Source organism: Patella vulgata, chromosome 8 (genome assembly GCF_932274485.2).
Source record: "Patella vulgata chromosome 8, xgPatVulg1.2, whole genome shotgun sequence".
Taxonomy (NCBI): Eukaryota; Metazoa; Mollusca; class Gastropoda; family Patellidae; genus Patella; species Patella vulgata.
Genome location: NC_065886.2, coordinates 3,993,888 through 4,245,596, shown reverse-complemented (window position 1 = coordinate 4,245,596; position 251,709 = coordinate 3,993,888). Strand labels below are relative to the sequence as shown.

Below are 251,709 nucleotides of genomic sequence, written 5' to 3'. Positions count from 1 at the left end.
GTCCACAATTGTTGTGGACCCTCTACAGGTCACAATTCTTATCCGATTTTGACGAAACTTAAAATATAGGTTTATCTCCAAAAGATCTCGGCTGCTTTCGATATTGGCATGTATCGGATTAAAACCTCATGGATTGTGGCCCCTGTTTGTATGAAAAATCACGTTTTTAGCTTGTGGACCCAATAGAGGTCACAATTTTTATCCGATTTTGTTGAAACTTGAAATATAAGTTTATAACCCAAAGATCTCGGTTCCTTTCGATATTCGCGCATATCGGACCGTAACTTCCTGAATTATGGCCCCTGATTGTACGAAAAATCGCGTTTTTAGCTTGTGAACCCTATAGAGGTCATAATTTTTATCCGATTTACAAAAAACTATTATTATATCACCGTTACACCCTAAGGACGACTGAGTTTGAATTTCGTGAAAATCAGCCCAAAATTGTCAGACAAAATGGCCGCCGTTCGGTCTCAAATAGCGTAAAAATACGGTATATCAAGGTTGTAGACCCTATAGAGGTCACAATTTTTATCCGATTTTGTTGAAACTTCCTGAATTATGGCCCCTGATTGTACGAAAAATCGCGTTTTTTGCTTGTGGACCCTATAGAGGTCATAATTTTGATCCGATTTGAAAAACCGTATTATTATATCACCGTTACACCCTAAGGACGACTGAGTTCGAATTTTGTGAAAATCAGCTCAAAATTGACAGACAAAATGGCCGCCCTTTGTTCTCAAATAGCGTGAAAATATGGTATATCAAGGTTGTGGACTTTATAGAGGTCACAATTTTTATCCAATTTTGTTGAAACTTGAAATATAAGTTTATAACACAAAGATCTCGGTTCCTTTCGATACTTGCGCATATCGAATTCCTGAATTATGGCCCTTGATTGTAGGAAAAATCACTTTCTTTTTAGCTTGTTCTCTATCCATCTCTCGAAAATGTGGGCGTATCCTGCCTGGCAGCCGCTGGTTTTTAAATTGCCATGTTTTTGGAACGAGGTATTTTGACCAGAACGAGGCTGTTCACAAGGTTAGATACATGATTTTTCAAAATGGTTTGGGTCGGGGTTCAGCCAAACCAAAGTTTCATCGAGCGCATCGAGGACAGCATAACATTATTTGGTGACACTTTCAAGCGATTATGTAGAGAAAAAGACACAAGGGAAAGTCGACTGGAAATGACATTCGTTGCATAAAAGAGTTTGTTACATTCTTTGTTCACACATTATTTCCAACAAAGAGATGTGAGAAATGAAAAACAGCCAAGTTTAAAGCGGAGCGAACTCAATAATTGTTTTATAGGCCTTTGAATATTATTAATTACAAATATGTTGTTCCCTTTTTTTATATAATAAACGATATTATATTTAATATATCTCATGAAATTTTATGTAATTGGCATTCAGTTGTATGTATAAAAATTGCAAAAGCAATTAAATTAAAATCCATCGAAAAATGAAATAGACACAATTTAAGTTTATAAAATGACATGCAAGGCGGGGCGATGCGAACAACCATATTAAAAATGATACATTTACATCCTTCAGGTGACCGGCCTACGACTGGATTCTTATATAAAGGGTCGATCTGGACTATATTTTGGAGAATAAAACTGCTTAATATTGTGATAAAAGCCATTAATATCTTCTACCTTTGGACCGAGCAACTAACTCAATATACATGATACGTTTAAATCTTAAACCCGTCGTGTATTATATAAAAACAGGAACAGCATATTTGGTTTGGCTGAAACCCACCCCCGACCCTTTTGAAAAATCGTGTATCCAACCTTGTGATCAGCCTCGTTCTGGACAAAATACCTCGTTCCAAAAACATGGCAATTTAAAAAAAAAATACGTTTTGGAACTCTAGACAAACGTGGCATTTTGTTTTTACCACGTTACAACTTGGCAAAATTATGGCAAAAATTTCAATACATTTTTGCCACGTTTGGACAAAAATGCCATACGAGGCATTATGAGGTTTATAGTGTTAAAGCTACGTTCCCAGGAAAGTATTTATTGGGTGGTTATTTCCAATAAAAGTATGGCAATTTTGGTATATATGGAAAGTAGAAATATCCAATCTTACTAGAAAAATAATGGATTCCCTGAAAAACACTCATGGAGCACATACAGGACAAAATTTGCGGGTTTCCCTAATCAACAGCCCGACGATTAGGAGTGTCTGCACGCGTGACGTCGAAGGTTGCACGCGGATATTGAGCGCTTGATGTACATGTTTATAAACTTTATGAAGGGTTAGACGTACACACTTTCTGAGATAAAAATCACGGAAAAAGACGCGGGCAGTGGATAATCCGAAAATTTAATTAGGCTTCGATATTTGTAATAAATAGTCAGCGATAAAGGCAACATCGTCTTGTGTATGCAATGAATTCTCCTCCGACCTCGCACCCGTTGTGTCACGTGACACAAACATAACCTCTTTTGATCGATTTTTTTTATGGCCGGCTATTCCCTGACATATTGCAATATTTTGAGAAGTATTTGAAGCAAAATTATGATAAATTAATTAGTTTGAATACGTTTTTAGTCCAAATATATCATCAAATCACTCAGTTTTTATCTGGGAATGTATCTTTAAACTGTTTCCTTTACAGCAATCTGCGACATTACTGGTTTATTGAAGCGATGTCAGATTTACGTGACAAGGGGTAGGGTCGTCTGTCCAACCTCGTGGGTTTTCTCCGGGTCCTCCGGTTCCCCCCCCCCCACTGCTAAAGACCCCTACGCGCAAGCGAATTATTGAAATAAAATTAAACAATATGTTAGTCCCGAAATGACCTAGTTTGCGTCGAGTGGACGTTAAACCCCATTTCTCTCTCTCTCTCTCTTTACTGAAGCGGTGTCAGATTTACGCAAGATAACAGACAAATAATATACCTCATGTGTCGATGTGCTAAATACCTGAGCCGTACAGACAAACCTTTTAGCTGATACAGAAATAATAGAGCATGAAATAGACATTGTAACTATTGTTAATATTCAACTTACTGATAGTGTTCGGATATTCGAACAAGAATACTATTCGAATATTCGACGGGTCTTGAAATTTGTATTCGAATAGTATTCGAATATTTTCAATTTTTTAATATAGATATATTTAAAGTGGTTTATATTCAATTTATTGTGATTTCTATTAATTATTTAATACGTGAAATTTCTGTTGACATGTGACAATGCACAAGATTATATTTTGGCAATTGCCAGTGGATCTTTTACGTAAACTGCCAATTTGTACACAAGACCTCGGCCTTCCATGACATCGCAACAAGTAGACGCGGACCTCAACCATACTCCAGTCACCTGCCATCTCCGCCAGATGCTCTTTTAGTTTATCCGAGGTATGTGAACCTGGACATGATTTCACTTCCAGAGTCTTAGCCACCATCTCCCAATCTGGTGATACAAAATGAGCGGTTAAATTAATGCAAGACTCATTTTGTTCATCTGATGTCCATACATCTGTGGTCACAGCGGTTAACTTCGGACTTGGGTCATTCTTGATTTGACGGTCGTCGGAATGAACGGCATCATAGATTTCTTCCATTCTTTTTTTGAGTGTTTTACTCGACGGCAAATTGTGTGATGGATTCAGGGCTTAATTCTACCAATTCCCGAAAATGGTCATTGTCAATAAGAGAGAGGGGCTGATAATGCTTGGCTACAAACTTGATCAATTTCTCAGTGATGTTTTTTTTTGCTGCGCTGAATCTTGTTATACTTCTTGCTGTTGCATGGAGAACTTTGTGTAAAACTTTTTAATTGGCTGAATCTTGCCTGACCGCACGTCCCTTGCAGAGGAAGTATCTGGAGCTACGTATATGTTTCAACTTCATGTGGTTCCAAAGATTAGCCTTGATGTGATATTAGTCAAGACCATGGAGTTGTATATATTGTCAATATATACACCTCTATGGTCAAGACAGCCAACTCCATCGTGGCACTAACTGGCTAACCAAAATAGGTAACAAGCTACTTACCGAATAACTGTCTCTGAAGATCTGTGTAGGGGTAGCACCCTTACAAGCTGCGGTTAGGTAATCTAAGTAAGCTTTGAATGTAAATGTGGCAAGGGAAGTCGCCTTTAATAATATTTGAGTGCAAATAGAATAAATAATAGATATTCGAAAATATTCGAATATCGTTATTGCTATTCGAATATTCGAATATTATATTCGACGAGCGAATATTCGAATATTCGTGCCGAACACTACTTACTGATCCATATCGTATAAATTCTTGTATTAAACTTTAATTTATGTATATTAAATAGTGACATATAACTTATATTATAAGTCTAGCTGTATCGGGTTACCCGAGAATACTCATCGGAATTTTCCGGTGTGGTTTACCCTTGTCAGTGGTGCATGGTGCAGGACGGAGGGTCTGGCAAGTGACAACTTATAATCGTTCCCATGGGACGAAAGACCGAGTTCCCGTGTACACAGACGATAGTTTAAAATCGATATATATATAATAGTAGGCCATAGTGTCTCTGGCTGGGCAAAATGTCCGTCATAGCACACTGTATGGCGTGTATCCGTCTTCATTATCCCAGTTGGAGCGGAACAGTAGGACGTCAAGCCCCATTTCATTTCATTGTGTTATGATAGGTTCCCACTCACTCGGCAAACCTCGGCAGATTCCGGTACCCTACAACTGTAGATGTAGGGAACTGGAATCTGCTGAGGTTTGTCGAGTGTGTTCCCACTAACGTGCGATGCGTTGCGATGGGATTATCCCTATAATCGTAGAGCGAATCGTGATAGTGGGAATCTAGCATAAAACATGTGTCTCTCATGCCCCCGTCAGATCGTGGTGGCGTTCTTACTGCGCGCTGCTGCGACTGTACGGCGATCAGAAAATGCACAAGGTCGCCAGCAAACGTGAACACAACGCGAGAAAATATCCTCAAATATTAAAAACTTGAAAAAAGTCGTGTTCTTACAGCTTTCCAGGTCAGATCGCAGAACCTTGGCGTTTGTTTTGAACATGCTCAAAAAAAAAAAAAACCCGCCGTGACTCGTCGATCATTGGCGACCATGGAGACCACAGGACGATATTTGGCGTTTTAGCCACGCTTTTACAACGCTTGTGGCGATCTAGACGCGTTCTGGGACCATTTTCCGTCGCCGTATAGCAGCGCTGTAAGAAAGCCACTCCGGTCTGACAGGAGTATAAGATAAACAACTTTCCTGGTAATATTACTATCAACACAAATAGTTTTATATTGTCAACCCAGATAAATCCACACTGATTTTCAAAGAAAGGTGTGATTAACAGATTAGTTAAGCCCTAATAATACTCTTTTAAGTTAGTTCTGATTATGTAATATGTGTCGAACTTTGATCCTGATCATTTTCTATTTATTGTTTTATTATTAATTTCTGACTTACATGTAGAATTTCTGACTTACATGTAGAATTTATGCAAGTTGTATTTTGATGATGAGCTATAGTATTACTCGATAGCACGATTTAAACTATCAAAATCTGCCCAAATCCACAATTATTTCAACTCATATCACAATAATTTATATCGATATTTGATAATACACCATTTTTTTAAGCTAAATTTTCATTTTTAATTTAAAATCGCAGCGTTTTTGTGTTTAAATGCCTCTAAAATTGCGATTTCCAGAAATGTTTGGTCGAATTTTGATACAAGAATTAAAGACTGCGATTTTAAGGTAGACATTTAGCTAAGGGTCGTTATTATGATGGTACATTGAAATGAATTGAAACGGGGTTTAACGTCCTACTGTTCTGCTTTGAACTGGGCTAATGAAGACGGGCATACGTCATGCAGGACTGTGAAGGAAAATTTGCCGGAAGGGATCTTTTACCTGCACGCCAATGAGTACACGAGATCTCGGTTTTTCGTCCCAACCGAACGACTGACTGACAAAGGGGAACCACGCCGGAAAATCTGGTTGAACTTTCTCTGCCAATGCAGGGATGGAACACCCGACCTCCAGGCTAGCTAGCCAGCGTCTTACCCACTTAGTCACCGTGACTCCCTGTTGGTAGGCCTACATTAAAAGAACGATATAAATGATTATGATATATGTGGAGTTAATAGTGGAAATAATGGTGGTTAGGGTAGATTTGCGTATTTACTAGGCCTACTTCCAAACTTTCAGCGCCATAAAACGCTACATTAAATTTAAAATAACAATTTGGCATTTTCAAATATCGATATAAAATTATTGTGATATGAGTTGATATATAATGGAGGCAGGTGTGGGTGGAATTGGGTAAATCGCGCTACTCGCTATTTTTTAATTTTTAAAAAAATTGTTTTATAATTTAATTTGCAGAAGAAAAATAAAGTTAATACTCCCCGATGTAACCCCTCTTAGAGGTAGTAGCGGCTATATAAGCGAATATTTACTGAATGGGTTTGATATATATATCTCATATCTGTTATCTGCGATATCACTTCAGTGGAAGCGGACGATAAAAAAAGGCCATTTAACACAGTTACTACTAATCTTAAGGCGATTAAAAACAATGAGATCGCCAGCTGTTCATTGGCAACCATTGAATTTGTGTGGACACAAGATTAGGAAAACTATTGCGTATTAAATGGCTTTGATCTATATAGGAGTTACCCGACCTTTCAACTTTGACCTGCTATCACATGACTTGCACACAATGTTGACATCTGAGCATTAGTGTGTGGGTATAGCGGAATGGCGTCGATACCGTTAGGTATTCGTCTTCTACCAACGGTTAATGGCGAAAAAAGAAACATATCGTGAGTATATTTAACGCTTTTATAACTGGAAAACATTTCAGTGTAGTAATTTGTAAGATTTTGAATCCTGAATAGTTGTATTTAGGACTAGGAGGTGATATTATTAAAGATAACATAATCAAGTTTGAAAGAAAAGCTATTTATTTAGTGATCCGACCAGTGGCTCGGGTCTGTCATACGTATTAAAGTCGACGGTATGCTGTTGGTCTATTCCAGGTTTTACTACTGTTTTATGGAACCAGTACGCAATTCACAGGGGGTAAATTTTGGCTTGAGTAGGCTACAAGATTCTGAATTGATACGATTGACGGGGTTCATAACTTTATCGACTTTTGCTGCTTGTCTTTAGTTTAAAGGAGCTATGTCGCTAATATTTGGGAGCTAGAAAATGACACAAATGGGTTGCAACGCATAATGAATGTATATATCTCATTAACATTCAATCGTTTCTGTTTTTACTGTAATTTCTAATCAGTTAGGTTCGGCGACATACGCCAGTATTCTTAATCGAATTTCAATCTCTATCGCCTGGTTATTCCAATCTACGCCGATAGTATTTATTGGGCATGCTCTCCAGATAAATATAGCGTCATCGTTTCACATGACTTGTGGAATATGCCTAGCCTCGTTTTTTCGTGTCCCTTATTACAAATAGTGCTGAAATGCATTATGGTACACGATTAGCGTACCAATTGTAAAATGTTTATTTTGTCTTAAATATTGGATATCAGAAGGCTATCTTTTCCCGGTAAGATCACAACATCAATGTTGATTTAAACCGACAAATAAATCGTGTTTTCAATGTCAAAGATTTTGGACTATACTTGAGTTAGAGACTTAGCTACTTTAAAACAGATTGGCTCGGATTATTTGTACCGTATTTAATAGAAGTTTGAAACTCATGTTCGAATATACCTCAGAATCAAATCTATTTTTTAAAATGTTCCGATTTGTTTTTCTTTTATTATTTCAGCCCCCATTCCCCCATTAATAACTTGCCCCCCACCCGCACACCCCAGCCCCCCTGCAAGGTTAATCTGACGTGACCCTGTGCAGAGCCCCAATAAAGTCAATTACATGCATTATGAGATTGAAAGTTTTCATATGCCAGTAGTTGGTCTCCACTTTCATCAAGAAATGAAATGTGTAGGCCTTCCTGTTTGATCATAGGCCTTTTTGGATCCTTAATATTGAGTTTGTCCTTCGACTTCCTTTGTGTTCAACCCTTTTCTGGCCATAATGTTTGCTTATCCATGACAGAAGCCTTGTAAAGAGGTATCAAAACTCAAGGCCCGTCAAGTTAATGGTGGTCCTGGGTTTGAACAAATAATAAATTGAATTTGGTTATAAAAATGTGTAAGATTGACAGATTTATTTCACTTTACTGACTGAAAAGTTATTGTTTTAATTATGGACTAGAGAATAACCTACATGTAGGCCTATCTTCAAAGCACTCTGAAACCTTCTTGAAAAATGCTTAATTTTGATGATTAATCATGGACACTGTGCCGTATCATATAAATTCTTTGATTTGATGATTTTTGGGAAAATCAAAAAGAATAGACATTTTTTTTTCGAAAATGATTCAGAAATTGTTCAAAATAAGAGAATCTTTGTTCAGTTTACTATTAAACAGATATACTGAAGTGAAGTTGACTAGAAATAGAGAAACAGTTCAAAACCTTACCCATTCTCCGGGAGAAGATTCTTTGGCTAAAGGTTAAAAAGAGCTAAGGCTTTAACTTAATATTTTCCATAATATTTGAAATTAAAAACTCAGATTACAAGTCAATATTGGTCCATTTCAATCAATATTGATGTTGTTATCTTGCTGTGAAAATTTGTAATCAGTACCATACACAAAGAAAAACATATCCTACAAGACCGTGCAGAAATAATTATTTATGATAATAAAAATACGTGTGGAATGGACTAAGCAGGCGTAGACAACATGATCAATTTTATATATTGATTTGTTTTGGGAGATAATATATCTTCGTTGGAAATTTGAAAAAGATATGTCGTGTATAATTCCTACAACATAGTTAATGATCAAGGTGCATTTAGCGAAGCTTCACTTATCACAAGATAAAATTAAATGTTAATAAGCCGTTGAAAAAAGATGAGTCTTTAAAACAGCCAAGAGATTGTGTATTTTTTTATGGTCAAGGGGAATGAATTCCATAGGTTTGATACACTGAATAAAGGGAATCTCCAATCCGATTAAAACACAGATCCTATTTTGTTTCGATTTTTATAGTTCAAAATTTTGTTTTACTTGTCTTTACTACGCTAGCATCTTGAAGAGTTGTTATATAACCCACATTCTGGATGATGTGAGGGATTGGCCAATGAGACGGTCTGTTACAGCGAGTATTTGGCGTGAAGTGCACGGAACTGTGGGTAACCCACTAGAAACATCAATGCTGTCTGACGTCATAGGATGAAAAGCCGCCCGTATGACCCCTGACTTGACCTTCCACTACAACTGGTCAAATCTTCATGTAATAGAGGCCATTGAAAGTATAAAAAAACGAAACAAAATATAGATCTGTATTTTGATCAGATTGGAAAATTTCGTAGATTAAGGAAGTCAATTAAGACAGATAAAAACAATTCAGTTATAAACTAGGTTCGTCACTAAACAGTAATCAATTCCGTCTGTTAGATAAGTTATATCCTGGGGAATTTCAAATATTATTTACAATATCTTGATGTTCAATTGGACTTATTTCTAGATGGACTTGAGTAGGATATGTTTAGCATATACCAGTGATACGGCGTGCTAGATGTATCAGAAGCAGGGAGGTTGGGTGGCAGAATGGTTGGCATGTGAGCATTGTATCTGATGTCTTTCATTGAGTCAACTGGCTTGGTTTCAATTCCCCAGTTGTACGTGACAAGATGTTGGGTTGCCTCTCCAACCTCGTGGGTTTTCTCTGGGTACTCCAATTTCCTCCCACTGCTAAAGACCCCTATGCACAAGTGAATTATTTAAGCCTATATAGTTGAGGACCACAAAACATACATGTAGTTCATGATGAAACACAAGTAACAAGCATTGAGAACAGGTAGTCTAGCTGGTGCTTCACCTCTCTGGCATTTGAAAGTTATGCACAGAAGTTAGAACTAAATTCTGCTTTCCACTGGAGAGAAATTGTGGCTGTCTAGTTGTGCGGATGGCATGAAAAGCCAAGTTCCTTTGTACACATTGGCGTGCATGTAAAAGAATCAATTACAGTTGGTCAGTTGGAATTCGAAACAAGAGTAGGCCTCTGTCCGGGGAAAGAACACTGTATGATGTACATGTATGCCTGATTTCATCAGCCCAGTTAGTGCAGAAAAGTAGGATATTTAACTTTTATTTCATTTCACCAACTAACCAAAATAAAACATCCCCATCAATCACTAATCGTGAGAACACAATCTATATCAAATTAAATTAGATTCAAATCGTGAAAGAAGAAAAATAAAAGAGTTGACTTGATTTTGATACTGTGATTAATCAGATGGGTAGTATTATTTCCTACCATAGTAGACAAGGAGTAGGGTCGTCTGTCCAACCTCGTGGGTTTTCTCTGGGTCCTCCGGTCTTCCCCCACTACTAAAGACCCCTACGCACAAGCGAATTATTGAAATAAAATTGAACCATATGTTGGTCCTGAAATGACCTAGTTTGTGTCAAGTGGGCGTTAAACTCTCTCTCTCTCTCTCTCACTTTTTTTCCTACCACAGTAGTATTTATAAATGTATATATATAAAATTACATAGAAAATACATGTCAAATTTTACATCAATGTGGTAGGAAAGTCTTGCCACCCCCTTGTATACATGCGACCCAGGTTTTTTGTCTCATCCTGTCAACTAGATGTATTTCCTTACTGTACACAAAGATTAAAATTAAAACAAAGAGTCAAGGATTTGAATTTTTAAAAAGTACATGTACATATAAAGAATAATATTAATTCTATTCAGTTGATAAAACATTATGAAACTGTGTGATATGATATCTCCATTATCAATTAACATGTGTCCTTCTTGATATAAATATGTTACATATCGGTACATACATATGAATTATTGGAATATATATAAACCTATATCTAATCTCTTACCTTAAATGTTATATATTACACTTTACTTTCAATTAATACTAACTGATATATACCCAGCTGGGGTGACCCAGTATTTTATAGAAATAGAAACAGGGCGGTCAAGAGAGGGTGGTCCAATATTTTATAGAAATAGAAACAGGGATGAAGAACTGGGTGTGCTCCGACAACCTGCCACGCCTGAAACACAGTTTTGAAAAGGGAGGTTTGAAATCTGATGGTTTAACCTCCACTCAACACAAACTAGGTCATTTCGGGAATAACACATGTTTCAATTTTTGTTTCAATAATTTGCTTGTCCGTAGGGATCTTTAACAGTGGGAGAAAACCGGAGGACCCTGAGAAAACCCACGAAGTTGGACAGGCGACCCTACTTCTTGTCAGTTCACTCAATGACAGACCTTACGATTCAACGCGCAGCGGCACATGCTAACCATTCTTGGTCTTTAGTAGTGGGAGAAAACCGAAGAACTTGGAGAAAACCCACCAGGTTGGACTAGTGCCCCTACTCCTTGTCACGTACACGTGTAGGATGAAAACTGCAGCACCTGATTCAATAACAGACCTTATGATCTCAAGCTATTTATTAAATAACCTGTACGTGTTATTATATTAGTTTATGTATACATGTAATACATGTAGATATAAAAGTTGGAAGTTTTACTCTGTAACAGATGGTAACCAATATACATGTATATTGTCATTTATAATATATGGTTGACTGATTGGCGTTCAACAACTTATAGTCAATATAAAATATAATAATTATTGGTCTATTAATGATGGTATTTTTATTTTTCACTCACCACAACATGTAATAAGCTATGGGTAATATCTATTTATATATTTCACTCACCACAACATGTAATTCCATGTATTTATTAGCTACGGGTAATATCTACTTTTATAGTAGTGGTGAGACCCAGGCTAGTTGATTGGTCAAGGTTTTCAATCCAAGTTAGATTGTGATGAATTGTGTGGATTTTTCAAGTTCAGTCTTCACGTTATTGATGGCAGAGCATGCTTGAACATTCTGTGTAGTCGTTTAAATAGAGAAACAAGCATTGTCTACCCATGTACATTATGACTTTACGTTCATGACAGTTGATGTCAAAAACAGCTGATATCACTCATAGAACACCTGAGACACTTGTAGAACACCTGAGACACTTGTAGAACATGTGATATCATTTGTAGAACATATGATACCACTTCTAGAACAACTGATACCACTTCTAGAACATATGATATCACTTCTAGAACATATGATATCACTTCTAGAACATCTGATACAACTTCTAGAACATATGATACAAGTTCTTGAACAACTGACATCACTTCTAGAGTATATCATACCACTTCTAGAACATGATACAACTTCTATAACATCTGATACCATTTCTAGAACACTTGATACTAATCCACTATGTTCCACTTTTACCTGATTGTAAACATGTTGGGGGGATCACGGTGGCTAAGTGGGTAAGGCGCTGGCTCGCTAGCCTGGAGGTCGGGTGTTCGATCCCTGCATTGGCCGAGAAAGTTCATCCCGATTTTCCGGCGTGGTTCCCCCTTGTCAGGGATGCAGGACCGAGGGCCTGACAAAGACAGCTGTCTAGTCATTCGGATGAGACGAAAAACCGAGGTCCTGTGTACACATTGGCGTGCACGTAAAAGATCCCTTGACAATTGGAATTCGATATAAGAGTAGGCCGTAGTGCCGCTGTCCGGGCAAAATTTCCCTCATAGCACACTGTATGGCGTATGCCCATCTTCATTAGCCCAGTTCGGAGCAAAAAAGTAGGACGTTAAACCCCATTTCATTTCATTTTTGTAAACATGTTGTCATGATCCAGAAACAAATGCAACTTTAACGTCTTGCAGACAAATTTGTTCGAAATAATCAAGTTGGTCATTATTGATTGAAAGCCGAACTCCGATTACAAAACTCAGATTATTTAGGATGTTAATTTTTTTATATGATTATTTCTGTAGTTTTGTAATCGGAGTTCAGCTTTAAGTTGTTTATTCCATGTAAACTATGGAGGTTTGATGTATAATTATATTATTGTATAATTATATTATTGTATAATTATATTATTTGATTGTATAACTTTATTATATATTTGTATTATATTATTGTATAATTTCAGATATAGAATATTTATCTTGATCTTCACGTTTTTATGTTACGCCAGTTATCATTTATCTCGTAAACCAATTAGTGTTGTCAAGGTAACTAATTTATTATCTAATTAATATTGGTCAAGGTAACTGATTTATTATCTCTAATCTAATGTTGTCAAGGTAAATAGTTTATTATCTAACAAGGAAAATGGAGGGGGAAAGAGAGAGAAATGGAGTTTTTTGTCCACTCGACACAAACTAGGTTATTTCAGGATTAACATATTTCAATTTTATTTCAATAATTCGTTTGCGCTTAGGGTCTTTAGCAGTGGGAGGAAACATGAGGACCCGAAGAAAACCCACGAGGTTGGACAGACGACCCAACCCATTACCATTCAGCCACCCAACCCCCCCTAGAAAATGGAAATGAAATGAAATGGGGTTTAACGTCCTACTTTTATGCTCCGGACAGGGCTAATGAAGACCGGCATACGCCATACAGTGTGCTATGATGGAAATTTTGCCCGGACAGCAGCATTATGGCCTGCTCTTATATCGTATTTCAACCGTGCATGCCAATGTGTACACAGGACCTCGGTTTTTCGTCCCATCCGAATGACTAGACAGCCGTCCTTGTCAGGCCCTTCATCCTGAATCACTGACAAGGGGGGGGGGAACCAGGCCGGAAAATCTGAATGAACTATTATGAAGAATAAACCACTTCTTCTTTCTACATAAGAACAGTAGGACGTTAAACCCCATTTTATTTCATTTCTTTCTACATAAAATTTGTTTGTACTAATGTTGTGTGGGGATTTTTATATAGATTGAAAACTGGCCACTCAAATCAGGGGCAGGGAGCCACGGTGGTTAAGTGTGTAAGACACTGGCTCAATAGCCCAGAGGTTCAATCTTGCTGTTGGCTGAGAAAATTCATTGGGATTATCCAGCATGGTTTCCCCATGTCAGTGGTGCAGAACGAGAGGTCTGACAAGAAAAGCTGTCTAGTTGTTTGGATGGTACGGAAAAGTGAGATTCCGTGTTCACATGGCGTGCATTTTAAAGATAGCTTGGCAGTTGGAATTCGATATAAGAGTAGGCCATACCGCCACTGTCCAGGCAAAATGTCCTTTATAGTACACTGTATGGCGGAAGCCCGTCTCAATTAGCCCAGTCGGAGCAGAACAGTGGGACGTTAAACCTCATTTCATTTGCTATAGGGGTCACAGCCAGAAAGGGTTAAATCTAATGTTGAATTGTTTTTGTTGTATTTTATAACAGAGTGTTCTACATCGTAATTGTTCTAACGTTGATCATCATGGTCGTGTTATACCGGTTACACCCAACTCAACATGGTGTGACTGGGCTCCATTTGGTAAGTATATCTATCATCTCAACTAATCTTACTATAGTTGGTTAGCTAGCAAGTCATGGTAAATTATTAACATGTAGTCCTTCTAGTTAGCTAGTTGGTTAGCTAACGAGTCATGATAAATTATTAACATGTAGTCCTTCTGGTTAGTTAACTTAGCTACAGTAAATTATTAGCATATTGTCCTTCTGGTTAGCTAACTTAGCTATAGTAAATTATTAGTTATTAGCATATGGTCCGTCTGGTTAGCTATAGTAAATTATTAGCATATTGTCCTTCTGGTTAGCTAACTTAGCTATAGTAAATTATTAGTTATTAGCATATGGTCCGTCTGGTTAGCTATAGTAAATTATCAACATATTGTCCTTCTCTTTGATTAGCTAGTTCTTTGATTAGCTAGCTGAGTCTGGCACAACCGGTGAACACATGGCATGCATTTTAAAGATCGCTTGACAGTTGGAACTCGATATAAGAGTAGGCCATCGTGCCGCTGTCCGTGCAAAATTTCCCTAATAGCACACTGTAATAATATTATTATTATTAGGGTTTCACACTGCGTAGCTTGTGTGAAACACTATTGTTTTTGTTAAAATTATTATTCTTATTATTATTATTCTTCTTTTGTTTTGAGTAGATCTCAGCAATTGATTGTCGGATCGTTACGATTTCTTCGGTTTTATCGGAAAAGTGGGTGTGACTTAGAGGATAAAGCTATTTTGAACGTTCTGCGACAATGCGAAATGTCCGAAATCACCGAAGCTATCGTTTTTAGAAATATTGCAGTAATTTTAACAATAATCATTGGATTTTAACTTTGGATGCATTTTGGCATAGCCGGAGACGGGGCACATAGCTACGCTACTTTTGATTTATAATTTTCGGCAAATCTTCGCAGATATTAGGCGCTAAATTTAGAAAATTTAAATTTTTACAAAAAACTTTTTTATTTATGAATATTTTTTGGTCGTGTTTTACACAAATATAACGAGTCCTCTGACTTGGGCAAAAATGTGAAAAAATTTTGTCTCGGTAATTTTCCTTGGCCCCCATTGGCTAATTCAGTTTTTCAGTCCTAGATTAATTATTTATTGTTCGATTTGTATAAAACAAAGTTCATATGCTCCGTTGTCTCAATTGCCATTTTTTTTGTTACCAATAGTGTTATCTGTCGGCACCGGAAGTGGCGTAAATTGACAAAAAACTACAATTTTGACAGTTAGGTACCATTTTTCGAAAGCAAATTTTTTTTTTTTCAAATCTGGTATAACTGAAATTGTGCGCTCTTTAAAGGCGCACAAAATGTTGGGACCAGTTTTTTTAATTTCGATTCCGTTTTCGGGCTATTTCGATTAAAAGGTGAAAAAAGGTGTAAAATTAAGCTATTTACAACCCATCCAGCGTTTTCATATTTTAAAATATTACTTCGTAACTTTCATAAACTCGTAGCAATAATCTATACGGAGAGAATGTATGTGAAAATTAATTTGTAATATGCGCAGTTGCCGAGAAATGGGCAATTTTGCATGAGTCACTTTTTACGCTAGTTTGCCTGTAAAAGAGTCAATTATTATTCGATTTTCATAAAAGTGACACCATTTGATGTGTAATGTCAATTTTAACTAGGTCAAACCAATTTAACATTTTCAATATCACCGGAAATGACGTAATTTGGGCAAAAATTGTATTTATAGCCTTCGAAACCAGTAATTTATTCAAATGAGTCATATTTGTTATTTGTTTAAAATTGTGATATTTGATTCAAATCAACTAATACAATGAACCCTTACGATCATATAGATATCACAAAATGGTTTCTAACTTGTTCAGTTGCGGAGAAATAGGCAATTTTCAACAGGTCACTTTTTAAGGTTTTTTGTCAATAAAAGTGTCAATTATTATTCGATTTTCATGAAATTTTCACTGTGTGATACATAATGCCATTTACGATTTCATACAAGTAATTTAAGATTTTCATTATCACCTGAAGTAACGTCATTTTGGCAAAAACTGTATTTTTAGCCTTCAAAACAGATATTTTATTCAAATGAATCAGATTTGTAATGTTTTTAAAATTATGATATTTGATTCCAATCAACAAATAGAATGAACTCATTCGATCATACAGATACCTCAAAATGGTTTCTAACTTGTACGGTTGCAGAGAAATAGGCGATTTTCTACAAGTCATTTTTCAAGGTTTTTGGTCTATAAAGGTGGCAATTATTATAGGATTTACATAAAATTTTCACCATGTGATGATGCTATTTCTGATTTCATAAACCAATTTAACATTTTCATTATCACCGGAAGTAATGTAATTTTGACAGGATCACTGACATGTAGCAAATGAATTGATTGCTGGATTTGGTTGTTTCTGCGTCCATTTTATTTCATGTGTGCAATGCTTATGTGGAAACCTGTTTAACGCATTGTGTGATACCTAATGCCATTTACGATTTCATACAAGTAATTTAAGATTTTCATTATCACCGGAAGTAACGTCATTTTGGCAAAAACTGTATTTTTAGCCTTCAAAACAGATATTTTATTCAAATGAATCAGATTTGTAATGTTTTTAAAATTATGATATTTGATTCCAATCAACAAATAGAATGAACTCATTCGATCATACAGATACCTCAAAATGGTTTCTAACTTGTACGGTTGCAGAGAAATAGGCGATTTTCTACAAGTCATTTTTCAAGGTTTTTGGTCTATAAAGGTGGCAACTATTATAGGATTTACATAAAATTTTCACCATGTGATGATGCTATTTCTGATTTCATAAACCAATTTAACATTTTCATTATCACCGGAAGTAATGTAATTTTGGTACCGGAAGTGACATAAGTTCAAGGGTAACGTGGCACCGGTGAAACCCGTCATTACTGCTTCGCAGTTCTAGTTTTTATTATTATTACAGATGGAGATAACTCTAACTCATTGTTAGGGTATCTGGACGTGGCTTTTCTCTTCGCTTATGCTGTTGGAATGTTCTTCAGGTGAGTATTATTTTAATCATGCGCTTTGAAGGCTCATTTAGGAATCCCTATATTATGAAATAGGAATAGTCCAAAACTGGTTCATTTCATTTGAGTTGTTACAAAATTATGATCAATTGAAATTTCATTGATGTTTGTTGCTCAAGGGTAACAAGACTCCGCCATCTTTTATTGGTAGTGGAGAAACCTGATGGACCTAGTTTATATGAGATTTAATCCAAGACGGGAAATTATCTAGCATTGGTATTTTGATTTTGTTTTCTTAAACATACATTATGCAAGAGCTAGATCTGCTTATTGCAGGTCTTTCTTTAGGCCTAAAATTGTATATAAACTATTAATTAAACATTTATTAACATGAAAAGACCTTAATCAATCTTGATGCCATCTTTTTTTTCTGATTTTCACTGGATTTAAATCCGATCTGCTGCTCAACGCAGACAATGTTTTTTATCATACCGACTTTAGTAATGATGATTGAGGCTTGGCCGAAATTTTCAGCAAATTCCCTTTACATTATCTAGTTTTTAACTGCCAGCTCTTTATCTAATCTCCATAATGTATCTTTAACGTAATGTTGAATAATCAATACATATTTAGTCGATATTTTAGTGAAAATGAGGCATGAAATCTTTAAAGAACTGTAAGAAGTGAGAATGAGGGTTGTGATAACTATGTTTCGGTTTATCAGACTCGTCTAAGATTATCATTGATGCGTATCAGGGTTGTGTACTTAATAAACCCCATAGGCGTACAGGCTCAATGACAGTTAGTGGGGCAGAACCCGAAATTTCTGGTTTACAGACAGTGACGCCGGTCATATGCAAGAGGCGGAGAAGCGGAAGCTTACCGTGTATGGCCCCCCCAACCCCCAAGAAAATTTCTGAGCGCGTTTTCCTGCTATTCCAGCCCGTGAACAAAGTAACTTCAAAGTGGTCTAATATAACCTAATTAAGGTGACTGACTCGAATTCCAATCAATCATTTACAGTCCACGAAGATGGGGCAATTGGGAGAATATTTAAAAATTTAACTGCTGCAAACGCGTTTTCCTGCTATTCCAGCTTGTGAATACAACAACTTAAATGTGGTCCAATATAGCCAACCTGGCTGACCTGAATCCCAAACAACCAAACAATCGTAGCGGGGTATGGGGCCTCGCCCTGTTGGAGAAAATTTTGAAAATTTAACCGCCTCAAATGCATTTTTTGCTAATCCAGCCCTTGAGTTAAGCGACTCCAAAGTTGTCCAATGGTTTTGTAACCGAAATCCCACTCTATGCCGACTTGAATTCCACCCATCCAATCAGATTGTTGCAGCTGCATTCACAAATAATAATCGATGCCTGAAAAATGTCTCACAAAGTAGAGTGGCTCCAGACAAAATGATTTAATCCATAGTCAATTCAGTACAAATTTGTGGTATTCAATTAAAAGAAAAGTAAAATTAGTGTTGTATTAAATTTCGGGAACTTTATTTTGCCAAGTAGATGAAATAAAAAGATTCTTTTTCACTTTACCTGTCTGCCTGAAAAGTCAGATTGTTTGTACGCCTATGATAAAGCCTATATTACACCTGAAATGTTTATTGAGTTACTTCCCTTTAACTTGATTTTTTTATTTCAGTGGTCATATAGCAGAACGAATAAGTTTACGATATTTTTTATCGGCTGGTATGATCATTAGTGGTTTTCTCTGTGCTTTGTTCGGTTTGGGATATTTTTGGAATATTCATTCTCTAGCATTTTTCGTCGTAGTACAGGTAAGCAGAATTTATTTATTATATTAACCAACTTTGGTATTAGAAATTGCTATTTTAAAGTAAGAGCATGGTTTCCCCTTGTCAGTGATGCAGGACAGAGGGCCTGACAAGGACAGTTGTCTAATCATTTGGATGGTACGAAAAACCAAGGTCCCATGTACACATTGGCGTGCACGTAAAAGATCCCTTGACAGTTGGGATTCAATATAAGAGTAGGCCTTAGTACCGCTGTCCGGGCAAAATTTCCCTCATAGCACACTGTATGGTGGAAGCCCGTCTTAATTAGCCCAGCATCGGAGCAGAACAGTAGGATGTTAAACCCCATTTCATTTCATTTAAAGCAAGAATCAGTTTGAAATTAACTCTGGCATTGGGTTAAAGTTATGATCATAATCAGCCAAATATGTACCCTATGGGCTTTCAAATTATCAGAGGAGGGTCATTGATTAAAAGAATGCCTATACCACTAGATCCATTCATTTGAATTCCTAGTTCTCTACTAGACTAAGGGAGCCACAATGGATTTGTGAGAATGCTTCCTAGTTCTCTGGGCCATAGTGGATTCATGAGAATGCTTCCTAGTTCTCTAATAGACTAGGGCCACAGTGGAAATCGTGAGAATGATACCTAGTTCTCTAATAGACTACACTTAGGGAGCTACAGTGGATTTGTGAGAATGATTCCTAGTTCTCTAATAGACTAAGGGGGCCACAGTGGAAATTGTGAGAATGATTCCTAGTTCTCTAATAGACTACTAGGGGGGCACAGTGGATTCTTGGGAATGATTCCTAGTTCTCTAATAGACTAAGGGGCTGCAGTGGATTCGTGAGAATGATTCCTAGGTCTCTAATAGACTAAGGGGGCCACAGTGGAAATCGTGAGAATGATTCCTAGTTCTCTAATAGACTAAGGGAGCCACAGTGGATTCTTGACAATGATTCCTAGTTCTCTAATAGACTAAGGGGTCCATGGTGGAAATCCTGAGAAAGATTCCTAGTTCTCTAATAGACTAATGGGGCCACAGTGGAACTAAGAGAATGCTGCTGATTCACTACCAGATGGTCCCGTGTTTGATCTCGATGTTGGCAGTTCCTTGGGATTTTTCTGCCCGGTTTCCCCAGTTCCTTGGGATTTTTCTGCCCGGTTTCCCCTTGTCAGTTTTTCAGGACAGACGCGAGCTGTCAAGTAAAAATCAACACCCGTGTACTTGTTGACATGCACCCGAAAGAAAACTTGACAATTGGAAATTAGTAAAGAATAGGCAGAAATACTGCTCATCGGACAAGATTTTTCTTAATAGATGTTTGTACAGAAAGTAAAAACATTTAAAAATCCTGTTTCTCTTCATTTCATTTTAGGCTGCAGCAGGATTTTTCCAGTCAACTGGTTGGCCGGCTGTAGTTGCATGTGTTGGCAACTGGTATGGGAAAGGAAGGTAACTCTCATCTTTTTGATATTATTAGATCACAGTTCTTCAATTTACATATAATTAGCATATTATGAATATGTATATCAACTGTCTGTGTGATGTGTTTGTAACCTATTTATAGCTGTATTTTTTTGGTACAATGTTTTAAATATGGTTGGGTGTGGATACACTATGCTAATGAGATAGAGAGAGAAATGAGTTTTAACATCCACTCAACACAAACCAGGTCATTTTGGGACTAACATATGGTTCAATTTTATTTCAATAAATCGCTTGCATGTAGGGTTTTTTAGCAGTGGGAGGAAACTGACAATGCAGAGAAAACCCACGAGGTTGGACAGGCGACCCCACTCCATGTCACATACAACTGAGGAATCAAAACCATGCCAGTTGGCTCAATGACAGACCTTATGATACAACGCGTATGCACTAACCATTCGGCCATCCACCCAGCCCTTCGGCTGATGAGACACATTTGTACAATAGATAATGACGTCTGCACAGAGAATTGTGTCTTGATGACAAATAGATAGAATTATAATCTGATTATTTTTAATGGCAGGGTGTTATTGACAGCCACAATAAAACCCCTGTCTAAAGAACGACTGTTTTATTTTCAGACGAGGTTTAATTATGGGAATATGGAACTCACATACATCTGTCGGTAATATACTTGGTTCTATTATACCAGGCATTTTCGTTAGTTATGCCTGGGGCTGGTCGTTCATTGTTCCTGGTTTGATTATAGGAGGACTGGGTGTTCTAGTCTTCTTTTTCCTGGTTCCACGTAAGTATTTTTTATCACAAGTAATAATGAACATTTGTGTTACATTTATAGCATGGCTTTCATGAGTTGACATGTTTACCCACACAGGCCTTAGGTTAAGGTTTTAAACCTGTTAACGAATGAAGCGTGCTATAAATGACTTGTATCATTGACACCTGTTCAACATGCTCGTTCTTATTGCACAGAAAACCCACCCCACTTCTCCATATGATTTCTACTAAAACTAGTGTAAACCAGCAAAAGTGTGCAATAATATTGAAAATGTCTAGTTATTTCACAGTTAAGCTCTAGCCAGTCTACGAGAGGGGAAACAATTTGTTATGCAACGAAATGAACAAAGGATGATTTCCCGTCCATGTTACAAATATCGTTATTCCACAGGGTCTGTAAGGTCGTAGCACATGAACAAATTGCTGTTTTCTAGAATCCAATATACCGTATTATTCGGGGTTTAAGCAGATTTTTTTTTCTGTAGAGTTCGTCTACATTGACATACATGTGGATGAAGGCAAAAAATTGACTTCCAGAAAAAATATTTCTGAGAAATAGTTGCTCAACTGTCCGTTGGTTGACGTCGTCTGCTAAATAAGACTTGAATGGCAAAGTCAACCCACAAATTTTTTTCAACCATTCAAATTGTCTAGCCACTGCAAACTTTAAATGATTTGATCAATTTAAATAATTTTTGAAGGGTAAGTTTTACTTGTGTATATTTAACTGTTATTCTGGCGTGATGGAGTTATAATGTTATGTTTTTTTGCGTGTTTAGATCCTGCAGATGTTGGTTGTGAGTTGCCCAATCATCAAGGCACAGTAAGTATACATTGTTACATGGGAAATCTGTTTTTCACCCCATCCGAAGGACTAGAAACTATCCTTGCCAGGTCCTTTATCCTGAATCAATGACAAGGGTGGAAACCACAATGAAAAATAATGATGAACTTTTTTGGATCAGACTGGAATAGAACACCACTTGTACACGTTGGCTTGCATGTAATAGAACCCTTGACAGTTTGAATTCGGTGGAGAGTGGAGGAAATGCAGCTGTTAGGTCAAAATTATCCTCTCTGCCATAGCCCAAATAACCATAGAAACAAAAATAACCACATCTTAGTATCAAAATGACGAGTAGTTTGTTGACGAGCCGTAAACACGAAATTCATGTCCGTTTTTCAGGGTGTGACAGGTATAGGCACTGTCCGTTTTCCAGGGTGTGACAGGTATAGCCAATGTCAGAATTATAACCCTGGGGCTTACTCTCAAAAATTTAAACTCAAATGTTCTAGAATGCAGTCTTTTGATTGGCCATCATTTGTAGTAAGATTTTGAGTTCCAGCCAATGACAAAGCTATATCCTTAAAATATTTTGTGAATGAGACCCCAGGACTTTCAGTTTAAAAGATGTACTCACAGTATGTGGCAGAGTGTCAGCCAGCAGGCCAAAATACTGTGAGCTCTAAGTCCATTATCTGTCACATACAGTATGGGTCCTTATCGCCAATTAAAACTGACAATTTATGTTCAAATTGATCACTCATCTAGACAGATTGTGTTGCTTTCATCAACCTTAAAATCACTGATGCACCAAAGTTCCTTATATCTTTTTTTTAAAAGTCTATCAGTGTCACTCATCACTTTCATGCATAATTATTACCTTTTAGTCAAGCACGCAACACTATGCTGGTTTTTTTTTTTGAAAGATCAAATTTATTCACGTTAAATGAATAGGTGATCTTCAGGGAACAGGCAACATGCCTGTGTCAGGCTCCACTGTCCATATGTATTATTGTGAATGATATGGGACCATCTTTCGACCTCTCTGTTGATCATTCGAACTTAATTACACCCCTGGGGTCCCTACATCTCCTGTTGGGCTCTCGTTCAATCTGGTTAAAACACAGATCATATTTCGTTTTCTTTTTTATAGTTCAAAATTTCGTTTTACTTGTCTGTACTACAGTAGGATCTGGATGGCGCGTTCTGAATGGTGTGAGGAATTAGCCAATGAAACCATCTGTTATGGCGACTTCTTGGCGTGCGATGCACGGAGCTGTGGGTAAACTACTAGAAACGTCAAAGCTGATTGATTAATCAATGTCTGACGTCATAGGTTCAAAAGCCGTTCATACAACCTCGGACACAACCTTTTACTACAACTGGTTTGGGCCCTTATTCACGAAAACTTAAACTAAGATACAATCGAAATTTTAAGAAATACTGCAATTCGATTGGCTGACCAGTAAAATCAATTTGCATATATCCAATGAAGTTGCAGTATTTCTTAAATTTTGGTTGTAACTTAGTTTAAGTTTTTGTGAATAAGGGCCCAGATCTTCATGTAGTGTAGGCCATCGAGAGTATAAAAAACAAAACGAAATATAGATCTGTATTTTGATCAGATTGGTTATCATTAATCCTAATTATTATATTACAGGATTCTAAACCGACGAATATTAATCCATATCCTCGGAGTGCTGCAGATTTAAGCCAATTAGAAAGTGTTCAAACTTATGATGATGTAAAACAGGTATGTTGTATAGACTCATGTCTGATGTCGATAATTACTTCACATCAACTAATTCATAGCTAATTGAATTACCTGTAGTTGTATTCGAACCTGTATTAATACAGGGTATTCCAGTGTAAAAGTCAGAGAAGAAAACAATGGAAATGTAATAATATGTTAATGAGATTGATTTTCTCCTATCACTACAACTCAGGTATCGATCACGGTGGCTAAGTGGGTAAGACGCTGGCTCGCTAGCCTGGAGGTCGGATGTTCGATCCCGGCATTGGCCGAGAAAGTTCATCCAGAGTATATTATTTAATATGTTAAAAATTGTTCAGATTGGAATAAATCAAACTATTTTTTGTTAAATTCTCTTTTGTGGTTTAGAAGTTATTATTTTGGATTAAAATGTGTTTTATTATTTCTAGCGGGTTAGAAATTGTTATTATTCTATCAGGTATAGAATTGTTATTATTGTTCAAACTATATTCTATTAATTCTAGTCGGACTCTGACTTGCATGAACTTCAACCAAAGGTATTAAATAAATATCACAGGATATTTTGTACGATGGTTTATGGGTTTTATTCCTTGCAATTTCTTTAGTTAAATGCAATTGATTTCATCGTGTTATGGAACACATATTTTTAATCCAATTTTAGAAATATTTATTCTCTTCTGATGGCACTATAACACACAAACACAACATATAGGAATAATTTACTTAAGCACAGTTCAGTGACCTGAGTCTTTATTAAAAAAAATGAAACTATGACACTATAAATATAAAGAATGTGGGGACCCTTTGGGACTAAATCTTGTGAAATTGTATAGCCATTCTTTGCGAAAATTCTTTAAGTGTGAATCCCTTTCGATTTAAAATCGTTCAAATATTATCCAACGTGACATATCATTTATGTCTCAGTCAAGATCAGTCATGGATAGCTCAATTATTTGTATCGTAACATTTCTACTAGCATGTCAGCTTTCTAAATGATGTGAATGGCTTTTTTTCCAGAGTGTGTACGGCATGGGCTATTTCTGAATAGGATAATAGATGCCATTTAACTTGGGAGGGCTTGCTAAATTGAACAATAGTGTGATCATAATCCGTTATATAGACGATCAAATTTCGTTTTGGTGAGGTAAAAATAGTATTTACTCGGATTTGAGCTTACATATTTTTATAAGGTGTATATAAAAGGACCAGAATAGTTTTTTAGTTTATACGATGGTTGTGATCTATTTTAAATCAAAATCGTCTAAATTTGCTATTCAAATTCCGGAGAATTTTGACTCCAGTATAATGGTATAAATTTGTTGTTCAATTTATGGAGTATTGTGCACTCTGGTATAATGGCTGATGGCAGAACAGATGCTTTCTGATTCGCAGGTTATACTCGGGTAATGTTCCTTACATAAAATCTATCAGAGTCGTTTCTATAAGGTGTCAACTTCTCTCTAGGTAAAGTTTGACTCTGGGTTCGGTTTCTCGTTTGAGGTGACCGGAGTTAAGAAATTCTTAGCTGGTAAGTTTACTCCGCAGTGAGTGTAAGAAAATAAGAGATCTACTCGCCACTCATAGGTTTCTAATTTTATGTCCCAATAAAATAACTTGACCCTACATTTTAACTGGGTTTATGTTAAGTATGTAAAGGTAATTAATGTAGCACGATGCACTGTTCGGCAACCAAATCATGTCATACGTATGACGAATATTCTATTCTCTGCTACTTATTTTATTAGACTTGTCATCGTCTAGTATTGTCCCGGGTTGTATTTGATCTATTTCTTTCTTGGTGAGGACCCTTTAAATGTTCCTTTAAAATCACACACAGTACATCCATATTTTAATAATTCGCTGGCACACACAAGATTTTTCCAAACCCATAGTAAATCCATGAGGTTAGACAGGCTATCCTCCACCTTGTCACATGCAAGAATAAGATTAAAACTATGGCGAATTTAATCGAAGACGACAGACATTATAATATAGAGAGCATCCCTAGGCCTGGAAATAACGGTTTTAGATGCACCTGACAAAATGTCAGGCACTAATGAAATAGTACCTGACATTTTCAACTTAGTGCTGGACATGTATTAATAATATCAATAAAAAAGACAAATCAGTGCCGGACAAAATGACAGGCACAAGAGTTTTAGTGCCTGACAAAGCCTGAATGGTTAGCGTGCGCGCGCTGTATCATAAAGTCTGTCATTGAGTCGACTGGCGTGGTTTCGAATCCCCAGCTGTACGTGGCAAGGAGTAGGGTCGCCTGTCCAACCTCGTGGGTTTTCTCCGGGTCCTCCGGTTTCCTCCCACTACTAAAGACCCCTACGCGCAAGCAAATTATGTAAATAAAATTAAACCATATGTTAGTCCAGAAATGACCTAGTTTGTGTCAAGTGGACTTAAACCCCATCTGACATTGTCTGTTACAGCTGCCTTATTTCCAGGCTTAATTGCTGCATCTATTAGTCCACTCAGCACCCAACCCTATTTTGGAATATTCTGTTTTGTTAGTTTTTAAGAAATAGAATTCAGTATTTGTTAATTATTTATCTGTATTTATAAAACCATATTTAACATTGACTACGAAATCAGATGATCGTTTATTATTGTTTTTCAGTCTGTAACTGTAAAAATTCCACACTATCATATTATTATATATTTTTTACAGCCATTATTAGACAAGACGTCTTCCAGTGATCCCCTAGTACCAAGAAAAGATTTCGCTATTTCGTTTTTTAGAGCATTGCGTATACCGGTATGTATAATATCAAGTCTTTACCTTAAGACAGTATATATTGTTTAGAGCATTGCGTATACCGGTATGTATAATATCATTTGATGCTATTATATTACAAGTCTTTACCATAAAGTAGTATATATTGTTTACTCTGGATATATATGTTAATGATCTAATGCCCTTGCCTAAGAATTAATATAGTTTTAATTGATGTAATATAAGTTTTAATTGATTAATATAAGTTTGATTGAGGTAATATAGTTTTAATTGATGTAATATAAGTTTTAATATAAGTTTACTTGATTGATATAAGTTTTAATATAAGTTTTAATTGATGGTATAGAAGTTTAAGTAATATAAGTTTAATTGATGTACTATAAGTTTTAATGATTAATATAAGTTTATTTGATGTAATATAAGTTTAATATAAATTATATTTTTCAGGGTGTTATAGAGTTTTCGTTATGTTTATTTTTTGCCAAATTAGTTAGTTATACGTTTTTATTCTGGTTACCAAAATATATCGATAAAACTAGTAAGTATTGTGTATTTATATACAAATTCCAGGAATTATTTCAGCATCATAAAAACCCCAATCTCGTCTTGTTAAAGTGTACAATAAGCCTCTCCATTTTGACTGTATTTCCTAGTCTTAACCGACAGTGAAATAACCTGACTTATCAGTTAACTGACTTGAGAATTAGCTGACTTATCAATTAACTGACTTGAGAATTAGCTGACTCGTCAATTAACTGACTTGAGAATTAGCTGACTCATCAATAAACTGACTTGAGAATTAGCTGACTCGTCAATTACCTTTCAATCAATTTTCATACCTTGAAGCACACTACAGTTAAATTTATAGGATTTTCTTTATAGAAACACTTAGATATTAATATTTTAAATTGAGATAGCTCTTAAAATTAACAAGCCATACACCATACAGTAGTGTACTGTGAGAATTTTTCTAATTCCAACTGTGAAGGTTTTTTTTTACATGCAAGCCAATGTGTTCATGAAACATCATTTTTTCTTACAATCTGAACAACTACACATTGTCCCTTACCAAACCCTTCATCCTATACCACTGATAAGGGGAAATGGCCTTGGTAGATCCTGAAGAACATGCTTGGCCAACACTGGGAGCAAAACTAAAAAAAACAAGCTACTGGATATATTAGTATAAATTAATACCATAGTTGATTTCCTTAGCTAGGGGGTTGGATGGCTGAATGGTTAGCACCTGCACGCTGTATCATAAGGCCCGTCGTTGAGTCAACTGGCGTGGTTGCGATTCCCCGGTTGTAGGTCCGTCTGTCCAATCTTGTGTTTTTTCTCCGGTTCCTCCAGTTTCCTCGCACTGCTAAAGACCCTTACGCGCAAGTGAAATTATTGAAAAAAATTGAATCATATGTTAGTTCTGAAATGACCTAGTTTGTGTCAAGTGGACGTTAAACCCCATTAAACCTGAGTACGGTATATTTTATAGGTTATTATTATATTTTTTATTATTTTGAACAGCTCCAAGTTACGGTGCTGAGAAGTCTGCTGATTTATCGACGTTATTTGATGTTGGTGGTATAGCTGGAGGTATATTAGCAGGTGTTATATCAGATCATAGTGGAGCTAGAGCTACAACTTGTTTTATCATGTTAGCACTGGCAGCACCAATGGTAGGTTATCATATATTATATAACAACTTCAGGTACCATCAATAGTACGTTATCATATATTATATAACAACTGCAAACATTATTGTGGTTCTCAGGTACCATCCAGGGCCGTTAGCGGGGGTGCAGGGGGTACATTGCACCCCCAGAAAAATAAGCCGCCCCCACCCCATCCAAAAAAATAAAAATTATTTGACAATCTTTCAATTATAAAATAATAAATACACTTGATTATGATCACACAGTGATGCCCTTAAGGCACTGATCAGTCGATCGGTTTTAAGGGCGCCCACACGCCAATGGGTTCGTTTGCCCTGGTCAAAACTTTCTTATATCACATACCTGGAGGCTATGGCGCCCCAGAACTCTGCTGCACCCCCACTTTTAAAATCCTACATACGGCCCTGGTACCATCAATAGTAGGTTATCATATATTAAAAAACAAACGTTATTATGGTTCCTGACACTGTAATCTGGGTAATGAGTGTCCAATTTCAGATGTACGTGTATAATGTTTATCATGTTATATTTAAGATGTATGTGTATAATATTTATTATGTTAAATTTCAAATATATGTGTATAATGTTATATTTCAGATGTATGTGTATAATGTTATATTTCAGATGCATGTGTATAATGTTTATCATGTTATATTTTAGATGTATGTGTATAATGTTTATGGTAGTTTAACTTTTACTACAAATGTTGGTAAGTTATTATTCTATATAGTATATAACCTACAGTCTTCTCATTCAGTCGTCTCGTACAAAATCTCCTGTAATCTTATTCCATTTATTTAAATACTCGTGAAAAGATAAGGACCAATTGGTGTATCCCTGGTCATTTTATGTGACAGTATATTGTTGTCACCCCTGTCACAATTCATATAAAAGTCCACTTTTAAATGGAGGATAACGCTAGGTTCCCACTATCATGATTCATGCTAAGATTGAAATCATGGTTTTAATCGTGGAGTAATCGTGGTGATCCCATCATATATTGAGGTCAGTATCCATACGTATCTGCACATACCAGATCGTGGTCCCCAATAGGTACAATCCTATCATAATGCATTGCATGACGGTGAGAACCAGTAGAAGTTACTAAATACCGCTTGACTGGTTGTGAACATGGTGGCATAATCTTCAGTGTATTTCAAGATTTTTTTGGTATCTTGGACACCATACCATAGGAATCATAGATCGTGGGGCACATTATCATTGAAATTATGGATAATGATTTTTTATATTGTGGGGGTACCCTAACATAGGAATAATAGTTGCTGTCATTTATATTACATTGAGTTGTTTTATTAATTGACCGTTTTTATATTTACAGTTTTATTAATGAGTTGTGGTTTGTTAGTAAATGGACCGTACGCTTTAATCACCACAGCTGTTAGCGCTGATCTCGGTACGCACAAATCTTTACAAGGTAACGCACGAGCTCTTGCCACCGTTACAGCTATAATAGATGGTACAGGAAGTATCGGTGCTGCCCTCGGACCGTTATTAACAGGGTTAATATCAGGAACGGGTAGTGACGGATGGAATTACGTATTTTACATGCTGATTGCAGCAAATGTTTTTGCAATGATTGTAAGTATAAACTTTATTTTCTGTATTTCACTCATCTTCTTCTTTTTGGAGACGACTCACTTCACAAAAGGCCTAAGGCTCCACCCATTTCGAGCGACCCAAAAATTGGCATGCTTGTTCGTATTCAAATCTGTTGAAAATGAAAACCATCTGAAGTTGTAGAGAGTTGATCATGAGCCTGGCATGTGAATACATGTATAATAAATGATTTATATGATATCTGAGGTCAAAGGAGAGATCTGCATTATACAGATTTAGAGGTAACATAATTTATTGTTGAATGGGTTAAATTTATATACATATAATTGTGTTAATTGATTCTTACTTCTATACCATGCTAATGACAGTTATGTGCTATTTAATGTGTTATGCGAGGTGTTTTGTTCTAACACCAATGGGGGTATATGGCTGAATAGTAAGCGCGTGCGCGTTGTTTCATAAGATCTGTCATTCAGTCAACTGGGTTAGTTTCGATTCCCCGGTGCCGGTTGTACGAGACAAGGAGTAGGGTCGTGTTAAGACCACAATATTACTGTTAATTATAACCATTTTATTCCTTCTGACATTACATCAAAACCCCGCCATGAGCGGCCATTCACTCCCGCCAACCGGTCACTCACTTTCCGTCTACCGCACATGCTCACCCGAATAACTCACATTACATCATAGACATAATTGACATGAATGATTCACATTATATAAACACAGATAAATATTAACAGGCCGCCTGTCCAACCTCATGGGTTTTCTCTGGGTCCTCCGGTTTCCTCCCACTGCTAAAGACCCCTACGTGCAAGCTAATTATTGAAATAAAATTGAACCATATGTTAGTCCCGAAATGACCTAGTTTATGTCAAGTGGATGTTAAACCCCATTTCTCTCTCCCTGTTATATATATTATATAATATTTGTGTATATTTTTTCAGTTATTGGGTCGACTGGTCTATAAAGAGTTTCGTAGTTGTGGTTGTGGACGCCCTACATCGTAGTCTGTTCCATACACATCAAACCACATAATGAATTCACCTGAATTCACCTGTTACAATTACCACATACCTTCACAAACAAGGTCACGGTCGGATTCCTGTATCATCACCTACCTTCACAAATAACTAATACTTATTAATGTATCTACTTTTTAGAATTGATTGATGTTACCCATTTTAAGGGGTTTTTTTTCCATTTTGTGTTGAATTGTTTTAATGTGTTCATCGTAAATACTCTTTAATTTTAAATACTGGAATATTAGATGTCATTTGTCTGTAAAAACAAACAAGATTCTTTGTATCAGTTTCTGAAACCAAGTTGAAATTATCAAATATAATTTGTTCAAATTTGAGATTTTGAAATATCAATCAAAGTAAAATTAGGCTGTTCCGCTTGTGTCAGTCATCGATTTGTGCATGTTGATAATTTGGTGGAGACCAAGATCGCTAAATTCTTATAATGACTTCAATCCTACGATATCTGACTGTACATTTAGGTGGAAAAATGGGGTATACAACATATTGAATTGAAGATCGTCAAGTCAGAGAATAATATATTTGATGTAAACAGACAAATAATCTGATCAGGTTCATACAAATAATCCTGAAGCAATGGTTAAAAAGTAAATGATTCTCATAACCATTGCTCCAGGAAAAGTAATTTCAATGACTTTAACTGTATAGAATTTGTATAAATTGGAGTCCTGCTAGAATTTATGGCTGCATTAAAATCACAATATTTGTGTTTATTTGAAAAATGGCAATTCTGGGTATTTTTGATTTTAGCTTTTTAATCTACGCAAATTTTCTTTTAGATTTCTTTGTTATTATGTGTGTATTTTATTTTGTTAAGAATAGTTTATGGTTCTTATGATGTCATGTGATTTGCTCAAATATTATTATAGCCACGTATATATAGATACATATATATCAATCGGATTAAAACACAGATCCTATTTCGTTTCGTTTTTATAGTTCAAAATTTTGTTTTACTTGTCTTTACTACACTAGAATCTGGAAGAGCTGTTATATAACCTGCGTTCTGGATGATGTCAGGGATAAGCCAATGAAACGATCTGTTATGGCGATTTCATGGCCTTTCGATGCACGAAACTGTGGGTAAACCAATAGAAACGTCAACTCTGATTGATTAATCAATGTCTGACGTCATAGGGTCAAAAGCCGCTCGTTTGACCCCTGATGTGAACTCCCACTATAACTTGTCAGATCTTCATGTAGTGTAGGCCAACGAAAAGAAATATAGATCTGTACTTTATAATCAGATTGCATATACAGGACTCTCCAGTGAGGCGTTTTTAGAAATAAAACTGGCAATACACTTGAATACAATTACTGTCTATTACAGAACAACGTTTCAACTAGACTTCTCTAGTCCATAACACTACAAGGCCTATAGTCTTTATCCACTTGAGGGGTTCGATGGCCGAATGGTTAGCACATGTGCGCTGTATCATACGGTCTGTCATTGAGAACTGTATCTCATGTAAAAAAACAAACAGATTTTATTTTAAAGTTTTAAGAAATAAGAGCTATTCATATCTACAAATGCGATTTTCATATATATATTGTAGTCAAATATGTACAAATGTGATTTTCATGCGTAAATTTATATTGTAGTTACTGTTAAATATGTACAAATGTGATTTCTATACTTAAAAATATATTGTAGTTACTGTTAAATATTTTTCTATACTTAAATATATATTGTAGTTACTGTCAAATATGTACAAATATCCCACTGCTAATATTTTAAAGCTGAAGTCCTGAATTAAAGGAGAACTACAGTCATTGTACATTTTTATGTGTTTTTGTTAGTGTCTCATATTAAAATACTCTCAACGATACACAACTTAAAAAACAAACAAAACATTGTAAATAAATAAGCAAATCTAATAAAATAATTTTTGATGGTGTTCTCCTTTAAACTTTATCAAAAATCTGTGATGACATACTCCTGTTTTTTCTTTAATTTATGATGGTGTTCTCCTTTAAGCTTTATCAAAAATCTGTGATGACATTCTCCTGTTTTTTCTTTAATTTGTTAGAGCTATGAACTGATGATGATGTTCATAAGATAATTCTAATTAATTTCATGTCTCGGTTTTTAATTTTTTACATCTTTCATTTTGTATTTCTACTACTAGTAATTTTAGCTCAAGAAAATAATTATATGCATCTTTCATTTTATTGTGTATTTCTATTATTGGTAATTTTAGCACAAAACCTTATATATTGTATTTCCACAATTAGTAATTTTAGCACAAGACAATAATTTTAATTTGATTTTTTGGAGAGTTGAACACAAGTTTGAGACTAATGAAGAAATACAAGTGGTGAAATTGTAGGACGTTAAACCCCATTTCATTTTTGTAATATCATGAAATGGGGTTTTTACTTCTTACTTTTCTCAACCAAGGGGAATAAAGATGAAATGCGTATGCCATGTTGTGTGCTGTAAGAACAATTTTGCCTTGGCAGTGGCATTTCCTACTACGGGTACTCTTCATCGAATTACAATATCATCGGGGTTTTTTTTGTCCCATCCGTAAAACTGTTCCTTTCCATTTCCAACAGACTGGACCACTGACAATGGAGAAACCAGGCTAAAGAATCCTCAGGGATTTTCTCGGTCAACATCGGGGATTGAACCCTTGACCTCCCGGTTAGAAAGCTAGCGACCATCTGACCGAGCTACCACGATGATGGTTAACATCGGGGATTGAACCCTTGACCTCCCGGTTAGAAAGCTAGCGACCAACTGACTGAGCTACCATGATGACGGTTAACATCGGGGATTGAACCGTTGACCTCCCGGTTAGAAAGCTAGCGTCCAACTGACCGAACTACCACGATGATGGTTAACATCGGGGATTGAACCCTTGACCTCCTGACTAGTAAGTTAGCGTCTAACTGACCGAGCTACCATGTATTTTGATAATTAATGGATAACAAGATATTTACCAATTAAAGGATTATAAAGGCGATTCTATTCCCCCTATTCTACCTCCTCGTGTCTCCAAGATTTTATTTTTATTATCAAGGTTTTAATTGTGTTCACTTTGAGTTCTGTGATAAAATATTTGAGATTTCACAACGAAGAAAAATTACAGGTCATATTTGTTTAGTTGGGGATTTACTGTTTCTATGTGATTTTAGTTCAAAACTTAAAATTATTGTTTTTAGGTGGTTTTTGTTCAAACTGTAAAATTACTGTTTCTATGTGATTTTAGTTGAAAACTTAAAATTATTGTTTTTAGGTAATTTTAGTAAAAGCTGTTAAATTACTGTTTCTATGTGATTTTAGTTCAAAACTGTAAAATTAATGTTATTAGGTGATTTTAGTTCAAACTAAAATTAATTTGTTTTTAGGTGATTTTAGTTCAAGCTGTAAAATTATTGTTTTTAGGTGATTCTAGTTCAAACCTTAAAATTATTGTTTTTAGGTGGTTTTAGATCAAACTGTAAAATTAATTTGTTTTTGTGTAGTTGTTATTATACATGTATTTGATTAAATAACCTGTTTTATTGTATGTGTATATAATGAATTATATAATACTGTTGTCATGGTGATTGATAAAATCTGTGTTTTTTATTAAAGCTGAACTCCGATTACAAAACTACAGAAATAATTAAATAAAAAAAGTTAACGCCTTAAATAATAGCCATACTTGTTTTTGATTTGTCCACATCCGGCTAGCAAGATTTCAACTACCAAATACCTCCTGACTGTTTGAAGTCTTTCCACTATCGGCTCACAGAAAATATTGTTGCTACACAATTATTATGTCTGATCAGGTACATATTATTTTACTAATTAGATGAAAAAAGTCAACCATGATGTATATGACAAGGCACATACTGGATGTGGGCGTGGCCTGTCTCTGTTTTTGTACGTCGTGGTACCATCACCATGTTTGTTCTACAAATTGAAAACGAGTATGGCGAGTATTGAGGGCGTTTCCTTTTTATTTATATATAATTATTTCTGCAGTTTTGTAATCAGAGTTCAGCTTTAATACTTATCTAGACCATATTTGGTTTTCATTATTAGAGAACAGTACAGAATAAGGATGTACAGTATTCAACTTGTAAATATAACATTCCTCTAGGGTAAAATTCATATAGATATTATTTTACGGACAAATGTCTTAACATACCTTGTATAAGTGTTGGAGATTAAAATGTTCTTAATAATTAAACTTGTTTTAATACTCATATTGTAAAATATTATAGAATTAGTTCAAATATTGAGGTCATTCTTTTTTAAAATACAGATGTGCCATCATTCTTTGATGTTGGCATACCATTATTTCAAATAATGGTACGGGCAAAGTGCCAAGCGTACATTATTTATACTAGTTAAAATATTGGACCCTTGTGATGTATTTCATTGTAAAGTACATGCAAGTGTCTGTATTTTAAGTTGTAGGATATGTTTTATTTTTTCATTACAAAATGGCACCCGAAACCATAGGGTACACGACTCGTGTACTGATTATAAAATGTTAATTGTGTCTTAAAGATTTGATACAGGATCATATAGATTCACGGCAAGATAACAACATCAATATTGATTGAAATTGATCAATATTGAAATCTAATTCATGTTTTTAATTTCGAATATTATGGAAAATATTGAGTTAGAGACTTAGCTCCTTCAAGGTCATTGTTGTTTGTGTCTGGAAAGTCGGTCATATTTCAACATTGGCTTCTGTAAAATTTGGAGTAAGTCAGATTGTCATCCCATAAAATGAATCAACACAAAATTCAATCAACATGTTTTTATCTTCGACCCAGATCAAAGAGAATGTGCCAATTTTGAATAAACCCCATTTTATTATTGTAATTACATGGGCCCGGTTTCACAAAAAACTTAAATCTCCTTAAAAATTTCATCCTAACTTGAGATAGCACTCGGCAAACCTCAGCAGATTCCAGTAACCTAGCTTGATGTAGAGTAACAGAATCTGCCGAGTGTTGAGATAGGTGAGTTTTGACTAAATCGATCTTCATAAAAGGATGAAATTGATAATTCCATTTGAGTTTTAGTTATTTTATTTTTGTGAAACAGGGCCTCCTGTTGTTTACATGATTTTGTTGGGGTTTTTTTCAACATGAAGTATGAATGGATGATTAATAATTTATGTAGTTTTGGTTCCTGGATTATATTTAATTGTCTGTTATTGTATATATACTTGATAAATAAAATGTTTTAAATTATAATTCTCATGATTTATTTTACAAAAATATTTAAATAGAGAGAGAGAAATAATTAAATGGAATAATATGTGGTATCAAAATTATAATGCCATTGCCCATAAATTATAATACCACTGTCCATAAATGATACAAAAGTTCGAATCCCATGACAAATAACTATAAGGTGACATTCTGGAAGGAGAAAGCATTTTTTGTCCTGTGGAAAACGTCCCGCACCAAATAGAGATTAACATCCACTCAACACAAATTAGGTCATTTTGAGACTAACAGACGGTTCAATTTTTATTTCACTAATTAACTTGCCCGTAGGGGTATTTAGCAGTGGGAGAACCCAGACAAAATCCATGCGTTTAAACAGGCGACCTCACTCCTCGTCACCTTCAAGCTGGAAATTAAAATTACACCAGTTGACTCAATGACAGACCTTACGATCTAAACCACATGTTAGATGATTCAGCCAACCCCCAAATAGAAAAGATATTTAATAGATATGTTTGAATAGATTTCATTGATGGTGAAACAACAAACTCACCAACACTCCCATCCGAACGACTACACAGCTGTCCTTGTCAGGCCCTCCGTCATGTATCACTGACAAGGGGAAACCACCCCAGAAAATCTGGATAAACTTTCTAGGCCAATGCAGGGATCGAACACCCGACCTCCAGGCTAGCACGCCTCGTGCAGTATCAATATATCTCAACCATTAAACCATACATAATTACTGTTATTAATCTCTTGCTTGTTATCACCACAGAACGGTTCCCTGTCTATATCGTCTTCAATTACTAAATACAGATAAAACAATTTGACCTATATCAGTGGTTTAAATATGACTATAAGAGAGAGAAATGGGGTTTAACATCCACTTGAAAAATTAGGTCATTTTGGGACTAACATAAGGTTTCATTTTATTTCAATAATTCGCTAGCACGTAGGGGTCTTTTGCAGTGGTAGGAAACCAGAGGACCCAGAGAAAACCCAACAAGGTTGGACAGGCGACCCTACTCCTTGTCTCGTGCAGCCAGGGAATCTAAACCACACCAGTTGACTCAATAACAGACCTTACGATACAATGCTAACCATTCGACCATAAACACCCCCCCACCACCCTATATGACTATCAGCCAGAACATCTGTGAATTCTAACTTCCAATGACTTTTATATATGCACTGAACTCCCAGAAATGAATATATTGGTACCTGACAAACAGAAGTACACTATCACATACCTCACACTTGTCTTCTTGAAACAAAAATTGAAGATATCTCGGGTACTGAGAAAATATCTCTAATAAACAACAAGATAAATTGATAATTGTTATATTTGTGTTTATTTGGACAGATTTACAGGCTACAGAAGAGATATGGTGTAATTTACTATTTCAAATAAAGAGATGTGTATCTAGATGGTGCTATATAACAAGATCACAGTGGTGTATCCATAGCAACCTACAGATCAGTGGTGAATCCATAGTAACTTACAGATCAGTGGTGTATCCATAGCAACTTACAGATCAGTGGTGTATCCATAGCAACTTATCGAAAGTGGTAAGAACATGGCTCCCAAAATTAGGAAGTTAACCAAATTTATATTTAAGAGGATTTGTGTTGGTTACTGCTTTGGCAAAACTAAGAGTGTGTCCTGTAAATTAAAAGTTCCTCTTTTTCAGGTTTCGGGAGAGTGACCTGAATGGATAAATGTGATGGGGGTTAGTCATGGAAAAAAGGTTCCCCTTCCCATAAAATAGGCCACTGAGCTCAATTAATTCTATATTTAAAAAGAAATAATATTTTAGTATCACAGCTTTAGCTATTTAACATTATTTAACATTATTTAAGCACTTGACAAACAAATATAGTTTTTGAACTTGATGCAAAAACCGCTAACATTTTAACAGGGCTAAAGCCAGATTTATAGATTACAATCAAAATTATTGAAATTACAACTAATAAACAGAGAAAGAAAACTTACAAGATAGTAATCAAAGATATATTAATAATCAGAGAACAAAAAACAAACATTTCAGACTTAAAAAAAAAAAAGAAAAAAATAACATATCAATAAAATATACTATGACTAAATTAATTAGAACATATCAATAAAATAAACTATAACTAAATTAATTAGAACTCAATAAAATATACTATGACTAAATTAATCAGAACAGGCTGAGTCAAAATTATAATATAACAGGTTGAGTCAAAATAGTTAATATAATAGACTGAGTCAAAATATTTAACAAACTGAGTCAAAATAGATAACAAACTGAGTCAAATTAAACAACAGAGCGAAAATAGAAAAGTTAAAAATCAGTTAATTTGATTAAAATAACAACAGTAGAAACAAACAGCATAAATATGACTAAAATACAGACGTTTTATAGCATGTAAATACTACAATAGCAGTGAGGTTATATGGTTTATATATTTATAATAGTTTATTATATATAGGTCTATAATATTAGCATAAAAACATAATATATAACACATAATATATGACATATATTGTTTAGAAGGGTTTCAGCAAGGGTTTCTTCGTCTTTCATCAATCAATGGTGGTTATTATGTCAAATACACCACAGGAAGTACAGGTAAATAATTAAAATATGAACTACATATACACCACGGGAAGTACAGGTAAATAATTAAAATATGAACTACATATACACCACGGGGAAATAATGGTAAATTATTAAAATATAACCTACATATACATGACCTTTAACCTCAATATGTTATATTATACACCCCCTAATATTACTGTACATTTAATTCATTTATTTCTATCATGAATACATATAAATAGATTATAGATTTAAATATTAAAATATATTTGTATAACAATATATAAATATACCAAACTAAGAATGTTAATGATTAATCAATATTTGACCAACATATACTGGCTCAGGAACAATCCAAGTTATTTAAACATGCATTATGAAAGCAAAATCTGCCTATTGCAGGTATTTCTTTTGACTATATAATTTATTATATAGCCATTTACGACAAGCCATAATCAAATCTCTAGAATATGGAAAATCTAGGTGCAACATAAAATTGATTAAAATCAACTATGATATTGTATTAATTTAAATTCTTATATATGTAATAACTCAGATCGTAAACAATAATATCTAAGAATAGAAAATTATATTAAAATCAACTATCATATTCTATTGTTGAAACTTGAATAATAAATGTCGTTAACAAAACAATAAATACTGTGAGGAATGGAAAAAACTAAGCAGCATTTACTCATATTTCTGAGTGTTATAGGCCTATAGCTTAGTAATATGTGTTATAGGCCTATAGTAATATGTGTTATAGGCCTATAGCTTAGTAATATGTGTTATAGACCTATAGTAATAGTTGTTATAGGCCTATAGTGATATTTGTTATAGGCCTTTAGTAATATTTGTTATAGGCCTATAGGTATATGTGTTATAGGCCTATAGTAATATTTGTTATAGGCCTATAGGTATATGTGTTAAAGACCTTTAGTAATATGAAAAGAACAAGAAACCCAATAGTTGGACTAAATATTTTTTTGAGTTTTTGTTGTCAGAAAGCTGAGTGTTTATTTATTTATTCACCACGGTAACGTTCGACGTCGGGTAAGGTGTGTACTGAAAAAGAATAACAAAAACATTAACAAATTATAATTTAAAAACAACCCTCTAATCATCCAAACATTTCTTTACTTTCTGAATCTGTACGTCGCAGGGCCTGTTACAGCATGTACGTAAATTGTTTCAATTGTTTAGGTGGGTTGTAGCACCATGGGTCTTCTGTCAGACATGGAGAGCGGGCGATGGAAACCGGTTGCCACATCCTACGTACGACCCATGCATCTTTTCTTACTACATATCTTAGTAGCCTTGTGATCGTCTAGAATTTGCCTCTAGCTGTCTTTACTTCTGCTTCACGTTGTGTATTTAATTCTTACTGTTTTCTTAAGACATTTGTCTTCTCAGTAGTTCTAACAATGCAACTGTTCGTTTTTACATTTTATATATCAAGCTGGATACATATAAGCATTGTATAGATTACAATACTAAAGTCAATCTCAAACCCTAGCCAGCCAGACTCGATATGGGCGAGTCTGCTGATAGAAATGGTTACATCTTTCCCTTCCAGAATCTCTCTGTTGTCTAACGAATTCTCACAAGTATGATAGTTTTGTAGCTGTGGGTTTTGGACGTTCAATTATCTAATTGGTCAAATATCATGTAAATAAGTATAGAGATTGGTCAAACAAGCCAAATGATGCAATCGTAATTTTCCGTCACATGTTTTTCGACACAATCTATCCTTGAACTCAGACCGGACAGACCCTCTTTCCTATTATTCTCACACAATTACATAAACAATTAATTTGCGTTTTAAATAAACTCATACCATAGCTAATATACTGACAATAGAGAATAATTTGTAAAGATGAAAATGTTGTTTAAACCATCTTATTCCTCTATTCCTTGTCTATAAATTTAAAACAATGTCGCAACGACGATAGTGCTACAGGGTTCAGTAAATCAAAGAATGTGATATGTGGACACTAGATCAATCTTCCAATCGAAATCAGTGATACAAAAATATGTGGCAAGTCATATGAATGATTATTGCTACTTATAAACAATAGAATGTAGTCTTATCATAAAACCTTATTGATACAAAAATTAATCAGGCCCCCCCAACTTAGATTTAAGTTCAAAATTTACTCAACTTTCAATCACTGTTTATAAAAAATATCGTTGATCCAGAAACACAAAAACTTTGCACAGATTCTTATTGATGTATTTGATAGATTAAAACAACACACGTTTTATAAAGGGCTATAATTTAGTTAAAATAAGATGAACAATTTTAAGAAAGTTCTTAACTTAAGTTTGAGAATGCTTTGTGAACTTTGAGCCTGATCGATCCTAACAGAAGTTATGGCCATCTGAAGCTTCCATTACTTTCTTTTGGATTTCATGCTGCTATTTATTTCTCTCTGCGATCATTAGCCCACTCCTGAACATCCTCAAACAATTTGAGTACAATCTAAACAACACTTTTATGTCTATATTTATTTTAAATTTAAACAAGGAAAATGATCATTGGCCTTGAGGCTGTATAATAAGTATATTTAACTTACAATGACATGTACACCAAACTGGGCGTGGTCTTCCCGACCACACGCTATAGCAGGTTTCAGTTGCCCATCAGGTAAAACACCAATATGACGCTGTCTTTCTTTTAATGATTCCAGCAGAATAAACTGACCAGACTGTGATAGCTGGAACTTGGTTTCTATTCCATGGTTACTTCCTGGTGGCTGAAATAAATACCATAATATTTACATACATGTCGTGGGATAACTTGCACTCTATGGTTCAGATTAAAGTTTTAAACTTTGAGTGAGAGAGGGAGGGATGGAGAGAGAGAGAGGGTGGAGGGTTTAAGTCAACACAAAATAGGTCATTAATCATTTCGGGACTAAAATATGGTTCAATTTCATATCAATAATTCACTTGTGCTTAGGAGGAGAAAACTGAAGGACCCGGACAAAAGACCCCCTCCTTTCAACTTTATGAACAATATTTCTAATCTTTTTTCTTCCCAAATATCAAGTTTCTGGGCCACCAACTCACCATGTTAATCAAACAAGTAGCTCCATTATGTATGGTAAGATAATTATGGTTGTTATGGAGACGGACTTGATTTGATCCTTCGTTAGTAACGGTCCAATGAGCTGAAAAATAAACAAAACATAAAAATCTAATCCAGATATTAAATTTTCTTTACAATGGTTTGATTGTAAAAACATGTAACAGGTCATACTCCTCGCAGTGTTTCGTTTGATTAGAGCTAATCCCGCTACTCACTGCTGTAAACAAAGCAAATTCTTGTTCCAAATTGTGACTGGTCAATAGTACGATTAACAACCAATAGCTAACTGCGTAACAATATCATTAGCTTTAAACAGAGCTCCAAATTGGACCAAATATGTTTACATAACGTTACGTCATGACTCACGATTTCACTATGCCCAATTAACCAGTGCATAGCAGAATATTGCAGAAAAACTAATTGTGTGACAAACGAGGCTATCAACACGGATATAACGTAAACAATACTGTTTTGAGACGAACAACACTTTCACCGCTTTTAATACCTTAAATCACTGTCCAAAGTTTTAGGGAAGACCCCTGAATAAATGAAGGGCTGTCATGTTGCTGTGTTTGGGGATAGATTTGATTGAACGGGAAGAATAGACACACTCCCTCAAAAGCGCAAGTATCAGAAGCTAATCCAGCAATGACCAGAGAGGGATTTCTGGGGCCATTACATCAGGAATATGTGGCACAGGTCTGTGAGGAAGAGAAGTCAATTCAATGTAACAGAGGTGACAGATGTTTTAAAATGACACTATTTGTTTCCAACACAGACAATGTTGGTGAAACAGTTTCGCTCTATGAAATCATGTGACAAAGTAAGTAAAAAAAAAACGCCATTCCAACAAGCTGTATTTCAATGCCATTAAATTGATACTCTTTATTATGATTGCTAAAACAGGCATTATTTAAAAGCTAAATCTACCTATTGCAGGTCTTTCTTTGGGCCTTAAATTATTAATTAGATAAATTATATAAATTATTAATTATATTATTAATTAGACATTTATTAATTATTAAATTATTAATTAGACATTTATTAACATGATAAGATCACAATCAACTCTCGTTGCCATGGGAAGGCCCCGATTTTAAGTAGATTAGAACGGTTTAGCCATTTAATGATTTAATTTACACCTCAGTGACCTTGATGAAAATTGAGCTGGCCTTAACAAATAGATTTAGCCCTGCCTTTCATGGTTACATACATAAAAGTAACAATGTACACCAAGCCTAATGAATATTGATGAGTCTGACAGGAGTATCATTTTGATGGTAGATTATTTATAGATATATACTAACTATGGAAAGCTTGGGGATCACTGGGACCATGACCATCAACAGCTAATTGACCATTCTGTAAAGCTATAATCTCTAAACATCTTCCACTAGCTCGAGATACTAACTGTACAACATTACCAGTTTTAAACAGTTCCTAAATACAATATACAAGATATAATATACAAGTTTTAAACAGTTCCTTAACACAATATACAACACAAGATATGATATACCAGATTTAAACAGTTCCTTAACACAATATACAACACAAGATATGATATACCAGATTTAAACAGTTCCTTAACACAATATACAACACAAGATATTATATACAAGTTTTAATCAGTTCCTAAAGTAAGCAATATACGGTATGGTATATATAACATAAAAAACTTCTTTTATTCAAATTGCGGGGAGACTTTTTCCATGACAGCATCATTTTCTCCTACTGTTAAGGGATCTTTCATGGGCATGTCAAGATTTACATGAGTAAAGCCTGGTTTTTCGTACGTTCCAAATGACGAGGGAACACCTTAATAGTCAGCCTCTGACAAGTGCTACCCCTGACTAGTGGAAACCACGCTTGACAAAACCCAGGATTCGTCTCACGCTATACAGGGAGTTCAGTATCCTCACATCTCACGTAAAAGTCTGAACCCAGGGTATTCTAGTCAAGAGTCCAGTATCCTTACCGCTTGCGATCCCATGTCACATTCTCCTGTTGTGTGTTTTTGTCAGGCAGTTAGGTAGAGTGAGGATCAAACATCTAACTATGTGATTAGAGTTAGAGGTCTAGCTCTGTAACCTCTGTGCTGTTTCCTTCTGAACTATCTCACGTGTTCAGTCATTTACACTATATTAATATAATTAATGGCCAGTATAAACTAGACCTTGTTAATGGGGCCCAGTTCTTCGGACAATATACAAACAAATTTCAATGTGAGAAACGTCCAACAGGTAACACAAACCAATTACAGAGGGTTTGATGGGATCAATTTTGATGATGCATTTGATATTCAGGTAAGTTGATATACAATAATTAATTAAAAACAATATCAAATAACCATCGTTTTATCCAACATTTCGTTAGTAAAAATACTAACTTCTTCAGGGATGAAGAACTAAATACAAAATGTAGGCGTATTAATTGAAAATGGCAAAAGTATAAAAATATTTCTTCGGCCAGGGACAGAATCTATTAATTCTCCAAGAAGACAAACAGTAGAGAAGTATTCACACCCTCATGGATATTAAAATGGCTTAAATATAATTTATTGGATCTTCTGGATTCAATTAAAGGGGCATTATGGATTGGCAGTTTTCACTATAATAATTACAAACTAGATAATGTAAAGAGAATTTGCTGAAAATTTCAGTCAAATTGATTCACTCTGAACCTAGATAATAGCTTTTGAATTTTAGGCCTAGCCTCGATCAACATTACTAATGTCTGTACGATAAAAAACATAGTCTTGATTATCCATTTTTGGATTAAATCATCAATGAGCGTTGAGCAGCTATGTCATCGAGAGTTGATTATGGCCTGGATAAGTTAATTAATGTCTAATTAATAATTTAGATAACATTTCTGGCCTAAAGAAAGACCTGCAATAGGCAGATTTAACTTTTGTATAATGTAAGTTTAACATCAACTTACCAACATGGCTCCAGCAGCATGTGTATCAACAACCTGATTCAGTTTATTAGAACAATAATCTATCTCCTTATTGAACTGTTTACCTACTTTATTCATCTCAGATTTTAAACTACCAAAAAAACCTGGCTGAAAATAAATAAATAAAACATACAGGTAGAAATATACAGGTACACCACATGCAAACAAGCCAACAGTGAGGCTGATATCCCCGACCAAAATCCCAAAATAAATAGATGACACATATTGATTAATCGCACATTTATTTTTTTCAGAAGTAGCAAGCAATCAAACTGATTATCAACGAGAGAGAGAAAAAGAGAGAGAGAGAGAGAGAGAGAGAGAGAGAGAGATGGGGTTTAACGTCCACTCCACACAAACCAGGTCATTTAGGACTAACATATGGTTCAATTTTATTTCAACAATTTCTCACGTGCAGGTGTCTTAATCCGTGGGAGGAAACCGGAGGACCCAGAGAAAACCCACGAGGTTGGACAGGCAACCCTTCTCCTTGTCACGTACATCCCGGGAATCGAAACACGCCAGTTGACCCAATGACGGACAATGTGATACAGCGCACATGCTAACCATTCAGCCATCCAACCCCCCTAATTTTAGATAAGAACTTGTCGTTCAGCTAGATCCTCTTGTTAATTCTGCTGAGGTCATAATAAACATATAGACAGCAGCATGCCACACCCACTAGTAAAGCTGTCCATCATTGTCAACAAATCTACTATCAACAGAAAGCTAGCTACATCTCCTACGAAATCTTATTAAATAAATAATCATTTCCCATAATAGCACAAGTTATTAAATTCGTAAAGTTTCCAATATCTGCTTTCCAGAACATTATTGCAAACTTATTGAAATAGGCCACAAATTAATAATGATTATCGTTACATTCAAAGTCTTATGCGTACCACTAGATACTATTGTTCTTCCCCCAATTACTGTCAAGGTCTAAAATAATCTTTCTACTTACTGCTGGTTTTTGGTGAACGGTGGTGTGTTGAACTGTTACATTATGACTCTAAAAAAAAGACAAAATGTAGGTAGAATAGGCTAATCATAAAGTTTGTGATCATTTTATAACAGAGCCTAATCATGCCCACTCTCTCCTGGTCTTTGAAATTGTGACTTTTCTACTATGCCACCAAAAATCAGAAACGGTCAGTACAACTCTTTCGGCCTTTACCACACTTTGCTCTTTGCTGTGGTTAATTTTGAGTACCGCAACTCTATAAATTTAATTATTATTATTTGGGAATGTTAACAGATATTGAATAATACAAGAGTTTTACCGATGCTCCGGGTTGAGGAGGATAACCTGGATATCCGGGGTAACCTTTCTTTTCTGCCATTTTTCTGGAAAATATAAAAATACATAAATAAAGAACAGCAGGTACATTTATTACATCAGATAAATCATGTTCAATAAAATCTAAATATAAATGACTCAACGATAATGGGCGGTGTCGAGGAAGGTTATGGTACGTACTGACAATTGATGACTGTACGAATCAACTCAACTCGGTGACCAGTACTTCCTGTGGTTGTTCTGGGTTTCTAACAGGGTTGTGATCATCAAGTTCAGTTGATAAACATGTATACAGGGAGTGGTCTGGAGCTGGTCTCGTAAAGCGAGCGTAAACTTACATAAATTCATTACCGTAAAGGGCCTAGTAATAAAATGTTTGGATTATGCGTGCTTAGTGAAAAGGTACCCATGCTACATGTATATTGAATCTTGAAGTGTAAAAGATCAACTACTGGTATACACTTAAGCTGTTGTAGGTTTAGCTTTATTATCAGGGAATATTAACAGAACACAATTTTTATGGGAAACAATAACTGGTTTTATTCTAAAAGCACAACTTTTGATTGTGTTCTGTTAATGTGTTTCCCAATCGCTAAATGCCACTTAACGATTATCAGGGAATATGATAAGGAAATATAATTGATTAGAAATTATTGGATGTTTTAAAAGAAGGTGATAATCAATCTGAATATTTCTGTTTTTGTTTAGCTAACTGCAATATGAAATGAAATGAAATGAAATGAAATGGGGTTTAACGTCCTACTGTTCTGCTCCTAACCTGGGCTAATGAAGACAGGCATACGCCATACAGTGTGCTATGAGGGAAATTTTGCCCGGGCAGCGGCACTATCGCCTACTCATATATCGAATTCCAACTGCCAGGGGATCTTTTACGTGCATGCCAATATGTACACGGGACCTCTGTTTTCCGTACCATCCGAACGACTAGACAGCTGTCCTTGTCAGGCCCTCCATCCTGCATCACTGACAAGTGGAAACCACTCCGGAAAATCTGAATTAACTTTCTCGGCCAATGCAGGGATCGAACACCCGACCTCCAGGCTAGCGAGCCAGCGTCTTACCCACTTAGCCACGTGATCCCCAACTGCAATGAAACTGCTTATCATATTCCCTGCTATATATATATATATGTATTGACTGATATAAGCTATAGGTACATGTATAAATCAACAGATGTGACGTCTGGGTATATATGTGACCAGTGCTGCCGAAATGAGTCGGAATACGCAAAGCCTAATAATGAGCTACAGACAAAACAAGTCTAAATATTGATTTTGATCAAAATTAAGATTTTCACAAAAATGGGTCTATAAATCATAAATGTACTTTCTATCCAACCCAAAAGATAAAAAAAACAATAAAACATTTTAAAACGACGATTGTTGAGTCCGCCATTATTTGTGTCATTACAACCGCCGCCAAAATGCACGGAAAGAAATTGAAATTTCTATCATTCTATCGGGCATTCATATTTTGATACCGTTACGGTACTTGAAAATAAAAATAGATCTATTGTACAAGCAAAACGTAATTTTTATTCAGTCATGTGATGGCTTCTTTGATGATCAAGAAAGTAAACTTGATTAACCAATCAACAATCTTAATCTCCTGACCACTGGCCCTAAGGTGCTAATTAATTGACGAGATTAACTGAAGTTATTCTCACCAAAGTTATACTACAATTTTTACTACAATTTCCATCTTGAGAACCCTTGAAAGCCTATAGCATAAAACATTAAACAACAAAATAGCAAATAAACGGTATGGTTGCCATGTAATTTTTGTTTTGGAACAAACCGATATCTTTAACTTGCTTTTTCTCTAAACTTACTTTGCTTGCTTAGGCAGCTTCAAATGTACACAGCTCAGTCAATTGTTGCCCGATTTAAACCAACCATACATAATTTTGAAGGTATTGACATAACTCAATTTTCAAAATTTCCTCATTGCGACTCAGTTTTTTGCCAGCACAACAGGGGTCACATTATGATAACTATGATGAATATGATGACTCACTAGCATAAGACATTGTTTACTTAAGTTAGTCCTATTTATTGTAAATGAGATGAATGATGATAATCTATCATTTTCATCAGAAAATCTTGTTCTGTTTAAATAATTGATGGATATTTATTTTTGGTTTATCATCCCTAATTAATAATCTAAATCAGAGCAGGGATCTAAGTTTGTAAATAGCTGCGTGTTCTTGAGAAATGAGTAGGCATTGCCTAATTATTAACGCAGACTGAGAGACTTGTCAGTTGATCGAGATCGGAGTTGTCTGATCGTTTCACTTATCTCATCCCATTTTGTTGAATGTCAGTCACTTCTGTCCCTTGACACTGACAACGCAAAGATTGACAAAAAAAATTAATCAGATAATCATAGCGAATAAAACCTACCGGAATAAATCAAAAACTTCTTCGGACTTTTGTCGTTCCCTTTTTCTTGAACTTTCTCAACTTCCACTTTTTTAATTGGTTGATTACAAATTTTAAAACTATTTGCGTCGTGTACAAAAAAGCCAAACGAATATTAACCAATTTTTCTTTTAAAAGTTTTGATAAAAGAAGATAACAACAATCTGTCATGAACTATTGTGAATATTATCAAATACGATAAACAAAAAGAAAAAAAAATCTAAAGTAATTTAATTTCGTTTCAAAAGAAAAAAGGAATTATGAATTTTGTTTAACCAATGATGAAATTCTTTAATCTATAATCCAAACTTTTTTGATATGATTTCGAATTTAAATACATGTATTCAAGATCATCATTAATGCAATTAACAATGAGATTAAGATAAACATTATGTAAACAATTTGATCTCTCAATTTGATCTTATTTAAAAAGATTATTGATAACCATTTAGATAGAGATTATTCAAGATGGCGTCTTTGAATTTAGAATTTTCAATTATTTGCTAATAACTTTATTAAAAATGTGAATTCTTCATGTTAAAAACATCAAAGAACGAACCATGTCATCGAGAAGGAACCATGACCTATTTTTCATTTTATTTATATTTTGTTTCGTTTGTGAAATTGTACCACAACTGATTGTAAATGTCAAAAACCAAGGCGGCGACATAGTTGTTGAGAGCATCCAATCTAATGTGACGTCTGATACCATCACACTTCAGTTCAGGAATAGCGACGGCTCATTCATAACTCAATTTATTGATTTTAAATCGGTTAGAAATGTTTAACACTTGGCGATCATGTTTGATCCGACTCCCTTTTCTATTTCCATCACTTTAATATTCTATCACTTTTACATTTTATGATTAGCCTAGGGTTAGGCCTTAGGGTCAGATATTTAAGATTAAAACCTATAAATTCAGGTTTAGGGGTTTAAGATTAAAACCAGTGAGTAACTCAGTAAGACAAGACTTCAACAACAATGAAATATTGAGACAAAAACAATGGGAGTCACATCAAACATGAAGGCCTAACACTTTACTAAAATATACACCTACTGTCTGATTCATCGTAAATTTTAAACGGATTTCTTCGATTATGAACAAACTACTTAACTTTGGTTATTATAAACTTACCTGTGTGTTTGTAATGAACTCCCGTTCGATAAAATCCATTGCACAACTAATTATCACAACGATGAGAACAATTTCTCTCTTGAAAAATTTGAAAATTTACTTGTAATTTCGACAGAGTCGATGTCAACAATGTCTTCGTGACGTATTGGTCGAATCCAATATACCTGTTGCGGGGGTTGGTTAACATTGAAAGATAGTTTGACAGCGCGATCATTTTAATCGTATATGGGTTTGGGCGACGAAAAATATCAATTGAAGGCAATTACATAGGAGATTTATATGGAAACCATTGATCGCCAGTCTATCAAATTTTCTTCACAATTAAAATATCACTGATTGCACGGATACTCGTAAAAATAAAGTCATAAATAAACTATAAATATCCTATCTTCTTTATGTTATAAATAATTTAACAAGGATCATGAAGCTTACCTCCGAATTCTCTGAGTGTATTTTTAATTTTATACGCATTCTTTCGATCGAATAATAACCGCTTCAGTAACATCTTTAAGCGTGTTGCGGCAGCCCTCAGCGTGTCTATTGCCGTATTGGGTGCCCGGGTGGGTATATAATGCTACTAAGCCCGTATGACCCCGTAAGAAGCGGAACATTAATTCTCGATTCGACAGTTTTGACCGAAGTGTGATAAAGCCCGTAAAACGAATGTATAGTTGTGTTTGTGCGGCATGCGTGTTCAAAAGTAAGTAATCCCATCCGAGTCGCTAATCAAATAATTAGAACAAAATATTTCAAAAAGTAAAGCTATAAAATTTGCAGAGATTTTACTAGAATGTAAAAGACGGTAACTAAATACAGGAATGCGGGTAGTTATGTGTGCGAACGCTCAAACTCAATGCCAATTGTCGTAGGTATCCAGACCACTCGGACCAAAGACTACTCGGACTAAGACCAGTCGGACCAAAACAAGACCAGTCGGACCAATTAAATTATATTATAAGGCTAGACAATATGCTATTTATTTATTATTAAATCACAATACAAAGAAGCAAATAATTCTTATACGGAATTCTTATATTTAGAGTTGTTTGGTTCAATTTTGTGTACGTAAATAAATCAACGATTAGTTTTAAAATTAATTAATAATGGTGCCAAAAAAAAATATCAATCTAATTTTTCTTTACTCTTGCAATGAGACTCGGTATGTTCAGACTTTTGACAGTTTCTACATATACGGGTATACTGTTCTTGTCTGATAGCCTAATTTTACTTTTTCCACATTCGCGGTATCCCCAGTGGTTTCATTCCGTTCTACCCCACTAACCCCTGGGTTACTATATATGGGGGGGGGGGGGTGGAGACACGTTTTCAAGTTATCCGCCCTTGATGCGTTAATATAAACAGCACATAATAATACGAAGACTGGACGTTTATATGCCCCTTTTTAAACGTGACTACAAGTGTGGTTCTCGATATTTTGCGATTTGGAATACAATTATCAATTTATTCAAACAACACGTTATTATTAGTTCGAGTAGTCATATTAAAACACACACAATTATCAATTTATTCAAATAACACTTTATTATTGGTTCGAGTAGTCATATTAAAATAAACACAATTATCAATTTATTAAAATAACACTTTATTATTGGTTCGAGTAATTATATTAAAACAAACGCAATTATCAATTTATTAAAACAACATTTTATTATTGGTCCGAGTCGTCTTTCTGTTGGGTCCGAATAGTCTTTTTGTATGGTCCGAGTAGTCTATTTGTTTGGGCTGAGTGGTCTATCACTTGGTCCGACTGGTCTTGAACCGAGTGATCTTTGGTCCGAGTGGTCATGGATTCTTGTCGTAATTGTACTTGAATTTCCTATGCTGTCACCCCTAATACGAAATGATTTCTTCCGCAGAGTGACGTAACCATCTTCCATATTGGTATTTTTCTCTGGGAAAAGTTTGTGATATTTCAATTTTTCAAGAGAGAACTTGTTTTCATCGTTGTGATAATTAGTTGTGCAATGGATTTTATCGAACGGGAGTTCATTACAAACACACAGGTAAGTTTATAATAACCAACGTTAAGTAGTTTGTTCATAATCGAAGAAATCCGTTTAAAATTTACGATGAATCAGACAGTAGGAATAGAGTTGTTTAGAGCAAAACCACAAATTTCTGGTTCAACCATAAGGTCCATGCGGGCATGCTTCATCCTATCTCTGGTGATAAAAGTTGATATCTTTGGGATTTAGTAGAGGAAGAAAAATATATGCGTGCATATCTCATGAACCTAAGTCCAAATGGGATTAAAAGCTGATCTAACTCTAGTCCAATTGGAGGTGAAAAGTAGGATGTTAAACCCCATTTCTATAATTCATTTAATTTATAATTGGCGTCATTGCTATTTGTAACTAACTCACTTTAGGGGATTAAGCTAATTACTCTAGAAATGGAATGAAACAACCAGATGCACGGATTTAACATGAAATCAGATGAACATACATGTAGGCCTACCCATATAACAGAGGACATTTACAGACTTAAATGGTTCTGTTCTAAACTAGGAATAGAGAAATGATTAATGTATATTGCACATAGTACAAATAGTACTACCACTTGCAGTTAACCCATACCTTGACACGGTAGATAACTACATGTAACCAACTATCTCAAAATGCTCCATACAGAAATCCAACTAAAATTTATGACAGAGTCTTCGAGACAAAATGAAACTGTGATTGACAAATGCTACGGTACAAATTTCTGATTTCATGACAGATGGTTTACTGGCTGATAATTTCCACCAAAATGAAGGCTTTTGAATAATTTCTTGCACGATCAAAGGGATATAACACAATTAATTGTACATTGTATGCAAATCTTTTGGTCATTTGTAAAGTATGGTAGTCTACACACAAGGAAATGTTTTTGACCGAAATCAAAGAGTACACATTTATAATTTTACTGTTTTATCATAATATTTCTTTTTACGTTTTAGGAAGCTCAGATTTTCCGGGCATACATCCCAGGAGAAGAGGAAAGAGGTCAGACTCCTGGATTTGTTCAAGTTATTTGTTTCATCACAAGATTTCCTAAGAATGATTTCATATCATCCGATGCCATGTCAAAACTTAGACAGGTAATACTTAACTATTTTTCACGAAATTCCAAATATTTTGAGCCGTAGAAAAATTAAACTGGTCCACATTTAAATATTATGAAGATAACTGGCCAACATGACAACGTAAATGTCATGTTAATTAGAATCAATTGGTGTAACACATGTTGGTTATACATGATAAGGAGTTACCCACTCAGCCACTGACCTGATTGTATCTATACATCATAAACAGTTACTGATCACCTGCCTGATTGTTTTCTCTGTGAACTCCAGTTTCACCCACTTCTATACAAGATAGATGCATGCACCTAGATGTATGCAAATTATTTGAATAAAAATATATCATGTCTCTGCTAGTCCTGGAAATTATGTAATAATTGTTGATTAAATCGTAAACACTATTTGTCTCTCTTCCTGTCTTGAATTATTTCCCAGTAGTTTGGAGTTCAGTAATAACTGGAAAATCATGTATTTTGTTTCAATCCCTTTGGAATATTGACAGCGACCAGATGCCTTAAGGATAATATGAATTTAGATTGCTTATTTATCAACAGTAGATAATCCCCTAGTTTGGATTTCATCAGATTAAAAGAGGCCCATCAAAAGATTTTACCTAACATTTACCGTCGTCACTGGCTTATTTATTTTGTCTGTGAAATTTTGTTGATACTAAACAGAACTGAACCTTTTCTGGGCTAATGTTTCTTTTAGACAATTAAACTGTATTCCTTTTAGACATTACTTCCATAATATTGTGTATGTAACAAGGAATAGGGTGGCCTGTATAACTTCATGGGTTTTCTCCGGGTCCTCCGGTTTTCTCCCACCTGCTGAAAAAAAATTGAACTATGTGTTAGTCCCCGAAATGACCTAGTTTGTGTCAGTGGATGTTAAACACTCTCTCTCTCTCTCTCTCTCTCTCTCTCTCTCTCTCTCTCTATCTATCTCTCCCCCCCCCCCCCCCTTTGTAGTTTACAAGGAATTCAAAATTACTCAAATATCTGTGTTGTTATGTTAAGTTTTGTATTTTCATTATTTTATAATGTAGAAAAACCCGACAGCTATCAGATCACCAGAAGAAGAGAAATCCCAGGAAATCCATGCATTTGATCTTTTAGTTGACCTGAATAAAAGTCATGTGATTAGTCCACATGTATATAATATATGTCAGGAAGCAAAAGAAACAACGTATTTTGAAGAGAATGATCTGAAGGCAATCTCTAGATGTAAGTATAATAAGGTAGCTGGCATGGTTTCGATTCTCTGTTTGTACGTGACAAGGAGTAGGGTCGCATGTCCAACCTCGTGGGTTTTCTCCGGGTCCTCTGGTTTCCTCCCACTGCTAAAGACCCTTACACGCAAGCAAATTATTGAAATAAAATTGAACCATATGTTAGTCCCGAAATGACCTAGTTTGTGTCAAGTGGACGGTAAACCGGATCTCTCTCTCTCTTTCTCCCCTCTCTCTCTCTCTCTCTCTCTCTCTCTCTCCATTAAAAAAAGTTATATAATGTTGATGGAATTTGTCAAGGTTGAGATAACCAATAACCCAAATATATTACAGTTGTCAATACATGTACATGTAGTTTAGAGATATCAAAATAGCAATTGAGGAAAATATCAGGAGCACTTTGTATAAGTAAATATTGACTTTCATGGTTCTAATATTAGAGAAAATGTGATCTTTCTAACCCATTTTGGAACTGAATTAGTCACAGAACATGCCAGTAAATGGTAAATAGCTAATCACATGACTCAGTCAATTTTGGGGCGCCAAGGAGAGAATTAGTAAAATTATTTTCAAAATTAATGTTGATTCTTTTTTTTCAGCTTTAAGTAAAGATTATACGACTCTGATGTCAGCCATGAAGAAATTAACACCAATAAAATATGGCCGCTGTGCTGAGACCAGTGACGTGACTAAACCCTGTAACTGTCGCTATGACGTCTGTATTGGTTGGTATCCATGCGGATTAAAATATTGTCGGGGTAAAGATTCTAGTGGCAAGGTTGTTAGTTATAGATGTGGTATTAAAACTTGCAAACGATGTCTCGCTTTCGATCATTTCGTCAAACAAAAATATCTTTGTCTATGGGATAACTTGTGAATAAAATATTCGTAGCGTAAAAATAGGATATGAATATTAAATTCACAAATTTTTCATTTCAAGTTTTATGACCTTTTCTATATAAAGCGATGGACACACTAGCCGAATGATTTGGTCAAATCAATTGGCGTCGAAATTCATCAAGTGTGTCCACTGTCATTCGACCAAATTGAGTGTGTCTGCCTAGTGTGTCTGCTTGTAGAATTCATTAGCCAATCACCAGTCATAAAGAGGTGTCACATGATTGTTTGAAGACATGGTCGCTGCCATGTTTAATCATGTGACGTGAAAGGTGATTCAATTGACTGGTGTATCAGACAAAGCATTCGTCTAGTGTGGCCACTCATTCGTCTGCAATTCAGCATCAGTGGATTCGGCTGAATCATTCGGCTGGTCTGTCCACCTTTTATGTTCTAATATTCATTAGGAGTTCTTTATAGTGTGATTGTAAGGATGTCTACATGGCTTCCAACGTTATTATAAAGTTTCTTGTGTTGGTACATGTACATGTATATGATGTTTCTTAGTATCTCGCTGTAATGTGTGAAACCTTAATATAATATTTAAGGTTCTTGCTATACACTGTGTGTGTGGAACCGTAATATAATATTTAAGTGTCTTGCTATACTGTGTGTGTGGTGGAACCTTAATATAATATTTAAGGTTCTAGCTATACAGTGTGAGGAACCTTAAAAGATTGTTATAGTGAAACACTTATGGCTGTATATTTTACAGTGATTTGGATGGAAGTCTAAGAGTAAACCATTTCAATTCAAAGCAGCATTAACTTTTCGCTAATTGGTAACAAAATCTTTTTGTTGATATATACACTTGGTATTTTGAAATTAAATTGCATACAAAATTTAGGACAAATTGTTTAAGTCATGGCTAAGATGTATTTTGGATTGTCCATCGTAATTTCCCCTTATCAGTGGTGTCGGACGGAGGGCCTGACAAGTAACTGCATCTAGTTATTCGGATAGAACAAAAAAAACGATGTCCCATGTACATGTTGCCGTCATGCACATTAATAAAAAACTCTTTTTAAAGTCAGATTTCAAAGAAAATCAGGTGGAAATGCTGCTGTTCAAGCAAAATTTGCTTCATTTCCAATTCAGATCACTGATGAACAAAACCGCCAAATGTTGTTTCGAATTAAGATAGGAAAGGTCATAATTCAATTTTATTTTGTCTACTGCCATATTAGGTAATACCAAAGCTTATCATAAAGAAATCCTGTCATATATTTTCTACTGTTTTGTATTTCTCGATGTTTTTTTTTTTTATCTTATAATTAATCAAATATTTATAATAACAACACTGAATGACCCCAACCATTTAAAGTGGATGACAAGATGAGATTTGGGTGGTTTGTGATTTAGATCTTAAAGTCTAATATTCGGTCAAGGGCTGTGGTTTTTATTGTGTACTTGTCGAGGAGTAGGGTGGCTTCTCTAACCTTATGGGTTTCTCCGGGTCCTGATTTCCGCTCCCACTGCTAAAGATCTCTACGTGAATTGTCTCTACTTCATATAAACTGCTGTGACATTATATTTAGTCATACAGTGGTATTGGACCTACTTTTGATATTTTATTTGGGTTTTGCGGAGTGGTGTGTTTATAAGGGTATTATCAGATGATTTTCTCCCTATTAACAATTAAAACTATGACATTATTATTGATTTATAAACCTTGTATTGATATAACTTTCTTATTTAAACATTGGTGAATGTTTGTATACCTTTATTGTTTATTTACATATTATAATACTAGATAGGGGTGTTTCGATATAATACCCTGACGATATGATACGTTACGATATAATACCTTGACGATATGATATGTATCTAGGGATGTTACGATATAATACCATGATGATATGATACGTATCTAGGGGTGTTACATTATGATACCTTGACGATATGATAAGATGTCTAGGGGTGTTACGATATAATACCTTGACGATATGATATGTCTCTAGGGGTGTTGTAATATAATACTATGACAATATGATACGTATCATGATGCGATAACTACCATGATCCATGATCTGTTTGTAGCTCATCATGTTTTTTGGGGATATCTAATTTTTCTCTGCATAATCTTGGCTAAAATCAATCTGATTAAACATACATTATGCAAGAGCTAAATCTGCCAACTGCACGTCTTTCTGTAGGCCTGAAATGTTATCTAAATTATTAATTAGACATTAATTAACTTATCCAGACCATAATCAATGCTCGATGTCATCGCTAGCCTGCAATATTTTCTGGAATCGAATCCTATCTGATGCTTAACGCTCATTGATAATTAAATCAAAAAATGGATAATCAAGACTATGTTTTTTATCGTACCGACTTTAGTAAAGATGATCGAGGCTAGGCCTAAAATTCAGTCGCTAAATTCTCGGTTCAGAGTGGATCAATTTGACTGAAATTTTCAGCAAATTCCCTTTACATTATCTAGTTTTTAACTATTATAGTGAGAACTGTCAGCTCTTTATCTAATCTCCCATAATGTATCTTTAAAACACAGATCCTATTTCGTTTGTTTTTAACTATTATAGTGAGAACTGTCAGCTCTTTATCTAATCTCCCATAATGTATCTTTAAAACACAGATCCTATTTCGTTTGTTTTTCCTATTTAATTGATTATTTAACATTTAATTAAGAAATCAAAATGAAAATAACAACACTAGAGAATCTACCAGCTTGAAAGTAAGTTTTATGTACCAAATCTTGAAGGAAAATATCTAAACTCATGATACACCGGTATATCATCACACCCCTAGATAACAGATGTGTATACAATGGGGGGTTGGATCATTCGAATGGTTAGCGTGTGCGCGTTGCATCATAAGGTCTGTCAGCTGACATGTTTTCAATTCCCCGGTTATACGTGACAAGGAGTAGGGTCGCCTGTCCAACCTCATGGGTTTTCTCTGGGTCCTCCAGTTTCCTCCCACTGCTGAAGACCCCTATGCGCAAGCGAATTATTGAAATAAAATTGAACCATATGTTGGTTCCGAAATGACCTAGTTTGTGTTGAGTGAATGTAAAACCCCATTACTCTCTCTCTCTCTCTTTTTGACATATTAAGGAAAATATCTTAACTCATAATACACCCGTATATCTCGTAACACCCCTAGATAATATTTATATCATATTAAGCTTTCAGTATATTTATCTACATTATCCAGTGAATTTATTGGAGATATATTTTCTATACATGGTTGTGTCTACATTTAAACCTCATCAGTGACATTCAAATATATATTCATCAGGTGATATGACTATTCAAATATATATTCATCAGTGATATGACTATTCGAATATAAATTCATCAGTGATATGACTATTCGAATATATATTCATCAGTGATATGACTATTCGAATATATATTCATCAGTGATATGACTATTCGAATATATATTCATCAGTGATATGACTATTCGAATATATATTCATCAGTGATATGACTATTCGAATATATATTTATGCTAAAGGTCAAAATGACAAGCACCAGTTCAATTATTACCCGACATTTTGTTAGGTACAGCTTGTTATTATCATGCCATCGGAGCCATAACAAAATTTAATTATGATAAAAAGAAATAATTTGATGATTATAAACTAAAAGTATTCTATTTTTAAGTCAAATATTCACTTATTAGACATTAGACCTAATATTTAATCCTATTATTAAATTTGAATATTATTCATATAAGAGAATTTATATATACATATAGATATATATTGTGAGACCTACTTCTATAAGCAATCCAATAATTCTATTGTGCTTCATTTATTCTAAGTTCAAGTTGTAACATGTGGTTAAAAATAGGGGAATTTGAATTCTTTTTGGTGGACATCTGAAAGAAGAGGTCGCAAACTAATATGGTTAATCAAAAGTGATTAGGGCAGAGTAATTGAGTTATGCGAGGCAGGTCGAAAAGTCTCCGTCTTAAGGCCTAATCACACTTCTGCTTCCATTGTAATACATTGTTATATATATGTATATCAAATAAATACTCAGTATCTGTTTTTCTCTGTTTTTATATAGTTACCATAGTTACGACAATAGTTACCATAGTTACGACAATAGTTACGACAATAGTTAATTTGTTATATTGTAGTATCTTCAATAGTTTGTTATTTGTTATTTGTTAATAGTACCATCTATACTTGGCTGCAAATAGCTCTGTCAAATTAGACTTTATTTATGCATATTTCTAAATGCAAAATGCAACTTACATTGTACGCCATTTCCATCAAAATTGAGATAAGTGCAGAGTGAAATACCTTAAGTCACTAAAACAATGTTTCCGTTCTCAGTTGACAGTTATCTGGAGTGTAGAAATGGTTGATTCTGTATAGACACTCGCTTTTAGTAGAATAGAAAAATTAGCCATATTGAAGTTGGAGGGGAACTAAGATACATTAAGTTGATTTTTGAAAGCTTTATAAAATAAAAATGTGATGTTACGTGATATCTCTGGACCCTTATTAAAAAAAAAAAAAAAACTAGATTGATTTTAGTTTAAGTACGGATTTTAGTTGAAATAAGTACCAATGTTAGTTGTACTAATGTTAGTTGAACTAAGTACGGGTTTTAGTTGAACTAAGTACTGGGCCCTTATTCACAAAAACTTAAACTAAGATACAATCAAAATTTTAAGAAATACTGCAATTCGATTGGCTGACCAGTAAAATCAATTTGCATATATCCAATGAAGATGCAGTATTTCTTAAAATTTCTTTTGTAACTTAGTTTAAGTTTTCGTGAATAAGGGCCCAGATTTTAGTTTTGTGTTAAAAAAATTGTTTTAGTTTTCATGATTAAGACTCCAGATTGTATAATAAATAAAACAAATTAGTTGAGTAATATCGGCTCATCTTTTCTTGTTGTGGTAATTAAAGATATATCTGTTGTAAAATTATTAGCAAAAAAAGCTGGCGTCTTTTTCTAAAAGATTTTGAGTAATACACAATTATTTTTCTCAGTCTGAAATAGAAAAGTGATTAGATTTTAAAATTTAATGATTTTAAAACAATATTTAATTTGTGCTTCTACTAATTGATATTATATAACTTGTGTGAAATGTGTGTAAATTATTCATGGTGTGGTTTGTTTTAAGATACTTTTTTAACAATGACTCTGCAAGTGTGGTTAGTGCTAAATGATAAGGCCAGCTCAATTTTTCGTCATAGGTCACAAGATGTAAACAGGGCTAGCACTAATCCTAACCATAACCCTAACCCTGGACCTAACTCAAATGCTTACCCAAACCATAACCGACAATCTCGCCAACAATTACAGTCCTAAACTTATTTACATCTCAGCGACCTTGACAAAAATTGAGCTGGCCTTAACTTTTAGATTTAACCCTTCGGTTGTTGGGTCGATGAAAACATAGTTTCAAAAAATAATTTATGTATTCTGTAACAGGTTAGGTAGCATGACTATAGTTTATTTTAGAACTAATTGTATTTTTTACCGTATATGTGATATACAAAATATATATGCTGTTATTTTTACTATTCGTGCCAATATTCTATATAACTCTATATTTTATAAAATAAATACACATTCTACTTTATTAACTGTCTTTTGGGTTTTTTTTATTGATCACTTGGAAATCCCTTTTTTTATTTTTACTAAGGTATCTGTGGGTAAAACAGCTCTTACATTTTACAAGTTGTATATATTTAACTTACCGAGGAATCCCTTTCAAATCAAATTACAATATTGTGAACATTGAATCTCTAAAAGGATATTTTCCTCTAAATGCAAATAACACACCAAGGCTTTAACAGGCATTATACAAGAGCTAAATCTGCCTATTGCAGGTCTTTCTTTGGGCCTTAAATGTTATCTTAATTATTAATTAGACATTTATTAACATGTCAAGACCATAATAAACTCTCGATGCTATCAGATGTCTCTGATTTTAAGTAAATTAGAATGGTTCAGCCATTTAATGATTTAATTTGAAAATGGAAAGTCAAGGCTAAGACTCGAATGACAAGTACAGTGGTTAAGGTCAATACACATACCTTGTCAAAATTACATCCATTGATAACTTCGCTCAAAATAAAGTAATTTGAATGAAATTTCAATATATTCATTTCACATTATCTATTTTTGAAATACTATAACGAGAATGGACAGATCTTTATCTAAATCTTACATAATGCTTCTTTAATGTAATATTTGGATCTTCAAGACCGATAATCCACTCTATTTTACCAAGAATCTTACAAATATTTTCATTATTCATATCCTTCGAAAAAACGGTAACAGTTATGTTGTAGTATACCGGTGTTGTTGTTTGAATCAGTACCTAGTGATATATGAAAATTGAGGCACCTAAATCTACCTCCCCTGCCTCATTATTTCAATTTTGTCAAAATTCTCTTTTGAAGTTTAAAGGGAGATAATTCAGTCAATCTTATTTGCTTTCATTTATCATTGTAAAATAATCTATATTTACAAGACTTAGTTTGTGTCTATAAATTAATCTATAGTGTTCTGTCTACACCATTACTGTTTTATTTGACTGTGTTCCTCTCGTGAAATAAAACACGGTTTAACGGCCTACTGTTCTGATCTACTGGGCTAATAAAGATGCAGTGTGCTATGAGAGAAATATTGCCCTGTCAGCTGTGTTTCTACCTACTCCTCTTCAAATACCAACTGGCAAGGGATCTTTAACAAGCACTTCCTTCATCCTGCTGCTCTTGCACCAATGATAGGGAGACCCCACTGGGAAAAGTAGGGGAACTTACTCGGCAAAACAGGGATAAAAACTGGGACCCGGAATAATCTAGAGACAATTTCAAGACCAAAATTGTTCATGCAGAAATCAGAGATTTTTTCCAAAAGTGCCATTTTTTGGTTACTTTTCATCAATAAATTTGGGAGAAAAAAATAATCATTTTCAGTCCTTGATATTTGCATGTTCTCTCTAATACAGGTAGATCTGCAAGGAACAAATATTCCACAATATTTTAAAAAATACTATGTATTTTCTCATTCATTTTTTTTTTTAATTATTTAAGTTTTCGGTCTCTTTTAATTTGTTATATTTTTTCTGTTTTTTTTTTATTTTTAAATCGATAGGCCTAGGCCTGAAATTCTTTGTTTACATTCACGACCAGGAATAATAATAAAAAAAAACCCGCAGTCTTGAACTTAGATGAAAGAAATAAAAACAAGCCTTCATACAACCACAAGAAAACATAAATATTTAATCGTCAATCAGGTTTATTTGAGCATTGAATTATTTCAATATTAACATGTTCTAAATAGGGGCTTTTTTTTTTTTGGCAAACATATCACCCGATGGTGGTTTTGCTGTCAAAAGGAATTGATCGGCTGAGAATCACGTGACGTCGGCAATACTATATACCGGAAAACACCGGAAAACAACCGGAAAACACCATTTTATATTGAATACCGGAAAACACCGGAAAAACACTAAATACCGGAAAACATCCTAAATACCGGAAAACACCCTAAATAGGTAACCCGGAGCCTGGTCCTCTGTGTGCGGTTTTGGACCAAGTGAGCGCCGATGAAGGAAGGTCAAGGTCATGTTCGTTTTACAAATAGCCCCCCTCCCCCCCCCCCCCAAAAAAAAAAAAAAATCCGATTTTTTTTTCTCCCAAATTTTTTTGACGAACAAAATTTTCTGTCCCCCCAAAAAATAGAATTTTTCCGAAAAATTGGTTTTACAAAAAAAACATTCCGTAGGAAATAATTTTACAGAGAAAAATACTGGAAACAAAATTTGAATTTTTTGAGAGAGAAATTTGGGAGAAGAAATTCTTAAAAAAAATCTGAAAAGAATTTTTTCTTTGACCGTAGGCGATCGCTCGCTTGTATGTTAATGAACTTATTTCATCAGCGCTCACTTGGTCCAAAACCGCACACAGAGGACCAGGCTCCGGGTTACCTATTTAGGGTGTTTTCCGGCTTTTAGCATGTTTTTCAGTATTTAGTGTTTTTCCGGTGTTTTCCGGTATTCAGTATAAAATGGTGTTTTCCGGTTGTTTTCCGGTGTTTTGCGGTATATAGTATGGCCCCGTGACGTAAACTAACACAGGGTCAGAGTTGAGAGTTCAGAGGTCATACACCTCTTCAATAGTGAGATAATATATTATAAAACATATCAATTTATTAACTTTATATTGCACGGATATCGTATTTATTTCCCAGTTGCATGGGTGTGTAACCACATTTTTATACATTGTGTTGTAATGTTATTTTTAGCCCGAGATAGTTAAGTGCGCGTCTGAAAAAATAGTCCAAAATATGGCGTATAAATTTAGAGAAAATAGTTCACAATTTTTATCAAAACATCTTTCTTATAATCAACCAATTTTAGATTTAAAATACATAGGAATACTATAATTTATATATAAGAACCTTTGGCTAAACAATTTAAAGCGAAATTGAAACATTGTTGCACTTTATAACTATGTGACGAGGCCATCATATTCAGAAGCATTCACCCCAAAAGAACGTCCTAATTCGGAGATTTTCGCAATATTCATTTAGTCAACTAGCATAATTCCTCTTTTAATCGAATCTACTATAATATTGGGATCATGTAGTAATCGACGGGTGTAAATCTGAAACAGAAAACTAGGTGTAAAAGGTGGAAATAGTTTATTTTGTGCAACGGCCAAATCCTGTATCGTACCGTAACTTGACAGTCAAGACCTTATCCAGTGCAGTATTCTATGGCCGAGATTTAAACCTCCCAAACGTAAATGCTGCTATCTGGTTCCAAGCAAATGTGCTGCTGCTGGGACCAAAGATTCAAATAATTCACCATGCCCTTGCCGGACAGGTAAGAGAACTTTTAACTTGATAAATAAAGGAATAAAAATGGCCCTCCTAGTCCTAGTACTATTCTGTGTGTGTGTGTGTGTGTAAACACAGCCCCAAACGTGAGTTAATGACACACTGATCAAATTTATACTACCATTGATCTAGTAGCACCTGGCATAATTTTACACATTCATTTGGGTTCAAAAATAAAAACTACAGAATAAATTATTCCCTTTGTCTAGTTTTTCATGAAAAGAAAACATTGACAGGCTTTTGAAATGTGCAGGTAAACTAGGAAAGCATATCCTTGTTGACATACACAGTTAAAGAAATTCTCATACATCAACGACAGTACCTGGTATGACCCAAGTAATAACCCAATCCTACCCTATAATAACTCATTCTAACTAATTATTATCTCAAACTGACAGGCTGCTTCAATTATTTCAACCACAATGATTTAATATCCGGAATATTTGCAAAAATTATATGGCAAACCTGACGGCTTATTTATAAGCATGGGTGATAAAGTTCAGGTATTAATACATTTTCTGTAAATTATAGTATTTTTTTTAAATTAATTAATTGAAACTCACTACAAACTTGTTTATAGTAATGTTTGATAGTATTGGGATTATACCGATAAATAGGGGCCTAACTGGAATGGCGAACATTGGCTATCTACATTTTTTGCAAATTTACAGTGATTTAAAACATTGTTTTTGAAGTAATTGCTTAGTTTTACATGAGATACCTGTAGTGGGTGGTATTATTACATGTAGGCTGTAAAATCATATTGAGGTTTACATGAGAAATTAGACCTTATTATAACATATATATATGTATATGTGAGAGCTACATGTACCTGAGGGGATCAGGTGGCTAAGTGGGTAAGACGCTGGCTCGCTAGCCTGGAGGTCGGGTGTTCGATCCCTGCATTGGCCAAGAAAGTTCATCCAGATTTTCGGGCGTGGTTCCCCCTTGTCAGTGATGCAGTACGGAGGGCCTGACAAGGACAGCTGTCTAGTCCTTCGGATGAGATGAAAAACTGAGGTCCCGTGTATACATTGGAATGCACGTAAAAGATCCCTTGGCAGTTGGAATTCGATATAAGAGTAGGCGATAGTGCCGCTGCCAGGGCAAAATTTCCCTCATAGCACACTGTATGGCGTATGCCCGTCTTCATTAGCCCAGCATAGGAGCAGAACAGTAGGACGTTAAACCCCATTTCATTTCATTTACATGTACCTGAGAGACTATTCACAAATAGTCTTAGAAACCATCAATTTATCCCAGAAACCATTAATCAGATAGTCTTCAGTCTTTCTTTGCTCCCAAATTTTCCAACAGTTACAAGATGCCACCTTCCTTGTTTATGCATTCATAATATTTATTTGTGGGCAATACCACTTCGATGGAAGCGTATGTTAAATGAAGCTATTTCACATACACATCACATGTATATCTTTGAATCAGTTCACCAGACTTTCAGGTGAAGAATATTGGGTTAAAACTGGATATACATGTATACAGTTCATTTCAGAATTCCTACAAGCATTTAGGGAAAGTCCAGGGGATAAGGGTCATTTTCTTGGAACATCATTTTGCTCTCCTGCACTCGGCACACGGATTGGACATTATACATGTATGAATACTAGAAATAAATGTGGGGGTTGGATGGCTGAATGGTTAGCGCATGTATGTCGTATCATAAGGTCTGTCATTGAGTCAACTGGTGTGGTTTTGATTCCCCTGTTTAAGGTGACAAACCTGGTGGGTTTTCTCCGGGTCCTCCGGTTTCCTCCCATTGCTAAAGACCCTTACGCACAAACTAGTTATTGAAATGAAATTGAACCGTGTGTTAGTCCTGAATGATCTAGTTTGAGTCCAGTGGATGTTAAACAACTTCTCCCTCTCTCCCTCTCTGTCCAGAAATACATGCACCTGTCACAGACATTGTCAGACACAAATTCCAGGTATTGTCCAGTAAATATACATGTACAACCCCTCTAGTGGCTATCATTTTGTATGGCACATATTTATTTTTTATCACTGTTTTATTAAAGATCTTTATAATAATACATATCCAAACACAAAGTCCAAAATATCAGGTACATGTAGATGTATTACATGTACATATGTTATATCACTTACACATCTACACACATGTAAGATCACATACATGTACACACATGTAAGATCACCCATACACATGTAAGAACACATACACATGCACATATGTACGATCACATACACATGCATGCATGTACAATCACATACATATGTACACATGTAAGATCACATACACGTGCATACATGTAAGATCACATACTTATGCAGGGCAGGGGACCTGACAAGGACAGCTGTCTAATCATTTGAACGGGACAAAAATTGAGGACCTGTGCATACATTGATGTGCACATAAAAGATCCCTTAGAACAGAAAAATATTTGATTTTAATCAGATTTTGAAAAATCAAATATCAAAAAAAATCTCATATTTTATTGATACACGACAACCGACAAGACAAACCTGCAGGCAGACATGAGAAACTACATAACTTTACAAGGAGTATACAACAAATAACAAATAAAGTGAATGGACCCGGGAGGGTGGGGGGGGAGGGAGAAACTGTCAGCGTCCACTGCACTATACCGTCCCAGTCCTGTAAAGATACAGGCATCAATCATAATGAAAAAATATGATTTACAAGAAAGGTAATAGAAATAATGTGACCGGTCTTGATTGTGGTCGACGCCTGTATAGCAAAAGTCTGCCAGTGAAAAACAGTAAATGAGTTTCCAAAGTTAATGGGAAAGAAGGACTAAAATACAGTTTTAATTGGGGGTGGGAACAGATTCTGTGTTAATGAAATCAAGTACTAAATTTCAAAGATTTAAAAAAAAAAAAGGAACATGTAAATGGATTATTCAAAGGTGCAATTGAATGTACAAACAGGATGTTAAGTTATTAATCAACACCGTCGACATGTATTCAAGTTACATCCACAGCATCTCAAATTGTATTTTAAATGAAATGTAAACAAACCCCCAGTTGTGATCTGATCTAAATATACATTTACTAAATTAAATTGAGCTTCTGTATTGCACAGCGAATCTCCTCGATAGATTTTATAGCCAAACATCACATGTTATCTGTTATCATAATCATCTGAAATTCATTACATTTCTTTCAAATTTCTGATTGCTGAAGTATTAAGATATTTGATGATTTGGTTTGGTTAAATAGGCTGGCTACATTCTTACTGAAAGCAGCATATTTGTGTTGAATGGATTCTTATAATACACTGGTCAGCTTGAATGGTTCAGGGGAGGGAGAATGGTCAGATTGTGTTCAGCAGGGTGGGTGATGGTGGTCAATTTGTGTTCAGCAGGGAGGTTGATGGGTCAGTTTGTGTTGAATGGTTCAGGGAGGGTGATGGGTCAGCTTGTGTTGAATGGTTCAGGGAGGGTGGATTCTTATAATACACTGGTTGGTTGCATGTGTACAAATGTAGGCTTAAATAAATTTAAATGAAAAATGATTTATTGTTGTTTTGAAGTGATAGATTTTTTTGTTAATTTTAATGTTTATTAAAGAGAGTTATTCCCCTTTAGATTGCTTGACCTTTATAGTGGGCATTGTTATTCTGACAGGACCTTTAGATTGCTGGACCTTTATAGTGGGCAGTGTTATACTGACAGGACCTCTATAGTGGACAGTGTTATACTGACAGGACCTTTATAGTGGGCAGTGTTATACTGACTGGAATTAGGGGATTGGGTGGCCAAATGGTTTGACACGTCGCATTAAATCATATGGCCAGGTCTGTCATTGAGTCAGGTGGCGTGGTTTTGATTCTGCGCATGTACGTGAAAAGGAGTACAGTTTCCTACCACAGATAAAGACCTCTAAGCGCGAGCGAATTATTGAAATAAAATTGAACCATATGTTAGTTCTGAAATAATTTAGTTTTTGTCATGTGGACTTAAACCCCGTCTCCCTCTCTCCCCTCCCTCTCTCTCTCTCCCTCTCTCTCTCTCTCTCTCTCTCTCTCTCTGACTGATATTGTCAAATAAATTGAACTATCCTGAATGTGGTGAAGTAATATATTTAAACAGAGTGGTTTCCCTTCGAACAGATTAATGGACCATGTAATCATCTTCAATGTTAACTATCGAATTATTGCGTACTGTAGTAGTTGGACTACTACCATTCATTCAAACTAGCTGGCAGTATTTGTAGTTGTACATTAGGTGGATATATATGTTGTTACACTAAAATATCCTCGTATTACCAAAAAACATGTATTACTAAAAAACCTGGCATGGTGAGAATGAGTTCTACTGATTATACCAACAGTGGATTAATGTTGTGTTCTCGATCCCATGCTTTTACATGACCAATCTCATTAATACATATATCCTATTTCGTTTCGTTTTTATAGTTCAAAATTTTGTTTTACTTGTCTTTACTACACTAGGATGTGGAAGAGTTGTTATTTAACTTGTGTTCTGAATGGTGTCAGGGATAAGCCAATGAAACGGTCTGTTATGGCGAGCTTTAAGCGTGTTTTTCACGAGACTGTGGGTAATCCACAAGTAACATCAATGCTGATTGGTTAATCAAATGTCTGACGTCAAAAGGGTCACATCGCTATAACTTGTCAGATCTTCATGTAAGTGTAGGCCATCGAAAGTATAAAAAAAACGAAACGAAATATAGATCTGTATTTTAATCAGATTGTTACATTACCACTTTAGTACACGTGGCTTCGATTTCCTAACCATGTTGCCTGGAGGTCGGGTGTTCGATCCCTGCATTTGCTGAGAAAGTTCATCCCGATTTTCCGACGTGGTTTCTCCTTGTCAGTGATGCAGGACGGAGGGCCTGACAAGGACAGCTGTCTAGTCCTTTGGATGAGACGAAAAACCGAGGTCCCGTGTAAACATTGGAATGCACGTAAAAGATCCCTTGGCAGTTGGAATTCGATATAAGAGTAGGCGATAGTGCCGCTGCCTGGGCAAAATTTCCCTCATAGCACACTGTATGGCGTATGCCCGTCTTCATTAGCCCAGTATAGGAGCAGAACAGTACGACGTTAAACCCCATTTCATTTCATTTCCTAACCATGTTGATTTTTTCTGACTTCTCGGAGATAATGCCAAAAAGTAAAATGTTAGAACCCACTTTATTTCCGTTCCTGCTGCTCTGTTTTCCTCCAAACAAATACCCAATCTGTGGTAAGAGATGATAATGTGCCTGATGCCTGCCATAAAATAAGACATCTGTCACAAACAATGTCAGACATTATTCCTCTGGTGCCTATCATTGTTAGGAGCCATGGTGGCTAAGTGAGTAAGGCGCTGACTCGCTAGCCTGGAGGTTGCGTGTTCGCTCCTGCTGTTGGCCTAGAAAGTTCATCAAAATTTTCCAGCGTGGTTTCACCTTGTCACTGGTGCATGACAGGCAGCCTGACAAGGACAGCTGTCTGGTCTTTCGGATGTACCCATTGATGTGCACGTAAAAGGTCCCTTGACAGTTGGAAATTGATATGAGTAGGCTGTAGCGCCGCTGTCTGGGCAAAATTTCCCTCATAGCACACTGAATGGTGTAAGCCGTCTTCATTAGCCCAGTAGGAGCAGAACAGTAGGACTTTATACCCCATTTCATTTCAGTCAAAGTTAAAAATGTGTACATGTACAGCCTCAGTTTTTTACTGACATACTAGGTAAATCTAAAATTAAATTTGTATATCCATCCAAGTCTGATACAGTTACAGTGGTTATAATATTATATTACGTTGGGAATAAAATAAGATTATTTGTAAATGAGGTTTAACATCCTACTTTCCAGCTCCGATATCACAATTCTATGGAATACAATTACTGCTTATTACTGAGTGACGTTTCCACTAGGCTTCTATAGTCATTAATATCAAGCAATGAAGTATGGAATTTATACATGATCGTAATTTAGTACACATCAAGAATAACTACATCAGAATTAGACTTTAAAATAACATGATTACCAGACAGGTAGCATGGTTACTCATACATGTATGTCTGGAATATTATTTGTTTGTGTATGTATTTTAGTACACATCAACTATAACTATATCTACATCAAAATTAAATATTAAAATAACTATAATTTAATGTAGTTACAAGTAAAATCTGATAAATGGTTGTTTTAATGATAGCTTTACAAATGAAAGACGTCATTGGAGCACAAAAAAAAAATAATTAAATGCATATATAACTGCGTTATAAAATGTTTGTTGTATTACACATATTATATACGTAATATATTAAAGAGAGTTGTTACTGGCACTGTAACTCAGGTATCATTTAATCTTGTGTATTTAGCACTAATTTCTTACACATTCGTTTAATATCAAATCTTTGTTTAAAAATTCGTAAAAATCATTTAAAATCACCCAAAATCATCTAATTTGTACTTGTGTCCGGTTTAATTTCCTGACCACTGATTCAAAAATTAATCATTATACATTAATAATCAATTGGGTTGTTTATTTTTTACCAGTGATTGAGAAAATTAAAGGTTTGTAAATTGGACACTCACTATCCGATTTGATATTAAATGAGTGTGAAAGAAATCAGAGCTAGATACACACGATTAAATGATACCGAGGTCTAGCAATCTCCGATATAACATGAATAGTAAATAATCAGTTAGGATAAAGTTAGATTTGTCGATTTCACTGAAATTTATACATGTTGATTTCTGATTGGATGACAGTCTTTGTTCGTTGATGATTTTGCGTCTAGAGATAAATACCAGCTTAGAGATGTAAATAATGTATTGATTCACATTAACACAAGATTTACCAGTAAACTAAGATTAATAAATAAGGTGACTTCTGCTTAATCTTTAAAACATAAATTGATGTGTATTAACCCAATAATCACAATATAACATCAGATCAGCTGAGTTAGATACTTTATTCTAACCTACTTCACTCTAATTCAATACTTTACTTGACTTGATAATAATAATAATGTATATACATGTATGTAATGCACTTAATAATCCATCCATATACGCATTCTCAAAGCGCAACATCTCAGGAGTCTCTCGTCAATAAAAACACAAATAAACAATCTGTTTCTAATCTGGATAATAGAGTTTAAACAAATGAGTTTTTAGTTGTAACTTAAAACTTAAAGATTGTGAAAGTTTGAGACTCTTTAATGTTTATTGGTAACTGATTCCAAAGCCGAGGTGCAGCAGCCCTGAAACTTTTATCACCAAATTGTTTTAGTTTTGTTTTAGGAACCCGAAGTATATTTGTGTTACGCGACTTTAGACTTTAGAGTACGTTTGGATTTATAGTTTGTCAAAAGTTCGCTCCAATTCAATATTTAATCAAAGAGAGGGTTTACTCCGTTATATCTGAGCTTTCGCTTTGATCATCGATCAGGTTTGACCAATTGATGTTACCGTATGTATTTATAATTTTGTATATTTATAAGAAACAGAGTATATAATAAAAATAGGGCGTACACTGTAATAAATAATAAATGAAAGTTCATCAGATATCTTCCATTACTCTAGGTTCATCTCACATCCAGATTCTCTCTTTATTTAACTTGATAGAATCGATAACTTTAAATATATTACTTGTCTTTCATCACTGGGTGGTTGAGTGGTCTAATGCATGTACTTTAGGCTAAGTGGGCAAGATGCTGGCTCGCTAGCCTGGAGGTTGGGTGTTCGATCCCTGCTTCCTCCCACTGTTAATGAACCCTAAATAATTTGAACCACATGTTAGTACCCAAATGACCTGTTTTTTTGTCGAGTAATTTTCATCATTAATGCGTGGGCACTGGATAATTCTATATTCTATATTTTGTATTTTTCTTTCCGTATAAACATTCAAGAACTACATGTAGGTACATGAAACATTAGGTTTTTTTTACAATTTTACTTTTGTCTGGTTAAGTGACAAGGAGTAGGGTCGCCTGTCCAACCTCGTGGGTTTTCCCTGGGTCCTCCGGTTTCCTCCGGTTTCCTCCACTGCTAAAGACCCCTACGCGCAAGCGAATTTTTGAAATTTCATTGAACCCGTGCGTTAGTCGCGAGATGACCTAGTTTGTGTCGAGTGGAGTTAAACCCCATCTCTCTCTCTCTCTCTCTCTCTCTCTCTCTCTCTCTCTGGTTAAGACATTTTAAGTTTTAATACTGGTGGATAGCATGTGAAAGAAATATAGAATACATTGTGGTGGTGAAACTGACACCAAACCAGTAGGCTAATTAATTTCAAACACAAAATCTTCTGGAAATAATATTTCACCAAACTACGAAGTTATTTGTTTTTAAGACATTTTTGTGAGTAGGTCAATTTAAAAATTGTGGGAGTGTTAATTTATTGCATGTGCATACATGTACATACACCTACCATATGCATGTAAAATCGTGAATTGATGGGGGCCAGTAGATAAAATATCAGATATTTATAACTGATCAGTTGTTTTATTATCGTAAATATAAAATGTAAGTTTATTTGTTTGGTTGATCTTTTTATAATCCAGGTATACTCTACCTGTTTTTGTTTCAATTATTTAGATACAGGTATCTCTAGGGAAATAGGTGTATTTAAAAGAAACAGACTATAATTATATTGTCTCGATATAGGACTATATGTATGTATTGAGGCGTATGCCAGCTTACAAGAGGTTTAAGTTCTATACTAGACCTGAACACTGTATATATATATATATATATATACAACCAGCTTGTCATGCTTCTACGATTTTAGGTCGTGCTCAAATGACACGCCTCCTCTGAACATTGCCTTTATAGTTTTTGTTGGATATTACGCGGAGTGGAGCTGTTTGTTTGAAACTGTGATAAAACTTTATAATATTCAAACCATTGTGGATATTCTCGACTATTCTGTATTATTCATTCATCCAGGAGGATGTTTTTTGTGTTTTAAGACGTTCACTATGGTATATTATACATGGTATATTTATAAAATTTATTATTGAAATGGATTTTTACCCCAGGGCTGTTTAATATGTGAATATACGAGGTAACATGTGTTAAGAGAATATTGTTGTAATATTTAATGATATTTATCAATTGTTGTTTTTTGTTCAGTTAGACTTTAGTAAGATATTGTTGTTGAAAGTTTTTAAATATTTTATAAGAAGAGTATATTGATTTTGTCATATTTCTGGTTTGTTTTATTATTGCTAAAGTTCGATTTACAGGTGTGTCGTTTTAAAACATTTATGAGTTAGATATTGTAAGATATAGGACAGGATCCTGAAGGTGGGGATATGGTAGAGGGCAGAATCAGGTAGGGGGGATATGATATAGGGCAGAATCAGGTAGGGGGATATGGTAGAGGGCAGAATCATGGAGGGGGGATATGATATATGGCAGAATCATGGAGGGGGGGATATGGTAAAGGGCAGAATCAGGTGGGGGGGTATAATAAAGGGCAGAATCGAGTAGGGGGGATATGGTAGAGGGCAGAATCATGGAGATAGGGATATGATATAGGACAGAATCATGGAGGGGGGATATGGTAGAGGGCAGAATCGAGTAGGGGGATATGATAAAGGGCAGAATTGGGTAGAAGGGGGGGGGGGATATGATGCTGGGATCGTCATCTAGTTTGTGTGTTTTAATCTTTCATAGTGAGTGTTCCCTGTTGTAATCTTCGTAGCCTCCCCTTTCCCTAACTCTTATTTTTATTACTCTAGGGTATTATTGATATATTATTGATGAAGTTTTGTCTTTTAGTTATATGTTTGTTTGTTTTGTTTTATAAACCGCGATTGAACTCTTCTAATTTTGTTTTATAAACCGCGATTGAACTCTTCTAGTTTTGGAGCAAGACCAACTCTATATTAGTGGATCTGTTCAGGTCCAGATTCTGTAGTGGTACGGCTCCGGGTCTGGACTGAGTACCATTCGCTTTCTGTAATGTAAACAAGGTTGAAAGTATACTGTTGGACCAATTTGAAGAAATTATATTGAGAGGAATTGGCTTAATATGGGTATATTTGTCAATCAATTGGGAATATTTGGCTTAATATGGGTATATTTGTCAATCAAGTGGTCATGCTACAAACAGCTCATTCTAAGTACAAAATAAATACATACATACATACATAATTTGTTAAAACAAAATCTGATTTTTGATGGGGCATGCCCAAATCTACATGGGTGGTTAAAATGTCTGTAATTCACTAATATAATTGTCATGTATTAGTCATATTTGATTCAATATAAGGCAGTGTTGTAGACTTGAATGCTTCTATTATATATACTTGATATTATATTCGTATTCTAATCTATTTATAGTAACACATGTAGCATATATCATTGCATGTATACAGCTTATTATTCTATTTAGATTTATCTATTTAAGCTTTAATCATATGGTTTATGGGCAGTGTCCTTAAAGAGGAAGTTTTCTCCTTGCCACGGTGTTTCTATATTTCTTTCATTGTCTAGTGGAGTGATTATCAAACTGTTTTAAAAGTCAGGGCACACTTGAAATCGTACAAATAATTGTAGGCGACCCGATATACAAATTTCCGATGAATATTATAAAAATGAAATTGACTAAATATCAAATGAAACATGCCTTGAGAAATAAGTTACACATATCACTCAATCTGATCAGAATACAGATCTATATTTCGTTCTGTTTATTTTATACTTCCGATGGCCTACACTACATGAAGTTCTGACAAGTTGTTGTGATAGGTCGCGTCAGAGGTCGTACGAGCGGCTTTTGACCCATTGATGTCATTCATTTGATTAACCAATCAGCATTGATGTTTCTAATGGATTACCCACAGTTCCGTGCAAAACATGCCTAAAGCTTGCCATAACAGACCGTTTCATTGGCTAATACCTAACACCATCCAGAACACGTCAATGATAACAACTCTTCCAGATCCTAGTGTAGTAAAGACAAATAAAACAAAATTTTGAACTATAAAAAACGACATGAAATAGGATCTGTGTTTTAATCAGATTTTTACACATATGCAACACATACATAACCTGTTATAGTATATCTGTAATCATTGGTGTAATGAAATGGTAAATGATATTGTAATGATACATTTATTTTTTATATACAAGATACTGATTTCTCTGGAATACCACAGGGTGCACATAGACAGCTTCTAGGACACACCAGTGCGCCGGGGCACACACTTTGAGAACCACTGTGATCTAGTGTTTTATAGTTTCACCACAAGTTACCTCTTTATGGTGTCAATAAACAATATTATATTATTTCCTTTCAATGTTGTTACTTGACAAGGAAGTGTTGGTTCGGCTCTTTATTTTACACTAGCGCATGCACGCTGTATTAAAAGATCTGTCATGGAGTCAACTGGCGTGGTTTAGATTCCTCGGTTGTACGTGAGTAGGGGTCGCCTGTCCAACCTCCAAGGTTTTCTCCGGGGCCTCGGTTTTTTTTTACTACTGTTAAAGACCACTACGCGCAAGTGAATTATCGAAATAAAACTGAACCATATGTTAGTCCTGAAATGACCTAGTTTGTGTCAAGTGGACATTAAGCCCAATTTCTCTGTCTCTCTCATATCCATGTTAATCCCAAAATGACCTATTTTGTGTTGAGTGGATGTTAAACCCCATTTCTCTCTCTCTCTCTCTCTCTCTCTCTCTCTCTCTCTCTCAGTAAGTTGCTAAACCAATCCTGTGCCAATTTAGTGAATTTTTCAGTAATTACTGTACTAACTACGATACATGTAGTTGTAAGTGAGACTGTATGTTGCGTCACTATGTTAGAAATACCTATAATTGGTAGGATAATTGATTGCTATATAATGGATAGTTTAAGTAGAGCTGATATTTATAATAAGATATAATAACCATATTGTAATAGAACCCAGTCTTTCATAATAACTACCAGTTTTATTATTATACAAACATTATGAGAGATTCGATAACGAGTTGGTAGTTCTCACTATAATAGTTAAAAACTACATAATTTCATTCAAATTGATCCACTATGAACCGAGAATTAAGCAATTGAAATTTCTGCCTAGCCTCGATCATCATTACTAAAGTCAGTACGATAAACAGCATAGTCTCGATTATCCATTTAATCGTTTAATCGTGAAGGAAAGTTATGCAATAAATCGGCCCATAATCCACTAATCATCGCAGGCTAGCGATGTCATCTAGAGTTGATTATAGTCTGGATAGGTTAATTATTGTCTGATTAATAATTTAGATAACATTTCAGGCCTAAAGAAAGACCTGCAATAGACAGATTTAGCTCTTGTATAATGTATGTTTAACTGAAATGAAATGAAATGGGGTTTAACGTCCTACTGTTCTGCTCCTACTGTGCTAATGAAGACAGGGTTTTATTAACTAAATACTTCTACAGTTCTTGTATTAAAGATGTATTATGTAAGATTTAAATAAAAAGCTAGTCGTTCTTGCTATAATAGTTTTAAAAAATAGATAATGAAAAATTAATATAGTGAAAACTTCAGACAAATTACTTCATTCTGAAGGAAGTTATGTAGCAGAATAAATTGATCATATCCATTGTATCTTTATTAAAGATATAATATGTAAGATTTAGTTAAAGAGCTGGTCGTTCTTGCTATAATAGTTCAAAAAGTAGATAATGAAAAATGAATATAGTGAAAATTTCAGACAAATTACATTTATTCTCAGTGAAGTTATGAGTGTTTTAAGTTTTGATTTAACATTTGATGCCAGTAAAAAATCTACAATAGATAAGTTTACATGTAGCTCTTACTTAATGCATCTTTAAAACCTTTCAGGGGGGGAGGATGGCCGAATGGTTAGAGCGTGCGCGCGCTGTATCATAAAAGTCTGTCATTGAGTCGACTGGCGTGGTTTCGAATCTCCGGTTGTACGTGACAAGGAGTAGGGTCGGGTCGCCTGTCCAACCTCGTGGGTTTTCTCCGGGTCCTCCGGTTTCCTCCCACTGCTAAAGACCCCAATGCGCAAGCGAATTATTGAAATAAAATTAAACCATATGTTAGTCCCGAAATGACCTAGTTTGTGTCAAGTGGACATTAAAGCCCATTTCTCTCTCTCACTCTTTAAAACCTTCCACAATAACTTTCTGTATTATTAATTAACAATAACTGTCCATGTTCGTTTTTAACAGACAATATGTCTACTGTTTTCTCATGCACGTCAATTACCACCAAGTTATTTCCTAGTTAAAGTTTAAGAAAATTGTATTTAATATATTATATGAAGCAGTAAGAGTTGAATAAATTGGTTTAATCAACGGGACATGGATTCGATTATAGACTAATCAGAGTTGTTGATAAGCTAACAATGATGTCATTATAATCATTGTATCTTACTGATGGTTTAAAATTAGAACAAACCACCTTCAGTCTTTACCTATATTATCAATATTCCCACTTTATCATACATGTACCACTGTAGGGACTTCATCTTTTATTGGTCCCCACTTTATCATACATGTACTACAGTAGGGACTCCCATCATTTATTGGTCCCCACTTTATCATACATGTACTACTGTAGGGACTCCCATCATTTATTCGTCCCCATTTTATCATACATGTACTACTGTAGGGGGGGGGCCACGTGGCTAAGTGGGTGAGACCCTGGCTCGTTAGCCTGGAGGTCGGGCGTTCGATCCTGCATTGGCCGAGAAAGTTCATCCAGATTTTCCGGCGTGATTTCCCCTTGTCATTGAGGCATGACGGAGGGCCTGACAAGGACAGCTGTCTAGTCGTTCGGATGGGACGGAAAAACTGAGGTCCCGTGTACATATTGGCATGCACCTAAAAGGTCCCTTGGCAGTTGGAATTCGATATAAGAGTAGGCCGTAGCGCTGTGGCCCGGGCAAAATTTCCCTCATAGCACACTGTATTGCGTATGCCCGTCTTCATTAGCCCAGGTTAGGAGCAGAATAGTAGAATGTTAAACTACATTTCATTTCATTTCATTTCATTTTGATTTTTGTTTAGGATCCATCACATACTCTATTTCATTCATCACATTGATATCTTGTCTTACTGTAATTAGTCCCCCCCCCCTCCTTCCTCCTTCCAACCCTGACCAAAAATCAACCAAAGTTAAAAGAACATGTATTATGTGAGATAATAAAAGGGTAGCCTACTATTAAAGATAAGAGATATTAGATAGTGAGTAGAACTTCTTGTATTAACAACAGCTCTATCTGTTTATTTTATGACTCTCTAACATCTCTCATTACAACTTCCAGATATCTCTCCCTTTTAACATATATACACTCATTTAACCTTATAATAAGTCTTTTAGTTCATCTCCTCTTCTCTTCCACCATGTTGATTCTCATGGTAGGTTAGTATAGGAATCTGTCTACAAGTTTCTAGTACATGCCAAAGATCACTTGCTTGTTTTAATCTAACAGTGAGTTGGCAACAATTGTCTTATCTTACACCATTTGGAATTTGAAAATGTGTTGGAAATACTTCACTATCTTTCTCATCAATGTAGCCATGAAATAAACTACCACGTGTTCAATCTGTCTAAACATAAAGTTGGTTAGGGATGATGCAAACTTATGATGAAGGTCTGGATGTACAAAGTTGGTTAGGGATGATACAAACTAATGATGATGGTCTGGACGTACAAAGTTGGTTAGGGATGATACAAACTTATGATGAAGGTCTGGATGTACAAAGTTGGTTAGGGGTGATACAAACTTATGAAGGTCTGGATGTACAAAGTTGGTTAGGGATGATACAAACGTATGATGAAAGTCTAGATGTACAAAGTTGTTCAGGGATGCTACAAACTTATGATGAAGGTCTGAATGTACAAACTTGGTTAGGGATGATGAAAGTCTGGATGCATGAAGTTGTTAAGGGATGCTACAAACTTATGAGACAAAGGTCTGGATGTACAAAAGTACAACATAAACTATTAACTAATGAACTTATAAAATATATACGAATATTGTGTGGTCAAGATAGATCAATCATACCCTACTCTTGCACAGTGCTTGTCACTTCCAAGATGTACATGTGCATTCCCTCCTGTGTTTTAGTTGATGGTAACCTTGGTTTCAAGTTAAAGATGTATTCCCCCCTCCCCTACTGGGTTTTATTGGTTGGTTGATGGTAACCTTGGTGTCAAGTTAAAGATGTATTCCCCCCTGCCCCACTGGGTTTTATTGGTTGATGGTAATCTTGGTGTCACATTAAAGATGTATTCCCCCCCTGTGTTTTATTTAGTTATCTATCAGTTTAAAAGGTTAATGTGGTATGAGTTGTCAAGTTTAATGGTTGTTTTATCAAACTAATATACCATGCAGGATAGATGTTTTACATGTAGGATATATATCACAGGTTATAAAAACAGGGTGATAAACTGGCTTGTGTACACACAGAGAATTTTATTCCAGGGTTTTAATTAATCCATGTTTTTATTTTCCTCTAAGGTTTCTTCTGATTGAGTTGTCTCTTTAAAGTACGAGTTTTAATTGAATTGTATCTTTAAAATATGATTTCTTTTTTGAGTGATGTCTTTAAAAAAAGAATTGGATTTTGAATGGATTGTCTCTTTAGAATTAAAGTTTGTGTTTTGATTGAATAGTAACTTTAAAATTAAAGTTTGTGTTTTGATTGAATAGTAACTTTAAAATTAAAGTTTGTGTTTTGATTGAATAGTAACTTTAAAATTAAAGTTTGTGTTTTGATTGAATAGTCTCTTTAAAATTAAAGTTTGTATTTTGATTGAATAGTTTAAAATTAAAGTTTGTGTTTTGAATGAATAGTCTCTTTAAATAAGAGTTTGTGTGAATGATGTAGGTGTAATGACAGTACGAGATGAAAATAAATGAAGTAACTTGGCAGTTTTTCCACATGTTTCTATTTTCAGATGATCTGTTTTAAAACTACCTGTTTTATCTAATTACTTGTGCAGTGAGGTGTTGTTACTGCTCTACAGTCAATTTAATTCAATATTTATGATTGAATCTATATAAAGCATCTATGGTGTAGATGGAAAGTCATATCTATTTGATAAGGCCAGATGCATATTTCCTCATGGTCACATGATGTAAACAGGGTTAGGGCATGTGATTGCTGTCGAGGATTGTGGGTTAGGGTTAACCCTACAACCCCAACCCTAACCCTAAATACACTGCATACATTTAAAATAAATTGGCTTAGAAAGACATAAGTGCCAAATATTATGTGGTGAACTGTATACATGCATCAGTTGCCCAGAAAGGACTTACATGTAGTTACAGCAGTTAGATTGGAACCAGAAACACATTGATCTCGATCTCTCTCTCTCTCTGTCTTCTCTCTTTCTTTCTCTGGGAGCCACCCTGGGCCTTGCTAGCCTGGAGGTCAAATGTTCGATCCCTGCATTGGCCGAGAAAGTTCATTAGGATTCCCCTTGTCAGTGGTGCAGGCTGGAGGGTCTGACAAGGACAGCTGTCATCAGGATTCCCCTTGTCAGTGGTGCAGGCTGGAGGGTCTGACAAGGACAGCTGTCATCAGGATTCCCCTTGTCAGTGGTGCAGGATGGAGGGTCTGACAAGGACAGCTGTCTAGTCATTCTGATGGGACGGAAAACTGAGGTCCTGTGTACACATTGGTGTGAACATAAAAGATCCTTGGCAGTTGGATTTCAAAATAAAAGTAGGCTATAGTGTCGCTGCCCTGGCAAAATTTCCCTCATAGTACATTGCATGGCATATGCCCGTCTTCGCCCAGTTGGATCAGAACAGTAGGAAGTTAAACCCCATTTCATCTCTCTCTCTCTCTCTCTCTCTCTTTCTCTCTTTTGAATTTTCTTTTAAACATGTCTATCTATCTACTGGAGGTTTTTCTATTTGATGAGAATAAGTTGACTTATTGACAGTTGTTTTGTTTTGAAGAGATTCCCTCTCTCTCTGTGTTCCTGTGTTGATTTAGTGGGTTGACTGTGTGTTTAACATACATCCAAGTTTTCCTCTCCTGTCTCTTCTACACATGTACTACAATCTGTTAAAAACATACATTATTCCATTCCGCTACATAATCCACATCTATTTTACAACAAATTAATGTTTAGACAAGGGTAATATAATGAAAATACACCAGTGACTATTGTCTAGTCTGGATTGATATCAATAGTAGTCAACAAAATATATTTCATTAATGTCCATGGCAGTTGTGTTTTAGGATGTCAATACAGTGACTATTTTCCAGCGTGGATTTGATATCAATAGCAGTCAACGAAGCATGTTTCGAGGTTCATGACAGTTGTGTTTTAGGATATCTTGGGTTTGAATATGAATGTGGGCCGAAAGGAAGCTTGGAGATTTTGTCAGTGAATGTCAAAAGTTTTTTTGATGGGATGAAAAGGCAAAGTCTTTCCAGTTATAAAAAACAACTTGACAGTTAGAAATTATGGATGAAACAATGCTGCTGCCTGGTCAAGATTCTCCATCCTTGTATTCCACATATAAATAAAACTGACCATGTTCATTTCAAAATATTAGGTTGATTGTTGACCAGACATTAAACTCAATTAGTGTGATAATATAGTTTGATATACATAGGGCTCTTTCATGATATATTGCATGTTTATGGCTTTATATATATATAGCGCTGTATCATGATATATAATATAGACTATATATTACATGATAATAGTTTTATATCTAGGGCTGTACCATAATATAATATAGACTATATATTACATGATAATAGTTATATATCTAGGGCTGTATCATGATATATAATATAGACTATATATACATGGTAATAGTTATATATCTATCGCTGTATCATGAATCATGATATATTATTTATAATGTTTAGGATAATCAATTGAAGTTGGCGAGAATTATGATCTCCTTATGAAGTTGTATAATTCTATTCTATATAGAATTCTATAAGTTACAATAAGCGTATGATCTATTCGTGGAGTAGTTTAATTCTATTCAATATCATTCTATAAGCATATTGTTAACATTATATTTAACGACTACAGTACTGGGTGGGGCTTAACAATTTACATATTGTCAGTTTCATTCAAATGAACATTTTTGAAATATTTAAAAGTTTTAGAGAATGGTTGGTAGTTTATTTTAAGATGAATGCACGAATTTGATATTTTATGATTCATCAAGTTGATCTTTGAATATAAAATAGCAAAACAGAGTTTGGTCAAATTAGGATGTTACAGCTAGCCCTCTGCCCCCCGCTATAGACAGAGGGGGTGGGGGATGGCCGAATGGTTAGCATGTGCACGTTGTATCATAAGTTCTGTTATAGATTTCTATGACATGATTTCTATTCCCCGGTTGTATGTGTCCAACTTCGTGGGTTTTCTCCGGTTTCCTCCCACTGCTAAAAAAAACTCTCTATGTGCAGACCAATTATTAGTCCCAAAATGATCAAGTTCGTGTGTGGAGTGTAGTTATAACCCCATTTCTCTCTCTCTCCCTCTCTCCCTCTCTCTCTCTGAAGACAGAGTTATTATTGGATCTTTTCTATTTGTATTCATTGTTCACACCAATTTCCAGTAATTACTTTCAGATTGATGGTACAAAAATTTGGTGAATGTTCATACAATTGATATGAAATTGATACACTGAGTTTATTGTCATGAGAAAAAGAAGGTTATGTCACATGAGAGAATGACACTGTAGTGTAATGTTAGTTGCTGTCAACTAGTACCAGTACATGTGTTTTGCTTCCTGGCAACCTACATTTGTTTTATCTGAGTGAAAACCATGTTGATATAAGAAGTGATTAATTAACATCCTTGATGCCTATCTTGTATTAATTTAAATAGTCCAATAATAAAAGATTTGTAATATGACCTGACTGTGATGTAGGAAATTTGATAAAGTTTTTGTTGTTTTGTTTGTATCATGTAACATGAGGATGTAAATTTATTGTTTTCTTATTTATCAATAATAAGATATTTGACAGTGGGATGATGACTAGCTACAATAGTTTATCAAACATTATCTTGATAATTTAGAAAGGGTTTTAAACTTTGATATTAAACTTGATATATATAAGCCAAGCGTTATCAATTACCTGTCAATCAAATATAGATACTTGAAATCATATGAAAAGTGGGTAAAACTGAGGTTAAACATCACTCGAGTTTGTGTGAGTGCAGAATTTCGCTAATAGCATACACATACATGTAGCATATGCCAGTTTTCAATTGTGCTGAAAAGCAGGAACTTAAACTCCATTTGACTTGTAATTACTGACAGGTATTATACACAAGGCAGGGTATTCCCACTCATGTCACCTGTCTTTTATTGATTACCATCTTTCTTTGTGGAGGGTGGCTGACTTTAAAGCGTGTGCTTTAGATCATAAGGTCTGTCATTGAGTCAAGCAGGTAGCGTCGTTTCGATTCCTCGCTTGTACGTGACAATGAGTAGGGTAGATTATCCAGCCTATTTAGTTTTCCAACTGCTAAAAACCTCTATTCACTAGCAAATTATTGAGTTAAATTAAACAATATGTTAGTCTCAAAATGACCTAGTTTATATCTAGTGGATGTTTAACCCCACTAGCAAATTATTGAGTTAAATTAAACAATATGTTAGTCCCAAAATGACCTAGTTTATATCTAGTGGATGTTTAACCCCACTAGCAAATTATTGAGTTAAATTAAACAATATGTTAGTCCCAAAATGACCTAGTTTATATCTAGTGGATGTTTAACTCCATCTCTCCCTCTCTATCTGTATATCGTGATTGACATGATATATGAGACTTGTTTGTGATATTAGATGTCAAACGTATATAGTTGTTAGGCGGATGTATAGGTAATATTGTTTCTTACTAATGATTCAATATGACTGTCTAACAGGATGTCATTGAAGTGATATCTCCTTCTGATTAAAATCCACTAGGATATAAATACCTACGTAAAATAAATAATTGGATATGATATAGTCTTATCACATATATATAATATCAGTGGTCAATACAGTGTTATGGGTGTTGTTAATAACCTATTTCTAGGCTGGGTTCCTTGAAGTAAAAAAAAAAACACAAAATGGAAAGTCACAGGTTCTATTCAGGTGTTGGGTGAGAAAGTTCATCACGATTTCCCATGTTATATCTTCCTTGTCAGTGGTGTAGGATGGAGGGCCTGACAAGGACAGCTGTCGAGTTGTTCGGATGGGATGAGGAACCGAGGTCTTGGGTACACCTTTGTGTGCAGGTAGAAGATCCTTTGGCACCTGACATTCAATATAAGAGTAGTGCCATTGTCCGGGTAAAATTAACCCAGTCGGAACAGAACAGTAGGACGTTAAACCCCATTTCATTTCATTTCATTTCATTTCATTGAAAAAAGCAGTACCTCTTCAGTTGACTTGGGATCAAAATTTACTCCGGTGATTTCCAATATTACTTGTTTAATAACAGATTTACCACATGTCTGTACATTAGTTGGGCAGCAGGACGACAGACCTGGAAATAAATGTACAGTCTACCTAATTTTTTTTGATTGATTTAATTATATATCTTCAATATGTGTAGATACAGAATCCTGCCACCCTTTGGAAAATTTATATATATTCAAAATGACCACCTTGAAGCACTTTCTGAGTATTCATTTGGAAAAATTTGTGACCGATTCTCTTAGACTTTCGTTTAAAGGTGGTTACGATAAGAATTCGCCCTGCTCAATCCAATGAACTTAGGTGATGACTAATTCAGCTAGGGGTCCAAATTCAAAATTGGGGTGTGGGAGGTATATTAGAGGTCGAGCATTATTTTATTTGATACAGGTATCGTGTTGATTCTGATTGACTAAAGACAGACATGTTAAAAGATTTATTCAATCTAAAAAAAACCTGAAATATTTATTATCTTATATTTAGCCTTATTATTTAATATTCTCGTGGTATCTTAGCAACATGCTTGACTAGTAAACTAGAAAATTTATGATGAATTTTTATGTGAATTTCGTGCTTCAGATATTTTATTATGTGATATGACTGTATCTTCATGCACATGGTTCATGTATTGATAAAAACACAAATTTTATAACATCGTGTCGAAGGAACGCTTTTCTTTCAATAATCATGGTGGTGTTTTGCGGGGATTAAAATATGGCAGCCATTATATTAGATCTGTAACGCATGCCTTAATTTATTAGCGTGTTTAGTCGCTATTCTTATTATTGTTTTGAGAAGGCGTACGTGACATTGTGACACTGATTTGAATACAAATCAGCCAAAACAAAATAATGAATTTTCAATCTAAAACACTGAATTTTTATGGAGTTTTCGAATACTAGGTGCAAATCCTGAGTGTAATGATTTTATGTGTATTATATCACATTGACTGTGAATCAATACAGAGAGAGAGGGGGTGAGAGAGAGAGAGAGAGTTTAACGCCCACTCGACACAAATTAGGTCATTTTTGGACTAACATATGGTTCAATTTTATTTCAATAATTTGCTTGCGCGTATGGGTCTTTAGCAGTGCGAGGAAACCAGAGGACCTGGAGAAAAGCCATGAGGTTGGACAGGCGACCCTACTCCTTGTCGCATACTACGGGGGAATCGAAACCACACCAGTTGACTCAATGACAGATCTTATGATACAATGTGCATGTGTTAACCGTTCAGCCATCCAAACCACCCTACCCTGATGTTATAAAAAATGATACAACTGACTTTGTAGGATAAGTTAGCATGGCGCCTGCATTTAGAAGTGATATCAGCCTGTGTTCTAAAGAATGTTTGTACAACCTGCCTCATACACCACACCCTTCATTACTTATCTGTTCACATGACTTGAGTAGGGTCACCTGTCCAAATTCATGGGTTTCTCTAGGGCCTCTGATTTCCTCCCACTGCCAATGACCCCTACTCGCAAGCGATTGATTGAAATGAAATTGAGACATATTTTAATCCCGAAATGACCTAGTTTGTGTGAAATGGAGGTTTTAATGTAATTGTACTGTACATGTATTTCTCTCTCTCTCTGGTTTGAATGTAATTGTACTGTATTTCATGGTTAAAGTGTTGAAATAGATATAGATGTTGAATGTTATGTTACTAGAGGACTGGACAGTGGATAAAGTGTTGAAATAGATAGGATACTGTGTTGAAATAGATATAGATGTTGAATGTTATGTTACTAGAAGACTGGAGAGTGGTTAAAGTGTTGAAATAGATAGGATACTGTGTGATGAATAAAGATTATAGAATAGGTTATTACTAGATATAATATATTATAACATGCTTCATTGATTATTTAGGTCAAGATGTTTTTTTCTATAGAAATATGGAGATTATTATGATACACCTGTTATGTCTTTATATCTCACAGCGTATCACCATATATAGTTTATAAATCATATATATACCGGTATATATAAACAGGTCTTTATGTCTCATGGTGTATCACCATATATAGCTGTATATAGAAGTTGTATACATTTAGGCCAGGGAAGTTGTTTTAAGTGTTAACATTATTTGAATGAAATCTTTGATTTATTCTGCAACTTGGAATCTAGCATTCTTCCTGATTAGAAAAGGGTTTAAAGTTTGCACACAAACATTTATCATCATTTAACCCAGTCTGTAGAGGCAACTTGAATCTCTGTGTCTAACCCTATACATGTATATATATACTACTCTCTGATGACTGTTATAAGTTTTAGTTGCTTGTCTGATAAATAAAAGGTTCCTTGACAGTTGGAATAGAAGGCGGAAAAGACTGTTTTTGTGTTATTGACCAGAGGGGTTAATACGTTGGTTCCTAGCCTAGAGGTTGTGGGTCGGCTTTTGGTGTTGGCCGAGAAAGTTCATCATGATTTTCCAGTACAGAGGTGCAGGGCCTGACAAGGACAGATGTCTTGTTGCTCGGATCGTAAAAAAAACCTGTGGTCCCGTTTACACATTGGCGTGCACGTAAAAGATCCCTTGGCAGTTGGAATTCAAATAAGAGTAGGCCATAACGCACTCTTAAGACGTATGGTCGTCTTCATTAGCCCAGTTGGAGTAGGACGTTAAACCTCATTTTATTTGTTACTGACGAGCCTCCTATTGAAAGTGTCGTAGTTGAATGTTGTAAAGTTATATTATGCTTTACAATCACATAACAACTTTATTAAATCTAGATTATTTAAGAAATCTTTTCAGTTGGATGAAAAGTGTATTTTTACCTGTATTTATTGCGATGTTTAGTATAGAGGTTGTTGAGGTGAAATAATGTTGTTATTCACAGTCCAAGCAATTACAAAATATTACAAAATTGTCAGGGTTTATATTATAGTTCACAGTTTCACAGATGGTGACTTGTGACGTTATATTTAGATTGAGATTTCAATGATCAGGAGATATAGTAGAGAATTAATATACGATATTTATTTACTAACCACAAATTGTCAGGGTTCATATTATAGTTCACTGTTATAAAGTTCCGCACAGATGGTGACTTGTGATGTTTAATTTAGTTTGATGTTTTGAAATGAACAGGAGATATAGTGGAGAATTGACTGACTAACCAATCATAAATTGTTTATTTTTGTAGTTCACAAGTCATAAAGTTTCACAGATGTAGTTTAATCATGTTTTAGAAACTACAGGATGAATTTGTATGGATTATATGGTTACATTCACGTCATTTTGAATTTTAAATTTTATTCTTTGGGAATACCTTTCAAATTTTGCTTTCTAATTTCTTGGCATTAAAAGTTTAGAAATAAAAGATTATTGCTTGCTCTTCTAAAAAAAAATGTAAACATTTTGAAGTTTTGAAATTTTAAGCAGAACAATGTCACAAGTGTCCACTGGCTATATGTATTTATTTATCAATATCTTGAAAAACTAGAAACTGAAATGTTTTGGATAGAGTGATAAGTTTTCTATAATAGGAAAATGAAAAGTGGTATTCATATTTAGAAATGATTGATATTTTTTCCTGTTTGAAAGTGATTCTAGTTCTTGATGAGATCATTGGTCCAGAAAGAATTCTGTTTGAAAGTTATTTAAATTAAAGTTTCAACTTGGTTAAATTTAGTTTAGTTTAGATTAGAATTTTATTGCATAGAATAAGGAAAGAACTATTAATTGAAATTACAAGTAAAGGAAACAATACAAGGTTTTTTTACAATTTATTTTTTATATTGCAGTGTGTTTATGACTTGATAAGGAACAGTTTATTTGTATTAGACTTAGATTAAGACATGACGTTCTGTCCTCTATAAATAGAACAATATTTTAATCAATTGCGATAATTAGCGTTAGTGATATAATATAGACTGGATTGATGAGTCACAGGGCGATGCAGATTGTCATGTAATTTGAGTTCCTGTAGACAGTTATTCTACAGTGTCACACACAACACAAACACTCGTCGTCGTGAGTTTATTTAAATATTGCGTGGATGTATTATGATTTAATAAGTTTTAAATCAGTGATTCTTAAAATTATGTGTATATAAATTTGGATTAATCTGTTCTAATTCTTCCCAGAGTTAATTAAATTGGAATATATCTATATATTTACTGGATTATTGAACTCGTCTTGGATATATCATCACTCGGTCTTCAGTGGATATTTTTATTGGATTACATCATCTGTGATATATAAATATATATAAATATATGTGAAAAGAAAAATGATCAAGCAGGGTTCAATACAAAAGTGTACTGGATAACTTTGATATGTGATTATCCAGTATTATTTAATGGCTAGAAGTTTTATAAAAACAAAGCAGCATGAAGAAATGGAGATCTATGGATGTGTTCGGATCGATGGAGAATTTGTTCCATCATTCGCCATCCGATGGACATAAAAAAGGTGGTTTCCGAAGCAGGTAAATAATCTAAAAATTAGATTTTATTAAAATTAAAATATAAATCTGAAAATAAGGCCTTGATCACAGACGTTGTTGTTGGGTAAAACTAAGATCCATGCCTGAAAATATTACACATTATCCATGACAACATGGTCTTGGAGAAAACACACAAGCACATGTAAAATCATAAACAATTTTACCACCAGAAATTGAAGAAGAGAAATGAAATGATATTAAGGATACATGTATGTGTTTCAATAATAGTCTACGCTAGACACTCAGTAGTCGGTAACACAGTCTACGCTAGACACTTAGTCATTGGTAAAACAGTCTACGCTAGACACTCAGTCGTCGGTAAAACAATCTACGCTAGACACTTAGTCATTGGTAAAACAGTCTACGCTAGACACTCAGTCGTCGGTAAAACAATCTACGCTAGACACTCAGTCATCGGTAACACAGTCTACGCTAGACACTCAGTCGTCGATAACACAGTCTACACTAGACATTCAGTCGTCAGTAACATAGTCTACGCTAAACATGCAGTCATTAGTAACACAGTCTATGCTAGACACTCAGTCATTAGTAACACAGTCTATGCTAGTCACTCAGTCATCAGTAACACAGTCTACGCTAGACACTCAGTCATTAGTAACACAATCTACGCTAGACACTTAGTCTTCAGTAACACAGTCTACACTCAGTCATCAGTAACACAGTCTACTCTAGACACAGTCGTCAGTAACACAATCTACACTAGACACTCAGTCGTTGGTAACACGGTCTACGCTAGACACTCAGTTGTTGGTAACACAGTCTACGCTAGACACTTAGTCGTTGGTAACACAGTCTACAATAGACACTCAGTCATCACCAACACATTCTACGCTAGACACACAGTCGTCGTAACACAGTCTACGCTAGACATTCAAGTTGTCGTAACACAGTCTACGCTAGACACTCAGTCGTCAGTAACCCACATCTCTAAATAAAATGTAGGGCTGTCATACCTGGACTCTGCAAAGACGATGTTAGTCCCCACAAATTTAAATTGTTTAAGGTGAATTGTATTATTGATTTAAAATGCATGTTCGATACATGTAACTGCACCCCCCGCCCCATATTAGTAAAAAGACAAATGTCATTTTAATCTAGGGAACTTCCTACCCCCCCACCCCCTTCAATATTGGTAAAGAAATGAAATGAAATGAAATGGGGTTTAAAACGTCCTACTGTTCTGCTCCTATACTGGGCTAATGAAGACGGGCATACGCCATACAGTGTGCTATGAGGGAAATTTTGCCCGGGCAGCGGCACTATCGCCTACTCTTATATCGAATTCCAACTGCCAAGGGATCTTTTACGTGCATTCCAATGTATACACGGGACCTCAGTTTTCCGTCTCATCCGAAGGACTAGACAGCTGTCCTTGTCAGGCACTCTAGAGAATATGAGCAGACATCAAACACAATAGATGTTATGACATCATGTGGTTTTAATAATAAATATCATATTGTATATTCTCCAGCTACGCACTACCTTTATGACATTCACCTGTTGAATATATACTATTAAAAAAAAGTAGGGGATATTTGATTTTTAAGTGTTATTAAAGTCACCTAATGAAACTGACGAAGAAACAAATGACAAAATGAAATGAAGTTCACATTCATCGATTTATTCCAAATGATCGTTAGACTAAGTAAGGCACAGACTGACCATTATAAGGGTAAAATGATACCCGGGGTCAAACAGCAAAGTTACCACAGCATCACAACCAATTCAGTAACGGGTAAATCCTCCTCTGTTTGCCAAACAAGCATTGATCCGACGTGGCATACTCCTAATGAGACGTCTAAGGTCATTTTGGTCCAGATTGTCCCATTCCTGTTGCAACGCAGCAGCAAGTTCTTGGACATTGACAGGACGTTGTTGACGTTGACGTAACCTCTGTCCAAGCATGCCCCAGACATGCTCGATGGGGGAGAGGTCGGGACTCAGTGCTGGCCAAGGTAATGTGGTGATGTTCTGTTGTTGGAGGTAACCTGTAACGATCCTGGCCCTGTGACATCTTGCGTTGTCATCCTGGAAGATGAAACGGCGGCCATGACGTCGTGCGAACGGCACAACATGGACTGCCAAGATGTTGTCCCGGTAGTACTGGCCTGTAACACGCCCTGCAACAACATGTAAAGCCGTTCTTCCAGCAACAGTGATGCCTCCCCACACCATAACAGAACCACCCCCAAATCGATCATGTCTGATGACGTTAACGTCTTGGAAGCGCTCGTTTCGACGACGCCACACCCTCCTACGTCTGTCCAAAAAATCAACAGTGAACCTTGACTCATCTGAAAACATCACATTGCTCCAGCGTCGATTATCCCAGTGTTGACGATCCCTACACCAACGACGTCTTGCCTGAATGTGATGATCTCTCAAACAAGGGATCACGCGAGGACGTCGGGCGCGAAGGTGACCCCTATGCAGCCGATTCCGAATCGTCTGGCCACTCACTCTCACACCAGTGTCTGTTTGAAGACGAGCGCTGATCTGATTTGCTGTGATGACACAATTTCTCAAGGCCAAGGTACGGATAAATCGATCCTGGGCTTGAGTTGTCCCCCTTGGTCGACCTGAGCGTGGTCTGTCCTGTACAGATTGTGTATCACGGTATCTGGACCATAGCCTGCTTATGACAGACTGAGAAACATTCATCGTCCGCGCCACAACCGCCTGTGTTGTGCCGATCTGTAGCATGCCAAGGGCACGTAACCTTTCATTTTGGGTAAGCCGACGCATATCAAAATTTGTTTTCTGGTCACTAAAACAATTAAACTGATGTTTCCACCCTGGAATTCAATGCCACAATGACTGTAACATTCAAAGTCAGAGTCGTGCAAATCTTGGGTTGGACCCCCATGATGATCCCAAGCATCACCTGCATTCCATGCGGTAGCTATTGGTGCGTTTGGGCGTCACATGTAACTGGAAATATTTCTTCTGTTAGGTTCTATAGTGACTTTTTTCGTAGTCATTTGCATATTTTAGTATTATGCCCCCAAAATCAAATATCCCCTACTTTTTTTGAATAGTATATATTGGTTAATCACAGCATGTCATTACATGTCAACATGCATCCAGTGGAGTATGGTGCATGATAAAATGGTTTTCCTCATTATTCTGTCATTCGAATATTTAGTTGATGAATTAAATATGTATTGATTGATCAATTTGTCACAGCGTGTGATTGCATGGATAAATGAGTGTAGTGCATGATCCAATAAAATATATATTTGAGCATTTTTACCCTATAGTTGGATCTAGTCACCGTTCGTGTGATCCCTTCTCGTCGTTTGGACATTTTGTTTGTGACCAGAATCAATTGTTCATGGCTACAACTTGATGAAGCTTTGATTGCCTGTCCCATCTTGTGGGTTTTCTCTGTATCCTCCAATTTCGTCCCAGAGAGCTTAAGACCCCTATGCACAGGCAAATTATGAAAATAAAATTGAACCATATGTTAGTCTCAAGATTATTCTAGATGGACTCAAACTTGTTCTGTAATTGGTGAATCTAGTTCATCACTTATCTCAGCATGTTGTTAGATGTATCAAACATAAAAAATCTAGCAGACCCTCATAAAATATTTTAATTATGATCAAATCTATGTAATATCATTTGCTCACCATGTCAAAAATAATAGTTATGCAAGATTTTTAAAATTACACACCAAAAATTATAAAGTCAACGTCGCGTGATAATGTGAAAGTTGAAGGAGATGGGGTTAACATCTGTTGTTTGTATGTCAACTAATATATGGCTAATTGAACTTATTCTCCATATTACTGAGGATGCTTGTTGACAGGCCTGGAAATAACAGTTTTAGATGTACCTGACAAAATGTCAGACACTAATGAAATAGTACCTGACATTTTTAACTTAGTGCTGGACATGTATTAATAATATCAATAAAAAACACAAATCAGTGACGGACAAAATGACAGGCACCAGAGGTTTTGTGTCTGACAAAGCCTGAATCTGTGCCAGGCATTGTCTGTGGCAGGTGCCTTATTTCCAGGCTTGATTGTTGAGTATGTTGCTCACTCACTCAATCCAAGAGGCCCTAACTGGGTTTCATCCCACTTGTTGAGTATGTCACACACTCAATCCAAGAGGTTCTGTCTGGGTTCAATCCCAGTGTTGACCTAGAACATCCCTCAATATTTTCAGGCAATGTCTTCCCTTGTCAGTGGTGCAGGACGGAGCTTCTGGCAAGGATGGGTATCCAGCCCCAAGTTAAAATATCAGGTAGAACTATGAATATTGTCTTTTCTTGGCAGTGGTGCAGGACAGAGCTTCTGGCAAGAGTAAGTATATCCAGCACCAAGTTTAAATTATCAGGTAGAACTATGAATATTGTCTTCCCCTTGTCAGTGGTGCAGGATGAAGTTCAATCTGACGTTTATCTGAAATGATCATTTCCAGACCTGTGAAACAATAAAAACTTTATTATTTTTGTTTGTGGCTCATTAAGATAAAACAATGTGTTGAACCCCCTACCTGGGCAGGTTTCTATTACCTGTGTTGTTTCGGTGTACAATATAGTTCTTACCTGTCATCAGAAGGTCAGATTAAGGTCATGACCTTAAAGGTTATATAAATGTGAGTGAAGCGTGACCATGATATCAGTAGTATGTCTAGAGACGTTTAGAGTATTGTCACCATCCAAACAAAAGATTTAACCCAGTTCCTACATTACACAAATAAAATAATTATTCTGGAATGTATACAAATACATCTTGGTATAGAATCATTGTTAACAAACATTAGTAACTTTCACTCTGTCATCCAGTCACTTTGTATAGAATCATTCTTAACAAACATTAGTAACTTTCACTCTGTCATCCAGTCACTTTGTATAGAATCATTCTTAACAACCATCAGCAACTTTCACTCTGTCATCCAGTCTCTTGTCTTGGTGATTAGGGCACTGGCTCAGGCATTTTTCATTGTCACTGGTGCATGGTCTGGCAAAGAAAAACATTCAGATGGAACGGAAAAAACCCAACAAAGTCCTGTGCACACATTGGTGTTTATGTAAAAGAACCTTTCCTTCTAGAAAACGATTTACAAAACGTATGCTTATTTTCATTAGCCCGGTTGGTGCCGAAAAGTAGGACGTTAAATTGCATTTCAATCGGGGGGGGAGGGGATTTAAAAGTCCATGGAGAAAGTAAGGAAAAGTTTATAGAGACAAGAAAGATAATTTTAATGTGTACAGGTATCTGACCTTTAGGGTCACAGTATAAAACAGTAGGGAATATTAACTGTGTATTATCATATATATTTATATATCATGGGTGTGATAATGACCCTGGTTATGAATAATTTACACCTAATTATAAGGTAATAATCACATCTAGTTTATATCTCTAGCTGTTAATACCATCATATAAGTGTTAATATACCCACCCCCCACCCACCCCGGTATAACATAGTTAATATACAGGTTCTTCCTGCCAATACTATTATTACATATACCCACCTGCCGTATACCACACTTTATATACAGGTTATATCTCTTCCTGCCAATAGCATCATTACATAGACCCACTCCCCATATACCACAGTTATTATCTCTTCCTGCCAATACCATTACTACACTCCCACAATGATTTAAATTTTGAAATTCATCAGTAAAACTTTTTAGCGAGATGTCCCTTCAATTATTTTGTCTCTTTCATATTATGGGTTACCTGAACAAGTTAATCTAATGAACCGGGTAGAGAGAAAGGTGTGTAGTAGCTAGACTAGTAATGTGTTCTAATTAATTAAACAACCAATATATAATATTAGACTTGGGATGATCTCATCATATTTAATGTACCAATATTGATATTAATTTATAAAAGCCAACCATGTTTAAACATACCATAGTATTGTCATCTACAAACCTAGTATATCTTAATACGAACATCCTTATTTCTCAAAAACAGTAGTTGAAACTCTTAATTCTTGAGTTAATGAGGGAGGATGAATAGCCGAATGGTTACCAGGTGCTCGTTGAATCATACGGTCTGTCATTGAGTCAACTGGTGTGGTTTCGATTCCCTATTTGTACGTGATGAGTAGGGTCACCTGTACAACCTCATGGATTTTCTTTCTCTAGATCGTCTGGTTTCTTCCCACTGCTGCCTGAAATAAACGTGAACCATATGTTAGTACCGAAATGACCTACTTTTTGTCCAGGTTAAACCTCCCTCTCTCTCTCTTTCTCTCTCTCTCTCTCTCTCTCTCTTTCTCTCTTCTCTCTCATGAGTTAATTACATGTACTTACCAAAATAAAAGGAAAACAACAGATATTATTCATGAACAATACAACTAGGCCTACTGTAGCTTAAACTGTATAAATTACTAATAGATCTGGATGTTTAACTAGGAGTTGACAAATTATTCTGGCTTTATGGACTTATTGCCTCTTTAATTAATACTGTATACATATGGTGCATAGTTGAATTAAGACACTCCTCATCAGCTGCATGTTGTACAACTTTCATAGAAATGAATGGAGATTATTTCTGTTTGAGGAAAATATCACCAGCCTTTGGATTTCTCAACTTACTTGTTCGTGTACATGTAGATCTTGTTGAAAGGGTGATAATAAATGTATACAAAATATATATGACGTCAATTTCCTGGTTACATCATGATTTCACAGAAATGTAATGGAAGCATAATTCATCATTTTTAACGATCTTGCTCTAATTATCCACCATACATATCACTGTAACCTTTTCACTCCCTTTTCTATCCGCCTCAAAATCATGAATATACACCAAAACCTGGCAGGAAATGTCAATTTAAACCTTTTGATTCATGGCCAAAAAAATCAAGTTGAGAGACAGGGAGGGAAAGTAATTAGTGGTCTGCATCCATATACTAATACAGGTTTATCTATGAGTTTCTGCATACAGACCATACTAAAACTATACTGTTTGTCTACAGACACTAAACTAGTTGACGGACATTTTAATTCCTAAATCGACAATTCTAATTGAAAACACTAAGCATATTTCGAGACTTTTGAGAAGTATGATATTCTGCTTTTATTTAATAAAATTGAACAAATTTAATTTGTGTATAAGGCTGACCTTAAAAATATCTTTGTTTCGCCTAACGCGACCGACTAACTAAAACCACCCCCGACTTAAATTATTTTATTGCACTTTTCCGCGATCTTTTTATTTTATTTTGTGTGTCAACCTGAAATATATCACGAGAGTTATTTCCCTTTACTATGGCTATAGTTTGATTCATTATTGAAACTGGTTGATCAAGACGAAAGCGTTATAGGTGTCGCTTCTCAACAAAATGGTTGCAGACGAAAGCACGTCTATTCCCACAAAATGATTCTGCCTCTATGTCTGTGGGGCGTCGTTTTAAACATGACGAAGATATTTTCAATATCCGTTTTCGAGAAAAATGAAGGCACAACCCGCACGATCGTTAAAAACGTGTTGAAGGGGTTTCACACTTAGAGTTCGTGGCAAATCGTGTGCGAGTCTCGGAGTCGTGCATCACGAAAAATCCCGATGTCATACTCATTGATTTGTTTGACAATAAAAAAAGACGAATGTTTCCCCCCCAGAAAATTATCAAGCTGTCAAATTAGCTCTTTAAAAAAAAATCTGAAAAAAAACGACGACCTACCGACCCTTCTCCTCGATTGTGGGTCGGGTTTGGCGAAACAAAGATATTTTTAAGGTCAGCCTAACAGATGTAAACCGGCGTAGGACCAATAGGACAGAGATCTATTCTCGAAGTAGAGCGAGGGGTTGGATGGCCGAATGGTTAGCACATGCGTGCTGTATCATAAAGCCTGTCATTAAGTCAACTGCGTGACAAGGAGTAGGGCCATCTGTCCAACCTGATTAATTATTGACATCTTCATTTACGCATAAATTCACAATATTGATGTTTTTTGTTTATTATTTCAGGTTGTCCAGTTTAAGTGCTAAAGATGACAGTAGTATTACTAAACGTGACGGTAACGAGAGTCCTACCGGTGATACAGTGGGAGGTGGGGCCACAACCGATCAGATGATACAGAGATGTGTTATAGTACAGCGTGATGACAAGGGTTATGGTCTGACAGTAAGTGGAGATAATCCTGTCTTCGTACAGTCTGTTAAATCAGGTACGTTTTATCACAAACATCCTTTCTTTATCCAACTGCCAGTACGAGGTTCGCACACTCCTCGAAACTCCTTGAAAATCCTGGAAAAATGAAAATGTGATTTCCAGTACTGGAAAAACAAGGTTACTCCTTGAAACTCCTGGAAAATTAACATTAATTTGTGGTCTCGCTATATATTTTAATTATAAAACTTGAATGTGGTCATCGAATGTTCTTCAAAAGTTCCCGAGTTGGTCGCCGTAAATGTTCTTCAAATGTGAAAAAAAATACATTATGATGTAGAATTCAATACAGAGACTCCTGGAATCTGGTAAATAAGTCCCGGAAAACTCCTAGAATTTTAAGTGTTTCTAAACTTCCATATTAAAGGGTGGAAGAGAAAGGGGTCTAATGGATTAGAATGTGCCAACTTCAAAACCCTGGCATGAGCTACAGACAGACAAAAAAGGGGTTTAGTGCAACTCGAAATACTGGCGGCATGAACCAAGAGGAACCGTTGCAAACCTGTATTCTGTTGTCATGGGTACTATCTGCAGGGGTGACACTAGGGACTAGAGATATGTACCATGGAATTGTTCAATTGATACTGGGTGCATGTTAAACATATAATAAACTTGAGGAGGATCGAGTAGCAGTAGTTTTATCACGGGATGACCGAACCATTCACAGGGTTTATAAATATCCAGCAGACAGGACAAGTAAAATAACGATGCCATATCATTAAAACATTTAACGGTCAATAAAAGTATTTTATATTTAATTCTAAAAGCAATAATATATCTCTCTATCCCTCTCTCTCTCTCTCTGTATTGATTTACAGTCAATACACATAAAATCTTTACACTCAGGATTTGCACCTAGTATCCGCAAACTCTATAAAAATTCAATGTTTTAGATTGAAAATCCATTATTTAGTTTTGGTTGATTGTATTCAAATAATATTAAACACAACATGTGGCTATAGTCTGTTCTCATAAAGTGGTCACAGCTGCTAAAATTATGATTAATGTTGAATAACAGTTCTGGGTTGGGTCTGTTATTGAATCAAATGGCCGGTATTTGATACCACCCTACAGGGAACAAAATAACTCGCAGCAATAAGTTAGCAGTGTGAAACAGTTTTAATGAATTTTTGCTATCAAATCAAATTTTGATTAGTAGTTTTGGTCATTTGAGGTGCAGTTACAATCTATCATGACTACTCAATATTAATTAAATGAAAAAGCATACTTTTTATTTACCATGATAGCCTATAAATTACAGTTTGGGAGAGTGAGAGATGGAGTTTAACGTTCACTCGACACAAACTAGGTCATTTCGGGACTAACATATGGTTCAATTTTATTTCAATAATTCGCTTGCGCGTAGGGGTCTTTAGCAGTGGGTGGAAGCCGGAGCACCAGGAGAAAACCCACATGGTTGGACAGGCGACCCTACTCCTTGTCAAGTACAACCGGAGAATCAAAACCGCGCCAGTTGACTTAATGACAGATCTTATGATAGAGCGCACACGATAACCATTCGGCCATCCAACCCTCCAACCCTCCCCCTATGGCAACAAAGACCTTGGTATATGATTTTAAAATAACTTGTACTTGATTATGAATGCATGTAAATAAAGCGTTATTCATTTATCTGGTTCTGAACATCCACAATAATATTTAATATAATGTTTAATCGTGCAGAGATTGCCGTGAATATGAGACCAACTTCGAGCCTTGTTATTTAACATTGAAAATCGTGAATTTTATAATCAGACTAAGCAATAGTGAGGAGAGTGAAGACACAGCTTAGTAGTCATGTTTTCCAGACACGTGACCAATGTTTCCACTTTTTTTATTATGTCTGGATAAGCGTGACCGAAAACGGAATCACTCCCGAATTGATTGTTATGTTGTTAAATGTAGTATAGAAAAGTTTTCTTATTGAAGTTTGAGGCACTAACAGTTGAAATTAATTCTGATAAAAATAATTCTCAAGTAAAGTTCCGTTAATCAATCTTTCCGTTGACTCGCACGAACGTTGGAAATGGATCACAACTGCGATTGCGAACACGGTTATTTTATTGACTGATGTGACAAGGAGTAGGTTCGCCTGTCCAACCTTGTGGCTTTTCTCTAGGTCCTCTGGTTTCCTCCCACCATGTGTTCACTTAGTTTGTGAGAAGTCGAGTTAAACTCTCTCTCTCTCTCTCTGGTTTATTGTCCTCTGGTTGCTCTAGTTGCCAGGGGCGTTGGATGGCTGAATGGTTAGCACGTGCGCTGTAACATACGGCCTGTCATTGAGTCAACTGGCATGGTTTCGAATCCCCGGTTGTACGTGACAAGGAGTAGGGTCGTCTGTCCAACCTCGTGGGTTTTCTCCAGGTCCTCCGGTTTCCTCCCACTGCTAAAGACCCCTATGCACAAGCGAATTATTGAAATAAAATTAAACCATATGTTAGTCCCGAAATGACCTAGTTTGTGTCGAGTGGACGTTAAACCCCATTTCTCTCTCTCTCTCTGCTCTAGTTGCCTGGCAACCTATTTTTATTAGATGGATTGGAGTCTGTTTAAAACTGCGTGAACATCATTCCTTCAAACTGTACTAAATGCATCATCAGCTATTCACCAAATATATCCTGTATTAAAATGACACACCCACTTTTATCTGGGTCATTTCAGTGGATTTTATATGGTGATTTGTTCAGTGGAATGACAATCTGTATTCATTTAATATTTTACTTCAATTACAAAAAGCTGATGTTAATGAATAATCAATTGTGTGTGTCACTGTTAACCCAATTAAATACTTGATATTGACCTACATATAGACATTATATAGTCCTGTACTGTATATATTGTGTATATTGTATATATTGTGTATATTGTATATATATTGAATATTGTTTTGTTTATTTTATTAGAGGGTGCAGCAGCAAGATGTGGTGTTCAGGAAGGGGATAAAATATTAAAGGTAAGTTTACATCAGTTATTTATTCCATTCTCCCCTCTCCTCCTCTACATGTACCTTCTTCTCCTCCCACACCACTTCCTTCTCCCTGTCACCCCATCTCCTCCTCCCCTTCCTTCTCCCTGTCTCCTCCTCCCCTACCCCTTCCTTCTCCCTGTCTCCTCCCCTACCCCTTCCTTCTCCCTGTCACCCCATCTCCTCCTCCCCTTCCTTCTCCCTGTCTCCTCCTTCCCTACCCCTTCCTTCTCCCTGTCTCCTCCTCCCCTACCCCTTCCTTCTCCCTGTCTCCTTCTACCCTACCCCTTCCTTCTCCCTGTTTCCTTCTACCCTTTCCTTCTCCCTGTCTCCTCCTCCCCTACCCCTTCCTTCTCCCTGTCACCCCATCTCCTCCCCCCTACCTCTTCCTTCTCCCTGTCTCCTCCTCCCCTACCCCTTCTCCCTGTCTCCTCCTCCCCTACCCCTTCCTTCTCCCTGTCTCCGTCTACCCTTTCCTTCTCCCTGTCTCCTCCTCCCCTACCCCTTCCTTCTCCCTGTCTCCTTCTACCCCGTCTCCTCCTCCCCTACCCCTTCCTTCTCCCTGTCTCCTTCTACCCCTTTCTCCTCCCCTACCTCTTCCGTCTCCCTGTCTCCTCCTCCCCTACCTCTTCCGTCTCCCTGTCTCCTCCTCCCCTACCTCTTCTGTCTCCCTGTCTCCTCCTCCCCTACCTCTTCCGTCTCCCTGTCTCATCCTCCCCTACCCCTTCTCCCTGTCTCCTACTCCCCTACCCCTTCCTTCTCCCTGTCACCCCATCTCCTCCCCCCTACCTCTTCCTTCTCCCTGTCTCCTCCTCCCCTACCCCTTCTCCCTGTCTCCTCCTCCCCTACCCCTTCCTTCTCCCTGTCTCCGTCTACCCTTTCCTTCTCCCTGTCTCCTCCTCCCCTACCCCTTCCTTCTCCCTGTCTCCTTCTACCCCCTGTCTCCTCCTCCCCTACCCCTTCCTTCTCCCTGTCTCCTTCTACCCCTTTCTCCTCCCCTACCTCTTCCGTCTCCCTGTCTCCTCCTCCCCTACCTCTTCCGTCTCCCTGTCTCATCCTCCCCTACCCCTTCTCCCTGTCTCCTCCTCCCCTACCTCTTCCGTCTCCCTGTCTCCTCCTGCTCTCCCCACCCCTGTCTTCTCCCTGTCTCCTCCTCCTCTCCCCACCCCTGTCTTCTCCCCATCTCCTCCCCCACCACCCCTTTCTTCTCTCCGTCTCCTCCTCCTCTAGTAATTGTCTCTGGTTCCAATCCCTTTGGTGGACATGTTTCTGGAAATATGTTGTGAATTTGTGTGTGAAAAGGGGTTGACAGCTAATTCTAGCCTCCAGTTCACCACTCAAACCCCATTTCTTTTGGTCTTTCATGTCAAGTTCATATCCCACCCCTACCCCTCATATTATGTGATTTAGAAATCTGTTAATTCACCTTTCACATTACAAGGGAAACCCTGAAATACCTATTTCAAGTCTGGAACTTTGAAGGTGTTAAAAAAAAAAAATGAACACAATTTTAATCCTTATCTGTATGAAAAGGGAAGTAACTCCTCCATCAATACAATGTAGAAGTTAGATGTTTGAATGATTGACAGACAGACAGGTGTTATAGGTCAGAGGTCACTGATATATCCACATGGCTTATCATGTCTATAACATTCCCAAACAGATTTAAGCCAAGAAATTTACCTCAACTTGAGTTCATCAGAGGCTAGTGTTGATGAAAGGGGCTGCCAATTTGATCAAAATATCTCTCATTCTCTATCGAACTTCTCTCTCTGTGACTAGTTGAGTTAGTTAAAGTGTGTAAAAAGTTAATAGCTGTGTTTATCAGTGGATATGTGAAGTCAGTTAATTTAAAGTTCGATCAATGTGGCATCTTGTGATACAAGTTGAACTTTAATTAAAAAATAAGACGAGGGAGACAGATATTGATGTATGGTTTCCTTGTTTTAATCTGTTTAATATTATGCAGAATTAATTCAACTTTGAAGGAGTAAACACAGGTGGATAAAGTGATTTGATTATTTAAAAGTCTGAGCTAATTGCACAGGTAAAAGTCCGACCTAATTACACAGGTAAAAATGGGATATTTTGATAACAATAAGAGTAAACTTGTCGAAACGTGTAGAATACAAATTGTGTTCTATTTAAAATGGGGGGGTTGGATGGCCGAATGGTTAGCACGTGCGTGCTGTATCATAAAGCCTGTCATTGAGTCAACTGGCGTGGTTTCGAATCCCCGGTTGTACGTGACAAGGAGTAGGGTCGCCTGTCCAACCTCATGGGTTTTCTCCGGGTCCTCCGGTTTCCTCCCACTGCTAAAGACCCCTACGCGCAAGCGAATTATTGAAATAAAATTAAAAACCATATGTTAGTCCCGAAATGATCTAGTTTGTGTCGAGTGGACGTTAAACCCCATTTCTCTCTCTCACTCTCTATTTAAAATGATAAAAGTTATTAATAAATGTGTTAATCTTTTAGAGGCATTTAGTAATGGGATATAGCAATAAACACATACTTATGGAAAAACAATTACTAATTTATCTAGGCATTGTTCCATGGAGTATTCTGTCCGTGTTTTCAAATAAAATGTTCTTCCATAATTATGCGTTATAGTTTATTAATAAATGTGTTGAGCTTAAAATAGTAAAATATAAAAAATAAACTTAGGTTTTTGTTTACTTGATGTTATTATTAGATCCTATACACACACGCATTTTTATGCGTAATTTTACAGTCGCAAATTGTAGATGGTAATTTTTCTACCATCATCTATATATAGAGAGATATATATCATACACATATTGATTTCAGTAGAAAATACATAATATTTAAATTAAACTTACACTGAAAAAAAAACCAAGAATATTTTTATCTCAACATTTTTTTTTTTTTTTACATACATGTATTAAGGTTCAAAATGTCCAAAATATTGTATTTAAATTTAGCTTACACAAAAAAAACCCCAAAAAACAAGAATATTCTTACCATAAAATAAATTTTCTTTTTTTTTTTTTTTTTTTACATATATAGGTTCTAAATGTCCAAACTATTGTGTTGATGATACATATAGATTTGTTATTTTTGTATGTATATTTAAATCTGAAAACAACCGTAATATTGTGTTGATTCCGTTCATTTCATCAGTTGTTGATATGATGTGTTTGGCGTGAAGATTAAATCAGTCAGTAGAAAAACATCTTTATAGGGTGTCTTTCAACATCTTGACTGGCTGACTTTAATTAATAACATCGTACAGTTTAAAACACGGAAGGTTTATTTGATTAAAGTTTGGCATCTTCTTTAAAGATATGTCAAGTGTTTGATTTATTTTCTACAGTCAGACCAAAACAAATTCATTTTTATTTTTTTTTTAATATTTCAAAGCTATTAAAGATACTTTCCTGCGTAGTGTGTGATTTGATGATATATTTGGACTAAAAACATATTCAAACTAATTAACCTATCAAACATTTGCTTCAAATCTCCCTCAAACCTTTGTATATGCAGGGGGAGGGGGTTTGATGGCTTTGTGGTTAGCCTGCGCGCGCTGTATCATAAAGTCTGTCATTGAGTCGACTGGCGTGGTTTCAAATCCCCGGTTGTACGTGGCAAGGAGTAGGGTCGCCTGTCCAACCTCATGGGTTTTCTCCGGGTCCTCCGGTTTCCTCCCACTGCTAAAGACCCCTACGGGCAAGCGAATTATGTAAATAAAATTAAAACCATTATTTTCTGTCAATTTCTTTTTCCGCCGTTTAATTGCAGTCTTTTGTACGTTGACACCCCTCATTGTACCTCAAACCCCCTAACCATTTGATCAAGAAGTAATAACAAGGATGGGTAGGGGCGATTTGTTTAGGGAGTTGCGGACTGGACTCTATATTAGAAGGACCTAATTCTGACAATGCACATGTCACCTTGAAAATAAAAATGGCCGTACAACTGAAGTGATGTATTCCGTAGTTAAAAAAATATAAATGACGGATATAAGAAGTTTAACTTCATTCCTTTCCTGTTGCATCGTCGTTTAAATATCTGTATAGGATTGTGGTTTTGTGGAGGTGAGGAATTCGGTGTATATTCTTGGTTGGACATTCATGGTATGAATGAATGTAAACAGGAGATGTGTTCAACTTGAAGTAGTAAAACAAGAAATGTCAACATTATACTAGATGTTTTAAATAGTTTTATAAATAGTTGTTGATCTCATTCAAAAACCTTCTTTATAAACAGAATGATGGAATGCTACTTTAAAACCATGGATATACTAAAGGACATACTTATATAAGAAGGAATGCTACTTTAAACCATAGGTATACTATAGGACATACTTATATAGAAAGATGAAATGTTACTTTAAAACCATAGATATACCATAAAAACATATAATACAGGAAGCACAATTACTAAGAGTATACTGTGAATATTTTCAACAATGTACAGCGATAGTTGAAGTCTGTACACACGAATATGTTATCTGTGTGAGAACTAGCGTTATTTCACTTCCACTTCCAGTGATATCACCAGGTACAGTGACAAATGGGTGCGGTTAAATATATAGACAAGCAATAACAACAAATCGGAAAACATGCAGGATAACAACAAAATTAAAGGTTGGGCTATGTGCTGTTTGTATTGCTATTACATCGTATTAAATGCTGATATGTTTATGTTTGGCTGCTGATATCTGATTTTTTTTTTGTTATCTTCAACTCGACTGGTTCTCTGATTGTACTGATATTCTAGGCATTAGTTGGGATGATGAGATAAGAATAATGGTTGAATAATACTCTTGTTTCACAGTAATTGTATTCCATTAAACGATGTATATTATTTTAACTTTCTCTTATTTTGAGTAGTAACTGATCAAGATTTATTCAAATAAATTAAACCTGGCAAGGGACCACGTATAGTCGTTTGGATGGTACAAAAAATGGAGATCCTGTGTAAACATTGGCGTGTACGTAAAGGATCCCTTGGTATTTAGAATTCGAGATAAGAGTAGGCCGTAGCGCCGTTGCCCATGCAAAATTTCCCTCGGAGTACACTGTATTAGCCAAGTCAGAGCAGAACAGTAGGACGTTAAACCCCATTTCATTTCAAATAAATTGATATCTGAAAATATGGAAGTTGAAACAATTTGTTTAATGATATTGGATTTTGGTTTTTTTTAACCTGATGGGAACTTTTGCACATAAAATCAATTGTATCTCAATGTTGATTCTTTTACTCTGTTAATCCATTTGGCAAAACATATCAAAACATCAAATTTAATTAAATTGAATTTTTTATATTTGTTCAAATCAAAGCCATCTAGTCTTTTTAAAATCTTTTATATAATGAGAGGAATTTCAGGAACACTTAAAATACCACCAGTAGAGTAAATTCTTTAATTAAGTCTCAGAAAATTTACATTTCACAAAAACAATATTTATGGCAATAGATAAAAACGTTTATCACTTTACTTTAAATTAAAATAGCAATTTGAAAACAATTTTATGGAACATATTAGTGGATTGAATCTGATGCATTAGATTAGATTGTAGCATGTTTTCCTCTTGTCAGTGGTACAGGACTTGAGGACTGGCAAGGAACAGTGTCTCATCTTTTGGATGTGATGGATAACTTAGGTCCTGACCACACATTTACATTCCGGTAATAACACTCTTGAAATAAAGAGTCGACTGTAGTGTCTGTATGGTGTATGACCATCTTCATCAGGCCAGTAGGTGCAGAATAGTAGGATATTAAACCTCATTTTATTTAGATCAGATCAGATTATTGTGTTTAGTCAAATACGGATTGACATGGTGGGTTTGTTGTGTTGACATGGTGTGTTTGTGGAATATAGATTGACATGGAATAAAGATTGACATGGTGTGTTTGTGGAATATAGATTGACATGGAATACAGATTGACATGGAATGTAGATTGATATGGTGTGTTTATGGAATATATATTGACATTGAATATAGATTGACATGGTGTGTTTATGGAATATAGATTGACACGGAATATAGATTGACATTGTGTGTTTGTGGTTATAAAGAAGAATATTAAAGGCATCATAAATTGTTTTTGAAGAGTCTCAGTCAAACAATGTTATCTTTATGATCGTATTCATGGTTAATCATGGTCTAATAAAGCTTTATTGTTTGCCTACCTGGACGACTTGGACAACTTATTTACTGTGGTTGGGGGGATCACGTGGCTAAGTGGGTAAGATGCTGGCTTGCTAGCCTGGAGGTCGGGTGTTCGGTCCCTGCATTGGCCGAGAAAGTTCATCCAGATTTTCCGGCGTGGTTTCCCCTTGTCAGTGATGCAGAACGGAGGGCCTGACAACTACAGCTGTCTAGTCGTTTGAATGGGACGAAAAACCGAGGTCCCCTGTACACATTGGTGTGCACATAAAAGATCCCTTGGCAATTGGAATTCGATATAAGAGTAGGCCGTAGTGCCGCTGCTCATAGCACACTGTATGGTGTATGCACGTCTTCATTAGCCCAATATAGAAGCAGAACAGTAGGACGTTAAACCCCATTTCATTTCATTTCATTATTTACTGTGGATCCTATCTTTTTAATTAGTTTGTTAATAGGTGTTAAAACCAGGAAGTTATTTGATCAATCTTGATTGATAGAATTATTGTATATACTGTACTAATAGATCATGTTATGTATACTTACCTGTAACTAGTTATATATTACATAGGTACATATCAACTAGATTCACTCATTATCATTCAAAAATATATTAAATTAATCATACATTATGCAAGAAGTAAATCTGCCTATTGTAGGTCTTTCTTTAGGTCTGAAATGTTATCTAAATTATTAATTAGACGTTAATTAACCTATCCAGGCAATAAATTAGAACAGTTCAGCCATATTTTGATTTAAGCTAAAAATGGAGGAGCGAGACTTAGCTTGGAACAACCAGTACGGTGGTTGAAATTAATGCACCCGTCTTGTCAAACCTTCAAAGGCTAATATCTTCGCTCGGAATAAAGTAATTTGAATGAAATTTTCAAATTATTCATTTTACATTATCTATTTTGGAACTTTTATAGCAAGAACGGTCAGCTCTTTAACTAAATCTTACATAATGTATCTTTAATCATAATGTTGAGACAATTAATGAGCGAGACATTAAGTCGTTTAGAGATTAACAGTGGATTATTTTGAGGAATTAGGAAGTAGACTGTTTAGCAAGCTTTGGTATCGTGTACCCTTTGATATTAATATTGTTCATTTCAAGTGATGGTTTAGTAAGTTCATTGGGATTTTCCAGTGGTAGGACAGAGTGGTGTCCCCTTGTCACTGTTAGGACAGAGAGGGCCTAGCATGGAAAAGGCATCTAGTTGTTCAGATGGGACCAAAAGAAAAGAGGTCCAGTGAAGATAAAGATCCCCTGACAATTTTAAATAGAAATAAGACTGTCCATTAGGACAATTTTTTTATTCATACATGTAGGCCATAGTTGCTGTAGACTATGAACACTGTTTCATTGCCATCATCTAAGAAAAAGTTTAAATTTGATGATTAAGCCTATTCTTACATAGAATGAATAAATTGAGTGTAAGAATGAGTAGGTTGAGTTAGATAACGTTTTATTGTGTAATAGGTTACAGGTAGATATAGTCGACCAGCATACTGTATTGTGTTTACTAATAGGTTACTGGTAGATATAGTCGACCAGCTATAATGTTTTAGTTTATTTATAGGTTGGACTATAACTAGTTTTACATCTTATTGATGACTATAACATTCTCTCTCTCTCTCTCTCTCTCTCCTCATTCTACACCACATTGGCTACCATCACATCTTCTACATAAATTATACCATGTTTACAACATGTTTTATAGACCGATATACAACTTTACCACATATATTGGACTAATGGCTATGGGTTGTTAAAAACTGACCCCACAAGCCAAGTTAGCTGGCCCTGAATGAAAGTTTAACGCTATTTTGAACTGTTCTATATGACTGGACATTCCTGAATTGTGGTCTTTTTTTGGTGTGGTATGAACCACTAGGTCTGTCATCTGACCTATCAATTAGATTGTCCTAACTTTGAACCCTGGTATGATCTGAGAATAACTGTGGGGATTTGTCAAGCTGCTTCTCACTTGTCAGGGGCAGCGTTGGGAAGAGTGACAAAAGAGATTATTCCAAGTCGATTAGACGGGACTAAATACAACACCTTTACATGTTGACAAACACAACAACCCTTGGTAGTTGCAATTTGAAAAATATGTACTGCATAGGTTGAAATTTGACCATAGAACCAACCAAAGTATTGAATCAATCGAGTTGTATAAATTCAGTTGTGTAGAGTTCAACTCAGTCTGAATGGATTGAGTTGTATAATTCAATATCGAGTTGAATAAATTGAGTTGTAGAGCTCAATATCGAGCTGAATAAGTTCAACGTGTAAACAGGAACTCATTTTATTTGTGCCATCTTAATGACCAGATATATTTCCATGACCGGCTGGAAAATCCTTCGAAACTTTCTCAACCTCAACTGAAATCGAACCCTTGACCTCCTTGTTATCAAACCAGGGTCTTAATAACAGAGACATGTAGAGTTACATATTGAGTTCAATAAGTTGAGATGTGTAGACTAGAGTTCAATATGGAGTTGAATAAGTTGAGTTTATGGAATTGTATTCTGTCCTAAGATTGTGGGTACTAAATTATACATCACAATATAAATCCCCAGGTTATAATTTCGTTAATTTTGGAATTGTGCTCTGTCCTAAGATTGTGGGTACTAAATTATATATTACAAGATGAATCCCCAAGTTATAGTAAGGTTAGTTTTGGTGTATAGTTTATGAAGATCAGATGAGGTAGTATTTAATCCTGGTGTCAGATAAATAGTATATTAGTACTAATACTACATATATCGACTATCTTTAACTACTGATAAAAAACATATTGATATTGATTATATGTACTAGAAAACCCCTCCATGTTTTAACTCATCATTGATAAATATAGTCCGAGACTAACATGTATCTACCGCCTCCAGATGATCTGGGCCCCGAGTTCACAAAGCATTCTCAGACTTAAATTAAGATTTTACTCAAATCGGTTCATCTTATTTTAACTAAAATATAGCCCCTCTTAAAACTTTTGTTGTTTTAATGTATCAAATACATCAATAAGAAACTTTGTGCAAAGTTTTGGGTTTCTGGATCAAAGACATTTCTCATAAACAGTGATTGAAAGTTGAGTAAATTCTTAACGTAAGTCTGAGAATGCTTTGTGAACTCGGAGCCTGTATTATAACGATGGTTAAATATTAGCAATAGTCAATAAATTTGAAATCTTATTTTCGATAAAATAAGTCTTTATAATCATGTAAAACAAAATAATTCCAGAAAACATGATTTATTTTTGTGCTCCTAGCCAAGGAAACACCCACATGCTTAATGAATGAATAACACTAGTAAGTGATGGTGTGAAATGTCATTTATTATTCAAATTGATGATATGAAAACATGACATGAAAATGCAAGCAATAACAAAATTTAAATTACAATTTTCACAATTATTTCTAGAATCTCGAGTTTTCTGAGTGAGTTGGGCCGAGCGAATGAAAATAATATAAGCCCGGGCATACACATCACTACATGCATGGGCAAAATAGATTCCTAATTGTGGGGCCTCGGTAGTCAAGTAGTTGGGGCACCTTGTGTCTAGGGTTCAACCACCATGGAAGGCCAAGTAGAAAGTTCAAAATCTTTCAAACTTGATCCCCACCTGTTAGGGGATAGGGCCTATGCGGCTGACAAAGCAAGTCTTGACTTGTCGCTCAGATGGAATGAAAAACTGAAGTTCATCTGTTTGCAGATTGTTGTGCTTTTATGTGGAAAAGTGTCAGCGGAAGTACTGGTACCTGGGCAAAAATTCTTCTTTGTAGCATTACATACATGACTGTATTTGTTAATTTGATTTGGTTTATTTCAGGTGAATGGTACCCTTGTTACGAATAAAAACCATATAGATGTTGTTAAACTTATTAAATGTAAGTACAGCTTTATTTATTACTTACATGCTTCATACAAATACTCAGGGCTGTTTACACCACATACATGCTTCATACAAATACTCAGGGCTGTTTACACTACATACATGCTTCATACAAATACTCAGGGCTGTTTACACTACATACATGCTTCATACAAATACTCAGGGCTGTTTACACCACATACATGCTTCATACAAATACTCAGGACTGTTTACACCACATACATGCTTCATACAAATACTCAGGGCTGTTTACACCACATACATGCTTCATACAAATACTCAGGGCTGTTTACACCACATACATGCTTCATACAAATACTCAGGGCTGTTTACACCACATACATGCCTCATACAAATACTCAGGGCTGTTTACACCACATACATGCTTCATACAAATACTCAGGGCTGTTTACACTACATACATGCTTCATACAAACACTTAGGGCTGTTTACACCACATACATGCTTTATACAAATACACAGGGCTGTTTACACTACATACATGTTTCATACAAATACTCAGGGCTGTTTACACCACATACATATGAGAATATAAAGAATAGAAATTCCATCTCAATAACATGGATATTACTTGAATTACCGGTATATTCACCAAGTGATAATACATGTGGATATACACACAGAAACTCACACTTCAGTGGAATACACAGTAATCATACTGTATTCATGCACAAAATGATACTGTATTCATGCACAAAATGATACTGTATTCATACACAAAATGTATAATAAACATATATGATCGAATTCATAGACAAAGTGAGATTACAAACAGGGATACACAGTTAAAGCTAGAATATACAGTTAAAATGGAATACACATTTCAAATGGAATACACAGTTGAAATGAAATACACATTTTAAATGGAATACACAGTTGAAATGAAATACACATTTTAAATGGAATACATAGTTAAAATGGAATACTCATTTAAAATGGAATACACAAGTGGAATACACATTTCAAATGGAATACACAGTTGAAATGGAATACATACAGACAGGAATGAACTATTACAGTAAAGGGAATATTTTGTTCCCATTCAAATTGTATAATACACGCTTATTTATATATTATTATGTGAACGTAGTATTAAAATATAGCGTTAAATATACAAATATCAGTTGAACAATTTATAGTTTGATACATGTTTACACTAGACATAAAGAATATTATTGACAGAAAATCAATACTTATAGTTAATGGTTTTATAGTACTCACTACTTCATTGTCTTATTTACTCATTTGGTCAGCCAGTCAATATTACACATAAAACCTACACTTAGAAATTCAGGATTAGGCCTTATCAGTATTTGTATATATTGTCTTTGGGCCATACATAGTTAAATGTAACCCTTTAATACTCCATATCAATGTATGTTTATATCATTTATGTATCTTGCTTTTGAGAAGTCGATTTATATAAACCTTTTTTGGTATCCTGTGAATAAAATATTTAAAAAAAATAAATGTAACCCTGCTACTATTACTAAAAGAACTGCTCCAAAAATCATTCAGTAATAAAAATATAATAGTCTTTCTTCTTCACAAAGAATGTTTTTTGTTTTATACTAGATTTGCCTAATTACATTAAACATGCATTATGCAAGAGCTAAATCTGCGTATTGCAGGTCTTTCTTTAGGCCTGAAATGCTTTCTAAAGTATTAATTAGACATTAATTAACTGATCCAGGCCTTAATCAACTCTCGATGGCATCAGATTTCTCCGATATTAAATAGATTAGAATGGTTCAGTGATACTTTGATTTAATCAAATATGGAGGACCGAGACTTAGCTTCGATCAACCAGTACGGTGGTTGAAATTATTGCACACGTCTGTCAAACCTTCAAAGGCTAATATCTTCGCTTGCAATAGAGTAATTTGAATGAAATTTTCAAATTATTCATTTTACATCATCTACTTTCGAACTATTATAGCGAGAATGGCTAGTTCTTTATCTAAATCTTACATAATGTATCTTTAAGCAATGATTAGAGTCAATATGATATTAGAGGTATATACATGTGTTTATATGAGTTAATATTACTGTGGTTGAGTTTTATAACTGGGTGTGTCCTATATATTTAATTTGACCAATGTGTCATTTTCCTTATATCTAAATATAGCTCATGTCAAATGACTACCTTGTAACTATCATACCCTATAGTTACTATCTTTTACTTTATCTTTTCAAAACAAAATTTCTTACCCCCCTCATTTCTCTAGAAATTTGATTTTTTAATAATTTTTTTTATGTTTTCTTAGTAAACCGGAAAACCGTCATTGGGTGTGGATATTTTGTTGTGGATATACACTGTAGGCCCTTTATTTTTTTATTTTAACTAGATATTGAATTCCTTATAAACATAATACAATGTATCAGATTGTATCAATGAATATTTCTTAAGATAATTAATTTACATGTCAAATAATTTAGTTTTAAAGGAGCTAAATCGCTAATATTTGGGACCTAGAAATTGACACAAGAGGGTCGCAACGTATATAATAATGTAATATGACTGTAAAAAAACTGATTTTTACTTTACTGTAATTTCTAATCAGTTATGTTCGGCGAAATACGCCATAAGTCTCAATTAATAGCAATACTAAGCGTCTGGTTATTCCAGTCTACACCGATGATATTTATTGTGCATGCTCTCCAGATAAGAATATAGCGTCATCATTTGATATGACTTGTGGAATATGTCTAGCCGCATTCTTTAAGTCCCTTGTTCCAAATGACGCTGAAACGCATTATGGTACACGATTCATGTACCAATAGGAAAATGTTTATTTTGTCTTGAATACTGGATATCAGAAGCCCATCTTTTCCCTGTAAGATCACAAGACCAATGTTGATTTGAACTGACAATTAAGTGGATAATATTGTTGGTTCAGGAATATGATATTTTATAGTATTTTTATTACGGTACCTTAGAGTCCCATGTGAAAAGCATTCAGGAAAATCTTTCTTGCTCTTCTGACCACTTTGTTCTATATTGTTTGTGTTTTGTTGTGCAGTTAATGATATCACCATTCTACATAACAGATTGCCAAGAATTATTTTTTTTTTTATTTTTTTTTTGAAGTCTGGTTATATTAAAGGGAATGGCAACTTAATTAACTTATTTCCTACTGGGACCTCATTTGACCCAATTCTGGCCTTTCCATTTCAGAATTGATTAAGAACGGTGGGTTAGGATGACATGCGATTTAATAATGAAATATAGGTGCAGTTTAATTTGAATAATGAGTTTCTGTATTCAGTTAGTGTGATGCCTTTAATTGTTCGTTCTTCCTCTCCATGAGTGTTTTTAACATCTAGGCTTAAATGCTTCTTATTTAAATACTGTTAAATCGGCTTAGTATGCAGTCAGTTTTCTGCGATGGAATTTTATGAATTCTTTTTATGCAGTTCCGTGGAGAAAATATCTGTCTTTAAATTTACATTGAAATGAAATGGGGTTTAGGTTTAACGTCCTTCTGTTCTGCTCCATCTGGGCTAATGAAGACGGGCTTATGCCATACCGTGTGCTATAAGGGAAATTTTGCCCGGGCAGCGGCTCTACGGCCTACTCTTATATCGAATTACAACTGCCAAGGGATCTTTTACGTGCATGCCAATGTGTACACAGGGTCTCAGTTTTTTGTCCTAATCGAACGACTAGATACATGTAGCTGTCCTTGTCAGACCCTCTGGCCTGTTCCACTGATAAGGAGAAACCTCGCCTGAAAATCCCAATGAACTTTCTTGGCTAACAACGGGACTGCATGACATATATATGCATCTTGATTATCCGAGCCGGTGTAGAAAATGAGGCTGTTAAACCCCATTTCATTTCTAAAATTCAGAAAATACACGCTGTGCTGATGTCAGTCAATGTCTCTTAAAATTATGTATGAATCATAGAGTTAAAATTATAAACAGTCTGAATATTTGTCATGCACGAGTGACTTGAGGTAAAATACATGTATTGTGGACATTCTAGAAGCATGCATAAATTATAGTCGGGCTCGATGAAAAACAAAATAATGTTTTAAAGAGAAGTAATAGTCACCAAAATGTCAGTGACTCTTCAAGCTCCGCAGGTATGGTGATGGCTCATTAAACTGGCAGTCCTTGAGTCAGCTGGTGTGGTTTCGATTCCCCGGCTGTACGTGACAAGGTGTAGGGTCTCCTGTCCAACCTCATGGGTTTTCTCCGGTTCCTCCGATTTTCTCCCACTGCTAAAGACCCCTACGCGCAAGCAGATTATTGAAATAAAATTGAACCATATGTTAGTCCCAAAATGACCTAGTTTGTGTCGAGTGGAGGTTAAACTTCCCCCTCTCTCTCTCTCCCTCTCTCTCTCTCTCTCTCTCACATTAAACTGGCTGTCCAGTCTGGTTCCCCCTTGCCCCATGTAAGTGGTGTAAGTCATGACTAAGAATCGTGTCCAATGTTTGTCAAAAACATTCAGGATTTTTCCAGTCTTGTTTCCCTGTGTAAGGAATAATTCCTGGCCCTGAGTTGTTTTAATCTATCAAATTACATTGATAAGAATTGTGCTTCTAGATCAAAGAAATTTCTCATAAACAGTGATTAAATTCTTAACTTAAGACTGGGAATGTTTTGTGAACTTGGGGCCCCCGACTAAAAATAGTGTCTAGTTTTACTGATTGGATGAAATACCATGGTCCTATGTATATAATTAATAATTTAGATAACATTTCAGGTCTAAAGGAAGACCTGCCATCGGCAGATTTAGCTCTGGCATAATGTATGTTTAAGTTGTTTGTGGAATTTATTCTACAAATCCGACATACAGGTTTATGCTCGTAGCTAATTGTTTTCTAAAATATTTATTTCCTTTTTCTTTGAAGCTTTCTTTCCTACTTATTATAAGAGCTTAATGAGTAGAATCTTTTTATGGTCATATAAACAAACAAAACAGCGTCTTGGCTTACTTATTTTTTTGCCGATTTCAGGATTTTGATTTCTATTTTGAATCACCGAGTACTTAAAGATAGATAAATACCTTGCTATAAATAGGTAAAACACAGGTAAAACATTCACGAAACAACATATAAACAAGTGAAGTATATGGGCTAGAGTTATTGTCAGACACTACAATAACTGAACTAAAAATATGCACTACACTTCAATCTATTTTCACTCTATTTAAAACATGCCAACAGGTTTCAAGTTTATTTTTTTCTATTAGAGTAAATAACATCACTCGAATTTATGCTTTCCGTTCAGTAATTTTGACTCAATTGACTTTCATTTCTTTAAATGAATGGGCAATCAGCAATCCTCAATGAATTCTGATAATTTTCAGGATATTTTGATATATGCGAGGATATTATATAGAGAAAGGTTTATCCAGAAATTTGTGGATGTTATTTCCTATAAGATTTAGGGTTGGGTAATCAAGGGTTCAACACTATACAAGATTGGAATAGTTTATTTTCTTTACTACTTTAGGGGTTGATTACAATAAGTTGGGTTATGAGAAGCTGGTGGTGGGGTAAGTTGGGTTGTGTGGAGGGTAGGTTGTGAGGAGGGGTGGTGCTTGTGTAAGGTTTGATTACAATTAGTTGGGTTGTGAAGAGGGGTGGTGCTTGTGAGACTGACCCCCGAAAGTGTGTCTAGTTCTTTGAATAGAACTAAAAACGAAGCTCCTGCATTGGTGTGCATGTAAAGAACCCTTGCCAGTTGGAGTTATTTATTGTTCACAATGTCGTGTGTGTAATGTGTCTTGTTCACTCCTGTCTTCGTTACCCAGATGGAGCAGAATAGTACCACCTTAAAACCCATTTCATTTCATCTGTCTTTTCAACTTCTATTTGGTTGTGTGTGGTGTGGTTTTCCTGCCTTTACAATAAACATGTCAGAGTGTGATACTCCAGTTTATCTCATTCCCTAAGGGTTCAATTTGTCTGTGACTTCAGTCTGGTAATATCCATCTCAGTTTTCACCAATATCTGAACTCTGAACTAAGGTCATGACCTATAGACCACCATGCATGGCTTTTAAGAAATGTGTAAAGCATGTAGAATATTTTAATCATTATTATATTTTAGCATAAAAAGATTAAAACATGTAAACCATTAGAATTAACCCGTTAAAGGGTAGGTTATAACGCGCCACGTCGCGGACAAGTTTCAATGTAAATAAATGATAAAAAGATATTTTATAGCCTTAATATAAAACTAAATAATTTTGTAACATATGACCTTCAATCGACATTCAGGCCAACAAAACTGGATAATGGTCTTTTAATAAAGTATAGACATAGATAATAAAAGACTGGTTGATTGGGACATATTTTCTTTAAACATGTGTTAGTTATCTTTCCCTTATTGAAGACAAGAGATGAAATAGTCCGATGGAAGGTTAACACAGGGATTATTTCCGTTAGTACGTTCGAAAGACACCATAAAACAATAGTCTGTGGGTTTTGACCTAATTTTCGTAGAAGGAGAAGTGCTGCTAGAATGAGTCGAGTTCAGGTGGGCTGGTCCGTCATTCGCTTGTTCTATTGTTAAACTTTCAGCGTCATCTGGGTACCACATGTGTAGGCCAAACAAAATAATAACTAGATTTATATCTTATCAAATATTTACTCCAATCAGTTATAAATATTCCTTTAATATATAGAGAGAGGGAGAGAGAGAGAGAGGGAGAGAGAGAGAGAGAGAGAGATCCAGTAGACACAAACAATTTTATTTCAATAATTTGCTTGCACAGTAGGGTGGAATCTCAATGACAGACCTTATGATCGAAAGTGCACACATTAAGCCATCCCCCTCTCCCCCATTGTAGAGAGAGATAGAGAGAGAGATTTATCGTCCACTCAACACGTCATTTCTGGACTAACACATGGTTTAATCTTATTTCAATAATTTGCTTGCACGTAGGGGTCTTTAGTGGTGGGAGGAAACCGAAGGACCCGGATAAAATCAAAGAGGTTGGACAGGCAACTGGGGAATCGAAACCACACCATTTGACTCAATGACAGACCTTATGATATAAAGCGTATGCGCGAAATATTACAGAAATCTTTGGTTCAAGTGGTGTAATTTGAATGATCCATTGCACTTGTAATCATAAAAATAACCTAATCAATTTCTAAATGAATTTTTCCAAATATAGAAATGACTATCTTATTCACTATTCAGTGAAGTTTGTTGTTTAATCTTGAATAAAGAGTTTGAATATAGGAATAGTAAAATGTACCATTACAATCTCAAAGTGATCATTTCAAATCTCATTTGAATAATAAAAAATTGACACAGAATAATGACTTACAATGCAGAATTTTAAAATCTGCATATCTACATATAGATGACCTTATGACAGAACCATGATCTTATTGAAAATAAGACTCAATTTTAATTTCCTTCCTTCCTTCAGTCAAACAAGAATGACTAATTTGAAATAAATTCATCATGATATCATTAGGCCTGTTCCGTTACATGAACATGTATTCATACTGTCAAACGATATTTGTATTGATACAAATATTGTCGGAATATTATTGTATGTTCTTTTGTTAAAGGGACAATAACACTCTTGCTGGCTTGAAAGCTCCAGAAAATAAATAATATCTCTATGTAAGTACTAGATGTTTAAGTGTCCTACCTGTTGTGTAAATTATCCATTACATCCTACTTTACTTGTCCAGAGGGTTCGAAAATATTTTTAAATCGAAGTTTCATTTGAAAAGGTTTACGTTAGACGTTTCAAACAATTATGTTGAATTTTTCAAAATTTTTAAATAAGGTGTTAAGATAAAATTTGTATCATCAATTAATTGAAATATTCTAAAATAGTACAATTTGTTGACCAGAATAAAGATTGGGACATATTATTCAGTTACAACAAGAGTGGTATTGAGCCTTCAAGAAAGACCTTGAAATCCAGTGCGTTTTTGATTGTCATGTCATACATTCACATATAGGTTAACATCCGGTTAACCAAACCTACACGACCTGGATCAGGTTAACATCCGGTTAACCAAACCTAAACAACCTGGATCTGGGGTCAGTTGCGTGTGCTTTGATATTATCGTCTGCTACGATGGTGGGAAAAAAACGGTCCGGGGCTTGGCTTCATTTTTGACCAAAAACAATAAAAAAGCGAATAGTGGCTTTGTAACGCAAAGAATTTAAAACAAGCAAATTGACTAACCCCATTTCTGTCTCTCTATCTTTAACCATAAATCTTGATGTCACTGTATTTTATATTGGTTGGCCTTATCGTCAATACGTATTGAAAATGAACTATATCGGCACAGCTTTAGACATCATTAAACAATATAAAATATTGTGATTGGCCTAGTACGTTTCTTGAATCAGCAAATATGTTGTACGTTAACACATGGTGGAGCTACCAGTCTACCATTGTTCGTCTCCTGTCTGCAAGTGCTCCATTAGATATATGTATCGCAACATTTTATGGATATTCTGTATCTTGGAACTTTTATATAATTTCTAATCTTTTGGAATTAATACGTTAATTTGGTACGTACTAATGTTTATTTAAACATTTATATTTTGAAATGTTGTCATTGCCCAGATAAAAAATTTGTTTTCTTGATGATGGAAATTTTAGTGCTTTTTTTATTTTCATAGATAACAACCTGTTGGATTTTGTGACCTTTTAAGGTCAAATCTTATTTCATATTCAAACGAAATGAAATGAAATGAGGTTTAATGTCCTTCTGTTCTTTTCCGAACTGGGCTAATGAAGACGGGCATGCGCCATATAGTGTGCTCTGAGGGAAATTTTTGCCTGGACAGCGGCACTACAGCCAAGGGATCTTTTACGTGTATGCCAATGTGTACACGGGATCTTGGTTTTCCGTACCATCCGAACGACCAGACAGCTGACAAGAAGAAACCATGTCGGAAAATCGCGATGAGCTACTTAAAAGAGGGTTAGCTCCTGTAAATATAGTGAACTCCTTTAGAGAAGTGGGTGAGCTCCTTTAAAGAAATATGATAGTTCATTCTGATTGAATAAAATCCCAGAAGGTCCCATCACGTGGACATTTGGAATCGTGTACAATCTCCTACATCTTTCAAATCCTAGAATGTCTTTTTTCTAGGGCCTCCAGTTTCCTCCCACTGCTAAAGATCCCTACACACAAGAGAATTATTGAAATAAAATAGTACCATATGTTAGTCCTAAAGTGATCTAGTTTGGGTTGAGTGGACGTTAGACCCCCATTTCTCTCTCCTTACCATGTCCCATCCTCTCCACTCACCCATTAATTGTAATATTTGTATATTAATCAGTGTTTAACGTAAAATAAGGACAATCTAATTGATGTTAAACCCCGTCTCTAGCCTGTTCCCTGGTTGATTGTAAAAAGTATGTTTATAATCAGTGTCTATAGTAAATATATATTGACCTGAAGACCTGGAGGTTATATCTTACTGTGTAATACTGATGTAATCAACATGATCTAATGTTATTATAGGCCTCCAGCTAATCTAGGCTAAGAATATGGCGTGTAAATTGATATATTAACTAAGAGCAAGCAAGTAGTGTACTGATTACCTTTACACCACCTGTCCTTAATGACATATTTATCGAAAAACATGATGCAATACAACACAATCTGCTCAATGATTTCTGAAACATAACAAAAATGCATTGAATTTTTCTTTTCTTAGAATTATACCTTTAATATTAGATGACACTTCTCCGAAATTTAAGTCCTGATAATTTATTCCAAAAGAAGACAAAACATTTAATGGGTTTTAACTTATTACTCTTGGCCGAGATATTGTATTTTGCTGGGGATTCTATTTTTACATAACAAAAATATACAAGGGTGTGGAGGGGGTGGATGGCTGAATGATTGGCGTGCGCGCGCTGTATCTTAAGGTCTGTCATTGAGTCAACTGGTGGGGTTTCGATCCCCTATGCGCAAGCGAATTATTGAAATAAAATTGAACCATGTGTTAGTCCCAAAATGACCTAGTTTGTGTTGAGTGGAGGTTAAACCTCATCCCTCTCTCTCTCTCTCTCTCTCTCTCTCTCTCTCTACAAGGGTGAAGTCGGTGAGCAGGGGATGGTTAAACTGTGCACTTTCGATTATAAGTTCAGTCATTGAGATTCCCCGCTTGTACATTAGATGAATTTCTCTGAAATTTAAGTCCCGATAATTACCTCTTGGGAGATATTGTGTGATATTTGACTGATAGCCTCGGATCTTTATTTACGTGGTTTAACGTGTGCGCTTTTGATCATAAGGTCTTGTCATTGAGATTCCCCGTTTGTATGTAGGAAGGAGTAGGGTCGCTTGTACAACCTTGTGGGTTTTCACCTGATCCTCTCGTTACCTCCAATGACTGATGGATCTGTGTATAATACTATTGTTGGAAATGAAATGAAATGAGGTTTAACCCTTCCTGAGCTAACCACTTCATACCCATAGAGGGCTATGCAAATATTGAGTAAAAATCAAGCTTTAGACCCTGTTGTGAAAAACCATGCATACCTTGAATATGAATGCGACTACAACTGTAAAATTGCAAATGTATATCCATTATATATGACTTGGGATTTTTGAATATGTTTAGTTTAGATTTTATGGTTACTATGGTTACCAGTGTGTTTCAAAATGGCTGCCATATTATTGTCATAAATGAAATATTGGATATTTTCTTGTCATTCAAAAATTCAAGATGGTCAGGAATAAAGCTATATGGATTATTAACATGATAGATATCTCTTTTGTAAGAATAGTATAGGTTTTTTGGGGAAAAGTCACTCAATTGTGATAATAATGGTTTTTTCTAAAAATAATAAAATGTAAACGAGCAGTATTGACAATTTTGCGGTAGGCAACACACATATAAAAATCATCAGTAACAAGTTTTTATTAACAATAAAATAAAAAAAAAAAAAAAAAATATTTGGAAAATATACAATAATATATACCGAAATATTCACATTAGGGTTTCCATGGTAACCAATTTGACCATATCGTATACGTCTATATTGGTAGCGATCTACGTGAGCGACTGTATAAAAGCAGACGAATAATTTCCTCCGGAGAAGTCTCCCTTTTACTTTGTGACAAACATCTGAATTTTCATCACAAGAAGAATCCCCACTAATAGTATAGTCACTACCCGAATCCAATATAGGCGTGACGTCATCGACATCGGGACTCACGGCTAAATTCAGCCGAAGTTTTTTTGTTGTGAAGGACGCCATTCCTCGGCTGTTCTGACTATTGATGGTTGTTCCGTCAATAGAGGAAACCCCCTCGTAATAAAAACTCGTGTTATACACGGGTGCCGCTCTGACAGACTATAAAATTATCCTAACAATTAGCTCAGGAAGGGTTAACGTCCTACTGTTCTACTCCTATACTGGACTAATGAAGACGGGCATACGCCATACAGTGTGCTATGAGGGAAATTTTGCCCGTGTAGTGGCACTATGGCCTACTCTTATATAGAATTCCAACTGCGATGGGATCATTTACATGCATGCCAATGTATACATGGGGCAATATGGTTAGCTGAATGTATATGATAATATGGTTAAATGAATGTATATAATAATATGGTTGAATGAATGTATATAATAATATGGTTAAATGAATATATAATATGATTGAATCAATCGCTCTATAATATGGTTGAATGAATGTATATAATATGGTTGGCTGAATGTATATACAGGGCAATATGGTTGACTGAATCTCTGTATAATAATATGGTTGAATGAATCTCTGTATAATATGGTTGACTGATAAAGCAGTGATCTTGATTAACCATATTTTAATCTAGTGTAAATCATCCGACAACCAGACCTATTTTATTACCAACTCGCTTCCTCTTTTATTAACCAAAGTGGCCATTCTCATTCAACTGGGACATAAACCTACAACAGATAGCCACCAAACGGCCGTCTGCTTTTACGACAACCACAATTAATCGATAAATTTCACACATTGATCTACCCAGTTGTGGAGAGTTTTTGCGTTCATTTTTGATTCCTGGTTAACTTTTGTAGCTCTATAAGGTTGGAACGAGAGATTTCTGGTTTTTGATTGGGATTAATTTTTAAAGATGTTTGTTACTCGTTATGTAAGTTATTAAATACCCTCTTCGTTCATTTGTTTTGTTATGGTGTTTCTTGTATTGTTCAAAATATTTTATTTAGCCGCTTATAGAACTAGAATTATTTTTGTGCTTTGATAAATGACGTGTGGAGAATATTTTACCTGGACACATTTTTTATATTGTACGGAGGGAATGAAATGGTGTTTAACATTCTACTTTTCTGTGCCAATAGGGTTTAAGGAAGATGGATGACGCCATGCAGTGTGCTTTTTGTGCCAATAGGGTTTAAGGAAGATGGATGACACCATGCAGTGTGCTACGAGAGAATTTTGCATGAGGAGCGTCATTCCCATCTACCATTCATTAACTTCAATATGTCAGCAGATTTTTCATGCGCATACCGACATGTACAGGGGCTTCTGTTTTTCATTCTATCCAAAAGACTAGGCTCTGTTTCTTGCCAGGTCCTGAATCCTGCAACACCGACAAGATGAATCCACACTAAAGAATGCTGCAGATCTTTCTCGACCAATACTTCAAGGATGAAATCAGGGACAAAAATTCCCCTCATAGTACACGGCCTGGTACTATCTGTCTGGATTAGCCAGTCCCACACTCATACATTCGACTAATAACACAAGGCAAAATATTCATTTATACGAGAAAAAATATAAACTGCTTCCCCATTAATTCACAGTAATGTTCAAGGCCGGGCAGCTGGAATTATTAACGAGATTTCGTGTCTGCTCCATGCAGATTTTTTCCTGTATATTTGGAATGTATATATATATTGATTCATATTTCTATAACATGCATCGTTTTTCATCTTCCCCTTCATCCCATTGATTGCCATAGCGATAGAAGATGAGGGTAATTTATGTCTTTTTAATGAAGTCTAAACAAGATTCTTGTTTATCCAGACTAATAAGGATATGTTATTATATAGCATGAACCAACGTCTGCTGTAAATTGTATAGTCGTTATCTTTGGTCAATGAAATCTGGTCGGATGTTTCTCGAGCTATGATGGCCATACATCATTTTCTTATTGAATGAGAAATGGTTAACTTCTAAAATCTGAGATGGGTTCATTATTATATTTTTTTTTACGCTGATCGTTTTGTCGATAAAGCGTTTTAATCAGCGACGGCTTTCATCATGTCCGTGTTAATCAAGTTGTCGGGGTCTCAAACAGACGCGCAAACCACCGTGTTATTTTAAAGAAGAATTACATAAAAAGTATTGATAATATCTGCGATGTTACGAGTACTGGTACTAGAACTGGCGTGTTGTTGTCTTCGCAAGTGCTTTATGTATAAGAGATATAAAAAAGTTTCATCAGTACAATATCGACTTGCAGGTGTATGTGTCAGTGTTTTACGTATTAAAGTCCTTTATATGATTTTATAGATATTTTAGGTAGTAGTGTTCGGATCTATGCTCTGAATATAAATTTGTAAAATCAAGTTTTAGATGGCGACGTCCATTAAGTTGTATCTGTGTTCTGGATTTAAACAAGTTTTAGTTGGTGATGTCAAAGTTGGAACGAATATTCCGAATATAAAATTTGTAAAAATAAGTTTTAGATGTCGAGGTTCATCAAGTTGTGTTTGTGTTCTGGATTTAAACAAGTTTTAGTCGGTGATGTCAAAGTTGAATTGAATATTCTGAAAATAATTTTGTAAAAGTTTTCACCCTAAATTGTTGTTGGTAGCCATTCTGTTTAATTGGATGTATGTTCTGCATATAAGTTTGTGAAAAACCCGCTTCACCAAAATTTGTTCTTGATTTCGGAGCCACATTGGCTCCGTGAGTAAGACGTTGGCTCGCTAACCTGGAGGTTCTTGTTCGATCCCTGCGTTAGTTGAAAAAGTTCATCAGGATTTTCCGTCGTGGTTCCCCTTGTCAGTGGTGTAGGTTGGAGGGGACAAAAAAACTGAGGTCCTGTATACTCATGGCATGCATGTAGAAGAACCCTTGACAGTTGGAATCCAAATTAATAGTAGGCTATAGCACTCCCTCATGGCACACAGCAGAACAGTAGGATGTTAAACCCCATTGTTGATATCCATTCAGTTCTAGTTGGATCTACATTCTGAAGAGTAGGCTATAGCACTCCCTCATGGCACACAGCAGAACAGTAGGATGTTAAACCCCATTGTTGATATCCATTCAGTTCTAGTTGGATCTACATTCTGAAGAGTGGGCTATAGCACTCCCTCATGGCACACAGCAGAACAGTAGGATGTTAAACCCCATTGTTGATATCCATTCAGTTCTAGTTGAATCTACATTCTGAAGAGTATTATATGATTTGTAAAAAACAGAAGTTTCACCAGTACTACTAGAGGTATTTTGACTGTAATGTATGTCTCGCCAGTACAACTGGTATTTTGACTGATGTGTATTTCGTATTCTTAAGTGCTTTATCTATAGAGTTGTAAATACGTTTTAGTTGGAGTTATTTTCTCAAGAGGTATGTGAAAGTTGTAATTGAAGTTTTGCGTTAAATATACTCATTAAAGGCTGCTCTTTATTAACATATAGACTGATGACTTGCTAGTAGTTTAGGTTAAAGGTTACAAAGATTGCTTACAAAATCTAAAAAGTTGTTCGGCTTTTTTTTTCGTTATGGATATTTTCTAGGAGAAATCAGAAGATATTGGAGTCAAACACATTCAGTATTAACTCATTAAAAGTTCTAGGCGAAATCAGAACTTATTAACTTATTAAAAGTTCTAGGTGAAATCAGAACTTATTAACTGATTAAAAGTTCTAGGTGAAATCAGAACTTATTAACTTATGAAAAGCTCTAGGTGAAATCAGAACTTATTAACTTATTAAAAGTTCTAAGTGAAATCAGACCTTATTAACTTATTAAAAGTTCCATTTGATTAATCTGGTCAAACGGGACGGCTACATAGACTAGTCATCAGGGAAGAATACAGATATACAGATTGATCGGTTAAGATAGATCTCCGTGTTAGAAATCATAAACTGGATATTGATTCATGTAGATAGGATGTGGAATCTTGGAAGATGTATTACACCAGGAATATCTGGAAGTGAGTTGTACCACTAGATGGTTATTACACCAAGTGGATCAACTTGTTTCAACTGTCTGTGTCTTCACTCTCAACGACTTGATTAGATTGATGAAGTGATTTATCTAAATAGATGACGAATATGTTATGGTAGTGAATAACGCCAATCTCTATATATTTACAGTTCTTTGAAACTTTAGAAATCTCGTAAGAAAAGAGGAAAAATACACCTTTAAACTTTTTCCATTTTATTTTATTTATTTTTTTCTTGTGTGTGTGATTTTGTGACATGGTTATTCAATCAGTGGAGGATTTAGGGATGATGGAGATACGACCATGTTATGTTACTAACAACCAACCAGTATATAATCATCTGATTGTAATACATTTTACTTACTGCAATCTTTATCTCTAGATTTCGTGATCTGTTTCACTGATCAGCCAGGTATTTAAAGTGGTTTTAATGGAGTTCGATGTTAGGTCTATTCAGCACAATTTTATCATCAATAATCCACTGTATTGTTAAAGATTCGTTCGTTCGTTCTTGGTGTTTAACGTCTGCTTCCACATAAGTGATAACGCAGACAAGAAATAGGAGAGCCGAAGCTGCTTCTTGTTTTTAGAATATGATTTTGCAATCTTTCCATTTTCGGCCTTAGGCCATGGATTGGGTTTTGTGGGAAGTTCTTCCCTTTATTTAGTAAAAAACATATCGTTTGGTAGATGTTTTCTTGGTAAGTATTGTTAAAGATTTATATGAACATCTTTGAATTGTCCTGGGTCCACAGTACCAGGATGTATTTAATAGATTGTTCTGGGTCAGGAGTAGCCTACTAGGATGTATTAAGAGTTTTGTCGTGTATTAAGATGTTAGTCTGGTATTAAGATGTTAGTCTTGTATTAAGGGTTTTGTCTGGTATTAAGATGTTTGTCGTGTATTAAGGGTTTTGTCTGGTATTAAGATGTTAGTCTTGTATTAAGATGTTAGTCTTGTATTAAGGGTTTTGTCTGCTATTAAGATGTTTGTCGTGTATTAAGGGTTTTGTCTGGTATTAAGATGTTAGTCTTGTATTAAGGGTTTTGTCTGCTATTAAGATGTTTGTCTAGAAATTATCTAATTATTAAAGTCTCGATGCATGATTTGCATTTTTGCTAAAATATCAAAATTTCTTAGGGACAAATTCCACGGGAATATGCAGGACACAAATTGATTATTAAATTAAGAATTCAAAATCAGAATACTATCGGTAGATAATTTTCCGGCTCGGATCCAATTTTTGGGTTTAAAACAGACATTTAGCCAATAAATTTCGAAGTTAAATATATTTTACACGTGAAGATGTCCTGCACTCAAGATAAATTATTATTATCAACATTTCAGACTCGATTCTCTATATTTATAAATAGATGTAGAACGATAACTTTAAATTCACCTGTTATTTTACATTTAGCAGTCTTAACGAGGAATACCTGTATTTATTTGAACAGGTACGCATGACTTTTACCCACTGTATAAACTTTAATCATTATAGTTTTAAACGTTCTACCTGTCAGGTGTCTTATAGTTCATCATATAACTGCAGATTGGATACCTGTACTAGTTGTCAGAATCATAAACTTGATGCCAAGATAAAGACACAAAATTACCACTATTAAACACACCTGCAGCATAAATTGTGAGTTGCGTAAACATTCAGCAATAATATAGAAGTGATGTCAGGTGTTATAGTTCATATACCTGTAGATTGGATACCTGTACTACTTGTCTGGATACCTGTACTACTTGTGACAATCATTAACTTGATGTCAAGATAAAGACTCAAAATTTCCAGTTGTGTAAACCTGAAGAAATAATGGAGAAGTGTGATGAGGTGTTCTAGACTGAATAGTTTATTAAATTTCTGGATTAGAAATATTTATTGTAGTAGTATTATACTTGTTTGTGAATGACTTGTTGGAAATTCCCGTCTGAATTTGAGGGGGGGTTGGATGGCTGAATGGTTAGCGTGCGCGCTGTATCATAAAGTCTGTCATTGAGTCGACTGGCGTGGTTTCGAATCCCCGGTTGTACGTGACAAGGAGTAGGGTCGCCTGTCCAACCTCGTGGGTTTTCTCCGGGTTCTCCGGTTTCCTCCCACTGCTAAAGACCCATATGCGCAAGCGAATTATTGAAATAAAATTAAAACATATGTTAGTCCTGAAATGACCTAGTTGTGTCTAGTGGATGTTAAACCCCATTTCTCTCTCTCTCTCTCTCTCTCTCTTTCTCTCTGAATTTTGAATTTTCTGAGTGAAACCAGTTCTAGGATAGTGTTGCAATTTTTCTACCAGTATTATAATGTTCGTCCTTCGCAAGTGATTTTTGATATCATTATTAATTAATGTGCAGGCTTACATTAAATGTCATCAAGGTTTTTGATCTCTCAGAAATGTTAAAAAAAAAGTAATAATAATCTTGATGACCTTTTGAAAGAGCTGACTAATTAACAATGATATAAGAAATGGTGTACGATCTGATAGAATTAATCACGGGGAAGATTTTATTGCTATCAGTGTTCACCAGCGTTAAAACAACTTAAAGTAGCTAAGTTTCCAACTCAATATCATCCAAAGTCTTTGAGGCTAGAGATTGCCTTTTGATTGAGACTTCTCGCGTATATCGCCGAATATAACTGATTTGAAATTAGAATAAAAACAGAAACGATTGAATGTAAATCAGTTTATATACATTCATATTACATTATTATATACGTTGCGACTCATTCGTGTCCATTTCTAGGTCCCATGTATTAGCGATTCAGCTTCTTTAATACTGGTGGAAAAAAATGAAATCCAGATTATTTGTAGGTGATGAAGTTTTGTAATTTATCATTAACATTTGCTGATTTTCCAGCAGATTTTCCGGTCTAGATTGTTTGATATTTGTAGGTGTCAATGTTTTCAAGTTCTACGTCTAGATTGTGGAATATTTGTTGGTAATGAAGTTTGAAGTTCTACATCTAGATTGTGAAATATTTGTGGAATATTTGTTGGTAATGAAGTTTGAAGTTCTACATATAGATTGTGAAATATTTGTAGGTGTCAATGTTTTGAAGTTCTACGTATAGATTTATGAAACAATATTATAAAATCTAGTTGTTGTATAGGATGTTTAGAGAATGTTTATGAAGCATATTGTACTAGTTACATAATATTGATTATTTAACATATTCTGTTGGTTATAGTGTCAGTTATTGGATAGTCTTCAAGTCTTTTTACACCTCATGTTTACCTGGGACTTAGATGTAAACTTGAATTAAAGGCACACCTTGTTATACCTGAAACTTAAATGTTAACTTGTATTAAAGGCACACCTTGCTATACCTGGAAGTTAATGTTAACTTGTATTAAAGGGACATCCACCATCTGATCAAATCTTTCTACTACTAAAGTGCACCTAAAGCTTTGATGTAAACTATTTTACACAGTTGAAAGACAACAAATTAATATAACAGAAAAGTCATCATCTGTTTATAAACATTGAAGTTAACTATAGAATATCTTCCCAGCTTTAGATTCAACTAGATCTAAAGTTTTTGTGATTAAGAAAGAGTTTTGGTAGGACAAACAGGACTACTGCCTCGTATTGACCAATAGACAATACCCAAAATATTCATGTGTGTAGATTTGTGATGTTAAGAGAGAAGAAAAAAGAGAAAATGTAGAATTGTGATTTTGTATAATTAATTGAATTGGTGTTGTCTTGAAGCAATATAAAATCACAGAGTTTAGAAAACCAGAATTTTGTCAATGTTCATTATCTGTCTCTTTAACTAATTTACCTGAGATGTTCATCATATGTCACTTTAAATAATTTACCTGTGAAAGTGAAATCGTTTTAATTGTTGCTTACTTCTAATACGGATAACGGTAGCAGATATTTGGCAACATTTTACAACATATGGATGAACTGGTACGTTGCCGCAGAAAGAAAAAGAGAGATTTAATTGTATATTTATCAGCATTGTTAAATTTAGCCCAACCAGTTACTTCTGTCTGTGAAGTTATCGGAGTATAATTATTTACCTGTAACGACCTCTGGATATATGTTACTTGTGTGCACCTGTAATGACACATGGATATATGTTACCGGTTTGTCGGTACCTGTATTTAAGCCTCTTTTAAACATTGGAAATTATTTGAAATAAACTGGCAAGGACCAGTATTTACGATCTGTTTATAAATAACTCTCTAGTTGTGGATATCGTTTTTTTCAGTACATTTAAAAACATGTGGATTCGACTCTGTGTGATATTTTAAATATGGTGATAGAAATGCATGCATGGTAACTGTGTTTCTTGTTGCTACGGTTACAGTAAAACTATTTTTATGCAATTGGGTAACAGATTTTTATTATGAAATTTTTTTCGACATAAACATCCAACATTTTGTGTGAAGGGAGCATTCAGATCACAGGAACTTTTTTGACTAATCAGATTGTGTGTATTGGAATACAGGGCTGCCTATTGTGGTAATTTATAAAATACACTTTCTAGCAGTGCTGATCGAAAGTTGGTTAGATTTTTCAATTTAGTGCACAAATCAGAAAAAAGAATAATGGTTATGATATAATAATTAAAGTAGAAGTTACTTCACATGTGGTTACGAAGGGGCAAACATAAAGAAAAAAGATATTATAATTATATACTAAGACTAGAAAAAACTTTGTCAATTGGAATTCTAAATATGAGAAGGCTGTAGTGATGCTGTCCGGATAAAAGATTTCCTTATAGCACACCTGATTGTGTACCTGTCTTCTTTATAGCACACCTGATTGTGTACCTGTCTTATTTAGTTACACTGGTGCAGAAAAGTTGGACAATTGATTTAAATAAAACTAGTATTATATAATCTATAGATAGATTCTATTATGATTCTTTTATGATTGAATCCTGTTATAGGTCGATCTAGAGATAAAGGACATATTTTTAAGGTGTGTTTCTTTAGGTTACACGGAACTAACGTCGTATTACAGGTATTCAAGGAGATAATTCTCAGAGATTATACAGCACCTTGTAAAAACTAGGTCACTTTTCTTTTATACATACTGTGGTTATAAAAGATTATAAATGACCAAGCTTTGCGGTTGGACTCTTTATGATGTCAGTTTTCTAAGAAACCACGTGTATATATGCACTCGCATAATTGAGATAAACTTTCAGTTGTTGAGGTGCGATACAAAGAAATAGAGCTGTCGTGTGTTATGGTTAACGAAAACTGTGTTGAGAATAATTTGTATACGATCCAATTGATAAACACTTTGCAGAATGATTTGAACAAATAGCGCTTTGTATTTGAAAGTTTAACTTAACGGCAAAAAAGCGAAAATTGTTTTGAGAATAATTTGGATTTTGTCATATGTGTTGAGTCAGTTGTTTTGCTTTTTTTCGACTGTGTTCTCAATAACTGATTAAAAATATAATTTGATAAGCGGAATATTTTTGGAGAATAACTGAAGACATAAGTGATAAGATATCAGCTAGTACGAAGGTTGTTTTCATTGGATCAATATCTGTTTGTAAAATGGAGTCTTGGGAGCGAACCACGGAAACCCGTACGACCCGATCTACAACCGTCACCCGCTGGAGACAGTATGGATGTAAATGTAAGTAACATATTCAAACATCATGAACTGTAGCGTAGCAATTTGGGCGGCTGGATGGCCGAATGGTTAGTGTGTGTGCGTTATAACATAAGGTCTGTCACTGCGTCAACTGCTGTGGTCAACTCCCACCTCTAAAGACACATACGTGCCAGAGAATTATTGAAATAAAATTGAACCATATGTTAGTCCCAAAATGTCTTAGTTTGTATTGAGTGGACGTTCAACCCCATTTCTCTCTCTCACCTGTTGTCAGCTGTTAATTCTTCATCTATTTTATTTTATCACAGATTTACAAAACATTTTCTAAAAGCATTCTCAACTTATATATAAATGTATTTTTAAGTGTTTTCCTCATAGAAACAACCAATTTAATTATATTTATAATGTATCAAAGTAAATTTCTTTTCAATACCAGATTTAATGGTAATTGACATTTTATAAATTGACAAGACGGGCAAATTCTTCTGCAGGTAAATTTCACCACCTGTTCATCAAACCATGCCAAGATGACAAACAAGGGCCCTTGTGAGTTTTGCCAGGGGGCTAAAACCATGTAAATAATGTGTCAGGGGGCTAGAACCTTGTGAATCGTGCCAAGGGGCTAGAATCTTGTGATCTGTGCCAGGTAGCTAGAACCTTGTGAGTTTTGCCAGGGGGCTAGAATATATCTACAATTCCTCCAAATAAGGCATGGGCATTCAGTCGATCCATACACATAAGAAAAAAGCATACCGGTCCCAAAATGATCAATGACAATAAAACGCAAGTTAAGAGACTATCTCAAATTTTACTTGACTTTCTATAGATTACATGACGCCTAAGTCTTTCATTTATTGATATAGTCTGTCGTCATCTGAAGGATAACTTATTTCTATCTTAGGTCATCAAGGTCAAGATGATATTTAACCTGCACTTTCTTGTAATTTTCTCGACCACTATGTAAAGAATATTTTTCAGCTCTTGTTTTTGTTGAATCTTAATTAAGGAGTATTGCTTGTTGTTGGCCTTCTTCCATCTTGCATTTTTAAAGGAGATGACCCACCTGTTTCTGTATGTTTAAAAATTAAAGGGGATGGCTCACCTGTTTCTGTATTTTTAAAAATTAAAGGAGATGACCCACCTGTTTCTGTATGGTTAAAAATTAAAGGAGATGACCCACCTGTTTCTGTATGGTTAAAAATTAATAAATTCGACTGATTTACTACAGTAGCCATGTCTATTTTTAATCTCTGGGTCACCATATTGAAAGATGTTTAGGAAGTCGTATTGATGACATTAGTTGTAACAGACCATTTCATTGGCTAATCCCTCACATCATCCAGGATGACGGTTATATAACAACCCTTTCAGAGCCTTAGTAAAGACAAGTAAAACAAAATTTTGAACTATAAAAAACGAAACAAAATAGGATCTGTGCTTTAATCAGATTGAAACTTACCCTGTTGACCGACATTTTAATTCTTACATCAACGATTTTGGTTAAAAACAGTTTCAATGAATTGAATTGGATTGAACAACAGACAAAAGCAGATATAAGTTCTATCCAAAAATATAAAATATAAAAATCTTCTATTTACGCACATGTTTATAGTTCAGTCCGTATTCAAAATGTCTTCTTTTCATTTTCCCGGTTTTCCCCTCGTCAGTGATGCAGGACGGACGGCCTGACAAGGACAGCTGTCTAGTCGTTCGGATATTACGAAAAACCAAGGTCCTGTGTATACATTGGCGTGCACGTAAAAGATCCCTTGGCAGTTGGAATTCGATATAAGAGTAGGCCGTAGCGCTACTGCCCGGGCAAAATTTCCCTCATAGCACACTGTATGGCGTATGCTTGTCTTCATTAGCCCAGTTTAGGAGCAGAACAGTAGGACGTTAAACCCCATTTCTTTTCTTTTCATTTGTATTCAAAATGTCTTCTTTTCATTTTCCCATCTTCATTAGCCCAGTTGGTGCAGAATAGTAGGACATTAAACCCCATTTCATATCATTTCATTCTACTCATATAAAGTTTGTGTGTACTTGAGTTCAACTGTTTATTTCCTATCACTTAGCTGAGGATTATGGGTAATGGTTGTAATTTAATCCCGAATTATCTCTGCACACTTCGTTTCTGATCAAATCTGGATGGTTATCTCTCGTAATGATTAAATACTTGCTGATTTGAAGTCTTAGAGCTAATTGTACTTATGTTACGATTATCTTCACGGGTCAAACTATCGTAAGAACTCAGGTTATTTTTTTGCTGGGTTTGTTATCTGTTTGTTTCTCTATTGGTTTGAACATTAAAAGATCAGAACCAATGAAATAATCCGATTAGTCACTCTAAACATCAATAACTTTGTTCGCGTATGTGTTGATTATTTTAGAAGTTTTGCGATATTTCAAACTCTGTACCTAATTGTCAGGGTTCGGCCTGCAGATTAGACCAAACAAAGAAGGTATTATTTAAAACATTACCAAACAAAAAGGGGGATGCTTTAGGGGAGAGAGAGAGAGATGAGCGTTAACATCCACTGGACACAAACTAGGTCATTTCGGGACTAACATATGGTTTAATTTTATTTCAATAATTTTCTTGCACGTTGGGGTCTTTAGCAGTGGTAGGACCCACGAGGTTGGACAGGCAATCCTACTCCTTGTCACATACAACCAGGGATTCACAACCCCGCCAGTTGACTCGAAGGGTCCTTTAGGAAGAAAATGATTTGTGAATGTCACTGTACATTAGAGCAAAATACTAACATTGTATCCTGGTCTCAGAGAGTTGTCTCCCACTGTTACAGACCCACATAAATAATTAAAGATATACCAATATATCATATGTTAGTCCCGAAATGACCTAATTTGTGATATAAACCTCAATATTTATCATATACAACATTTGAAAACACGTAATTGTCAACGTTTGTTGGGTAAGAAGAGGACGTTAGTTTGTATCAGTGATTTTATACAGAGTTATAAACAGTAGTCATTGTTCAAGAATTCTGACATAAATATTCAACAATTATATTATTAAAAACTGATTTATGGCGACAAGTTATTTAGATGTATTATTGTTGTTTTAAACAAACAATTGTAAACCTGGTTCTATTACACTTGATGTTTATGGCATACAAACTGTGGGACAGGTGTCTAGTCGTTCCGATGGCATGAAAAATCGAGGTCCCATGTATACATTGGCGTGCATGTAAAAGATCCCTTGGCAGTAGGAATTTGATATAAGAGTAGGCCATAGTGCTGCTGCCTGGGCAAAATTTCCCCCATAACACACTGTATGAGTGTATGCTCGTCTTCATTAGCCCGGTCGGAGCAGAACAGTAGGACGTTAAACTCCATTTCATTTCACAAACTGTGGGCCTATTACACTCAGTGTTTATTGCATACAAACTGTGGACCTAATACACTCAATATTGCATACAAACTTTTATATCATCATAAATAATTTGAGATACCTTTTATCAAAATTCCTTTTCAATATGTTTTTTGCATGGGAATTCTATCCACCACCCCCACTGATGTTATGAAGAGTGTTGTTAAGATAAATATTGAATGCTTCAAGTGTAATGTTGGAAGTTTGCCTGATTCGTAACTTGTGGTTAAACAATGTTCAGATCTGGTAATATGGTATAAATATATCGGTACCGTACCATTGACTGAGGCCAAGTAATTATTTCAACTCCATGGTCTAGATAGTACTCTACAGGTGGGAAGTATTTTCTCGCAGGAGAGTGATTTAACATAAGGTGTTATCGTTATTTTACCATGTGAGAGGATAGCTTGTGTTCTGGTTTCCACAACATTTACTCCATAAATGATACAAACTTTATTTAAGTGCAGTAACCCCAAAGAGGAAGATGCCTAAGTGATGAAATATGTAAAAATAATAATTAGTGTATGGAAAAGGAACCCAAATAAGAGAATGTTGTTTGTAATTGCTGTTTCTGTAAAGGTGATGAAGATGTCTGGGTGTTGAAATACAAAAAGAAAAAAATTATTCTGAGGAACTGATTGTTTACGACAAGAAACATAATGAAAAAAAAGGTTTCTTAATTTTACGGTTACTATAAAGGTATAGATGCCTTGTTTTTTGTTTTTTTACACCCCCTCCCTCTTCAAAAAAAACAAATCAATTTATCTTATATTAGTTTCATTGAAAAGATTTGATAATACTATCAAGACTATATCTGTTCACAGTCTAAAAGTAATCTATCTTATTCTTATTGAAAAGATTTGATATAATACTGTCAAGGCTATATCTGTTCACCGTTCATGTTTATAATTGTCTGTCTTGGGTTTGAATTTAGGCATGGACTGTGAAATATCTAATTTTCAAGTCAGGTCTTCACTGCAGGGTTGACAAGCAAAGGAAGACCACCCATCTACACACTGATGTCGTCAACTGGCGTGGTTTCGATTCCCCGGTTGTACGTGACAAGGAGTAGAGTTGCCTTTCCAACCTTGTGGGTTTTCTCATGGTCCTCCTGTTTCCTCCCACAACACGCAAGCAAATTATTTAAATAAAATGGAACCATGTTTTAGTCCCGAAATGACCTGGTTTGTGTTGAGTGGATGTTAAACCTCTCTCTCACTCTCTCTCTCTCTCTCACTCTCTCTCTCTCACATACACACACCTTGTCAGATCAGAAGAAAAAATGCCACTGTCTGGGCAGAATTCACCTGTCTTGTATTGAACACATACATATAATCATAGAAATAAAAATCACTGCATGTTAATCTCAAAATGACCTGGGTAGGTTGGATGGCCGAATGGTTATGTGCGCGCTGTATCATAAGGTCTGTCATTGAGTCAACTTGCATGGTTTCGATTCCCCGGTTGTACATGACAAGGAGTAGGGTCGTCTGTCCAACCTCGTGGGTTTTCTCCGGGTCCTCCGGTTTCCTCCCACTGCTAAAGACCCCTACGCGCACACAAATTATTGAAATAAAATTAAACCATATGTTAGTCCCGAAATGACCTAGTTTTTGTCGAGTGGAGGTTAATATCTCTCTCTCTCTCTCTCTCTCTCTCTCTCTCTCTCTCTCTCTCAAAATAACCAAATTATTGTATTGTTGAGATGTTGATTGCTTGTTGTGTGTGATGTGGTCTTCCACAAAACACTTGCTTGAATTGTAACCCTAATTGCACTGGAGTTGAACAGAATTACAACATCAACTGTCATTTTCGAGAAACGTCCCCTTCAAGGAGAATGTAACAAAATTTACATTTTACAAACGGATCAGCCCCGTTTTATTTAAAATAAAATTATTTTCAAGTGACTAAAATCTTCTTATGGCTCCTTGAACTTTGTACAATTTGTTGGTTTAAGAGAAAAAATAAGGTTTGCATAGTGTAATTGAATCATATTGACCGATGTTTAATTCAATTTGAGCCTGGGTTGTGTAAATTTACAGTATTTTTTACATCTAAAAACATCTAACTTGGTGTTATTTTACACTTTATAAAATATAAATCTATTACTTAACACACTTTAAACCGTTTTTATTTGTCTTACATGTCAAATGTTACCCAGTTTGTTGACAGAAAAAAAGAACAGGTCTATGTAGGATTTAAACAATAAATTTACAGAATTTATTTCATAAAAAAAGGATATAATAACAAGCTTTAATCAGCTTATATACAACAGCATGTTAAAGATCCCTTGGCAGTTGCAATTTGAACACGAGTAGGCCATAGTCCCTTATAGCATACTGTATGGTGCATGCCCATCTTCATTAGCCCAGTCGGAGCAGAGAAGTAAGACGTTGAACCCCATTTCATTTGCAACAAAAAATTACTTTAAAAAAAGATATGGATCGTTTTGTTGGTATACCCATCTTCACTAGCCCAGTCAGAGCACAAAAGTAAGACTTTAAACTCCATTTCATTTCATTTGCAACAAAAAATTACTAATAAAACAAAAGATATGGATCATTTTGTTGGTGTAATTGTAAATCTAATTGTATATTGTTTCTAAATGACATTTAGAAGTAGAGGTATAATATTCATAATAATAATACAACTTTATGGATTGATACCTGCAACGTTTCAATACTTTTACAGGTATCTTTACATGTAAGAGTATTGAAACGTTGTATGTAATAAACCAAAAACTAGTAAATCCATAAAGTTATGTTATTATGAATAATGATTGTATATTGTTTATAAAATGGAGGCTAGATTTGTTATGAAGGAGGAAGTAACTCAATATCTTCATAGCGGAAAGAAAATCAGAAGACCACAAAAATGTTTTTATTGTATGATTCAAATCGTTGGTATAAAAACTGCAATTTTATATGAGGATGTTATAATTTATAAAGTTGTTTAACCAGCTAAAAAAACACACACGCTATGTGACATACGTAAAGACATGTTTGAAGATTATTATCAGTTGGTAGAAAATGTCATCAATAGTGTGTTTATATTCATAAAGAGCTGAACATTTCTTTTTGTAAATTAATCTGAAGACAAGTCAGAGTTATTGCAAGGTCATCATTACACACTTGATGCACAAGTCTAAATATTCAAGTTACATCTTATGTAAGATCAACAAGTGGATAGTACTGGACGTAAGAATGTAAAGTCATTTATGCGTGAAATAAATGTTTAACAACATGTTTATACATAACTTGTCCTTATAAGGTTTACTTGATGTTTGTGAAACAAGAAGGAAATAATATTGACGTAAGTTTATAAATGTATTTTATCATTATTACTTGTTAACGCTAATGTTAATTTATTCATATTGACAGTTTAAGCCGTCTTGTATATGTGTTGATAGTCATTACGTTATATATTACTACGTAAACACAGAAGTAAATTACGATACCTTTTGTCGCCATTACCTTTCGTCAGTTCTACGTATAGATTGACATAATAAATCTGTGTGTAAAAATACAGTTCTACTTACCTGAAGTACAACACGATGTCTTACCTTTCGTCAGTTCAGAATAGATTCAAACAATATTTAGATTCATGTATATTATATTAAATGACTGCATTTGCAATCTTTGCCTGTTATATTACCTATGGTGGGGGCTCACATTAACCTGACGAACTGCGAGGTCATTCTAATTGGATGCGTAGCTGCATACATCAACTCTCACAAACTTACAGTCAGGTAGCAGTACCTATTAGGTTTTTTAGTCAGGTGGTGATAGGTAGCAGTACCTGTACCTATTAGGTTTTTAGTCAGGCGATAATAAGGTAGTAGTAGGTTTTTAGCACCTTTATGTATGTCATGGTGGTTGATATAGAGGGTACCTGTATAGCTGTGATGTAGTCAGGTGTATTATATTTTAAGTTAAAGGATATAGAGAAGGAAAGGGTGGAGACTATGATATATTATATATACCACCTGTTCTATAATAATACATAGTTATATCACATATATATATATATACTACAAGTATATAAAATACCTCCACAAACTCACATGTATGATGTCATGGGTTAGGGTTAGGACCTACAGATTTCGTCCAAGTTTTGAGATGTAAACAGGGCTAGCGCTAACCCTTACCCTAACTCTGGACAAAGCCTAATCCTTACCCTAACCCTTACCCACAATCCACATATGACATCATATGTGCAGGACCGTCTCCAATCTACCGTTCTCCAAACTCAAACTTTATGTTATTAAAAGAAAAACATTGAACTACATCATCCGTGAGATCTAAGTGTTCTTTCATGGCTAGGGTGGGTAAGACGCTGGCTCGCTAGCCTGAAGATCGGGTGTTCGATCCCTGCATTGGCCAAGAAAGTTCATTGGGATTTTCTGGCGTGGTTTCCCCTTGTCAGTGGTGCAGAAAAGAGGGCCTGACAATGATAGCTGTCTAGTCATTCTGATGGTACGGAAAACTGAGGTCCCATGTACATTGACATGCTTGTAAAAGATTCCTTGGGCATTTGATATAAGACTGGCGTGGTTTCGAATCCCCGGTTGTACGTGACAAGGAGTAGGGTCGCCTGTCCGACCTTGTGGGTTTTCTCTGGGTCCTCCGGTTTCGTCCCACTGCTAAAAGAATCCTATGCGCAAGCGAATTATTGAAATAAAATTAAACCATGTGTTAGTCCCGAAATGACCTAGTTTATGTCGAGTGGACGTTAAACCCCATTTCTCTCTCTTTATGATTGTACATTATATTCTTCATTGGAACTAATCAACTCAAAATACTTGTAGTCCTATTTCTCTATGTTGATGTGAAGAGTAAATTTGAAGTGCTGCTTGACACATGTTGTTAGTATATAGAATATTATATTATGAGCTCTATTTTTAGCTGGTGAATAACCATTAAGCAGTTGAATAATTAAGAGCATTAGAAAAACGAAGATGGTGAAATTAGTGTAGTTAGGGGAAGACAACTCTCCATAGAAACATCTTTGAGTTGGCCTCTTCCTTTTCGTCTTTGGTATGGCAGTTTCTGTTGACGTTTTTAGGTGTTTATATTTCCGATATTTCTGCCAGGTTTTGGGGAATATCCCTGATTTTGGGGGCGAAAGGATCAGGAACTAAAAAAAACATTAATTGGAGTGATCGCCTACTAAAATGATGTCACTTCTTATAGATTCCTTTGAAATGGTCAACCCTGTTTAATATTTTGATCAGATGATTGTGACGTGTTGGGATATTTGTTGTTATATAGATTGGGATCATCGTAGGTTAACTAATTGTTAAAGGCTATGAAATGTCATGGATTTTTAACATTGGGAGTCAATGGGGAGAGAATTACTTGTCTGAATCCTGCGTAACACAGGGAGAGAATTACTGGTCTGAATCCTGCATAACACGGGGAGAGAATTATTGGTCTGAATCCTGCATAACACGGGGAGAGAATTACTGGTCTGAATCCTGCGTAACATGGGGAGAGAATAACTGGTCTGAATCCTGTGTAACATGAGGAGAGAATTATTGGTCTGAGTTGTATTGAACATGAACTAGGTTATCGTATAGCAGGTGTTTTTTTTTAAATTATCAGTTGATGTTGAATTAACATCAAAAATAGAATCAAGATGTTTCCATGATTAAATATGTAGCGATTTTATCTTTCTACCCATTTCTACAACTAGGTTACACAGGTTCAACACTTGCCAAAAGTCAAACATTACCAAATATAGATGGGGGGTTAGATGGGCGAATGGTTAGTGGGTGCGCACTGTATCATAATGTCTGTGATTGAGTCAACTGGTGTAGTTTCTATTCCCCGGTTGTACGTGACAAGGAGTAGGGTTGCCTGTCCAGCCTCGTGGGTTTTCTCCGGGTCCTCCGGTTTCCTGCCACTGTTAAAAACCTATGCGCAAGCAAATTATTGAAATAAAATTGAACCATGTGTTAGTCCCGAAATGACCTAGTTTGAGTCGAGTGGAGGTTAAACCCCATTTCTCTCTCTCCCAAATATAGATATCTTCTTAATCTTTCGGCAGAATTGATATCCATTTATGTTTATTTAAACTTTATGCCTCTTGCATTCTAAAATAAAAAAAAAAGCTACTAATTTTTTTGTTCAAAACTTTCACTTGATGCATTGCACGCATAACTGTAATATGCTGGCTTGCTAGCCAGGAGGTCGTAGGGTTGATTCTGTGTTGTCAGAGAAAGTTCATCGGGATTTCCCGACGTCATTTTCCGTTGTCAGTGGTGCAAGGTGGAGGGCCTGACAAGGAAGCTGTCTAGTCATTCAGATGGGATGAAAAATCGAGGTCCCTTGCACACATTGGCATGCACGTAAAAGGTTCTTTAACAGTTGGAATTCGATATAAGAGTAGGCCTTAGCGTCGCTGTCCTGGCAAAATTTCCTTCATAGCACACTGTATGGCGTTTGTCCATTATCATTAGCCCAATATAGGAGCAGAACAGTAGGACGTTAAACCCCATTTCATTCCATTTATATATATATATATATCCATTAATTTAATTGAGATTATCCAGATATTCCCCAGAGAGTATCTGTTGTCTAGACCAATACAATCATATTATAGACCTCGGTGTACTGGGTATTCAAGATGATGATCAACATGCACTGTCAATTATACACAAAACTGGAAAACTGCTACAGATAAACAAGACAAAACAGACAGTTCAGATTATATTCCTTATAGAGATTATATATAACATTCAGATCAAAATAGAAAAAATAACAAACAACATATTTAACAACTATTTTAACATTTTCTGTAAAATTTACGGCTCAAAAAACAATATACCATCATAAAACAAAACAACATATTTTAACATTTTCCGTATAATTAACAGCTCACATAACAATATACCATTCGATACGCTCATAAAATAAAACAATGATATGTTGTGAGCATAGCTAACAAATACTGTCACATGACTAATTTGAGGACCAATGAATGTGGCTGTAATCTGACATGTGGTATATTCTATTACAAGTGTATTTATTCATGATTTGGGAGCCATAGAGGTCTCGTGTTCGATCCTGTTTTTGGTCCGGGAAAGCTCAATGGGATTTTCCACCATGGTGGGTCTGGCAAGGACAGCTGTCTAGTTGTTTGGATGGGACGGAAAACCGGTCCCGTGTACATATTAAAGAAGCCTTGACAGTTGGAATTCGATATAAGAGTAGGCCGTAGTGCCGCTGTCCAGGCAAAATTTCCCTCATATGGCGTATGCCCGTATGCCCGTCTTCATTAGCCCAGTTCGGAGTAGAACAGTAGGACGTTAAACCTGATTTCATTATTTTATGTTATTGACGATTTGTTTTATTTGTATATTTTCAGCTGGACCTTTAGTTGCCTTGACCTTATTAGGTAAACCTCCACCAAATAGTTTTGATAAATCAGCAACAATAATAACACCGCAAGGGGTGGCGACATCTACTGGTAGTCTTGTCACGGCACCTCAACCTGTTAATGTAAGTACAACTTTTACTACCGTGAACACGCCGCGTATATAACACACGCATATGGCGCTTATATAGTTCAGTAATTAAAATGAAAGTACAAATCTCGCGAAACACGCGAAATTAAGAGATGTATACGTGCCGAATGCAATACGCCTGATATCCGAGAAAAGATTCTATTTTGATGACATATTGTCGGATTTATGATCATATTTTGAATGGGGTTTATGTCTTTATTTAAATAAATAAACACGCTATTTCCATTGGAATGACGTAAGTAGTTAATTGTTTTAGACGATAGCGCGTGTCATTTTTTTACCTTCCGTATATAAATCGAAACGGAGTATCAGACGAATGTCGGACTTTGCTGAAAAATGTACCGACGTGACCCGAAAAATACGGTAATTTTGGGGGAGTTTGAAACAGATCGGCAGCAGTCGGCACGCTGCCATTCTATAGTATTACGATGTCATGTAATTTTGTAGGAATATTATTGACATAAATTTGAATACCGTACGGGTTTTTAACATGAAATATAACGAGGTGCACCTATTTTATTTTACATATGAATTTGAATATATTTTGTTGACACGTGATTCTTAATTGTGTTTTGAAAACGTCTGCTTAAATTACGATAAGAGTTATGCCCCTTTATTTTCGGGAAAAAATGTCCAACAAGAAATTTTTTGAAATCCCATCACTGGTTGAGACGAACCCTAGTAGGTTTCAAGTCCAGCTCCCACTCATAAAGGATAACAACTTGTAGACTGTTAAGCTCAGTTCTCACCCGTAAAGGCTATCAACTTAAACACATTGGCGTGCACATAGAAAAACACAACAAATGTATACAAAAACTCTGTCTTTACAAAATGATTCCCCTCACATTAAACTAGCAGTCATTGAAATGAAAATAACCCATTTCTTGTTTCTCTATTCCAACTTGTTGTTGATAATCAGCTCATCTGATCTGCCTAACCTGGAGTCTTTTCTTTTAATTATCTCATCTTCCTTTCCACTGTTGAATAGAATCATGGAATAGTTATAATAAAAATAACTTTAACTGTTGCTGGTCCACATTTTAGCCACAGGAAGTTAGTAATCATAGTGACCTGTAATAGTAATAATGAAGTTAAACATCTATATGTCAGCTTTCACCCTATTTGTGATGACAAATGGTGATATATGACTGACACTATTCTAGGTGATAGGCAAATTAGTCATGGTTTTCATCTAGTCTGTGGTCTAAGGGGAGATAATATAAGGTGTTGGCAGAGTTGTCTCCCATTCACTCTATACAAGAGAAATATTTGTATTTTACAGCCTGAAAAAGATCGTGAATTATGGCAGCAGAAAGTACATACGACGAGGGCCATGTTTGATCAGGCTCTGGAAGATTATGAGGTAAGGAGTATACGAAGGGTTGGATGGCCGAATGATTAGCACGTGTGCATTGTATCATAAGGTCTGTCATTGGGTCAATTGGCATGGTTTCGATTCCATAGGCGACCTTCGGATGTAGACTATGGTTCGGACTACAGTCTGAACTATCCCGACCGTGCTCTTGTATGGTATGGCAAGAAAATTACACAGGAACATCACTGCCTGGGCTGAATTCCCTTGCACATGTAAACGCAGAATACAAATTTTTTTTACATTATTCCGAAAAAGAACCAAGTTATTGGGTTTGCGAGGCTCCATTGAATCCAAAGAACCCCGACAACCAAGGAGGAAATGCAAGATAATTGATATTAATGTACTATGTTCTATGGGTCCGTGACCTGAATACTTACGAAACTGTTTATTTATTTATTTATTTATTTATTTATTTGAATAATTGAAATAACAGCCTTTTTATCACCCAGAATATGATTTATTTTTTATAAACGTTATTTTATGAAGACTATGATTGGGAAACAGACAATGTATATATATAATCCCACTCCCCAATATAATTTACAGTATCATTATTAATGCATTTCTTAATTTTTATTTGATCAGAAACTACAGAAAAATTATATCAAAAATCCGACAGAAAAAATTCGAGCCCAGCTATTGGAAAAAGAACGAACAGTGAAGAAATTAGAAGAACAGTTAAAAACTATAACGGGTTCCACTGATTTATCTGTAAGATTTGACCACTTTCTATTCTTTCTCTTGGCTGAAATTTTGGTCGAAATGCAGCCGTTTGTCTTATAGAGCTATCAGAATTTTACAAGCTTGGTTTCAGTGTGCAAAGGATTAGGTCAATGGACTGTCAAGTCTTTTAGCTGCCGACAATAAAACAGCCGATTAAGATCCCTGTCTGAAACTAGAGGTCCACCATTCTACCTTTAAATAACTTGATAAATAGCTGGCGGAAATACCACTGTCAAGGCAAACTCTCCCTCCACCCAGATTGCAAATGTTGCCACGGAAAAACTAACCATGTCTCAGTCCAAAAGTGACAGAATAATTGAATTGACAGGACTTTGAACCACCGTCGTTTCCTTCATGGACTTAAGATATGATTTGGGGATCGTTACATTAGATTCTAAATTTTTCATTCTTCTTTTGCAGCCATCTCAATCATCCAGTATTTCTGATTCAGAAAAAAGTCCAATGGATCAGAATAGTAATACGTCCTGGGTAAGAAAGACTTCAGTCTTGTTTTTCCAGAGTGATTTATCACATGCAGTGTGTGACATTAATTGTTTGGATGTTTGTGTCTTGGTTTAGACCAGTTTATCCAGTGAACTACCTTTGTTCATCCAGAGATTATTAACAGTGTTCAACCAGAATTTTATTTTGAATCACAATATTTTTAAAATTCTGTCGATGGAATTCTTTTTTTTTTGGTAGTTGTTTTTTAATGATAATAATATATTAATTAAGAATAGATCGTTAAATAAATGTATAAATGAATATAAACATCATCCCCCATATATACCACATCAAAGCAAAATCAAACTGGGCTGTGACTTAATAGAGTTATCTGTCCTTTGGCTGTTTATTATCGGCAGGTTGGAAAACTTTCTTAACAATATTTGTCAAAAAGTTGCAGATCAATGTTCGCTCATTTGAAGTTAGAACCAGGGTTCGTTTCTGGTCAACGCTGGAAATATACATATGAAAACATATTGGTACAAAATGCTGTCAATTTTACTGAAGTTCTAAGTTAGATAACTCTGTTGACCTCAGCATCCAGAACTCATCTTCAAGATATATATCCTCATCCATACATAAGCTTATCATATATATACAGTAGTTATCCATCCGAGCGATAGTTGAATCACGTTGAAATAGCTGTATATACGTTAGGATTACGGTTAACTAGTTTATAGCTGGGTTAGCGAAATATACCACACTGCTTTCAGACAAAGATTCTTATTTTAATGTTCCAAGTTTCTAGGAAGAAAGAGATTTTGAGCAGGCTTAGAATTACTAGACATATTTAGCACCGTTCTGTATTGATTGTATCTTGTAGTCAGTTTGATATGGTTAATTCTATAATCAGTTAGTTGGGTGATAAATTGAAAGTAGAATGAGATCTATATTTAGATACCATATATCTCCCTATATCTTATGGTGAAGGTTCTTATATATACGGTCTGTTTTCTCTATATCTCCTATATACTTATTTGTTACACATTGTGCTACACTGTGATATTATATTATATTTACCGAATACACACACATTTGGTGCTTCACTGCTTTATAATATTATATTTACCAAATACACACACATTTGGTGCTTCACTGCTTCATAATATTATATTTACCAAATACACACACATTTGGTGCTTCACTGCTTCATAATATTATATTTACCGAATACACATACATTTGATGCTTCACTGCTTTATAATATTATATTTACCGAATACACATACATTTGGTGCTTCACTGCTTTATAATATTATATTTACCGAATACACATACATTTGATGCTTCACGGCCTTTGCTTAAAACCTATAGCTTTCAACAAAGCACTTAAATATTTAGCACAAGAATAAAATGTAAAAGATTGCTATTCGAAAGTGTGTACAGGCAAATTATTAAAGTATCTGGTAATTTCTATTTGGCTGTTGTATTTGGTATTCAGTTCCATACTTAAGAATAAACTGTGAAAATTTCATCTCTTAAACTTTGTTATTTTTGGAAATATCCACATTTAGATTGTAAACTGTGAAAATTTGACCCCTTAGAATTTATTAGTTTTCGAGATATTGACATTTAGGTGATAAATAACCCCAAAAGAGTCTCTTGAAGCTAGTAGAATACAAGCGTGACCAAAATTCTGATAATTAATTAGTAGTTAATAAACTGGATCCCATTATAAAAAACACCTTTTAAACCTGCTAAAACATCATACTATTTCCCAATATTTCAACTTGTCATTAAGTAAAGTCTGTTAAGATAGGTTTTGAATTCGACCGACATCAAGTCACTATTGCCTTCTACATCTATTAAAGCTTTCACAGATAATGACCCAATATTTTAATAATACTATCATTTAAAAAAGTAATACACAATCAGGTGGATTTATTTGACACATGAAAATATTTAACAATAATTGAACTGAAGATCACTTATTTAAAATTACACACGTATATTAGACAAAAACAGTTTTCTGAAAGGGAAAGAAGCAAAAAATAATAAAATCAATTAAGTTGGCTTTATGTATTATTTGTTTTGTCACTGTCGGTGTATGTTTAGTTTGCTTATATAATAGCCATCTTTTATTTCAGCTTTTAGATTAGATCCACGTTTATTTTATGTTTCGTAGTTGTCTATTATTTTTTGTTATTGTTAATATATTTTTATTTTCATAGATTCTATTTTATTGGAGTGTTTTTCAGTTAACTTTTTACACATTTAGACAGTTTATTATTTTTAATTGTCTTGAATTAGACGCCTTGAAAATCGCACAAATTAGAAAAAAAATAATGTAAAATTTTCTGGAGAATTCGTTAACTTCTTAATAATCGCTATATAAATTGTACAACTTGAAAATTGAAAGCGTATCTCAGCCGATGTCTTGTCTCAATTATTGTCAGTCCAGAACGTTCCTAATTGATAGATTACAATTGAGTGCCCTGGAATTCAGTCCTGTGACAGTTCTGTCAGTCCAGACAACTGAGGTGGTATGATAAGAATCGTGACGTATTTAAGTAATAAATATGTTTCGGTTGTCATGGTTAGTTGACATATTTTCTAATGAAAGAATTCAATTCCAGAACGTTCAATCGAGTATCCCCTTCATGTGATTGTTTGTACCGTTTATTTTTATGTCCAAATGTGATTGTAAAATGTTAACTACTATAACACTCGAACAACTTCGTGACAAAAATAAAGTTTCTGTCATAATGTATATTAAATTAAATCATCTCTATTATTGAAACTATGGAATTATAAAATTCATTTTTTATTTTTGGCTCAATTAATTACAAAATTAGTTAAAATGAAACTTTACTGTTGTCACAAAGTCCTTTGTCTTCTATGTAGAAGCTCATTAGATGATTAACCTTTAACCTGACCTTGACCTTTTTGTTCTATTTATGGTAACAGCGTCGTAATGCGGTTCGTCACAGTAAACAAGCCTCAGTTCCAGTCAGCCTTTATTCATCCAAATCCAATGACCTTGACACTAGAATGACATCTGTGTCGCGTTCAAAGTCTGATGTCACTTCACGGCGTCAGCCGTCATTTACATCGCATATAAGCGGCCTATCGGGATTCTCTCTCGGACCAAATTCTATATCACAGGTACCTATAACATAATCCAATCAATTATTTCTACTTTCACTTTTTGAAATTAAATGTAATAAAATAAAAAAAAATATTGAGAAATTACTAACAGGGGCATGAGGCATAGATTATTTCTGAGCGGGGACGTACGTTGTTTAGAAGTTAGGCAATTAATAGCTCTTGTTTCATTATATATAGAAGCTGTATTATTAATTAGCTTGTATCTTATTAATGCTAATGCATGTATTTTATTGTCTGGTTAATCAAGGCTTGTCTGTCTATACTCTCTACCTTCCAGTATATATATTTCTTTGTCTTGTGTGCAAAAATTACAGATTTTTTGTTCCAGTTAGAAAAGTAGAGATATCGTTTAAATTGAATTTGATTAGAATAAAACTGATATCGTTTGTAGGTAGTATTTGGTTCTCGTCAAAGGGGGTAGACAATAGCATAATTAGCCTCATCAACCATCATTATCATCATCGTTAATCATCTTTTAAACCTTGCATTGCTCGATTGTCATTTGGTCTGGTGTGTTTCTGGTTAGCAGGTATATCAGACAACAATAATCTACAGTCAGACTGGACTGGACATCAGAGAACAAAAACTTATGTCCAAGTCAAAATCAAAATTCTTCTTTTCCCACACGAAAAAATTATTTGTTGAAATGACTGAACAAGTTATTTCATGTAGATAGAAAAAAATCCAAATTGATGCCGAACAAAAAATTACATTAAATTTGACTGTCCTATAGTTTTCTTGTTCATAGACCGGGGGGTTGGATGGCCGAATGATTAGCACGTGCACGCTGTATCATAAGGTCTGTCATTGAATCAGCTAGCATGGTTTTGATTTCCCGGTTGAGTCAACTGACGTGGTTTCGATTCCCTGGTTTTACGTGACAAAGAGTAGGGTCGCCTGTCGTGGGTTCTCTCCGGGTACCCCGGTTTGCTCCTACTGCCAAAGACCCCTACGCTCAAACGAATTATTGAAATAAAATTGGACCATGTGTTCATCCCGAAATGACCTGGTTTGTGTCGAGTGGACGTTAAACCCCATCTCTCTCTCTCTCTGTTCATAGACCAATATTTAGAGCATGAAGTGCCATCAGACCTTCCCATCATACAATCATCACTACCCGAGTCCTCTATAGGAATGTAGTTTGTGTCTATAGCTGTAGAAGTAGTCTGTTTCTGTGTTTTTTTATAGAAATTATGTCATATAGACGTTTTGAAGACGAAACTTTTTGTTTTTTTATATTAAAACAGGGAGCGTTTTTTACTAAAAGAAGATCGTTAAAAAGGGTAATGAATTACTCCCCCTTATTACTATATCTCATCACCATGGTTACATATTACACTATCTTATATATTATTGTCGTTTATTTTGCCAGTTTTGTTTATGTTTTTGTTTAGTTGTTGTTTCTATAACTTGTATACATTTAATATCAGTATTTAATCCGTATATTTTCTTCAAAGGCAGTGTTCTAATAATAGTGTAAATGAAATAGATCTTTTTAAAAAAAAAACGCGTACGAATCGATGTTTCACAGATCAAGCATTTTATCCAATGAATATAATAAATTACCGTTATGTATGTAAAATAGTTCAAAGCATTTTATCCATTGAATATAATAAATTACTGTTATGTAGGTAAAATAGTTAAAATCCCACTATTCCTGACTAATGAGCTAATATAGACTTTGGGACAATACACGATAAAAGGTACGAAAATAATTCCAATCAATCAGTTCTACTAATATAAATTAGGCTACTTTCAATTTATTTAACATGTGAGGAGGATAATTTATTTCTATCCATGAACATTGAGTTCACATTGGCATCAGGAACAATTTATTGTTGCAAGGTAAATCTTGTTTAAAAAAAAATAACTTGAAAATATTTTAAGATAGATTTGTTATAAATGTACAAACACTAATATTTGAAATCTATCTAGTGGCTAGTAGCCCTCCTATATAACACTCAGTAAATTACTACCGGAGTAGTTAAATCACGTCTCGTCTCTGTATATTCGTTGCACATATATATCTATTAACCTAATTAATCCACACTAATCCACTAATCACGTTGTAAATACTATCACCATGCACATATAACACGTAATTGTCTGCGATATCACCTCGGTGGAAGCGGACGTTAAATAAAACTAACTCACACACACTACCGGAGTAGTTTCTTTCTTTCACGAACACTTCAGGCTTAAGTGGGAAAAGTTATAATTATCAGTTATAACAATACCTGGATAACATTCACTAGTTTTCTTGACTACAATATTACAATGAGGGTACTCGCACCGTTATCAAGCAATTTAGTTATAATTTTAAGGGGCTCATTTCATTTCCTGGTACGAGTATATCTTAAAGTTTGGTTTTCATCTGGTTATATGGATATACATATATACACATTATACACGTAGATTGCTTTCAGTTCTTTATTTAACGCTACAAGTTATTTTAGTTTTTTTGGTTGCTCACACAAAATATGAAACCAGGGGCGGTATATATTAAATGCTTTTTTAAGTTCAAATAGATATATTGAAAACTTATGTTAAAACCATTATGACTGTTTAACTCATTGCAACTGCAAATGTTCTATAAATGTCTTTAACATATTTTTATATTCTGTTATGAATTGTTTTATAATTCTGTTCAGTTTTTATGAAAGTTTTGTTACGTAATTTAACTCATTTTGAATTATTATGTTGAAGGAGTTTTCCAAGTTTGACTGCCAGTACCGAGCATGTGTTTGTTTTCAGCTGTTGTAAGATGTTGAATGTCGACGATTCATCTTTTCAATTATCACTATTACACATTTTTTTTGTCCCCCGCCTTTCGAAGAAAGCAGGGGACTATTAAAATGGGTTCGTCCGTCTGTCTGTCCGTCTGTCTGTCTGTCCGTCTGTCTGTCCGTCTGTCTGTCCGTCACACTTTTTGGGACACAATAACTCTCTTCCTAATTGAGCTAGAATGTTCAAACTTGGTGTATGTGTTTATTAGGTCAATGCCTTGATGGAGTTCGAAGATGAGCATTTTCCGCTTAGGGTAAGCAGAGATAAGCAATTTGATTGGTTGATGCTTTGGGACACGATAACTCTCTTCCTAATTGGGCTAGAATGTTCAAACTTGGTGTATGTGTTGATTAGGTCAATGCCTTGATGGAGTTCAAAGATGAGCATTTTCCGCTTAGGGTAAGCAGAGATAAGCAATTTGATTGGTTGATGCTTTGGGACACGATAACTTTTAATTGAGCTAGAATGTTCAAACTTGGTGTATGTGTTTATTAGGTCAATGCCTTGATGGAGTTCGAAGATGAGCATTTTCCGCTTAGGGTAAGCAGAGATAAGCAATTTGATTGGTTGATACTTTGGGGCACGATAACTCTCTTCCTAATTGAGCTAGAATGTTCAAACTTGGTGTATGTGTTGATTAGGTCAATGCCTTGATGGAGTTCGAAGATGAGCATTTTCCGCTTAGGGTAAGCAGAGATAAGCAATTTGATTGGTTGATGCTTTGGGACACGATAACTCTAGTTCTAATTAAGTGAGATTGATGAAACTTGGTGTATAGTTTCATTACATTTATACCTTGACTAAGTTTGATAATGAGCATTTTCTGCTCAGGGTAAGCAGCAATTTGATTGGTTGATACTTTGGGGCACGATAACTCTCTTCCTAATTGAGCTAGAATGTTCAAACTTGGTGTATGTGTTGATTAGGTCAATGCCTTGATGGAGTTCGAAGATGAGCATTTTCCGCTTAGGGTAAGCAGAGATAAGCAATTTGATTGGTTGATGCTTTGGGACACGATAACTTTAGTTCTAATTAAGTGAGATTGATGAAACTTGGTGTATAGTTTCATTACAGTAATACCTTGACTAAGTTTGATAATGAGAATTTTCTGCTTTCGGTAAGCATAGCGATACGCAATTTGATTGGTCGAGACTTTGGAAAACAATAACTCTCCTACTTTGATTGTTAGACTATAAGTAAAGATATACTGTTTGATTGTTCAATACTTTGTAAAAGATAATTTGTGATAAATTTATATGTGTCCTCTAATTATTTTCCTATTTCGGCGGGGGACATCAGCCTCACTGTTGGCTTGTTTTATAAGAATGATATAACTAAGTTACTAACAAGGCACATATTTTGTTAAAATAGCCGTTGGTTTTACATATTTTATAACACAGAAATTATTATTTTACATGGAGATAATGATTATATGTAACAGTCAGCAACTGGTCTAATTTCTGAAGAAAATATTGAATATATTTCACAAAACTTTGTTTCAATGTAAACATATGATAATAAATTGGGGAAACTATGATTATAAATCAGGGAAACTATGATGATCAATCGGGGAAACTATGATAACAAATCGGGGAAACTATGATGATTAATCGGGGAAACTATGATGATCAATCGAGGAAATTATGATAATAAATCGGAGAAACTATGATGATTAATTGGGGAAGTATGCTAATAAATTGGGGAAACTTTTTTTTAAGAAATTGGGAAAACTATGACAGTAAATAGGGAAAAGTATGACAATAAATTGGGAAAAGTATGACAATAAATCAGGAAAAGTATGAAAATATATCGGGGGGGGGGGGGGGGACTATGATAACAAATTGGGGAAACTATGATAATAAATTGGGGAAACTATTTTAATAAATGAAATAAATTCCTATCATAATTTCTACCAAATAAACCATCCACATTGCCATTAATATTGCCATGAAAATTCATAGATAATGATTACTATCATATAAATCTAGATTGCCGTTAATATTACCGTGAAAATCAATATTCAGTGTTTTGACTTCAGTGAAATCATCTTTATCGAATAGAAGTAAAAGCCATCTATATATAAGATTATATTATCATGTTTGTTTGTTTTAGACATCATCCCTACCTTCATCGTCAGTACCTCCGATCTCGGATGCTGGAAGTATGTCGGACTCACCACCAACGAGTCCTAGTATATCTCCGACACCGTCACATCCAAGCAACAGACGTGATATAGACGATAGCAGTTCTTCTAGTAAAGTGGATTCTGGTACAGAGGTAAATATTCTTTGTAGAACATCTGATACAACTTCTCTTCTGTGGATATCACATAGCTAACTATATCGGAGGTTGTGTAGCTGAGTGGGGTTAACCTAGGTTCCCAATAGGATTGTCCCTATTGATCCCACGATCTGCTACGTGCAGATACGTTTCGGATACGTTTCGATACAACTGACCTCCATATATGATAAGACCTGATAGGATCACCACGATTATTCCACGATCAAAACGATGATTTCAATTGCAGCACGAATCGTGATAGTGGGAACCTAGCATTAAGTGTGAGCTTTCAATTAATCTGTCATTGATTTAATTGTCCGGGGGTGGGTGTGGGGGGGTCGTCTGCCTGGCATCATCAGGTCAACAGCAATACTTCAATAAATCGCTGGATGGTATCTTTGATTGGCTGTTTTTCAGCACACAAGTAAGATCATAACACAGTGATAAAATGTGTCAAATGTTAATTAAAATTGAATTTCAAATATTGAATATAAACGAAAGATAATGAATTAATAATGTTTGCTGTTGAATGTTTTGCAGGATAGTACAAGTTTAACGCCCTATCAGATAAAGGATATTATTACTATAGATGATGAAGATATTAATTCGGAAGAGGAAATTGTAAGTTATATCAGTTGCCATGGTAACTGTCATCTACAATTAAATAAGGAAATAGGCATGTCAATAATAGTCATAGTGTATGATCTGGTTGCTTCTCCAGTGACCTAGATGCTAGTCAGTTGTAGATATTTAGATGAAATAAATGTTTTTTAAGGCTGGTAAAACTAAGAAAAGGCTTTCTGTGGTAGTAGGAAAGCCATTTTATTCTGAAGCAGTAGTTATGAGCTTTACATCCCATATAAGGGGTGAGGCTATCCGAAAAATGTGTTCTTAAATTCTAAAGTTATTGAATTGAAAATGGCACAAGTAGTTAGGAAATGTAATAAACAAATGAAACTAACATTAAAAAAAAAAATTTGTTGCTAGGATAACATATTGTTGGGGAAAAAGAATGAAAAATGTTGGTACACCATATCTCTGGCACTAATAAAGATAAATGTCTCATTTGAGGACTGCTTATTCTTTAATGATAACCCTAAAATCTGACAGAGTTTTTCTCTATAATTTTCATAGTTTCTCGGAAAACGGTGTTTGAAACATTTGCCTCACCACAATATTTTGTCTTTTGAGAAATGTTTTGATAACTTTTGAAATATTAATAATTCAAATTGCTTTCTGTCTAATTCAGGGGTAGATATTAGTTTATATATCCTGCAAATTTGATGAAGATATCTTAATTAGTTACAGAGATATAGTGAATTTACACTTTTCATAATTTTTCCCCAAAAAATGGGTTCCCCTGGCAACAACTTTTTTAAAAGTTACTTTTCCCTTCTTTACATTTCCTAACTACTTGTACCATTTTGAATTCAATAGCTTTACAATTTCAGAACAAAATTTTCCGGTAGCCTCCCCCCTTAACCATTGCTACCCGAGATAGTAGCCATGGTTGATTACTTTCAGTGATCTTCAAATTTCACTTGTCGACTAAACATATGTTTAGTTTATTGCTCTTAACCGATGCTTTGGGATTATGGGGCTAGCACGATGGTTCCCAGAGAAATATTTTGAAACTTTATTATTTAATGTAAATATTGTCCTTATGGTCGTTGTTGCATCTTGTTAAATCTTGTCAAAAATACTTTCTTCTTCAATTGTTTCCATGTCATTTAATGATTCAACTGAAAATTCACAAGACACATTTCTATGGAATACAATCATTGTTTATTACTGAACTCAATAAAAACTAGAGAAGCCTAATCAAAGTGCCGCTCAGTAATAAATAGTAAGACCTATACCTATTTATTAGTGAACTCAATTAAAGACTAGAGAAGTCTAGTCAAAATGCCGCTCAGTAAACAATAAGGCCGATATCTGTTAAATAAGCCTAGTCAAAATGTCGCTCAGTAAACAGTAAGGCCAATACCTGTTTAGTTCTTCACGATTTAAATCTATTTAAACTTTGAGCAAAAATAATTTAAAAACAAAGAGTAATTGTTGGCTTTTAGTAGTTTTGAAATTGGTTCACAGGACTGAAGAGGATATTTATTTATTGAGGCAATGAAGAACTGAAATTTAAACTGGGTTAATAATATTCCATAGAATTTTATCTTGAACTATCTTCTTCTGATATTCCATCTGTATGCAAGCCTTACTAGTAGTTATAGTAGTATATCAAACTATACCAGTAGTATATCAATCTACTAGTGTGAAATATATCTACAACACCCCTGGCATAAATATTGTCTATCGTTTCTTACAATTTACACAATCTTTTTTTCTTATCAAAATATTCCCTTTTCTTGTCTTTAACTTTCTCTTTTTTTATTCTTATGTTTTTTAATCTTTTTTTTTTATATATCTCCTATTTTACCACGATTTATATTGTATGGCACGTATTTCAGCTGGATGGTAAACCCTTGGGTCAAGGACCAATTTCACCTTACTTGAATAAATTACAGAAATCAGAGGTCAATACATAAAACAAATTTTATTTTTGATTCCATATTAATATTAATATAATCCACTTATTTATCACTGTCCAATTATTACATCACTTGGGTTTCTTACTCATATTACTCGGCTTTTGAAAAAAAACTTAATAATAAAAATGTTTGCAGTTTTTGTGAGCTTTGGGAAAAAGTCTTCTTGATTAATTTCTCTGTTGTTAACAAAAAAAACTTTTGAAATCTTCTTCTTGATTATTATATTTGGTTCTTTGTGAAACTGGGTCTTAAAACAATATTCTAATAACTTTCTAAAGGATCAATTTCCATTTTCAAATAATTCCTGCCATAATTCTTTAAACTTTCCTCTTGTAGATAATAATGATAATAATAATACGAAGTTGATATCAGATTAGTTTGTCGTAGATGTGTAATTATAAAAAGTTTGATGCGTTATTTGCATTTTCGTTAAAATATCGAATTATTCATGGCGTAATCCACACTAAATATATACTCAGATTGATAATTTAAACATACATTATGCAAGAGCTAAATCTGCCTATTGCAGGTCTTTCTTTAGGCCTAAAATGTTATATAAACTATTCATTTATTAACAAAATATTTATTTAAAAATGGGAAAGCGAGGCTAACTCTCGATTATACTAGTGCCCTGGTTACCATTATGCACACCACTTATCAAAACTACAAACAGTGATAACTTGGCCCAGAATGAAGTAATTTGAATGAGATTTTCAATATTTTCATTTTACATTATCTATTTTTGAGCTATTACAGCAAGAATGGTCAGCTCTTTATCTAAATCTTACATAATGTATCTTTAATGTTTAAATGAGAACAAAATCAAAATATCAAAGCTAGATTTCAATTTATTGTATCTTTTTAAATACTGAATGGAATTGAACCAAGGTTGCACTGATATTCCTATAACTAAACTTTCATAATATTGTAGTTTGGAAGAGATTTCTAAGCGCTAAATGATGGACCAAGCTTTTAATTTTGTTACATCCACTTCAACTTTATCAGAATAAGGATAGTAAACACTATAGGTCATTAAACTTAATTTTTGCTAATCCGCATTACGGAAAATATCCAATATTTCGAACAAAAATATGAATATATATAGTAGATAATCTCCTGAGTTTGGTTAAAAACAAAACCCAAAAACAGATTTTAGAAAACAAAATGTTGCAAAATTTTTAAATCATAATATCTTCTTTTTTTTTACATACTGATAGACTTAAACCATTTTTTCACTGATATGCCTTTTACAGATTTAACTTTCACACTAAGAAACAATATTTAAAAACATACGATTTCACCTTCAGATGTGAATAAATTACTTACACCTGAAAACAAAACGATAAACCAGAAGATCTATTGTACTATATATATCTCTTACCTGTTATAGAGAGCCACTGTGACTCAGTTAGTAAGACATTGGCTCGCTAACATGGAGGACCTGTTTTCGATCCCTGCGTTGACCTGGAAAGTTCATCAGATTATTCTGCCGTGGTTCCCCCTTGTCAGTGGTGCAGGACAGAGGGCCTGGCTGGGGACAGCTTAAGTCGTTTAGATCGTTGAAAAGTGATTACAGAGATGTTACCGTGTCGTCGGATGTAGTAACACTCTGCTCCGGGCTGAATGGTGCCTTTTACCCATTCTACTCCTCGTGTGCTATTTTATGTACCCATTCACACTAAATAGGAAATATTTTTAATACTTCAAACACTTATATTTTTTAAAATAATTTAAAATAATTTTTTAGAATTTTAATTCAGACGAAAAACAAGTTAATATTGAGAGCTAATTAACTCGCCCCGTGGTCGCAATAACACATAAACAAAGGACTTTGTGCTTGTGAATGATTTATATAAAGAAGTTGTAGTTGTAGATGTATCCCTGCACGACAGATAACTCTCCTTTTCTTCGTATATATAACCTGCATCTTTGTATGACAGATAACTCTCCTTTTCTTCGTATATATAACCTGCATCTTTGTATAACGTTTGTCAGTAACTTATCATCATTACACATGTTCAAAATGGCCGTTTATAATCTGGTGCCAAGAAGATCATATTGATCTGATTTTAAATTTCAGTGTCTATATTTGCGAAAATTATGATGCCAATAAAAAGTGTAGTATAAAGATTTACATCCAGGCCGATGTTGTACCCGATTTTAAGAAAGGCAAGTCATTGCCGAACTAAATGACAGGCACCAGAAGAATAGTGCCGGACTATATATACCTGACAATGTCTGTGACAGGTGTCTTGATTCCAGGCATATCTTTATCCAATTGTTAAACCGTTGATATTAATGATAAGTTTGTGACAGAGGTTATATAAAGATGATTAACCACAAACCAACACCTGTATTTACACCTGACTTCCACACAGCTTATTATAATTACCTGCATATAGGTAGAAATCACCTGTATATTATAATGACTTACCTGTATGTAGGTAAATCAGGCACCTGTTTATTATAACTACCTGTATATAGATAGAACACACCTGTATAACAAGGTACTCAATTCATACAACTTACAGCCTCGACTGTAGAAACCGACATACAGGTGAAAATACCTTATTGTCTCATTGTGTCGTTTAAAGTTTGTTGCATTTGCCATCGCATGATTTGGTATTATACTGTTTCTTACCAATGAAAAAGGAGAGATGTAAAATTGCATCGACCCAATTTGTTGGCGAGCTCACTATTGCATGGTTGAGGAGCTGGGGTGAGAGTTTTTTAGCATGTTTCTTTACAACGAAGGAGTATGGTGAATTCAATCTGATTAGAATACAGATCTATATTTCGTTTCGTTTTTTGATACTTTTGATGACCCACATTACATCAAGATCTGACCGGTTGTAGCGGAAGGTCGCGTCGGGTCATGTGAGTGGCTTTTGACCCTATGACGTCAGACTTTAATTAACCAATCAGTATTGATGTTTCTAACGGGATACCCCAAGAACTCGCCGTAACAGACCGTTTGATTGGTTAATCTTTCGCATCATCAAGAATGCAGGTTAAATTACATAACAACTCTTCCAGATCCTAGTGTATTAAAGACAAGTAAAACGAAATTTTGAACTATAAAAAAAACAAAAACGAAACGAAATAGGATCTGTGTTTTAATCAGATTGATGGTGAATTGTAAGCATGTCTCCCTACATCATCAGAAATATGGAGGCTAGGGAGCTGTAAGTAAAATATTAAATACAAGGTTTATTATCAGAAGAATACGGTTGTCATGGAAATTGTAATGTAGTTTTATATAGCTGTTGTTTCTTGGTATGAGCTTCAGTAACTATATAATATATTATTACAGGACGACCATCTGATAAATATACTAAAAGACAACGACTGGAACTTTTAATAGAAGAAACCATTATTTGAACTCTTACATAAAACTTGTCCACAAGTTCCAATGGCTGACTGTGGTCAATCATTTGGTTCTATCAACATACAGTTTTAGTTGATTATAATGAACTTGTATTGTTTTTTCTGCTGAAGGACTATTTAGTGTATCTGTAGTATAATGTTTATTTATTTTTAGGCTGGTGAAGCAGGTCCATTCTCGGATATTACAACACTAGAGAAAAAACCAGCACATCTAGGAATTTTTCTACATTATTTAATCTCTAATAGTGATCCGTCACCCGTGGTAAGTCTCGTACATAGATACATCTTTTGAAAAACAGGCGATATCGCTGAGAGATACTCACAAATCAAACATCTATTTGAATGTACACACAGTTGTTATTATAAAATTAAACACATTGGATAATAAAACAACATTCAAACATGCCACAACCTTTTCTTATATCTACATAGATCTAGTAAAAAGGGGGTGTGTGTGGATGACTGATTGGTTAGCGTGCGCGCGGTGTATCATAAAGTCTGTCATTGAGTCGACTGGTGTGGTTTCGAATCCCCGGTTGTACGTGACAAGAAGTAGAGTCGCCTGTCCAGTTTTACGGATACCACCCCTATCGCCTCATCTGTAATTGTATTAATTATGATATATTGTTGTATTTTTCAGTTTTTTTATATAATATCTGATATGTACAGTAATGCCCAGGGTAGTACTAAAGATATGAGGAAATGGGCGTATGAAATATATTCTACTTTTTTAGCACCTAATGCAGTAAGTTGAACATTTAGTTTCATGGCTTGTTTATTTAAATATATTTTCTGATGTACAAAACTTGTAGTTTATTACACCACCTTGATTAATGATGACGGGCAAACGTAATGCACTGAGGGCCTTAGTCACTGAGATACTGTAGCTCCGGAACTAATGAAACATTACCCACTGAGATACTGTGGCTCCGGAACTAATGAAACATTACCCACTGAGATACTGTGCTCTGGAACTAATGAAACATTACCCACTGAGATACTGTAGCTCCGGAACTAATGAAACATTACCCACTGAGATACTGTAGCTCCGGAACTAATAAAACATTACTCACTGAGATACTGTGGCTCTGGAACTAATGAAACATTACTCACTGAGATACTGTGGCTCCGGAACTAATGAAACATTACCTACTGAGATACTGTGGCTCCGGAACTAATGAAACATTACTCACTGAGATACTGTAGCTCTGGAACTAATGAAGCATTACCCACTGAGATACTGTGGCTCTGGAACTAATGAAACATTACTCACTGAGATACTGTGGCTCCGGAACTAATGAAACATTACCCACTGAGATACTGTGGCTCCGGAACTAATGAAACATTACCCACTGAGATACTGTGGCTCTGGAAATAATGAAACATTACCCACTGAGATACTGTGGCTCTGGAACTAATGAAACATTTGAGGTATAACGATTGTCGAGATCGTATGATATTCAGTTGGTGCATGTCTTGTCACCTGAAATTCCTGTGTTTACTCAACTCAGTTTCCTCAGTTCCGGAACATACTTAATGACCAAAACATTGTTGTCTACGTATATTGCAAGTGTATTTGATTAATAATATCATGTTTTATATTGTAGATGTTATCAGCTGGATTAGGTGATAGTGTAATTAATTCTATAGATAGTGCTCTTAAAACATCCGGTAATTCCGGTAAAACAACTAGTGACAAAGAACTACGTTATGTTTTCGATAACGCACGTCAAACTGTCACTAGTGTTATACAAGATTTGTTAGCAGACTTCAGACGACAAAAAGATTTAGGTTTGTATTTTCATAATTACATGTTAGTTCAATATTATTTAAAACATATTTATATTTTGATACAGATCAACCTTCTTATATGCTTATTATAGTTCACTTCCAGTGACAATGGGGGTGTGGTTGGATTGTCAAATGGTTACATCTGTCATTGAGTCAAGTGGCGGTGTTTCGATTCCCCGGTTGTACGTGACAAGGAGTAGGGTCGCATGTCTAGCTAAGTGGGTTTTCTCCGGGTCCTCCAGTTTCCTCCCACTGCTAAAGACCCCTACGGGCAAGCAAATTTTTTAAATAGAATTGAACCATGTTAGTTCCAAAATGACCTAGTTTGTGTCAAGTGAATGTTAAACCCCATTTCTCTCTCTCTCTCTCTCTCTCTCTCTCTCTCTCTCTCTCTCTCTCCAGTAACAATATTAGATAATGTGCCCATAGGACAATATCTTTACCCCCCTTTGCCTTTTCCATCCTGAATCGTCTGTTCTGTCTAGAATCTCAAACGGCTCAATTCATGTGAATATGACCATTTAACTACGACGCAGTTTCTAGCTATAAAACTCAATCACCTCTTATGTAACATTTACCAAATCCTAAAAGTATAAGCCAACATTACATGGAGAATTTTATTTGTTTTCTCCTAACCTCCAACAATTCAAAGTAGAGGAAACAGCAAAGAGTTATCTGTATTTGTTCTTGCGTACAACTTGACTGATCTGTGATTGCTTCTGTAATTGATGTATTTTTATATGGCAGGTCTGGGTAGTATTTATGGTTGTCATGAGTTGCTGGATGATATGGATAGAAATGCGGAGATGAAAATGATAGAAAAATATGTTATTCCTCACATGAATAGATTAACGTAAGTTTTTATCGTTTCTTTCCGATCGTCACCCATCTATCAATTGTCAATACTATCACTATCGGCTTAAACTTCAACCTGCAAGGGGAGCCACGGTGGCTAAGTGCGTAAAATGCTGGCTCGCTAGCCTGGAGGTCGCGTGTTCGATCCCTGCATTGCCCGAGAAAGTTCATCAGGATTTTCCGACATGGGTTCCCTTGTCAGTGTTACAAGACAGAAGGCCTGACAAGGACAACTGTCTAGTCATTCGGATGAGACAAAAAAAAACGGAGACCCTGTGTATACATTGTTGTGCAGGTAAAATATCCCTTAGCAGTTGGAATTCGATATAAGAGTAGGTCATAGTGCTGCTGCCTGGGCAAAATTTCCCTCATAGCACACTGTACGGCATATGCCCGTCTTCATTAGCTCAGACGGAGCAGAACAGTACATTTCATTTCAACCTGCAAACCTGTACAGATTGATGTATGTCCAGATCGTGCTAATGGTTTATTGAAGAAATACCTTGTTTAAATCCCTAAACAGTTCATATCAATTTTTGTTTTGTTTTTCTGATTAATATCACAATCAACATTAAAGCTGTGACGTAAAAACATGTGACCACAAGAGATCATATAGCGATTTTCAATCAGACCAGTCAGTTTAGTGTTAACTACAGTCAAACAACTTGATAGAAATGTGCTGTGCTTGATGCATGGTTAATAACTGTTTTGTTGTTTTTTTTAACAGGGAAGACAAAGCTAAGTCCGATCGTGATCAGGCGATGGGTTGGGCGTTAGCTAGTTTTTTACGTCAAGTTATAACTAGTAAATCACAACATTCTAATTCCTTAGAGAGAGTACAAAGTTTCGTCATGAAGGATAAACGAAGTTTGAAATTTCCAATCACTAAATCAAAAACAAAGGTTTGTTTTGTACTCATTTTTATCAGCTACATAATTTTGATTCAGTGCTACAAGTTCGTTGTTAGTGGGGGGGTTCCATAACAGTTGACCAAAACGTGTTTGTTTGTTTTGTACTCATTTTTATCAGCTACATAATTTTGATTCAGTGCTACACGTTCGTTGTTAGTAGGGGGGGTTCCATAACAGTTGACCAAAATGTGTTGATGTGTGCATTGTGGTTGATAAAGATCCACTGAATGACTGTACCTGAGGTGGTTTCCCTTTGTCAGTAATGCAGGATGGAGGGCCTGCCAAGGACAGCTGTCTAGTCGTTCGGATCGGACAAAAAAAAAAACGAGGTCCCATCTACACATTGGTGTGCATGTAAAAGAACCATTGACTGTTGGAATTCAGTATAAGAGTAGGTCGTAGCGCTGCAGTCCGGGCAAAAATTCCCGCATAGCACACTGTGTGGCGTATGCCCGTCTTCATTAGCCCAGTCGAAGCCGAACAGTAGGACATAAAACTCCATTTCATTTCATTTCATTTCATTGCCACAGTGGTTCCCTGAGTATGACGCTTGGTGCAATCCCTGTGTTGGCCGGTAAACTTCCTCAGGATTGGCAGTTTGATTCGAAAAGGATTTTAAACCTCATTTTATTCATTTCATTTCATTACTGTGATTTATTTTAAACATGCATTCCTCTATTTTTCAGACAATTAAAGGCCATCAGTTCAACCTACAGCATTATTACATGGTGACATTTTGTCAACATTGCGGTAGTTTAATATGGGGGGTTGGTTACCAAGGATACCAATGTAGTGGTAAGTTATTTTTGGGTAGATTGCCATCAAATTGGTCCACTGGTTGTGCTGAAAAGGACATCATTTTTGATCAAAGTCAAAATTTATTGGCATTCTTATCAAAGAATGTCTGTCACAGACTTTCATTTAAATTTCTGTCAATTATTTACATACTTTATTTTATGTCATATTAAAAAGCATTATCCTAAATCATTTGTATATTTTTATGTGTTTTACACAAGAAAACGTAACAGTATCAATTGTGTTTTAAGGGGGTTGGATGGCCGAATGGTTAGCATGTGCGCGCTGTATCATAAGGTCTGTCATTGAGTCAACTGGCGTGGTTTCGATTCCCTGGTTGTATGTGACAAGGAGTAGGGTTGCCTGGTGTCCAACCCCATGGGTTTTCTCTGAGTCCTCCGGTTTCTTCCCACTGCTAAAGACCCCTATGCGAATTACTGAAATAAAATTGAACCATGTGTTAGTCCCGAAATGACCTAGTTTGTGTCAAGTGGATGTCAACACCTCTCTCTCTCTGATTAAATATAAATTGACAAGTAAGTTCTCCAGCTGGTCAGTTTCACTGCCAAGACTGACAAATATTACCGAAGTGACAGTCGCACTTCATTCACGTCTCTTTAACCATCTTTTTAACCAAGAAGTGATATCAGATGTTATGCAGTGAGGATTTATCACGACAAAAATTATTAAAACCTGATTTAATATTTCAGGTTGTGATCAGAATTTTCATCGACAATGTATCGAGGATATTCAAGAAGTATGTACTAAAAATAAAAAAGGTATGAAGAGACCTTCTGGCTTGATACCAGTCATCCCGTCAATACGTAAACCCAGTAACCCAAACGCTTTAGCTGGTAAGTTTTAAACGTTTAATTGTTTACAGTTAATGTAAAAATGATTCCTGTAAAGGATGAATTATTTTACTAATTTATTTGTCATATTAAATAAAAGTACTTGTTGAATAAGTTGTTAGTTCAGCCATAATAATAGAATTGACCCTTTTCCAAGCTGTTGAAAATGCTAAACTGTCTCTTGGTGTCCTACTCTTGATCGAGAAAGCTCCTTTGGGTTTTCTAGCCTGGATTTTCAGTGGTTTCCATGACAAGGAATAGTGTCTAATTGTCATTAAAGATCCCCTTGACAGTTTGAAATTGAATCCCCTGCTATAATTATGACACATGCGAGACGGCTGCGTTCTTGTGACATCCCGATGTTTGACATAATATATTTATCCCTTTTAGTAAAATGAGTTTGAGTGAAGGATGTTTTATAAGAATATTATATGATTGTTGATGTTTAATACAAACTAATAATGTTTAATGCGGTGTCCATAATCTGTAGATCATTTATTTGCATGTCAAATCATCACCATTGAATATCATTTTCAAGTTTAAGAAGCCAGATATTTATTTTTGCTAATTCTGTTTAATGAAATGTTCAATTTGATTAACTTTAATGTCTAACTGTGTTCGCCGTTGAAACTAACAGTTTTTGTTAAAAGTGTTGTTAGTTGTATTGGAATTATTACGCAAACTGGACTTTGTGGAAATAAATAATGTGAACTTATTTAAATTACTTCTAACTTGTTCATTTTTATATGCCCACATTGAAATGTGGTCATATATTGTTGTCGCCCCCGTCTGTCTGGTGGTCCGGCGTCCACAATTGCTTGTGGACGCTCTAGAGGCTAATATCCAATTGACTTTAAATTTATACACAGTGTTTAAAGTCATGAGACGAAGAATCCTATTGATTTTCAGCGATTTCTGATAATAATTGCCAGTGTTATGGCCCTTGATCACTAAAAAAATCTTGTGGACACTCTAGAGGCTAAAGTTAATATCCGATTGACTTCAGATTGATACACAGAGTTTAAGGTCTTGATCATGAGATGAACAAGTATATTCATTTCAATGAATTTTGATAACTTGAACAGCTAAATCCATGATATTAAATGTTTCGTATACTAAATGTTAGCATGGGACAGAACTTTAAAAAAAAAAAAAAAAAATTCTATTGATTTTCTGATAACAAGTTGTTATTCTTAATCAGATTTTAGTGTAATATAAATGTTTCTTTTCCGAAAAAAGTAAAAATATGCGACAACTCTTGTTGACTGCCCGTACGATTTAGCTGCTGTGGGCGTATGTTTTGTTGCCTGGCAACCTATCTTTATACTCCCACATTGAAATGTGATTGTATATTGTTGTTGACTTCCTCTTGTGGACTCTCTAGTGGCTATAGTTAATATCCTATTAAATTTATACTCAGTGTTTACGGTCATGAGACTAAGAATCCTGTCTTGATTTTCTGCAAATTCCGATAATTACTGCCAGAGTTATGTGCCTTAATCACTTTGAAAAATCTTGTGCACGGGGCTAAAGTTAATATAAATTTTTACACAGTGTTTCAGGTCATGAGACAAACAATCGAAACAAATTCTAAAGATTTCTGATATTTACTTAATGGGTTGTTACTCGTAATCAGAATTTAGAGTGTAGTAAATGTTTTAATTACTGATAAAAGAAAAAATATGCGACAACCCTTGTTGACTGCCCGAATGAAGTAGCTGCTGTGGGTGTATGTTTCGTTGCTTGGCAACCTGCCTTTTTTGTTGAAAAGACCATAATACTGTTCTTATTTTTTGCATGTTGTTTGATTTGCATGTTGTTTTTACTGAACCACTAACCTTGAGCTTTGTGCTCTGCACTTTGACCCCACAGGTACTTCCTTTACTCCAGTGAATGAAGCTTTGGCAGCGGCAGCCGCAGCAGAAGGCCGGGAAATTGTCACCCAACCTGTAAAGAAGGATGAGGACGTTGATATGTGTAAGTTAATCAGTACAATTCCCTTGTTCCAGGATTATGTCTACGGAGAATACTACTCCTTCAAGCAATTTTTTATTTTTTTAAAATTCATTGAAAAAGATATCCTGAGTTCTAATTAGTGATCTTACTTTGTTTTTTGATTTATATTGGTGTTTAAAGAGAAAGAAGAAAACTAATGATTCAATTGAGCATTCTAAACTACATCTAAACTCTTTCTGGAGAAAGTTTTATCGCAGCTGTTGAAGTAGTACTTCTCCTATACATTTTACCTTGGAATGTTATGAGTTATTATTAAGTAGTAATTTTTGAAATGTAGAAAATGATTATATGTAAACAATTTAACTTGTGCATCAAGAAAATAGTAGAAATCACAACTAAATTAAATAATGGATAAAATTGTTATCGATAGAGATGTAATTTTGTAGATTTAGTACTTAGGACAGTAGGTTAGTCAATTTGCATGGGAAATCAAATTTACAGAAATCTAAGTTGTACAACGGCCTTGCATATATCTTGGTTAAAAGCAGTGGATTTTGTATAATTAACTAAATGGACAACAGTATGAGGGACTTTTGATAATTAAAATGGATATAATATGACCAAACAAACTTCCAGTTCTTTCTAAAACCAATCTATCTTTGATTTATTATAATGAACAATTATTCCTGCATGGCTTCAAAATATTTAAAATGAATTATTGAGAATTAAGGAGAGTAATTCTTAGTTGTCTAAATTAATCCATGAATGATGTATCTTTAACGGGTCCTATCTAATTTTGTCATCTAAACATGCATGGCTTAAAATTAGGTGCATTGATTAAGTTATTAATTTGCTGAATAAATTTTGGTTGTCTTCAATGCTATCAAGGATCTTCAAGTTGGTGTTGTATTTCCTTTAAATGTGAAACCCTTGGAAATGGATATCAGTGGAAAAGACTTGGTATTATAGAAGACATTCACAATAGTATCTTCTGTTAATTTGATTTTCCTTGTAAAGACCTTGGCCTAGATATTGTCACACATATACTTGAAATAAATTTAAATTACACAAAACTAAAACTTCCCCAAGATATAAACCCCAACAAAACTCTGAAATGAAAGCCCCGAATGAAAGTATGTGTGAAAACAAGGATGAATGAAATGTTTGTTTTTTTTTTTCAAATCACTTTCACTCTTTCTTTTTATCAGTCACAACTGAATGCAATCATTAAACACCCCATTTTCTTCCACACTAAACTAAAACTAACTGTCTCCATTTAAACACTGAGATTGAACTAACAGCACTTGGCATTTTATGTATTTCTTATCTGAATCCCTTTATTAGTTTGGTCATTTAATTTTTGAGAAAAAAGAAAATTAAACGTGTTTGAAAAGAAAATATAATATCAAAAAGTACTGTTCATTCGGTATTTCATTTTAGCTTGATTCAGAAATTACACAATTAGTCCTACAAAGAACGAATATTAAAATTGTATTTTGAATCCTTTGTTTTGAATCCTTTAAAATATTCAGTTTATTTTCACCCCCTGTGTGATATATTTCACTTTTTTTGCACTTTTAGATTTTGACTTGCTTTTCATTTTTGAAGCATTTTGCTTTTGTTATGATTTTAAAAGCTTTAATTGTAGTTTTATGTAGGGTTGTATGTAGTTTCAATGTTTTATTCTTTGCTGCTTTTAGTTTTGATTAGGCTTGCAGACATACACACAGACAATAGTAATTTAACATCATTAACACGTCAGCTAATTTACAAAAACAGCTTTTGATATATTGTAGTGATAGAGCAGGAGAATTACAAAATGAAACATAACACTGCCCCGAGTTTCCAATATATTTAAATCTCTAAGTTAACATCATGGAAATGATTATATATATATTAGTTAAGTTACAGACACAAAATATCATAGTTGAATTCAGATGTAAGCAACAAACACAAACGATTACTGGCATGCACGCGGAACTCCGGACACTTGTTAGCAGACACTAAATCAAAATGACTGTAAGTCAACTTGTTAGCTACAATAATGTAGTTTCTAATTAAAAATCATGAGGAGATTTACAAATCTTATTAGGAGACACGGTGGCTAAGTGGGTAAGACGCTGGCTCACTAGCCTGTATTGGCCGAGAAAGTTCATTGTGATTTTCCGGCGTGGTTTCCCTCGTCCAGGGATGCAGGATGGAGGGCATGACAAAGGCAGCTGTCTAGTCATTCGGATAGGACAAAAAAAACAAGGTCCCTTGTATACATTGGAATTCAATATAAGAGTAGGCCATAGTGCCACTGCCCAGGCAAAATTTCCCTCATAGCACACTGTATGGCATATGCCGGTCTTCATTAGGATGTTCAACCCCATTTCATTTTTTTCATTTATTCTGAAAGAAGCTGTGCTGTTGCATCTTGAAAATAGGGGGAAAAAAATCAAGTATAGGACATCTTCTAACAGTCATATCAATCAGCATATAATTTATTCGAGATATTTTAACATTTCGTCACTCACATAAAACAAAATGATCTATTCATTGAAAAAGAAGTCTTATCTCCATATAGATTGCAAAAAACTAAAAATAACAAAACAGGAAATTAAAATCATTTTTTGCTTTACAGTTAAAGGACCGAAATCTATAATTTGATTTAAATCAAGTATGTTCAAAATTATGGATGAATATGAAATAAATTTGGCATCTATGTGGAGAATTATTTCTTTGTTTATGCTTATTTATATTTTTGACAGCTTTTAATGTCTTTAGTTTTACCATTGCTTTTTATTTTCATTCATCATGTCACCATTTTGTGTTGTTTGCAAACTTGTGAATTTTTATCTTTAAATATCTGGATGGTAATTGTGTTACTGTTTCATATAATTTGATTATTTAGCTAGAAGAATTTATTATAAATTTTTTATGGCTCTGTGGCTGTTGTCTTTACGTATACCAATAATTATTTTTATCCTTTTTTTAAAAAGCAAAATAATAATAATTCGCAATTTTAGTTTTGGTTCTAGTTTTAATTTGAACTTTTAAACTTTACCTGGCACCTTCCCTTTTCAAGTTTGACCTTAATGTGTACAGATGTGAAGGGAGGTGATAGGTGTTGTGTACATGTCAGAGAATGCTTACCCATCTGATATCACATTTGATCCATCTTTATTAGCCCAGTCGGTGCAGAACAGTAGGGCATTAAAACCCATTTGCTTTTTCCCAGTTTTACTAAAATCATCATACTGCCCATGTTACTAGAGAAACAGAAATTACCATATGTCAGTTCAAAATGACCAAAGTATTGTGTTGACATTAAAGTCCATCATACTGCCCATGTTACTAGAGAAACAGAAATTACCATATGTCAGTTCAAAATGACCAAAGTATTGTGTTGACATTAAAGTCCATTTTATTGATTTCTATGATAAAATCATCTTGACAACATTAACAGCTAACCACATTTCTAGGACTTATAAAAACTAGATTGGTTTGGGTGATATAGTACAGCTTTAAATGCAGGCTATTAACAAACAAGTTAACTTCCTAGATTGAATGTTGAGCTATAGACCAGTCTCAAAAATAACTAGAATTATTATCAAGTCTCAAAGAATTATCATCAAGTCTTAAAGATTACTATAATTAGTAACGCCAACAACTGACACAATCCTTGTCGTTATCTATTTGTTCTCATAGTCAAGGAAAGTATCTGACGTCCATCCATGCACACACACTAGAGTGCATATAACAGAACAGTTAACGTGCATGTAAATAAACCGTAACATTTAGAATTCTCCTCACTAGCATTGTGCAATAGACAATAGAAAACAAAATATCATATATTAGTCTCAGAATTACCTAAATATTGAGTTGATCACATGTTATACTCTATTCCTGTCGGCCTGACAAGGACAGCTGTCTAGTTGTTCGGATGGTACTAAAAACCGAGGTCTCGTTTACACGTTGGCATTCACGTAAAAGATCCCTTGACAGTTGGAATTCGATATAAGAGTAGGCCGTAGAGCCACTGTCTGGGCAAAATTTCCCTCATTGCACACTGTATGGCATATGCCCGTCTTCATTAGCCCAGTTCGGAGCAGAACAGTAGGACGTTAAACCTAATTTCAATTCATTTCTTTTCCTGTCAAACAGAACGTGATATATAAAATTTAAACATTCAAAACGCAGAAGAGAAAGTATATTTTAGTAGAAGAGGAACAGAATACATAGTTTACCTACTGAGTTGTAGACACACTATTCTAGTTTAATTAAACAATTATACATTTTATTATTCCTGATTTATAACCCAAAAATCGTACCATTCAGACCATTATACAATTATACATTTTATTATTCCTGGTTTATAACCCAAAGGGGGGTTGGATGGCTGAATGGTTAGCGTGCGCGCGCTGTATCATAAAGTCTGTCATTGAGTCGACTGACGTGTTTTCGAATCCCCGGTTGTACGTGACAAGGAGTAGGGTCGCCTGTCCAACCTCGTGGGTTTTCTCTGGGTCCTCCGGTTTCCTCCCACTGCTAAAGACCCCTACGCGCAAGCGAATTATTGAAATAAAGTTAAACCATATGTTATTCCCGAAATGACCTAGTTTGTGTCGAGTGGACGTTAAACCTCATTTCTCTCTCTCTTATAACCCCAAAAAAATCGTATGAAATTAATCAGGTGAAAGCCAAACAATCTTGAATTATGTGACAATTATTGGTTTAATTATATTTAATACATACAAACTATAGACAGATATATTCCGTTGTTTGCAAACAATATAAATTCTATATTACATTGTAATAGTGCAGTCTGTATATATTTAGTATATTTATGATTGGTTGAAAATACGCTCGATCCACTTGCTGAGGGCGGTCGAGTCATCTAACATGTGGGTTCTGTAGATCATAGGAAGGGTGTATGGTTAGCGCATGCGCGTTGTATCATAAGGTCTGTCATTGAGTCAACTGGCATGGTTTTGATTCCCCGGTTGTACATGACTATAAACGTCAGCCTCTCTATTTGCTTAAGGTGGGTTGGATGACCGAATGGTTAGTGTGTGCGCGCTGTATCATAACGCCTGTCATTGAGTCAACTGGCGTGGTTTGATTCCCCGGTTGTACGTGACAAGGAGTAGCGTCGCCTGTCCAACCTCGTGGGTTTTCTCCGGGTCCTCCAGTTTCCTCACACTGCTAAAGAACCCTACACGCAACTGAATTATTGAAATCAAATTGAACCGTAATTTAGTCCCAAAATGACCTAGTTTGTGTCGAGTGGACATTAAACCCCATGTGTTGATGATACATTAACCATATGTTAATCTCAAAATATTGTGATGATGCATTAACCATATGTTAGTCTAAAAATAACCAAGGTATTGTACGTGTTGATGATACAATAACCATATGTTAGTCTTAAAATAACCAAGACATTGTGTTGATGGGATGTTCAGAACCTTTCCATTGCTAACGACTAAATAACGATCTGATATACAGAATATAACCAGGCTACGCTATCAATCATCATATTGTACGTACGTTGTTGTTCATGTTTGTTTGTGCTTGTGGTGTCGGGCTTGACTGCAGAGTTTCCCCCCTTTACTGATTCTTCAGCTGATACCCTTCAATTCATAGCGGGACTTCCAGCCGGCCATTCTGTCAAGTCAATCATTAATCGTTACGAGAAACCAAGTCCAGAACAACCAGCCAGTGATGAAGAAGAATATGATGACAGTAAAGATAAAAAGTAAGTGTCGAGACGAAAACAAATTTTCGTTTATTGAGAATCTTGTGATGCTGCTTTGTTTAAACTGTTTCAACCACATCTCATTTGCTGATAAGGATTTGATGTTGAATGAATGTGAAAGAAATTAGTGCTAAATACACAGGATTAAATAATACCTAGAAGACGACCAAGGAATTCCTTTGGACGAAAACAGAATAAATAATAAATATATATATTTATTGACCAATCAGAATTATTCAGTGTTAAAGTTCCAAGTGTCGCTTTTTGGTACTATAGAAAAAAGAAAGGTTTCCTTTTCTGTTTATTTTATTTTAATCTTATCGTGGAATATTGTTTTACAGAAAGAAAGAAGTTGGTAGATCAGAAAGTATGAAAGGACGTGGTGATGTAAGTTTTATTCTTTTGGTTCTTAAAATGTCTGTAACCAGGGGCCGGCAGCACCTGTAGAACAGACCTTGAAAGTCTGAATCATCATTTAGATGTGAACAGAACGAGGGCCAGGGGCCTGTTTCACGAAATTTTAACTAAGATAAAATCCAAATTTTAGTAATTTGAGTGAATAATATTAGATTGATTTTAGTGCTTAGCCAATCAAAATTGACGTATCTAAAAAAATTTGGATTTTATCTTTAGTTAAGATTTCAAGAAACAGGGCCTAGCTGTGTAAACATTGACATGCTAAAATAAGGCCTTGGCAAATGGAATTCTCTCTGGAGTAGACGGAAATTCTGCCTTAGCTTTGCACACTTGACCTTAGAATTTATTTTTAGCTAACTCCATGAGAATCTTGTATCAGCAGTTACATTTAATACAAATCACCATAATATAAATTAATCTAAAATAATTAGTTGGTAAATCTAGAACTTGTTAATTATAATAGGTAATTATTAACCAATAATATTTCTAGTTTAATCAAAAACTACATGTACCACTTTGCATTTGTTTTATCATTTGCTTGCTAACATGTTATTATTTTTTATATTTTCCAGAAAAAAGATAGAGATTCCAAACGACGAACAAAAAGGTAAAAAGATAATTTGATATTGTTTTCTTAACTAAGGTCTTTTTTACTGTTTATGCGATGATGATGTTGTTGACCAGGGGGTAAACGTTCGCTACCATCTAAAGTGATATCTGCCAAATCTAGATATTGGCACGCACATAACCTTAATAGTTGGAAATGAAAAACGTCTGGGCATTTATATAACCATAGATGGGGGGTTGGATGGCTGAATTGTATCATAAAATCTGTCACTGAGTCAACTGGCGTGATTTCGATTCCCCCGGTTGTACGTGACAAGGAGTAGGGTCGCCTGTCCAACCTTGTGGGTTTTCTCTGGGTCCTCCGGTTTCCTCCCACTGCTAAAGACCCCTACGCGCAAGCTAATTATGGAAATACAATTGAAGCATATGCTAGTCCTGAAATGACCTAGTTTGTGTCGAGATATAATCATAGAAATAGAAATTGCTATATATTTATCTAACAATGACTCAAGAATTCAGCTCACAAGACATTAATCCCTCATTCCATTTCGACAATTGTTATTTAAAATAGATATTTATGTTTTGTTGTTGTATTTACAGTGACGTTGATGTTGATGATAATACTATTAAAGCCCTTAACCAATCAGGAAGCTCCTCAACATCTAGTCTGTAAGTTTATTTCATAACTTATACAAATATTACGGGGAAAATCTTCAGTTTGATATTAGAATAGTTGCACACAGTTTAAAGACTGGTCTTCAGAAAGGGAGTAAAACAAAATAACCGTAAACATACATTATGTAAAAGCTAAATCTGCCTTTTGCAAGTCTTTCTTTAGGCTTTAAATGTGACCGTTTAAGACATAAACGAATGTAAAATTAGTAAATAGGTTGACTATTACTTAAACATAACATTATGCAAGAGCTAAATCTGAATATTTCAGGTCTTTTTTTATCCCTGAAATGTTATCTAAATTATTAATTAAGACATTTATTAACTTGCCAAGACCATAATCAACTCTAGAGAAAATTGGATGCCTGCGATATTTACTGGATTTGAATACTTTTTGTCGGGCATGCGGTTACCGTGAAAATGAATAATCAAGACTTTGTTTATTTTGTTAAGAAGGACCATTGATGACGCCAATGTATATTTTCAGTGGTGTTGATAATAATACTGATGAAGATATTATGGAAGATGTGCATTTTGGTGAACAGAATGATTCCGATTTCGAGGTAGAAACAGATCTACCATCGTTAAAACAAGTCATTGGTGAAGACGTCCATCGTAAATTAAAACCAAAAGAAAGAAAACGGCAAGAAGTTCTCAATGGTTTGTGCAATTTTAATTTTGGGGGGAAATGGTTTGAAAGCAGAGAAAGACTTTGATTACATTGTCTAGACAGTATTCTACTTGGAATGGTTTGAAGCAAAGAAAGAATTTCAATACATTGTCAAGACAGTATTTGGGGGAGAATGATTTGAAGCAAAGAAAGACTTTGAATACATTGCCTAGACATTTTTTTAGTTTTTTTTTATTATCACTCCAACAGAACCTGGTGAAAATCATACAGGTTAGACCAGTGAAGCTACTCTATTTCATTGTCTGTTTCGTGAATAAAGCTCATACTCACAAACAAGGCAATCCCAGCTTTTATTCCGTTGTTAACTGAAAAAGTTCCTCATGATTTTACTGCATGGTTTTATTTTGTCAGTGATGCATTTTTGTCATACAGAATTTACAACACCTAAAGAAACAGTAAGCACACTGATATAGAAAGATATAATATTTACAATCAATATGAACTTCTATATTCCTGTATTTTTCAGAATTATTCCACACCGAGAAGATGCATGTTCGTAATTTAAAGATTTTAGACAGGTTATTTTTTCGACCGATGGTGGGAGAGCCTGCGACGAAAGATTTAGCTAAAAAACTTTTACCCAACATTCATCAAATGATTCGACTTCATAGTAAGTAGTTTTCTCTTATGAAGCCACGATGGCTCGCTAGCATGGAGGTCGCGTGTTTGATGCCTGCATTTGCTGAGAAAGTTCATCAGGTTTTTCCGGCAAGGTTTCACCTTGTCAGTGGTGCAGGACGGAGGGCCTGACAAGGACAGCTGTCTATTTGTTCAGATGGTATGAAAAACTGAGATCCTGTTTATGCATTGGCTTGCACGTAAAAGATCCCTTGGCAGTTGGAAGTCGATATAACTAGGCCATAGTACCGCTTTCCGGGCAAAATTTCCGTCTTCATTAGCCCAGTCGGATTAGAACAGTAGGGCGTTAAACCCCATTTTATTTCAAATGGAGTTTAAAGTCCTACTGTTTGGCTCTGACTGATTTCTATAAAAATGAAATGAAATGGGGTTTAACGTGCTACAGTTCTGCTCGGACCAATTTCTATAGAAAAATGTTCTATTTATTTGTGACTGTGGACATGTGTAATATGAGACAGAGATGTCAAGACCTTGCTGAGATTTACAAGTTATAATTGATCCAAGTTTTTTTAGGGATTTTTTTTATTATCAATAACTTGTGTAAAATACCCTTCTCTAAACAGTGCATGACACAGAATATTTGGATAGAGGGGAAGGGGAGGGGGGGTTGTCACTCCTCCAAGAAAATCAAGGGTATCAATGACAATTCTTTTTAAATAGATAAAAGTGGATGGAAGAGATGTTAAAATATATAACTGTAGAAGTAGATAGAGGGTATATTGCTTGTTACTGTACTTTAACATTATCATTTGTGACCTGTGCTGGCATTTTGAGTCTCATTGAGGAAATTTTGAAAATTGAATTTTGTTCTATTGCTCTTCTTATATGTTTGGTCAATAGATAGTATATTGATAGGTTCATTTTTGTGAAAATCTCAATTTCGACCAAAATCAATATTATCTCTTGTTTTGTCTGTAGCTCTTTGATTTCCCGGTTGTACGTGACAAGGAGTAGGGTCGCCTGTCCAACCTCATGGGTTTTCTCTGCCAAAGTCCCCAAAGTACAAGCGAATTATTGAAATAAAATTGAACCATACATTAGTCCTGAAATAACCTGTTTTTTGTCCAGTGGACGTTAAACCCCATTTCTCTCTCTCTCTCTCTCTCTCTCTCTCTCTCTCTGTAGCTCATAATTAGATTTTGTGCATTCCGACTCATTTTGCCAGCACAGGTCACATTTTTTGACTGACTTGTCTATTTATGTTTTATTTTTTATTTTCTAGGTTCATTAAACAATGGGTTGAAGAATCTACGTAAACAAAATCCTGTGATAGGGGACGTAGGGGAAATATTCTTAAAACGGGTGAGTAATAAAATTCTACAAATAGAGATTTTTAATTTTTAATTAGTTTTAAAGGGTTTGAGATCTTGTTTTCAGGTTCAATATTCTTAAAGTGGATAATGTAAGAAACAAAATTATGAAAATTTAGATTTTTATTTTCAATTAGTTTTAGGAGAGTTAATATCTAGTTGAGTCAGGGATATTGGGAGTTAATAATTTATGTCTTTTACAGTTTGATGGGGAAGATGGAGAGATGTTCCAAAAAGCCTGTGCCACATTCTGTCGAGGCCAATCAAACGCTCTCGAAGCTCTTAAAAAACATCAGCGTAAAGAACAAAGATTCTCTTCGTTTTTAAATGTAAGTTGCTTGCTGTGTACACCCAATATTAGAAATGAAATTATAATGATTATAAAGAGTTGACATTTGTTAGTCTTGAAATGATTTTTTTTTTATTTATTGTCTGAGATGTCTGTGTATTTGTGTGTCTTGTCGGGATGGCCTGTCATTGAGTCAACTGGCGTGGTTTCGAATCCCTGGTTGTACGTGACAAGGAGTAGGGTCGCCTGTCCAACCTCATGGGTTTTCTTCGGGTACTCCGGTTTCCCCTCACTGTTAAAAAAGAACCCTACGTGCAAGCGAATTATTGAAATAAAATTGAACCATGTGTTAGTCCCGAAATGACGTGTTTGTTCGGGTGCCCTTCCATACTTTCTATATTTTGTTAACAATATGACTTATTTATACATTTATGTGAATTTCAGGATGCAGAAAGTAATCCCTTATGTCGAAGATTACAACTGAAAGATTTAGTTCCGACACAGTTTCAACGATTAACGAAATATCCTCTGTTAATAGAAAACTTGTTAAAATATTCTTCCAGTAAGTATTTCACTTTTACATCCTGTTTTTAAAAAATCATTTACCATTAATGGTAAAAGTTATTTTCTGACCGAGTAATGAAATGGGGCCGCATAATAAAGATACCAACATGTTCACAGGCCCTTGGATGAAAGTCCAATCTGAATCAAACACTGTTCCTTGCCAGACAGGGTTGGATGGCCGAATGATCAGCACATTCGCATTGTATCATAAGGTCTGTCATTGGTCGCCTGTCCAACCTCTTAGGTTTTCTCTGGGTCCTCCGGTTTCCTCTCATTGTTGAAGACCCCCTATGCGCAACCGAATTATTGAAATAAAATTGTACCATATATAAGTCCCAAAATGACCTGGTTTGTGTTGAGTGGACATTAAACCTTATTTCTCTCTCTCCCTTTGCCAGACACTCACCACTAACAACAGGAAACTAGAGGCACTTGCTCCCGTAAAATCAGGATCGATTGTGAGACCTTCATGCTTCGAGAGCCAGTACCTTACTTACTAAGGCTCCCCTACTTAATTGAACCATTCTAACAAAGTGCCACATGTTATAAACCTCATGCGAGGGGTTGGGTCACCCTTCCAACCTCGTGTGTTTTCTCTAGGTCCTCTGTTGGGGGTTGGATGGCTGAATGGTTAGGACATGGGCACTGTATTAATTGAACCATTCTAACAAAGTGCCACATGTTATAAACCTCATGCGAGGGGTTGGGTCACCCTTCCAACCTCGTGTGTTTTCTCTAGGTCCTCTGTTGGGGGTTGGATGGCTGAATGGTTAGGACATGGGCACTGTATTAATTGAACCCTACATACAAATTAATTATTACAAAAAAATTGAACCATGTGTTAGCCTGGAAATGACCTAGTGTCAAGTGGACGTTAAACCCCTTCGTTTTCTCTATCAACTTCATTCATTTCTCTTTTTATCATTTCAGCCAATTCTGATGAATATAAAAATTTACAGAAAGCCCAGCAGAAATCTCGAGATATTTTGGCGTTTGTCAATCAATCTGTCAAAGATCACGAGAACGAACTTCGTTTACAGGAATTACAGAAAAGAATTGAGAAGAAAATCCCTCAAGATACACAAGACAAAAGACGTCAGTTAGCAGAAGATATGAAGGTAATACCATATATCAAAGATACGACAACATGTTGCGGGGGTTGGATGACCGAATGGTTAGCACGTACGCGCTGTATCATAAGGTCAACTGCCTTGGTTTCAATTCCCCTGTTTTACACGCAAGTGAATTATTGAAATAAAATTGAACCATATGTTAGTCCCAAAATGACCTAGTTTGTGTGGAGTAGACGTTAAATCCTCTCCCCCTCTCTCTCTCTCTCTCTGACAACATGTTAGTCTCTCTGATCTCAGACCGGGAAAGATACCAGCAATAATACACTTCCATTAAATCAGAATCACAGAGGAAAATAATTAGGGAGAAAACTGATGTAAATACAGATCTGTATTTCGTTTCGTTGTTTTATACTTCATTGGCCTCTTCTACATGAAGATCTGACCGGTTATACTGGAAGGTCTGACCGGTTGTACTGGAAGGTCTGACCGGTTGTACTGGAAGGTCTGACCGGTTGTACTGGAAGGTCTTACCGGTTGTACTGGAAGGTCTGACCGGTTGTACTGGAAGGTCCCTTCAGATATCATAGGTGCAACTCTTCACCCTAGGACCTCAGACATTTGATTAACCATTCAGCATTGATGTTTCTAGTGGGTTACCCACAGTTCCATGTACCTCACGCCAAACCCTCGCCGTAACAGACCGTTTCATTGGCTAATCCTGCACATCATCCAGAACGCAGATTATGTAACAACTCTTCCACATCCTAGTGTAGTAAAGACAAGTAAAACGAAATTTTGAAATAAAGAACTTCCTAAAAAAAAATAATTATCAGCGTGGAAAAAATATGTCCTAAAAATATTTATCATAATTATTTATATATATTATGTTGTTTTTTTTAGAACTTGGATCTGTCCGAACATAAATTAGTTTATGAAGGAGAATTAACATGGAGACTTCGTCCGAACAGATTAATAGAAATGCATGTTGTTCTCTTGGAGGACATCCTGGTTTTATTACAAAAACAGGACGATAAACTTGTCCTCAAGTGTCAGAGTACGAACGTCCATACAACTTCGGATTTAAATCAGCCTGGACGAGATGCAGGAAAGGGCTACACACACAGTCCAATATTAAAACTACAGAATGTTCTGTCTAGAAATGTAGCAACAGGTAGGATTATAGTTAAAGGAACGTTACATAGAACTCAAATCATGTTTAATCTTTTAATTAGAACTCAAATCATGTCCAATATTTTAATTAGAACTCAAATCATGTCCAATCTTTTAATTAGAACTCGAATCATGTCCAATCTTTTAATTAGAACTCGAATCATGTCCAATCTTTTAATTAGAACTCGAATCATGTCCAATCTTTTAATTAGAACTCGAATCATGCCCAATGTTTGTGCAGTGTAAAAAAGATAATATTTTATGGCTATTTTATAGCTTATTGTATCCAAAATACATCTTCATTGTTTGAAAACCCAACATCTTGAATTAGTTGCCAACTAAGATAATATTACCTCGATTAAATCAATTTCCCAAAACATTCAATCAACTATCTCCAAAGATTGTTGTTAGTCTTAAAGCAGCCTATTCTCTGGATTCAGTCAGAAGTAGATCAACAGTTTTCTGGCACATATTTGGTAGTGTTGAATATATTTGCATATAATTCATTTATTAAATTTATGAAGAAATTGTCAGATCGAAACATTCTGCTTGTTAAAAACTGAATAAGCCATTTATGACTTGCATTGGAAGGATTTAGGGTTTGGAGTTGGTGTGGAACCTCCCAGATTCAGTGTCTCAAATCTGGTAAATCAGTTACTGATTTCTTCATTTTATTCTGTGGTTGTTTTTTTTTCCAGATAAGAAAGCTTTTTTTGTGATAAATACGTCCGAAGCTGGGCCTCAAATTTATGAATTGATAGCAGCTACCCAAGACAGCCGTAAAAAATGGCATAATCATATCAACACAATGTCCGACGCTTGTAAATTTAAGAAAACTAAATTGAACGTACCAATGACACCACAACCTCAAGAAATAACCGAAATAAGAGACAGAATCAAAGTGTGAGTTTTGTTTGATGAGTTGCAGAGGCTTGGGTGACCAAGTAGACTAATGTATTGCAGGTTGATTCATGGTTTCCATTCTAAGCTCGTAGGGGCTGGGTGGGTGTGACAGAATGGTCTAATGCGGGCGCTTTAGAGCATGACCTCTGTCGTCGAGTCAAGTTGCGTAATTTTGATTTCCAGCTTGTACCAGATAAGGAGTAGGGTCTCCTGTCCAATCTCAGGGTTTTTCTCCAAGTCCTCTACAAGACCTCTATGAAAATATGTTAGTCCTAAATGTGTCGAGTGGACGTTAAACCCTATCTCTACGCTTGTACATGACAATTAGTAGGGTGTCCGTCTGACCTTGCGAGTTTTTGGCTTTCCTTCCATAGCTAAAGAATTATTAATAAATATATGCAATATGTCGGTCCAAAATGGCCTCAAACCCCTTTTGATTATGAAAGGGTTGTTAAATTTTATGATAGCCTTATTAGATTGGGTCTTTGTCACTCTATGGAATATTTATACAAGCGTAATATTAAACAGGTTTCGCTCATATTTTGTAGTCGGTTTGACATAGATAAACAGGAATGTACTTTGGGGTGACCCCGGTTGAACGTGACATGGAGTGAGGTCCCTTGTCCAACCTTGTGGGTTTTCTCTGGGTCCTCCGGTTTTCTCCTACTGTTATAGAGCCCTATGTGCATGCGAATTATTGAAATAAAATTGAACCATATGTTCATCCCGAAATGACCTAGTTTGTGTTGAGTGGATGATAAACCCCATTTCTCTCTCTCTCTCTCTCTCTCTCACTTTGGGTGATACTTATTTTTTTTCAATATTTTACAATTAACAATATTTTTTCTATACAGGCGCTCGCCTTCTAACTTATCCCGAGCACACACAAATACCCAAGAAACCGTGCCACAACGAGAGTCTTCGGTTATTGGTGAAACGGCAGAAGTGGTTTCAGAACCGGAATTAGTTCAGCCTGGTGAAGTTGTTAAATCTGGTTTAATCGTAGCACAGTCGAAACCCGTCTTAACACCACTAGGTACGTCAATTTCTTTTTTATTTGTTTATTTGTTTGGATGTGGAACACGGATTCATCCATTGTTCTCTTGTCGTCATACTTCACTTCTTCATCACCAATCTCAATCTGATTAAAACACAGATCCTATTTCGTTTCGTTTTTTATATTTCAAAACTGGATGGCCGAATGGTTAGGACGTACACGCTGTATCATAAGGTCTTGTCATTGAGTCAACTGGCATGGTTTCGATTCCCCGATTTGGTTAATCAAATATCTAACGTGACCTCTGACACAACCTTCCACTACAACCGGTCCGATCTTCATGTAGTGTAGGCCATCAACAGTATAAAAAAAAGAAAACGAGATATAGATCTATATTTTAATCAGAATGCACCAAACTCTGGTTGTGAGTCTAGGATAAGACATGGTTGTAGGGTCAATGAAATTATTTTCATCAAGAGAATAAAAAATTGTAATTTCAAACCTCATTATAGAATATGCACTGTGTCTGGGCAGGTTTTAGTGCTGGTCTAGATTGACAGACTGTCATGCATTGTAGATTGGCTTTTAGATTTGATCTGGTTTCACAGACATCACTGTATATAGGCAGCTTTTAGAAGTGTTCTGATGGCTGTATCTTGTTAGTCGGAATAAAATCGTTTATATGAACACACATAGATAGAGTATATAAAATATAACTAAAATTATATACATTGTACCAGATTGATATATAAATTAGGTTAGCAATTAAACTGGAAAATATGCTTAGAATATTATTAAAGATAGAGGACTATTTACACAAGATCTTCATTATTTTTATAAAGGTACAGAAATAGGTTACTCCATCGATCTTGGAAATATTAAACATACATTATGCAAGAGCTAAATCTGTCTATTTGCAGGTCTTTCTTTAGGCCTGAAATGTTTTCTAAATTATTAATTAGACATTAATTAACTTATCCAGGCCATAGCCAACTCTCGATGGAATTGGATTTTCTGATATTAAATAGATTAGAACAGTTCAGCCATATTTTGATTTAAGCTAAAAATGGAGGAGCGAGACTTAGCTTCGAACAACCAGTACGGTGGATGAAATTATTGCACACGTCTTGTCAAATCTTCAAAGGCTAATATCTTCGCTCACAATAGAGTAATTTGAATGAAATTTTCAAATTATTCATTTTACATTATCTATTTTCGAACTATTATAGCAAGAATGGCTAGCTCTTTATCTAAATCTTAAATAATGTATCATTAATAATGGTTCCAAGATTGTATTTTATTGGGATTTCCCGTTAGTAGTATTGAAGCAAAGCTCAAGTACATGCCTGCTTTAGGGAAATTACAGATTTAATAGATTCTGTAACGTTCAGAAGATTTTAAGATTTAGATTACAATTAAATAATTGAAACTTATCCAAGATGAAATATTTTCCAGTTTTTCAGCATTCCATCCTGACATCTATTTGACCATTCACCCATATTTTAGCACCCAAAAATAATTTAATTTGATTAAAGTTTTAAATTTTAAAATTAATAAATTGAATATTATCAAAAGAAATTTTTTTGTAAAAGTGTAAGCGTTCTATTTCAAGTTATTATTACAATAAGATTGGGTACAGTAATACCTGAGTAAAATTAGATTTAAATACAGTAAAATCTATCAACAAGGGTCTGTTTAAAAGAGCATTAAATTTGAACAAATGTCAAATACCTAGGTACACGTTGACAAATCAGGCATGGCTTATAGACCTATAGCAGCTATATATGCAAGCTTCAATTTGTAAAATAGTCAAATAGATTCTAGGATAATCCATGCTTAAATACCACCCAATGACATCATCATCATCATCATCACCACACCATATATAGCTGCTCACTGGCTAGTCACATAGATGTATTAAATAACGTATATTTTAACAAAAAACTTTTCAAATATCAAGGCTAGAATTATAATTTTATTTTTTAGGTAGAATTTAAAACACATATTATTAAAATGAAATTACTATGGATCATAAATTTGTTGAGATTTTTATCTGATTTCAGCATCGCTTTCATCTTACATCAAAAAGCACGGCTTAACGCAGTTTATGAATAATTATTATAGCTCCCGCTCCAATACTAATGCCAAGGTCATTGATACAAGCTAACAGTTGTGGTTTAGGTTTCTTTACTCACTGATCAAAATTAACTCGCAAATTTTATTTCGATTAAATTCCATTAAACATTTTACTTATTTCTTGACCATTTAGAAGAAGAAAAAAAAAGATCACATTGAAATTTGAACAGAAAACCTTTTTGATAAATATTTCATGAAATAATTTGAAAGTAATCGATCAGTTGTTGCGTGTTTTTTTTTTTTTAAACATTCAGCTTTCAAAACTGATGGTAGGGATCAATGGATGTTTGTTGGTAATGGAACTGTTAGTATGTCCTTGACCTTCCTCTGGCTAATTGATCGCAGTGATCTAATTTCTAATCTGGCTCTCGTCCTTTCTCAATCTCTCTCTTACTGTTGTCTCAGACATTGTGCTGTCTCGGACATCATGTTGTTCAGCAACTTTCAAATCGATAAATTTGTGAATGTGATACACAAGCGTACTTATAAATTCTGTTGTTATTATTATTATTATTATTTTGTAATTGTTTGCTGTGTAACTATATGTATACCAGTGTAAATTCATGCGTTGCCTTAGTTACCAGATATTTATATATATATATATGATATAATTTATATATTACGGTATATAACTAGATAAAGGTCTGCTTTTTTTTATGTTTTAAAATATTTCTTGTGAAAGTTTGAGAAATGAAAATTTTCATGTATCATCAAGTTTGTGATTTTTTAAATTAACATTTGATACGGTAATCATGGAAACTAGATGTGATTTTGATTGTGCTTGGTGGTTTCCTTGGTTACTGTTTGTTATGCTATTTATACTAATATTACTGTTACCATGGCAATAGCAGCAGTAATTGGCCTGGAATTGTAAACCAATCTCAAAAACAGGAAAGACATATTCAATATATTAGTGAGTTTTTCAAGAAATTGTTAAATTTACACCTATCTCATTATTAGTTTTGACAGGGAAATTAGATTTTTACAATTTTATGTTGTTTTATGTTGTTTTGGGTTAAGTGTGGTAATTTCTTGTACTTTCTTGTACACATGCACATCTTCTGTTGTAGTTGTGTGTTTAAATATAAACTTGTCCAATTATACATGTGTGTCTTAACGCTTGATCACATGTTTGTAATTTTTAGCTTTCTAATTCTCGATCACATGTATAGGATATTTAACTGCTTGATTCTAATTTTCAATCACATTTATGTGATTTTATAACCTATCTGATTCTAATTCTCAATCACATTTATGTGATTTTATAACCTATCTGATTCTAATTCTTGATTACATGGTTGTAACTTTTAGCTTTCTGATTCTAATTCTTGATCACATGGTTGTAACTTTTAACTTCCTGATTCTAATTCTCGATCACACGTGATTTTTAACAACCTAATTCTCATTCATATGTATAGTATTTATAGCTACCCAATTCTAATTCTTGATCATATACTATTTGTAACATCCAGACTCTAATTCTTGATGACTTGTATAGGATTTGTAACAACCAGACCTCTTAATTCTTGATGACATGTATAGTATTTATATTTACCGAATTCTAATTCTTGATCACATGTATAGGAGTTTTTAACAATCTGAATCTAATTCTGGATCACATGCTAATTCTCGACTTTTGGTTACCTTTTCTCGATGTAGGCCTATTGCATGTTTAATATTATATGTAATAAAATTCATTTAATTAATGTCAAATTTGTTTTAACTAATTTTCATTTTTTATTGATGTACAAGTAGTACAACTCAATTGTCATCTGGTTTTTTTTATCATAAATTGCAAACTTAATTTAGTTTAGGTCTTAATTATTTCTTTGAAATATATTCCGGTTGTGTTTTATTTCTCATATCAAATACAATAGGACGAAAATTAACAACACTGTTTTTGATGTACCGTATTAATCTGACAAATTTCAATTTGAAATCGACGTTTTATTAAAATACAAAATGAGTTGGATTTGTCAAGCTGTAAAAAAGTATAGAAATATTTTCTACATACCAACACATACATGAATTAACTTAATTTTCTCCACTTAATTTTAATTTTAAATTTCTCCATATGAATTTTAGATCACCATATTCTCATGTAGGTCTATATGACTTTAGTTAATTTTAAATTGCTCCACTTGAAATTAAATCCTTATTTATTCATGTCTACAATTTAACTAATTTTAAATTTCTCCATTTAAATTTAGAAACGTGTTTCTTTCTGTATATGATTTTAAAGTAATTTGGAATTTCTGAATTTAATTTCAAATCCATGTTTCACCTGTACACGATTTTAAAGTAATTTTAAATTTCTCAATCTAATTTTAAATCCATGTTTCACCTGTATCTATGTTTCACCTGTACATGATTTTAAAGTAATTTTAAATTTCTCAATCTAATTTTAAATCCATGTTTCACCTGAACATGATTTTAAAGTAATTTTAAATTTCTCAATCTAATTTTAAATCCACGTTTCCTCGTATACATTAATTAAAGTAATTTATAAATTTCTTCATTTGAATATATTTTGAAATCCTTATTTCCTCACATACTAAATGCTGTGAAATGATATCAGTAATTAAAATATTTGCACCTAAATAATAGATCCAAATTATTACTGGAAATATTTAAAATTTAGAAAGTTTTTTGAAAGTAGAAGTACATTTGTATGTTAAATTCTCTTCTGGTCCAATATTGAAAATTCATGCAAATGAAATTTATAAAAAGATATTTCTTTCCCTTTTTGGGGGGTAAAATGTTATTTCTGTTATTTATAATAGGGGTGAATATTTCAATATTTTGGTGTTTGTTTAAATAGAAACCATTTCTCATCCCATTAACATCACATACCTGACTGGACAAGCATGACTACCTTATATTATCCCTTTAGCCTCTATTATCACAGCATCAGTTATTGGAAAGGGAAGTTTGCATGGTTGGTTATCTATTGTCAGCACTTGCACTTTGAGGATTTCACAAACTTCAGGTTAGCTTAGGATTTGGGGCTTGAAACCTGATGCTTCAATTGAAAGATTGGATTTTATAACAGACATACTTGGACAGAAATAAAATTATCAGTTTTATTTATCAAAATTTCTTCTTCTCGGTGTCCTTCATGAAAATGTGTTTTAAAACAAAACTCATGCATATCCACCATTTAGTAAAGTAGTTTGACTGGTCTACAAAATGTTAATGTACAATTTGGGGCTGTATAGCACCACACTGTTTCTTCCAGAAGTTTTTAGATATCAACCATTTTATTAATCGATTTTAAAGTTTGGGGTAGGTTTAATGTAGCACCACTGAACTAGGCAATATGTTTTGAATATAGTCATTATTTTGTAATCCCCCTCCACCCGACATTCTTCTCTAACCCCCTTTAAATTTTTCCTGTCAAATTCTTAGATAATTATTTTAAGATATTGTGTGTTCTGGAGACTTGGTGTGTCGACTGTTACCGTGGCAACAATAATAACTATAGTTACATTTATTACCAAGCTTGGCTTTGAACTGCTGCTATTAGCCATATTAACAAGTATTGCATCCTTATATGGAATGATTTGGCATGCCAATGCCCATACAAGGATGGAAGTTATAAGATGCATGGCTAGCCTGTTCTTTTTGTTATTAACAATTCTATCATGGTTACATCACAGAACAACTCAAGAAAAACGACGACGCAATGATGGAGCTTTTGAAAGAGAAAGAAAAAATTGTGTCGTCATTGACGGGCGTACAGATAACTCATCAGGATGGCTTTGGAACCATGGCTGAGGTCAGTTGTTGTCATGGAAATGAAATCTCTGTTGCTAGGACATTATTCAATTAATTCTGAGTGGATTATTGATTTATTTGACACAAAAAAAAAACAAATTTTACTTTTATTTTAGATAAAAACACAAAAGAAAAAACTTTTATTTTTGTTAAATCTCATAAAAAAAAAAAATATTATTAAATTTGATCTCTAAAAAGTTTAATTTGATGAATTTAGTAATGAAACAATAATATGATCTGACCAAAAAAAATGCTTGGTTTACTCTTGGCAGCCATCTTATAATGAAGATCAAGATACCAAGTTTTTGTTAGCGGCAGCATTTCAACAAATGGAGAATTTCAACCGTCTTATGAACACTGGATGTCAAACTCTTGTCAATCAAACCCAAGACTCCACCCACTGTACGTTTTCATTGGTTCATAACCAGAAATACTCCTCCTACCATCTTTCTCACACAGCTTTCATTGGATTCTTGATAAATCATCTGACCGGTTATTTTAAGAATTGATAATTGTGAAAATTAAATGCAGAATTTGAGAAAATTAATTAATTATTCAATCCTGAGCCTTTATTGCTAGAATGGCCATTTGCTGGATTTGTTACTCTGTATATAAGTGAATAAATTAATTAATTGAATTAAATACAATAATTATTCTTGTGATGTTGATCGACTAAAACAAACATAACGAAAGTTATATTAACTTTAGGATTCAACGATTTTAATTCTTTTCGAACCAAAAATGTTGTTTGTTGAAGTCTATAACTGCTGTTTAGCGTGGAATTGCATCCTTTAACATTCTTGGTTTCATGATACACATGATTTTAGGTGAATTTTCTCAAAAACATAATCTAAATTATTTTGAGGATGCTGCTTTTTCATTGGCCTATGATTGAAAAATTCATTATTAATTTAATTCTTAGCCAATAAAAAGAATGCATCTGTTAAATAGTTTTCTTGAACTTACCTTGAATAAGGCCTCAGGAAGGGTTCAATTAGTTAACGCTCAAGTTTTATTTATTGTTCACAGTTATCAGTTCTCGACATACACAATCAGTTGTAGTGAAATTACCTCATTTTTCATTGATTAACCCTTGCGTTATATATTCTCCCATCAACACCATTTTTATTTAGCTTTTCGCTTTTAATTTCATGCAAACAAACAATAATAATATTTCATTCATGCATACTAATCAAATTTATTTTTTATTATCATTTTTTAAAAATCATTTTAGATCATCACTGCTTTTAATTTTCATTTTTTTCTAAACTGCTGTTATGATTTTATTCATTTTTTTTTATTCTGTGCAGGTTTTCAGAGGATATAAAAAAATTAGTTTTTGCTTGGGATTTCGTTCACCAAAAATTGATTATGCAAATTTGATTTTAGTTTATTTGTAAAGTTCCTATATTTTCTTGATTGATTTTTTTGTATTTTATTTTTAATTTTTTTTTATATTTTGACTTGATTTTTTTTTGCATGTTTTTTTTTTTTTTTTTTTTTTTTTTAAAATGGGTAATTATGATGCAGAGGCAATTAGTGGAAAAAGAATTTGAGTGAATTTAATAAATAAAAAATTTGAGAGCTTGTGGCAGCGATGGTTGGAGGACTATATATACACAAAGCCACTTCTTTTTATATTCTTAAAATAAATGAAAATCACAATTAAAGGTTTAAAACATATTGAATCTGAACATGGAGAACTCATAGAATGCAAAGTAAATAACCTGACCCTTACTTTAACATATAAGGGGCTACTGTAGTCAGATAGTAGAGCACCCAGGTCTGGATTCCTGTTTGGAATGAGAAAAACCTTTCAGGATTTGTTAATGCTTGTGCTCACTTTGTTTTCTGGACTGGTACTGCTTTAAAAAAAAGTCTTAATAATAACATTTGACACTTTCATAGTTCATTAAAAATTTATGCGTCAGACAATCAATTTATTTTAAAGTTCAAATTTGTGCTCCTTCATTCGTTTTATTCTACAGTTGAAAAGCGGTGACTTTTTTTTATTATTTACTATTCAGATCTAGTTTTAAATAATCTTAAGTTACTTCCCCTTATATTTATGTATTTACCTCCCTTGCATCATAGCCTGATAGTCAGAAATGATATCGTGAATTGATTAATTTGAACATGAAACCATGTTAGCACCTAGAAGTGGCTATGACACTAATACTAGCATGTAAATGTTGTCAAATAATTTATTTTAATGGAAGCAAGGCAGCTGACCTTCTGGTGGTTTATTTATCAAAATGTACATGTATACGCTTGACGATCTGCTTGATGAATGAATCAACTAATCCAACGATTGGCACATTATCCATTCCCTTCCCTCAACTTACACGTCCTCATGTTGTTATTAAAGGCAATATTAAAAATATTTACTCAGAGAAAAAATAAAAATTTGACAAAGCCAACCCTCTTTTGTATTGAGTGTTTAGTGAGTTGTCTTCTCTTGATTATAGCTAATACCATAAAAAGTGGAGGATTAAACGTTCCGATACCAATGTCACAGTTAAAGGATATGGCGGCGAAGATGAATTCTATTCTGACTAATCTTTTGGTAAGTCCTGGCTAATTAATACTTCTACATACAGAAGGAAATTCAGTACACAATTCTATGGAATATCGTTACTGTTTATAACTGAGCGATACTTCTGGTTACTCTTCTCTAGTCTTTATGAAGCAGAGGGTGAGGGGGGCGGCGAATGGTAAGTGGTAGCGAATGGTTAGTGGTAGCGCATGCACATGCGCGTTGTATCGTAAGGTCTGTCATTGAATCAACTGGCATGGTTTCGATTCCCCGGTTGTATGTGACCAGGAGTAGGATTTCCTGTCCAACCTCGTTGGTTTCCTCCCACTGTCAAATTGCTCCACTCTGAACCAAAATATTAGCTTTTGAATTTTAGGCTGGCCTCAATCATCATTACTAAAGCCGGTACGATTATCCATTTTAATGTTTAATTTTTTTTCAAAATATGTATTTCAATCCACTAAATATCGTAGGCTAGCGATGGCATCAAGAGTTGATTATGGTCTGGATAAGTTAATTAATGTCTAATTTATAATTTAGATAACATTTCAGGCCTAAAGAAAGACATGCAATAGGCAGATTTAGCTTTTGCATAATGTATGTTTAATTGATAGTCAACATATTTACTAATTTTACATTCGTTTGTGTCTTAAACAGTCACTAAGATAATCGATTGCCAAAATTAAGTTCAATAAACATTTTTATTTATTAGACAAATCGAAGAGGTCTTGGAATTTGTTGTATCGATGTAAAAATTTTAATTTTAATTTTCTAGTCGGCTGTTGGCACCAATGAAGAGGAAAAAGATCGACTTCGTGAAGAGCTGAAAGCTGCACAGGATCAACTGAATGTTCTACGTGAAATTCAGAGAAGTGCGATGGAAGCTGAACATTCATCACAGAGTCGCCCTGCTAGCATGGTGTCAGTTGCATCATCTGTATCTGAACAGGAGGAGACAACTGAAGAACAACTGACTGAAGGAGAAGAAGAAGGTCAGTAATTCTTTATCTTTTAGAGAAACTTTTGAAAAAGTTACTTGTTTTGGCATCTGTTGGTCTGTAATTCAACAATGGGGGGGTCTCACTGGTAAGCTGAAACCGTTGATTTATGAACCTGGGCCTTTTAGTAATGACAATGTTTGTCATTAAATCATATAAGTGATCGTTATTCTAAACTAATGTTTAGTATGTATAGAAAGTGGTTAGAAATAATACAGTTGTCATTTATTAACAGGTGTGTAACTAGCTGTAAAAAGATGTCACTACTGGTGTAAAAATGTGACTATTTATAACACCCATCACTATTGAATACACAAACCTGAACAATAGTGGTGTATATCATTCAATAGTCACAGTTTTAACACCTTAGTGACAAAACACCTACTTAATGACTACAGCCTGATTACTAAAAAATTTAACTAACCAATACACATTTTGTTTATAAAATAACATCTTTGATCTGCTAGTGTCGCGTATATTCATTTATAAAAGTTGTTTGATGCTTACGGTAGTCAAAGGGGGGGTTGGATGGCTGAATGGTTAGCCTGCGCGCGCTGTATCATAAAGTCTGTCATTGAGTCGACTGGCGTGGTTTCGAAACCCCGGTTGTACGTGACAAGGAGAAGGGTCGCCTGTCCACCCTCGTGGGTTTTCTCCGGGTCCTCCGGTTTCCTCCCACTGCTAAAGACCCCTACACGCAAGCCAATTATTGAAATAAAATTAAACCATGTTAGTCCCGAAATGACCTAGTTTGTGTTGAGTGGACGTTAAACCCCATTTCTCTCTCTCGCTTAGTCAAAGCCCATGTGGATTGTCTCCATATTATCCCAGGGGGAATGAGAGAGTCGGTAAAAATCATTGTGGTGGGGAATGGGGGTGCAAGTGAATGCAAGTTCTTTCCATTACCATTTTGATCAGTAAGACTCAAAAGTTTTATTAAATTTTTGTATATTTTTAGATACAGCCCAGGAATCAGATCATGAAATGGTTGTTATGGAAACTGCTACCCAGATGAACTCTGAACCCCAAGTTCTCGACCTTGAATCACACCTGCTAGAATGTGCCGCTGAAACAAATGAACAAGACCCACAGATTCAGGAAATGATCAGAGAAGCAGAGAACATAGCAATCGGGGAAGATAACTCTATGAGTAATAAAATAGAGGAGGATGTCGAATCTGATAACTTTCCACAACTAAACAGTGCTACCATTTCACATGTTGAACCTGTGACTGATCATGTGATCGAAGATGATCACATGATGGATCATGTGACTAATCATGTGATTAAGACTGATCCAGTCGGTGAGGCCGATCAAGTAACAATATCAGATCTGGTTAGTACAAGTGATAATTCTAGTGACAATATTATGAACCGATCAGAGTGCTTGATGGATTTGAGTAGTCATAGTAACGCGGATGATGAGCATGACAATATAAATAATAATGCCGAACCTCAGGATAATTCTTCTATCTCCTCTGAACCTCATCAGGTTCACGCAGCAACAGATTCCTATGAAGGTGCTAATTTTTCCGATTCTGATTCAACTGTGACCCCTGTTCCATTTTGTAGTGAATTGGAATCTGATATGGACCCTATGGCTAAAAGTGACGCCACCCTCGTTGGCTCTGTTAATTCCATTCTCTCTGATAGTGAAATTACCCAAGATGCATCTAATGCATGTGATTCAACGAGTGACTCACAAAGGACCAATGAAAAATCAGATGAGTCTACGACAGTTCAGTCGGACCAATCGGATGGTATAGAAATATGAATTATTATAAAACATCAAAACGTGATTCCTCATTATCAAGTGATTTGTGACAACTTCCTGTTGAATATAGAAGTAATAGTTTAGAGTTATCTTCCCAAAAAGGGAAGACAACTCTTTTAAATAAACTGATACTCCTGATGAAAAGTGCTGATGATATTATCGTTCATTGTGAAGGAGGAACAAAAAAAAAAACAACAAGCGTGACCCTCCATTGTAGTAACTTGACTAAAATAGTTTTTATGATTTATGAGAGAGATAAGAATTGTTGTTTAATATGAAGTGCTATTTTTATATACAACCTTGTAGTAGATGTAGAAGTATAAACATTTAACACAGGACTATTTTAACAAGTCAATGTATGCATATCAAATGTAGATATTATTAACACGAGTTCACTGCTCATGTAATGTAATCGATGCTAAGCAACCCATGAAGAAATGATGATATTCTACACTGTGACCGGGTGGGAGCATTCCTACTCTATTAAGACACTTTTTCACCACATTATAGTCGATTGTATCCAGGTGTGATTGGGTACCGGTTGTACCCAGGTGTGATTGGGTACCGGTTGTACCCAGGTGTGATTGGGTACCGGTTGTACCTAGGTGTAATTGAGTACCGATTGTACCCAGGTGTAATTGGGCACCGGTTGTACCCAGGTGTAATTGGGCACCGGTTGTACCCAGGTGAAATTGGGCACCGGTTGTACCCAGGTGAAATTGAGTACCTGTTGTACCCAGGTGTAATTGGGTACCGGTTGTACCCAGGTGTAATTGAGTACCGGTTGTACCCAGGTGTAATTGAGTACCAGTTGTACCCAGGTGTAATTGAGTACCGGTTGTACCCAGGTGTAATTGGGTACCGGTAGGATAGTTTAAGGTAAATAGAAAGTAGCACAATAATCGTGTATGGTTTTGATGAATGACCGTGAAGGTAATAATAAGACCTCTGATCACACCGACTTACAGCTTGTTTCAAGGTCGTGCATTCTGATGAACTCCCAATGCCACATGTAACTGTAGGACATGATGAACTCCCAAAGTCACATGTAACTGTAGGACATAGTGAACTCCCAATACCACATGTAACTGTAGGACATGATGAACTCCCAATGCCACATGTAACTGTAGGACATAGTGAACTCCCAATACCTCATGTAACTGTAGGACTATCATCATGTATTTTGGGGCTGTAAGGGCAACTACAGATATTGACTGATCTTTTTTATGCTTTGTACCGTCTTACATGTACAGGATTTAAAATTTTAGGACAATGCAATGTGGTTATGAAATGCATCACACTTTTCAAAATGCTATATTTATGATATGCCTTCAAGAGTTATTTCCCCTTATTGTTGCCTATATTACTTCTTCTTCTTATTGCTGCCTATTTTTCATGTATTTTCTTTTGGAATTCTGCACATTAATATTCTGTTCATATAATATTCAGAAAGGGTGGGAAAGGGGTTTCTCCTGGAGTTAATGGAATTTTAAAATTTAAATTAGGGGAAAACAGCAACTCTTGTATGACTATTCCTCCATTTTGTAAATTACAGCTGTGATGATGTAACTTATTTTGATATGTGGACATTTAGATTTAAATATTGGAGAAAACGACTAGTTTTATATTTTCTACTGACTACTGTTTATGGTGACAATTTATTTATTTTATTTTTTTTGTAAAAGTGTAAATACTTCAACCTGTATGTAACTCAGACCTTTGACCGATGTTTTTTATACAAAATTATTTCTACTTGGTAAATATAGCAGGCTAAAGGCAAGCATTTTTATAAAAAACACCGATGCAATTCATATGAAGGTTTTTTTTTTTTATCATTAATAATTGATTTCTCGGGTGAGTTTCTTTTCTTTGACAAAAAGATGAAAAATGACAACATTATTGATGTCACTGTTTAGCTAGAAATGAAAATGATTAGATTAATATTATTGCTAAAAGTATTTCTGTTTCGTGTGTGTATATTAATTTTTGTAAAAGAAAAGATCGTTTCAACAGTTAATGTGGTTTACCTATCCTATGTATTTGCATACCATTGTCTTTGACTACTTTCACTTGCCTTTATCTTGACCTTGACCTTAATTTTGAGTGGGTTTACTCCCAATATTTGTCTGGTCTTTTTTTTTTATGAAATTTTCGATTTTTATGATGGTAAATAGAAGGAGGAAGAATATGTCGCAAGTAGACACAAACTTTTTTATAAACTTCACAGGTTTATTTTATGTTATTTATTACTATGACATAAACATCACATATCCTTCTCCATTTCGAAAATTTGATTTAAAAGGAATTAAATATTGAAATTAAAGTTTTCTCATGTAAACAGCTTTTTTTGACTGTAAGTTGTGTAGTTAAATATATATTTTACTGTAGAAGTGAATTGCTGTTTATTATATTAATTAAACTCTATTTTATGTACATTACAATATAAATATAATATAATTCAATAGGTTGATTATCTCCCTTTAATTTTATTATCTCCCCTTGTTTGGGTTTTTTTCCCCTTACATGGTTATCGTTTCACTGATATTCCCAGTTTTGACTTGGTGCCAGTGAAAGGGAATAACAGAAAAATCTTCTGTTCAGTCAATTTACGGTCATAAAATTCAGTATTTCAAAAAAAGAGTTTTATTGAAAGACACTAATGCTGTTTGTTTCTATTTGTAAAAACTCTTCAATATTTATTTATGAATAGAAATAACTCTTTAAATGGTCATATTCATTGAAAGTAAAAATTGTTCCCCATGTGAGGTGAATAAACTTGGCGAATGAATTGACAGGCTGGCACAATTTTAAGTTGAGAGCCATGTTGGATTTCCTTTGAGTTTTATATTTATTGTTAATAATAACAATATGGAAAATTTACAGCCCAGGGTTGTCATTCTGGCAAAATTAAGAATTTAAATCCCCAATACTGAGTATTTAAATTTAAGAATTTAGAGCCTTGATACTGAATATTTAAAGGCCAGAGTCATCATTCTGGAGCAATATTTTTATATTTTTGTTGAATTAATTGCTGATTACATCAGGGGGAGATAAATCGGTATTAAGGGGAGATAATCCTACACATTGAATCTGGTAAGCAACAGTAATTATAAACACTATGTATACCGTACACACTGTAGTATAAACAAAATACCTAGCAAAAAAAAAACTCCTATAAAAATTCTTAAATATCAGCATTTTTTGTAGTTGTTTAGTTAATTATATAAATATTATATATAGGCCTATATATATATATATAAATGAATATATATATATATATTAATAATGAGTACTTTTGTTGAAGTTTTAATTAAATCAAATGAGTAAATTCATGTACATAAAAATTATACACAGTATAAAAATATTTTGTAAATAATCTCTCCCAGCCCTCCCCACTGAATTCTGCCCCTTCCACGTCCCCTGTTTCGTACTGTATATAACCCCTGTAAGAAGTTATAAGCTGATATTAAATGAGACCACTGTTGTAAAAAGTATAATGTTTGCTGTTTTGATAATATATGAATTATTATTTGGAACTAGTAAGAGGCCCACAGGGACTTCTTACAAGGATATCATGACAGCAAATACTCCCAAACAATAAAACGTTACATTAACATTGGCTGTTACCAGTTCCCCCCCTGTATATTATGGTGTAAGAAGAAGGCTGATCCTTGCTCCTCCCCCATGTATAATTTGCTATAATAATAATGTGTAGTTATAAATTAATATAAGTGTAAATTTACATTATAAATTGGTTACTATTTATAACCTAATAAACATTAAATATCCTAATTACTTTTTCTCGTTTTTATTTTTTGGGGTCCTGGCAAAGAACATCCTGGATTATAGCCCCTGATTGTACAAAAAAAATCGCATTTATTTTTAGCTTGTTCTCTGTCCATCTCTTGCAAAATGTGGGCGTATTTTGCATAGCAATCTTTGGATTATTTTTTGCAGGCCTGGCAAGGAACAGTGTCTAGTTGTTTGTACAGGACAAAAAAAAACCTGAGGTCTCGTGTATACCATGGCATGCACGTAAAAGAACCTTTAAAAACCTTAAAATTCAAGATTTCCCTCATAGCATACTGCATGGTATATGCCTTTTTTCATTAGCCCAGTAGGAGCAGAACAGTAGGATGTTAAACCTCATTTCATTTCACTCTTTATTAGCCCAGTAGGAGTTGAACAGTAGGACATTAAATCACATTTCATTTCATTCTTTATTTTAGGCTGTTCTTGAGATATTAAATTCCAGAAGATCTGTGAGTGATGAGGCTGTTCCCTCCATTACTGTCTCCCCTGTAAACCACCTTTTTATAGGCCCATAGTCTTAAACCATGCTTAGAGATCAAATTCTTATTATTTGACAGTATCAGTGACAATGAAATGTTTATAATACTCCCAACAAGAGAGAAATGGGGCTTAACGTCCACTCGACACAACTAGGTCATTTCGGGACTAACATATGGTTTATCTTTATTTCAATAATTCGCTTGCGCATAGGGGTCTTTAGCAGTGGGAGGAAACCGGAGGACCCGGAGGAAACCCACGGGGTTGGACAGGCGACCCTACTCCTTGTCAATGTATGGGGAAACTATGAGCAAGTACAGAATTGGTGATTACTATGATCATCTTGTTTTTACTTCCTCTTTATGTTTCAAGAGTCTTGTGTGTTAAATGTAAGCAAATATCTAAAAATAAAGCAATTGGTAAAAATATCGGTTTGCGGTACCTGAATTCTACTATCAAGATCTCTTCAAAGATTTTCCGTGACAAGGAGTAGGGTTACCTGTCCAACCTCATCTCCGGGTTCTCAGGTTTCCTCCCATTGCTAAATACCTGTACATGAAAGCAAATTATTGAAATAAAATTAACCATATGTTAGTCTTGAAATGAACTAGTTTGTACTGTGTGGACGTTAAACCCCATTCTCTCTCTCTCTCTTTACAGATTTTCATCTTATGAAATGAAATGAAATGAAATGAAACGGGGTTTAATGTCCTACTGTTCCGCTCTGTTTAGGCTAATGCAGAAGGTCATACGCCATGCAGTGTGCTATGAGAGAAATTTTGCCCAGACAACGGCACTACAGCCTACTCTTCTTTCAAATTCCATCTGCCAAGGGATTTTTTACATGCACGCCATTGTGTACACAGGACCTCAGTTTTTCATTCCCTCCTGCACTACTGACAAGGGTCAACCACGCCGGAAAATCACGATGTACTTTCTCAGCCAACACCGAAATTGAACCTGTTACTTCCAGGCCAGTGAGCCAGTGACTTACTTATAGTCACCGTGGCTTCCCAACCAAATGTCATCTGGACTTGACCCTAAATTCAACATCAGTTCGGTGCCCACTATTATTTTTGTCAATTGCAATTCTATTTTACATCAACAAAAGCATTTATAAATATTGAGAATTTAAAGTTTAAAGCATTTATAAATATTGGGGATTTACTTTGAAATATTTTAGAGTGCAAATGTTTGAAAACACGGATTGGTTATTAGCGGTGGAAAATCTTGTCCTAAATAGGTTTCCATCTATCGATCGATGTCTATAAATAACTGAACAGTCTGTCTTTGTTGGCCACTCGAAGCTTCCGTACACGACAAACCGGAAGTAACTGAAAGTAAATAAGCAAGATGGTGGACGAAGCCACGAAGCGAAGTTTAGCTCAGATTCCGTTATTAAAAACTAAAGCTGGACCACGAGATGGAGAACTTTGGGTGACACGATTAAAGGAAGAATATCAATCACTAATTAAGGTAAAAGTTTTATACGGTTTTATTCAGTATTCTGGGAAATATGATGAAATATATCCTAACATCTGGTCAATATTGTTGAAATAAAAAAAGTCGGAGTTTACAACAAAATAGGGAAGTTAGAGTTCATCTCTGAACGTAGGTCTCATTGCACTCGCCCTTAGTTACTTTAGTAACGTAAATTGTATCGGCTCTGCTCTCTTCGCCATACAATTTACGTTACTTAAGTAACTAACTCGCCCTGTACGTTCAGGAATCAACTTCTTATTGAATCCTTGTCGAAAATAAAATCGACCCCAGTCAGTTTTACTCATTCTGGGCAACGTTTTACTGCTAAACCGTTGTGTGCTGTCAGTCTCTGTGAACGCCTGAACAATGTAAAGGAACATTTTCGTGAGTAAATAAGACCTTGCATATAATTACCTCGCTAGTCAGTATGTGCAACACAAAATGCTGTTAAAAATACGTCCCCTTCTGCTAAATGGCTTGGCAGACACCATTGAAATCTAAATATATATAATTCGGCCATAAGACGAAACGATTTTATTTTCGACAATGATTCAATAGGACGGTTCCTGAACGTACAGGCGAATGTAATGAGACCTATGTTCAGAGCTGAACTAATCATGAGCCAGTATAGAGTTACTACATGGATGTCCGGGAATACAAGTTCTGAATTCGTAACCTGTCTGTTTCGTACCTAGTTCATAATAATAATAATAAATTATGTTATTATTTCAGTATGTTCAGAATAATAAAGAAAGTGATAATGACTGGTTTCGTTTAGAATCTAATAAAGAAGGTACAAGATGGTTTGGTAAATGTTGGTATATTCACGAACTCCTTAAATATGAGTTTGACGTCGAATTTGATGTAAGTAGGCCTATGATAAACAGTTTTCTAAGGGACATGGCCTCTTATAATGCACATATACTGTAAGCTTTTCTTAATCTGAAAAATGGGCACCCCCCCCACCTCCCTGGATCTGTGGCTGATGTACATTTCTGGCCCATATGTAGGTATATGCAGCTATGTAATGACATGTACGTTTTAATGAGATGAATAAAGTTTCAAGTTTTTGAAGATTATAATAGTAGTAATGTGATGAACGATACACCTGGCCAGCGACACCCAGACACTTATATACTGGGTGTGTTAATAGAGAGACCAGGCCTTCCACTTCAAAATTTTCACTTTTGGTCATTTTTGATAACATACAGAAATTTTGCAAAATAAATTCATATTTCATGGTTTTTATTCATGGTAGGGTATTGTGAATTCACGTGTCTATACCACTTTTTCAGCATGGTGTATGTTATGGACCACTAAGTAGGGTTAATAATAATAATAGTGTCATTTATAGAGTGCTAGTCCACACAGAAAGTAGGATCAATTCTGTACAATAAAAATTCAACACCAAGGCACGGCTATACATAATGTCTGAATAAATATGTCTTCAATAAGTTTTTGAATGTCGATAAGGCTGGGCGTTATTTTTGGCTGGGCGTTATCTTTAGGTGGATAGGAAGGTTGTTCCATTATCTTGCAGCAATGTATTTAAATGATTGTGTACCAAAAGACTTTAACCCGTTAACTGCGTAGGGCGTTATGTAACGTCCTGGACAACTGCCACTCACCTTGTGTAGGGCGTAATATAATGCCTTGGAGGTATTTTCCCCAACCTATTCTTCGAACACGATCGCAGCATGTGTGGGATGTTATATTATGCCTGGTCGAGGAAATCTAATTGAAGGGAGAGAACTCTATTTACCGTTAGTTTTAATATGGATTCAGACCACTAAAATTAGTATTCAGGAATGAAAAGGTCCAAAAATGACGTTTTTCGTCAAAAGATTAATTACACAATAGGGGGTAGTTAACGTTTTAAAAACTACGCAGTTAAGGGGTTAAGTTGTAGTTGGTAATCGTAACAAAAATTTTTTCATTTGATCGAAATGAAATGAAATGGTGTTTAACATCCTACTTTTCTGCTCCGACTGGGCAGGCAAAATTTTTCTCATAGCACACTGTATGACGTATGCCCATCTTCATTAGCGCAGTAGGATTTGGAACAGAACAGTAGGACGTTAAACCTCATTTCATTTCATGTACGAATTGCAGAATAATAGGAGGTTTAAAAACCCACATTCATTTTATGTAAAAAACATCAAAACGTATCTAAAGTATTAAAATTTATCTCCACAGATACCAATAACCTATCCAACAACAGCACCAGAAATAGCTCTACCTGAATTAGATGGTAAAACAGCCAAAATGTATAGGTAAGATTTCACAAAAACAGGTTGACCATGTTTAAAGGAAGGGGGTCATGGTGGCTAAGTGGGTAAAACACTGGCTCGCTAGCCAGGAGGTCGGGTGTTCGATCCCTGCATTGGCCGAGAAAGATCATCCAGATTTTCCGGTGTGGTTCCCCTTTGTCAGTGATGCAGGACGGAGGGCCTGACAAGTACAGTTGTCTAGCCGTTCGGATGGGACGAACAATCGAGGTCCCTTAGCGTGCACGTAAAAGATCCCTTGACAGTTGGAATTCGATATAAGAGTAAGCCATAGTGCCACTGTCCAGGCAAAATTTCCCTCATAGCACACTGTATGACGTATGCCTGTCTTCATTAGCCCAGTCTGGAGCAGAACAGTAAGACGTTTGGTTAAAAGGAAAAAAATAAAAAAGCCTGTAAGCTAACAGCGAAAAAAACAGGTGACATATTCTTTACAACTACATGTAACAAGTCTTTTCAAAAAAATGAATGGATGAACCCAGTGATTTCGCCCGTATATTCCGGACATGTCCAACGCTATTTTCCATACGTCCTAAATTGTCCGACCAGGAATATGCCCAATCGGACATCAAGAAATGGTTAATAATATTCCAAAATTCCAACCTCATTTTTGCGCTAGCCAATATTGAGCTGCGACCTTTATGTTAAATTGTATGGTGTTGATATAACATATTGAAGTAAAACATGGTGATGTTTTGATGTTTCAGAGGAGGTAAAATATGTTTAACAGACCATTTTAAACCGTTATGGGCCAGAAATGTACCTAAATTTGGAATTGCACATGCCATGTCTCTAGGGGTAAGTTTATGGAAATCTGTTCAGTGAGATTTGTCTACATTTAGTTTTGGGATCGTGGCTGTCGAGTGATAGCACTCTGGCCACCCGACCGACTCTCCTGTCCCGATGTTTTGGACCATGGTAGTCAAGTGATAGCACACTGGCCTCCCAATCCACAATCCTGTCCCCTGTTTGGGACTATGGTAGTCGAATAATAGAACACTGGCCTCTCAATTGCTGCTCCTGCCCGCGGTTTGGGACTAGGGTAGCCGAGTGATAGCACACTGGCCTCCCAACCGATGCTCCTGTCCTGAGGTTTGGGATAATGGTAGTCGAGTGATAGCACACTGGCCTCCTAACCTGCGTTCCTGTACCCAGATTTGGGACTATGGTAGTCGAATGATAGCACACTGGCCTCCTAACCTGCCCTCCTGTACCCAGATTTGGGACTATGGTAGTCAAGTGATAGCACTCTGGCCTCCCAACCGACACTCCTGTCCCCGGTTTGCGACCATGGTAGTCAAGTGATAGCACACTGGCTTCCCGATCGACACTCCTGTCCCCGGTTTATGACTATGGTAGTCGAATAGTAGCACACTGGCCTCCTGACCTGTGCTCCTGTCTTGAGGTTTAGGACTATGGTAGTCGAGTGATAGCACACTGGCCTCCTGTCCCCAGATTTGGGACTATGGTAGTCGAGTGATAGCACACTGTCCTCTCGACCGGCGCTCCTGTCCCAAGGTTTCGGACCATGGTAGTCGAGTGATAGCACACTGGCCTACCGACAGATGCTCTTGTCCCAAGGTTTGGGACTATGGTAGTCGAATAGTAGCACACTGGCCTCCTGACCTGCGCTCCTGTCCTGAGGTTTAGGACTATGATGGTTGAATAGTAGCACATTGGCCTCCCAACCCACGCTCTCCTTCCTTTCCCCGGTGTGATGACTATAGTTATCTGTAGACATACTATTATAGATAATACTGTATTTATTTCAGTTAGGACCATGGTTAGCTGTAGAGATTCCAGATTTAATACAGAAAGAGATAATATCACATAAAGGACGGGCTGATGAGAAATAGATGATTTTTTAATTTATTTATACAAACTGGAACTCAGAGGATTACACCGGGACTATGATGTGGGTCATTTTGACAAGGCAGTGTCAAGAACTTAAAGGAACATTAAATGTCTAACTGAGAAATCTACCTGTCATTTTCTAGACAAAGAAATTAAATTAATTACTGAGCTGTCACAGATTTTATATTAAATTAATTACTGAGCTGTCACAGATTTTATGTATTAAATTTAAATATCTATTTACCTTTTAGCTCATATTGTCATGCTGTTAAGAGTTCATCTATGAATTTGTTTAACTGATTACGTGTAATGTTGGTCAAAACACTACTGTTGGTATGGAAACTTGTGGTTCATCAGAATATTGTGTGTGACTACTGTTGGTATGAAAACGTGTGGTCCATCAGAATATTATGTCTGACTAATAAAAACGTTTCTAAGATTGTTTCATACAGAACCAACTAGAGCTGCAACGATTCAGTTCGGTGCACCGATAACCGACACTAGCTGTCTCGGTTCGATCCACGATCTACAACGTTCAAATTTCGATTCGGTTCAATTTCAAATAAAAACAATGTACACCTTACCATATGAAAAAAAATGAAAGACCTGTAGCAATTAAGTCCACTTAAAATTTAAAAAAACTTTGTTTTTACGTAACTTTTAATTTACGTTATTTAACAAAACACGAATGTCACTCGAAAACATAACTAAAACAGAGTGACCTCCCTTTAAAACAATTTCCGTATGCTGGCGAAAGTTAATTTATTTAAAATTGGTGACGTACCGAATGTTCATTGGATGTTAATTTAGGTCAATAGCTTCGGTAATCGTTATATAAATTCTAAACGATCTCATTAGCTGATAATTCCGGTCATTATCTTCGGATATTTTTGTGTTTAGCGATTATTACCCATAGTCAAGCAAACACTGGAAGGTAAAATTATGGCAGACAACGTACTTTCTCGACCACCTGGTCATTTGAAATCTAAAGTTTGGGATCATTTTGGTGTAAAAAAAACCTCTAAAGATGTGGCAACTTGTAGAGTATGCTTCACTGACATATATATAGAAAAAATTACTGGTTATTGTAGCTGATAATCGAATCGAAAATAATCGAATCGAATGGTTAAAATCGATAATCGAACCGAATCGAGGTAGTTGTGAATCGTTGCAGCTCTAGAACCAACTAGTTTTACTCTGTAAAATGTTTCTTGTATGGCTCCATTAAATTGTTTAAGATTGGGACCATACAATCTTATTCAGTAATTTTCTGTTAAAAGTTATTTGATATTTTATAAAGCAAGAAATGAATTAAGGAAACAGACTTAAGAAAATTTAAACTATAAAATATTTTAAGAAGAGTGTTGGTTCATTTGCTTAATTCTTACCCACTTTATCAACGAGTGTTGATATTTTTTGATATCAAAAAAGACGAATAGGAGATTTTATTTATCACCCAATCCCTTCTTACATGCACAAATAGATAAATATAATTCTTTGCTGTAGATTTCACTTTTACTGAACATTATGGCGTAGTGATACATCATTTTTTGACAGCAATTCAACTATTGCAAAGTCCTTTATATTGGCCCAGTGTTTCCATCAAGGTCAATTGAATAACAATAGTTCATTTTTTTTAAAAAAAAAGTTACTTTTAATGAGAAATGAACTGTTCTTTGAAAATAAAAAAAAGTAGTTCCTTTTCAACTGACCAATCAAATTCATGTAAAGCGATATCTCAAGGAGATATCGCAGTAGATTATGAAATATATCACACAAGCGATATCTACTGTAGATTATGAAATATATCACACAAGCGATATCTACTGTAGAATGTATTATTGGGTGATAATATAAAATAGTAGGACATTTTAAACTCAATCTGAATAAAATACAGATCTATATTTCATTTTGTTTTTTTATACTCTCGATGGTCTACACTACATGAAGATCTGATCGGTTGTAGTGAAAGGTCGTGTCAGGGGTCATAGGAGCAGCTTTTGACCCTATGACATCAGACATTTGATTAACCAATCAGCGTTGATGTTTCTAGTGGGATATCCACAACTCCATGCATCGCATGCCAAGAACTCGCTGTAACATACCCTTTCATTGACTAATCCCTCAAATCAACCAGAACTCAACTCATCCAGATCCTAGTATAGTAAAAATAAAAGGATAAGTAAACCGAAATTTTGATCTATAAAAAACGAAAGTAAATAGGATCTGTGTTTTAATCAGATTGTTACAAACCCAATTAATGTGGAAGAGATAAAATAACTCGGATGCCATTCAGAAATCTAACACCAACATGAAGCTTTTATCTGTGCTATTCAGACTTATGTTTGATCATATTTGCGATGTTAAGAAAGGGAATTTTTCGGACAGCAATGTTACCGCCCTACTCTTTTTTTAAGGTATCAAACTGTTATTTTGCATGCGCTGTATCTACACAGGTAGTATCTACACAGGTAGTATCTACACAGGTAGTATCTACAATCTGTTAAGATCCTAAGCGGTTTTATTATATAAATTCTGTAAAATTAAATGAATAAAATATTGTTTAAATAAATCTATACTGGTGAACCATGATCCTTCTTACCTGAGAGAAATGGGGTTTAACGTCCACTTGACACAAACTAGGTCATTTCGGGACTAACATATGGTTTAATTTTATTTCAATAATTTGCTTGCGCGTAGGGGTCTTTAGCAGTGGGAGGAAACCAGAGGACCCGGAGAAAACCCACGAGGTTGGACAGACGACCCTACTCCTTGTCATATACAACCGGGGAATCGAAACCACGCCAGTTGACTCAATGACAGACTTTATGATACAGCGCGCAGTGCTAACCATTCAGCCATCCAAGCCCCCTTCTTACCTGAGGGAACCTTCATAGTCGAAATGAAATGGGGTTTAACGTCTTAATGTTCTGCTCCAACCGGGCTAATGAAGACGGGCACATGGCAGCGGCACTATGGCCTATTCTTATATCGAATTCCAACTGTATACATGGGACCTCAGTTTTTGGTGGCCTCTGAACGACTTAGACACCGTCACTGACAAGCTGACAAGGGAAAACCACGTCGGAAAAATCCCGATGAACATTCTCTGCCAATGCAGGGGTCGAACATGCTGACCTCTTCTTGTCCTGCTCAGACTCAGTGTTTTACCGCTTTATTACTACAGACAGGTAATAAAACAGCTTATACAAGATGACATGTTGAGTAGTGTTAATAGTTTTATATTTTACCCGCGATATATACTCTTCAAAAAAACAGTAGGGGATATTCAGAAACAATACAAATCTGCGGAAATACACTGCTGTTTTTATTGGAGGTAACCAATGTATGTTAATAACAGGCAAATTGCCTACAGATGAACATAAACAGTTCATATGGGCGGCTTATCTGACGGCCCCATTTCACTCGCAAAGAGATACACTGTCAAAAGTGAAATAGACGTTTTTGATTGGTGTAATTGCTGCAACAATCCTCAGACATTCTGCAATTCGTCTCGTGGCATGCTCCTAATCAACCGTCCAATCACGATTTGGGGCAATCTGACCCACTCCTCTTGCAGTGCTACGGCCAATTCTTGCAGTGTTGTCGGTTGACGTTGACGTCGACGAACACGTCTCCCGATCATGTCCCAGAAAGGTCAGGACCCATGGCTGGCCAAGGCATATGGACAATATGGTGACGCTGGAGGTAGTCATTCAGGACACGAGCGCGGTGGGCACGGGCATTGTCATCTTGAAAGATGAAAAATCGAACTGCACGTTGAGCAAAGGGCAGAACTATCGGTGCCAGGATGTGGTCACGGTAGTACACACCAGTGACCCTTCCATGAACAAAATGCAAGTCCGTTCTGCCAGCCATGGCGATTCCTCTCCACACCGTAACAGACCACCACCCGAATCTGTCATGCTGTCTGACGTTAACGTTAGCATGACGCTCATTTACAAGAGTCCAAACTCGAGCAAGCCGATCGGTGAAATCCAGAGTAAATCTGGACTCATCTAAAAAAAAACATTACACGCGCCCATCGACGATTACCCCAATTTCTACGCTGTCTGCACCAATGACGCCTGTTTGCCATGTGCTGGCGAGTTAATGGAGGCACAACACGCGGCCGTCGCGCATGCAAATGGGCTGCATGTAGCCGATTTCTAATCGTTTGGGCATTCTGTTTTACAGACCTAATGCGACATCCGTCTTTTATCTCTGTCCAAGATGACTGACCTTTAAAAGGTCAGACCGCTGTAGTTCTAAGGGTGACGTCACATCACACTGTTTACCAACAAAGCAAGATGGCATCGATAACGCCAAAAAAGATTACTTCTGTGGCTTGTTTTTGTTGTTTTAAAACAAACACGAGCAGGTCAATCAGATTAGACGGTAAAAATGTACTTCTGAAAGAATTCAGAGTAAACAAACAGAAAAAAACGTCAAATTGATGGTCACACGTGCGTTGTTTACATTGAACGTAGTAATATGAACTGGTATGGGCAAAATTATATCGTTTTACCCATTTTACGCCTCCGCGTACTATTTTCTGTACCTATTTACGCTAAATATGGAATATTTTTTATCAAGATATACTTCAAACACCTTTATTTATTTCTCTAATACTAAAAAAAATGTTTCAGAATTTAATTTGTCGAAAGAAAAAAGTTAATATTTTGTAGTCATTAAGTCGCATCGATGTCATCCTTATCAGTGATTGTAGCGGCCAAGCGAATATTCACTGCGGATCAGTGTGTCGTTTGGGGTGTAAATCGAATTCTTGTAGCTTGGTACAAGTTTACAGAAAGCTGATTGGCCGTTTGTCCTCGATTTCGCAGGACCTGTGCACGAATGTATCGATCCTGGTCTTGTGTAGTGGCTCTAGGAGGACCTGAACGAGTCTATCATCAACATTGTGTGTTTGTTGGTACCGGTTCCACAGTCTGCTGATCACAGACTGTGACACATTAAGCATGTGGGCTACTTGAAGCATGTCAATAGCACGTAGACGTTCATCAAGTTGAAGACGTCTCTTTGCAAATTAAACGTAACACACTAAAGCAAAGATACGCTAAACAGTAAATCTTATGCAAGAACCGATAGGAAAGCAAACATGGATAGGATAAACCAGCACGCGGCAGTTTTCATCAACCATTCCTTGAAGTGTCAAATTCGACAATGAACCCCTCCCACGTGTATGGCGCTTTTGCGTCTCGCACCTGCAGCTCAGTGGTTCTGTTGGGGCGATAAGTTCTTCATCTGTGAACATACTCTCAACGCATGTCAAGTGTCCATGACTATTTATCATATCACAACGTGCATAGGTATTTGCGTTTCAATATCTCCAACTTTTTTTGAAGAGCATATATACGAACTACTGTGTGAGGTCAACCGCAATCTATTTATTGCCCTATGCTGGAGTGGATGCACATGAAATTTGTAAACTGACCGGGCAACAGAACAAACAAAGTTTAAGTTCATATAATTATGATTCAAGTTCCAAACAAAAACTCGAGTATTCAAATATTTTGCAAGGGTATGGGTCTAACCCACGGCCACAGTCTGCACACACGATATTATCCCACGCATCTTTGCCAATTCCTTGTAACTCCAATACTTCTTTGTCTTCGCACAATTTCCAGTATCAGTCACTGGGTGATTTCTATTTCCAATTCTTCTGTTGTTGTAAAAAATTATTTTAAATGAGTTCATTTCTCTCTCAATTTAAGCCTCACGTTCTAAATGATTCAGGCATGGTTAAATGGACAATACACCCCCTCTAAATACGTAACAGGAAGTATTTATCTCCTAATTAGATAATGACAAACAGTTACAGTGTATTAAATACTGTCAAACAGTTACATTTTATTAAATACTGTCAAACAGTTACATCTTAGTAAATACTGTCAAAAAGTTACATCTTATCAAATAACGACAAAAAGTTACATCTTATCAAATAACGACAAAAAGTTACATCTTATCAAATAACGACAAAAAGTTACATCTTATGTCCTATTAAATAACGACAGTTAGAGTAAGTACGATGTTTATTAACATTCATTAATAAGTATATGTATTATACTTATTATATGCATGACAATTAGTATATGGATGATAAATATTAATTAGTATATTCATTAATAAGTATATGTATGATACTTAGTATATTATTATTATTATTATTATTACAGCATATTTATAGTGCACCCTTTCATATAACATGTTCAGAGGCACTTTACAAAGTGACAATGTAAATCACACATAAACAACAAGATTATGGGCATGTTAACGATTGTATACAGAGTCAGTTAAAAGCCTGATTAAATAAATGTGTTTTAAGTTGTTTTTTAAAAGAATACAGAGATGTACAACATCTTAAACTAAATGGTAGATTATTCCATAAAACAGGTGCTTGATAACTAAAAGAGCGCTGACCATAGGAGACTAGTTGAACAGTTTTGGGCTTTAAAAGTAGTTTATCTGATGTACGTAATGTTCGACCAGGTGTATAAAGTTCTAAAAGATCTGAGAGGTAAACAGGAGCTAAATTATTTAAACATTTAAAAGTAAGTAATAAAATCTTAAAATCAATTCGATATTTAACAGGTAACCAGTGTAAATTATATAAAACAGGAGTTATGTGGTCACATTTCTTAGTTAAAGTAACAAGCCTAGCCGCAGTATTCTGTACTTTTTGTAATTTATCTATATGCTTTAAAGGTAAACCAACTAAAAGTGAATTAAAGTTATCTAACCGAGAAGTGACCAGAGAATTAACAAGTGACTTATTGGCCTCTACAGTTACACATTTACGTATTTTACCTATATTTCTAATATTAAAATAGCACAATTTACAAATATTATTTACTTGAGCTCCCATAAGCATAAAAGATAGCGCCAATATTACGAGCAGAATAAGATGAAAATATATCACAATTACCAATTACAACAGGGGGGGGGGGGGTTATCTTGTGCAGATTTACTTAATTGATGCCTTGAGCCTAATAACAAATATTCGGTTTTATCATCATTCAATTTTAGAAAGTTCTTTGACATCCATTTTCTAGTTTCACTAATACAGTTCTCAAGTTGCAATTTTGATAAATTGAAAGAAGATGGACAATTAGGTGTAAATGAAATATATAATTGAGTATCATCGGCATACAAATGAAAGCTGAGACCATATTTTCTGACAATATCTCCTAATGGTGACGTATAGAGGGTAAATAAAATCGGACCAAGAACAGAACCTTGGGGAACCCCAGATGACAAAACAGATTCAGACGACGATTTGCAATTAACTAAAATACACTGTTTTCTACCCACAAGATAGCTCTCTAAAAGATTTAATGCAGAGCCACAAATACCGAATTTAAATTGAAGTCTACGTAGAAGAATGGAAGGGTCCACCGTGTCGAAAGCAGCAGATAAATCTAATAAAATTAAAAATGTACATTTTCTATTATCAATTTCCATTAAAATATCATTTGAAACCCGGGTTAAAGCTGTTTCGGTACTGTGAAATTGTTTATAAGCACTTTGAAATGGTTCATACAAACAGTTATCATCTAGATGGGCCTTTATCTGAGAAGCAATACATTTCTCCAATATTTTAGAAATAAAACTTAAGTTAGAGACTGGCCTGTAATTTTTAAAAACATTAGGATCCAGTGTAGACTTTTTAATTAAAGGGGTAACATAAGCTCGTTTGAAAACGTTGGGAATAGTAGCGGATGATATACAAGAATTAATAATATTGGTAAAAACTGGAATAACTTCGTCTAGACAGTCCTTAAGAACAGAAGTCGGAACAGGATCTAATGAACAAGATTTAGGAGCAGACGATTTAATTAGCTTTAAAATAAAAGATTCACTAACCAAGTTAAAATTTTCTAAATAAACAGAATTTTCTAACTTATCAAAATCATGAGCGTTAAAGTCAATAGTTTTATTTAAATCATCAAGTTCAGTTCGTATTTTCTGTATTTTTATTTGAAAGAAATCAGAGAATAAATTTGCAAGTTCAGTGTCATTATCATTGTCCGGGAGGATAGTACGCTCAGCATTATGGTCCAAAAGGGAATTCATAACTTTATACAGGTCTTTTTGTCTGTTTTCGCCATTTTCTATTTTATCAGAGTAAAATTTAATTTTAGCATCATCAATTAATTTATTCACATTGTTTTTTTAAAGATTTATAAATCTGTTTATGGACATGTAGATTTGTTTTCCGCCACAGATGTTCAGCCTTATTACGGTCCCTTTTGGCTTCTAAAATAGAATCATCAAACCACTGCGTATTGGGACATGCATGGTAATTAGTTTATGGATATAAAATATAATTAGTATATGGTAAATAATTATAGTGTATGTATGATAAATATTAATTAATGTATAATGATAAATATTAATTAATGTATAATGATAAATATTAAGTAGTATATGTAAAATAATTATAGTGTTTGTATGATAAATATTAATTAATGTATGATAATTATTAATTAGTATATGTAAAATAATTATTAATTAGTATATGTATAATAATTTGAATATGTATGACAATTATTAATTATTATAATGTATGATAATTATTAATTAGTATATGTATTATAATATTAATTAGTGTATGTATGATAATTATTTATTAGTATATAATGATTAATGATTAGTATATGTATGATAATTCACTAGTATGGGGGGGGGGGTTATAAATGCGATAATTATTAATTACTATATATATGATGTTCACTAGTATAGGAAAGATTGTTATAAAATGACGGGGGTGTTCCTGACAGTATTTCTAGGTAAATATTATTATCTGTATCAAGTCTGTTACCATCAGATATACTACTATAATTAGTACCAGTATCAAGTCTGTTAACATCAGGTAGACTACTATAGTCAGTACCAGTATCAAGTCTGTTACCATCAGATAGACTACTATAGTTAGCACCAGGCTCTATGTCTGTACCAGGAATTGGAAGACTATTATAAGAAATGTTTGAATTTCTGATTTCTAATTCCTGGTAATCACTATCTGTATTATGTCTGTCTGTATCAGGGTCTGGTGGAGTTATCGCCCTTGAATTCTCCGTTCTAACATTACCTGGTTGATTTAGACATCGTAATTTACCTGTCCTGTAACAATAAAAATAAGCAAACCCATTATATAACAGAACAATTGACCGGACAGGGGCTTTTCTACCTACAAAACAGGTCAGCACTAATGTGTGTGTACACGGGACCAAAGTTTTTCGTTCCATCCGAATAACTAGAAGCTGTGAATGACCTAATCTGATTATTATAAAGAAAGTGGATAATATAGAAACTGATAAACAATAATTTAAATTTTTTACCTGTACATGACAAACAACACTATGATAGTTACCACTACCACTAAAAGAGATAATATAGTAGCCAATACAATGATGATGATATTTTTAACTGAAATAAATAATAATACTTCCAAAATTACTATAGCTTTCCGCAATGTATAAAGCGAGCGACGACGAGAGGCACACAGATGTTATAGAACATTAGACGAGTTGTCGTCATGTTTACATTATGAATATATTGAAATACATTAGATGATAGTGTATGAAATACATTATATGATAGTATATGAAATACATTAGATGATAGTGTATGAAATACATTATATGATAGTATATGAAATACATTAGATGATAGTGTATGAAATACATTATATGATAGTGTATGAAATATATTATATGATAGTGTATGAAATACATTATATGATAGTGTATGAAATACATTATATGATAGTGTATTAAATACATTATATGATAGTGTATGAAATACATTATATGATAGTGTATGAAATACATTATATGATAGTGTATGAAATACATTATATTATAGTGTATGAAATACATTATATGATTGTGTATGAAATTAAATTTTGTTGTTAATGGTGATGAATTTAATTTTGCTATATTGAGTCAAATTTTTAAACTATATCCAGTCAAATTTTATTATATCCGGAGTCAAATTTTACTATATCCAGTCAAATTTGTCTATATCCAATGACATTTTACCATTGTTGTCTGTGTATTGTGTTGTACTGTCTAATGGATTGGTTGTTGTTTGTGATGATGTTTCAGATGAAGTGCTGGGATCGGTTGTAGTGTTGGAAGGTCTGCTATTTACTGTAGTGGTAGATGATGTTTCAGATGAAGTGCTGGGATCGGCTACAGTGCTGGAAGGTCTGCTATTTACTGTAGTTGTACTGGTAGAAATCCCACTCCTTGTTGTACTGTCTAATGGATTGGTTGTTGTTTGTGATGATGTTTCAGATGAAGTGCTGGGATCGGTTGTAGTGCTGGAAGGTCTGCTATTTACTGTAGTGGTAGATGATGTTTCAGATGAAGTGCTGGGATCGGCTACAGTGCTGGAAGGTCTGCTATTTACTGTAGTTGTACTGGTAGAAATCCCACTCCTTGTTGTAGTACTGTCTGGTCGTGGTGGGGAAGTAAATGGTGTGGTGGGTGTTGGTGTAACAGTTGTTGCACGTGTATTATTACAGAACCCTGTCAAAGATATACCTGTAAAAAGAGAATAAACCGACTTTCAAACAACACAGGGTATGAATCGTTCATCTACTTTTACTTTGTGATATAACAGTGGTAGACGGAGAGATATAATTTCTGTTTGTCAAGTACCGAGAACAAATTGCAAAAGAATTTCTTTCACTGGAATCTAGTAAAGGGATGTCTTAAGGACTCCCAACTCAAAATTGTCAACTGAAACCCTGTAGCGTTTTTCATAATTAGCATAAATCCAAGATGGCCGCCAATTGGAATTTCTGGCCTCCATATCTTGGAAACGGCTCGTTTTAGAGCAATAAATGTATTATCATTAGATACAAAAGTGATATCAACGAATCGAAAAAAATTTATCACGACGCCAGCAGGTCATGGTGTGACGTCATGACGGCATTGTGACGTAATGACGTCACACTGACGTTATGTTGACGCCAAAACACTTAGTCCGGCAGAACTATGGCTGAACCTGGAAGTTGTACACAATCATATGCTTCTATGTCCATAAATATATAGTTTGGTCCGGTGAAATAATTATTGTCCAAACTGCCGCTATCGAGTTAAAGGGCCATATTGTCTGGCATTTTAGATTTTACTATCATCTAATCACCCCACAACATAATGAATAATTTCAGTGTATTCCTTGACCCGAGTAACATACGTTTAAACCCAAATATTATCGTCCTAGAATAAATACTATGGGAGTTATGGGGGATTATTTGAAATGGCGGCCGTCTTGGACGCCATCTTGAATTTCGCAAAACGCTCAAGGGTGACCGGAGTTCACCCGGCAGATTCTGAAAGAGGACACGATAGGCTACTAAAATCAATCCTAAAAAAACTTTATAGACAATTTCCACATTCACTCGAAATATTGAGGTTTGACGACCGGGCAAAATGCTTTTTGATACCGAATAAGCGGGTTTGACGTTAGTTCTGGTGTCTTAGAGAACTAAGAATAAGCGAGCTGAGAACTAGTTTGTTTTTGTAACACTGACTGGATTGGAATTCAATCTGGTGAGTGAAATTCTATCTGCACTGTACATGCACATGAGCATTAGGAGGGGTGACCGAAATGTCCAACCGGTGAAGCTGAGCAGCCTGATTGATTACATTCGATCCCTTGGTGGTGAGCTTGACAACATCCAAACCATTATTTAGATTATTGTCGCAAATTATGCACGTATCCATGGCGAAATACGGCACTTTTCACAAAATTAGCAAAAAAAGTTTCAAATATCTGGGGAAAACCCAGACTGGATTGCAAGTCAATCACCAGAGCTTAACACAATGGTTCTCAACCCTTTTTTGCCAACGGCACACCTTGGAACACATGAAAAAATAGCGGCCCACCTGGCTAAATATATATGAAAAATATTTGAAGTTTGCAAATTAAAACATGGCAAGTCACAGACGGCATACAACCGTAGACACAGACTAGTCATAGACAAATAGAATGACTCAAATTAAATAAAAAAAACCCCTCAGCTATGAACTTACCAGTGAATACTCGTTTGGGATCACGTGGTTTTTCCCATTTTCTTAGTGTGTCGTTCAAAATTTCGCTGCTCACTTATGAAGATCTCGCAGCATACCTGACTTAACAACATCCCCACTATTAATTAGGTTATTGCCGCCAATTATGCACGTATCCATGGCGAAATACAACTCTTTTCACAAAATTAGCATAAAAAGTTTTAAATATTTGGGGAAAACACAGACTGGATTCCAAGCCAATCGCAAGAGCTTGACAACATCCCCACCATTATTTAGGTTATTCCCGCAAATTATGCACGTATCCATGGCGAAATACGATTCTTGTCACAAAATTAGCAAAAGAAAGTTTCAAATATCTGGGGAAAACCCAGACTGGATTCCAGTCCAATTAGTCAGTGTCACAAAAACAAACTAGGTCACAGCCCGCTTATTCTGAGTTCTCTAAGACATCAGAACTCACGTCAAACACGCTTATTCAGTATCAACGCAGTGTTTTGACGTCACAATAACGTCAGTGTGATGTCATGACGTCATTGTGACGTCAGGGCGTCACACTATGACCTGCTGGCGTTGTGATAATTTTATTTTCCGATTCGTTGATATCCTTTTTGTATCTAATGATAATACATTTATTGCTCTAAAACGAGCCGTTTCCAAGATATGGAGGCCAGAAAGTCCAATTGGCGGCCATCTTGGATTTATGCTAATTATGAAAAACGCTACAGGGTTTCAACGGACAATTTTGAGTTGGGAGTCCTTTAGACACCCCTTTACTAGATTCCAGTGAAAGAAATTCTTTTGCAATTTGTTCTCGGTAGTTTTTTTATTTCTCTCCGTCTATGGTGGATGTTAGCCAATATAGGGTTTATATAGTACAGGGTATGAATCTTTATCTATTTTTACTTTGTGGGATACCTGTGGAGGATGTTTGAAAATTATCAGATTCAACTTTTCTATCTGCTCACTTTCATATTTTACGACTTTTGGTGGTTACATCGATGAAGATTGTTACTCCAACCCGAATAACTTGTTAGATATTTGATTTAATAAGTATTATTTAAGATTCAAGATTTACCTTGTATTTCAATCCATAGTTTTAGTCCATTTATTTGTTGATGGGTAAATATAATTTCAGCTGTTTGTGTTGTTGTTTGTAGTCGGTGATTATAATCTAGTAGAGAGGATTGACGGTTACTGGTTCTATTATAAGTTATATCCCCATATTGTATAAATAAATTAGATCTTGTTCCATCCTTAGATGTTTTTAATACAAGATCTAATATAGTTATAAATGTTATAGTTGTACTACGTATAAAACATTCACAGCCTATTTCATTTAGATTAAAACCACTCGCTGCTGTTGGATAATTTGGTGAAAGCAGATATATCCTGGCTGAATTATCTGATAAATTTGTTTTGCTTTGACAAATATCTTGACCATTTTCTCCTGTAATAGAAACATATTATAATGATGAATCCAATATCATCATTTATATTTTTCTACATTATTAAAGCTACTCGCCGCTTCTAGATAATTTACTGATGTTCTTTTAGCGAGAATATATCTGGACAGTTGTACCCGTTTGATTATTACATATCTTATATATGAAATATTGCACACTTTATTATATAACCATCAGTGTTAGCCCGAGTATTCGAGTATTCGATCGAAATAGTCTGATATTCGAAATGTGACTATTCCTACCGGTTTGATTATAATAGTTGTAATATAACTTATATAAAATAATAGACACTTTATTATATAACTACCAGTGTTCACGAGTATTCCATCGCAGATCTCCTATACGAATATTCGAACACTAGTCTAAGTATTGATCCAGTGCTTGTATCATTTTGTAAATTGGAAATCGAGAGAGAGAGAGAGAGAGAGAGAGAGAGAGAGGGAGAGGAGAGAGATGGGGTTTAACATCTAATCGACACAAACTAGGTCATTTCGGGACTAATATATGGATCAATTTTATTTCAATAATTCGCTTGCGCGTAGGGGTCTTTAGCAGTGGGAGGAAACCGGACGACCCGGAAATAACCCACGAGGTTGGAAAGGCGACCCCACTCCTTGTCACGTATAACAGGTTAATCGAAACCACACCAGTTGACTCAATAAGATGCAGCGCACACACGCTAACCATTCGACCATCCAACACTGTTATAGTATTTGCACTCGGCAAGCCTCAACAGATTCCAGTACCCTACATCTAATCTCGGCTGTATGACAAAGTCCGCCATTAGAACTACTTTTAAGTTCCCGGATTACAATGGCGTTGTCCATGACGACCAATGACGTGATTGATGACGACGTATTTGAAGAATGTTTTATCTTACAAAATTTTCAAAGTTTGAAGCTTTTCTTTCAAGTTTATCCGATTTTCTTTAGACAAGGACAAATTTGCACTGAAAATTCTACACACTCTTCGAACGACGCAATTTTGAGAACTTCTTTCTAAACGCATGCAAGTTTCCCTTTTAAGTAAACCGGTGCCGCATCGCAAATGTATAGGCGTAGGTACATATCACTTACTGTCATACAGCCGAGGCTAGATGTAGGGTACCGGAATCTGCCAAGGTTTGCCGAGTGATAGTATTTGGTCTTTAAATCAGGTTCAGATGACAAGACTATGGAAAACCAAATGGGACAATATTCATGATTCTTGTTTCTACATTCCAGTTTGAACATTTTAGACACGAACGCAACATTCTAAACTAATGATTCTTGTTTCTACATTCTTATGTCAACATTTCATGCACAAAATCAACATTTTAAACAAAAAATGGACTTTATGTTTCATTCTCGGCGGTTTATCGGTAACTTTTATATATCATTAAATATTAAAATTAAAAAATAATTTCTTGATTTTACACGACAAAGAAATCAATTCATTGATTTCTGAAAGTATCTAAAAACAAATCTGGAATTTGAACTCTTATGAAAATATTTTCTACGTTTCAAAAAGTCTTGAAGTTAAAATCTTGAAATGAAAACGTCCAGAAAAATATAATGAATTATCAACATTATTACACCAGAGGGCGTTAGCGTATGTGTACAACTTTGATACAGACTATAGATTAGAAATCAAAAGTAGACTTTTCCACGAGTGGAAGTGGGCCCCTGTTGTGTTTACAGTAATTAGTTACATGAAACAGAAATTAAGCCCGAGGTATAATAACAATACAAATAACTTCTATAATTTAAACAACTAGAAATATTAGGACAAAGGCCTTTCTTTACGGTGGCTGATAAGGGACATGAAAAATAATATAATTTGTTTTTTTTTAATATTCACCCAAGTCAATTTCAATATAATTTGTTTTTTATAATTTTCACCCAAGTCAATTTTAATTTTCACCCAAGTCAATTTTAATATAATTTGTTTTTTGTAATTTTCACCCAAGTCAATTTTAATATAATTTGTTTTTTATAATTTTCACCCAAGTCAATTTTTATATAATTTGATTTTTATAATTTTCACCCAAGAATTTCCACCCAGCGCGTGACGTCAACTCAATTAGCCTCGTTTCCAAAACACTAATGACCTAGTTTGTGTCGAGTGGACGTTAAACTCTCTTTCTCTCTCTCTCCCTCTCTCTCTCTCTCTCTCTCTCTCAAAGTTTGCGTACGAGGGGCGACCATTTTGTCCGGCAGTTTCGATCCGATTTTCAGAAAATTCGAACTCAATCATCATTAGGGCGTAACGGTGATATATTCAAACGTTTTTTTTAAATCGGATACAAATTGTGACCTCTAGAGGGACCACAAGCTAAAAACGAGATTTTTCGTACAATCAAGGATCGTAATTCAGAAAGTTAAGATCCGATAAGCGCGAATATCGAAAGAAACCAGATAATAATTGTGACCTCTAGAGTGTCCACACACTAAAAAAAGTGACTTTTCGTCCAATCAGGTGCCATAATTCATGAAGTTTCAATCAGTGGACACATCGGCCGAATCGTTCGGCCGAATCAATCGTCGCCGAATTTTATTCGGCCGAATGGGTGGACACACTAGCCGAATGCTTCGCCCGATTCAACCTGTCGATTGCATCACCTTCCACGTCACATGATTAAACATGGCGGCGTCTATGTTTTCAATATATCACGTGACTTCTCGATATGAGTGGTGACTGGCTAATGAATTCTATATTCGGCCGAATGCTTCGGCGAAGCGGACACACCAGGCGAATATAATTCGGCCGAATATATCGAACCTGTTTGATTCGGGCGAATTCGGCCGAATGACAGTGGACACACTAGGCGAATTTCGACGCCGATTGATTCGGCCGAATCATTCGGCTAGTGTGTCCACCGCTTAAGATAAAACCAATGACGTATAGACGTCATTGGATAAAACTTAATACATTACAATGGAAACGAGGCTAATTGAGATGACGTCACGCGCTGGGTGGAAATTCTTGGGTGAAAATTATAAAAATCAAATTATATTAAAATTGAAAATTATAAAAATCAAATTATATTAAAATTGAAAATTATAAAAAACAAATTATATTAAAATTGACTTGGGTGAAAATTATAAAAAACAAATTATATTAAAATTGACTTGGGTGAAAATTAAAATTGACTTGGGTGAAAATTATAAAAAACAAATTATATTAAAATTGACATGGGTGAAAATTATAAAAAACAAATTATATTAAAATTGACTTGGGTGAAAATTACAAAAAACAAATTGACTTTGGTGAAAATTAAAATTGACTTGGGAGAAAATTATAAAAAACAAATTATATTATTTTTCATGTCCCTTATCAGCCACCGTATTTCTTACATATTTGCTGTTATTTGTTTACTTTTTCATATGTTTACAAATTAGACCTACGCGTGTTTCGAATATGGCAAAAATGGATGATAATGCTGTGTTTTAAATGGAATCTATTCACTGTTATTTGTTTACTTTTTCATATTAACTATAACTATAGGATAGTGTTTGCAAATTTAGACCTACGCGTGTTTCGAATGTGGCAAAAATGGATGATAAATCTATAGTTTGTATGAAAGTTGTATACATACGCTATGTACACATAAACGTTGACATAAGAATGTAGAAACAAGAATCATTAGTTTAGAATGTTGCGTTCGTGTCTAAAATGTTCAAACTGGAATGTAGAAACAAGAATCATGAATATTGTCCCATTTGGTCTTCCATACAAGACTAGTTTAACATCTTCTAATACTTTTATTCTCTGATTCTTAGATATCAAGTACAAACATCGTAATGTTAAAGACATCCAGAACTAACTTGTATTGAGGGAGCCATGGCCTAGCTTGGCACAAATATACGCTCTCACTCGTTCCGTCGCGTCTCGTGCCAAGGCGCTCTCGTGTCCTGGCCGGACCTGACAGGCCAACCACATGTCATTAGCAGAACGGAAAATGGCGTTTGTTGTCCCGATAAGGAAGAATACGTTATAGATATACATATTCTACACATCATATCCACCATAGAGCGTATAGAACTCACAGTAAAGTGACCGACAAGGAAAGATATAGATTTTCATATTATACATATCATATTTAGATTTCATATTTTCATATTATACACATCATATTTAGATTTCATATTTTCATAAAATCCTTGAAAAATGATGGGTAATGCATATTTTGACTAATTCAAGATGTATTTTATTGACAAATATCTCTGTTAATCTATATGAACACGTAGCCATTTCTTACTATGATATAATATTTAGATCTATCAGTTGGGCTATGAAATATAACATATCCTTCCTTGTCGGTCACGTTTTGAAATACTATGGGCAATTCTAACAATAGAAACTCTCTCGGTGATCACTAGAACCAGAGAGGTTTTTTACACTTTCTAATAAGGATTAACTTAAATTATACGTGGCCATGGTATAAACTATAATAGATGGTTGGGATATATTAATTGCATGTTCTGGTTTCTTGTATTTTTTGGTAGCAATTGTTAGAATATTTGAGATAGAGAGAGAGAGAGAGAGAGAGAGAGAAATGTGGTTTAAAGTCTACTCGACACAAACTAGTTCATTTAAGGATTAACAGATGGTTCAATTTTAGGGGTCTATAGCCGATGGACCCGGAGAAAACCCACGAGGTTGGACTGGCGACCCTACTTCATGTCACGTTCCAACTGGGAATTAAAACTACGCCACATGACTCATTGACAGACCTTGTGATTTCGCGCGCACTAGACCCCCGCCGCCACATGAAGTCAATATCTAAATATGTTTTCTTACTTGAAATACATCTATAGTTAACAGTACTTCCTGTACAATTACTATAATTACTTATAAATTGTGAACATGGTGATGGTTGTCCAATACAAGATGTTATTAACCCTGTATCACTATTAGTCAATGGTTGACCACATATCTCTGTAGAACCACCACAACTAGATCCTTGATTATAGAAATACACGATACTCTCTACATGTATCATATCATCATTGGTAGGACAATTCAGATTCACTGATGGGAAGTTTCCACCTTCTTTACATACTGTAATATCTATACCTATATATAAGAAAATGTGAATATTAATTAATACATGGTATTGTTTCATCGTTGGAACAATTTAATGTCTCAACATTTTAACAAAGATTTTAAAATACCTGTGACTACTGTACCTATATATAGGACAATATGAATATAGGAGAAACAAGGTGATTTATCAATATATGATAAATATAGCAAATATGAAACCTTATCTAGATAAAGAGTAATATCCTGCACAACATAATATTGCATTTTTTAAAATAAATATATACCATATAAATATATACCAACCTGTCATGTATCCTACTATATATACCATATAAATATATAACAACCTGTCGTGTATCCTACTATATATACCATATACATATATAACAACCTGTCGTGTATCCTACTATATATACCATATAAATATATAACAACCTGTCGTGTATCCTACTATATATACCATATACATATATAACAACCTGTCGTGTATCCTACTATATATACCATATACATATATACCAACCTGCTGTGTATCCTACTATATATACCATATACCTACTTGTCGTGTATCCTACTATATATACCATATAAATATATACCAACCTGTTGTGTATCCTACTATATATACCATATAAATATATACCAACTTTTCGTGTATCCTACTATATATACCATATACATATATACCAACCTGTCGTGTATCCTACTATATATACCATATACCTGTCGTGTATCCTACTATATATACCATATAAATATATACCAACTTGTCGTGTATCCTACTGTATATACCATACAAATATACCAACCTGTTGTGTATCCTACTCTATATACCATATAAATATACCAACCTGTCGTGTATCCTACTGTATACCATATAATTATATACCAACCTGTCGTGTATCCTACTGTATATACCATATACATATATACCAACCTGTCGTGTATCCTACAGTATATACCATATAAATATATACCAACCTGTCGTGTATCCTACTGTATATACCATATACATATATACCAACCTGTCGTGTATCCTACTGTATATACCATATACATATATACCAACCTGTTGTGTATCCTACTGTATATACCATATACATATATACCAACCTGTTGTGTATCCTACTGTAAAAACTATATAAATATATAACATATGAGCTGTACAAGCAGCCATGTTTTGATCAGTATCTTAGTGAACGATATTACTCATAGAGATTTTATTATTAACACGAGTACAAATATAGATGATATTACAATGTTTGCGACAAGGAAGGAAATGCAGAGTATGAACGATATTTCTCATAGAGCTTTTATTATAAACACTAGTACAGTTTACGACAAGGACGGAAATACAGAAAGTACTTGTTTCCAGTGTAAAGCTCACTGATTAAAATGATGTCTAATTTACAAATAAAGTAGAACTTGCTCGCTATGATTCAGTATGATGAAAGTAAAAGAAATATTTAAGAGAAAATAAACATTTTACCATTGGTACACGAATCGTGTACCATAATGCGTTTCAGCCCCAGTTCTAGCAAGAGACTCGAGGAACGAGGCTAGACATATTGCGCCAAACCAAATGTGAAAGAAATTAGTGCTAGATACACAAGATTAAATGATACCCGGGTTACAGTGCAAAATGACGTAGGTTTAAAGTAAATGACGTTATAGAAAAACAAACAATGACCATTATTCAAGAATATTTTCCGGCGTGGTTTCCCCTTGTCAGTGATGCAGGACGGAGGGCCTGACAAGGACAGCTGTCTAGTCGTTCGGATGGGATGAAAAACCGAGGTCCCGTGTACATATTGGCGTGCACGTAAAAGATCCCTTGGCAGTTGGAATTCGATAAAAGAGTAGGTCGTAACGCCGCTGCCCGGGCAAAATTCCCTCATAGCACACTGTATGGCGTATGCCCGTCTGCATTAGCCCAGTTTAGAGCAGAACATTAGGACGTTAAACCCCATTTCATTTCACTTAAGTGTTAGAGCAGTGGTTTTCAACCTTTTGTGCCAACGGCACACATTGGAGCACATAAAAACAAAAAACAAAAAAACCCAAAAAATAGCGACACACCTTTTATGAGAAATATCCTAGATCCACAAACACAAAACTGTGTACATAGTTTCTTATTGATGTATTTGATACATAACAACAACAAACGTTTTATAATGGGCTGTAATCTTAGTTAAAATAAGACAAACAATTTTGAGTAAATTCTTAGCTTAAGTCTGAGAATGCTTTGTGAACTCGGGGCCTGGCTAAATATATCTAAAAAATATTTGAATTTTGCAAAATAAAAACATGGCAAGTCAACCGAAGACAGAGACTAGTCATAGATATATAGAATGACTCAAACTAAATACAGAACTTATCAAAAGACACAAGCGAAAACTCAATTGGGATCACGTGGATTCTCGGATTTTCTGAATGTGCCGTTCAAAATTTCGCGGCACACTGGTTAAGAATCAGCCATTCACTTTATCTAATATACACGTTTGGTTTTTTTTTTAGTGTTTATGTACTATATGTCCCGTCCGTAGGTCTACATGTAGAAGTGTCTGTGTAGGCCTACTATATGTCCCGTCCGTAGGTTTGTCTCTTGTATTATGGTCTACGTGTAGAAGTGTCTGTGTACTATATGTCCCGTCCGTAGGTTTATCTCTTGTATTATGGTCCACATGTAGAAGTGTCTGTGTACGCCTACTATATGTCCAGTCCGTAGGTTTGTCTCTTGTGTTATGGTCTACATGTAGACGTGTATGTGTACAACATGTCCCGTCCGTAGGTTTATCTCTTGTATTATGGTCCACATGTAGAAGTGTCTGTGTACGCCTACTATATGTCCCGTCCGTAGGTTTGTCTCTTGTGTTATGGTCTACATGTAGAAGTGTATGTGTACAATATGTCCCGTCCGTAGGTTTGTCTCTTGTGTTATGGTCTACATGTAGATGTGTCTGTGTAGGCCCACTATATGTCCCGTCCGTAGGTTTGTCTCTTGTATGATGGTCCACATGTAGAAGTGTCTGTGTACGCCTACTATATGTCCCGTCCGTAGGTTTGTCTCTAGTGTTATTGTTTATATGGTGCGGATCTATTGTAATTTATCTTCAACAGTTGTTATAACTCAAACTTGAAACATGGCGACAAGTTATTCTGGTTTCCATAGCCTGATTGTTGCTTTAAACATGGGCTATACTATATACCGGAAAACACCGGGAAACTACCGGAAAACACCAGAAAACTACCGCAAATCACTACTGAATACCGGAAAATACCGGAAAAACACTAAATACCGGAAAACACACTATATACCGGAAAACACCCTAAATAGGTAACCCAGAGCCTGGTCCTCTGTTTGCGGTGTTTTCCAGAGGACCACCGGTGGATTAGGGTTAGGGTTAGGGTTAGGTTTTTCCGGTGTTTTCCAGAGGACCACCGGTGGATTAGGGTTAGGGTTAGGTTTTTCCGGTGTTTTCCAGAGGACTAGGTTCCGAGTTACCTATTTAGGGTGTTTTCCGGTATTCAGTATAACATAGTGTTTTCCGGTAGTTTTCCGTTAGTTTTCCGTTTTTTTTCCGATGTTTTCCGGTATATAGTATTGCCGTTAAACATCAACGAATAAATACTGTTGTTTATTTCAATAAAATAAAACCAAGTACGAACAATCCAAACCATTAGACAAAATTCGAAGTCCTAAAAAAACGGTATAGGCAAATAGTGTAATAAGGCAAAATAGTGTAATCAGCATATGGACTGTTCACCGTGTACAAAATACACGACAAACAGTGGTAACAGGTGTCCGGAAGATTAAGCTTACCCTGCCTGGCGCCACACCCGCCATAGCTGCATCCAAACTATTAGGCGAAATCTCGGTAAAATAGCGTGATTGGCCAATGAACTATCGGTATGCAAAATGCACGTGATGAACAGTGTTAACGATGTAGGAGACAGACATTATCAGGGAGAGAGTATACGCGTCAATTAAATATATCTAGAATAATAGCCGAGAGAGACATGTTATATTTACCAATCAAATCAATATGACGGCCATAAAACTTTTTAAAGGTTTTAATAAGTTTAGTTCGCAAGTATCCCTGTAGTTGAAGCTTAGATGACAAATGCCTCGATCTACTTAAAAAATCAGAATAAAATGAACAAGCTCTCGCGTAACGAATTAGTTGAGACACAAACACTCCATAAGCTGGTGATATTGGAATGTTACTACTAATAAATGAAAAGTTAACAATCGGAAAGTCAAAGTCATCACGTTTATCGTACAATTTAACACTAAGTTTATGGCAATTGTCAAAATCGAGACGCAAATCCAAGTAGGAAGCGTAATTGTCACTGTCAGTAGTGTTTTTAATTTCGAGCTCATCAGGATATATCAATTCTACATAATCACTAAATTTTGGATTATTCAGTGATAGAACATCATCGATATATCGATAAGTGAAATTAAAATGCCTGCCTAATCGTTTATTTGATTTTACAAGTGCCTGTATGTAATCGGCTTCGTAGGAATAGAGAAACAAATCAGCAAGCAAAGGTGCACAGTTGGTGCCCATGAGAGAGTATCAGAGATAACATCTTCCCTCTTGGCCCATGATCTGGCGTAGTCCTCTAGGGCATCCATAATATGTTTGAAATATTGATCCCATGAAAATGGTTGCGGTTCCCGGTATTTGGACAAAATCTCACGTAACTTATTATTCTGGACTATGTTTAAATCACCAGTGACTACATGTCCAGCTGGTTGGTAAATGAAGGACGACGTAGAGCAAGGAAAGGGTAGAGGGTCATCATATAATTCTTTTGCATTGATGTTAGATAATGCGTTTCTGTAATTAAATATTTTGGATGCACTGATATGTGTAATGTAATATTGTTTAGTTAAATACATGTAATATTATAAAGGTTATATATATAGACCGTGAAAGCTTGCTCATAACACGTGGGAAAATACCCATACAATCAGGGCCGGTACTAGCGTAGAGCAACGAGGGGGGGGGGGGGGCTGGAAGTGTTCTCAGGGGTGCTGTAAAATTGACGGACAATGTATATCTATTGTTTTTATCGTTGACAATTTTTGCGGGCAAAACTTTGCCCCCTCCCCCGCGCCCCCACCCCCCTAGTTACGGACCTGCATACAATATCCTCAAACAATATTAAACTTCCTTGTTGATTTCAAGTGTTAAAACCTTCCTACTAAGCGATCATGTATTTAGTGTATGATATATAACGTGAAAGTGTGTAACTGATTGTTTCCTGTTATTGTATGCTGTTTATAGATGAAATGAAATGAAATGAAATGGGGTTTAACGTCCTACTGTTCTGCTCCTAACCTGGGCTAATGAAGACGGGCATGAGGAAAATTTTGCCCGGGCACCGGCGCTACGGCCTACTCTTATATCGAATTCCAACTGCCAAGGGATCTTTTACGTGCACGCCAATGTGTACACAGGACCTCGGTTGTTTGTCCCATCCGAACGACTAGATGTTTAAATCAGTACTTTCATGAGAAAAGTTTCTCTGCCGTGTGCTTTATCCTTTATCGTCAGATATTGGACAGGGTGGGCACTCAAAGCACGGAGATAATGATATAGACATTATGTGATATGACAATTAATGCTCCGATCCATGAAATTGAATGACAAAGTCAATGTATTAATTCATAATAAAAATTGACATCAAACGAGGTGTTGAATTTCTCTGTTTAAAAAGCTCAATGTGTATGTATATACGCCAAAATGACCATAGAGACCATGCGTGGTGGTGGGGGGGGGGATACATTGTCTCAGGAACCTGGAAAACCCCCTCCTGCAAAAATTCCTGGATCCGCCCCTGTATTGGATACTTAGCTTACCGTTATAAATATACACAGACTACACATATGTCTATTATTCTATACTTAACTTAAACATATATTATGTAAGGGCTAAATCTGCCTATTGCAGGTCTTTATTTAGCGATTGAATTTTAGGCCTTGCCTCGATCATCATTAATAAAGTCGGTACTTCTCAGATACACCCCCCCCCCCCCCATGAGTTTTATGGAAGACCAAACAGCTCTTTATTCAGTGTTCTTAATTCTTAGTTCTTGATTCATAGTCCTTAATTCTTATTTCTTCATTTGTTGTCGTATTTCGACATTTGTACAATTTGTACACTAAAATTAATTTTTTGTATCTTAAAATCATTATTTGTTTTACAAATTAGACATTTGTCATGTCAGATTTCTAAAATGTATTTTTGTTTAATTTAATTTTATTTTAATATAAAGACAAAATATTTTTTTAGTAAATCCAAAAAATAATCTACATTTACATTTCATCATATACATAAAACGAAAAAGAAATCTTAAACACATTTCTAAATACAAATCCCAAATACAAATCTTTTCTCCAAAAAACATTTCTTCAATAACATTTCTCCAAAAACATCTCTTCAATAACATTTCTCCAAAAACATTTCTCGAAATTCATCGAACCGGAACATTATGACGACATAAGCGGAAATCCACCTGGCATACAATAAGTCACCATAAAACAAAGGATGTTGTTTGTTTGTTGTTTATTAAAGATTTAACGTCCAATGCATTAAATATATTATGGACAGGTTGATTTAATTAAATTATTTACACTTAATGGGTTTAAAATTGGTAAAAGCATACAATACAAACGTCCGTGTATATCAAAAGTCTCCTTACAGTTGGTAAAAACACAAAATAAAAAGTCCTTGTATAATAAAAAAAAAGTCAATTGAAAGCACACTTATAAAATTGCTGTCGTGAGAAGAGAGGGCGGGTCATCTTCTCCGTTTGTCATAATAAAAACATCGTAAAACAGGAGGTCCAGCTGACTGATGTTGGCGTCATCAGTGTGGATAGAACAAAACCCGTGGGGAAAAAGAATCCGTTTGCGTTATGTGGAAAAGCGTAGTGCTCGCAGTAAAAACCACATAGCTGGACCCGTGGATTATTTACATATTTAAAAACTGTTCGTCCAATAAGTTCCATATGATACAAGTTAGTTAAAAGTCCTTTAATATGGTTCACAGCGTCAGGGATTAAAAGTTAAGGTCATTCCATTAGGGTTTTTCTTGCGTATCACTCTCCCCAGATAAAAGTTACCTGAAAAAAAAGAAGAGCCAGCAACAACACAGAACAAAGCAATTAAAACAAATTAAAACATTTATAGAAATAATACATGGCATTAAATTTTTAGACATAAATTAAATTACAGATAGGTTCCCAGAAAAGTATTTATCGGGTGGTTATTTCCAATAAAAGTATGGCAATTTTGGTATATATGGAAAGTAGAGATATCCAATCTTACTAGAAAAATACTGGATTCCCTGAAAAACACTCATGGAGCGTATACAGAACAAAAGAGTAAGGGATCCCCTAATCGACAGCCCGACGATTAGGAATACCTGCACGCGTGACGTCGAAGGTTGCACGCGAAGATTGAGCTCTTGGTGTACATGTTGATAAACTTTATGAAGAGTTAGACGTACAACACTTTTTGAGATAAAAATCACGGAAAAAGACGCGGGCAGTGGATAATCCGAGAATTTAATTAGGATTCGATATTTGTAATAAATAGTCAGCGAATTGGCGATCGTTTGAATGGCAGACGATAACTCCACCCACATATTCTCGATTATCAAGTAACATGCTCAATGGCTATGGTAGCCTTGCTTGACAGACCTTTCATCACCAGTTTCCGGTAGTGACATCAACGACTAACGGTAAACGTTAGCTTGATCCGCCATTTATTGATTTAATTTTAAATGGACGACTGTTTAAATCCAAACTGTATCCAAGCCATCCATTGGGCTACAGAGTTGATTTTCAGTTTGTCATGTAAATAAATAAATGTCTAATTAATAATTTCTATCACATCTAAAGCATAAATAAAGACTTGCAATAGGCAGATTTAGCTCTTGCATAATATATGTTTAAGTTTTTATCCCATTCCTACAAAGGGTTCCCCGAGACGATTTACACCCCCTCCCCCACCCCTCCAAAAGAAAACAAAATGCATGAAGCAAAAAATGAAAGGGGCATTATGGGAGATTAGATAAAGAGCTGACAGTTCTCACTATAATAGTTAAAAGTTAGATGATGTAAAGGGAATTTGCTGAAATCCACTCTGAACAGGGATATTAGCTTTTAAATTTTAAAACCTAGCATCGATCATCAATTCTAAAGTCGGTATGATAAACAAAACTTAGTCTCGATTATCCATTTTTGAATTTAATCATCAATGAGCGTTGAACAACAGATCGGATTCAAATCCAGTAAATATCGCAGGATAGCGATGACATCGACAGTTGATTATGATCTGGATAAGTTAATTAATGTCTAATCAATAATTTAGATAACATTTCAGGCCTAAAGAAGACCTCTAATAGGCAGATTTAGATCTTGCATAATATATGTTTAAAAGCATGAGGAATATATGTTAAGAGTAAAAGTAAAATATTTAATCTGACATGAATATTTGTAACTAATGACAACAGTTACAGATTGATCGTATATTTAATATGAATATATGTCAGTAATTACAACAACAGTTACAGTTTGGTCGTATATATATTATGAATATATATGTAACTAATTACAACAACAGTTACAGTTTGTTGTATTCTTTGATATTTGTTGTGTCAGTTTTTCTTGTTCTAACTTGATCCGTTCTGTGTCGGCAAGTAGCATTCTTTTCTTGACGTCATCAACTGAAAAATAAGAAAAACGCAATAATTATAAATCGGGGTTTTATTTCAACACAGCTTACCTCTATAACTGGGTTTATATTTTTTTTAACAAACTATTTTTGAACAAATTTTCGTATATTTAAAATAATCCTTGACAATTGGAATTCGAAACAAGAGTGGGTCGTAGCGGCGTTATCCAGTCAAAATATTAACAAAACATTGGGTGTAGCACTGCCCAAGGGGGTCTGATCATGCAACAAAATCAATTACCCCGTCCTTGGGTTATATGGAATACATACGCCAAGTTCCAATTGATTTTGGGGAGAGGGGTTATATAGGCCTTGCCTGTTTCCCAATCCTAAAATTAAATATAATAATGTTTATTTTAAAAAAAACCCAATATGCTCATTTCCAAGATGATCCTTTGGGACATGCACCAAAATCGATAGTTGCCACCCTTAGGCTATACTGATCCATTTAAAGTTGGACGTGGCTACTCCATAGTGTGCCAAGTTCCAAGGCGATCCATTTGGAATCGCTTCATGTAGGCAACACACAGAAAAAAAGGGTGTGGCTCTGCCTCGGGAGGGGGGGGGGGGGCATTCAACAAAAACAATAAGGTTCATCCTTGTGGTATAAGAAGCAGATGTACTAAGTTACAAGTGGATCTGTTTATGTAATATTATATACATTGTAGAGGTTATTTAAGTTCTCTAAATTATACTCTGTTTAATGTATTGGAGTCGTTAGCTACACGTGACAACGCGACATGGGCTGATGATAGTACCTTGCATTATTCCACAACTTTCTTAGACTAATCCACTACAGTTCTGTCGCTATCCATTTCCGGAGTGGGTTGCTATTGTCCAGGCATCTGGTGCATGGATTAGTCCAATTAAATAGTGTTATGATATTGTTCACTTTTGTAAATACAACTTATTCATCCAAAACGATATTTTTATGTATATACGTACATGTAGTCAGAGGTTCGACTCGTCTATACCTATATGGTGTTAATCCTTTCAACAATAGAGTTAATTAGAATTGTTTAATTAATAGGATTAACCACTTTGTGATATAGAGTATACCTGTAATAGGTAGCAACCTGGGAAGGTTGTTAATGAGTTGGTAACAAGTTTCTATAGTTTTTACTTGGCAACGTGGTGATATATAAATCCAAGAAACTTGTCTACAAGCCATAAACTTATTAGAGCCTTACCGGTTGTTCCTACACGGTAAGCTCCGCTCTCGCAGAAGACCGGCGCTGCCGTCTTTATCCCGAAAGTTTTTCGGGCATTTCGTATTCTGCCCCCCTAACTGTCATCGAGCACGTACACCTACCTATACACACAGGTACATACATACATACATATATATATATATACATAAACATACATGCAGACAGACACGCGGACAGGGGAGCGTGTAACAAACAAGACATACCACGTCTTCATGAAAGAGTAAATATAATAATTTATTGCACTGTAATATTTACTTACGTGTTAAGTGGATAGTCTTAATGGCACTATACAGTTCTGAGTTATCAACCATACATCTGATTTTTAGTCCATCATCATCTATCTCAACGTTATAACTCAATGTACTTGCAGTATTATACCCACATTGAGTTGATGTTTGTGGATCAACCTGCGTTGTTCTTACATTTTGTGTCCTTACGACATATGATTCACCACCACGTGACTTGGTTTCCCAGGTCCAGGTGGGTTCAGGATTTTCAACACCTGTTTGACAGGTAATCTCAATCTTTTCACCAGCATCATACTTCATCTTTTCTAAAAATATCTTCATTTCTACCATACCAGGATTACCTATAAAATATTATATCAAATGTTAGTACAATGACATCAAAATACGTTTTATGTTATTCTTGTTTCTCCTGAAATTAATGCATAGTAAGGACAAATTGAACTTATATTTTTCTACGAAAGCAATAAATTCATATTCAACGTCATTTATGAAATGTTAAACTATCTGTATAATATTTACACATGTAAAACATAAATAATTATTGTATTTTATTAAGTCAAAATGAATAAACTTCAAAATACAAATAAATGATAGAAATCTTGAAGAATCTTTTAGTAAAAATAATTACAAAGTCCCACTCACACCAACACTGTCACTGGTACACCCACACACCCAACACAGTCACCCACACTACTAAATAAATACTATCAAATACCATTACATACTAACTAAACTAAATACTATCATATACCATTCCATACTAACTAAACTAAATACTATCTAACACCATTACATACTAACTAAATACTATCAAATACCATTACATACTAACTAAATACTATCCAATACCATTACATACTAACTAAATACTATCAAATACCATTACATACGAACTAAATACTATCCAATACCATTCCATACTAACTAAATACTAGCATATACCATTCCATACTAACTAAACTAAATACTATCCAATACCATTACATACTAACTAAATACTACTAAATACCATTACATACTAACTAAACTAAATACTATCCAATACCATTACATACTAACTAAATACTATCCAATACCATTACATACTAACTAAATACTATCAAATACCATTACATACTAACTAAATACTATCAAATACCATTACATACTAATAAAATAGTTTAAAATACCACCAAATACTATCCAGTATCACCCAGTACTAACTAAATACTATCAAATACCATTAAATACTGGGGGGTTGGATGGCTGAATGGTTAGCATGTGCGCGCTGTACCATAAAGTTTGTCATTGAGTCAACTGGCGTGGTTTCGAATCCCCGGTTGTACGTGGCAAGGAGTAGGGTCGCCTGTCCAACCTCGTGGGTTTTATCCGGGTCCTCCGGTTTCCTCCCACTGCTAAAGACCCATACGCGCAAGCGAATTATTGAAATAAAATTAAAACCATATGTTAGTCCCGAAATGACCTAGTTTGTGTCGAGTGGACGTTAAACCCCATTTCTTTCTCTCTCTCTCCATTACATACTAACTAAATTCTATCAAATACCACCAAATACCAGACAATACTAACTATGAAATACCATTCCATACTAACTAAATACTATGAAATACCATTCCATACTAACTAAATACTATCAAATACCATTCCATACTAACTAAATACTATCAAATACCATTACATACTAACAAAATAGTTTAAAATACCACCAAATACTATCCAGTATCACCCAGTACTAACTACCTACTAACTAAATACTAACTAAATACCGCTACCTACTAACTAAATACTACCAGTGCCGGACTGGTGGGCCGGAAGCCCATTTGTCTGGTCGTTGACCCAGGCCCACACAAGTACGCGCCGACGTCGCGTAACTCGCGCGCAAGACGCGCGAGCGTCCCAGGGAGGTCTGGGGATTCTCCAGGAAAATTTTGAAAACTGACAACCGCAAACCCATTTTCAAGCATTTTAGACGAAAGCAGAACAAGGCAAATTTTGGATTTCCTGATACAATTAGATAACAGAATGACCTAAGAGCACTATCTTTAGATGAATTTTAGAATTCTCTTCAGTGTCAAAAACAAAAGATGAATTACACGGTTCTCGGTAGTACACTTCTTTTTTTGTGTTGTTTGTCAGTCATTTTTGTCCTATATTTTCTTTCTCCTGTCCTGTGTCCTGTCCTCTCCTTCCTTCTTTCTTTTCTCCCCCCCCCCCCCAGTCCGGCACTGAATACTACCCAATATTATAGTCGTGTATGTGATATAAGAGACGAAAGGCAGTTCTTCGGAACGAATTAAAATGAAATTAAATAATAATAATAATAATAATAATTTATTTTATTAAAGTGTCACAAATCAGTTGAATATTTACAGAGATTATACAACATGATACAAATGATTCCTGGCCAACATAGGCCTATGAGACACTACAGATAAAACATTATATAAAATGATAAAGCAATAAATACCGGTAAAACAATTAATTACGTAATCACATTTATTGAAAATATCTATTCAAAATCATAAAATTCCATACTATATCCAAAACTATAAGGCAAAGATAGAGATAAAACAAAGTATGTATATAAAATAACTATTCTAATAATAAAATTTCATCCAATATGTTAAAAAAAAACAATCATAAGAAAATTCTAAAAGTAAACGTTTTCAGTCAGTCACAGAATTTAAAACTATACAGTGTTTTTCAGGATGTTTCGTCTATTTTTCAGTTTGTCTAGGAACATTCCAAGTTGACATTCAATGGGATTTATTAAAATATACAAAAACTCGTCATATGTGGCTAAAAGCTTAAAATCTTGATTTTTTAACTTTAATAAAAGTTCCGATCGTAGGTCATTGTAACACGGGCATTGGGATATAAAATGAAACTCATCTTCAATCAGGTTTCTATCACAAAGTTTGCATAGTCTTTGTTCTAGGGGAGTTGGGGGTTTTGTATATCGGCCAGTCTTTATTGCGATTGGGAAAGAACCACTTCTCAGCTGACATATCAATCTCCTTTGGTATCTGGCTATGTTTAGGTCAGTGACATAAGCCTCGCGTGATAAGCATGATTTAAACTTCCTGTATGTTCGCAGCTTGTTACCGTTAACATGGTTACGGTCATTGAAAACCTCAGATACCCACTCACTGTTATCAAATTCTCTTAGTTTACACTTTGCAACATTTGATACATATTTTACACTAATATTACCATTCAAGACAATACTATTGATATTAATAGATTTTACAAACTTATAAACACTATTTATCCACCCCTTTTTCTTTTTTAGAACGACACAAATATGAACAAATCTTAAATAGTAAGCGATTGTTATCAGGGCGATACAGTTTACAGAGTTGTCTGATACATTCTAATTTTTGTTTAGTGAAGCAACTTGTCCAGCCCATATCACCTCTAACTGATAAGTTGGCAGTGGACCTACCCACGCCCAAGAAAAATTTCATTGCTTTATTTTGTACTGAATTTATACATGAATAAGATCGTGTTCACCAAATGCCAGCACAATAATACAATATTGGCTCTACTAAAGCCTCATATAGAGTCGTAAATACTTTATAGGACATTCCACCAGAATATTTAAATTTAGTGCATAGAACCCCTAAAGGTCTACTAGCTGATTTTGCGAGTTCTTTTGCTGTTTTTGACAGGTCTAAATGTTCATTTAACTATAACCCTAAATGACGATAGGTGTCGCTATATACAATCTCATGTTTACCGCATTTAAAAACATGACAGGATCTTGTTTTAGAGAACACTCGGTAATGAACTATTTTGGTTTTAGTCGTATTAAGGTTCATTTTCCATTTGTCACACCAGTTTGAAAGCACCTGTAAGAGCTTTTTCATTGATTGTTCGTCTGGGACTATCAAGGCTATATCATCAGCATACAACAATATTGAAACGTTACTGTCTCCTATTTGTATACCACAGTTTAAGTTTGTAATATCCCTTGCCAAATCATTAATGTATATAGAAAATAAAGTTGATGATATCAAACAAGCTACGTTCACACTGTAACGAAAGGCAGTCGCGTGGAACGAATTAAAATGAAATAAAATGGGGTTTTAACTTGTCAACACTGGAACGAACTGGTAAATAAACTTCTTCTAGGTCATTGAAGGTTAGTAACTGAAGACAGACCTTCTTTTCAAGTTTATTTTATAAATAGATTAATGTTATATTTAATGTACCGTATGTACAAATATTTCAATTGTATTGCGTCTCTATTTCAAGCAAAGATAATATATAAGGAAATTTACAAATATCTTCGAAACAGGATAAGGATATCTTAAAAAAACACTTTCATCTTTCTGTAGTCGTGTGGGTGGGGAATTGGGACAAAAAATTACATTGTCGGTCGTATTTAACATAACCAATATCTGCAGCACTGAGTTATCAACCTTACCTCTGATTATCAGGCCATTATCATCTTTACCTATGTAATATTTTTCAGGTAATCTCTATCGATCCCTGAAAATCTATTCGACATTATCGAAATTCACCAATAACGAAAAACAATCTAACTTCACATTGCCAACATTATAACACATAGAATACTTACTTTGAATGGTCACATTTTTAGATTGATAAGATAATTTAGCAGTGTCTCCACTTGTTTCACAAGTATATTCAGTACCATCGTGACAATCGGGATTATGTATGACAGCGTATAGGGCGTTGTTGGTTCGTTTTGGGCTTGAAGCAACAAATATTTCATATTTAAGTGTTGTTATTCCAATTCCACGCCTAATGGCCCCAGTCGAATCAACTGTTGCAAACATCATTAATGTTGATTGCATGATGTCTTTCTATATCTCCATAGTGCTTAGTTTAGTATAATTTGAATTAGAATCAGGTGAACACCGTAATGTTAAAGATAAAGCACCTGCCTGTAGATTCTGGGATGGTGTTATTGTGAGCTTAGCAGCCTTGACATCTGAAAATATATATATCAACTACAGTAATAGGTTTGAAATTATTAGAACACGTGTGTATATTCTATGAAGGTGTTAAATTTAGAAGAGCTGATTTTATATTTGTATATACAAATTAATTCAACTTTTCCCAGACCATGTTATAACCAAGAAATCCCATTAATCAGGATTGAACTAAATAATCACATTTCCTCTGGATGCGGGAACTCAGTGAGTAAGACGTTGTGTATGGACAATTAGGCCGTCATGGTGTTCGGACGTGTATAATGAGCTGTGAACAAAACGATTTTTATCATGTCGAATGATTTCTATACCTTCTCAAGCCATGGGAAGTGACTTTTGTAGGAATGTTCAAGATTGTACAGTAGTGTTTCATATTGGACTAAAATGTAAACCGTATTGGCTGTTACACCTATAAATGGATCATATAGAGAATCTAATACCAGTCTTTTTTGATATCAAAAAATATCAACACAAGTTGATAAAGTAACAAAAAACGAGGCTCTGCCGAGTATTTTTTTACTTTTATCAACGAGTGTTGATATTTTTTGATATCAAAAATGACGAGTAGGAGATTTTATTTATCACCCAATCCCTTCTTACATGCACAAATAGATAAATATAATTCTTTGCTGTAAATTTCACTTTTACTGAACATTACGGCGTAGTGATACATCATTTTTTGACAGCAATTCAACCATTGCAAAGTCCTTTATATTGACCCAGTGTTTCCATCAAGGTCAATTGAATAACAATAGTTCATTTTAAATAAAACAAAAGGTACTTTTAATAAGAAATGAACTGTTCTTTGAAAATAAAAAAAAGTAGTTCCTTTCCAACTGACCAATCAAATTCATGTAAATTGAATAACAATTGAATAACAATAGTTCATTTTAAATAAAACAAAAGGTACTTTTAATAAGAAATGAACTGTTCTTTGAAAATAAAAAAAAGTAGTTCCTTTCCAACTGACCAATCAAATTCATGTAAAGCGATATCTCCTAAGGAGATATCGCAGTAGATTATGAAATATATCACACAAGCGATATCTACTGTAGAATGTATTATTGGGTGATAAATAAAGTTAGCATGATGAATGGAGAGCGTGTATCAAGGATTATGGAATATGAAGGTGTGAATATTTCATGTTCAACTGTAGAATAGCTAACTGTAGTTGTGTCGTTTATTAACACAAAACTTGTAAATACAACTAACGACCGAACTGAATGAATGAAACACAGACGAACAAAAGCGAAATCAACAGTCTTCAGCAAATTGAAACCTCAACATCTACTTTTGAAGAATACCAATTAAAGATGCATTATGGAAGAATAGATAAAGAGCTGTCAGTTCTCACTATAATAGTTACAAACTAGATAATGTAAAGGGAATATGCTAAAATTTCAGCCAAATTGCTCCACTCGGAACCGAGATATTAGCCTTTGAATTTTAAGCCTAGCCTCGTTCATCATTACTAAACACTTGTAAGCTGATACCGTTGACTAATGAAGCTAGGTCTTTTAGTTATAATATTTTTTTTCAGAAAATAATATAAGTGGTCAGTATTTCGTTTAAACCAATTAATTATTTCGTTTAAACCAATTAGTTATTTCGTTTAAACGCATTAAATGTGTCGTTTAAACGAATTAAATGTTTCGTTTAAACGAACTGGTTATAGACAAATGGCGGAGACACTCTGAATACCAGCGAAGCCATATTAAACGGGGTGTGTATATTTTAATTTAAACTTTATACATCAGAGTCAAATAATGAAAACTCTAAACGAGTTGTGATCGGGGTCGAATCTGTAAGTAATGTCTATAATACGACACTAGTTCGTTCATAAACAGTCGAAAATAAAACGGAATAAATAAACAAAGGCTAACTGATGCTCGACCACGGTAACCTTGTAACACATTCGTAGTATTCCCGTTCATAGTACGACAATTCCGTTCATAGTCCGTCCATCTCGTTTTATGTACGCTGCCCCTCCGTCCAATTGCAGAACGGAGGAAATTGTGAACAAGTTCAAAGTTCTAGGGCACCCTGCCAGTCCGAGCCAGTCCACAAAGTTCTTAAACAGATCGTAAACAGTTGCTACTACCTTCACTCCGATCGCACACAGTTTCAGCCGTTTGGCGACATTTCCAGAACGTAGTGAGAACTAGTTTGGTGTGATGGGAACTTGATCAACAGGCAGTGTGAAGGTCTATATCTGCAGTTACCAAGCTTCAATGATCTAGTATAAATATATTTACTAGTTTGTTCCACTCCGTCTACATTAGACAAGTCAGTATAGAAATGTTACATCCCATTTTATTTCATTTTAGTTTGTTCCGCACGATCTCAAACATTTTGCTTGGAACTCTCTGGAATTGTGTTCCTGGTGTTATAAGCTTTCCAAAAATGTATAGTTCATTTAGTAGGGAGGATCTTGTAGCGGTATTATGTTTCAAAGCAAGCTAAAAATATAAGAGTAGTGTTAATAGTTTTATATATCAGTTCAATCTCAAAATGCATCAATTGTACCGTATATATATACGATGGACCTAATTTTTATGCGAATAATAAACGTATTAAACTGACTCTTCTTGTTGTATGGTTAACAGATTTAAGATAAAAAAAATAAAATATTAATTTTAGATCAAATTCTAGAGGCAGATTAAACAGGTTTCAGAAATTGTCAGGTTTGGTACTATCCTTAATTAACTGATAAAATATTCATTAACCCTGGAATTGTTTAGTTAGATAAGGGTTTAGTCACCCTTCTGCATGGGTACCTGGATAAATTCTGACTCATAAGGGGCAGATCCAGCTATATAAATAACAATATAAAACAACACTTTCTATAAGAAAAGTGTAACGGTTGTGTGCTTTATCCCTTATCATCAGATGATGAGATGGGCATTCACAATGTGATCCTGTTAATGCATAATAAAAATTGACGTTAAACGGAGTGTTGGATTTCTCTCTTTCTAAAGCTCAGTGTGTATGTATATAAGCCAAAATGACGATAGAGACCCCCCCCCCCCCGCCCAAAAATAACCCAAAAAAACCCCCCAAAAACCAAAACAACAAAAAACAACAAAACGTTACATTGTCTCAAACTGCCTCCTGGTCCTGATCCTGAACAGAAGTATATAAGCATGCAAAGACACGCAGTTGGTTGTTGAATCATTCCTCCTTTACATTCACCAAATATAGGGGTGGGAGTGATTAGAATGATTATTGCGTGCACGTTGTATCGCAAGGTTTGTCATTGAGTCAACTGACGTGATTTCGATTGCCCGGTTGTACGTGACAAGGAGTAAGATGTCAGTTTTCTCCGGGTCCTCCAGTTTCCTACCACTGCTAAAGACCTCTACGCGCAAGCGAATTATTGAAATAAAATTGAAAAATATGTTAGACCCCATCTCTCTCTCTCTCTCTCTCTCTCTCAATTTGTAATTGACTACAATGTCCAGTATCTTTATGCAGGCCTGGTTGTTGAAAATACACCATTACTTCGCAAGGTAGCATTTAATTGAAGCAAATTATATAGCATTTGCGCATACATTTGCCAGTAGTCCATCACATGTTAACACTAGAAATATTTTAAGAGGCCAAATGTCTCTGTGGACGTATTATGTTATCGCCATTGTATTTCCGTTGTGACGCCCATTCACATTTGTAGAGGTCGCCATTTTTATCCGATTATGATGAAACTTCAAGTATATGTTTATATCTAACATATGTCTAATAGGGTCTAGTTTGGTACTCAGTAAAGATCCCTTGGCAGTTGGAATTCGATACAAGAGTAGGCCGTAGTGCCGCTTTCCAGGCAAAATTTCCCTTATAGCACACTGTATGGTGTATATCCGTCTTCATTAGCCCATTTCGGAGCAGAACAGTAGGACGTTAAACCCCATTTCAATTCATTTCATTTGGTGCTCCTCATCTGACCGTCACGTCTTGGCTAATGATCTCTTACCTTTTACGTATACCTGTGGAATATGTACAAACGTGGTGGACACTCCAGAAGCCACATTTTTTTTGTTCGATTCAGATGAAACGTAATACTATATGTTTAAAGATCAACATATCTTGAGGGAGTTAGATTTGGGTCTGAATAAAACCACAACGATTTACACAAAATGTGAATTATGTACATCGTCTGTGGATCCTCGAGAGGCCACAGTTGTTGGTCCGATTTAGATGAAATTTGACATATGGATCAAACGATTTTAGTGGAGTTGGTCTTTGGTCTGCATCAGATCGCAACGTCTTGGGTTATGGTCAGGATGTGAAGCCTGTAGGTAAATATGCTACTGGCATCATGTCATAGCTTTCTATAATATTCGTTATATTCCAGTAGGATAATCCCTTCACAGCACACATCATGTACTAAGATATCAGCCTATTTCCCTGTTGATATCATGACTGTCATAACTACTACACCAAATTTAGCCACCGGACTAATCTTCATGCCAGTTGTCTTATATGCATCTAGACTCTTAATATATCATTGTCTTACCAAAGTATGTTAAACCAACGCCTAACCTTTGGGGGTGGGTGTGGGTCACGGTGGAATTCGGTATAAGAGTAGGCCATAGCGCCGCTGCCCGGGCAAAATTTCTCTCATAACACACTATATGACGTTAAGACGTGGTTAAAGCAACACGCACGCCGCCCCACCCCCCACACCCAACACATACACCACCAAAATCTCGATCCAGTAGTTGTTCTTTAGAACCGGATGGGATTTCCGGGCTTCTAGTTTTCGATAAAATTTAGAAATCCAGTTATTCGTCACTGGTGTCCAGGAATATACATTTTTAATAATTTTGGTTAATGAAGATACACAGGACCCAAGTCATTGAACTGAAGATACACAGGATACAAGTCATTGGAATACTAATTACTGTTTTTATCTGAGTAAAGAATGATTCATCGTCATGTTATTCTCATATATATCTTCAAGTCGTACCACCTCAATCTTATCGTTATCCCATCATGCACGTCACATTACCTCCATTCAACGCATTATTTTGACATAAATCAAAAAAGAATTACCCCCAATTAAATCTTTTGAGAATATTTTTTACAAAATAAGCTGAGCATCAATAAACAAAATAATGACTTAGTATAGTTCTTTTATTACTAGAATATTACAGTTATTTTTATTATAATTACTATTAAGTTTTTATCCCTTTCCCACAAAGGGTTCCCCGAGACGATTTATCCCCCCCCCCCAAAAAAAAATAAAATATAAATAAAATAAATGCATGAAGCAAAAAAAATAAAGGGGCATTATGGGAGATTAGATAAAGGGAATTTGCTGATATCCACCCTGAACAGAGATATTATTTTTTGAATTTTAAAACCTAGCTTTGATCATCATTACTAAAGTCGGTACGATAAAAAACACATAGTCTCGATTATCCATTTTTAGAATTAATCATCAACAGATCGGATTCAAATCCAGTAAATATCGCAGGCTAGCAATGACATCGATTAATTAACAAAAATGTGATGCAATTTATAGATTGGAAGACCTTTAGCAGATAAAACAATAACAAAATTGATTAACAAGATGAGAGAGAGAGAGAGAGAGAGAAATGGGGTTTAACGTCCACTCGACACAAACTAGGTCATTTCGGGACTAACATATGGTTTAATTTTATTTCAATAATTCGCTTGCGCGTAGGGGTCTTTAGCAGTGGGAGGAAACAGGAGGACCCGGAGAAAACCCACGAGGTTGGACAGGCGACCGAAACCACGCCAGTCGACTCAATGGCAGACTATATGATACAGCGCGCGCACGCTAACCATTCAGCCCCCCCCCCCCCTCACGATTAACAAGATGAAAGATGTGAATATATAGACCACATATATTACATCTTTCATCTTGTTAATCAATTTTGTTATTGTTTTATCTGCTAAATGGCTCCCAATCTATATATTGCATCACATTTTTGTTAACAAATCATTATTTGTTTGAAAACGATACCTGTATGTGTATTGAAACGTAGCATGTTATAAAATTCAGGAATAGTATATCCATATAAGTGTGTTTATTTTTAATGTCTTATTAATAATTTAGATAACATCTCAGGTCTAAAGAAGACCTGTAATAGGATGATTTAGATCTTGCATAATATATGTTTAAAAAAATTGAGGAATGTTATGAGTAAAAGTAAAATATTTAATCTGACATGAATATTTCTAACTAACTACAACAGTTACAGTTTGGTCGTATACTGTATTTAATATGAGTATATGTCAGTAATTACAACAGCAGTTACAGTTTGGTCGTATATTTAATATGAATATATATGTAACTAATTACAACAAGAGTTACAGCTTGTTGTATTCTTGGTTAAAAACGATATTTGTAGTTTCAGTTTTTCTTGTTCTAACTTGATCCGTTCTGTGTCGGCAAGTAACATTCTTTTCTTGACGTCATCAACTGGAAAATAAGAAAAAAATCAATGATTAGAATTTTTTAGTTATTTTAAGGATTGTGGGCTGTAGCCGACACAGACACGCATACACGTAAATTGGGTGCGGCTTTATCCCTTGGGGTCGAGCACCAAAAATCCCAGAGGTTATTCTTAGGGTATATGGAATAAGTATGCTAAGTTTCAAGACAATCCATTAAGGATTGCGCCCTGTAGGGGACACACAGACATATACATATATAAATACATACGGACAGACACACAGACACGGTAGACGGCATATACATCCACATTATGAATGTGGACGTATAAAAACCATCAACTAATGACAGCATGGAAACAAACCAAGTCATCACCATCAACTAGTAAACACACCACGTCATCACCGTCAACTAATGAAAATGTGTAAACACACCACGTCATCACCATCAACTAATGACAGCATGTAATAATAATACACCACGTCATCACCATCAACTAATGACAATGTGTAAGCATACCACGTTATCACCATCAACTAATGACAATGTGTAAGCATACCACGTTATCACCATCAACTAATGACAATGTGTAAGCATACCACGTCATCAACATCGACTAATGATAATGTGTAAGCATACCACGTCACCAACATCGACTAATGACAGCTTGTAAACACACCGTGGCATCACTATCACCTAATGACAGTGTGTAAATATACCACGTCATCAATATCAACTAATGACAGCGTCATCACCATCAACTAATGTCAGCGTGTAAACAAACCACATCATCACCATCAATTAATGACAGTGCGTAAACACACCATCACCATCAACTAATGACAATGTGTAAGCATACCACGTCATCAACATCGACTAATGATAATGTGTAAGCATACCACGTCATCAACATCGACTAATGACAGCTTGTAAACACACCGTGGCATCACTATCACCTAATGACAGTGTGTAAATATACCACGTCATCAATATCAACTAATGGCAGCGTGTAAACACACCACGTCATCACCATCAACTAATGTCAGCGTGTAAACAAACCACATCATCACCATCAATTAATGACACTGCGTAAACACACCACATCATCACCATCAACTAATGACAGCGTGTAAACACACCACGTCATCACCATTAACTAATGACAGCGTGTAAACACACCACCTCATCACCATCAACTAATGTCAGTGTGTAAACACACCACGTCATCACCATCAACTAATGACTGTGTGTAAACACACCACGTCATCACCATCAAATAATGACAGCGTGTAAACACACCACGTCATCACCATCAACTAATGACAGCGTGTAAACACAATACGTCACCACCATCAACTAATGACAGCGTGTAATCACACCACGTCATCACTTCAACTAATGACAGCGTGTAAACACACCACGTTATCAAAATTGATAATAGCAATAGATACCACGTCTTCCTGAAAGAGTAAATATAATAATTTATTGCACTGTAATATTCTCTTACGTGTTAAGTAGATAGTCTTAATGGCACTATACAGTTCTGAGTTATCAACCATGCATCTGATTTTCAGTCCATCATCCTCCATATCAACGTGATGCTCCAATGTACTTGCAGTATTATACCCACATTGAATTGATGTTTGTGGATCAACCTGCGTTGTTCTTACATTTTCTGTCCTTACGATAGATGATGCAACACATCCATATGACATGACGTCCCAGGCCCAGGTGGTTTCAGGATTTGAAACACCTGTTTGACAGGTAATCTCAATCTTTTCACCAACATCATACTTCATCTTTTCTGGAAATATCTTCATTTCTACCGTACCAGGATTACCTTTAAAATATTATATCACATTTTAGTACAATGACATCGAAATACTTTTTGTGTTATTCTTGTTTCTTCTGAAATTAATTTCTAGCAAGGACAAATTGCACTTATATTTTGGTTCGAAAGCAATAAATTCATATTCACCGTCAATTATAAAATGTTAAATAATCTGTGTAATATTTACACATGTAAAACATAAATAATTATTGTCAAAATGACTAAACTAAACAATACAAATAAATGTTAAAAATGTTGAAGAACATTTTAATAAAAGTAACAAAGAGGCGAAGTCCCAGTCACACCCACACTGTCATTGACACAGCTACACTTTCACTGGCACGCCCGCAATGTCACTGACACACCCACAATGTCACTGGCACACCCACACTGTCATTGGCACACCCACACTTTCACTGTTACAACCACACACCCAAGACAGTCACCCACAAAACATATACTATAATCCACACCCACACAACACACAGATAAATGCTGTATATCAGAAAGATACTCCCCCCCCCCTCCAACAGTTTTGTCTCAACTGCAATAGTAGAAGACCGATTATCAATAGGGTCCATCACCTGTCCTTCTCGTCAAAAACTACAGCCGCACTCGGAGCGGGATGATTTACCAAATTCTACCCACTACTAAGCAATACTACTAAATACTAACTTAATACTATCAAATACCATTCCATACTAACTAAATACTATCAAATACGATTACACACTACCTAAATACTATCAAATACCATTATATACTCCCTAGATACTATCAAATACCAACTAATAGTAACTAAATACTAACTAAATACCACTACCTACTAACTAAATACTACCCAATATTATAGTACTACACAACTAAATACTAACTAAATACCACTACCTCCTAACTATGTAGTTAGTAGAAAATGTAACTACTCATTGTTATTTTCGATTAACATTTCAGTCTAATGCATTAGGTCAAAACACAATTTAAATATATGTTAGAAAACTTGTGGTCGACTAAATATTTTGCGTATACTGAAATATAAAATTAATAGAATACTTTGCCCCAAGAAAAATTCTTAAAAATAATGTATACCACCTTAAACAAAATGTTACAAATGACCTGATCTGATATGTTAACCCCGCTCTTTCAGATAATACTAATTCTAACATATTTGAAATACTGCAAAAATTCATAAAAAACAGCAAGAGATTTTAACACTTTAACATTTACTATCCAGTACTACTCAATACCACCAAATACTAATTAAGTACTAACTAAGTAGTATCCAATTCTATAGCCTTGTCTTTGGTTTTATAAATAGTTTATCCTTATGTGATATAAGAGACGAAAGGCGGGCGGAGTGGAACGAAGTGGTAAATAAACCTATTCTAGCGCCTCAATTTCAAGCAAAGATAATATATAAAATGAAATTTACAAATATCTTCGAAACATAATCCGTGCCTAAATAATTGCCTTTTTTTAAAATTGTCTCAGAATTACGTTGTCGGTCGTATTTAACATAACAGATATCTAAATATTCGATTTTTTAAAATATAGAAAGCTGATGTCTACAGTACTGAGTTATCAACCTTACTGCTGATTATCAGGCCATTGTCATCTTTACCTATGTAATATTTCTCTGGTATTCTCTATCCACCCCTAATAATGAATATCGAAATATTTTTCGTTATTCACCAATAACGAAAAACAAGCTAAGTTCACACTGCCAACATTATACATATAAAATACTTACTTTGAACAGTCACTGTTTTAGAGTCTTTCAAATAATCTAGATCAGATGTAGCAGTTTCTCCAGTTATTGCACACGTATATACAGCACCGGCGTGACAATCGAGATTATTTATGATAACTTGTACGTAGCTGTCGGTTAGTTGTGTGGCAAAATCAAAAGTAACTGCATATTTAGGTGCTGTTATTCCTGCTCCTGGCATATACGACCCAGCCGAGGTAACTTTGATCAACAGCATTCTTGATATCACCAGGCTTTCTTTGGATATCTCCATAGTGCGTAGGTCAGTAAAACTTGAGTTAGAATCAGGTACACACCGTATTGTTAAAGATGTAGAACCTGCCTGTAGATTCTGGGATGGTAGCATTATGAGCTTAGTAGCCATGACACCTGAAATATATATCAACTACAGTATAATGTAGGTAATAGGTTGTACGGATTGGGTTGTAAATACGTCATTTATGAATCTGATACATAATGTGAATAATATTGACACTATTACAGTCTACAGAACATAATTTTGTGAAATTATTAGAACACGTGGTGTCTATTCTGTGAAGGTGTTACATCTGGACGGGATGATTTTATATTTGTAAAACGTATATACAATACCATGTTTAACCTTAAATAGAAAGAAAGAAAGAAATGGGGTTTAACGTCCACTCGACACAAACTATATCATTTCTGGACTAAATGTGGTACAATTTTATTTCAACAATTCGCTTGCGCATATGGATCTTTTAGCAGTGGGAGTAAACCGGAGGACCTGGAGAAAACCCATGAGGTTGGACAGGCGATCCAACTCCTTGTCACGCACACCAGTTGACTCAATGACAGACCTTATGACACAGTGCGGTGCTCAGCGAATAACCTAGAGGTACCGTGTTCGATCCGGGAAAGTTTATTGGGATTTTTCGGCGGGGTTTTCGGAGGGCATGGTAAGAGACAACTATCCAGTGTTTGGATAGGAAGAAAAACACGTTATCGTGCACATAAAAGATTCCCTGACAGTTGGAATTCGATATAAGAGTAGACCGTAGCGCCGCTTTTCGGGTAAAATTTCTCTCGTAGCATACTATTATCCCAATCAGTGCAGAAAAGTAGGAGGTTAAAGCCCATGCAACCTTACCTTGAATTACAGCAATATATATCAGTGCTAATAACAAAATACTTTTCCCGTCCATTATGTTGTATAATATCCACTGTTTCACCTGTTATTCTATAGTCTGTATGGTATATATGATTTATTTCTGTATGTATATGTTAGTTTTATAATATACTCCTAACTGGGGTTATAGTGGTACTCTACCTATATCCACTGTTACCCCTGTTGTTATATAGCTTATATAGCACAATGTACGTCTTGCATGAACGTCATATTATACATATTTTAAAGCCAACTTCTTTAAAACACCCTATACCTAATCCTAGAAAATCGTAAAACGAGTGTTGTGATCGGGTAGAAATGAAATGGGGTTTAACGTCCTACTGTTTTTCTCTGAACTGGGCTAATGAATCTGTAAATAATGTCCATAATACTATCATAGTTAGCACGTCTGTCTCGTCTGTGCCTCGTCCACAGTCAGTTCATAACGCGCTTAAGATCGTGTCAATTTCTAACTAGTAGTTTGTAACTCGACCCCCCAGTCCAGAGACTGTTCAATACGTCTTGTTCTTTAAGGGGGGCTCAGATCGACCTTACGACGCGACTCAACTGGTCGCCGACTGGTTTTCCGGCGACTGCCGCCGATCGTCGCACAATTTCCGTCGCCGATTCTAGTCGATCTGAGTCTAGCTACGACCGTCGTGCGACAGTTTTTCACGACCGGCGACTGAGTCGCAGGAGTTGAACATGTTCTACTTCTACGACGCGACGGAACCAGTCGCCGACTCGTCATCGTCGATGTGTGCGTTTCTACGATCGGTTGCCGACTGCGCTATAAATTTTAGCCAATCAGAGCGGCGAATGAAAAATCAATTATGAATATAAATCATATCAAATAGAATCTTAAACAAAAATTTGAATCCCTCGAGGTAATTTAAATTGCTTTCTCACTATAATTTCGCTAATTAGATGGAGAGATTATGGAATAATTAGGCATATTTTGTATTTTTATGGGGAAAATTTGTGTGCGCGTACCTGCATTCTGTGTGGCGCCATTTTGAACGAGTCACGTGATCTATTCGTGAGGACGCCACAAGTCGGTGTATCGGTGTCGATGTGAGCGTGCTCGCGTTCAATCGTACGACCGATAGCAACTGGTCGGCGATCATTGCTAAATTCGATCTGAGTGCAATCTACGATAGTCGCCGACAGTTGAGTCGCGTTGCAAGGTCGATCTGAGCTGGGCTTAAAGCGTTAGAACTCACTCCTGTTGTGTGTGCAGTCCCGTCCTGGCTCGAGGGCTATAAAAACCCACCGCGTTCTTGCTCTTCCTTCCCGTTCTACCAAGCTAGTTCTCATTGCGTTCTGTAAAACGTTGCCAAACGGGCTCAAACTGTATGCAAGCGGAGTGAACGTAGTAGCAACTTTTCAGATTTGTTTAAGAACTCTGTGGACCGACTCGGACAGACAGGGTGCCCTAAAACTTTGAACCCGTACAAAATTTGACGAAGGGGCAACGTACTTAAAACAAGATTGACGGACTATGAACGGAATTGTCGTATTATGAACGGAAATACTAGGAACGTGTTACAACGTTATCGTGTTCGAGCATCAGTAAGCAGTTTTTATTTATTCTGTTTTATTTCGTGGAGATGGGTGATTCTGTTTTACTTTTTCTTATTGTATATCATATACCTTTACTAGTATTGAATCTGTAAGATTGTGTTACTTATTCATTTGATGGAGAATCAAACCATGGCTATTTAGACACTTTTGCATAGTTTTAAAGTAGCTAAATGTCAATATCAATCAGACAGATTTGAATATCAATCAAACAGATTTCAGAGATGGATAGAGAATACCCTAGAGTTATTACGTTGGTAAAGATGATAATGGCCTGATAATCAGAGGCAAGGTTGATAACTCAGTACTGTACAATCAATAAAATTATGTACTTTTAAAACAAGTTAATGAATATTACAGTACAAGAAATTATTATATTTATTCTTTTATGAACAACTGGTGTCATTTATTATTCTCCGCATTGATCATGCGATATTTGTACACGCTGTAGACATGCGCTTTCTATGTTTGAAAATATCGAATATTTAAATATTGGTTAAGTTAAATACAACTGACAAAATAATTCTAAAACTGCCAATTCCCCACCCTTACGACTACAGAAAAATGAAGGTGAGTTTTTAAAGTTATCCGTATTAAATTCCCAAGATATTTGTAAATATCCTTTATATATTATCTTTTCTCGAACTAGAGACGCTATAAAAGTACAATAATTTTACATAACAGTCTTAAGACCAACTAGAAATCAGCCAGATTTCTTCAAGTTTGTGAATGTGACCTCAAAGGGTTGTTGAAGAGAATCCTGTCATCATCCTCTCAAAGACAATAAATTGTAGCCCAATTATTATCTATTCAGATGGTGTATTGTATAAGTGTCATATTACACTGCTCTATATTTAGAATGTAAAACTAAAGCTAGATGGGTTTGGAATCATATTCTATGAAATTTGAATAAGAGAATAAGAAAAACTAATCAAATTAAACACAGAAATAGACAAATTTAATAACAATTTAATAAAATAATAAAAAAATGATTCAAATATTACATAATGTAATAATAAGCTTATTAATTTGATGTAATATCTACAGCAGCTTGTCTAAGCCAGGGTATAAAATATCTTACATTATTTTACTCATATACTTTGAATTGATATTGGCCAATTTGATGTTAACCAATTAAATGATTTTGGAACTTTTTCTTGTGGAGATAAATATTCATAAGTAAAACAAGGGTTGTTGAGCACATTACGATTGTATAACTCTTGCCAATTATATATTGATTTCTATAGAAAGGGGTCAATATCGAAATATTAATGGCCTATTGATCCATCGTACAATACTATTTACGAACTTATCAATTATCAGTAAAAGAAAATTTGATCCAAAATTATCTATTTTGGTGCAAAAATATGAACATTTACTGATTATTGACATACAGGGAAAAGGTCACCCCAAAACAATCTACATGTATTTGTTATTTAAAGGAGCTAAATCGCTAATATTTAGGACCTAGAAATTGACACAAATGGTTCGCAACACAAATAATAATGTAATATGAATGTACATAAACTGATTTAGTATTTATTGCGCATGCTCTCCAGGTAGGAATATGACGTAACCGTTTGAGTTACTTGTGGAATATATCTAGCCCCGTCCTTCGAGTCCCTTGTTATAAATGGCACTTAAAGGCATTCGTGAACCAATGGTAAAATGTTTATTTTGTCTTACAATTTTATGGAAGCCTATAACTACCATTCATAATTTCTACTTTTCGCCCCTTCAAAACACGAAAGTCGAAAAGTGACCTTGAAAGTAGAGACTACATCAACTTCCGAGGCGAAAAGACAACAGTACGACAGCAAGCCAAAATCAAAGGTCGCTAATATCGCTTCAATACTAGACTTTATAAACTATTTTGTTAACGCGAATTTATTGTCAATGTCAACAAAACAGTACACCTTTAATAACGTATTATAACAATATTACTTATATTCTCTGTCACCACAGAGTTCTTGATGTGGAAATTTACACGGAAATATTTATTTATGGCTAGGGATATGATATCATATCTTTCTTATCTAAATTACATCCTGCTTATTGTTGATATATAAGCAGGATCTAATTTAGATAAGAATGATATCATATCCCTAGCCATAAATAAATATTTCCGTGTAAATTTCCACATCAAGAACTCGTAGTATTATTCTTACAATTTCTCGTACAATAGGGGCCACAAGGCAAGAAGTTAGGCCCGATATACGCGAACATCAAACCGAGATCTTTGATACATAAACATATAATATTAAGTTTTTTTCAAAACCGGATACAAATCGTTAGAGGGACCACAGCCTTCGATCCGATTATCACGAAATTCAAACCCAGGGTGTAACGGTGTATATTTAAACGTTTTTTAAAATCGGGTATAAACTGTAATTTTTGGTACACCCAGGGTCCATAATCTAGGAGGTTACGGACCGATATGTGCGAATATGGAAAGAAACAAAAATCCGTGGAATATAGACATATTTTTTAAGTTTGATCAAAATCGGATAAAAAAATTGTGAATTCTACAGTGTCCACAACCTTGGTATTATATACTTTTACACTATTTGCGAACGAGGAGCGGGCAGTTTCGATCCGATTTTCATGCAATTCGAACTCAACCATCATTAGGGTGGAATGGTGATATGTTAGAACAGCTTTTAATATTGGATAAAATGCCAATATCGAAAGGAACCGCGTGTCCACAAATAAATTGTGGGATGACAGGGGCAACTCAATACACGTCCACTTGAAAATATGGGCGTACAAAAATAGCTCAGCATGATAAAACTTGGTTTTTGGAAGACTAAACAACTGATATCAAAGACTATATAAAATGAGATTTTTATTTTAGAAATTAAAATGTTAAGTTATTTGATACTCCCACTGGCCGGTTCATAGTTGTCAACGCTTATGTAATTTATATTAGGGCAATGCTACTCAAGACGGACATGTTGTTTAGATCAGCATACCAAGCAATTAAAATCAGTGAACCGGACCAAACCCAAACATCCAAAATTTAGCACTTTTTCCTAGATAGTCCTAGCACTGATAAGGTACATTAATCAGAACATTAATCTTCTTATTAAATCGTGAAAAGAGGTTCTATGTCTGCAGTTACCAAGCTTCAATGAGCTAGTATAATTATATTTACCGGCTCGTTCCACTCCGTCTGGCATTAGACAAGTCAGTGTTGACACGTTAAACTCCATTTTATTTCATTTTAATTCGTTCTGCACGACTGCCTTTCGTTTGTTTATATCACATAAGGATAAATTATTTATAAAACCACAGACAAGCCTGTGTACTCTAAACCTTCTCGTAATATGTCTTGGAATTGCGATGAATTAATCACTACTGTTCACAAAAATTGCTCTGATCTATTAGTAAGTCGTTTTCTAGAATGATTTGATTAAAGTGCCTCTCTGATTTTGAAATCATTCTGACGGTTTTTTTTGTTTTGCTGTTTAGTATAGTTGTTCACCGATCATTATTTCACCGGAAAGCAATTTTATTCAAGTTAACATAAAGTTTATGTAATATTATGATTGTTATTGTTTTTTCTATTATTTTTTGTGAACCTCAGGAGCCACCCCTCCCTCTTAAATCCGCGCCTGAAAAAAGTTTATTGGTGAACACTTAGTGACAGACTTAAATGCTTGTTTACTTTTTATTTTTTATTCGCCCACATCTCAGAGTGGGCTTATTCTGTGTCGTCACTCAGCCTGTCCGTAGGTCCGTCTACCATTGGTTTCGTTTCAAATAAGATGTGAAGCATCATGGTCATGAGGGTATGAACCCTAACAATATGTCGTCACCCTGTTCGTCTGTCCGTCAGT

At 35.2% G+C, this 251,709-nt stretch overlaps 6 protein-coding genes across 10 annotated transcripts; 4 read left to right on the top strand and 2 right to left on the bottom strand.

Annotated features, from left to right (window-relative positions):
* The first annotated feature begins 6,716 nt into the window (after positions 1 to 6,716).
* Positions 6,717 to 36,142, top strand: LOC126829918 (glucose-6-phosphate exchanger SLC37A2). 2 transcript variants are annotated; one of them, XM_050560093.1, is made up of 16 exons: positions 6,717 to 6,796; positions 13,062 to 13,143; positions 14,317 to 14,410; positions 17,331 to 17,409; positions 19,034 to 19,169; positions 20,528 to 20,604; positions 21,219 to 21,385; positions 22,155 to 22,198; positions 23,820 to 23,912; positions 24,398 to 24,430; positions 26,575 to 26,661; positions 27,088 to 27,178; positions 28,165 to 28,316; positions 28,974 to 29,022; positions 29,653 to 29,912; positions 30,839 to 36,142. In XM_050560093.1, the coding sequence occupies exons 1-16, from the start codon at positions 6,732 to 6,734 to the stop codon at positions 30,899 to 30,901; spliced, it is 1,572 nt and encodes a 523-aa protein (XP_050416050.1). In that variant the 5' UTR covers positions 6,717 to 6,731; the 3' UTR covers positions 30,902 to 36,142. The 2 variants fall into 2 exon arrangements, with proteins under 2 accessions (XP_050416050.1, XP_050416051.1); XM_050560094.2 differs by lacking the exon at positions 24,398 to 24,430.
* A 1,312-nt stretch (positions 36,143 to 37,454) lies between these two features.
* Positions 37,455 to 48,610, bottom strand: LOC126829929 (uncharacterized). The gene is made up of 8 exons (XM_050560104.1): positions 48,482 to 48,610; positions 46,042 to 46,105; positions 45,723 to 45,770; positions 44,741 to 44,866; positions 43,105 to 43,237; positions 41,779 to 41,879; positions 41,283 to 41,462; positions 37,455 to 39,771 (listed from the first exon to the last, which is right to left on the bottom strand). Exons 2-8 carry the CDS (start codon positions 46,099 to 46,101, stop codon positions 39,727 to 39,729), a joined length of 693 nt encoding a protein of 230 aa, XP_050416061.1. The 5' UTR covers positions 46,102 to 46,105; positions 48,482 to 48,610; the 3' UTR covers positions 37,455 to 39,726.
* A 352-nt stretch (positions 48,611 to 48,962) lies between these two features.
* On the top strand, positions 48,963 to 60,428 carry LOC126829927 (out at first protein). The gene is made up of 4 exons (XM_050560103.1): positions 48,963 to 49,272; positions 52,598 to 52,738; positions 53,769 to 53,946; positions 54,551 to 60,428. The coding sequence occupies exons 1-4, from the start codon at positions 49,060 to 49,062 to the stop codon at positions 54,826 to 54,828; spliced, it is 810 nt and encodes a 269-aa protein (XP_050416060.1). The 5' UTR covers positions 48,963 to 49,059; the 3' UTR covers positions 54,829 to 60,428.
* An 11,975-nt stretch (positions 60,429 to 72,403) lies between these two features.
* LOC126829934 (rho guanine nucleotide exchange factor 12) lies at positions 72,404 to 195,302 on the top strand. Of its 3 annotated transcripts, XM_050560108.2 has the most exons (39): positions 72,427 to 72,725; positions 87,827 to 88,512; positions 96,495 to 96,694; positions 99,600 to 99,649; positions 109,638 to 109,695; positions 141,227 to 141,360; positions 142,669 to 142,749; positions 143,347 to 143,472; positions 143,905 to 143,973; positions 146,896 to 147,093; positions 151,996 to 152,160; positions 152,704 to 152,784; positions 154,629 to 154,694; positions 158,251 to 158,358; positions 158,737 to 158,841; positions 159,704 to 159,887; positions 160,635 to 160,740; positions 161,470 to 161,644; positions 162,340 to 162,448; positions 163,159 to 163,302; positions 165,172 to 165,276; positions 170,866 to 170,998; positions 171,340 to 171,385; positions 171,988 to 172,022; positions 172,583 to 172,651; positions 173,142 to 173,314; positions 173,812 to 173,955; positions 175,207 to 175,286; positions 175,498 to 175,623; positions 176,028 to 176,145; positions 177,078 to 177,265; positions 178,121 to 178,391; positions 179,089 to 179,293; positions 180,148 to 180,329; positions 186,086 to 186,204; positions 186,476 to 186,605; positions 188,672 to 188,769; positions 189,515 to 189,731; positions 190,696 to 195,302. In XM_050560108.2, exons 2-39 carry the CDS (start codon positions 88,415 to 88,417, stop codon positions 191,508 to 191,510), a joined length of 5,511 nt encoding a protein of 1,836 aa, XP_050416065.1. In that variant the 5' UTR covers positions 72,427 to 72,725; positions 87,827 to 88,414; the 3' UTR covers positions 191,511 to 195,302. The 3 variants fall into 3 exon arrangements, with proteins under 3 accessions (XP_055958739.1, XP_050416065.1, XP_050416069.1); XM_050560112.2 differs by lacking the exon at positions 146,896 to 147,093 and having other exon boundaries at positions 72,429 to 72,725; XM_056102764.1 differs by lacking the exons at positions 186,086 to 186,204; positions 186,476 to 186,605; positions 188,672 to 188,769; positions 189,515 to 189,731; positions 190,696 to 195,302 and adding exons at positions 148,344 to 148,379; positions 183,275 to 183,646 and having other exon boundaries at positions 72,404 to 72,725.
* Positions 195,303 to 197,055: 1,753 nt separating this feature from the next.
* LOC126829870 (ubiquitin-fold modifier-conjugating enzyme 1) lies at positions 197,056 to 203,961 on the top strand. The gene is made up of 5 exons (XM_050560032.2): positions 197,056 to 197,276; positions 198,015 to 198,146; positions 199,479 to 199,555; positions 200,278 to 200,368; positions 201,343 to 203,961. Exons 1-5 carry the CDS (start codon positions 197,154 to 197,156, stop codon positions 201,424 to 201,426), a joined length of 507 nt encoding a protein of 168 aa, XP_050415989.1. The 5' UTR covers positions 197,056 to 197,153; the 3' UTR covers positions 201,427 to 203,961.
* Positions 203,962 to 210,031: 6,070 nt separating this feature from the next.
* Positions 210,032 to 221,247, bottom strand: LOC126830207 (uncharacterized protein DDB_G0271670). Of its 2 annotated transcripts, XM_050560544.1 has the most exons (6): positions 221,094 to 221,247; positions 219,735 to 220,010; positions 214,565 to 214,936; positions 211,489 to 211,995; positions 210,787 to 210,874; positions 210,032 to 210,568 (listed from the first exon to the last, which is right to left on the bottom strand). In XM_050560544.1, exons 1-6 carry the CDS (start codon positions 221,155 to 221,157, stop codon positions 210,154 to 210,156), a joined length of 1,722 nt encoding a protein of 573 aa, XP_050416501.1. In that variant the 5' UTR covers positions 221,158 to 221,247; the 3' UTR covers positions 210,032 to 210,153. The 2 variants fall into 2 exon arrangements, with proteins under 2 accessions (XP_050416501.1, XP_050416502.1); XM_050560545.1 differs by lacking the exons at positions 210,032 to 210,568; positions 210,787 to 210,874 and having other exon boundaries at positions 211,346 to 211,995.
* Positions 221,248 to 251,709: the final 30,462 nt, after the last annotated feature.

What these genes read in the sequence shown, in the direction of transcription:
- LOC126829918 (XM_050560093.1), top strand. Translation starts at nt 6,732, where the DNA reads ATGGCGTCGATACCGTTAGGTATTCGTCTTCTACCAACGGTTAATGGC. An exon ending in AACCAATTAGTGTTGTCAAG is followed by an intron (nt 13,144 to 14,316) that starts GTAACTAATTTA and finishes ATTTTATAACAG; the next exon opens with AGTGTTCTACATCGTAATTG. An exon ending in AACTTTTACTACAAATGTTG is followed by an intron (nt 29,023 to 29,652) that starts GTAAGTTATTAT and finishes TTATATTTACAG; the next exon opens with TTTTATTAATGAGTTGTGGT.
- LOC126829929 (XM_050560104.1), bottom strand. Translation starts at nt 46,101, where the DNA reads ATGGCAGAAAAGAAAGGTTACCCCGGATATCCAGGTTATCCTCCTCAA. An exon ending in CTCCTCAACCCGGAGCATCG is followed by an intron (nt 45,771 to 46,041) that starts GTAAAACTCTTG and finishes TCTTTTTTTTAG; the next exon opens with AGTCATAATGTAACAGTTCA. An exon ending in CCGTTCACCAAAAACCAGCA is followed by an intron (nt 44,867 to 45,722) that starts GTAAGTAGAAAG and finishes ATTTATTTTCAG; the next exon opens with CCAGGTTTTTTTGGTAGTTT.
- LOC126829927 (XM_050560103.1), top strand. Translation starts at nt 49,060, where the DNA reads ATGTCATCGAGAAGGAACCATGACCTATTTTTCATTTTATTTATATTT. An exon ending in AATTTATTGATTTTAAATCG is followed by an intron (nt 49,273 to 52,597) that starts GTTAGAAATGTT and finishes TTTACGTTTTAG; the next exon opens with GAAGCTCAGATTTTCCGGGC. An exon ending in TCTGAAGGCAATCTCTAGAT is followed by an intron (nt 53,947 to 54,550) that starts GTAAGTATAATA and finishes CTTTTTTTTCAG; the next exon opens with CTTTAAGTAAAGATTATACG.
- LOC126829934 (XM_050560108.2), top strand. Translation starts at nt 88,415, where the DNA reads ATGAAGAAATGGAGATCTATGGATGTGTTCGGATCGATGGAGAATTTG. An exon ending in AAGGGGATAAAATATTAAAG is followed by an intron (nt 99,650 to 109,637) that starts GTAAGTTTACAT and finishes GGTTTATTTCAG; the next exon opens with GTGAATGGTACCCTTGTTAC. An exon ending in CAGACGACAAAAAGATTTAG is followed by an intron (nt 159,888 to 160,634) that starts GTTTGTATTTTC and finishes TTTATATGGCAG; the next exon opens with GTCTGGGTAGTATTTATGGT.
- LOC126829870 (XM_050560032.2), top strand. Translation starts at nt 197,154, where the DNA reads ATGGTGGACGAAGCCACGAAGCGAAGTTTAGCTCAGATTCCGTTATTA. An exon ending in AATATCAATCACTAATTAAG is followed by an intron (nt 197,277 to 198,014) that starts GTAAAAGTTTTA and finishes TTATTATTTCAG; the next exon opens with TATGTTCAGAATAATAAAGA. An exon ending in AAAACAGCCAAAATGTATAG is followed by an intron (nt 199,556 to 200,277) that starts GTAAGATTTCAC and finishes TTGATGTTTCAG; the next exon opens with AGGAGGTAAAATATGTTTAA.
- LOC126830207 (XM_050560544.1), bottom strand. Translation starts at nt 221,157, where the DNA reads ATGGCTGCTTGTACAGCTCATATGTTATATATTTATATAGTTTTTACA. An exon ending in ACTATGGATTGAAATACAAG is followed by an intron (nt 211,996 to 214,564) that starts GTAAATCTTGAA and finishes CTCTTTTTACAG; the next exon opens with GTATATCTTTGACAGGGTTC. An exon ending in GTGTTGTTTGTCATGTACAG is followed by an intron (nt 210,569 to 210,786) that starts GTAAAAAATTTA and finishes TTATTGTTACAG; the next exon opens with GACAGGTAAATTACGATGTC.